This window comes from Homo sapiens, chromosome 13, assembly GCF_000001405.40.
Source record: "Homo sapiens chromosome 13, GRCh38.p14 Primary Assembly".
NCBI classification, from domain to species: domain Eukaryota; kingdom Metazoa; phylum Chordata; class Mammalia; order Primates; family Hominidae; genus Homo; species Homo sapiens.
The window spans coordinates 91,051,826-91,323,956 of record NC_000013.11 but is presented as its reverse complement, the minus strand read 5'-3'; the positions used below and the strand labels follow the sequence as shown (position 1 = coordinate 91,323,956).

General features: G+C 37.0%; 7 long non-coding RNA genes and 1 pseudogene across 7 annotated transcripts, besides 1 other annotated feature; 5 read left to right on the top strand and 3 right to left on the bottom strand.

Annotated features, from left to right (window-relative positions):
• Positions 1–42,854: 42,854 nt before the first annotated feature.
• On the bottom strand, positions 42,855–72,264 carry LOC105370314 (uncharacterized). Its single transcript, XR_931642.3, has 3 exons — positions 72,226–72,264; positions 70,274–70,371; positions 42,855–42,963 (listed from the first exon to the last, which is right to left on the bottom strand). It is a non-coding gene; the product is annotated as an uncharacterized LOC105370314 (long non-coding RNA).
• PPIAP23 (peptidylprolyl isomerase A pseudogene 23) lies at positions 51,338–52,074 on the top strand (annotated as a pseudogene).
• A 22-nt stretch (positions 72,265–72,286) lies between the features above and the next one.
• LOC105370313 (uncharacterized) lies at positions 72,287–82,316 on the bottom strand. Its single transcript, XR_931641.2, has 3 exons — positions 82,246–82,316; positions 80,417–80,490; positions 72,287–72,323 (listed from the first exon to the last, which is right to left on the bottom strand). It is a non-coding gene; the product is annotated as an uncharacterized LOC105370313 (long non-coding RNA).
• Positions 82,317–107,116: 24,800 nt separating this feature from the next.
• Positions 107,117–108,249, top strand: LOC124903188 (uncharacterized). The gene is made up of 2 exons (XR_007063830.1): positions 107,117–107,205; positions 108,091–108,249. It is a non-coding gene; the product is annotated as an uncharacterized LOC124903188 (long non-coding RNA).
• A 4,009-nt stretch (positions 108,250–112,258) lies between these two features.
• On the top strand, positions 112,259–196,344 carry LINC00379 (long intergenic non-protein coding RNA 379). Its single transcript, NR_047004.1, has 4 exons — positions 112,259–112,327; positions 129,877–129,943; positions 192,550–192,734; positions 196,099–196,344. It is a non-coding gene; the product is annotated as a long intergenic non-protein coding RNA 379 (long non-coding RNA).
• Positions 189,234–212,322, bottom strand: LOC105370312 (uncharacterized). Its single transcript, XR_931639.3, has 3 exons — positions 212,137–212,322; positions 189,461–190,319; positions 189,234–189,386 (listed from the first exon to the last, which is right to left on the bottom strand). It is a non-coding gene; the product is annotated as an uncharacterized LOC105370312 (long non-coding RNA).
• Positions 196,909–202,354, top strand: LOC124903187 (uncharacterized). The gene is made up of 2 exons (XR_007063829.1): positions 196,909–200,012; positions 202,012–202,354. It is a non-coding gene; the product is annotated as an uncharacterized LOC124903187 (long non-coding RNA).
• Positions 199,674–200,208: an enhancer, noted in NCBI's record as "NANOG hESC enhancer chr13:91776003-91776537 (GRCh37/hg19 assembly coordinates)". NCBI's record gives its function as "activates a minimal SCP1, AML or CMV promoter by ChIP-STARR-seq in naive H9 embryonic stem cells {active_cell/tissue: H9 hESC(naive)}" and the evidence as "EXISTENCE:reporter gene assay evidence [ECO:0000049][PMID:30033119]".
• Positions 212,323–232,517: 20,195 nt separating the features above from the next.
• LINC00380 (long intergenic non-protein coding RNA 380) lies at positions 232,518–236,703 on the top strand. The gene is made up of 3 exons (NR_104057.1): positions 232,518–232,538; positions 234,340–234,435; positions 236,423–236,703. It is a non-coding gene; the product is annotated as a long intergenic non-protein coding RNA 380 (long non-coding RNA).
• The last annotated feature ends 35,428 nt before the right edge of the window (positions 236,704–272,131 follow it).

The following is a 272,131-nucleotide window of genomic DNA, read 5'->3' as shown; positions in this document are numbered from 1 at the left end:
CTTACAATTTTTTTATAGTTCTCCTAGGAATAAAAAAGCTAATGCAAATACCAAAACAAAACAAAAATGACCTTGGCAATTAGATAAGAGACGCTTAAGCATTTCATTCACTCAATCATTGCATAGCTTTCTTAGAAGAGTAACTCTTTAAGAAAAATTATTTATCAAATATTCACATAGTGCTTACATTTTTGTAGGTGCTTTGCAACTATTACCTCATTTAATTCTCAAAAAAATGATATGAAGCAGGTCTTAGTATTGTTACAGTCCATATTTTATAGACAAGGAAACTGAGAGAGATTAATTAACTTTCCTGAGGTTATACAGTTGAGAAGTGGTGGAGCTGAGATTCACACTAAGGCAGTGTGGCTGAAGAGTCTGCACTCCTGTCCGCTACATGTTGCTGCTTCTTTAGCAAAGGATGTGGTTGTTGTGGCTGCCGTTATGGCTCACATGTTCTTCTTGCCACCACCTTTACCTTTATATCATTAAGATTCCAGAAAACCCTGATAGTGCTTAATGAGCAGTGTTGTCTCTGACAAACCTGAAAATGAGTCCTTTCCCAAGTGATAGTGCACAGCGGCCAGGGGAAGCCAGATGAAAGCTATTGGGTCATGGCCCCTGGAACAATTATTCTGGTGTAAAAGAGACAGGCAGGAGCCATCCTCCCTTATTTTTTTTTCCCCTAAACTGCAAAGGGAAGTCGGGAACTACTGTAATTTACTCAACTCTTTTAAAATCTGTGGATGCACATATTTACCTGCATCTCTGAGAGTTCCTCTTCTTCTGGACTGTAACTGTTCATGGTCTCTGGCCAAGGAAAAATGTGAAACCCAATTCTTTCATCAAGGCCAGGATAAGAAAGCCTGTTTCCTAAGACTTCTATATACTTCCAATTCAGATATACAATCATATCATGTGCAGGTAATAAGTATCTTGCTTCATACTTTCTAATGTTTATAACACATTGATATGGTTTGGCTGTGTGCCCACCCAAATCTTGTCTTGAATTGTAGCTCTCACAATTCCCACATGTTGTGGGAGGGACCCGGTGGGAGAAAATTGAATCATCGGGGCAGTTTCCCTCATACTGTTCTCTTGTTACAGAATAAGTCTCATGAGATGTGATGGTTTTCCCTTTGCTTGGCTCTCATTGTCTCTTGTCTGCCGCCATGTGAGACGTGTCTTCTGCCTTCTGCCATAATTGCGAGGCTGTCCCAGCCATGTGGAACTGTGAGTCTATTAAACCTCCTTTTATTTATAAATTACCCAGTCTCTGGTATGTCTTTATCAGCAGCATGAAAATGGTCTAATACACTCATTCTCATGTCTAGTTAATTATGCAAATATATATAGCTATTTCCTCTAATATATTCATGTCAAGAAATATCCTTTCATATAACAGCAGTTTTAATTCTCACAGTGACTTAGTAAAATAGAGGTTACTATCACTGATTCACAAAAGATGAAGCAGAGGCTCAGAGAAGTGACAGAATTTTATACAAAGTCTCAACAGGTTCAAGTGACTGAGTCAGGTCTGTCCAATTCCATTATACCATACTAATTTTAATATTCAGCTTATGAAGTCAACATGCATAAAGAAATCTGAAAAAGAATCATTTATGATCTACATCTCTACTATAGGGGTGGGTTATAATATTACTAGATATCTAGTCACCTTTCTCCCCTGAACACATGGCATGTTGTTGAAATATCCCAGAGATAAGACCTTTTTCTTTCCACTTGCACTGCTCAAGTGGCGTGCCACCCTGCCGTACACTCTTCTTATCCCAAACCAGAACTTGCCATTATGGAAAGAGGTGCAGCCACAATACCCTAACAGCAATTTCCCATAAATATGCTTTTCCTCTTAAGCATACATCCTCTAGAAGGCAGACTTAAGAAGAGACCTCTGAAGGTAGCCTAATTGTTAAGCTTCTTCATCTTCATGGGTAGCATATATGCCAATATCTAGGAAAGAGGGAAAGGGAGCTTTCCCTCAGTAAGGTTGGCTGGCAGATGAGAGCAAGGATGGAAGTGTGCACCCCAAAGTGCTCTTGCTTTACATATTCAGCCATCAAAGTGATTTAGGAGAGTGTGGCTCATAAACACCCGCCATCACACTGGTGCCATTCCATACCAATGTTTACATTGGTTATGGCAAAAATAGTAAAAAAAATAATAATAAATAAGCATAACACCAGTGAGTTCTTTTGTAAATTTTGGTGTCTAATGATTTAGTGTGTTAGATTTTATTGTGAGGTTATAGCCAGCTTATTTCCGAGGGGTGAAAACACCTTTTAAGAAAGGACAATAATGGTGATGACTGGCGAATGGCATTTGTTTTTACCAAATGAACAAAATTAAAATAAAAATTTAAAAATCTGAACATTTTAAATTTTAATTTTGTTTGATAAAAATTAAAAATGTAAATGAATAAAAGATTGGAGTGTGAAATCAAAATGCCTAGGACTGTTCACTCTAGTGATTCCAAACCTTGATTCTTTTCTCCCCAAACCTTGATTTTAACAACACAAGCCTGTCTCTAGTTATTCCAGTGAATGTGAAATTCTTAAAACTCAATAATTTTAAAGTTTCTTTCTTTCTTTTTCTTTCTTTCTTTCTTTCCTTCTTTCTTTTTCTTCTTTCTTTCTTCTTTCTTTCTCTTTCTTTCTCCCCCTCCCTTCCTTCCTTCCTTCTTTCCTTCCCTCCCTCCCTCCTTTCTTTTCTCTTCCTTCCCTCCCTTCCTTCCTTCCTTCCTTCCTTCCTTCCTTCCTTCCTTCCTTTCTTTCTTTCTTTCTTTTCTTTCTTTCTCTTTCCTTCCTTCCTCTTTCTTTCTCTCTCTCTCTCTCTCTCTCTGTCTCTCTCCTTCCTTCCTTCCTTATTTCTTTCTTTCCTTTTTTCGGAGTCTCAATCTGTCACTGAGGCTGGAGTGCAGTGGCATGGTCTTGGCTCACTACAACCTCTACCTCCTGCGTTCAAGCAATTCTCTTGTCTCAGCTGGTCTCAAACTCCTGAACTCAGGTGATCTGCCTGCCTTGGCCTCCCAAAGTGCAGGGATTACAGGTATGAGCCACCACACCCAGCCTTAAAATTTGTTTCTAAGGAAAGCAGAACTCTATGCCATTCAACATTTTTAAAAGTTTAGGGGAGGAAAGCATTGTATCAGTCAAACAAAGGTAGTTTGTTCTACACATCTGGTGGCAGGTGTGTTATTGGGAAGTTTTCGTTTTAAGCTGGAGTTCAATTGGCCAGTTATAGCCGGCTCACAGCAGTCTGAGAAAGACAGCAGAAATTCCAAGTCTCCCAGGACATGATCCTAGGTGCAGGTTCATACACAGTCCATAAGTAACATTCATCTCTTTACATCTATGGAAAATACCATTGCATTGCAACCTCCTGAAAAAAAAATAGCAAAATTAAGGTAAACTGTAGAGACCATCATTGGAGGATCTGCAGGGAAATAGCCTGCCAAGGTGAGATGTGTGAATACGTGCACATACCTACACCAGGTGGGTAGAAAAGGACCTGAAGGGAAGAAATAGTAAAAGGAAGCTATAAAGCTTCTTTTAAAAAATCTGGGTTCAAGTACTTCAGGATAAATCAAAGAGTATTTCAACAACTCAAAGCAGGTCAGTGAAAAAAGGTTCAGTGGGGTGGGCAGGGTGAGAGGAGAGCTGGAAACCTGTGCAGCTTGCGCGTGGTGTACATCCGGGTCCAGCACAGCATTCGGACACAACTGGAGTCCACCAGTCTTCAGCCCCAAGGGATGAGCCGGCGGAACAAGACTTGAAGATTCTGAGAGGTGGGGCTTGCAGGCCTGGATGGTTAGGAGAATCCATGGTCCCAGGCACAGAGGCAAGCTTCGCTTCCTGGCCAGGTTCTCTTAGAGAACAGCACTGGATCTCGCTAGGCACAGCTGGGCACCTCCTTGGCCAGAGTTGCACCTGTGCCCTTGGCCATGGGAAGCTCCCGGGCCCTCTCCCTTCTACCTGATCCTGACCAGGAAAAGGGGCATGTGTGTGTGTGTGTGTGTGTGTGTGTGTGTGTGTGTGTGTGTGTGTGTGTGTGTACCAGCCTTGCTTGTTTTACTTTTATATGGCTTTATTTTAAAATTTATTACAATACTGTTGGCCCTTGAACAAATGGGAGTTATGGATGCAGAGCCCCACAGACGTGAAAATCCCTGAAGAACCTGACTCCCCGGATTCCTTAAAGGTAACGTGAAGAGTCCATGAACACATAATTTGTATGCTATATGTATTATATACTGTATTCTTACGGTAAAGTAAGTTAGAGAAAAAAATGTTATTAAGAAAATCCAAAGGAAGAGAAAATGTATTTGCCATATTAAATGGAAATGGGTCATCATAAAGGTCTTTATCTTCCTAGTCTTCACATTGACTAGGCTGAGGAGGAGGTGGAAGTGGGGAAAGGAGAGGTAGGAGAGGCAGACACACTGGTGTAACTTTTATTGAAAAATAATCTGCATGTAAGTGGACCCCCGCAGTTTAAACCCCTTTTGTTCCACGATCAACAGCATATTCATTTCTATTATTTTATTTTTGCATTTCACAATTTTATTGTTTAACCAAATAGATTTCTTTTCAGAGAAATCGTAGCCCTAGCATGCTCAGGGGTGTCACCCCCAGCTCTGGCTTGCAGCTTGCCAGGGAGTGTCCTGCTGCTGCCCAGCCCATTACAAGGAGAGAGTGTTTGTCTCAGAACCGGTGAGCCAAGAGCCCTTCCACTTCTGCTCCTCTGGGCCCACTCAGGCCTCTTTTTGTTGCGTGTTCCCTGGTTGGTGCCGCCTGGAGCAACCCCTGTGTCAAGTATGAACCTTTGTTTGGGGTCCACATGTCTGCACAAAAGAGCATCAGCCCTGCCGTCTCTACAAGACTATTGTGAAACTTGAAACTTAGCTTTTGGCTATGTTCTGGTTTTTAGAGTGTGGTTTAGGACGACGTGGGTTTTCATTCTTCAATGTACAGTTTTTAATAAGGCAATGCCAATAGGTTTCTGACACTAATTTTCTTGCAGTAGCTAATCAAAGCCATTCACTCTTCCTTGGCACCCAAGGAAACAGTGCCGTTCTTCTTGCTAACTTTAATGTGCTGAGGACTTTGCACCTATTAAAGCGGTTCACACACCAAAAGCAACTAGGTTTTAGGACAGAATTTAAGTCCCCCAAACAGCATATCAACTTAATTGTAGAGGTTAATATCTTCCATGCAGGAATCTTCTTTCCACAGTGTTCTCCAGAATGCGTGTTTCCTGGCCCACAACACTTTATTGTTGTTGCTATTGTTTTGATAGTACTTGTTCTTTCTCATAACCTGCCTCTTCTTAACTGATACTGGGTTAACAGAACCTTTCCATTTCTTTCATAAAATAGGCTGACTGATGCCAAAGACACTGAGTGTTTAGGAATAGTGGACTCCTCTCTGATAGGTTAGTCAGCGCATTTTTGACCCGAGTAGTTGAGTTATATACTTATCAACAACCTTAGGGTTACAACCTTAAATCGTATTACTTCCCAAACCTGTTTATGTCCATTTTAGATGTTAGTTTAATTATATAATTTAATTAAAAATTATATAAATGATGCAAGATAAGTTTCAAAAGAAAATACCAGCATGTCACATGTATACATATGTAACTAACCTGCACATTGTGCACATGTACCCTAAAACTTAAAGTATAATAATAATAATAATAATAATAATAATAATAATAATAAAGAAAATAGATACTTATAGGGAAGCTAAATAGAATATTTTTGAATATTCTCTGAAAAGCAAGTGATAAAATTACTGTTAAACTAGTTGTGGGAGACTGACAGTGGAGAAAAAAATTATGAAAACCCAAAAGTCAGTTCTCAGCTGGTTATAGTGTCTTTAATTGTAACTTTGAGCTAGTCTTAAGTTCTTGTTCCACTTGAAAGAAACTGAACCTGGAAGTTGTACACAATGCATTATGTGAATGGCTTAGGTAAGAAAGCTGATGTAGAATTCCAATCAATGGGTTCATATTTAAAGAAAAGGATTTGACTCTATATCAAAAGATTGGTGAATGAAATGTGGATGTCTATGTGTATTTGTAAACATTACGTGTTTTAACTTAAAATACATAGATGTGTTTTTCCATTAATAGACTAACCAATGGTGTTAATACTATTAGATAAGTGACTTGTACTTCATTTAGATGTTTTTGAATTTCTTGAATTTTAGGTTTTAGTTTGTTTTGTTCACTGCTTTATTCGGAAAGGTGCCTGGCACCTAGGCTATCAATGCTTGTTGCAGGTGTGTGAATGAATGTGATGATTGGGTTCTTCAATTTGAAATAACAAAATGTAAACGTAAATATATATAAAGGTGTCCTTCAGACCACCTTAAGAGTCAAAAGTTGAGGGTTGCTGGAGGTGAAGGAGAAGGCGAGGAAGAGAATTGCGCCCTTTTGAAGGGCCTAGTACAACTGAGCGGGGTGGCTTTGTCAAACTCTACCCCACCAGTCTGACATGTATCCTCAATGTATATCCTTCAAATTCTTCCTGTCTTTTCTTGGCTAAGATCCACTGCAATTTTGTTAAGAACTACTGCCCCCCTAAACTCTTATCTGTATTGTAATTTGCCTCTGAAACACTTAGATTTAGTTCTTTGTATATTAGGATTGATGCGTCTCTTGGTTTGCTTTGAACTTTAACACACACACTTTTATTGCACATTTGATTGTTTATTGGTTGAGAGAAGACAAAGAGTTAGCCAACAGATTGTTTTGAAATTAATGAGAAATTACCAGCAATTTGCTAATAGTTATGTGACTTAACTTGATTTCGTTATTATCTTTGTTATGTTGTGAAATATGGTACATATAAAGAAAACCCAGTAACATTATAAAAAACGAAAACCAAAAAAACTGAAATCTTGTGTGCCTGTCATCCACCTTGAGAGAAAAGACAGTACAGGCACCTTGGAAGTCAGCTGAGTGCACACCCTCCCACCTTATGTCCCTTCCCATAGTACCCAGGAGTTGCCTGTACCCTGAATTTGGCGCTAATCCTTGCCTCACTTTTCTTTATAATTTTAACGCATTGGGTGTCTTCTTAAGCAATCTGTTGTTTCATTTGCCTGTTTTGGAAATTGAAATCAATGGAATCATATTCTATTCCTCTGTTACTTGGTTTTTCATTTAACATTTAGTTTTTTTTTTTAAGATTCTTTTTCACTGATACCTATAACTATAGTTCATTGATTTTCCATTCCATAAAGCATTCCAGTGTACAAATGTGCCACAGTTTACTTATCTTATCCAGTGTTACTGGACTTTTGACTTATTTATATATTTTTTGCTACTGTGAGCAACATCGCTATGAGGTTGGACATGCCTCTTCTGCTCAGGTGGAAGAATTTCTCTAGCCTATAGTATTATACACAGGGATGGTCATATAGCATGGATATACTAAACTTTACCAAGTAAAGTCAAATCATTTTCCCACATTGGTTTTAGCAGTTTACACTCCCACCAGCTGTGTATGGATGTTTAAATTCAACTTTTCAAAACAACACAGGCATGTGTAGATTTATATATATCTTGAAATGCTGCTTAATGGCTGCAGTTGGTATAAAGAAGAAGCTTGATGTGCACTTCCTTTAAAGCTTACATTCCCCAAAAGAAAAGGAAAGCCAGGGAATATGTATGATTCTGTTTAGGTTAATTTATATTGGCTTATATTGGCTAAATAAAGAAAAACTAAGTAGTAGACCTGAAAACGAAAGGAAATCATTTTCTTGTTTCTCTTAATTAGGTCTTTGAACTTAATTGCTTGGTGTGAAGGGTAAATTCCTGGAATATATGCTATACCGTATGTATTATAACACAACCCGGAGTCATTTTGTCTTTATTTTGTAAGAACTATAATAGGATACAATTAACAGTTGACTACAGATTTTCTTGAAAATATTTTTGTTAATTCTAGAATTATTTTGCTTTCATTTTATGACTATTATACATTTTCTAATTTAACAGTTTCTTGAAGTAACATTCCCTCTATTCTGTGAATTATTTTTGATGTTTTGTGATTTAAGAAATGAAAATATATGCAAGTTTTACATTTTAAACAACAAACAACTTTTATTTCCTTATTATTTTAAATTATACTATGGAAATATTTTTAAATCATTTGTGACACAGTGACTTATTTGCCACATGTGAAAAAGACACTTTATTCCAAAGACGCTGAATTTCATTGTCCTATCAAATACTTTTAATTTCAAGTTTCAACATATTTTAGGTATACAGTATTTTGATCCTAATTTCCAAGCTAACAAAAATAAGTGACTCCAAGAAATGTAGAACTTACAAGAAAATGAGAAAGGAAATATTTTATATGACCAAGTTGAAATCAATAGAATGTATTCTGTTATAAATATATCTTAATTGTTATTTCTGGCACACATAATTAAATGCTATTATTTCTGAAAATGTAATAGCCCTTGAATTTGGCAAATAATACTTAATTTTAAAATAGTTATTAATTACTAGCTATGAGGAGATTATTTAACCAATTCAACCATTTCTTCCTATTTTGTATAAATCTAAAATTCAACATGAATTTATTATTTTGCTATAGAATTTTGAAAATAACGATGGGAACTATGGAATAAATGTTAGTATTTATTAATTTATATATAATCAGCCAATAAATGTTACTCCAGCTATTCAGTTTTGTTTTGTACTAACATTTGTAATAGTATAAAGAAAACATGTTTATGCTTGACAAGTATTTGGGAATTTACTGTTTCTTAGTAGTACCCAGGCTCACATTGTGACAATGAATTAAGACATAAGATCCTATTGAACAATTATCTTTTAAAAGGGAAACAATAGTTTTACTACTTGTTTTCTTTTACTTGTGCATTCTGTCCTTAGCTACAGCATGCACAGCTTGACTATTTTAAGGAATTGAACAGCTGCTAATTAGTGGTTTTAATAGTCAAGAAAAGGGTGAAGCATGTTGTGCATATAAACCCAACCTAAATGTTTTCTTCTGAATAGGGTTGCACAAAAAAAAAACCCTTTTAAAACTGCATTTTCTTCATGATCCAAAGTAATATAACCATGTAGATCTGCACCCACTTCTCTCACCATGATCCACAATAGATATGCTTTAAAATAATTTTTTAAAAAGTTTACAGACTCTTAAGTTGTGGGCACACACAAACAAAAGTGAGAACTGTATTATACATCAAGAAACCATGTCTAACTTATATTTTAAAATTCTTACATCTGTATGTTCGGGAATTATATTCCTAATGGTTTTCACCTTAAACAATATTGCCTAAACTCCTCAAATAATGCTAATGAAAATAGGTTATAATTGAAAAGTTTGTTTGCCCAGAATGATCAGAACTAATCTATTCAGAATTAATAGTGATTCTGAAGTTTAGAGAACTTAAATGATTGAAAAAAGATATTTTAGTCCCCAAATGTGGTTTAACTCAGACATAGGATATGGTACTAAATACACCAGCTTTAAAATCAGAGATGCCTTAGAAAATTTTATACAGTGTAAGTAGTTGAGGGACTATATTGAGTTATTTGTTGTTATTTTGTCTCAGTTGCAAATATTTGGGTTTATCTGAAAAGGGAAAAAAGCTTCCTGTAAAACCCTACACATTTGATTATGAGAGAATATTTTATTTGCCATTTCAACAAAATCGAAATTTGCCATGGTAACAATTTGCAAAAATTTAAAAAATGACTTAAAAAGGAGCTATCATCCTTCAATAACAAATATCTTAACATTGTATTTACCTGAAAATCTAAGTGGATCTGCAGATAGGAGTGAGGCACAATCCCTCCATGTCAGGATGGGTTGAGAAGCATCTGCAGAAACCAAAGGAGAGGATGACTGAATAGCTCTTTTTTTTTTCCCCAAGGACCTACTTGTGTCCTTTGACTACTCTTACTAAGTTTTTATTTTCAAACTTCACTTGTTTCTAGTTTGTACAGGTGGAGTTTTTCCTCTTGCTCAGTGGTAATGATCTTAGTCCCATTGAATGTGTGGGCTTTTTTATATATAATATTCTCTGAAAGGGCCATTTTCGTTTCATCAATTATTACCCATACCACACGGTCCATATTACAGTCTGGCTCTCACTGACGTGGCATTTGCAGCTTTACAGAGACACCACAGGAAATTGTTCTTCAAGTGTTAACCAGTGGGATTTAAAACAAAACAAAACAAAACAAAATGCTTATTAAAAAAAAATCCTTCCAAGAAAATCCCATATGAAATGCTTCCCGTATTTAGATTCCCAGGATTTAAAAAAGCCATTTGATTTCAAATAATTGAGAAAACTTGCTTTATTAGAGTTTGCTGTTATTGTAAATTGCATCAAGCGTGAGATGTATGATTTAGGCAGATTTGAAAGAAATATCATGCAGAAGGAAAGAGAAGCAGCAGAAAAATAGGCTCTTCGTTCCTTTCTCTTCACTGTCATGATCATGCTCATTCATTAAAAGGAAGATTCTGAAGACCATACATTTGTAAATTATTTCTGCTGTTGTCCACTGGACCAGCAGAGACTCTAATTAATAGTGAGTCGTCTCAGCTACTTTCTGAAATTTTTGCCACAGCCGCTTTCAAGTAGCAATTTTTGGTTTCACTGATTTGCCCTTATCCTGCCTACCCTCTGGTGGTGGTATTCAGTAACAGTGAAATGGCTACACAGGGAACCACAGAGAAGAAAAGCACGGGAAATACATCACATTCCCAATGGCAAAATGAGTGCCACGACAATTAAAATTAAATTGTACCATAAATACCCAAGGAAAGATTTTAAAAATATCAACAAACTCACAGTTGATGGTGATAGTTTCTTGAGAAAATATCTTTTCTCAAGAATTGGGTTTTTTTTTGGCCATAATTCTCTTATGTTCAGCCCTTAGACATATTTTAATACTTAGAGCAGTGTGTTGTGAGCAGAACTAAAGTTTGTTCTGCTGTACATAAGTTTGAAAGGCTATCTGGATTGTCTGAAATTAATTATATGACATTAAAAATTATTTAAACAAGGAAAGAACTCATTGACTCGGGAAAAATAGCAGGCATACCAATACATAGCAAACAGAATTATTTGGGAATTGTCAAATTTTGCTCTTGTATTCTCTGTCAATTCTTTGTAAAATTGATGTATATTAACTCTTTTAGCTTAAAAAGGTTTATTTTAAACTTTAAAAAACTTAAAACAATATTTAAAATTTAAAAAGTTAGCCAAGGGTTGTTTTTATAAGGTTTAAAGATGCTCACAGATAGACCCAGGAAGTTTCCAGGATAGACAACACTTTTGTGCCCTGGAAGTTTGTGTGTGTGTAGGGGGCGGGGAGGTGTGTGTAGAGCAGGAAGAAGATGGGGATTCTCTAGCACAATTGCAGAAGAAGGAAGTAGCTACTGTCTCTACGATTTACAAAGATGCTAGACTCATAGAGTATACTCTTAATTGTTTGCTGATAGTCACTTGCAATTTGCAACACGTTTTCAAGTCATGGGACTCTGAGACAGCTGTAGTCTAATTTCAATGCCAGGTTAAGTACCATAGTGCTAGTCATGAATTTCTAAGAATTTAAAATGCAATCCTCTGATATTCACTACCTTTGGGACACTTGGTAAGTCTGTTAATTCTTTTGTTTGTTTATTTGAGATGGAGTTGCTTTGTCACCCAGGCTGGAGTGCAGGGGCACACAATCACAGCTTACTGCAGCCTTGACCTCCCTGGCTCAAGTGATCCTTCTGCCTTGGGCTCCCAAAGTGCTGAATTACAGGCAGGAGCCATTGTTCCCAGCCCGAGTATAATTCTTTACACCCATTTCTCTCCCATCTATTCCTCTCTTCCTGCTATACCGTACAGCTTCCCAATTATAATGTTTTTCTTAGTACCTAACCCAGGGTTTACAAGGCCTTTCTTAAAGCGGATACTTCAAAGATACGTTTGATTGCTTGCTGTGCCAGTCATTCATTTATCGCCTCTCAGCTCCAAATTCACCCTTGAATATCTGTTCTCAGGGTCTATATTGAACCCTTGATGGTTTTTTTTTTCTTTTTGAGAGCATGTTGTAAATTTAGCCAGTGGGTGTGGGAGGGAAATTGCAGGAAGAAGTTAACTTTTCCTGGTTCCTGTGTGTATTTTCATTCTTGCTTCTGCTGCCTGGTTAGTCAGTGGTGGAAAGACATGCAGTGCTCCTCTGCTGGACCATGCGACCAGTGTGTGTAGTTCCTGGAACTACCTTGTATCCTTGGCCTGGGCCAGGTGACCCGCTTCCTGCAGGACTCTCGATGTTGACACTGCATGCTCCAGGCTTCTAACCTGCAGCAGCTCTCCTACACACTTTGCACATCTTCCTGCTAGCTGTGACTCCCTTGCACCCTCGAGGATTATTTCAAGTTTTTCTAGCCTCTGGTGATACAGTAAACTTCTCTGCCCTCCAGTGGGCTACAATAATATTTTCTCCAATTACATCTGAACCTTGACCTTGAGAAGAGGGCCCTCCTTCCAAGTTCGTCCTTCTTTCGTCTGCTCCCTCTGTTTTAGGGTACACTTCAGTGTTCTCTTTACATCTTTGTAGCTGCTTTCCTCTCACAACGGAAAATTCTTCATTTTAAACATCTCCTGCTTAAATTACTGTGTGATTTTTGTCTCCCGATTGGGCCCAGACTCATACATTGACTGACAAAGTATGACATTATCATATAAAAAACTATGATGGTTGTAATTGTACCCTCAGTTATACTTCTTATTTATATTAACATATTCAACGTTTTAAAATGTCATCAAGTTTCTTTGTGCTTACTATCATCACAGAAATAATTTATATAATGTCACTGAGCACCAGTGATATAAATGGTATTAATACCATAGGTTTGTTTTCAATTTTATTCAAATTTCTACTTTGCTTGTAATCTGATTTCTATAAGACCAACATTTATAAAACAGTCAATAAATCATATTTATAAATATTTCTATCTCAGCTGTTGAGCTTTTAAATTTTGGGAGATAGATCTAAAAAGTACAGTGTAAGTGATAAAATATTTTCTTGTATCTATAGTGTTACATAACTAGGAAGTATTTTTTTATTCCAAATAGTAACTATTTATAATTTTTACTACCTTGGGATCAAGGTGACATTGATTTCTATTGTACTAGTCAAGATTTTTACTTTGACCACAAGACAGCAACTCCTTCACAGGTAAAACATGTGATGAACCATCGTGCAGATAACAGGAAAATAGTAGATGTCTCCATATCAAAAATGTCTGTATATCAAAGATGCCATTGGCTGAGAATCACAATGTAATTATTTATGTAATGTAGGAAGAAAAGAAAGTGCTGAAACTAATTGTAAGACACTGTAAATTGTAAGGCACAGTAAATGTAAAATATTCTGATTTCACAGATGTTAAAATGTGAAAAAATATGTCTCTTAGAGTTGATGAAATATGGTAGAACTCTAGATAATTTTTAGAATCAATATCCTCGGTATTGCTGCCCTTACAAAATTATCAATATTTTAGCTGAAGGAAAAACTACTTTGTGAAAATTTACCAAAATACATGCATTGCAGATATTCTACAAAAGACTTCTTAAGTCTCAGGTCCAAGGTCCTCAAGTACGGTGGTTCGCAAATTATTTTAACAACAACCCACAAGCAATAATTTTTACATATTGACCCAGTACAGATTTATATATAATAAAAACAAAACTTTTGCAAAATAATATTTAGTGTTACTATGTATGATTATCCTGATGTTTTATTTTTTTCTTTATTCTATTCTGTTTTATTCATCTAAACTATAAGGCACAGAGCATACATTCTATTTTTCTTATGTACTCCCACTCTCACCTTAGTTTTGCATCTATACCTTAGTTTTGCATCATGAATTTCTAAGCAATAGAATAGAAATAGCATCATGAATTTCTAAGAGATAGCATATTATGCTATCTCTCTTGTAAATATCAATTAGTCATAGCTGAGTAAATATATATTTAATGTCACCATTAGTTTATTTATTTTGTTTTTTTAAATTTTGATGTCTCTCCATTCTTTAAAGATATCTGAAGTTTGTTCTCTGGATCATTACTTATGAAAGGTACAAGAATTTTCTCTGAATTCTTGCATATTTGTATTAATTTGTCTGACACTTTTATACTTGAAAATCAGTTTGGCTACAAATAAAAGCTGTGACTTCCATTTTTTTTTTCCTTGAGGATTCAAAATACATTACTCTATTGTGTTTTGGCATAAAATATTGCTGTGCAAAAGTCTGGTAGCAATCTGATTTTCTTTCCTTATAAACTACTTGGTCTTTTTAATTCTTTTTTTGCCTCGAAGGCTGAAAATTTTTCTGTTTTTGTTCTTTCAAGCCCAGTAGCTTCACTAGGATATGTCTACCTTAGTCCATTCTGGATCAGTTTTCCTAGGTGTGATAGGCAACCTTTCAATATTAATTTCAAAGGGTCTTTTATTTCAGGAAAGTTTTGTTAAATTAACAAAATACAATTTTGTTAAATTTTTCAAAAACATTTTCTAAGATTATGGTTTGTATTATTTGTTCTAATTAATGCATTATATGTATTTTGGATATTCATTGCATCTGTTCCATCACCTTCTTTCAAATTCCTTTCATCTTTTTTATCTTTTTAACATTCCTCTTTCTCTTATTCGATTTTTCTCAAGGTATTATCTGTTCTGTTTGTTTTCTTTTGTGTTCCATCTAGTTTAATCTTTATTTATCAAAGTATATTTGTTTTAATTTTATTTCTTTCCTGTGTTCTCTTTTCAAATTATCTTTTTCTTTTCTCTTTCTAAATCTTCATTTTTTCCCCAATCACCTCATTAGTAAGTTTTTATAATTCTGACATATGTTATCCTTTCATAACTTTTATTATTTTATTTTTTCTTTTATCATCTATCAAAATATTAGGTATATGTATAAATTATATACATATTATTATATAAATTATATATATTATATAAATATATATAAACATATAATATATAAATATATATATTATATAAATTATATAAAAACTGTCTTGACCTACTCTCCCTCCTTGAAAGAACAAAATTACCTTCCTACAGTCCAGGAAAACCTGCCAGAAAAACACGTCCCCAGAAAAAAGATATATATATATGATATATATGATATATATATGATATATATTATATATATTATATATAATATATATAATATATAATATAAATATATATGATATATATGATATATATATCACATATATATAATTATATATATCATATATATATATAAATATATATCTTCTTTCTGGGGACGTATTTTTCTGGCAGGTTTTCCTGGACTGTAGGAAGGTAATTTTGTTCTTTCAAGGAGGGAGAGTAGGTCAAGACAGTTTTTTTGGCTTCTTGGCTCTAGAGCTCCCTCTTTGGTTGAGACAATGATAAAGATTGTATCTCATGCTTTTTGAGATAGGCATCCTTTGTTCTTCCCCTCAATTTTTATCAAAACCTTCTTTTTCCTATGTCATTCCTGTTTCTCTCTCTGTTCGATTTGGATTCTATTCCCATTGAATTCTAATCCTCAGCAGGGGAATTTGTCTCTAAAATCAGTATGGTATATTAGTTTAGTACTCTACAGGATTCAGAGTCCTTGGGCACCATTAGACCACATCATACTTTAATACTCTGTATTTATTCATGAATTGAGTCCCGTAGAAACCCTTTGTGGTTTTGGATTCTGTTCTCAAAGTGGCCTGCTGCAATTTCCAGTGAGTACTCTATGGCAATTAGATTGTTCATTATTCTTAAGACTATCAAGCCAGTTCCCTTCTCTCCACTTCCTGCCAGTCAGATGGTGATTCCCTCTGTGTCTCATAGCTCTTTATGGTCTGTTCCCATATGCTCACACTTGCATTATAGATTTCTAAAGTTTTCTTTTAGATGTTTCTGGATTTGCTATTCTTGCTTGCCTGTCTATTTTCTTGGAGAAATTAAAGGAGATTCCAAAACCGTATTGCTACTGCCAAAACCTTACCAGAAGCATTTTGCTTTGTAAACTGCCCATTCCAGCCCATCAGAGTGATTTCATCAATTTCTGATAGGTTTGGACCTGCAGTTTGAAAAGCTGAAGTTTATGTTTGTGCATTGTGGAACTTTTGGAAATACCTATGCAAAATACTGTGCTTATGTGCATTTCTCTATGGTGATATTCTATTCACTCTCCAACCCCCTCACCTTCAATTCTCTTCAGTGTCTGATTTCCAAAAAAAAAAAAAAAAAAAAAAACCTGCTCTGAAATATATTCATGGATTCAACAACGCCAACAAAAATTTATATGTGGACTATATTGTTTTCTAAACCCGTTAATCTCCAAAGGATCTCTTTTATGGAACATTTTTTTTTTTTTACTATGTAACCATTTCATTACATTGAGGGATGTTAAAAGAAATAGCTGTATTTGCTGTAAGGATGTTTTAAAATGCATGCTTTTTATGTTGTTATTTCCTCTTAAGTATCCACAGGAAAAATTTCTGTCATGTCTCAGTATCAGGAATTGTTAAATGTTCTTCATTGTATTTGAAGAACACATAAAGAAATAACTTATGAGTATTTTTAGTATAAAGATAATTAAAGAAAATACATGGCTAATGCTTAAACTCTAAAATTTGATAAAAGGCATAATTATTTTAATATTGTGTTATTAACAGAAAATACTATAAATTTGCCTGCCTTGATAGTACTATCCAACAATATTCTTTCTTCATTTATTCTTTTTGTTGTAGACTTCTGGGACTCTTCTAACTCACGTTGAAAATAAGAACCTTGAAATAATGTATTACAACATGGATAGATAATATGGTAGTTTCTTTACTTGGTGAAATGTCTTTATGTTCTCAATTATAAAAAATCTAGACTCTCCATCATGTCAAACAACTGTACATACTTTCATTTTTGTTACTTGTATTATTTCCTGGAAATAACAATATTTCTTAACGACATTTTAATATTTGTTAATGCTCTTTACAGAGCAACATTTCTATCTTACTGTCTTTAAGACAATGAGATTTCAAAGTGGTTGGTTCTTTTCTTCTATTTTGAATATAAATACCCCATTGATTTAACTTGAGCTAGTGGAACTATTATCCCAATAAGTATATAAAAAGTTGAAACATTGTTTATATTTTTCACGTGTTCTATTAGTCCATTTTCACACTGCTATAAAGAACTACCTGAGACTGGGTAAATGATGAAGAAAAGAGGTTTAGTTAACTCACAGTTCTGCAGGCTTAACAGGAAGCATGACTGGGAGGCCTCAGGAAACTTACAATCATGCCAGAAGGTGAAGAGGAAGCAAGGACTTTCTTCACACGGTTTCAGGAGAGAGGGAGAGTGAAGGGGGAAGTGCCACACACTTTCAAACAACCAGATCTCATGAGAACTCACTCACTATCATTAAAACAGGAAGGGGGAAGTCTGTCTCCATGATTCAATCACTTCTCACCAGACCCCTCTACTGACACATAGGGATTAAAATTTGAGATGAAATTTGAGTAGGGAAACAGAGCCAAACCATATCAGATATCATTACCACTTTCTTTTCTAATTACATCTTTTGAAAAACACTTTGAGTATAAAAACAATATTTCATTAGGAATTTGGTGAATAATGTAAAAATTGCATTAGATGTTTTGATTTTATAATTTTATAAAGTCCAGTAATATAAAATTATTAGAAACCAAACATGGGTGGGCGATGAGGCTAATTTTAGCAGTACGATGCTGTGATCATAAAATTTTCCAGATTTGCCTGAGTTCTCTGAATGTTTTCCTAAATGTGTTACTATTCGATGGGCAGCAAAGATCCAAACACCAGTTTAGGGAAAGAAATTTAGGAAAGGACTCCAGATTCTAGGACAGGAATTGGTAAGGGCTTGGAAGAACTTCAGTTCTATGGGGCACTGAGTTGTAAGCAAAACTGGAAATCAGAAAAACAGAAGCAAAAGCAGGCCCTGATCCATCAGACCTAGTGCACTGTGTTAGCACTGGACTGCTGCCCATAATGGTGAGTCTCAGAAGGTGTGGCTGGGACCATTTACATATCTGTTACTGAAACACCAGGGATTTGGTCTAGGTGCTGCTGCTCATTGCATGGAAAGCCCATCACTGACACAATACACTACTGACAAGGAAGAAGGCTTTAATTGGGCGCTGCAGCTGAGGAGTTGGGAGCTCAGTCTCAAATCCATCTCCCTGATGGACTAAAACTAGGGGCTCATATAGCAGGGAAGAAATGTGACAATGTGTAAGAAAACAGGAACTATTGAAGGGCAAGGAAGCAATCATGACGATTGAAGGGTCGGCATCTGATGTGGTGATCTCGTGAGTTTCAGTTATTTGACACTTTTTTTAAAAGAGGCCTGAAGGTTGGTTTTCTGAGGAAGAAATTTAGATAAAACAAATGTTAAGTTTCAAATTTTAAGATCATATGAGTCAATTTTTATGTTTATAAAAAAACTATGGGACTACTGGATCAGTTTCATATCCACTGTTACGCATAACTGCTAATCCTCAGAACCTTGGGTGTAACCTAAAGGTGGGCATAAACGATTATGGGGGAAAAAGGCAGATGGATTTATAAATAAGTGTGTCAGATAATTAATACAGTTGAAGTAGTGTGTCATCACTACATTTCTATAAATGAATTAGTCAAGGAGAAAAAATGAAATTATTATAGGAAACACAGGGAAAATTAAGATGATCATTATCTAAGAGTACATGTAACAAGGGCAGTTTTCTAAAAAAATGTCTTTCCTTCAAAAACTTGCCTATTTTTCAGCTAAGCGGCCTCTGCTTGACTCCTTGACATTGACTGCAAGAGTTGGCCTAATGACATGTTTCGTTTAGTTCCTGGAGGAGAACAAAAGATCTTTCTTTGTGAAAATCCAAACCATCCAACTTTAGGCCTATCCTTAGTATTCTCCCTGTGTGAGAGTCTGGGCAGAGGGAGGGACTTGGCTGATTTCAGGGCTCTGAGACTCTAATAAATCTCAAATCTGGGATTAAGTATAGTATTAAGATGAGTCACAAGAGTCCAGTGAACTTATTGTAAAATAAACTAATTGTAAGAGTAAATCTAAAACAGTTTAGTGCAGCCTCATAAAAGCAAAAAAAAAAGGACAGTTCTATAATTAAGAAAATCTGTTTGCAACACCCAACAGGAGAGAACAAGTCTTCTGACAGTAGCATTTTTATCTCTCTAAAGACAATACTTTATGATAGTGAAAATCTACTCACTGACTACTGAGACTTATTTAAAAGAAAAGATGTGTATTTATACTCATGCAGTTAACTTCTCCTGCAGTTAACTTCTCCTGGCAAGCTCTCTGGGTATGCCAGGCATTGGTAGTAAATAACAACAGAATAGGTTAACCTTCCTCCTTAGTAAAGATTTGATTAATAAGAATTTCCTCAGCTGGGCACAATTGCTCACACCTGCAATCCCAACACTTTAGGAAGTGGATGTGGGCACCTTGCTTGAGCCCAGGAGTTTGAGACCAGCCTGGGCAACATGAAGAACGCCATCTCTACTAAAAGAAAAATTAGCTGGGCATGATGGTGCATGCCTGTAGTCCCAGCTACTCGGAAGGCTGAGGTGGGAGGATCACCTGAGCCCAGGACACAGAGGTTGCAGTGAGCTGAACTCCAGCCTGGGCCACAGACCAAGAGCCTGTCTCAAATTAAAAAAAAAAAAAAGAATTTTCTCAAAAGTGATATCACAGGTCTCCTGCAATTCAAATGAAACCATAAAACATACAAAAAGTTTCCTTTCTCACAGCAAATGATAATTTAAAATTAGACTACAGAAAGGGAGGCTGAGACATAAAACCATGTACCACCTTTACTTTGCAGGCAGATTAGTGGCATGGCTTCACTGCTGTCTTTCCTGTTGCAACTGAAGTTTACATTAAACTCATAAGAGAAATAATTATACGTATACTGCTTAATTTTTCTTAATGCACTTTTGAAAAACCTGGCATTAAATTTCTTTTCTTTTTTTTTTGGCTGACTGTCTTTACAATTGCACTGGGATATTAGATCTATAAAGACAGGAACTTACTGTATTCCCATGTTTGAAATAATGCATGACACATAGTAGGTGTTGAATAAAAGAGTTGAGGCTGGGTGAGGCAGCTCATGCATGTAATCCCAGCACTTTGGGAGGCCAAGGCAGGAGGAATGCTTGAGGCCAGGAGTTTGAGACCAGCTTGGGCAACATTGTGAGACCCTGTCTCTACAAAAAAAAAAGTTTACAAAATTAGCTGGGCATGGTGGCATGTACTTGTAGTCATAGCTGCTTGGGAGGCTGAGGCAGGTCAATTGCTTGAGCCCAGGAGGTCAGGGCTGCAGCAAACTATAATCACACCACTGCACTCCAGCCTGAGTGACAGAGCAAGATCCCATGATATGGTTTGGAGCTATGTCCCCACCAAATCTCATGTCAAATTGTAATCCTCAGTGTTGGACGTGGGACCTGGTGGGAGGTGATTGGATTATGGGGGTGGAGTTCTCATGAATGGTTTAGCACTATCCCCTCGGTGCTGCTCTCGTGATAGTGAGATATCGTGAGATCTGGTTGTTTAAAAGTGTGTAGCCTCTCCCCTGCCCCCCTTTTCTTCCTGCTCTGGCCATGTAAAATGTGCCTGCTTCCTCTTTGCCTTCCATCATGATTGTAAATTTGCCAAGGCCTCCCCAGAAGCAGAAGCTGCCATGCTTTCTCTACAGCCTGCAGAACGGTGAGCCAATTACACTTCTTTTCTTTATAAATCACCCAGTCTCAGGTATTTATTTATAGGAGTGCAAGAATGGACTAATACACCCTGACTCAAAAAAAATGAATCAATGGATGAGTGAACAAATGGATATTCTAAAGGACTGTTTTTCTAATTGGGTGTTTGTACTACAATCTCATGAAGGAAAATTTATCTTACAGGAGAGTGATGACAAAGGGGACAAAGCTAAAGGAAATGGTGGTCTTTCTTTACCTAGCAGGCTCATGTACTCTAAAATAAGAAATAGTGCCTGTAATCCCAGCACTTTGGGAGGCCGAGGTGGGCGGATCACTTGAGGTCAGGAGTTCAAGACCAGCCTGGCCAACATGGCGAAACCCTGTCTCTACTAAAAATACAAAAAAAAAATTAGCTGGGCATAGTCGGATGCCTATAATCCTAGCTACTCAGGAGGCTGAGGTAGGAGAATAACTTGAACCCTGGAGGCAGAGGTTGCAGCGAGCCGAGGTTGCACCACTGCACTCCAGCCTGGGCAACAGCAAGACTCCAACTCAAAAAAAAAAAAAAAAGAAAAAAGAAAAAAAGAAAAAAGAAAAAAAAAAAGCAGAACCCCAGCCATTTCATGTCTCTGATTTCCATCTTTGGCTTATAATTGGTTTATATTTTCTAACGTGGGATGTTTGTTATGGGATAGTATTAGAAAGTAATGTGTTTCAATAGATAAGCTATCAGTTAGATGAAAGTTCTAGGCAGAAATATGCATTTTATTCAGTAGTTTGCAAGCTGGAGGTTTTCCCCAAGTACTAATGAGATCACAGCAGAAAACCCACTTAATTTCCCTCTGAGTTGGGTCACTTCCATAAGCAGAAACTAGTGCACTTTATGGGGCTCTTAGAAACTTGTTTTGATTATTTCACTTCCTATTTTGGGCCTAGGTTATTTCATCAGTGAAACAGAATTATGGAGGTAAAACTCTCCTGAATGTACACCTACACTTGATATATGTATATATATTTTAAATATTGAAATACGTAGTTTCTGCAGATAATCTTGAAATTTGGCTGAGGATACACATTAGAAGAGTTCTTGGAATATAGTAAGCACTATTTAGATATTAGCTGTTATCATTGTGATTATTATTTTGATGATACCACTCAGTAGCTTAAGTGCTTAATAAAGAATTGATTTAGGCCGGGTGTGGTGGCCATGCCTATAATCCCAGCAATTTGGGAAGCCAAGGCAACAGGATCTCTTGAGCTTAGGAGTTTGAGATCAGCCTGGGCAGCATAGTGAGACCTCATCTCTACTTAAAAAAAAAAAAAAGTACCCAGGCATGTGGTGGTGAGTGCCTGTAGTCTCAACTATTCAGGAGGCTGAGATGGGAGATGGCTTGAGCCCAGGTGGTTGAGGCTGCAGTGAGCCATGATTGTGCCCAGAGAGCGTGTCCCTAAGAAAGAGAAACAACCTGTAATGAAGCCTTACTGCTAAATAGCTCACATTGGAGAGGATATCACGAATTCTTACATTTGATGTCATGCGTTGATAAAACATTAAAAAGTTAGACTCAGGTAGATATATGTAGACATGTGGATGTGGGGTTTGTTTTGTTTTGTTTGAGACAGGGTCTCAATCTCTTGCCCGGCTGGAGTGCAGTGGCGCCATCATGGCTCAACACAGCCTCAACCTCCCAGGCTCAAGCAATCCTCACACCTCAGCCTACAGAGTAGCCAGAACTACAGGCTTGCACTGCCACACCCAGCTGATATTTGGATTTTTTTTTTTTTTTTTGAGACGGGGTCTCACCCTGTTGCCCAGTCTTGGATGTGGAGTTTCAGGTTTTTTTGAAATGTTGGACCCTTATAGGAAATTGAGGCATCATCTGTGAAATAATTTTTCCATCACCAAAAGAGTTATACCAATCTCCTATTCTTTCAAAAAATGGTTTGCTAAATTGATCTTAACTATGTAAAGAAATGTCTTCAAATATCTGATGGCCTCTATGTACCACTAAAGAGTACCATCATGGTGTAAGTATAGCATATTTTTAAAAGTTTTTTAGGGGTTCAGAAAAGCTCTATAATATTTTTACTATTTGTATAAAATCTCAGTATATATGAGATAAACTAGAACTAGGTGTTGCTTACACACTTAAGCCAGATCTCATTTAGTCAAAGAATGAATTCAACTGTTTGACATAAAGTAGCTAGTTTTCATCAGTTATTACAAATACGTTTAGAGAGCACACCCAACACTCAGATATTGGTGTCTAATATTATTCCACAAGAAACCAGGGCTCTTTGGAGAAATGGCTGATCTCTAGGAGAAGACAGAGTAAGTATAAGATGAACCCGGAATGAAAATCTTATTGTGCCAGAAGGTAAGGAAGAACTAAAAACAAACAGATAAAAGCCAAAAAGAAGTACAGTCTTCTGTCCATATCTGCGGGTTCCCTATCCACAAATTCAGCCAATGAGGATTGAAAATATATTTTAAAAAAGGATGGTTGCATCTGTGTTGAACATGTACAGGCTTTTTTCTTGTTATTATACCCTAAACAATACAATATAACAACTACTTACATAGCATTTACATTGTATTAGGTATTATAAGTAATCTAGAAGTGATTTAGAGCAGTGGTCCCCAACCTTTTTGGCACCAGGGACCAGTTTTGTGGAAGACAATTTTTCCACAGACCAGGGTTGGTGGGGGGTGGGGGTGGTGTATTTTCAGAAAGATTCATGTGCATTACATTTATTGTGCACTTTATTTCTATTATTACTACATATTCACTGTAATGTAGAATCAGTGGTGGCCCTGAGCTTGTTTTCCTGAACCTGGATGGTCCCATCTGGGGGTGATGGGAGACAGTTGATGGATCATCAAGCATTAGCTTCACATAAGGAGCATGCCACCTAGATCCCTCGCAGTTCACAATTGGGTTCACGCTCCTGTGAGAATCTAATGCTGTTGCCAGATCTAATAGGAGGTAGAGCTCAGCTTCACCTACTGGTCTGCAGCTCACCTCCTGCTGTGCAGTCATGTTCCTAACAGGCCACGGACCAGTTCTGGTCCATGGTATGGGGGTTGGGGACCCCTGATTTAGCATAGACAGGAGGATGTGCACAGGTTATATGCAAATACTACACCATTTTGTAGTACCAAGGACTTGAGCATCCATGAGTTTGGTGTCCTCAGGGCTCCTGGAACAAATCCCCCAGGGATACTGAGAGATGACTATGTTACAGGGACATAGGATCCAGCTTGAGGGGGCTGCTACTGGTCAAATCTGGGCAATTGGAGCAGCAAAATAATGAAGTCCAGGGATGAATTATAAACCACAAAAACCACGATGAAATGTCTTCCTGCACCCTGATAATCATTTGATAGATGAATGGATACATAATGGGTACATAAAACAAAGATACATAAATGGATACATAAAACAAGGAAGGAACTCAGGAGAGGGGAGGCTACTGATCACAGTAGCATGCTCAGGATTGACTGACAAATGTTGAGGAAATGCTGGAGTTGAAAAATCAGGCTTTTGCAGCCATCATAGTAAAGATCTGCTGAGGAAAGAATCATCAGTGAATACTACATTTATATGATCAGAATTATCTTCATGGTCTTGAAGAGTCTCTTCCTAGACTTCATCCTAGATTCAGGGGGAAGATTAGTAATTGCACAGTGAAGAAATCAGAAAACACCTTGGCTAGAGACCCAAATTAACTTCATTAGTAAGGGGCAGATGAACATTGAATACCACCTGAGAGGCGATAACATCATCAATGCAGTATCCCCACCTGGGGATGCATAACCTGAATCTAATCATGAAGGTGTGTCAGGCAAACATGAAATGAGGAATATTCTGTTAGAATATAGGACTTTATTATTTATAAGTGCCAGTGTCATCAAAGAAAAAGGATGGCTAAAGAAATGTTTCAGATTAAAGAAGGCTAATGAGGCTTAACAATTAAAAACAATTCCTGAATCTAGACTGGATCCTGTACTAACGGAGAAAAGTAATATAATGGATATTATTGGGTCATGTGAGAAAACTGGAAGCATGGTGGTTGACTAAATAAGGGTGTGTTAGTCTGTTTTCACACTGCTGATAAAGACATACCCAACACTGAGTAATTTATAAATGAAAAGAGGCTTAGTGGACTTACAGTTCCATGTGGCTGGGAAGGCCTCACAGTCATGGCAGAAGGTGAAAGGCATGTCTTACGTGGTGGCAGGCAAAGAGAGAATGAGAACCAAGCAAAAGGGGTTTCCCCTTATAAAACCATCAGCTCTCATGAGACTTATTCACTACCAGGAGAACAGCATGGGGAACCTGTTGCCGTGATTCAATTATCTCCCACCTGGTCCCTCCCACAACACGTGGGAATTATGGGAGCTACAATTCAAGATGAGATTTGGGTGGGGACACAGCCAAACCATATCAAAGTGTTAATTGCTGAAGTTAATAATTATATTAAGTTATTGTATTGTGGTTAAGTAAGGCTATCCCTATGTGTAAGCAACATAAGCTGAGACGCTTAGGAGGAAGAGTCATGAAGTATATTACTTACCCTCAAATGTTTAATAAAACACACATATACATCCAATTAGAAAACAAACAGAATAAAATGTTAGTATATAAAGGAATATATGGCACTTTTTGTACTAGCTTCCTTTTTGTTTTTTTGTACATTTGAAATTATTTCCAAATAAGTTTAAAAAACACATTTATATCTTAAACCTATTTAAAAAATTTAACTCTGCCTGCCAAAATTATTTTGATGAAATAAGATTTTAGACCAAAATGAATATTCCTATATTAAATAATTCAAATTTGATAATAATTAGCATGTAGTATGCTACTTATGAAGCCAATTTTATTGCTTTTTAAATATTATTTTTAGATTTCTAAAAACACACCCTTGGAAAAACTTTATGTGTCATCTACGAGTTTTATATAGTATTGGAAAAACACTGATTAAACAATAGATAGACCAATAGATCAACTGATAAGTAATATTGTAAGGAAATCAGCAAAAGATTTTATTTAATTATTATTTCTCTTGGAGAACCAGCAATAAGATGATATTTTAAAAGACAATAAAAAAATTAATAAAAAATTCACTTTTTAACTTTATTTTCACTTTATTTACTTCACTTTTGCTTTTCACTATTTGTTTCTCATTTGAAAATTATTTACTATTGCCTGTAATAAGTGTAGTTAATATAACAGCTCTTATCTTAAACAAACATTGTACTGATGGTTGCAAAGGTACTAAAACATAACCTTTTTCACCCATAGACATAAGATTCCTTATCAGTTGTAACAAATACATCTTTTGTTCACAGATACTCCGTTAATAAGTGAATGTTTCTATTCCATTATTTACATTAAAAAGTTTCATTTGACTTTGCTAAATGGCACCCTGTGCTGCCCCAAAGATGAAAGCCTTAATGTGTTTCCTGCTTGGAGAATATGAAAAATTAGAGCAATTCTGGAATATTGCCACTTCATTTTCAACAGGACATCTAAAGTATTATCAGTGGTGTAATTTTAAAAGTATAGATCAACGATGGTTAAGCTCTTTAAATCCTTAGTTATCCTACATCCCACAACATTAATATTTTAAGGGGCAGCCATCCGACAACACATTTTGTAGGAAAAATAACAGATTCATAATGTTGTATTATTTATGTACAGTAGTCATCACTGTGAATTCTGTTAATAAAAGCAAATAGCATGCATTTATAGTAACTAAAATATTTTATTTATGAAATTATATTATAAAAATTCTCTAACACTATACATACACACAGTTAATTTTGTAAAAGCTAATTGAATTCAATTAGATTATATTATGGAAATTAGTAATAGTTAACATTATTTAATAGCCAATTCCTTGAAATAATTTGAAATCCAATTTGCCTTGTATAGCCATTTTCGTTTATTTAGTGTTGCTATAAAGGAATACCTGAGGCTGGGTAATTTGTAAAGAAAAGATGTTGATTTGGCTCATGCTTCTGCACATTGTACAAGAAGCTTGGCACCAGCGTCTGCTTCTGGTGAGGTCTTCAGTCTCCTTCCACTCATGGTGGGAGGTGAAGGGGATCAGGCATATGTAGAGAACATACAACAAGAGGGGAAGCAAAAAAGAGGGGAGAGGTGCTAGGCTCTTTTCAACAACTAGCTCTCCTGGGAATTAGCTCTCCTGGGAATCGAGAACACACTCATTACCATGAGAACAGCACCAAGACATTCATGAGGGCTTTGCCCCCATTACCCAAACATCTCCCATTTGGCCCCACTTCCAACACTGGGGATAACATTTCTACATGAGATTTGGAGGGTACGAACTGCAGCAATAGCTAACATTTGAAGCTATTTCTATCTAATCCAAATAGTCAGATAATTTAATAAATAACTCAAATAAATAAATTATTATCCATTTGATTCTAAACAATTATATTCAGTATTTATAAATCTCCAGATAATTGACAACCATTTTTATGTTCATTCTGATCTTTAAGTCTTGCATGCATACAATGTTTATAGTTTAAATTAAATAGTTTAAGTACATAGTAAGAAAACCTAATTGATTATACCTATTCTTTCTAGGCATTTATAATATGTCATCAATATTATCCATGTGTATTTACTTATATCAACTAGCTTTTAACTGCTTTTCTGACATTTGAATGGACACTATTTCTACTAATTCTCCAATTCAGAAAATTGAAACTTTTATATATCCATCAGTTACCTTGCTTAGACTCCAACACAATTTTGTTCATTGTTCCAAGGATCAAAGTTTCCTTGTGAAATGCGATTGTTCCCTGACCCACCTCTCAGGATGTGTGACAAGGGTGTGGCTCATCTGTTCGGTTGCTGCCGCTGCTAAAACCCCATATAGGAGGGGGAGTATGTAGACGGACAGGTGCAGGATCCCAAGTGGGCGTGTGTTACAGTGCGCTCTTTTAGCCTTGCTGTCCTTGGATGCCTAAGTGTTAAGCAGCTCAGTGGACCCTCTACCTTTTTGCTCGAGCAGAGGGCCAGTGTGACAGGTTTCTGTGTCCTGAATTCTTGTGTAGCATCCCAGAAGAATCAGGTCACACATGGACTTGAAGGATGGTGAATGTGGGGGTTTTATTGGGTGGTGGAGCTGGCTCTCAGCGGGATGAATGGGGAGCTGCAAAGGGAAAGGCGTAGGAAGATGATCTTCCCCTGGAGTTTGGCCATCCAACAGCTGATTCTCCGACCATCCCCAGCTAAATTTCTCCCGATGTTTCTTCTCTTCTCTCCTCTGCCGCTCTTCTGCTCTTCTCTTTGCCTGCTCCTCTCCTCCTGGAGCTAGGGGTTTGAGGTTTATACGAGTACAGGATGCGGCGGGGTGCAGGGGGAGGTTGTGGTGGGCCAAAAGGCAACTTTCGGGCACAGAAACAGGAATGCCTGTTCCCATCAAGGGCTGTGGGTATCCAGGCCTGAGGGTGGGGCCTTTCCCGGGGAACAGCCCTCTTCTACCCAGTATTTCCCTGTCTCCTGTCCATATCACTTGTTGTAGAAAAAATAATCCCCCATTAAATTAACTAAAACTAAATGTTGATATTCAGAAAAGCTACAGTGGAACACTGCGTTGTGCAGTTTTTATTAATGAGTCTCTCAGTACTGCTGAAATTTACTCCAACTGATACGGTTAGTTCCACTGTAGAGTTAACACATTTTATTCTATGGTTAATATTAAAGATGAGTTGAGAAGAATCTAAATGAAAGAATTAGGAGTTAAGCCATAATCTGGCACTATTGAATCAATAGATTTCAAACTTTTTTGGGTTGCAACTCACAAGATTTTTTTTTAACATATGATCACATACACATATGTAAAATTGACATAAAAGTTTCATAAAGTAATCCTTTTAATAGCTCTTTTTCACTCTGAAGTTTCATCTTTTCTGTTTACACGCACACAAACCACACATGATGGTCAAAACCCACTGAACTGATTTCATGATCTGCTGATAGGTTGCAAATCACAGTTTGAAAAACACTCATGGGAGATCAACTCTGTTGTTTATTGTTTATTAGATATAAAATGATTAAACACATTTATAAAATGAGATGACTGTACTAGTTACTCTCTGAATCGCTTAAATCAGGAATCTACTTTAAAAATCAATTTAAAGTCCCTGCTCATGGACGATTTTGCCTGCCTCCTGCACTGTTTCAGAAAAGCAGATCAAAACTAGTTCGTTCGGACCTTTTGATTCCTGGGTAATATTGTGAAGACTGGATATTGTGAAAAATTCCAAAGATAGATACATAGGCAGATAGATCAATAAATTAAAAGTATTTTTATTACAATGTCTGGTTTACTATATATGTGGAAACACTGACGGATATGCATATATGTGTGGGTGTCTAGTGAGTTCACACACTCATTAAACAAATGTTGATAAATTTATACCATGTGCCCATCACAATGCTAAAAAGTAATCACTATGTGGGCTGGGCGCAGTGGCTCACGCCTGTAATCCCAACACTCTGGGAGGCTGAGGCGGGCGGATTGTCTGAGCTCAGGAGTTCGCCACCAGCCTGGGCAACACGGTGAAATCCCGTCTCTACTAAAATACAAAAGTTAGACGGATGTGGCGGGCGCCTGTAGTCCCAGCTACTCGGGAGGCTGAGGCAGGAGAATTGCTTGAACTCCGGAGGCGGAGGTTGCAGTGAGCCGAGATCACGCCGCTGCACTCCAGCCTCGGCGACAGAGCGAGATGTCTCAAACAAACAAACAAACAAACAAACAAAAATCAGGCAAATTTTTGAGCACTTCAAGGGACTCCTATATGAAACTAAGACGTCTAAAGACCATGATTTCTGGAAACATTCTGGAATTGACATTTATGCCCTCTTCTGGAGAATGTAGTTTTACCAAATCTGGTCTAAGTCCAGCCTTGTTTTCACCGGTCATCTTTAAGGGTCTAAGCCAGGGGACAGTTTGGGGGTGGGAGTTGAGAGTGGGCCTGAGGAAAGCAGAAACTTTTTGAGGAACCGTTCACATTATTTTCCCTTAGTAACTTTGTCCCATAATTGCTCTAATATTTTGGAAATCTTTCTTCCTTTCAAGTACTTTGTTTTCACTTTTTGTAGATAGAGAATCATGAGAATTTTCAAACTGGAAGGAAAAATGCAAATCTTTCCATAAGCCTCTTTCAGTGCTTAATATTACGCATATTTCTATTTCTGCTACTTATAAATTATTTAGGCATATAGAATATTATTTTATCGTTCACAAAAAAATCCGATTATTTTCTTGACCCCTTCTTTTATTCATTCATTCAATATTTAGATAGCCAAAGAATTGTAATAGCCTGGTTAATGAGTTTCCTTGTCAATCTATACTTCTAGGGAAAAATCAGTGAATACAGGCTTTTTCATCTTTTCTTATTTTAAATGTGTTTATTTAAAAAGTCTTTCTTCTGGCTGAGCACAGTGGCCCACGCCTGTAATCCCAGCACTTTGGGAGGCCAAGGCAGGTGAATCACAATGTCAAGAGTTCGAGATCAGCCTGGCCAATATGGTGAAACCCTGTCTCTACTAAAAATACAAAAAAATTGGCCAGGCGTGGTGACACACACCTGTAATCACAGCTACTCAGGAGGTTGAGGGAGGAGAATTGCTTGAACCTGGGAGGCAGAGGTTGCAGTGAGCCGAGATCACACCACTGCACTCCAGCCTGGGCGACAGAGTGAGGCTCCATTTCAAAAAAAAAAAAAAAAAAGGAAAGAAAGAAAAAGAAAAAGAAAAAAAAGTCTTTCTTGAGCACCTACTATGTGCTGCTTGGAATAGAGTACACAAAGAATAAGCTAAAGTCTGTGTGTAAGGGCCCATTGTTTACAAATACAGTGTTCTGGCTCAATTTGCCTAATAATGCTGTAAAAATGCTATCTAGTTCTTACAGAATTGGAAACCATCACTCTTTTTAATAGTTCATAATATTGTGTAAGCAAAGTTGTCGTATATTGATGAAAATCTACATAACATACACTAATAGTTTAACTCACTTTGGAATTACACAGAGAGCTTGTTAAAACACAGATTGTGGCTTTACCCCTCAGTTGCTGATTCAGCACGTATGGGGTGGGATCTAAGAATTTGTATTTCTAACAAGTTCCCAAGTGAGCCTGATGTCGATGGTCCTAGAAACACACTTCGATTTAAATCAGGGCTCCATAAACTAAAGCCCAGGGGCTAAATCCAGCCACCACCTGTTTTGTAAGAAAAGCTTCACTGGAACACAGCCACGGCCATTTCTATTGTCTCTGATGGCTGCTTTTGTGCTGCTGTAACAGAGTTGAACAGTACGGACAGAAGAGATCTTATGACCTACAAAACCTAAACTATTTACTACCTGGCCCTTTACAGGAAAAACGTTGCCAACCTCTGATTTAAATGATCATTGTATTTTCATGTGGGATTCTTATTTAAAACTACTTCTGTGATTTTGAGTTAAATGTTGTCTTGACAATCACAAATTCAAAGCAAGAATTACTTGTTTAATGTTTGTTTGAGATATTGAATATGCAGTTTTTAAAAAAGGATTTAACCAGTTTCCATAAAATGTTGACTAACAAGTAAAATAGAAATTCTTTTTCACTCCTACAAAAGGCGACTATGCCAGTAAGAAAAATAGAATAAATAATACAATTTGAAGAGTGAAGTAGTTTGATAGCCAGACCTAACTATATTATTTGACATATCAACCTCAAAATTCTAGATGTTTCATCAACCAACATGTTCTCAGTTGGCAAGAATATTGAGATAGTGGTTGTTTTCACAACAATTTTTTTCTGAAATGAATAATGGTTCTATTTCTTTCAGAATAAGTGACTTTCAGATATTTTTTCAGATATCGTTCTTTCAGATAGAAAGTGACTGTATGGTATCAGATGTGAAATTTGTTCTTTTAAAATTAATCAAGAACCAAGTATAATTCATAAAGCTGTCAGCTTTGAGGGAGTACCACAGCTAATGAAACTCTCCAGGAGGTCCTACCAGCTCTGCCACTTGGTGGTGGATCAGTGATGCATTGTGTCTGATCTGTGGTTAATTAGGGTGCTGAATTGAGGCTATTTAAGACCCTGGAAGAGGCCTCCTGTGTTCTTGGAGAGGCCTTGACTGTGTTCTTGGAGAAAAGCTGTTACTTCCAGCAAGAACTTATTCTCTTTTTGAGGAACATTTTCTAGCTTTACTATTAGAACTTTATTGGTTAGTTTGAGTGCCTATGGTGGTTTTAAAGTATGGCCACAGGTTATTTGATATTCTTCTATTGAAAGGTGGTGTCTATGTCCCTTGCTCTTAAATCTGGGTGAGCTGTGACTGTGTTGACAAATAGAGATTAGTGGAAGTGATGGTATGTAATTTATGTAATTTCCAGGACTAGGTCATAAAAGGTCATGCAGCTTCTGCTATGCGGCTGGAGCACCTGCTTTTGGCATTTTAGCCTACCACCTAAGACATCCAGATTCACCCAGGGTCCATGCTTGAAGAAGCCAAAATCACATGGAGAGACTACACAAAGCACTTTTGTTAAAGTCCCAGCTGCACCCCAGCCTTCAAGTCATCCCTGCCTAGGCGCCAGACATGTGCATGAAGAAGCCTCTGGATGATTCTAGCTTTGAGCCGTTTGTGTATTCTTTGCTATTCAAACATTTTCAGCTGAGATCACAAGCATTACGGAGAAAAAACAAAACAAAATGATTCAGTATATATCCAATATGAATGGTGTCCTTATAAGAAGAGACACCAGTGGTACAAGTGTACAGAGGGATGGCCATGTGAAGAGGCAGCAAGAGGGCAGCAGTCTGCAAGCCAAGGAGAGAGGCCTCAGAGGAATCCACCCTGCCAGTGCCTTGTTACTGGACTTTTAGCCTCCAGAACTGTGAGAAAATAAATTTCTGTTGTTTAAGCAAACAAATAAACAAAAAACTATCTAAACTGTACAGTCTCTGAATTCTTGAGCCATAGATATGTGACTATTCACAGGTAATTTACTAGGTAGCAATAGATAACTGGAACAAAATTTGGCATTAGGAGTGGGGTGTGGTATAAAAAAGACAAAGCCAAATAAAAAGAAACCTAAATGATGGGGCATTGTTTTGGGGATAGTGCTGTGGATGGAAGTCTGACAGGCATCAAGGAGGCTGTTTGTCAATGTTTCAAGAAAAGCAAGGAAATTTCTACAGAAAGTGGAAGGAAAAAGGACCCTTGTTACATAATGGTGGAAAGTTGTCAACACTGCTGTTTGCAGCGTTGTGGAAAATTGATGATCTAGTTAAGGAGATTTCCAGGCAGAGTATTGAAGCTACAACCTGGCTTATTTTTTCTGCCTATTATAAAATACAAGCAAAGAGAAATAAAATAAGGAACACATTTTCATTTTCAAATATAATTTAGAAGAAAAATGGAGGGATCAGAATGGTCTTTTCAGCCAGTAAAGGGCAATACAAGGAGGAACTTCAGGACAAAAATTAAATCTAGTTCAATTTTTACATGTTGTCAGTAAAATGCAGTGTCAGAGTAAAGAAAAAGGCACAGTGGAAGAAGCAGGAGAATGATACGCCTATAAGAACAGACAGGAGTGGTCCTTGACTTATTTTAGCAATAACTCATACATTGCCCTTATTCTTGCCTACTACCATTTTATGTTTGGTAAGTTTTTGCTTTTGTAAATGATAATTTCACTAGCTTTACTTTGAACTCACTTTTATTATCCTGGAGATGTAGAACCAACAGGGAAGCCTTCAAACTACATGTATTTGTATGACTTATGGTCTGACTATTTTAGGGAAGGTAGTGTTAGAACTCAGGCTGAAGCATCTGAAAATTGGTTGGCCATACTTCAGTTTTCTCAAGGGAGTGGATAAGTTTATGACAGTAGTTATTTGGAAATCATGTTTCTTTATCTAAATCGTTTTTAAAAGGTTCATGAAGGATGTATGCATTTATTCAGGAAAGAAAAAAAATATTTTAAACTCCACAAAACATATCTTTTTCCTCCCTTCTCTTCTCTACCCACCTTACAAGCTAACAAATTACATGTAAAAGACTGTGATAATGAAACTGAAAAAGTGTGTGTTTGTGTGTGTGTGTAAGACAGAGAGAGATAGAAAGTGTGTGTGTATCATAAAACACTAGTTATGTTTTTATGGCAATGATTAAAAATAAGCATTTTGTTGGATAATTAGTATAGGAAATATTACATACTAAATATGTAAGATAGTTAATGCTGTAATCAGATATCTCATCTTTGAAAATTTCTTTCCTAAATATTAAAATGTAGAATCAAAAGAAATGTAAATTCTACATCCCAAATAGCAGAGACTTACAAACCAGCAGTGCAGTGCTAACCTTAGAATTCTAAGCATTTTAAAGTTATTGAATAATCCTGATAATATCAATGAGTTGTGTAATTGATTAATATATAGGTGTGAATCTCAAATCATTGATGATTTAGTAAGAGTTCTCAATGTTCAATTTAGCAAGTAATAATGGACCGAATTGTTTAGTCATATTGTCATTGGACCATTCACATATATGATACTAGTATTTATAATATAATAACACAGTATCTGATATCAGGTATTAATAAGTGCTTTTTAAGATAGGTAATTTAAAATTGACATTAAGTAACTGATATTTAATGGTGAAACTCATTAAATTTCCATTAACTGAGGAAACTTACATTTTGCTTTGCATGTAGAAATGAATGTTGTAAGTACCAGTCTACAGTGGTCTTCTGCCAAAATTATCCATGATTAATATGTTTGCAAACCAGTCCACCATATCAATCACAGTAAAATGAGGTAAGAGATAAAGGAAACAAAGAGATTATCTTGTTGAAATGTTTACAACCCTAAGCTTTAGAGAGCCTAAGTGATTTGTTTGAGGTCCCTCAGATAATTGTAATATAAATTCCTTAATTTAAAATTAGATTGTATTACAAAACATTAATCTTGCTAATTTTATTGATTGAAATATAAATTTAAAATAATGTAAAAAGTGTTCTCATGGTGGACAGAAAAGGAAACAAACAATAGAATACATTATGCTCCACCTCGAGAACTTTGTATTTGAGATGAAAACGTAGAAAACTATTTTTAACATGGTAAATTTTAAAAATAGCAAAGCAATATTGTCTCCAGTTTGTTTTCTGTTGTCATAATAGATTACCACAGACTGGATAATGTATAATGAAAGAAGTTTATTTGGTTTATGGTTCTGGGGGCTGGTAAATCCAAGAACACAGTGCCTCATCTGGTGGCCTTTGTGCTATGTTGTAATATAGAGAAAAGCATCATATGGTGAGAGGGCAAGAGCACAGGAGACAGAGAAGAAGGAAATCAGGCTAAACTCATCCTTTTATCAGAAGCCCACTCCTATGATAATGGTATTAATCCATTCATGAGAGCAAAGCCCTTGTGATGTAATCATCTCTTAAAGATCCACCTCTTAATATCCTCACAATGGCAATTAAATTCCAACATGAGATTTGGAGGGGACATTCAAAGCATAGCAAATATTACATTTTAAAAATGTAGCATTATCTTGAATGTTTATGCTTAATCTGAGGAGTTCCTAAGTTAGCACCTTCTTTCTTGCCCATGGCTCTGAACATTTTGATAAATAAAACGGCAAATATTAAATCAATGTTACTGATAGAGACCAGGTTGGAAGATCTGCTTTGGTGTGAGATGCAAGTGTGATTTCTAACACTGAGCAGTAGAATTAGACAGTCTTACAGACCTAAGCACTAATTCCTCCTACATTTAAGAAATTTATGGCAGGGTACAGTGGCTCTTGCCTGTAATCCCAGCACTTTGGGAGGCTGAGAAGGGTGGATTGCTTGAGCGCAGGAATTTGAAATCAGCCTGAGCAATATGGCAAAACCCTGTCTCTACAAAAAAATGCAAAAATTAGCTGGGCATGGTGGCATGTGCCTGATTCGGGAAGCTGAGGTGGGAGGATTGCCTGAGCCCAGGGGAGGTCGAGGCCACAGTGAGCCATGATCATGCCACTTCACTCCAGCCTGGGTTACAGGGTGAGACTCTGTCTGGGAAAAAAAAAAAAAGTGCAGAGCCCCCATAGAGTCAGAAGTACCAGGAAGAGTGTGCTGTAAATATGCATAAATTTCCACTGAAACAGAAAATTCCTCCACTATTTTATATATCCCAATGTGCAAAACATGACTGTAGCAATGGAATCCATAGAATGCTTTTGTACGGAATAATAGATGACAAATCTAACAATAGAGGTTTGTAGTTTCCTATAGTACTGGGTACCTGGGACTATAGGCTTGCACCATCATGCCCTCCTAAGCTTTGTATTTTTATTTATTTATTTATTTATTTATTTATTTATTTGTGTAGAGACAGGGTTTTGCCATATAGTCCAGGCTGGTCTTCAACTCCTGGGGTCAAGAGATCTGCCAGCCTCAGCCTCCCAAAGTGCAGGGATTACAGGCGTGAGCCACCAGACTCTGCACTTTTTATTGCCATTGATCTGTGTTACAATACCTTTGTTGTAGATAACTGATAGCGATGCAAAATAATTCTTGTTTATAGCCATGCAAACATATTCTATTAGGTGATGTTAAAGAGATTTTTTTTTCTCTGTACTATGGAAGAAGCAATTTTGCCTTTATTTGCATGTTCATTTCAGTATTTCTGATTTATAATTGTGATTATTCTTTGGATTATCTGAACAGATTTTAACATCTTACCAGCTCCCTCATCAATAATGAGTTACATAAAAATTTCCACATATGTTCATTTTTTATCTGCATAAGACTCAGAATTTTACCTTTTAAAAAATCCTTTAAAATAGAAATGAGTTTTCACTTTTGTGATTCTTAAAATATCATTTTCTCCTTTTTTCAAAACAAAATTATTTTAAAATATATTTTCTACTGGGAACGTGAATTAAATACAAATAAATGTAGGAGCAATAAAATTCAAATGGTAATGAAAAGATATAAGTACAACTTTAAATCACTGAGGGATGAAAGAGGCGTAACACTATCTCTGCAACTCTGCCAGTGAACGTGAAGGTAAGGAGCAACCAACGTATGTACCAATGTACATACATTTTACCTTGTAACCAATGTAAGCAGAATCAGCGCAACATATACACGCCTATTTTAAGTGTAACTCTTATTTTTTGAGATGCAAATGAAGCTAGACTTTATTTTCCCTTGTGCAATAAGACCTTAGCAATAATCAAATACAACCATTGTTCTTGAAAAGATATTTGAAAACAAACTATGAATATTTTAAAGGAAAGACAGTGGAAATTTCATATCAAAAAGGAAAAAATAGAGGGGAAGCCTTGGTTAGGAGGAGTAGAAATAGACAAGTAAATAACTGGATCACATTATCCTTGCCCTAAAGGATTGGGAGTTTAGCAGGAGAGAAAAACATACAGTCATATATCACTTCATGATGGGGATGCATTCTAGGAAATGCATCATTAGGTGATTTTATCATTGTGCAAACATCATAGAGTGTAGTTATACAAACCTAGATAGTATAGCCTACTACACACCTGGGCTATATGGTAGAGCACATGGCTCCTAGGCTAAAAACCTGTGCAGCATGTGTCTGTACTAAATACTGTAGGCAGTTGTGACACAATGATATGTACTTGTGTACCTAAACATAACTAAGCACACAGAAAAGGTACAGTAGAAATACGGTATTACAGTCTTACAGGACCACTGTCATATGTGTGATCAGTTACTGACCAAAATGTCATTATGTGGCAGATGACTGTACCGAGAAATAATTACAAAAAGGCAAAATATTGTATTAGTTTCCTGTGCTGTTGTAACAAATTACCAAAACTTAGCAGCTTAACATAAAATTTATTATCTCACAGTTTGATAGATCTAAAGTCCAACATGGATCTTGCCGGGCTAAAATCAAGGTATTAGGAAGGCTGCATGGTCTACTGGAGCCTCTGAGGAAGAATTTGTTTTAAAATGGCTTCAGGTTATTGGCAATATTCAGTTCTGGGTGGCTGTTAAACTGGGATTATTTTTCCTTGATAGCTGGCAGTGGGGTCTTTCTCAGCTTCTAGAGACCACCCACATTCCCTAGCTCATGGCTGCCTTCATTGCTAAAGCCAGCAATGGCAGGTCAGGTCCTTCTCACACTTTCATTTTCTCTGATCCCTCCTGCCTCATCTCTCCTGCCTTACTTTTCTACTTTCCTCCTTGGCTTTTAAGATCTCATGTGATTACCTTGGGCCCAACCTACCTTGAGGTCAGCTGATAGTAACCTTAATTACATCTGCAGAGTCCCTTTAGCACAGTGCCTAGATTCATGTTTGAATAACTTGCTTTGGGGAATCTTGGGACAGGAGACATCTATATAGAATTATGACTACCATAGATTGTGTCGATACTCATGTTATATATAGGGCACATGCAAAGCTCTACGCCAAGATGCTAGTGACTACACTGAGGTCACTGAAATTGTCATTGCAATGCCTGTCACTTTTAGCAATCTTTTTGCCACCACTGGAGTGATTGTCTTCAGCACAATTATGCCTATCAAACTAGTATCAAGAATTTTGATATTTTGGGTGCTAACCATCCTAGGGAGGGTATTTAGAAAATGTCCATTTTAGCTTTACTCTTTCTTTTTGCAGCCTCCTTGTCCTTGAACTCAGGCAGGAGTCCTCAGGCATTTGGCTAGAGAGCAATCTAATATAAAAATCCTACGCATAATGTTTTCCGTTTGACAAGTCCATTATACTTGAAACAATCTTCTACTGAACTATCTTTTTTTCCCCTTAAGAATGAGTTCGCCAGAGGCTTCTTAGACTTTCACGTAAACAGACTCGTGCCATTCCTACCACCTAAGACCTATAGGCTCTGCCAGACAAACATAGATCCAGGACAAACATAGATCCATCTTAAACGGAAATGCTTGTTACACAATGCTGCAAAGACCTACAATGGAACCTCCATTTTCCTCAGAATTGGAGTATAGTTTCTTCGAACTTCCCAATTCATGGTCTGTGAAAAATTCAACACCCTCGCCATGATTTCTGCAAATTATCTTCCAGCTTACTTCTTCACGGTCCGTCTCTTCCCTCTCCTATGTTTGGGTATATTGATCAGTTAGGACCTGCTTTAGCAGCGTGTAACAGAAATGCAACAGCAATGGCTCAGTCAAATAGGGGAGAATTTTTCCCAGTCTAGCTCCACAGGGTCATCGTTGACTCAGACTCTTTTCATCTTTCTGGTCCTCTATTTTCATTATCCTCCTGCTTGCCAGGTGGCTGCTGCACCGGTAATAGCCTGATCATACTATTGGCAGGAAAACGGGAAAAGGAGGAATTGAGGAGTCACCTACATTAGGAAACCCAAATCCCTATCAGTCCATCACTCGCGTCTCATTGATGAGAACTGTGTACCTGGGTACAATTTCACCCTGAACAAATGAGGTTCTATTAATAAATAAGAACGAGGGGTGGGTATTCGTCAGGTATTCGTAGTGGCTGCTCCAATAGGTGCCTTCTCACTTCTAATTTAAACCAACATACGCAAACAGGCCTGTCACGTGTCAGTTTCCACTAAAGGTCGCTCCGCGCCAAACATTCCAACTGTCTAATAATTTTGCTGAAGACCTGAGGTTTCATCAGGAATGAGGCAGTTTCTCAAACATCTTGTTGGCTCCACTTACCATGCTTTCTTACCCCTCAATTCACACAAACAGAGCCACTCCATCTAACACAGGGTTCCTAAGATGAAGGCCTACGCCAGCCAGACATTAATAATTCCTCACTCTGTTGCATACATGGCACTTTGATATAAAAATATATTTTAACAAGGAGGAAATATTCATACTCTTCATATACATTCTCAAACAATGTATGTTCCACATTCACATAATTGCTATCTCCAGGAAGTTGATCTCACAGTCCTATTGAGAAAAACTGTTGTCATGTCTTAAAGGAAGCAGCTTCTTAAAACTATTTCCTTGAGCTTAAATAGATTTTTTTAATTCTGGAAGAATAAGGTTGTAGCAGCTTGATCGTAGAGAATCTGAAAGTATTACATTAGAAGTTAGGAGACTGGGTCCTATTTTTTGCTGTAACTGCTGTAAGAAGTTACAGATGTTGTGTCTGTTTTGATCAATATGTGCCTTTTCTGTAAAATAGAGTAGGTCAGCGTGTATAAGTTCCAAAAAGTTCTGAGTTGTGAGAGATCAAATACTTGTATTATTATTACTATTACTATTATTATTATTAATTATTATTATTATTATTTTGAGATGGAGTCTCACTCTGTTGTCCAGGCTGGAGTGCACTGGCGTGATCTCAGCTCGCTGTAACCTCTGCCGCTCGGGTTCAACCAATTCTCCTGCCTCAGCCTCCCTAGAAGCTGGGATTACAGGCGTGCACCACCACGCCCGGCTAATTTTTGTATTTTTAGTAGAGATGGGGTTTCTCCTTGTTGGCCAGGCTGGTCTTGAACTCCCGTCTTCAGATGATCCACCCACCTCAGCCTCCCAAAGTGCTGGGATTACAGGCGTGAGCCACTGCGCCTAGCCAAGATCAAACTCTTGTAATCAGCTGTTGCTTTAAGAGAAAGGAGGAAGAAAATAAGCAAAGGAAGATGGGGATGGGAGGAGAGAATAATAGGGAAGCAGAGAGGCAGGCCAGGAGAGACAGGAAGTGGGAACAGAATGAACAGAAGTGGGGAGAACCCAGTTGCTCAGTTATAACGTAAGAGTAGGAATGACCAAATGAAAAATGCAGCTACCTTGTATTCTCCTTTTGACTATGACTACATAGTTATTTCCGTCTTGATCAATTTCTGAAAAAGACTTTGATACACCCACTCTGTGCCATTGTACATGCTGTTTCTTCAGCATGAGGACATCAGTTCATATCGGCAAGCATTCCTTCCTCTATCACTGTGCCTGGCTTATTCCTAGCCACTCTTCCAAATCGGCACAGAAAACACCACCTCAGCAGTGGAGCTTTCAAGCCTTTGACTGCCCCCTAAATTCATACCCATTTTGAGCTATGAGCTTCTCTATGTGCTCTTGTAGTTCCTTATGATAGCTTCTTCTATCAGACTTACCTTTATATACAAGTGTATTCATTTATTCTGTAAAGCATTAGGTCAATGGAGTTTATTGAGTAGATATTATGAAGGAAAGCACTGTGATAGGTACTAGGTTCAAAGATAAATAAGGTAGTGTTGCTTCCAAGGACTGAATATTCTACCAGGAGAAATAACTTAAAGGGAAAGATAAATGCTGTAATAATGATATGCATGTAATTCCATGGAAGCTAAGAGGAGAGGTGCATAGACAAAGCTAAAGGAGTCAGAGGAAGCTTTCCAGAGAAAACTCCTAAAAATAAGAATAATCTAGCAAAAGAGGAAGCACTAGCAGCAGGCGTGCCAAGTAGAGGGCACAGCATAGGCAAAGGATGAGAAAGAGAGAAAAGGCACAACTCGGGCTGTGAGAAGTCACTCTACTGCAGGAAAGAGCTGTCCTGGTAGTGGTGAACAAGGGACATTTATGGCAGGGTATGTGTACAAATTCCAAGTTTATCCTAAAACCTATGGAACCCACAGAGAGGTTAAACTGTCAGGGGTGTGACATGATCACACTACAAAACCATGGATGCTACAAAACTCATTTAATTTTTTTTTGAATTGTTGATTTAAAAAATACTGAATTAGAAACACATATTTCCTTCTATGTCTTGCCTACTATACAATGAATTTCTTTGAAGGCAGGGATAATGTTTTATTTGCATCTTTTCGCTCAGCAAAGCTTCAGCACATAGTAGGTAGGCATTTAATAAATGTTTGTTGAATGAATAATAATAAGTGAAAATAAGTGAATTTAAAAAATGAATAGGAGAATTTGGGTGAAAAGTAATATTGTTAAATACACTCATGGATGCTGTTAAATTGCACACAGGATGGGAAAGGCTAAAATACTTCTATCTATCTAAAAGCTAAAACAACTCTGAAGCTGCAGTGACTTGAGTCATGAAGCTATTTTTTAAACCATTAATTTCTTTTTTAAGATGGGGTCTTGCTCTGTTGCCCAAGCTGGTGCAGTGGTGTGATCATGGCTCAGCACAGCCTAGACCTCCCAGGCTCAAGCGATCCTTCCACCTTATCCTCTGTCAAGGAGCTGGGACCCCAGGCATATGCCACCACGCCTGGTTAATTTTTAAATTGTATTTAATTTTTTGTAGAGATGGGGGTCTCCCTATATTGCTGAAATTCCTGGCCTCACACAACCCTCCCATCTCGGCCTCCCAAAGTGCTGGGATTACAGAGGTGAGCCACCATGCCTGGCCTATTAAAGCCTGAAATCTTGAAAGTAAATGTCTTTACAATATGGTGAATAGGAATTGTTAATGAGTTTAGAGAAGAGGCAGATGTGAATTGTTAGAAGGTATTTTCTTCCTAATGCTAATAGGCAAATACTAATATGTAAATGGCATTTAATCAGTAAACTGTAATGTTAACGATATCATTTTTAATTAAGGAAAAAAGTATCCTTGGCTAGGACAGGTGTATTTTTTGAAATATTAATCCTACATTTTATGTCACATTTATATTCTAGATTTTAAATCAGCCGTATGACCCATCTTGTGCTACTTCTAGGATGGTGTCTAGGAGTAAGTAGTAACCAGCTTCCATGTTTTAAATTTCAACCATATTTCAGGAAGGATAAATGCAGGCAAAAATAGTAAGTGGAGAATTGCTATCATCTCTCTTAATTAACTATACCAACAGAAGCCTAGTTATTGAAGACTGTGGATCCCTAACTAAGATTGAACCATGTATTTCATGTCATAGGATATTAAACTGCAGGCCCAATTCTTAGGGAATAAACAGTTTCAAGATAACTGATCTTGAAAACTCACACCTATAAAATATAGTAAATTTTATACATGGTTTTAATCTTTATTGCAAGGATCTCCAAATGCATTATGGACAGATTAATCCTCATAACCTTTATTTGGGAGATGGCAAGTATTGTCTTCATCTGATAGAGTGAAAAATTGAGTCATCTAGGATCTTGGCTTGCATCCAGTCGCAGAGCTGGAACGTGAAGAGGAAGGAGAAAAGGATGTTAGATCTGCTGCCACTTGGTTTAGAGCTTTAGTCACTAAAGTTTGGCAGCTATCTAGGTGGTAAATTATAAAATTAATTTTCTTCTGAAATTCATTCTTGACAGATGTTTTCCCATTGGTAGATTTCAAAATGTATACTGCCTAGGAAAGAAATATTTTTTCTCCTCCTAGGATTTCTTCTAGTTGAATTGGAAAATGTTGTTGGTGAAAACAACTTTGCTGTTTCATTTTTTTTAAGTTAAATGAATGCAACATTTAACAAAGCTTGTGTTTTAAAAGCCCACTTTTCATACTTCAAGCTAATATTTTGTTTTTTTTAAATTAACTATCTTAATTAAAATGCCTAATAAATTACATAGTTAATTGCTATGCAATTCAATATGTAGCTAAATACTATGTAATTTAACTGTAAATATGATATATGTATACATGTGATGTATGTTATATATATGTGATTTAATTTTATTTAAATTTAATAGTATAAATTTATTTCTTATTTATAATTTTATATAAATTAAATTTCAACCATATTTCAGGAAGGCTAAATGCATGCAAAAATAGTAAGTGGAAAATTGCTATCATCTCTCTTAATTAATTAGCCTAGTTATTCAGGACCATGAATTCCTAAGATTGAACCACATATTGGGTTTTTTTTTTTTCAAGACAGGGTCTCATTCTGTTGCCCAGGCAAATATATGTAACCATATTCATATATAACTATAAATGTAATATATGTATGATGTAAAGATGTATGTGTGTATGATAAAAAACAGTAAAACCAACACCCATATATCGAGCATTCAGCTTCAGAAATGCATTACCAATAACTCTGAAGCTCTCTTTCTTCATTTCTGGGGGTAACCACTGAATGATGTGTTTATCATTTCCTTGATTTCTTTATAGTCTTTCTACATATGAACCTATACCCTAAACAAAAAACAACATATTGTTGAGTTTCATCTGTTTTTGAATTCTATATAAATGGGATTATACTATATGTATTCTTTGACGTGTTTATGCCATTTTAACTCCAGAACTTAATTTCATTACATATATACCACAATTTATTTTTTCATTCTTGTGTCAGTTGCCATTTAGGTTATTTCCCTCTTTTTTTTTTGCTATTGCAAACAATGCTGCCATGGAAATTTCTGGAAGCAATTCTTGCCTTACCCTGTGTTCTCATGAAAGCAGAACTTGATCCACTTGTATACAGATAGTTTATTTGGAAAGTGATCTTAGGAAATAGGAGTGAGGAACCAGGGATATGAAACAGATGAGAGGAAACCTATAGAGGATGTTGTCTTTTTTGACTGAATATGTGTGTCTTTCCAAAATCTGTATGTTGAAGACCCAACCCCCAGTGTGACTATATTTGGAAATTGGGCCTCTAAGGAAATAATTAAGGTTAAAGGAGGTCATAAGACTGAAGCCCTCATCCTATAGGATCAGTGTTTTCATAAGAAGAGACAGCAGAGAGTTGTTTCTTTCTCTCACTCTCTGACATAAAAGGATATAGTAAGAAGGTGGCCATTTGCAAGCCAGGAAGGAACCAAATCAGCAGGCACCTTGATCTAACACTTCTAGCCTCCAGAAGTGTGAGAAAATAAATTCCTGTTGTTTAAGCCACCCAATTTATGGTGTTTTATTACGGCAGCCTGAACCAATTAAGATATTGTCCATTGCAGTGGACACAGGTGTAGTGGGTACTTGCAATTTTATGTTGGCTCTGAATCCATTTTGAGTATAGGGTTAACTGTCTTCTACTAGAAACAGGATTTAGTCACCCTTGATGCAGTTTTCAACTCTCTGCCTCCTGCCAGTTCCTCAATGTGGTCGATCTAGATATCTGCCCTATATACCCACCTCCTGTTAACCACTTCCCTATGAAACAGAGAGATCCAACCTACTGGACTCATCACACTGACACTCATACCTCTCATGGAATATGCAGATGTGCCACAGTGATCACTTCTAAGTCACGGTGTGGCCTCATGGGTCTTATGTCTAATTCCATCAATTAGAATTCCTCATGGGAAATCTGCTTGGGTACCCTGCACCCCAATAAAGGCCTCAGCCTGCATCAAGGGTGACTAAATCCTGTTTCTAGTATGAGACAGTTAACCCTATACTCAAAATGGATTCAGGTCTATACTTAGACCTTATATAGTTAGCTGTATACTCAAATGGATTCAGCCTACAGATCTACCTCTCTCTGCCTCTCCGTCTTCTGGTTGAGCACAATTCCCCTGAGATCTTCCCATCAGCCTTGATTAGTAACCCCCTTCTCTCTTGGACCTGTAAGTAATAAACGACTTCTGTTATTTCGTGTATTTTGTTGTGTGTCTTCTCTGTGTCTCTCCTGACTGACACACTTGGATGCAAATTTCCTCCCAGTCATAGTTATTTTTCTAGAGATTGGCTATCTTGGCACAAATATTATACAGGTCAGACAGGAGCCACATGGTACCTGCCAGTATAAACAAATGTCCTGTGAGGACATCTGGTCATGGGCTAGACATTAGGCAGTCCGTCAGGATAAAGAAGTATCTGGGAAAGGCACACTGAACTTCTATAACCAAATCCCTGGGGTCTTCATCAGGATAGGGCTAGAGTTTATGGCTATTCTCAAGACAGGCACCTCAAGACCAAATTAGGAAGAAATGAAACAAAAATGTTTCATTTGTGTTGATGTTCTCTGGAGGGAATTTTTTGAAAGACTAAACTGCATAAAATAAACACAAATACACGTATATTGTCTTTTATGTTTACCTGTGTATTAGTGTTATTGGTATTCTTTCTTCATGTGAATTAGAGCTAGTCTAATATCCTTTCATTTCAGCCTGAAAACCTTGTTTTTGTATTTCTTATAGGGTTGGTCTGTTAGAGACCAGTTTTTAAAGTTTTTGCTTATCTGAGAATTCCTTAATTTACCCTTTGTCTTTTCAATGTAAATTGCGCTGAACATAACATTCTTCACGGACAGTCTTTTTCTTTTAGCATTTTGAATACAATAGCCCTCTCTTATCCATGGTCTCACTTTTCACAGTTTCAGTTACCTATGGTTAACTGCAGTCTGGAAATATTAAATGGAAAATTGCAGAAATCAACAATTCATAGGTTTTTAATTGCACACCGTTCTGAATAGAATGATGAAATCTTGCACCATCCTGCTCCATCCCACCCAGTACACAAATCATCTTTTTTTTGGAAAGTATCCATGATGTACACAGTACCTGTTCATTAGTCACTTAGTCGCAGTCTCAGTTATCAGATCAACTGTAGTAATAACGCAGTATTTGTGTTTAAATGACCCTCGTTTAACTTAAAATGTTCCTAAAGCAGAAGGGTTGTGATGCTGGCAATTTAGATATGCTAAATAGAAGCCATAAAGTGCCTTCTTTAAGTGAAAAGCTGAAAGTCCTTGACCTGATATGAAAAGAAGAAAAATTGTGTGCTGAGGTTGCTAAGATCTACGGTAAAAACTAATCTACGTATGATATTGTAAAGAAGAAAAGAAGAAATTTATGCTAGTTTTGTTGTTGCATCTCAAACTGCAAAAGTTACAGTGCTTACTTAAGACAGAAAAGGTATTACATTTGTGGTTAGAAGACATGAACAGAAACGTATTCCAATTAACAGCAAGAGAGTTTGGTATTATTTGCAGTTTCAGGCATCCACTGGTGGTCTTGGAATATATCCCCTGTGAATAATGGGAGACTGCTCTGTACAATTCCATAGTCTCCTGGCTTCATGATTTCTGATGGGAACTCATCTGTTAATCTTCTTGAAGATTCTTTGTACATGATGAGTTGCTTCTTTGTTTTTTTGACAGTTTGATTATGATGTGTCTAGATGTGGATCTCTGAGTTTATTCTACTGTGAATTTGTGGAGATACTTCTATTAGGAGGTTAACATTTTTCATTAAATCTGGGAAGTTTTCAGCAATTGTTTCTTCAAATATTCTTTCTTCCCGTTTATCTCTCTCTTTTCCTTCTGGAACTTTCATTATGCATGTGTTTGCAATGCTTGATGGTGTCTAACAGTTCTCTGATGCTCTATTCATCTTTTTAAAAAATTCTTTTTAATTTCTGCTTCTTAGATTGGATAATCTCAATTGACGTATCTTAAAGTCTGCCAATTCTCTCTTGTGTAAGTTGAAATCTGCTGTTGAGAATCTCTAGGAAATTCTAAATTTCAGATATTTTAATGTACTTGTTTATATTCTTATTTCCCTCACCAGAATGTGAGCTATTTAGAGAAAGGACTAGATCATATTTGTTTTCTAGCCCTAACATTGGGCACACAGAACATACTAAGTGCTCCATAGATAGAATTGAATTGATTAATGTAAATCAAGTTTATATATGAATAGTGTATACCATGCAAACACAGTTAGATCCACTAGATTCTCTCAAGAATTCTTTCAGCATTTAGATAAACTATTTTTTTATATAAAACCAGTTCTAGAATAAATAGAAAGATCAGAAATTTCTTGATTTATCCTGTATGATAGCATAGCATTGTGGTCAGAGTGCCAGCTTCTGAATGAGACAGACTGGGTTCACATTCTTTCTCTGCCACTTACTGACTGTGTAGCCTAGGGAAAGTGGCCACCTATAGGCTCAAATTTCACTTTCTGTAAAACAAAGAGTTGCTATAAGCATGAAGTGACATATAGATGGATACAAAATAATTGGCACAGTTTTAGACACATAGAATACATTCAGTAAATTATATCATCAATAAAATGACCAATATTCCATGCTAAAGAACACCATACATCAATCTCATCAATGTATAGAGACATAACATTTTTCAATAAAATGCTATTTCATATGATTAATCATAAGTATAAAAATATTTCCTTATGACTAGATAAACTTTTTCCTGAACTCAAGAATGTGTCAACATATGGGATTCTAATAATAGACTGAATTTCTTTGCCTAAGATCTATGGTAAAAACTAATCTACCTATGATATTGTAAAGAAGAAAAGAAGAAATGTATGCTAGTTTTTTTGTTGCGTCTCAAACTGCAAAAGTTACAGTGCTTAGTTAAGACAGAAAAGGTATTAAATTTGTTGGCAGAAGACATAAACAGAAATGTATTCCAATTGCCAGCAACAGGTCAATCTTTCCTTTATAATTGATAGGATGTTGATAGCACTACCAGATTTCTTTTCTTAAATTATTATATGTATTGCTTTGTTAATCTATAAGGTTTTTCTCTAGTGGATTTACATTATATATAGAATCAAATACTTATTTCAAGCCCCACCTTCATATTTTGCTTCTCCACATTTATTTTTTATTTTTTTTAAATTTTTTCTCCTGACATTTCCCCATGCTAACTTTGGACTAGAAATAAAGTGGATCATCTCTCTTTTCAAATGTCTTCTGCTTTTCTGCCTCTTTCTGTGTGTTCATTTCATACCTTCTCCCAAAACAGTAACTTGAATCTTTTCCTCAGGTTTAGTTAAAGTGTGCATATATTCACATAATAATCATGTCTTTTCTGAATTTTCCTATATATTTTTGTGTTTATTATTAGGTGAATGCTATTATTACCTAAAATATCTTTATTGTCCTTTTCTACAACTAGATTACAGTCTTCTATAATAGAAAAGTCTAGTTACTTTTGTAGACTCCATTAGCAATGCTTATGATTACTGAGAAAATATTTGGTGATTTCGAAACCAACTTTACACATCACGCTTTGTAAAAATTCAGTTTTAGCTACTCATTTTTTTCCAGTTGTGAAGAAACAATTTCATGTCACTTTTTAGAACATTTAATGTGCTCCGATCAAATGCATCTGTTTAAAATTTTGTTTTTATATACACACAAAAGTTTAAACTATATGATCTTTTACAAGTTGAGTTTACCAAGGAGTAGATATGTCTATTCCACTGTGCGATGGTTGCCATAGAAATGAATAAATGAGGATGTTATTAATTTCGTGATTTTAGGGCGGAGGAATACAGTTTAGAGTGAGAATACTCTGTATGTGAAATAAATATAGACTAGCAATTGCTGCAGAGAAAACTCAATAGGGGCAAAAACAGTTGCTGATTTTCTGTGGTGTTTATTTGTTTGTTTATTTATTTATTTACTGAGACAGAGTCTCGCTCTGTTGCCCAGGCTGGAGTGCAGTGGCGCAATCTCGGCTCACTGCAACCTCCGCCTCCTGGGTTCAAGCGATTCTCCTATCTCAGCCTCCCTAGTAGCTGGGATTACAGGTGCATACCACTACGCCCAGCTAATTTTTGTATTTTTAGTAGAGATGTGGTTTCACCATATTGGTCAGGCTGTTTTCAAACTCCTGACCTCGTGATCTGCCCACCTCAACCTCCCAAAGTGCTGGGATGACAGGCGTGAGCCACCGTGCCCGACTGTGGTGTTTATTTTTTGCCCAGTATAAGCAGGCTGGAGACAACGGACTGTTGAGGAGATCTCTGGTTTTCGGTATCTACCTAACATCCTTCTGGGGCAGCTGTTTTGTGTTTTGTTTTTGTTTTTGTAATGAATAGAACCGGGAAAGACAAATAAAATGAGAAAATGTAGCCTATCTTTTTTTAGCAAAGGAAAAACCAAATGTTTTTGTAGTCACATAATAGCAGACTTTTGTTTGTGACCTGACAACAGAGAGAGGAGGAAAAACTGTTCTGTTCTTAGCAAAGGATAGAACAGGAATTTGATAAAGCCTGACTAATAATTGAAGATAAATAAAGTGAGTGCCTAGTGTTACCTTTAGTTTCCTTTTTAACCTCTTCAAAATATGCTTCATTCATGAATGGCTATGCTTCTCTGATAGCATAAATAATTATTTAAGGTAGACATATATCATTGTGACTTGTTTTCCAATTACCTTGTGTTATAGAAATGTGGATGTTGAATCATGAAAATTTTAGAAGCTACCACTTATTGTGTGACAGTCCCCAACTTATGGTTCAAGTTATGATTTTTTTCAACTTTAAGATGGTACAAAAGTGATATGCATTACACAGAAACAGTGCTTTGAGTATTGATGTTTTCCCATGCCAGCAGTATGTGGTGCAATACTCTTGTGATGCTGGGCAACAACAGCTGTCAATCAGCCACGGGATCCCAAGGTTAAACAACCAATATGCTACGTTGCCCCATGTTGCAAGATGATTTTGTCCAACTCTAGGCTAAGGTAAGTGTTCTGAGCACGTTTAAGGTAGGTTGGGCTAAGGTATGATGTTTGGTAGGTTAGGTGTATTAAATACTTTTTTTTTTTTTTGAGATGGAGTCTCACTCTGTTGCCCAGGCTGGAGTGCAGTGGTGCGATCTTGGCTCACTGCAACCTCTGCCTCCCAGGTTCAAGTGATTCTCCTGCCTCAGCCTCCAGAGTAGCTGGGATTACAGGCACTCTCCACCAGGTCTGGCTAATTTTTTGTATTTTTAGTAGAGATGGGGTTTCACCATTTTGACCAGGCTGGTCTTGAACTCCTGAGCTCAGTGATCCACCCGCCTCGGCTTCCCAAAGTGCTGGGATTACAGGCGCAAGCCACCGTGCCCGGCCTTAAATGCATTTTTGACTTAGGATATGTTCAACTTATGATAGATTTATCAGGATTTAACCTTATCAGAAGTTGAGCAGGTTCTGCATTTTAAACAAGGGCAAAAGAACTGAAAGGTAAGCAGCTTCTAGAATATTGAACTTGTAAGTCTTTATCTATTCAGTCATAATGTCAACATTCAGCAACACTGACAGGAAAGCTATCTCATATTTAATTGGAATCCTTATATTTCAAACTCTATTCCTCAGTTCTTGGTGCTGGTAAAGAATGCATCCTTTATCAGAGCTAGATTTACCAATGGAGTCTAGCTTCTCAGCTTCTCACTTGCAGGGGTCCCTTACAGGGCCTTGGGAGGGATCCCAGCATTGTGTTGCATGGACGTATATTTTCATAACATTTGCAAAATTAAGATATTTTAATTGTGCTTAGTTGGATTACTGTCACTCATCCATACTTACTGTTATCATGCTTTCTCTTGGTGCTAGATAGCAGGAGAATGGTCATGGGCATTTGCGGATCAGCTAAAGGGAAGTCTAATGTTGAATACGTGTATTTTGGTGTGGTGGACATATTTTTGTAGTTCACAGACTCACTTCTATGTGTAGTTCAGTTGTTGCTAGTTATCCCATGACAGGAATTGTTTCCAGGAGTATTACTACTTGGTACCCACTGGTGACTTACATAGTGTCATGAAATAAAGATGTAGGACCAGACATTTTAAAATCAAATGAGCTTGTCCTGTGACACTTGCCACTGGACCTACATGGGAAGTGGGAACAAATAAGGGTTAAAGGCTTTGCAGATGCCACCGCCGCTGTGAGCCCTGTACTATCAGCCATGGTCAACCCCACTGTGTTCTTCGACTTCACTGTCAACAGCGAGCCCTTGGGCCGCATCTCCTTCGAGCTGTTTGTGGACAAGTTTCCAAAGACAGCAGAAAACTTTCATGCTGTGAGCACTAGAGAGAAAGGATTTGGTTATAAGGGTCCCTGCTTTCACAGAATTAATCCAGGGTTTATGTGTCGGGGTGGTGACTTCTCATGCATAATGGCACTTGTGGCAAGTCCATCTACGGGGAGAAATTTGATGACGAGAACTTCATCCTAAAGCATACAGGTCCTGGCATCTTGTCCATGGCAAATGCTGGGCCCAAAACAAATGGTTCCCAGTTTGTCATCTGCACTGCCAAGACTGAGTGGTTGGATGGCAAGCATGTGGTCTCTGGCAGGGTGAAAGAAGGCATGAATATTGTGGAGGCCCTGGAGCACTTTGGGTCCAGGAATGGCAAGACCAGCAAGAAGGTCACCATTGCTGACAGTGGACAACTCAAATAAATTTGACCTGTATTTTATCTTAACCACCAGACCATTCCTTCTGTAGCTCAGGAGAACAGTCCTCCACCCCATTTGCTTGCAGAATCCTAGAATCTTTGCCCTGTCTCTGCAGTTCCCTTTGGGTTCCATGTTTTCCTTGTTCCCTTCCATGCCTACCTGGATTGCAAAGTTAAATTTATGATTATGGAATAAAAACTAAATAACAAAAAAAATGAGTGTTGAAATGTTCAGATCTAGAAGCTGATCTATGGAAGATTTTTCTATTTGTCAGACATGTAAAATTATAGGCAGAGAATTGGTTCTCATCAACACCTAATCCAATACCTAATCAAAATGGAAAATCTCCCTTATTAGGAATATTTGATAATGTAGCATATACAATGATCAGTGTATCATATATTTTTTCATTTTTGGGGGAATTATACAATGGAGAATTGATCAGAATGTGTTTTTATAGGGCACAAACCTATGGGTACTAAAAAAAGCACATGTCTGTATGAAGTTATATTTTTGTGCATCCTAACTTCATTTTTAAAAAATTCAATTGACCATCCTAGAAGGCAGATTGAATTATCTCTCTATTTTTTCTCTATAAAGTTACATAGAACCATTGTCATATGATGAGGCAAAATATGGAACATATAAAGGTACACTACACAGTCAATAAAAATATTTTTTGAATGTCTGATGTTTGTGATAGTTGTCAGTTTTTTAAAATTTTGCAGTTTATTGTGATTTCATTTTTCATTCTGAAAATATTGTTCTCCTGAGTAACTAATTTGTTATTCTTTTCTTTATGTATCCCCCCAAATTATATGTTTAATGTCTCAGAACATTTATATTTGCCCTTCTGCACTATGTAATGATATTTAAAGCATCTTATCAATTTAGTTAAAAAATTGAGTGAGACACTGAAACCATTTTTTGAAACTATATAGAAACAGCTTAAAAATTTTCACATTGTATGCTCATTTCATATGCTCATTCCTTTTTTTCTAAGAACAACAATCTTAGTTTTAAAAATATTTCTTTGTGTGTTATATTCTGAATACCATTGCTGTCCAATAGAACTTTCTGTGATGATGGAAATGTTCTATATCTAGACTGTATAATATGATAGCCACTAACCATATGTGACTGTTAAGCACTTGAAATGTAGCTGGTGAGTCTGAGGAATTAAGATAATAACTTTATTTAATTTACATTTACACAGCCAAGTGTTTGGCTATGTAACAGAGTTTATACCTTTAATCAACTTGGGGATTAATCCTTCATCTCCTATCCACATTTCTATCTAGTCATTGAGTATAGGATTCTATGTCTCTATGAAGTAAAATCCTAACTCATAACTAATATAACATGTATTATTCAGAAGATTGTGTTTTATTTTTCAATATTTCTCAAATCAAATATTCTTGTATTCTGATTATGTTGTAGACATTTTTATAGACAGGTCTTATTTATTTTGTTTATAGTTTGCAGATACTGGAAAGCTTAACACAGTTTTGTGGAAATTCCCCATTAAAACATGCTTTTCAACATGGTAAAATCAATCAACTCAAAGATGCTTTATTTGGGGAAAACGATGCATGGAATCCAATCAATAATGACATTCCGTTTGCCTAAAAGTTGTGCTTACTAAACTGAGCTTGGCAAAAGTTTGACACGTTCAATAAATGGAGACTTTGTGCTATATCAGAATTAACAGCTCTTAGCCGGATATTTCATATATTCTACAAATATAGAGTGATAGACAAGGCAGATGCAGCCATGACCTGCCCCCTGGAAGATGACTGTTTATACCCAAGAACAATTCCTGGAATGTAACAGGAAACTGCACATGACCATATATCTAAGCTGGGTATTTCTCTGGCTTCCTGTTAGAGAAATGACGGATTTTCACTCCCCTCCAGGCACAGAAGAAAATCACTCTGAAAACCATACAGAAGAAAATATGTATTTAAAACAAATGTGACTTCCCAATATCTGATTCTTAATAGAATAATCTCCAGATAGCTATTGAAACAGTAGGAGTTGGAAATCTAAACAAAAGCTTCAGAAGAATCAAGAGCAGTCTAGAGTTTCAGTATAATGCAAAATTATTCTGAAATTCAGTAGTAGTACTAAACAATCTCTCAATCTTTAGGCCCACAAAAATTTACAGAAGTTTGCAAATTTGAGTCAAGACATTTTTCCTTGTTACTTCTTCTCTATTTACATAATATGCCTATGTTTTAGTCTACTGTTTTCATGCTAATGATTGAAAAATCACAATTATTCTATTAATACCCTGTATGCATATGTAATGTTAAGTATTGGGTTAAAACTAAAATGGTTAGGCAAACATCAACATATTTTCGTTTTAGTTAATTGTGTCCTTGAGGCAAGTGGGTGATGAGGCATTTTTTTCAATTTTCTCTTAGAATGAACCCTAGTGCTGGGTGCACACAAATTCAGTTTGCTTATAAAAAGGAATGCTTATAAAAACCCAGAGTAATAAAAGATTTTTTAGAGGCTCCATTTTCTTTATATTTTGATATTTAGGTTCTCAGCATGTAAGCATTTGCTAATTTTTTGAGCAGGGTTCACAGTTTATGTAGAGATATAATTACTTTCTAAAACTTACGTGTCCATATAAGAAAAATCCTGACTTAGCATTTATTTAATGGATTTAAAGGCTTAAAAACATTGGGACCCCTTTCCAATATAATTAAATAATAACAAATTTTGAAAGAAGAAATGAATATTTGTCAAGCTGAGGAAGATAAAGCCACCTAGGATTACAATGTACACTTTAGCAGTGGAGTCATAGTTTTACATAAAGCTGAGAGTTAATTAATGGACCATGAAAAAGTAAGGTTAAAAAAAAAAACAGAGAAAACACTATGAGAAAACCTCAGGAATGAGAGTGTTTATAACGTTCTTTTACGTGATATTTCAAAGTTATTAAAAAAGTTATAAGGAAATATTATGAGCCACTTTATGCCAATGGACTCAACAAAACAGATAAAGTGAGTAAGTTCCTAGAAAGGTAAAAATTACCACAGTTCACTCAAAAATAAATTGATACACAAGTAGCCCTGCCTTCACTATAGAATTGAACTTTTAGTTACCAGCCTTTCTGTAAATATAGTTCCAGGCCCATAGAGCTTCACTGGTAAATCCTTGAAAACATTTAGAGAGGAAATGCCATCTACACACAGGCTCTTTCAGAACATTGAAGAGAACTGAAGAGAAGAAACACTATCTTTAGCTTTTTAGGCAGTTATGCAAACATCTTGTAGCACCCTTTCTTCAGATGGCCTGGACCGTAAAAATATTCTTGGAGAATTGTCTCCCAAAATATATTAGTAATGGAGACTTGGAAATTAAAATTAAAAAAATTATTTTCATAATCGCAATACAAGTTGTTTATGTTTAAGGATAAACCTGAAAAAGGTGTGCAAGATCTGTACACTGAAAACTACAAAACATTATTGAGATTATTCTAAAATATTTAATAAATGAAGACATATGCCATATTAATGGATTGGAAAACTCAAGTATTATTAATATATCAGTTCTCCCTAAATTGTTCTATAGATTCAACATTGTCCCACTTGAAGTCCTGGAGGCTTTTTTGTAGAAGTTGTTAACCTGATTCTTAAATTTATACGAAAATGTAGAGAACTAAACTCTTTGAAAAAGAACAAAGTTGGATGGCTGAAATTACCTGTCTTCAAGACTTAAAAACGATAGTAATCAAGACAGTGTAGTATTGGAGTAAAGATAGACAAATTGAATCATAATACAGAATAGCGTCCAGAAATACACTCACACATATTATCAACTGATTCTTGAAAAAGTTTAGAAAGGATAGTCTTTTCAAAAATTAATACTGAAACACATGGATATTCCATAGGTAAAAAATAAGAAAGTTAAGTATAATCTTACCTCATACAATTTCAAAATTTAACTCAAAATTTATCATTGACTTAAATATAAGTTCTAAAACTATAAAACTTTTAGAAGGAAGCACAGGAGGAAATTATCGTACTCTTGACGGAGAGAGTTTTTAGCTGTGATATGAAAGCACGATTCATAAAACAAAAATGTGATAAATCGGACTTCACCAAGATTAAGATCTTCTCCGCTTCCAAAAACATGGTAAAAGAATGAAAAGATAAGCCTCAAACTGGAAGAAAATATCTGCAAATCGTATGTCTAATAAAGATATGGATCCAGAATATTTAATGAATTCTCAAAATTCAGTTGGAAAACAAGCAAAAAAGCCCCGATTTTATGGGCAAGAGATTTGAACAGACACTTCACTAAAGAGGGCATATGGCTCTGTACAATATGAGGACACAGGTAGAAGACATCTTTTATGAGCCAGGAAGACGGCCCTCACCAGACACTGAATCTGCTTGGAAATTGGACTTTCCGGTCTCCTAAACCGTGGCTTACTAGAGACGTTGTATACCAGTTGTCAGAAAGAAGGTCTAAAGTTACGGGAGAATGATCATGGCCTGAGTGGAGTGCTGAGGGAAAGGAGTTGGAACCCGTCAGAGAACTCACAGGAAGAAGCTGAGGTGCAGAAAAGCAAAGCAGCAAGAGTCTGGCAAAGATTAATCCCTGAGGAAATTGGAGTCCCATGGAAAGGGTAGATGGGGGTGTATGTTTATTCCCACATCCCAGCGGTAAACTGCTGACTGCTGAATTGTCAGAGAACCCCTCTGTCCCTGAGAGGCACTGCTGTGAGTGGCAGTTTGTGAACTTCTGGAAAGCAGATCACAGGGCAGCCATCTTGCACAAGTTTGCTGGCTCTTCCTTCAAATGCAAGGTGAGGTGACCAGTGCCATATTGCTGTGCAAACATTGTGGACCACTATCCTGCCAAGGAAATCTCAGCTTATGTTTCTCTGCATCACTAGATCCCCCACAAACACTTCTCAGAACCCACTCTGTGGCAGCCACAAGGGACTGGCAGCACCCTGGGGAGCTGTGGAATCCCCGGAGATCTAGCTCTCAGCATGGGCTTCTCCTAGAGGAAGGGGAATTGCAGTCCACTAAAAGACCTCTTGAAACAAAGGAAACCAGATTGTCTGCTTTTCCCTGCATGAGAGCCCTCCTGCTTGTGACCAGACAGTGACTGGACCCCTCCCAATGGAGACATGGGTGTGGTGCTAGTCTCTGAAGCCGAGAAGGTTTGTTCTGCCTCAGCAGCAAGCAGCACCATTGGCCAGGAATTAACATGGAGAGGAAGTCTTCTCCTGCTCCCCCTGTCCACTGTTATGGACACAACTGTGACCTCTCCTACTGGGAGCTGGCATGGGTGGACTTGGAGAAAGTCCTTCCAGTGCCATGCAGGGTGATGTACCCCCACTGAAAGTGAGCCCACTGGCCCAGGCTTGCACAAAGGGAAGGATTCATCTCTCCCTTTCTATGCAGAGTGGCAGTGTTCCTGCAGTGGCATGTAGACCAGCTGAGGGCTGTCTGTTTTGGGCTGAGGAAAGAGGTTCCACCCTGAAGCCATTTCAGTGGTAGTTGTGGGATACGCATTTTTCACAGACCTCAGTTGCACTGTGGCCTGGAAGTAAAAGACAGTACTTATGTGAACTGAAGGTTGTAAGCCCTGGGATGGGGTCTGATAGGGAAGTGGATCATGTTTCTTCCTGGCAGGATGAGAAACTGATGCAGCCCCCTCTTGCACACCCCCTACAAAGATGTCAGAGCATCCCACCAGGAGGTATCCCCCCAATCCCTGTCAAGACAAGTGATTTCATTCATTATTGGGGTATCCGAGGAAGAGTCAGCTCTTACTTGTAAGTGCCACGTACTGGGCTGGAGACTGAAATGCACAACCAAAAGAAAAACCTACTGACACAAGGGCATAGTGCTAAGGAACTAGATAAGCTTGCTGAGACATCTGCAGCCCTGTGGAAGACAGTTAGTTGGCTTATACACTCCATACATTGTTACAACAACCAGAATTTGAGAAAACCACTTATGCAAAAGTCATCTACAACCAAGGAACTCATAGGGAGTCTTGGTCCCCTGAAAGTGCCCAGTCTTGAAGCCAAATGATGACACACAACATACATTACAGTTATAACCTCAAGGGAGAGGATAATACAAATTTAAAAATCCAATCCAAATGAAAGCAAATTCAAATATAAGAAGTGACAGCTTCTTCAAATAAGAAGGAATCATTGTAAAAACTCTAGCAGTACAAAAAGACAGTGTGTCCTGTGAACTTTGAAAGGAGAGAGGGTGAGAGAGGAGTTAGGGTTGAAAAATTACCTCTTGGATACATGTTTAATATTTGGGTGATGGGTGCACTAGAAGCTCAATCTCCACTATTAAGCATGTACTATCCATGTAACAAACAAGCACATGTATCCCTGAATCTAAAATTAAAAAAAAAGACAGAGTGTTTAGACGCCCCAAAGAATCACACTAGATCTCTAGCAATGGATCATAAGCAAAATGAAAACTCTGAAATGACAGATAAATAATTCAAAATACAGATCATAAAGAAGCTCAATGATATCCAAGACAAAGTTGAAAATCAAAACAAAGAAATTGTGAAAACAGGATAGGAATGAAAAATTTGCTAAAGAGATAGATACATAAAAAAACAGGACTTATGGAAAAGAAAAATTTATTGGAAGAATTATAAAATATAGTAGAAAATTTAACAACAGAGTAGACCACGTGTAGGAAAGAATTTTAGAGTTTGAAGACCCATTATTTGAATTAACCCCGTCAGACAAAAATAAAGAGAAATGAATTTTAAAAATGAAAAAGCCTTCAAGAAATATGGGATTATGTAAAGTGACCAAAACTATAACTTATAAGCATTCCTAGGGAGAAGAAGTAAAAAATAGAAAATTTGGAAGATGTATTTGACAAAATGATCAAGAAAACTTCCCAGTTCTAGATAAATAATTAGATATCCAGATACGGGAACTTCAAAGAACATTTGGAATAATCTCTGCAAGACAAGGCTCATCAAAGCATATGTTCGTGAGGCTATCCAAAATTGACATGAAGGAATACATCCTAAAAGCAGCTGGAGAGAAGCATCAAAGCACCTATAAAGGAAATCCCATTAGACTAACAGTTGACTTCTCAGCAGAAACCTTAAAAGCCAGAAAGGACTGGGGTCCTATTGTCAGCCTCTTTGAAGAAAACAATGCCAGCCAAGAATTTCATATCCTGCTAAACTAAGCTTCATCAATGAGGGAGAAATGAAATCTTTCTCAGATAAGCAAATGCTAATGGAATTTATTACCAGTACACTGGCTCTCCAAGAAATGCTCAAATGAATTCTAAACATAAAAATGAAGGGAAAGGATGTACTCAGGATTATAAAAGCACACATAAGTACAAAGGTCACACCCTACAAAGAAATTACACAATCAAGATTACAAAGCAACTAGGTAACAACATTATGACAGGAACAAAACCTCACATATCAATATTAGCCTTGAACGTAAATGGCCTAAATGCTCCAGTTAATAGGTATAGACTGGAAAATTGGATAGAACAAAACACAACAAGATTCAACCATTTGCTGCCGACAAGAGACCCACCTAACAGATAAATACACACACAGACTCAAAATAAAGGGGTGAAAAAGATATACCAGACAAACATAAGACAAAAACAAGCAGGAGTAGCTATACTTATATCACATTGAACAGACCTTAAATCAATGAAAGTTAAAAAGATAAGATTATTATATAATGTTAAAGGGTTCAATTCAACATGAAGATATAACCATTATAAATTTATATGTACCCAACAGCAGTCCACCCAGCTTCATGAAACAAATCCTCCTAGACCTAAGTAAAGAGACAGAGAGCAGTTCAATAATACTGAAGTCTTCAAAACACCACTGAGAGCACTAGGCAGATCACTAAGGCAGAAAATCCACAAAGAAACTCTGGACTTAAACTGGTTGCCAGACCAAAAGGACCTAATAGACATTTACAGAATATTCCACAAAACAATTGTAGAGTAAACATTTTTCTCATCTGGGCATGGAACATTCTTGAAAATAAACCATATGCTTGGCCATAAAGAAAATCTCAATAAGTTTTTTAAAAACCTGAAATCACGTTGCATATCTTTTCAGACTACAGTGGAATAAAATTAGAAATCAATACCACCAGAAACTCTGAAAGCTATAGAAACACTTGGAGACCAAACAACTTGCTCCTGAATGATCTTCAGGTAAATGATGAAATTAAAGCAGAAATCAAAAAAATTTTTGAAACGAATAAAAATAGAGACACAACATAGCAAAACCTCTAAGATATAGCAAAAACAGTGCTAAGAGGAAAGTTTATAGCAAAATATCTACATAAAAAAGATAGAAAAAAATTAAGTTAACAACCTAATGTCATACTTCAAGGAGCTAGACAAAGAAGAAAAGAAATAAAAAAGATCGGAGCAGGACTGAGATTGAGACAAAAAAATACAAAGGATCAATGAAATAAAAAGTTGTTTCTTTGAAAAGATAAAGAAAATCAATAGACTGCTAGCTCTACTAACCAAGAAAAAAGAGAGAAGATTCAAATAATATTCAACATCGTACTGGAAATCCTAACCAGAGCAACCAGGCAAGGGAAAGAAATAAAACAAAAACAAAAACAAAAACCAAACAAAAAACATCCAAATTGGAAAAGAGGAAGTCAAATTATCTCTGTTCACTGATGACATGATCTTATACCTGGAAAACACTAAACACCCCTCCAAATGACTCCTAGACTTGATAAATGACTTCAGTCAAGTTTCAGGTTACAAACTTAATGTACAAAAATCAGTAGCATTTCTACACATCAATAACGTTCAATCTCAGAAGCAAATCAAGAACTCAGTCTCATTTATAGTAACCACAAAAAATTAAATAAAATACTTTGGAGTACAGCTAACCAAAGAGGTAAAAGATCTCTACAAGGAGAATTACAGAACACCAATAAAAGAAATAGTAGATAACACAAATGGAAAAACATCTCATGCTCATGGATTGAAAGAATCAATGTCATTAAAATGGTCACATATTCTAAAGCAATGTAAGACTCAGTGCAATTCCTATCTAATTACCAATATCACTTGCCACAGAATTAGAAAAAATAATCCTAAAATTCGTATGGAACCAAAAAAGAGCCCAGATAGTCCAAACAATCCTAAGCAAAAATAACAAAGGTGGAGGCATCACATTACCTGATTTCAAATTATGCTACAAGACTATTGTAACCAAAACAGCATAGCACTGACACAAAAGTAGACATATAGATAAGTGGAACAAAATAGAGAACCTACAATAAAATGATCTTTGATAAAGCCAAAAAAAAAAAAAAAAAACACAATGGGGAAAGGACACCCGGTGAAAATTGGCATATGCGGAAGAAAAAAAACTGGATCCATATTTCTCACCATATACAAAAATTAACTCAAGATGGATTAAAGCCTTAAATGTAAGACATGAAAATACAAAAACCCTGAAAGAAATCCTAAGAAAAACTCTTAAGACATTGGACTAAGCAAAAAATTTAAGACTAAGACCTCAAAAGCAAATGCAACAAAACCAAAAATAGATAAGTGGGAGTGAACTAAACTAAAAGGCTTCTGCAGAGCAAAAGAGATAATCAACAGAGTAAACAGACAACCTACAGAATGGGAGAAAATATTTTCAAACTGTGCATTGAACAAAGGACTTATATCCAAGGTTGACAAGAAACTCAAACAACTCAACAAGAAAAAACGCGATCCCATGAAAAAGTGGGCAAATGACATGAACAGATAAGCACATAACTAGATGCTCAACATCATTATTCGTTAGGAAAATACAACATAAATATACAATGTACTATTTCTGCAAACCCATTACAATACCTAAAATTAAAAGGAATGACCTTATCAAGTGTTGGTAAAAAGATGGAGAAACTGTAAACCTTACACATTGCTTATGGGATGTAAAATGGTGAAACCACTTTGGAAAACCATTTTGGCAATTTCTTAAACAGTTATAGATATACCTGTATATAACCAAGCCATTTAAATTCTAGATATTTCTGTAAGAAAAATGCAAGCCTCAATGACTTGTGCATTAGTGTTCATAGTAGTCTTATTTGTAACAGTGAAAGCCAGGAAACAACTCCAATGTCCATCAACCAGTGAATGTATAAACAACTGTGGTTTACACAATAAAATACTACTCAGCACTAAAAAGGAATACATGCCTCAATGCAGATAAATCTCATATAATTATGCTGTCCAGCAAATACTGGATAAATACAAAAGGTATCTCAAAGAAGCAAATGATCAATTTTGAAAAGTGTGATAATAGAAACCAGGAGTTGTTGGGGGAGCAAATCAGATGATGTTACTTTGCTGTCTCTGCGAATGGTATCAGTCTTTATTCATTTGCTGAAGTAAAATACGTGGACATCCTCTTAGACTTATTTTATCCCTTGCTCTTTCACCCAATTAGTTATAGTTGCTTTTCTCTCCTATATTAGATATTTTCGAAATGTATCTTATTTCTGTCTTGTTTTCTCTGATTCATCATCCACTACTTTGGTCAGCTCTTAATTATTTCCTACCTACAAGTACTTTGTAACCATTCTCTCTACTTCCAGTCTTCTTTTACAATCAATCTTCATGCAACGAAGGGAAGCAGTTACCTGAGGGCAGGGTACCAAGCACCTACCACAAGTAGAAAAGAGAAAGTTCTAGCTATAGGAGGCCAGGTGACAAGAGCTGTAGGCTTTGATAGAGACCATGGTTCAGCACAGCCATTGCTGAACCATTGCCTGGAGGGAAATGGGGAACAAACACTGACTTCACCTTCCTCTCACTCTTCAGTCTCCTGCCATTGTCCTTCATTGGACAAACCAAAACTGGAAGCCAGGGAGACCAGTTGATGGAGTCCACAAAGGTCAGCCTTCCCGGGCACAAAGCAGGGTGGAAAAGACATAGAGTGGATTTGGAGAGGCAAACAGAGGCTGTATCAGTTCATCCTTCTAAAACATAACCCTGATGGTATCATTCCCCTTATGAAAATAGCCTTGTGCATGTTTCGGAGCAGGAGCAGATCTTTGACCCTTCCTTCAAACTTGAAGGGTAATACCTTGTTGTTATCATTAATATTTATTTGTAAGAAAAATTATGTGCTGAACTAAATTAATGATAACTATAATTTATTAAGTGACTACTATGTGACAGGCACACTCTTAAGTATTTTATGTATATTGTCTCATTTAATCCTCTCAATATCTCGGTGAAAGAGTTGTTACTTTCATTATTTTACTGTTAAGGAAGCTTGTCTGGCTTTACCATGATGTGGGATTACATGTGCATAGTCAGTAATCTCACATGAATTCAGTAATACTTGTAAGGAGGAAGATGTGATAAAGCAAAATGACAAATTAAATAATACAGGTGATTTCACTCGCCTTTCCACTGTCAACACTGAGTGAAAAACTAGAGTTTATTTATTTTTTAAACATACACTAACTAGCTTATCTGGTACTCAATGGAAGAAACAAAGCAGGAAAAAAATTGGAAATTATGATTTATTAAGAGATAGTGAGTTGTTTTCCAATGTGGCTTAATTTGCATACCTTATTTTCATCTTATTCACTGACTTTGAAACCTAACCCTTTGAAAAGCTGGCTCCACTGTTAAGAATTAGAGCCTAGATTAAAACCCAGGCTGATTAGCAAAGTCTGTCTGATGATCAACCCTGTGCTCCTCAGCACTGCTGTATACAGCCTGGATAAATAAAAGGATAAAAGCTGTCAACTTTTTTTTTGTTTCTCCTTGCAGAATTGGGAGCTCAAGATTATTTCCCTTTCCCTCAGTTTGCTGTTACTTAATATTTTCGAATGCCTGCAACTTGAAAGGCAATGGAAATTTTATATATCCTGCCATTGTCTTTTATTAGCATGATTTTTATGAAAGGGTACACTTATACAATAGTATTCATATTTTAGAGTATAGGATATGTCAAATTTCTATTGGATATAAAAAGTTTATTTCCATAACTTATACAATATATGTCAGAAAAACGCTGGTGTTTTCAAGACTGGTAGCAGTTGTTTTCTCTTTCTGTTGGCTTTCTTTGTCTAAATATTGTGCAGAAATATTTAGTACTCATAATCTAACACTGTTAGAGATTCAAATACATCAATTTTTTAAAGCAGAAGATACTTTTTAAAAAAGAAACTATTAATGAATACTACACTCTAGTTGGAATAATCATATATTTCTCTTTGAGTCCATATTCCTGCTTTCAAAATAAGCCTTTCTAATTAGAAAGGCATTTCAAAAATGCCTTTCTAATTCATAAGGCATATCAACTTTATTGCTATTTATTTTTAAGCTTTATCTTCTGTGTTAAAGATTCATGTATTTTTTAATTTGAATTTTGAGGGTGCCTAGTATGTCCCTGCAAATAAGATACTCAGCAATGACTGCTGAATGAATGAATTTTCTAGATGACAGCTACCAAGATTTATTCTGAATTTCATTAATTTCATTTATAGTTGACCTTGAACATCTGTAATATTTATATATAAGAAATGACATAAAATTCTTATACAGTTATCATCTTTATATTTTTATACTTTGAAATAAAATGTGTTTATTTTAAGCCGAAAACAACAATAAGAGCAACAACAAGAAAACTATCAATGGCAGAAAGCAAAAAGTAGCAGTAAGTGTTCTGTTGGGTGTGCATAGAATTTTTTTCAAAGTTTTTGAGTCAACAGTTTAAAGTTAGATTATTTGAAATAAAAATTGAGATTTCTAGATTTTCTTAAAATCTGAAGATAAGCCAACACTTTCTCTATTCCCAATGCAGCCTTTTAGACCTGGCCCTTGGCACCCTCTGGTTCACCACTGGCCCCACCCCTCTTGCAGTGCATGCATCTTCACTTACAACTGGCTCCAGTCATCATTTATACCAGGTGCCTTGAGACTGAGAGTATGTGAGAATAATAATCAGGTTGAATGGTTTTAAGGAAATCTGTTTTTGGATTATCAAGTTCTGGTATTCTTTCCTAAATTAGTCTGACTGAGATCCTGCCTGAGTTCATGATAACCCTTCTTCCACTATGGAAAACAAGATGTGTCCTCTTCCATCCCAAATCTATCTGTGGAGTAGGGCTTTGGGGCATACAATTTATTTTATACAAGCCTCTTGTAATGATTAATCAGAGCACCACAGAACTCGGGAGCTGCTTGTCCTTCCTGTATTCCATTTTTGGGTTCTTGGAGAAGCCAGGCGTAAGAAAGGAGGTCCCTATTTGATGCTTTAAATTCAGATAAATTCTTTAATAAGGTTATGAGAACAATGTTTATTTTACTCATTTGCTAACTAATTAAACTTATTTTGAACAAATATATGATTCTATTGAGGGAAAGTCTCTCTATTCATACAACTAAAGAGTATTTATAAGAGACACTGAACTAATAAAAACCTACTTATTTATTTAGTTTTTAAAATTTAATCGTAAAGAGTTATCTTTAGTCAATCTTAATTTTCTTCTTATTTCAGATTGCTATCCAGGTATGATTTAGCAATATATACCTTTCTCTTTTATAAATAAACAGGAACAAAATTATTATAAAGTCCGATGAAATTAATGGCTTTAGCTATAACTTTGATACTCAATTATTATTTTTAATTGTTCCTCAAATCTGCACACCAGAGGACCACTACACTGTGTATTATCCTTCTCAGTCTATATATAACTTAAAATGTTAGCTACACACCTTGGATTGCATTATTACAAATTAAGTGTCCGTCTTGGTCAGTGTTTTTTATTTATATAATTCCCTGAAACTCCTATTATATATATTTGAATTGAAAATGGTGTTCTGACTTTTTGTTTTTGTAAGAATATAAGTCTAATTTTGTTGATTAATTTGACAGTGAGGATGGTTCTATCAATTAGATATGATACTTATTTTCTGTAAATCATGTAAGCTAAATCCGCAGGTCCAAGTTGCGATGAAAATATATTTTAAAAGTATAATAATATAAAACTTTTACTTAAAACATTATATGTGCAATTAACATTATATTTGCAAAATTAACAATATTTTTATTTTCTCAACTCTTTTGAGTCTTTTGGGCTAAACTAAATATTTCCAGGTGAAAGAACGACAGAACTATTTAATAATCATTTGATAAGTGTTGGCAAAGACTTTTTTATTTCGTTCCTAGAAATTGAGTAAGGGAATGATAGGACACAAACAAAATTCTATTTTTTTTTTTGAGACGGAGTCTCTCTCTGTCGCCCACGCTGGAGTGCAGTGGCACGGCGAGATCTGGGCTCTCTGCAATCTCCGCCTCCTGGATTCAATTGATTCCCCTGCTGCAGCCTCTCTAATAGCTGGAATTACAGGCGCCCGCCACCACACCCAGCTAATTTTTGTATTTTCAGTAGAGACGGGGTTTCGCCATGTTGGCCAGGCTGGTCTCCACCGTGTGATTGGCTTGCCTCGGCCTCCCAAAGTGCTGGGATTACAGGCGTGAGTCACCGCGCCCGGCTCACAAAATTCTTTTACGCTTTAGGTGGTTTCCAATTCTTTGCTTTCAACAAGTTTGGAAGAGAACTTAATAAAGTAGACAGCTGATAGCATATAAAAAAGTAACTTTTAAGGATAGATGGTTATGTGATTTTGACAGAGAGCTCATAAACTTTTTAAAAATTTAGTGACACTACAATAACAAAACTTGTTTATATAAGGTTTCTCAGAGATTACATTAATTAAAATGAAAAATTGCAACGGAATTGATACTGACCCCTTTATCAGTCTGGCCAGATGAAATATGGAATAATTGAAAAAAGGAAACCTAATCCCATCTAAGTCATGCAAGAGATGCATTCACAGTAAAATTTCGTTTTATGTTCATTGTGATTTGTATTGTATTTATGTTGTTTTAATCAATTGTTTATAAAATATAGAATATATTAAAATTTATATACATGTATTAGTTATAGAAAAGCCTGATGCATAATCATTAAAATACTTTGTGATTTTTAATTTTCAAGCATAATACACTACATACAAATAAAGTTCAATGGAGAAAACGAATGGAAATACAACTTAAAGGAAAAGAAGAAAATGTATAAAATTTCTAAATGTTAAAGATGAGCTTTTCTTTGTAATGGTGATGGTAAATAACATCATTAAAGTGTTTAGCTTCCACTTGATAAATTTAAAACCATGATTTAACTGCTTTGTTAAAAATGTTTTATTTATGGCCAGGCGCGGTGGCTCACGCCTGTAATCCCAGCACTTCGGGAGGCCGAGGCAGGCAGATCACGAGGTCAGGAGATTGAGACCATCCTGGCTAAAACGATGAAACCCCGTCTCTACTAAAAATACAAAAAATTAGGTGGGCGTGGTGGCGGGCGCCTGTAGTTCCAGCTACTCCGGAGGCTGAGGCAGGAGAATGGCGTGAACCTCGGAGGCGGAGCTTGCAGTGAGCCGAGATCGTGCCACTGCACTCCAGCCTGGGCGACAGAGCAAGACTCCGTCTCAAAAAAAAAAAAAGTTTTATTTACAATATGCTGAAAAACAAATGCATTGCAATTATTTAAACGCATAATGAAAAATTTTAGATGACTTAAAAATACGTGAGGGATGCATAGTTTTTCCGAAATTACTTTAGGGGCTATATGAGCAAAACGTTTGTTCCTGTAGCGTTTGATTTTGTAACTTCTGCTCTGAGGTAGGTTTGTGTGCATAATAGAAAACGTCTTCATTTGAGGGAAACTGTTCCAGAATATTTAAATTAATCTTAAGTAACTGGAACTAAATATTTAAAAGAGCCTCTGTAGTTAGAATGCACACTGCTTAGTGAGAAAGAGAAAAACTCTCTAAGAGAGGGGTGTCCAATCTTTGGGCTTCCCTGGGCGACTTTGGAAAAATAATTGTCTTGGGCCACACATAAAATACACTAACACTAACCATAGCTGATGAGCTTTAAAAAATCGCAAAAAAACCCCTCATAATTTTTTGAGAAAGTTTATGAATTTGTTTTGAGCTACATTCAAAGCCATCTTGGGCTACATGTGGCCAATGGGCCGGTTGGACAAGCTTGCTATAAGAGATGAAGTGGATTTCAACACACAAGGTGCACGTGTTTCACAGCTAAATGAACATTAAATTCATACCAAAGAATGGAAAGAAATTAAAAGTTCTCATTGTGTACATTGAAGTTTAAGATGCTACAAACCTTAGAGAGCTATCAACAGGTTTACTGTAGTGTAGGATAAATAACCTTAATTGTCTTACATAAGTGAATTTCTTATCATTGTCTTCTGTTGAGTGAATTTTAGTACTTAAAAAAGATTTTGGAGGAGAGAGTTAGCTGAGTTAACTTTTCGTGTTTATATTTATAGGTTAGTGTAACTATTTAGTTCTAGAAAGATAAAAAATGATAAAAGTCATAAATAGAAAATAATTTTTGAATATTCAATTGACACAAACAATTTTAATGAGTTAAATAACAGACGTTTAATGGTATTGGTGTCTTCCTTGATTTTAATTTTTGCTTTTGACACCAGAAAGGAAAAACAAAGAATAGTCTTTGCTTTCTCACTTTCAACTAAACGTGATTTTAGCAAAAGGTACGGAGGGAAAATAAGTCATCCCAAAATGAAGAGGATATTAAAGAAGTAAGGAAGTGATATAAGCTTTTCTCTTTTTTGATAATGCTGTCTTCACATACACCAACTCCAGTACAACAATAGGAACAAACTGAAAAAATGATGATGAAATGTACAATGTTCATGGATTAAGTTAAACCCACAATGAATAAAGGCACTATGCATCACAGCAATATTATCCTTAGTGATTAGCAAATTTTCTCAAAAAATCCAGTGCACTCCACAATGCAGCTCCTTCTTTCTCCTTACATTCATGACAAAAGGACGTCAGTGGCACTGAAAATCACAGGGCACCTTTGCTAGCTGAGATGGAGGAAAGTCAGAGCTGTAGAAAGTTGTCCACAAGAATAATAATCTCCAGTCCATAAAATGACACAAATTCTGCCCCTTTGGCATATTTTGTGAATGGGGCCTGGCTTCCTGTGAGCTGGCAACATGCTCCAGACTGGGGTTCTACCAGTGGTATAGAAGCTTACGTGTCTCTGTTGCTCAACTATATTCACTTTACAGATAAATAAATGGAGGCTTAAAAATATAAGTAAAGTACCCAGAGTACATGATTTGTAGGTGGCTGAAACTGGAATTTTACATGTCTGACTCTGTGTTCTTTATAAAAATTTTAAAAATAGATTTATAGATTTGGGGGTACAAGTGCAGATTTCTTTTTATTTTATTTCTTTTTATTTTTTGAGATGGAGTCTTGCTCTGTCGCCGAGGCTGGAGTGCAGTGGTGCACTCTCAGCTCACTGCAGCCTCTGCCTCCTGGGTTCAAGTGATCCTCCTGCCTCAGCCTCCTTAGTAGCTGGGATTACAGACTCCCACCACCACACCTGGCTAATTTTGTTGTTGTTGTTGTTGTTGTTGTTGTTGTTGTTTTTAGTAGAGATGGGATTTCACCATGTTGGTCAGGCTAGTCTCAAACTCCTGATCTCAGGTAATCCACCTGCCTGGGCCTCCTAAAGTGCTGGGATTACAGACGTGAGCCACCGTGCCCGCCCCAGTGCAGATTTCTTACATGCATGTATTGCATAGTGGTGAAGTCTGGGCTTTTAGGGTAACTGCCACCGGAATACCGAACATCGTACCCAATAGGTAATTTTTCCACCCTCACCCTTCTCCCACCCTCCCACCTTCCTCCCCTTAGTAGTCTCCAGTGTCTAGTGTTCCACTCTGCCTGTCCATATGTACTCATTGTTTAGCTCCCACTTATAAGTGGGAACATGTATTTGACTTTCTATTTCTGTGTTATTTCGCTTTGGGTAATGGCCTCCAATTTCTTCCATGTTGCTGCAGAAGAGGTGATTTCTTTCTTTTTTATGATTAAGTAGTATTCCATGGTATAATTATACCACATTTTCTTTAACCCTCCATTGATGGACACTTAGGTTGATTCCATATCTTTGCTATTGTGAATAGTGCTGTGGTAAACATACAAGTGCAGATTTTTTTTGATATAATGATATTTTTTCCCTTTGGGTAGCTATCCTGTAGTGGGATTGCTGGGTGGGATAGTAGTTCTATTTTCAGTTCTTTGAGAAATCCCATACTGTTTTCAATAAAGGTTGTACCAAGGTTCCTTCCCACCAACAGTGTAAAAGCATTCCCTTCTAAGTTTGTATTCTGAACTGCTCTATTATACTATCTTTTATTAAATTTCAACCTCTGAGAAACCCACAGATCTTATTTATAAGTTTTATCCAGTTCCACCTTCTGGCTCACCTGTGTCTTGCTCGTTTTGAGGGATACCCTCCAGCCTGAGGTTCTGCAATTCCTCCTGTCCTTCTGGGTACTTTGAGGTATCCTTCAACAATGTCTACCTAAGGACAAAATAATAAAAACAAAACAAAAACCACAAAAGCCAAAAATGAAAACCCAAAACAAACAAAAAATGTTTTAAGGCATACATAAAATTACGATTGATCATTTTACATTTTTATTACATGCGAGAACCTTAAAATCACTTAAAAGATGTATCTATGTTAATATTCAACATACATTAGGTGTAAATTACCTTGGGCTCAGTTCTGTGATCCACACTTAGGAAATACTAATTCATGTAGCCAAGGGAATGCAATTCTCCTTGGGACTATATGATGTGGGGGAATTAATTCTGATTTCTTCTGCCACAAGCAAAGTAAGTTTCCGGAAACTTGCTTTACTCTTGAAATCCATGACATATTCAGAAGTATTTAGGGGCCTTGCAAATTCCCTGCACAATTTTTTTAAAACAGGGAAAATCATAAAATCTCTAAGTAGCCACAATATCTGTTTGTTTATTGTTGTGGCTGTTTCACACTGACCTTAAGAAATCAGGCTCCCTTATAGTGCTTACTTTAATTAAAATTATTATATTAAGAAAGGAAAAGAAAATCAGTCTCTTAGATATTGTCACACAAAAGGCAAAATTGTTAGAACTCAGTAATTTGGTTGAAAATTTTAATAACTAATGAAAAATTTAAAAGAAAATTAAAATTTAAATACACAGTGATACACGTTGTTTTTAGATACACCTGTGTCTGCATTATGTGTCTGAGATTTTAAGTCTATACTAGACAAGATTTTTTAAACTTCTTCAATATAATGCTCTCAATTTTTGAAGATAATAAGATTGAAAGTTCATGCTTCTATATCATACTGTACTTTGACAATTAGAAAGACTAATAATCAGAATCCAATTTTTGTGTTTCTTAATTGATACAAACCTTTCCACATAAACTTTACTAATTTCTTTAGAATTTCCCTTCTCATCTAGATATTAATAATATTTGATTACATAGAAAATCCCCATTATATTATGGTTTATAAATGCATGGACTCAATGCCACATTTTCTAAAATGTGTTTTTTTAAAAGCATGATCTAATATATTAGCATGTTAATCAGGGTTCTTCAGAGAAACAGAATCAATGCGTTATTAATTTATTTATTATTAGGTACTTGTTCATGCAGTTGTGGAGGCTGATTTATCCCAAGATCTGCAATCCAAAGGCCTAAGAACTAGGAGAGTTGACAGTGAAAGTTCCAGTCTGAGTCCAAAGTCAAGTGATCTCTGATGTCCCAGCTCGAAGACTGTCAGGCAGGGAGAGTGAGTTCTTTCCTGCTCAGCCTTTTCTTCCATCCAGGCCTTTGGTGGATTGGAGGAGCCCATCCACACTGGAGAGGACAATCTGTCTTACCCAGTCTACTGATTCAAATGTTAACCTTATCCCTGAAACATGGGGGTTTTTAATCAAATATCTGGGCACCCTGTAGCCCAGTCGAATCAGTACATAACATTAACCATCACAATTACCTCTGTGTGAATTTCAGCGATGTGCCTATGGCCACTGCATACAATTTGTGCAGGCTGTGTACTTCACAAATTTAGGAAACATTATTCATCAAATTAGTCATCCAAAAGTCTTAAAGGTGCAGGCATTCTCCTCACTAATTTATGTAAAATTAATGTGTAGGCTAGATAGAGGATTGCCTTTACCTATCAAACTGTTATAAAAGGGTCTCCAAGTTATGATTTAAAAACGGCTCAGTGGCTCACATTTGTAATCCTAGCACTTTGGGAGGCCAAGGCAGGCAGATCACTTGAGATCAGGACTTTAAGACCAGCCTGGCCAACATGGTGAAACCCCCATCTCTACTAAAATACAAAAATCAGCGGGGCGTGGTGGCACGTACCTGTAGTCCCAGCTACTTGGGAGGCTGAGGTGGAAGAATCTCTTGAACCTGGGAGAGCAAGGTTGCAGTGAGACATGACTATGCCATTGCACTCCAGCCTGGGTGACAGAGAAAGACTCCATCTCAAAAACCAAACAAACAAAAAACCAACAAAATAAACAAACAAAAAACTCCGCTCCTACACAGTTAGTAAGATAATTAGGTAATCATCTTTACAGTAAAAAATATTCCCATTTCCTTTAAGACATATTGGAGATTGAGTTGCCTCTGTTCTTCATTTACTCATTCCTAGCTTAGTGATTAGTTTTTGAAATGAAATTGTATTCTTAATTAAGTATACAACGTTGCAATCTCAAAAAATATATGGTAACTTGTAACTTACAATATTAAAATGCTTCTGAAGGGCAACAACTTAAATATTTCCAAATAGAAAATGAAGAGAAAGAAGGAAAAATTAACTAAAATAATTTTACAGTTATTTTTTCAAGTCATTAATAATCAGTTTGCATAAACTATGGCAACAATGAGAAAAATCTAGTTTAATCAATTTTGAAAATTAGAGTCTCTCTCGTTTCTTTGTTTCGTTTTGTTTTTACAATAAACTTTTTTCTCAAACTTGTTTGCCATGTTAAAATAACTGGTGATTTGGAGTTCATTTTGTCGTGAAAATCATTGCACCGAGAAGAAAGAGTGTCTGGCTTGTCAGAGTATAAATAATGCAGTAATCTGGAACTGCCCCCCACCCCTTTGCGTCTAAGATGAAAGTTGTTGAATAGAAATAAAATCAATGACTTTGAATTCAAACTAATGGCTTCAGAAATCTTTGCAAAATGACCTCTTTTAGTGATCCAAAGGGTCTTATGAATTTTCATGGGAATAATATCTAGCCAGTAATTCCTAAATTTGATAACAAATTATCTTACATTTTAGTTCCTTTCTCACCTACTATCACTTTTGTTGAAAGATGACCCTAAAATTAACCTAAAAATAATCTGTCCTGCATCTCAGTGACGTGTATGTGTACCCTCACCTCATGCTCAAGATTTTTCTTTCTCTCTGGACTTCCTTATTTTCTCAAACTAACAAACTATCCTTGTTGTCATTCTGACTTAAGAGGTTTCCTTTATGCCTTTTTCTCATCTTCTCCAAAACCAGTAATGAGAAACTCATAGTTATTTTTCCTTGTCATTGATACCTCATTTTAATTCCCACTGTTATCATCTTGGTACTAGAACTCATTGCTTCACAGCAAGACGATTTTAATAATGTCTCAGCTGATCTTTCTTGATCTTGTTTCTGGCCTCTCCAATATTTTCTGTACGCCACTGCTTGCTTTATTCAGTTCATCTTTCTACTCAAAATCCATCCAGATTTCCTCATAATTAATAGAATAGCTTTCAGATTCCTTTCGATTTTCTTTAAGATTTTCCACACTCAGACTCCAATCTACTAATCTAACATACGGTTTGGCTCTGTATCCCCACCCAAATCGCATCTTGAATTGTAATTCCCACAGGTCAAGGGAGGGAGGTGGTTGGATTTGGGGGACAATTTCTCCCAAGCTGTTCTAGTGATAGTGAGCAAGTCTCAGGAGATCTGGTTGCTTGATAAGTGTGGGGCTCTTCCCTCTTTTTGCTCTCTCTTCTTTCTCACCTGCTGCCATGTAACATGTGCCTGCTTCCCCTTCTGCCATGACTGTAAGTTTCCTAAGACCTCCCCAGAAATGTGGAACTGTGAGTCAATTAAACCACTTTTCTTTATAAATTACCCAGTCTTGGGTATTTCTGTATAGCAGTGTGAAAACGGGTTAATACAGTAACATCATTGATTGGCTCACTCAGAAGACATTTTTAAGAGTTACTCTGTGCCAGGGGCTGGTGCTGGGAACTTGATGCATAAAGTTAAGGCGTATGATTATTGGTCTTGACAAGCTCACAATGCTTCTCAGCAAGAGGATCTTAGAGGCTGGTAATGCTTTCCATTACCCCCTCCCCAATTTCAAGTGCTATTTTTTCATTTAGTAACTAGTTCATTTCTCATTTTTTTCCATGAAACCTTCTTTAACTATCCCAGTCCATTTTGATTGCTTCCTCCTCTGAACTTTTATCTTATTACATTTACTTATGATAATCTAGATCACTTGTTCTTAACTGAGGTGGACTTTGCTCCCCAGGAGATGTTTAGCAATTTCTGGAGACATTTTTAATAGTCAGAACTGAGAAGGGGTGTGCTATTGGCATGTAATGAATAGAGGCCAAGGATACTGCAAAACGTTCAAAAACATGGGGACAGCACCCCACAACAAAGAATTATCGGGCCCCAAGTGTCAATCAATAGTGCCAGTTAAGAAACCCTGATCTAGGTAGTTGTTATCTATATATAAGCCTTATTTCCAATTATGCTGTAAACTTATTGAAGTAGAAACCATTTATTTTTCTATAGATTTTTCTTTCTTTTTAAAAACATAGTGTAGGCTGGGTGCAGTGGTTCACGCCTGTAATCCCAGCACTTTGGGAGACCAAAGCAGGAAGATTGGTTGAGCCCTAGAGTCCGAGACCTGCCTGGGCAACATAAGGAGACCCCATCTCTACAAAAACTGAAAACATTAGCTAGGCATGGTGGCATGTAGTCCCAGCTACTCAGGAGGCTGAGGTCGGGGGATTGATTGAGCCTGGGAGGTCAAGGCTGCAGTGAGGCATGTTTCTACCACTGCACTCCATCCAGCCTGGGTGACAAAGTGAGACCCTGTCTCAAAAAACATGGTGTAGTGGGTTGAATGGTGGCCCTCCTCCACAAAAGATATGTCCACATTAAATCCCTGGAACATGTGAATGTTACCATATTTTGAGAAAGGGTCTTTGTAGATGTAATTAAGTTAAGGGTCTTAAAAATGAAGATATCATCCTGGATTATTTAGACAGGCACCAAATTGAATGATAGACAATAAATAGAAGGACAATAAATGATCCTTGTAAGACATACAAAGAGGAGATGCATAGACAGGAGAGACACACACAGAGAGAGGAGGAAATGTGAAGATAGAAGCAGAGACTGCAGCCATGCAGCCACAGCCCAACACAGAGGTGAGGAGAAAAGAGAGACGGAGATGGAAATGATGTGGCTACAAGCCAAGGAAGACAAAGATTGCCAGAAGCCACCAGAAGCTGCAAGAAACAAGGAAGGAGGATTCTCCCCCAGAGCCTCCAGAGAGACTGCAGTCTGCCAAAACTTTGCTTTTGAACTTCTTGCCTTCAGAACTGTGAGAGAGTAAATTTCTGCTATTTTAAGCCACCAGGTTTTCAGTAATTTGTTATGACAACCTCAGGAAACAAATACACCTAGTAGCTACAATGCATTATTTACCCATAGTGGGTGGTTAATGAATATTTCATATTTATAATGAAAACTATCTTTCTTCTTTGTAGAAGTTCAATTACGCATTTTTACAAAAATTGATCGAATTAATATTCTTGTACTTCGATATAACTTTCCTCAGTTAAACTGCTAGATGTATCAGCACAGGCATACCACCTGCTCACATGAGAAGCCACACAATGCAAATATCAGATGCCAATGCAAATCCATTTGTGTAAGTAGTCATTAATTTATTTAAAATATACTCCATGTAGATATACTTTAATGAAAACTTAACCTACTCTGCTATACTCATTAGCTATAAAATATAATGTTATACTTTAGAAGCTGGTTGTGTTTAATGTAGCTTGTAGCAACATCAGCTTTAATCTCTAGATGGCACTATGTTATAAGGAATCAACCCAAAATCTGATATTACAATTTTCATATAACTCTTCTTGGAAATGAAGAAAACTGTCCTGCTAAAAATCTGAGGAATTATATTCCATACACTGAAAGTCTCATTTTACTAAGTATGGTTAGGTTTCTAATTTATACATTACTGTGGGATAAGGAAAGATAATAGGGGAATTGAGTTCTTAAAACATTATAGTCAACAGTAAAAAATATATCATAAAAGTTGTTCACTTATGCTTTTGGATTATTTTGTGTACATTTTGTTGGAAAATTGTATATAAACAACAGAGCCAGCACTGGGGTTCTTACATGAGAATGTCCATATAACCTAACACTTTATCTTTGATAGTTATAGGTGAAGATTAATGAACTACTTTTCACTTTAGCTTAAAATATAAACAAGATAACACTTTTGCTTTTTTAACTCATTATTGAAATTCCAACTTTGGTCTCAGTAGAAAGAGAAAAAGCTACTTGTATCATCTTTTTCTTAATTCTCTTTTTTACATTCCTGACCTCTCCTCTGAAGAATATATTTTGCCTTGAGTCTCCAGTGACTTCTAGGGATTTAAAAAATTCTTTTAACTTCCTGAAGCCTTTAGTAATGAGATTTTTCTCTATTTGCATATGTGGTAAACTCAATGGAGGCAATCAATAATCTCTTATCTTGGGCTTCTTCACTTTCACAGCATTTTGAACCACTCCTAAAGTACATCTATTCATTTATTGTTTTGTATTTTAATTATCTGCAAATAGGCCTTACCATCTCTACAAAATTATACATTCCTGGGGAGATGGCATCCTGACTACCTTTATCCACATGCTACGTGTTTAGTAACTTCCTATTGAATTAAATGGATTTAGTAGCATACAACATTATCCTATTCAAAGTAAAAATAAAAGCTAATTTGTAAGTTGACCTTCAAAAACCCCCAAAACATCAGAGTATCTTTTATTGAAGTATAAAATGAAGGTTTCAAGTAAAATTACATATACTTTTCTTCGTCAGATCAATGATTTATGGATTAGTTTTTGGGTAAAATTTGAGTACCTTCAAAACCAGTTTGTTTGAATTTTTGTACTCTCTAAGTACAAATAGAAAAATAATCTCTATCATCACCCCTACCAATACCATTCCCTCAACCTTTACTCTTCCTTCAGATCTCAACTTATCTGCCAATTCTTGCAGGAACAATTCTTCCGTCTTCAGAGAGATGCCACGTTTGTGTGTTCCTAAGTCATACCACCCTTCCCCTATTATAGCACAAAATTAGACTTTCATTGCTTATTTCTTCGTCTATGTCTTTTACTAGTCTTAAATTTCAAAAGAACAGGAACCATGTGTATTTTATTTACTCTTACAAGCCCAGGAGCTAGCACAAAGCCTGCTGCATCTTAATCCACACCTGTGGATGAGGGCAGACGGAATGATTTCAGGATGAAAGGAAAACCTTTACATTGTTTACTTTACAAATATGTTGGGATATTTATGAAGTGCCAAGCACTTGTGTATTCTGGACACAAACGATAGAGCATTGAGCAAGGCAGAAACTTCCCCTGCCTCTCATGGAGCTTCCATTTTAGTGGGGCAAAGACAGGCAAGTCAACAAATAAATACATAAGTGAGAAAGTGAATACAAAATAATTTGTATTAAAAAAAGCTAAAAATATTAATAAACAAATAAGTATGTAACATATATAACTTAGTTAAGTACATGTGATAAAGAATGATGGAGGCCAGGTGTGGCGGCTCATGCCTGTCGTTCCAGCACTTTGGGAGGCTGAGGCGGGAGGATTGCCTGAACCCAGGAGTTTGAGACCAGCTCATGATAATTTGAAATAAAAGATGATGGTACTTAATTATAGCACATTGAATTAAAAATATGCAGGGACATTAGTAATACTTGGTAATAAGAAAGAAGGAGAAAAGAAAGAGGGGGCCAGGCAGGGTGGCTCATGCCTGTAATATCAGCACTTTGGGAGGCTGAGGCAAAAGGATCTTCTCAGCTCAGGAGTTTGAGACCAGGCTGGGCAACACAGCAAGACCTCATCTCTACGAAACATTAAAAAAAAAAAAAATTAGCCAGGTATGGTAGCACATTCCTATAATCCCAGCTACTCTGGAGGTTGAAGTGGAAGGATCACTTGAGCCCAGGAGTTGGAGGGTGCTGTGAGCTAAGATTGTGCTATTGCACTCCAGCCTGGGTGACGGCGTGAGATCCTACCAAAAATAAATAAATGAATAAATAAATAAAAGTGATGAAGGCCTTTCCAAGGAGATACAATTGAGGCAGAATCTGAATGAAGTGGATGAGGGGAAGGGTATCTGTGTGTGTTTGTGGAAGGACATCTCCTTCAGAGGGCAGTTAATGTGAAGGGCATGGAAGCAGAAGTTTGCTTGGTGTTTTCCAGGAACAGGCGTGAGGCTGGAGTGCATGAACAAGAGCAGCAGAGTGTGGTTGGAGATATGGCTGGAGAGGAAACCTGGTGTCAGATAATGAAGAACCTTGTAAAACCTGACAATAACTTTGGATTTCACTGGCTATGGGAGGTCCTTGTACTGAGGTGGTGGTGATGGCGGTAGTGGGCATAGCCAGATTTGGTTTATATTTGAGTTGGAGCTGTCAGAATTTGCTGATAAATGTGGAGTATGAGGGAAAGGGAGGCATTAAAGATAACTCCAGGTTTTTGGTGAAGGCAACTGGAAAAATGGAGCTGCTGTTTATTGAGACAGATAAGAAGTAGAGGTTTTAACTTTCTGAAGCAGACACAGGGAGAGGGAGGCTTTTGCTTTGAAGGTAGGAGCTATATCAGTGTGTGTGTATGCTAAAGGAAGTGATCCTCAAGTGTGGGAATGATTAAAGGTGCAGAAAAGAGGGGATAATTACAGGAGTGCTCCTTTATTTGGTGAGAAGAGCTATGAACCCGTACAGGTGAAGTGGTTGCCTTAGATAGTTCACCCCATGTGCAAGGAGGAGCTGTAAGGGTATAAAAGTCAGATGCAGAAAAACTGGTATATTTGAAGCTGGGAGTACATCAAAGCTGTTTTTGATGCCTTCTATGTTAATTGATGAATCAATAAAGATGTAATGTTTCTGAGTTATTGCAGGAGGCTATGAAGAAACCTTGAGTAGCCTGGCAGCCTAAGGGTAGGTTCTGAAGCCAGAGAGATTTAGGAATTGATTCTCAGGTCCTCCGCTTAGTGGTTGTGCAGTTTTGGAAAAAGTAATATCTCCGAGTCTCATTTAGAAAAAGAGAAAAAGAAAAGGCCACCATTTATGAGCCAGTCGACCATCTGAGAACCAGGAATTTGTGTTAAAGCTTTACATGAATTATTTCATTTCATCTTTATAACATATATATAAACCAAGTATTATTTATCTCCATATCTTGATGATGTGAAAAACCAAATTTGGGAAGGCTATAAGGATCTTGATTAGGACCACATATCGGATGAGTGACAGAGGCAAAATGCCTCTGGGGAGGCAGACCCCAGATCTCATGCTCTTAAATACTAAATTAAATTACTCATTAATAAACATCATGGAAATATCAGCCTTTGAATGAAATATCTGAAAATGTCTAGGACAGCTTTGGGTCTCCTCCATCATATGCCGGTGCTAGGCAAAATTCTGAGATGGCCCTCAATGTTCTCTGCCCTCTGGTGCATGTAGCCTGTATAGCCCCTGGATTTGTGAATACGAAGATTTCGGTCTGTAATTATATTATGTTCTATGGTACAGTTGACCTTTAAAAAGGAAGATAGGCCAGGTGCGGTGGCTCACACCTATAATCCTAGTACTTCAGGAGGCTGAGTAGGAGGATTGCTTGAGCCCAGGAGTTTGAGACCAGCCTGGACAACATGGCAAGATCCTGTCTCTACAAAAAAAATTAAAAATTAGCTGGGTGCAGTGGCACACGCCTGTGGCCCCAGCTACTTGTGAGGCTGAGGCAGGAGGATCACTTGAGCCCAGGAATGCAAGGCAGCAGTGAACTATGATCACACCACCGCATACCAGCCCGATTGACAAAAATGTATGTGGCCTCAAGGACCACACAATGGCCCTGGGTGGCCTCTAGGAGCTAGAAAACCCTCGGCTGACAACCATCAAGGAAACGTGGACATCAATCCCACCGCCACAAGTAGCTGAATTCTTCCACTATCCTGAATAGCTTAGAAGTGGAATTTTCCCCAAAGCTTCCAGATAACAACTCCATTTGGCCAACACCTCAATTTCAGTCTTGTAAGAACCTGAATAGAGAACTCAGTCACAGACTTCTGACCCACAGAACTGTGAGCTAATAAATGGCCATGGCTTCAAGTCACTACAATTGTGGTAATTTACCACGCAGCAAGAGAAGCATAATACAATATCTCAAAGATTGTTGTGATGATCAAGTACCCAGTATTCCTACTTACTTATCAAATGGAGGTAGGAGACCAGCAGCACTTGTTTTCTGGTCAGAATTCTGCTGACCAAAACAGGATCTGGTCTAGACAGGATGAAATGAAGAAACTGTCAGGAACCAGCAGATGATGAAAAAAGAGATCCCAAGGTGCTCATTGCTCATTAGCATAAGACACTCCTATCAGCACCATGACAGTTTACAAGTGTCATGGCAATGACCTGGAGTTACCACCCCTTTTCATGGCAACAACCTTGGCATTACCACCCCATTTCTAGAAAGTTCTAAATAACCCACTCCTCAATTTGTATCAACCTACCCCTTAATTTGCATGCAATTGGAAGTGGATTTACGTGACTATAAATGCGGTTACCAAGAGCCCATATGTGGCCAACTCTGGGCGCACTGCCTCCGAGTTAGCCCTGCTCTACAAGGGGCAGTACCATTCAGTGAAAAAGTGCTCTCTAACACCACTGGCTTACCCTTGAATTCGTTCCTGGGTAAAGCCAAAAACCCTCCCTGGCTAAGCCCCAACTTGGGCTTGCCCATCCTGCAACAAAACCATAGTAATTTTCTTGAGAAAGCATTCATTTTCAGTCAGATTTCATTCACTTGAGAATGGAGATCTAAAATAGCAGAAAAGCCTCAAAAGAGCAACTGGTATGGGAAGCTGAACAGATCTGGAAGAAAGCCCAGATGTGAGGAACACAGGAGGAGGTGGTGTGTTGGAAACCCACACATGAGCCATGGGGAAATAGGAGTGGCTATTAAGGATCCTCAGCAAGTTCACACTCCAGAGGTTCTTGCTGTGGAACCTAAGGCTGAAACTAAAAGGTGGTTCTTACAGTGGAGGGAAGGTATTTAGGGTGGATAGAGCCAAAGCAAACTTGTGTGGTTGCATTTCACACTGGCTTTGCCCTTAATATATATTTTTTTCTAATTAGACTCTAATATTTAGTCACCTAGGTTCAAAGCAATGCCATTATTTTTGTTGCTGTTGTTCTTGTTTTTGAGATGGAGTCTTGCTCTGTTGCCCAGGCTGGAGTGCAGTGGCGCGATCTCGGCTCACTGCAAGCTCGGCCTCCCGGGTTCACGCCATTCTACTGCCTCAGCCTCCTGAGTAGCTGGGACTACAGACACCCGCCACCACGCCTGGCTATTTTTTTTTTTTAGTAGAGACGGGGTTTCGCTGTGTTAGCCAGGATGGTCTCAATCTCCTAACCTCGTAATCCACCCGCCTGAGCCTCCCAGAGTGCTGGGATTACAGGCGTGAGCCACCGCGCCAGAGCAATGCCATTATTTTTAAGTCAGTCCTTCTACAAGTCATTGAGTCTGATTAATGATGCCTTCAAATATTTCTTACATTTCCATTTCTTCTACTTGCTCCTTATATTAAAACTTTGTCTTCTGGTAATTGGTTTGCTGTTGCAAACACTTCCTTGGCCATTACCCAGGCCATTTCTGTGCATCAGACTGGTCTTACCCAAACCTTTCACTCCTCGTGGCATTTCCTTGCTCGTACCTTCTCTGCCCAGGACTCTATCTTGCCTAGAACTTTGAGTCTTTTGGTCTGTCTCGATTCATGTATGAGGAAACTGAAGTCAATGCAGTGCACTTGTTAGAGCAGCAAACAGGGCCAAAGGAAGGCCTAGAACAAGATCTCCTGATTTAGCTCAGTGTTTTTCTCCATTACACTATTCATACTTCTCACAATGGCTTCAAGGCTTTTCTCATTTATTTCTAGCCTTACCCCTCCACCTTTGCTGTCTTTACTCCTCATTGTGAATCATCCACTCCAGGCAGCCCCATTTCCCATCTGTCCTGTGAATGTGTCAGACTTACCTTATTCCACCCAGTGGATGCCCTCTTTTCTCCTTTGCCTTTCTAATGATGGTGTTTATGCTTGCCTGTCACTCTACCAACACAGATTTCTTCTTTCTCTGAATTCTGCCAGCATTCACTGTTTGTATCACTCATTAAAACATAAAGTTTACAAACCACCTTATTTGGTTGTAAATGTTTCATGGGTGCCTGTCTTATTTTCCAAGAAGATTATACATTCCCAGACGATATCCATGGTTTCCCTTTTATTTGTCGCCAGCTCTATGCCTTGTACAGCATAAATAAATAATATATTGAACTAAATTGGTCTTAGTGTTCTGCACTGTTTACAGATTAAATCATGAACATTTACTGAGGGCCTATTAGGTATTAGTCAGGGGATAAATCTCTCCTCAAAAGGAGCCCACACTCTAATGGGGAATTTAGGCAAGTGAATTGCTCCAAAGTTGTATGATAAACACATTGTGTGGAGAGTTTTGAGGTTATGCTACTCCAAATACCAATCCAATTATTACAGAAAAGTGAGATGTCATGGCTGGTCTTGCTCTTGGCATGGCTTTTCTCCAGATGAGACTGATGATTCATGCAGGGATTTTATCCATGCTACATGTTACATTAGTTCCATGCTGTAGACAGTTGAACACACTCAGAGAACTAAAATATATTGCAGCAAAGCCACATTTTAAGGACTTTGCTGTAGCGTGGATTCAATTATTCTGGGTAAATAACCTATCTGATTAGATGCCCTACTGTATTTTCATTTGCAAAGTTCTCTGATCCAGATCCAGTTAATTAAAAATCGATTTTCAACCTGATCTTTTTCATTTTAAACAAATATGCCCTTACCATCTTGTGAACAATTTAAAGTTTGGAATGTTGGCCCTTCAGAAACATGTTGAACTTCATTATAATAAATTATGTTGCTTTGACACTGGCTACAAATGACAACAAATCTTTTTCACATAATACTTTCTAAAAAAGCAAAATAAATAAATAAATAAATAAATATAAATGAGAAAGACTGAAAAGTCCAGTTGACAAATTGCAACCGGTCTGCACTAGGATAATTTAGTACATCATTCAGTATCACTGAAATGTAAAGGAGCTTTGTTAGGATTTAAAAAATTGAGGACTTGGATTCCTACCCAGTTGCAGTAACACAGGGTAGCATTGTTAGTTCTGATTCAAGTGCAACTGATCAAAAGGTTATTGAATATTCCTTGTCTCTCTGCCAACTCTGAATGTCTTCTCCCTGACTGGAATATTTGGATCCTGTTGTTCATTAATGCTTATCTTACATTCCACTCACTATCATTATCTACCTTTCTCAGTAATTAGCTAATTATATTTTGAGATAATTAGTTTAATGAAAGTGTGGGAAGTATGCAGTAAGAATCTAAGTGATACTGTCATGACCTCTACATGTAGATTAAGCAAAAAGTAAGGGACACAAAATATACAAAAATAAGGAACACTTACAATATTATGCAAGTTCAAACGATGGTGTGTACTTTAGTGAAATATCTCAGATAAACTCTAGTCTCCTTTTTGTTTCTATGACTCCTTGAGAGTATATAATGGTCCATTGCATGTTAGAGATATGAAATTATTGTTTCAAGCCATTAAGGCAGCTTTTTGGCCCTATAGTGGTAATTTATGTGTTTTGTTTATGGATTTCTCAAATACAAATAAAGAAATGCAGGAATTTAGGAAAATGAAGTGAAATAAGATGAGTAAAGTAGTTTTCTTAGTAGAGGCAACATAGCCACACTTGTAGAACTCTATTCTTTAAAAAAGAGCATATTAAAAAAAAAGAGCAAGTTGAAAGTAAAACTAAATGCTTATTTATTACCTTGTGATCTATTTATTTGTAGCTGTGTATGTATGAATTTATGTATGTATGTCCTTGAATGTGGCACTTTGCAGTTTGCTATGGAAGAAAAAAAGAATATTAGACACGATTTCCATCTATAAGGAGGTTATTCCTCCTTAATGGCAGTTATGAGAACGTACCTCTCAGTTCCCCAACTCTGGGGGTATTGAGTATGACTGACTGTGTTAGTCCATTCTCTCACTGCTACGAAGAAATACCCGAGACTAGGTAATATATAAAGGAAAGATGTTTAATTGACTCACAGTTCCACATTCCAGGGGAGGCCTCAGGAAACTTACAATCATGGTGGAAAGCAAAGGAAAAGCAGGCTTCTTCTTCGCAGGGCGGCAGGAAGGAGTGAATGCAAACAGGGGAAATGCCAGACGCTTATAAAACCATTAGGTCTCATGAGAACTCACTATCACGAGAACAGCATGGAGGAAACTGCCTCCATGATCCTATTATCTCCATCTAGTCCCACCCTTGACACATGGGGATTATGGGGATTACAACTTGAGGTAAGATTTGGGTGGGGACACAAAGCCAAACCATATTACTGACCAAGGACCTCTGCTGTTGTGCTTTGAAGGCCATCATTGCCACATTTGCACTGTGCATAAGGAAAATGATACACTTATCACAGCCTTCCAAGCTACACTTAAATTCTCTACACTTCCTAGTGACTGTTCTCAGCCGATAACTGAGTACAGTTGAGATACTAAAACAGCTTATTCCCAGAAAACATGAGACTCCTAAGATAGCCCAATTTGGATTACGGACTCTCCATGAATATTACTGGACCTTCCTCTGACTGCATCACAGTCTAAGATGATTCCACCCAAGCTTCCTTCCCACTCTTCTTCCTTCGGGATCAGACTTGCATTGTATGTGAATAGTTCTTCCAGCCTCCCCTGGCTTGCCCCTTATTTTCCTGTGCAGGCACATTTTCCCCAGTAAAAATCCTCACTTGCTTAATCTTGTCTTGACATATTATCTTGGAGGACACAGACTAACATGCTAGATGAAGAAATCAAATATTACTCAGGAAAAAATTAAAAACAACATTATCAGTAAGTACAAAAGAAGAGGAAATGGACAACACAGTGGAAGAGGTCACAAAATGACATAAAGTACTTGATTCAGATAGGTAAAAAGGGGCTGATATAGAAATTATAATGCATAACATATTTTGGGAATGGTAGGCATCCTAATTGAATGGAATACGGAAGAACTGAGGATATGTTGGAAAGGTTTATTGAAGTCAGATTATGGAGGAACTTGAATACCATGCTGAAGAATTTGGCTGGTCTTTTTTCTCTACATTTCTTTTGAAAATGTGGCAGCAGTGGAGCTCCAAGGATTTGAGAATGCTGGACACCAGCTGGCATTTTCTTTCTCAGACTATCAGTATAGAGGCAGGACTAATGTCTAGTGGAGTTCAGCAGCCCAGGAAGAAAGCTGTGAAAAGGAATTTTAACTCTGGACTGGGATTTGCAATCCTAACCCCTTTGTAGTTTCCCAGTGAGCTAAAAACATAACTACACATGCGTGCAACAGATTGCTTTTGAGAATCAGATTTCAGTTCTGCACAAGAACAAGCAAAGGAGCTTCTTTCACTTCTTTCTTCTAGAAATGTGGTAACAATGAGCAGTTATGGGGCTAGAGTTGAAAGGTTTTGATTGGCAATCCAAAATAGGGTTTGTTTGGCAATGAATGTGCTTAAAAAATGCAGAAATTTAACATTAAAATATAATTTTATGACCGTCCTTGAATAATGAGTTTATGTGAACAAATTTTTATTCTTGCATGGTCACAAAACTAGATTTGAGTAGCAATCCCTCTGTTTAGATAGGGTAAGCATTCTTTGGTGCACCACAATCCCCGCTCAACCCTATCGTCTAACATCTGTTTCATGTTGTAAATCTATAGTCCTGTCCAGTGTTTGTAATTTTTGAGTGTATGACCCCAATCTAAACCTACACTTAAACTTCCGCTTTTTAGATCCTCCCACATTAGAGTGGAAGCCTCATACCAGCTCAGTCACATGGGCAGGGTGTTTTGATTTTGGGCAATTACTTTGTGTATATGAGTTAAAACAGCTGAAATGCATTGGATGCCAGGGAAATTTGCTGTGAGATTTTCTTGTTGATCAAGACATAGAAGGCTAACATTTTCTACTAAGCTCCAAGAGGAATGAATTGACGATCATGGCAACTGAGCTTCCATGCAATGATTGTTGAGAACAATGGCTGGGGAGTCTCGCTCCAAGGAATAACCTGAATACTTTCTTCCTCTACAGGTGCTGAGGAACATCAAGCATTACCTGAAAACAAGTGCTCTCAAACTATTCAATGTTATCACGTTATATGTCTATGTTATGTGAGAGCTTGCATAATCTTCCTCTAAAGGTTCAAAAACTTTTATTTAAAGACCACAGGAGCCACCCACTCTGTGTCTCAAACCACGAGGCTCATACTTGATTTCTGTAGTCATGGCACCTACCTTACAGATCCATAGATTGGAAATCAGCAAACTTTTTCTATGAAGTAGCAGATAATAAACATTTCCAGTTTTGTGGGCCATACAATCTTTGTCACAACTATTCAACTTGGCCCTTATAGTGTGAAAGCATTCATAGACATTATGTAAATGAAGGAGCGTGGTTGTGTTCCAATAAAACTTTATTTACAAAAACAGGCCGTGGATAGGATTTGGCCTGCAAATATAGTTTGCCAACACTGCCACGGAGCATAAGGAAAAGGATACACTTATCACAGCCTTCCAAGCTACAGTTAAATTCTCCAAGAATTTAGGAAGTGTTAAAACTCCAGCCACCACTCCATGTATTCCAGGTCCCTTCCCTCTCTGGTTAAAATGTAAGCTTCTCCATATTTCTACAATCTGCTTCCAAGAAAACTCTCATTTTTTTCTTCCTAACTTGCTCATGAACTCTCTAAGAATTTTGTCCTTCCTAAGCCTCTGTAGTTTCTTGGCCTTACCAAAAGCCTGGTTCTCCCCCTGAGTACACCACCTCTATAGCCTGTGTAAGTGAATGGAACATCCGGAACCTGGACTTTCAGGTCATTGACCCACTCATGCTCCAATAGTTGAGCTCTGGCGACTCCTGACAACCTCCTCTGACATTTCCATTGCCTATATTATTTCCACATTTCTATCTGCAGTCTTGACAAGAATTTCAACTTGTTTATCCTACTGCATGACTGATATCCTTTTAGAGACCTAACAAAGAACCCAAACTTAGTATTTCCAGAACAGAATTTATTATTGCTGCCCCTAAATCTGCTCCATCTTTGTCTTTTCGCCTCTGAAAATGACTTCACTTGACCCTCATTGCCTTAGTCCCAAGCTTATCTTGTTCTCTTTTTCTTATCTCCCACCTCCAAGTCATGAAAGCATATTCCAGCTCTCACCTTGTCATTGTCACTCTTTAGACTATTCTACCTTCCTCTCTTCCCTGGATCACTGGAATGACTACCAGCAACCTGATATCCCTGAGGCCTACTGTTCACAGTCTACACAAAGCAGCCAGAATTGACTTCGAAAGCACGAAGTAGATCACTCCTCCATTTTAATCTTCTGACATGAAAAAAAAAAAAAAGGAGCAAACTCCATGTATTTTTCTATTAGGCTGTACACAATATGGCCTGTGTCACTTGGATGTCATTCTTGTTTATTTTATTTTATTTATTTATTTATTTTTTTGAGATGGAGTCTTACTGGTCTCCCAGGCTGGAGTGCAATGGTGCAGTCTCGGCTCACTGCAACCTCTGCTTCCTGGGTTCAAGTGATTCTTCTGCCTCAGACTCCCGAGTAGCTGGGATTACAGGCACCCGCCACCACGTTCGGCCAATTTTTGTATTTTTAGTAGTGATGGGGTTTCACCATGTCAGAAAGGCTATTCTCGATCTCCCGACCTCAAGTGATCTCCTGCCTCGGCCTCCCAAAGTGCTGGGATTACAGGCGTGAGCCACCGAGCCTGGCCGCATGTCATTCTTAATCACTCTTCTCCGTGTTTGCTCCCCGTAGTGCCATGGGCCTTCTCTCCATTCTAAGCTCATTCTCAACTTAGTGCATCTGCACTTTTGCTCTGTCATCTTTCCAAATTGTTTTTCCCTTCATGTTTCAAAGCAGAATATTCCTTGTCATTCAGATTTTAACTTAAATGGAGTCTCCCAGAGATCCTGATCCCTCAATAGAAAGTAGGCACCCTGTCCTTCTGTATCCCTTCACCGTGGTTTAATTTTCTCTGTGGTATTCATCACGCTCTTCGCCATTTTATCTATGTTTCTTTTATGGCTCCTCCGGTAGAATGTGAGCTTCAAAGGAACAATAATTGTCTGCTTATTCAATTACGTTGGGTCCTTAGTCATCACCCCTTCTAGTTTTCTCTCCTTGGTTTTGGTTGTAAATTATCTTGATGATCATTTCAGCAACTTTCCTGCCAATTGTTCAGGCCTCTTTCTTTTCATCACACCGTTCTGCCAAGTCGTCATCCCTGGATAATCTAACTTCTACCCACTCTGTGCCACTAGTCTGCCTGATAAGACTTGCTGTAGAAAATTACATAACCAAGATTGGTACCATTATAAATTAACAGTCATCACTTCCCCTGGGCTCTCATTGTTTCCTTGCATTCTTAATATATTTCCCAATTGGCTCATGTTGGTGTGCATCACAACAGTTATTTCAAATCTCCACCCCTTCACTCTCACCAAATGACCTCACCCCGATTCCATTTAAACAAAGTCCCAAGAGAGGTGCTTTTACACCTTCCACTACCAAACCTACAAATCTTCCTTTCTTCCTTCCCTCCTGTCATACTGGCAGAGGTGGTTCTTTCTTGGATGTAGCTGCACTTTTATTTTTGCTTTGGACACTATCCTTTCCCCTCTTTCAGGATCTTGCCCTGTTAGTTATTTTCTGCTCTGTATCAGACACTTCCCCCTCTTACTGGCCCTTCCTCACTCATTGTTCTTGATAGGTTGAATTCATTTTCAGTTCCTGGCCTCCATCAACCTTACTGTCTTTCTCGCTCTTTCCTTTTTCTCCCTCTTATGGGATTTCTAGCAGCTTCCTCTGCTTGCATCATTCCCTCTTCTGTTCCTCAGTGCCCCTTCCCCTCATATCATATGGCTGATTCCCTTTCCTGCAGATTTTAGCTTAGATGCCAATTCTTCAAAGTGGTGTTTTCTTTCTGCAGACTATATTAGGGCCCTTATTATTGCTTCTATCACATTTTTATTTTCCTTTTTAAACCCCCATCATAGTTGTAATTATTTGTTTAATATCAGTTTTCCTTGATCAGGGAATGAATGCTCCATGAGGGAAGGGACTGTGAGTATCTTGTTCGCCACCCGATATTTGTACCTGACACAGCACTGGTATTCACGCAGTGGCTATTTTTTGGATGAATGAATACAAGAAAAAGGAAAGGGAGGAGAAAGAATGACAAAGGAAAAGGAAGAACAACCAAAAGAAAAGCACACCCAAAAGCCTGAAGTTGATAAGACTGTATCTATTTCATACTTCCTTTCACTAGAGTCACCCTATGGCTCCCAATAGATGGGAGGCCCTGGCCTTCCTATCAGGTAGGTGGTCCAGTCTCACTTCATTACCCATATGGGTGATAAGCATTCTAAGGTAGCTCCAAGCTCCTCCAGCCTGATGTGCTTAATACTGCATCTCCTAGTATTGTTGCCCAATGAGTCTGATGTGTACTCAGACCTCCATGAGGGTGGATTTGGTGTGGGGATAGGGAGAAGTATGTTGTGCTCCTCTTAGTGGTCATGACCCCTAACAAGGAAGTTTTGGGTGGAGGGGAGAGATAAAAGTTTGTAGGGGTAGACTAGGCTAATAGGAGGATATTGCAATGATGAAAAACGAGGTGATAAGGATCTATGTTAGAGCAGTGAGAACTCTGGCTTTATACTGCTAATCATGTGTATACTACTGAATATTAACACACAGCTTAAAAATCACTAAAAACAGAAGACTAATTCAAACAGTTGTGTTCTTGTGTGTTTCCGCCTAGGGAGATTAGGCTAAGAAATTAATAAAATAAAAATAAAAAGCTAATTTGAACATGTCAAATTGGGTTAGTGAATAACAAGTACCTTGTTTTAAACAAAGGAGGACGTATTCAAAATATCAGATTACTGTTTTAATTAGTAAGTAGGGTTAAAAGAAAAAAAGAGAGAAAAGAAACAAAAAAATCCCTTTAGAATTCAATTATAGAATCTTCTTAGATAAATGCTATGTGAATTTGATTTTCCTTTTATAATCTTTACCGTGTCACATAAAGAGTAGCAGATGACATAAGCAGATGGACTTGTGTTATCTGCTACTGCTTAAAACCTTCTCTAACATTTTTTTGGCCATATTCGTAAACATAGGGTATGGTAGAACTAACTTACATCTGTTTAAAATCCTTAGTAACTTCTGTTAAAATTTATTTTAGTAAGTTATAACATGGCAAGGCTTTTCTTTTTTTATTATGGACAATATTCTATCCATTTTAGAAATAAAGTCTGAGGTATATTTCAATACTTCTAGATAACTATAAGTTTGAAAAAGGAAATGTGCCTTTGCTTGAGCTTTCATATGGGTGAGCATTCCTAAGGAAATCATTGATTTTGGATGGCAGTTTCAATTCATGGAGGAAAAGGGAGAAAGAGATGGAGATTCTTGTTTTAATTCATAATTTCTACAGCTTTTCACAATTTTCAAAGCATTTTAGTACCATCAATTTCATTCTTTACCTAGGTGTGGCATTTTGATAAGTAATATGTTTTTCAAATGAGCAGAAAACAAACCACTCTCTGTTTACATTACCTTCATTAACTTTATCTGAGAAAAGAATGCAACAATCACCACTCCTTACTTGGTAAGAATTTGCCTGATCATAGTTAAAGCAACCACAGGGAATTTCTTGAGCATTGTACCCAGGAAATGTCACACAGAGTCTTAAGAAATCTTAAATAATTAACCTTAATGAAAGGGATAGGTTAATGCTTTTGTAGTTATTGTTCAGGTTATGACCAAATTCAAATCTAATGAAATTTATGTTTACTCCAGTTAATTTTTAAAGAAAATTATTTCTTAAAACAGGACCTGTAATAAATGTAGTTAGTTGTAGAACTAAACAGCAGTAAGAAATATACTTTCTGAAATAATAGTCATAACTTTCAAGTTCTGATTATATGACTAGTTTTCTTTATTTTAGAACGAATCTGATGACTTTCTAAAATTGTCTTAAAAAGCAAGATTTAAAAACTAGAAGCTGAAAGCCTCAAAGAAGCTCCAGGTCAGATGTAGTTAAACACAGAAAATGTGTTAGTGAAGTATACATTCACTTTCAGGCAAATACTCTTAAAAGAGTTTCCTTAGCAGGAATCATTGAGGAAGGACAATTCCTTCAGTTGTGTCTGGATTGTTGCAGCAGGTCACTGATTTCAGACGGACTTTATGGAGTCCTAGAGTCCCATAGAATTCCCTGAGAGACTGTCAGTGGGTAGCAAGGAGATGAGAGGGGGTGGGCTACTTGGAAGATATCCTAAAGCATGTAGTCGAAACACAAATCCAAGAAAGTAACCACATAACCCACATTGACTCGGTACTTTTTTTTGTTCTGGCAGATACCTAGTCAGAACAGAAAGAAATAAAATAATGATAATAAGAATAATATCATGAATAATTTTTGTGGAGAGCTTACTAGGTCTTAGGTACTAGAATAAATATCTTACGTATATTAATACATGTAATTTTCACCTCATCCTCACTAGGTGGCTAATATTATTATTATCCGCATTTGTGTTTGAGGAAACTGAGGCAGAAAGTAATGAAATACCTTGTTCAAAATTTATCCAGGCAGCAAGTGGTAGAGTCCAGATTGAGGCTGACTCTAAGCTTCCCTGAACTTCCCCCTTCTAAAGAGCAGCTCTGCCTTTATATTTGATTTATTGAGGTTTCACCTAAGATGTTTTATTTATTTATTTATTTATTATTATTTTTTTTTATTATACTTTAAGTTTTAGGGTACATGTGCACAATGTGCAGGTTTGCTACATATGTATACATGTGCCATGTTGGTGTGCTGCACCCATTAACTCGTCATTTACATTAGGTATATCTCCTAATGCTATCCCTCCCCCCTCCCCCCACCCCAAAACAGGCCCCAGGGTGTGATGTTCCCCTTCCTGTGTCCAAGTGTTCTCATTGTTCAATTCCCACCTATGAGTGAGAACATGCGGTGTTTGGTTTTTTGTCCTTGCGGTAGTTTGCTGAGAATGATGGTTTCCAGCTTCATCCATGTCCCTACAAAGGACATGAATTCATCATATTTTATGGCTGCATAGTATTCCATAGTGTATATGTGCCACATTTTCTTAATCCAGTCTATCATTGTTGGACATTTGGGTTGGTTCCAAGTCTTTGCTATTGTGAACAGTGCCACAATAAACATACATGTGCATGTGTCTTTATAGCAGCATGATTTTTACTCCTTTGGGTATATACCCAGTAATGGGATGGCTGGGTCAAATGGTATTTCTAGTTCTAGATCCCACTGACTTCAAGCTACCAATGACTTTCCTCACAGAATTGGAAAAAACTCCTTGAAAGTTCATATGGAACCAAGAAAGAGCCCGCACGGCCAAGCCAATCCTAAGCCAAAAGAACAAAGCTGGAGGCATCACCCTACCTGACTTCAAACTATACTACAAGGCTGCAGTAACCAAAACAGCATGGTACTGGTACCAAAACAGAGATATAGACCAGTGGAACAGAACAGAGCCCTCAGAAATAATGCCACACATCTACAACTATCTGATCTTTGACAAACCTGACAAAAACAAGAAATGGGGAAAGGATTCCCTATTTAATAAATGGTGCTGGGAAAACTGGCTAGCCATATGTAGAAAGCTGAAACTGGACCCCTTCCTTAAACCTTATACAAAAATTAACTCAAGATGGATTAAAGATTTAAATGTTAGACCTAAAACCATAAAAACCATAGAAGAAAACCTAGGCAATACCATTCAGGATATAGGCATGGGCAAGGACTTCATGTCTAAAACACCAAAAGCAATGGCAACAAAAGCCAAAATTGACAAATGGGATCGAATTAAACTAAAGAGCTTCTGCACAGCAAAAGAAACTACCATCAGAGTGAACAGGCAACCTACAGAATGGGAGAAAATTTTTGCAATCTACTCATCTGACAAAGGGCTAATACCCAGAATCTACAAAGAACTCAAACAAATTTACAAGAAAAAAGCAAACAACCCCATCAAAAAGTGGGTGACGGATATGAACAGATACTTCTCAAAAGAAGACATTTATGCAGCCAAAAGACACATGAAAAAATGCTCATTATCACTGGCCATCAGAGAAATGCAGAGATACCATCTCATACCAGTTAGAATGGCGATCATTAAAAAGTCAGGAAACAACTGGTTCTGGAGAGGATGTGGAGAAATAGGAACACTTTTACACTGTTGATGGGACTGTAAACTAGATGTTTTATTTGTTAAATAATGTTTTACTACTAAACACAACTAATAACCACCATACAAGATAAACAAAATAATTATTTCTAATTAAGGATGTTAAAATGATGAGCTACATCAAATAGCAATCAGATAGATCAGCTACTATTTTCTGAGCATTTGGGCAGTTATTTCTATTTGAATTCCACCCAATAATCCCAGTATAGTCTCAATGTGTTTTTGAGGTTATTTTGGTGTAACATATTGGCATTAGAATATTTATAACATGCTTTTCTCCTTGATTCTTAATCGTCCTAAAAATCTTCCTTGTACAATTCAAAAATTTGCTAACAAAATTTGCTAATCTGTTCATTTTCAAGATAATGCAAAATGATTATTCAATATGTAAATGCATTAAAATGATGTCAAGTCACTTTTATATGACTAGGAACTAACAGCAGGGGAGTCTTAGCTAGAAGCAAACATAGATCCTGAAGTTTATACCTGTTTTGCCATTACTGTACTCAACAGCTACAGATGCTTAGAATCAGGTCATAGAGAAAAGTCCAAGTTGATAGGTCAAATGAAAAATGATACTTTAAAAGATTAAAAGTCAAGAATTCCCAACCAAGAACAGAAAAGATTTGTTGAGATATGAATAGCAGTTATTTTGTGTGTATCAGATATTTTTGGTTTCTAGTACCTGAGGATAGAAGAGTCAGTGATACCCACAGACATACCTACTTATATTCCACACCAATGTGTTTACTTCTAGCTCTTAATGATGGGGCTGAAGGCCTACAATTCAACAGGGCCATTCAATTCATAATGTCACCCAGGGAATACATTAATGCCAACCACTATTTCTCAGCAGAGAAAGCTTCTCATTCTGAATTCCTGTGAAGCACTTTCCTTCTTCGTTGGCCACACAGTCTGAAATATTTAGTTCACAATGGAAAAAGATAAAAACTTCAACTCTATCCGTTTTTTTTCAGGCTAAAGAGAAATAAACCTTAATGCCTCTCAAGCTTGTGATAGGTGACCTTTGTTGTCTGACAGGAAAATGAAAAGCCCCCTATTGTTATATTTGGCTTAATAAGGTGCTTGAGGTAGTATGCTCAGTAGCCAAAACTGACTGGTGATTTCCTTTCTAGATGACCCATTAAAATTGGCTGAAGATAATGAATTCATCCATCACTTATGACTAAGTGTACTGTCCCCTGCATGCACTCAGGATAATAGCATTTCAAAATGAAGGGTATTAAAATCATCAGATAAATCTAACATCACTGAGGAAAGTCATTTCAAAATGATCACCCGGAGGTCATCATTATGCACACTGATGCCAGTTTCCAACTGGTTGAGGCCCAAAATTGGAGAAGGGAACAGGGCAAGGAGCAGTTTCTTGTGAGTGACATCACTATTTTTTAGCTACTAGGTTTCTCAGCCTTTTTCAGGAAGAAAGAGACTGAGACATAGAGAGATAAGAATGTTTTGCAGTTCCAGGTTTGTAGGAAATTTTTCTGCATTTTACAAAACTGAACCTTTATTTATTTTATTAATATGAAGCCATATGAAGTCATAATATTTCCAGAGAATAGGATGAAAATGTGATGAAAGACACGCAGCTTTGACACAGCTCCAGGAGAAGCTGTCTCTAGCATAAGAGTGAGGGCTAACTCAGCTTCATTCTGGACTCTACCACTTGCTGCCTGGATAAACTTTGAACAAGGCATTTAATTACTTTCTGCCTCAGTTTCCTCAAACATAAATGGGGATAATAATAATATTAGCCACCTAATGAGGATGAGGTGAAAATCACATGTATTAATATATGTAAGATATTTATCATAGTAACTGGGACCTAGTAAGCCCTCCACAAAGGTTATTCATGATATTTTTCTTATCATTGTTTTATTTCTTTCTGTTCTGACTAGGTATCTGAAAAAAAAAGTACTGAGTAAATGTGGTTTTTGTGGTTACTTTCTTGGATTTGTGTTTCAACTAAATTCCTTAGGATATCTTCCAAGCCATCTTGCATTTTCTTTTATTAACTGGATTTCATAACACTCATGATCAGAAACTAATCTTGTTTAATCCAACTTACCTATTACTTTGGGAAACGTGGGATACTGAAAGCATAATATTGGACTTAGTTTGTTGGTGGGGGGTGGTAGAGCAAGGAGTCTGGAATGATAAGAACCCTCTGGAACATGAATGGTCTGATGTTCTTTCATTGTGGAAGGTGATAAAAAGACAGGATAGGAGTGTCAATCTATCTCAACCAAAACCTTCTATCATTCATTATGGGTGACTGTTGTTATGGTAAAGGAACATAGTGGAGCAGAATGGATGTTGGAGAAGATATTACAACCAGTTTACCTATAAAGCAAAATATGCCAAATTCCCCTAATCTACTTTCTCCCTATTACCCTGGGACCCTATAGGAGCTAAAGTAGGATCCTCCTTCCCACTAAACCTGTAGGGAACATTCTCATTTGTTTTCTTTTTATCAGATTAAGAGACTATAACCAACTACTGTGTACAGGGCAAACTTGCTGATGAAAAGTTTCACTTATTTGTGGCCCATCTTTATTAAGAAATATCTACTTAGCTAATTAACTCTTTGTTTAGATCCTAGGACTACAAATATAAGTAAGATATAATCCTCGCCTTCAGGGATCTCATAGTCCAACAGAGGAAAACCCTATGATAGAGTGGCTCTAACAAGTAACAAATCATTTAAGCATAAAAATTGTTCTAGAAACTGAGAGGAGGAAGAAGCTGGTTGACCAAGTAATCAGTTGCTGCTGACCAATTTTTATAGCATCAGTGAAAATTCATTCATTTAAATGAAGCTCATTCAAAGAGACAGATGGTCTCAGAAATTAAAATATCCCTAGATGCTTTCCTGAGTTAACATATTTTGATAGAACTGAATAAAAAGAAGACTTCTTTAGGCTTTAATGTTTTCTATGTTATAGCACTGAAAGAGGTGATTCTTATTCAGCAAGGACTTCTTCTAGGCATTCTTGGTCTCTATGTTTGCAATTTGATTCTATTAATATTTATAGAACAGCCACAGGGTGCTCAGCGCAGTCACCAGTTATATAATTTCATTGAGTTTCACTCTTAAAAAGCAATGTTGGAGCATCCAACAGGGATAAATATTTAGTGGTGAAACTATGTATCAGAAGAAATCATTTAAATTCATTACTCACCATGCCCCTGAGCTATAATTCTATAGTATTGGAGGCAAAACTAAGAATAAAACCCCAAATGCCATAACTTGGGTTTAGAATTCAAGACAATGAATGTAGCTATGTAAATTCTATATTTCACAAATAAGATTATTATTCCTTACCATAGTAAACTGAAATGTAAAAGATAAGGGAAGAGTGAGATTAAATGTCTTAACCTGACGGTTAATTGATTTATAAGCTTCAAGTTTCGTGGGCCACTTCTACTAAACTACATACATTGGAATATTTTTAAATATAGTAAAATTTTGGTTGCAAGCTAATACATAAAGGTCAAACAGAAATTAGATTATATTTAATATATGTATCTATTCATCTTTTCTTGTAGATATTTTTAGATTTATACCTCCTTACTTTACCATTTATCACTCTTTCCGCCAGCACCATTCCTTGGATGGGTTCAGAGTTCCCAACTTAAAAATTCATTCTCAATTGTATGAATCATCTTTTTAACAATTCTTATTATTTTGGTAAAATATATATATAACATAAAAATTACTATTTTAACCACTTTTAAGTATACAATTCGGTGGCATTAAGTATATTTACAATGTTGTGCAAACATCATCACTATCTAGTTCCAGGAAACTCCATGCCCATTCAGCAGTCACTCCTTCCCTCCCTCCTTCCCCTAGATCATGGAAACCACTAATATGCTTTCTGTATCTTTGTATTTGTCTATTCTGGATTGTGTGGCTAATTGAGATGACTGGTGCTGACCTGGGAACAAACATTTTAGTGCCTGGGATGCTGACCTCATTCTTATTCTGGGAAATGCTTTCAAAATTTTACTTCTTTTCAACTTTGGAATGCATGTTCCAACACTTACCATTACTTGCCCCGCTGTAGGATACTGACTTTTAACTCTGTTTTGCCTTTGGGCTCACATTCTGTTTATATTAGACACCCAAGTTTTTAAGAATGCCATCTGTGAATGGCATGTAAATGTAAATGGCATGAGTGTAAATGACATAGGTGAATGAATGTAAATGGCAATAGGGTAGTAGAATGAGTAATTAATTCAGAGCTACTACTTGGGGTTTACTCTCCAGAATGATCTAAAAATTCAACACATGTTTATTGAGTCCTTCCTAAGTGCAAAGTGCTGTGAGTGTGTGAAGGTAAAAATTTCAGGGGACTATGGATGGATGCACAACACTCAATCCCTCCAATGATAGAAAAGAAAAAAAGGACAATCTCTCAGGCCTCACCACCAAAGGAGGCCCAGCATCTTATTGAACTATGGGATATTAGAGACAGTATGTCTCAGTTGGCAATTCTACTTGATCCTTTATATCAGCTATTCTGCAAATCCATATCCTTTGAATAGTGCTTGAATCAATGGGCATCTCTGAAAGTTGTCCAAAACGCTTTGACTGATGACAATCCACATGAGTGGCAATTTTGCCTGTTATAGTCTCTGGGAAAGGGAGGCCATCTGAATCACTTATGCAGATGCTTATGGTAAGTGTCTGTTTTATGATGAAATTGACTGCTGTGAAGCTGCTGATCAAGCCTGCACTGCCCTGGGTGACAACACTAATAGCTGGATCTTTCAGTGTATCAGAACTCATAACACATTGACCATCATAGACTGGGCACAAATTAAAAGACTTTATACTTTGAATGCAGAGCTACCACTGCATGAAAGATTTGTGACTTTCCCCAAAAGTTGATGGGGAGGCCACTTTGCATGGGCTATGACCTCTGCTTACTCCTGGGAGTCTATCAGGCATATGGCTCCTTTTGGGGCCATAAAGGTGGCCTGATTGCTGTTGATACTTGTCAGGGTATGGAGTTGTTGCAGTCTGATCAGCTGACTCTGGTCACAACATTGTGGCCCTTGAACTAATCGAATGTGTCATGTTTTTGGCTTTTCAGGCCATTTTTAGTCCGACAATTGTGAGCCTTCTAACACAAAAGCCACATGGCCGTGGACTGATAGTCAAAATATTCAATAGCTTTTCATGCTCTGTGCTTTCCACAGGCATCTGGTATTTGGTGCACTGGAATGGCCCCCTCAAAAGTTGACTCAAAAACATTTTGACTCTACCTCTCTCACCTTCTTCTGATCCATACACCTTCATGAAGCAGTTTGCTCATTGAATGCACTGTTCTCAGAAAGGGATTATCGCCTTTAGGCCACTTCCTGGGTTATGATCGAGGCAAAAAGCATTGGATTGGGAAGTTATACAGACCTACTTTGAAAAATTTGGGATTCTGTTCCAACCATGCCTGGGCATGATTCTTCTTTCTTTTTCCTTAATGACATCACCGTTTTAGTGTGGTTTATGCCTCCATTGGATGGCAGCCTGGTCTAGGAGATTCAAACTTTATTTGATTCAGCCACCTGGATTCTATTCTTGAATTGACATGATCCAAGATCATATGGCTAATGACCACTTGGCTTAGTACATTAGTCATGAATTCCCACAAAATGGACAACATAAGACAAAATAGAGAACATAATGGGTCTTTGAAAGATTTAGTAAAATGCCTTTATCATTCCTGTGGCTGGCTTTTCCTGATGAAATGTCTGGATGCAACTAGGAGGAGATTAGAAAAAAATGTAAAGCTATAGCTACTGGACTAGGACATGCTTTTTTGGGGAGGTTTTGCAGGGAGGTGAAATGTGAGCAATGACCTGGAGGGAAACACTGTAGACCCTGAGAAGTACAAGAGAATGAGGGACATTAGTGATCACTGACTTTCAGAATCAACACTGGAACTTTTTTCACAAAGGAAAATACTCTGATAAGGCTCTCTGAAAGTTTTGTAAACACCTCGAAATAGTTAACTAACGGTTGGTCTGTCATCTTCTGCCACATGATTTTGACTACGATTCGATCTGTACTCCCTAAAACTTTACCTGGGAGTCTGTTGGAAACACCAGGGAGGGCCGAGCTCCTGCACTTATAGTGCAAAATACCCCATCAGTACCTCAGAATATTGTTTCTAACCCCATTCCTGCAGCCATTGTAGTGACATGGAAAAACAGGCAGGTTGGACTGATATCCCGAGGCAGTCTCTTCAGAAACAAGGAGTAGATTTAATTATTTGAACTGAACTGGAAATCTAAGCCCTGCCAGTTATCTAAGAAATTGTGTTGGAAGCACTGCCTCCTGTTTCCTTAATTGATATAGGTCCCAGTTAGGAGGCACTGACATTTAATTTGGTTCCAGCCTCCGTTCAGATTAAGTACTGTGGCTGATGAAGTGGTGTACTCAAGAGAAAATTTACCAAAAGACAAGAGTATAGAAATGAAGAGGAAATATCATTGGGAGACAGTTCTCCATGGGTTTCTTCCTTTTCTGCACATCTTGCGAGCAGAGGGACTAACTAACCTTTGTTCAGGGATCTCTTTTAAAGGATTTTTGTGTGGCAAACAGCCTCAGAAGTCGGAGCTATTTTCACCAAGGACGTGTTACTGTATATTATAAAACACTAGGATTTCCTAAGCTCAGGGTAACTCTGCTGTAATTCCATTCACTCCTTATGCAGGTGTCACCAGACCCTTTTTACATTGTCTTATGGGAATTGGGACATAGGGGTCAGCACAAGAAAATTGACACTCTAACCAATGCTCTTTCTGCAAGTAATAAACTGTGCTTTGTTTCTGACCCAGGAGTCTCTTATCTTCTGCCAGCATCCATGGAACTGGCAGAAGCTTGCTCAACTTGCTAACTTAAAAGCAGGTTAAAAATTTTAGACTCTTTACTATTTCTTAAGAAGCCTGCCCTGATATAGGGTCTAAGCTGTGATGTGGATGATGCTGTTTGTGAAAATAAAATTTCCAAAGGTTGAAGCCAGATCCACCAGCCAGAATTGCTAATGAAAATATAGATCATTCTAATATGCTTTGGAAAATCAGAGAAATGAACTTGAGGTTTGATGATTGGCTTTACTTAGAAAGTATGAATTTTTGGTGGGCTAATCAACTGCCTTTCTATTTTAGCTAAATTGACTAAATAATATGATCCCATATTAATCATATTCCTTAACCAAAGAGCCAAAACACTAAATGCTTCTTGGTTATAGAAACTAAGCATAAATAACTGCTAATTCCTGCATACTTGAATAAGTAACTAGAACACAACTCTCATAATATAAACCAAGATAGAAAGAAACCTAGTTTTGCAAACTGGGTTATAGTTTTGAAGTTAAAGGAAGGTAGGGATCAGGTCCCCCATTTTCAGAAAGAGGCACCATTGTGATAGTGTAAATTGATTTGAGAAACAATGCTGAAAGCCCATGGTGAGTACCGAAGGACACTGGGTTAAGGTCGCAAAGACGATTCACAGCACAAATGGGGAGTTTCAGGTTGGCAGAAAGAAAACCCTTCGAGATGCATAATGGAGAGAGTGACAAAACTGAGCCCCACAGAATGTGGAAAGCTGGACAGCTTAAATGTATCTTTTCAAACTCATGCTAGCAAGGAATGGATTACTATATTGCTAAATCTGAAGGTGTGGTATATTGGAGCTAGGAGGTGGTGTGCATTCTGCAATCAGTGGGTTGAAAATGTTGGGAAAATCAGGGAACGGGAAATGAGTCAAGGAGCTGCTGCCTTCTGGAAACTTAGTATCTATGAGAATAGTACACACTGAAGGAGCTGAGGGAGTGGAGAATGGAAAACAGAAGACTGTGCTCCAGGAACTGGGAAAGATTGCCTGAAGAGGAACTAGGATAGTGCCAAAGCATACTTTTCTTTGACCTCATAATTGTTTTCTTGGAGCTTCTAGCATGCTTAGTTAGGAGACTCATCTCCGCATGCAAACGACAGAATGTTTATTGTTATTACTGGTGCCATTATTATTACATGAATATAAATGATTATGTCACACTAAAATATGTCTTTGGACCAAAAAGTAATAAAATTTTGTCATTTTATTACTTTATCGAGTTGAAAGTCACATGAATTCATTTTATTTCTATTTAGCTCTGGAGAATAAATTTGAATTCTTTCCTTCAGTGGCAATATTGCTTTTAGCAATTTCTATCAAAAGATGACAGATGAAATAATTTTGGAAAGATGGGTAGGACTAAATATATGGTTTTATTAATGGGGTCTACCGTATGCATTTGCATCATGAAAATATGAATATGTATAAAACATACTTGTAAATTCTGATTTCCTAAATCACACCAGCCTTGGGGAGGGATAGGAAGATAAAACTTGGGTAACCTTCAGAGTGGCATTACTCAGGTCTCAAGTCAGATCTTGAAGTTTGTAACTATACTTATTTTAGATTGCAAACTTTGTTATGTTTCCTATTTTATAGGTAGGAAAAAAAAAGCAGATTACTTAGGGAAATATAACAGATACTGAACCAAACTCCAACTGAGTGTTGGTTAGAGAAAAGCAGGGATCAGGAATCCTATTAGCAGATGAGGGCTTTCACGGATCTTGGTTCCCTTTCACCTCTATTTCTCCATTATTTGCATCTTATACATACTTTGTGCGTCCAATAAAAATACATCTCAAATGCAATGTGACATTCCCCAAGTGAAGATCATCCCTTTCCATTTTGAAGTAGGATGGCTTTGTTATTGCAAGAATAACTTCCTTCCCTTCGCTGTGTTCCTCCTGTGATAATAATGCCAAGACACAATTATGGTTATTCAGCAAACAGATTTAGTTCTGGTTTCTGCTACAAACTAACACAGAAAAAAACCCCCAGAAAACTGGCTCAGTCATTCAAGGTCAAGGTTAAAGAATTCTTTTTTCTAGTTTTGATTTAATTTGGATGCCACTGCCATGTGGTCACAAAGATCCTTTGCTTGGCCAAACTTCAGTCAGGCTTCTGAAATTTCTCCTTAGCCCATCTCTGTACTTCCTTATAACATCCTGGCTTAGCAAGGCAGTTTAGTTCAATATCTGCTCACACCAGATATCTGATTGGATTCTTCATCCTTCACCATCCCCCAGGTGACGTCTCATTACCCTGGCCTGCATTCAGCAAGAATCCTGTTAGGTTGGTTTAGCCAGAATCCCCCTTACCTCTGATGTTTCCTCTTAGTAATTTTCCATCCTTTGACCCCCTGCTTTGCTCCTTGGATGTAAATTCCCACCTGCCCATGCTGTATTTGGAGTTGAGCCTGATCTCCCCAACCACAAGACTCTATTGCAGTGGTCTCTATACCTATTGCAATGGTCCTGAATAAAGTTTTTCATACTGTGCTTTAACAAACATCATTAAATAATTGTTTCTTTTGTTTTTTTTTTTTTTTTTTTTTGAGGCAGAGTCTCGTTCTGTCGCCCAGGCTATAGCGCAGTGGCACGATCTCGGCTCACTGCAAGCTCTGCCTCCCGGGTTCACACCATTCTCCTGCCTCAGCCTCCCGAGTAGCTGGGACTACAAGCGCCCACCACCACGCCCGGCTAATTTTTTGTATTTTTAGTAGAGACAAGGTTTCACCGTGTTAGCCAGGATGGTCTAAATCTCCTGACCTCGTGATCCACCTGCCTCGGTCTCCCAAAGTGCTGGGATTACAGGCTTGAGCCACCGCGCCTGGCCTAAATAATTGTTTCTTTAACAATGGTGTCACTTTTTTTTTTTTTTTTTTTTTTGAGACAGGGTCTCACTCTGTTACCCAGGCTGGAGTTTGGTGGCTTGATCATGGCTTACTGCAGCCTCAACCTCCCCAGGCCCAGGTGATCCTCCCACCTCATCCTCCCAAGTAGCTGGGACCACAGGTGCACACCACCACACCCAGCTAATTTATGTATTTTTCTGGAGAGACGGGGTTTTGCTGTATTGCCCAGGTTGGTCTCGAACTCCTAGGCTCAAATGATCCTCCTCTCTTGGCCTCCCAAAGCGCTAGGATTACAGGTGTAAGCCATCGTGCCCTACCTACGTTTAATAAACAATCTTGCCATGCCACTCATGTGGCAGTGCAGGGAAAACATCTTGGGTGTCTGGAACAGGGTAAGTAAACACCACAGTGAGGCAGAATCGGTGGCCACCACCTGGTGTGAACCTGGATAGTGAGAGTTAAGGCCTCTCTGTACAGTAGCATCTTCCCAAGTCAGGAAAGGGCCACAGATTTGACATCACAGCTTTCTCTCCCTGGATTCAGAACACTGTTTTCTCCTTAAGAACCTCACAGGAAGGCACAAATATACTTCTAGGGTAATATCTAGCAAGAGAGAATAAAATAACAATCTCAAGGCTGCCTTTAAGGGGCAATAGTGAAGTTATTCCCAAACTGAGGGGGAAACATTTTTATCCCCAGCTCACTTATTGCCTTATTTGCTGGAGTTGATTCCTTTGTATTCCTTAAGAATTATTAGCTAATATATTAATGAGGGTCACTGGGAGATGGGATGTGATCATTAAACAGGGAAAAGACGAGCTTCACACACAAGCTTTAGTCTACTTTTCAGTTTTGCCCAAAGTTGGATAGGGTCTTGGTTCCTCCCCACCTTCACATTTCCACTATTCACATCTCCTGCACACTTTGTGCATCCAACAATAATACACCTCAAATGCAATGCTGTTTCCTGAGCCTCTTAAGGAGCTTATTTTTATCATGCCAAGAACTTTCTGCTTTCCATGAAAGTAGTTCTTTTAGTTAGCACCTTGAATATTCCTTTTTCTAAATTCTTGCTCTCAAATGAAGAACCGCTTTGAACACTACAAAAAATCTAAGTAGAGAAGAGGACTGGGAGAAAAACAGACAGTGGCCATCTGTTGCTCTGGCTATCCTTGTGCAAATTGGGAAAGCTGTTTCTTTTCTTTTTTTAAAAGACATGTTTAATTTTGAAATTATATAAATGTTTAAAGTAGCTAAAAAGCCCAATATTAAACTAATAATTTATCTCAAAGTTTATGAAACATGATTGACTTTACTCACCTTCTAGCACATAAACATACCTTCTAGCACATAAACATCCGAATAAATATTATCAAAATCAGATTACAAAATGGGGAGCTTTATTCTTACTCAATTGGTAGTATCATTTTCTAAAACTTTTTAGAAATAAACTTTGGCAATTGGCTTCAAAACTAAATTAAAATTAGACCAAACATTATTTTTACTATATAATCATATTTTTTCTTTTCCCCAACTTTTCATAAGACTTGAAGCCATATATCTCCTAGCTGTTTTCAAAATTCAAATCTGTTATCAACACAATTTGTTATATTTTATTTTTCAAGACATTTTCTTTTAGTTTCAGAAAAGATCCCTGATTCTATAGAAGTAACAATGAAAAAAATGTCTAAAGCCACCAATGAAAACCAATATTAAAAAAGTATTATAAAGAGTCAACAATTTTTGGGTGTGTGGCATATGGCAGGTTTGTTTTAAAAAGTCACTTTTCTAAATGTTATACCCCATATTTTGTCTGGTTTCAAAACCAATGTGATTGAGGAAATCAGCTTTGAGAGTCATAATAACTTCCTGAGTTTTCGTTCGTTTGTTTCTTTATTGTCGCGAGATCGCTTATTGCTCACATTGAACCATTTATTTATTCTTCTATAAAGATGCCAATGCCACAGTTTCAGCAGAGAAGCAGTCAGTAGATGTAAGAGGTTCTTTTCTGAAAGAAATAGATTCATGCTTCTTGTCTAGCATTTATGCAGTTATTCTGATAATGAATTTCTAGGTCAATTTTGTAAGTGGAAGGTATACAACTCTCACAACCAAATAGGCATTTGGAATCTGTAGTAAGAAGCACTAGACAATTTGAAAGAAGCACTAGACAATTTGAAAACAAAGTCAGAAACAGGAACTCTTAATGAAATTGATAACGAATATTCAGTATATAATATGAAAGATAGCTAACTGCAGAAATCATACACTAAAGAAAAAATAATAAAATTCACCCACTCTAAGAAGGCATTTGTAAACATTTTAATAACACCAAGTTGTTGTTTTAATATTTAAACCTCATCAAGATAATTACAGCAATTGAATTCAGTGGGTCCAAATGCCTGTCCATGGATAAACTGCATCAGAATTACCTGGGGAGTTTTAAAATTGTTTCCACTTTGGAAACTTTTGATATAGTCCCTAGGGCCTTAATTTAAAACTATTGAAACAAAATTGCAAAGATCAAGGTATCTTTAATTTAAAAAATATCTCAGGTGATTCCGATACAGTTTAGCTATGGACAGGACTACATTCAAGAACTCCAGGTGCAAAGGAGAGTATCCTTAGCAGTTGTCTCAGAGAAACTGCAGAGTAGAATAACCTTTATCGATCAGAGATGAACAACACACGACTCCTGCTTTAAAAAAACTCTGTTAGGGGAAAGGAGTTGGAGGTTGCCAAGAGTGGGTTCTCTGCAGACGCTGAAGAGAGAGAAACCTGAACAATTCTGAAGAATCTAGATGGACTTTGAAAAATGTGGAGGCTTTTACTGAGTAATATAGGATGTTAAGTTCAGCAGGTGATGGAAGATAGGGGCAAGACACTACGTGTACGAAGGGATAGGTCTGTAAGAGAACATGTAATGATCTCTTAAAATGTTTGCTGGGCCTCTCTCCTTAGAGTTAAATTTCCCTGCAGGGGATCTTTGGCAGATGTCCTTTGAGCTGAGAGCAGAAGGGCAAAGGGCATGACCCTTGCCCTCTAGCTGGTCCGTGTATTCTCTTATGCAGCTGTTAGAGATGCTTATCAGCCTTCAAAGGTTGCCCGCAGGGAATCCCTGCTGGTGCCTACTGGCACGTAGAAGTCCTTTTCTTTAGGGAGTATCTCTCAAGCTAGAGGCAAATCTAACCAACACATGTTTAACCTAGGACAGTATATAAAACCCTTTTTGTATGCACGATTTCATCTAATCTTCACAACGATCCTGCAAGACTAGTGTTATTTCTCAACATTTTTTTTTCTTAGGGGATTAAGTCACTTGCTTAAGAACATAAACAGCTAAGAAGCCGTGCAGCAGGAACTCAAACCTATGTCTTGGACTCAGAATCCTGTGATCTTTGCTCTACATTTATAAAGCCTCTCTGCTTCTGGGTAAACCGATGAAATTGAGATTCTGGGTTTATAAGGCTGAAAGCCACACCCGCACTAGTCATACTTCCGCCTTGAGATTTTAAGTTTCCTTGGAGTGTTCTTCAAAAGGACTATGTGGATCTCAGTAAAATCACAACAAATATTTGTTAAAAAATAAACGGATATATTTTATACTTTGAGAGTCTTTGCAAAGTGTATCGAAGTTAATCTTCCTTAAAAGCTTAATTCAGAGGAATTTTATTTCTTCTAGGTCTGAAAATTATGCTCCCATGCCTTTAATTAACAGAGGACAATGCCTTAAAAAGAAGGCTTTCCCAATGCAGAGAGCAACATACTAACAGATTGAAATAAGGTAAGCTACGGGTATAAGGGTGTAATGTTGACATGAGAAGGGAAAATACAAAATAGTGGGTATCAAGACCTGTGTGAATAGAAGGGGAACTAGAAGACAGGCTTACAAAAGTGACAATGAGGACGTTTCTTTTTTATAATGATGTCTAGGGTTTCCCCAGTCTATACCTGCTATTTTTGTAGTTTCTTTATGAAATACTTTGAGCTATTTAGCAAATTATAGATCATTCATACTCTTTCACTTAGTCCCCTGACTTCTATTGCCAACCTAGCAACTGTTGTTTTCCTCAGTAGAAATAGATATAAAAATAAAGCATCAGACCAAATGTGCTTAAATGCAGTGATCAAATTCTCTTAGAGAGTGGTTTTAAAATCTGGATGCAGCTGAGCCCATTCCTTAAGCAAAAACATGGAAGCCCAATAAGTAAAACAAAAGCAGAGCTGATGTCATAGAAATGGGGTCAGGGGGACAAACCTCTATTTCATCACATCCTTCGGGGCAACCTTTCGACTCCTCTGGCAAGGGAGATCCACTTCTGGGATTTGAAACGAGGTGAATTATCCTGTTTTGTTTTTGTTTTACAACGGGACCTAGAATCTATTCTTTGCATGTCTTTTCTGGCTCCACTAAAAAGTAGAGTTCAGGACAGTCAGGAATCTGGGTGGCACATAAGCTAAGTCCCATGAAAATGGGAAGTGGGAAAACTGACATATATCTAGTAACATTTCAATAGCAACAAAGAACTATTTTTCTTTGAAAATTTTCACAGTGAATATAATCTCATGAAAGAATAAATGTTCTGTCATTTTTGGAATTTAAAGAGTGGGATGAATAACTTTTAAAAATACTGAAAAGTGCATTATATCTCTTTGACTTGCGGTTTAGCTCCACCATCCATCATAATTGTAGGCGATAGGAAGAGAATCTTGATCATCAATCTACCCTCCTGCTCTTGTCAGCGCTGCTGTCCTCAGATAAACATAATTTGTTTCTACTGTTTTTATTTTCTGAAAAGATTTGAATAAATGGAAACATACAAGCTTTTATTTTAGGCATTGTCTTTTGTAGAACTGAGTGGCTTTGGAGCTTGTTTAAAGCTTGGCCAACCAAAAATGGAGAAAGGAAATTATATGTACATTTTATGTTATATAGTAAACTTTAGGTCATCTTGCTTTCTACTGGGCTAGAGGATATTAGATCTTGCGTGCTTTTGTAAATCACAGGATGAGATATTTATGAAGCTCTTATGAAAATTATATAATTTTCAAAGTGCTCTTTCTATTAAGGATATGTGTAGTTTTTTCACTGAGTAATGTTTCACAGGCAGCATTCTTCTGCCTATGTGCAATAGCTAGAAATCTTGAAGAAAGGAGATTCAACTGAACTTGGACCTGCCATTGTTGAGTACTTCTCACTTATAAATTAGATTTACCCTCATATGAGATACAATTTCTTTTTGTATTCAATCCAATTCTTCATTCACTTTATGGCATTTCTCTACTCTTGGCCTTTTAGGCATCCAAGTTTTTCAGAACGTTAGTCCAATTAAACATCTCTGAGAATATTCATAGGTATACACCAACTATCTCTAAATCCCAGAGAAAATTAGGAGATGCTCGGCTTATTCTTTTTCTGTAATTATCTCTTTAGAAATAAGAAGTCTTCTAAATTTATCTCCATTCTATATTGACTTGAAAGGCCATTACATACACAAGAAAACTTAGAGGTATAAATATATAATGTGAAATGTCTGTTTTTTGAGTTTTTTCTTTTCTTTAAAGTAACTTATTTAGAGATTTTGGGGTACAGAAGACTAAGGAAGACAGCACAGATTCAGTAGCAAAAAATTCCTGCATATCAGAGCATTTCTTTGAGGAAATATCATGGAGAGGATGTATGGAAATTTTAGTTGACTACCTAAGAAAGAGCTACCATGTTTTTATACACATGGACTCAAAATAAGTTTTGCCACCAGTTTTAATCCTCCACATAGTCCTTTGGCATTAGGTGGCCAGTCAGATGATCTTGTTGCTAACACTCTCCTTTTTGGTCCTTACAATAGAGATGGTAATTCCTAAAATGGCTACGTAAAGAGGGTGTCATGAAAATTACCTTAAAAATGGGTGCAAAGGTTGAAAAAAAAACTGAATCCAGATTATGAGCTCATTCCACAAGAACGAATCAAACAGGGATGATATTCTTTTCTAAATGCAGATGAGTGTTGGAACAGCATGCACATTCTTATAGGCTCAGACAACCTGAAATTCCAGTTTTTTTGAGCCCTTCAAAGTTTTGGCTTTTCAGAAAAAGACTGAAGAGAGGAAACGACTCAGCATCATTGAAAAAAGGAATAGATCAAACTTGAACTCAAAAGTTCTATTTTCAGTTGAGGAAGTCTTGTTGCTAAAGCATGGATCTGTTCACAACTTGAACACACTGAACAAGCCCCACTTCTTTTGCAACCTCTAGTCTTACAACAGAATATGTGTAGATATGTACCCCTTTATAATGATTTTGTTTTGCATGCAATCAAATGGTTATGAAGTTTTTGTACAAGAATTTCCGTTTGAGGCCAAACTTTATTCCTGAAGTGTCATATATAGTTCCTCTTAAAATATTTATTGCTATTACTTTTGATTCCTTAATGTGAGGTTTGGTAGAGCAGTAACTGCCATCTCTTACCATGTTGTTATCTCAGTTGCCAACTATACTTTTCTATTTTTTAGAGCACTTTTAGATTCCCAGCAAAATTGAGCAGAAAGTACAGAGTTCACATTTACTCCCTGCCCCTGCAAATGCACAGCCTCCCCCACCATCAAGGACCCTCACCAGATGGTACATTTGTTACAATTGATGAACATACATTTATATTTCTTTATCACCCAAAGTCTATAATCTCCATTAGGGTTCACTCTTGGTGTTGTACGTTCTATGGGTTTTGACAAATGCATAATGCCATATAGTAACCATTAAAGTATCATATAGTATCACCTTAAATATTCTCTGTGCTTCACCTATGGACATATGTGTCTCTCCTTCTCCCTCCTCCCAGCCCCTGCCAACTACTGCTCATCTTACTGTCTTCATACTTTTGCCTTTTCCAGAATGCCATGTAGCTGAAATTATATAGTAGCTAGCCTTTTCAGAACAATTATACTTTTGGAAAACCGAAAGTATTTAGTTGCAAATCATAGGATTCATTTCTAAATCCATGGCTATTTTTAAGATGAAAAAATTAGTAACAATTGTAAATATAGTTATTTTAATATAAGATATAAATGTATGTGTTTCATATAAAATAAAAATATGTATGTATTCTTTGCATGATCACTGCATCCAATGTCAGGGACCATTTTCAGATCCTGAAAGAGGCAAACTATTGTCTTGACTGTATTCATATGTAATTTCCAAGTCTCCTTCTTTTGTATTCTTAGATAAGATACCTGCTGAGAAAAAAAGACAACTAAGGCTAAAATACTTGATAAAGAGAGATTTGCCTTTTTCACTTTAAGATTCAGTTTTTCTGTTTTCATCTACTTTTCCATCAAAAAAGGAAATCCTGACTTCTACCAGGGTCATAACTTCTTAACATATTTCCTGCCTGACTAGAATTTAGAAGACTTGAAATTTTCAAAATGGATTGCTGGAGGCTTAATTTTTAATTACTATTTTAGGTTAGCCGTCTTGTTCCTCCAAACTAAACCCCGAGTAGTTTGTGTTTATGATTACCCTGGCAGCTGTGAAACAAGGTGACAAGGAGGTCTTGTTTTTGTTTTGTCAGAAGTAACTGTTATGGACCTTGTTAGGCTATGGCGATTTCGTCCCTCTACATCGATGGTGTTAAAGTCTCCCCATAAAGTGAAGTTTTAAAATCTCATAGTAAAAAAATCAATTTTCCTTTGAACTGCCAACCAAGTTTCCATGTCACAATTTGTAAACGTCATTATGGTGTAGTGAAAACTGCTTGAGAAGTCCTAGAGAACTGTGGAAAGAAACACTTATGTGTGAGTTTTGCTAGCTGTCAATTCTTACATATGGAAACCTAAGACAAGAAAGTGATAATATTTAAAGAAGAGGAGGGATACTGAAGGAACAAAAAGAGTGTGTTAAGCTTTGTTCCATGTGTTAATAATGTTAATGCTTTTTAATTGTTATTAAAAATTTGGTAGTTGGCTCTTCTTTTTATCAATGAAATGTCAATTAATTTTGAGAATAATTTTCAACCCCACGTGAGATAAAAAAGTCACAAAACCGAGAGACATTATTACCTGAAGAGGAAGTGGTTTAGGAAACTTGTCAATCACAGTCATGACTAGGGAACCACTTTGGTCACTGCTTCCGATCTTAACTAGCTGTTATTTGGAGAACAGTTGGTGGCACCCAAGCTAGATGTCACATTCATGACAATTGCTTGCGGTGGGGATGAAGGAGATGGATTTAAGACATATGTCCATGGAGGACGTTTTATTTTAAAAAATCAACTTTAAAAATTACTTGTAAAATATTCTAGTAATCAGCTGACCCTAAAATGTAGATGTTCTTTAATGGAAATAATATTCTTGATAAAGTCTGCATAAAACAAAGAGTGTTAAACTCTGTTGAAAAGTAAAGCAGATTTCTAATCTAAAATAAACCACCTTTGTTTTATGATATGCTGATAGGCGGATTGGTTGATTGAAAGTTATAGAAGAATTAGATAGGACATTAAACACATTAAAAACGTATGTCTGGACAAATGATAATTTGTTAGAATATGGTCAAAAGTTAAGCATGCAGAGGTACAGTCTAATAAATCTTAACTTTCAAATCAATTTTCAATAGATGTGAGTGATCTCAAAATTCTCAATGTATGAGATACCTTTACAAGAATCATTACTTACTACAAATCCTGGCATAGTTCTGTTTCTTTAAAATGCAGCAGGGTGAAAACATGTTATCTTAACAGCTGCCTCCTGAACTCCTTTCCGGGCAGTACTGTTTTGTTTATGCAACATTCACTAGGACAGGGAGACCCTGAGGGAATGGGTATTGGCAGGAATGAAAGTAAAGAAGGAACAGTTCTGCTTCTGTGAGCCAGGTGGAGAAGAGACGGTAGGACCAGAGAAGTAGTGTTGGAAGTGAGGTGGGTGTCAGAGATGCCAGAAAGGTTAAAGGCTGGAGTGCTACATGGCATAAATCTGTCAGTGAAAGTTTCTTAGGGGAATATGCTGGAACCTCTTTGGGACCCCGAAGTCTCCAGTAGAAGTTTTGTTATAGTTAATAGGCTTGATTTCGTTGTAGCTTTTGGGAGATGGGTTAGAAGAGGGACCTTTGCTCCATATTTGGGATGACCCCAGGATGAACATATAAAAATAGGCATGAGACACAGGGCAGGGGTAAAAAATTCAACCTGAGGAAGAAAATCATATCATAAGAGAATATGAGAATTTAAGGCATACCTCCACCTTCTCCATTCCCAGGAATTTGAATATAATTAGGGAAGATTTTGAATTTCCACAATCCATGCAATTGGATGTTTGAATTAGTCTTATTTAGATTTTAAGTAGTGAGGAGACCAGGTGACATCATGATTACACAATAAAGTGTGATTCCTTCCATGGTGTTTGAAACTTCAGAAGAGGTCTTTTGTCCATGTTTTTAGTGGATTTTATTTTTCATATTAACATGTAGAAGTTCTTTATATATATGAATACTAATCCTTGGGCAGTTATGCATGTAGCTAATATTTTTCTACTATATGGCTCTTACTTTATTGCTTTTACAATATCTTTTGATGAGCAAAAGCTTGAAGTTTTAATGAACTGTTTATTAATATTTTTCTTTGTAATTGGAATTTTCAGGGTCTTAAGAAATCTTTCCCAATTCTGAAGTCATGAAGATAAACTGTCTTCAACAACTAAGTTTTAGTCTTGAATCCATTTAAAGTTAATGTCTATGTATGATACAAAGCATGGATGCAATTTTACTTTGTTTTACTTTTTTGCCATAGAAGTGATAATAATGAATATCTTTGTCATTAAGCTGCTTTATCTTAAAGCAAATACTCTCAATGTTTTGCCATTAAGTGTGGCATTTATTTTACTGCTATTTTTATACATGTTCTTTTTCAGGTTAGGAAATTTCTTTCTTGTCATTTTCTTGTTAGTCTCCTTGCTTGGATTTTTTATGAGTGACACTGAATTTCACCACCCCCCTTTTTTTGAATCCATTGAGGTAATAACATAATTTTCCTTTTTTATTCTTTTAGAGTAGTAACTAATTTTAATACTTTATTGTTATTAATTCAATCCTATGTTTCTGAAATAATTCCAGCTGGGTCATGACATATATACACTTTTAAACAATGCTGTGCTCAATTTGTTGAATTTATGCTCATAAGTAAGATTGATAAGTAATGTTTTCCTTGTTTTTCCTTGGTATCACAGCTTGAGTGCTCCATCTCAAGCTTGAGAACTACATTCAAAATGTATTGAGGAGACTATCACTTTTTTCTATTCTCTGAAAACTTGTGTAGGATTGGAATTACCTGCTACAAAGCCATTTGGACCTGGTGTTCTCTTTTGGAGAAGATTTTTAACTGCTGATTTAATTTCTTTAATGGCTCTAAGACTATTAAACTTTTACTTGCTCTTTGAGTAAAGTTTGGAATTTGTATTTTTAAAGGATTTATCTATTTTGTCGACATTTTCAAGATATTTGACATTACTGTTGCCCCTAAAAACTTGTCACCTTTTTAAATCTCTGTAGCATGTAATGTCTCTTTTTTATTACAAATATTTTTTATTTTGTGTCTTCTATCTGTCTTTCAGTTGATCTAGCTAGAAGTCTTTCTGTATTATTAATCTGTCCAAAGGCTTAATTTTTGGCTTTGTTGATTCTCTCTATGGTATGTTTTTGCTTCTCATTGTTATGATTTTATTTTAAATATTTCTTTCCTCTTATTTCCTTTGTTTTTGATTTTCTGTTCTTTTTCTAAATTTCTGGGTTGCACACTAAACTTATTAATGTTGAGCATTTCTACTTCTCTAATGCAGGTATTTCATGATATATATTTTATTCTATGTATCAATATAGCTATGCCAAGTATTTTTTGTTGTGCTGTGTGTGTATATATTTCTTTCATTTTTTTGTGTCTTTTTTTTCCTTTTACTTTTTTCTCCTCAACTTGTTTAGCAGCTATGTGTTCCACATCTATTCTTCTAGAAGTATCAAAACATTTACCTTCATCCTGAAAATTACAAGAACCTTAAAATGCTTTAACTTTGATCATACTTCCTTTCTAATTTACATACAGTGGTACCTGATATTTTAATTCTGCTAATCTTTAAAGACAGAAATTAAATGCTACTACTTTATTCAATCATTGTTGAGATTTAATAAAAAATTTAATGATATCTCCGCTTATGATCCCTTCTCATACTCAGACCTTCTCCCTGGTATTATCTTTATTCTGCCTAAAATACATCCTCAGACTTTCCATTACTAAGGATTTGGTATGACAAAATGATTTTTAGTTTGTTTCTTTCTCAGTTTTTGTTACAGAAATTCAGTTTTACTTCATTTACTCAAAAGAAGAAAGTAGTAGTTTAAAAGACAGGCTGTGGGACTGAGGGAGGGAGAAAAGAGAATTCATCTTAAAAGGTAGCGAGTTTCTGTTTGGGATGATGAAAAAGTTGTGGAACTTGATAAGGGTCATAGTTGTACAATGTTGTGAATGCACTTAATGTCACTGAATTGTATACTTGAAAATAATTAGAATGGTTTTATGTTATTGTGTTTACACACAGACACACACACACACATACACGCACACACACACGTGTGCACACACAGGTTCTGTGTGTGCATGTATAAATGTACCTGTATTCAAATAGCCCATCTCTTGCTAACAGTGATTTTCAGGCAAGTAAATTAACCCTGCTCTGCCTTTCTTATCTGTCAAATGGAACTGTACATGAGGTAGACTGCCTACCTCAGGGTTTTTATGAGGACTAAATGAGGTGGTATATGTAAAATGATTAAAACGAGGCTGGTTTATATTCACTATTTAGTAAGCATTAGCTATTATTATTGTTCCTTGTTCCTTATATGCAGGGATCACTATGCAGTGATAACAAAGACAACACAGGCCTAGGGAGGCCATGGAATTCACTCCAAGCTTAAACACAAGCTGAAAAACGTCTATGCTGCTTCCCCTGAAATCACGGCTGCATACCCAATGGTCTTACACAATTCAGACTTATTTCCACTCACCTTTTTCTGGGATATGAACATGTGACTTTAATTTCATCATTTAAAAACTAAGTTTCGCCAGGCGTGGCGCCTGTTGTCCCAGCTACTCGGGAGGCTGAGGCAGGAGAATGGCGTGAACCCGGGAGGCGGAGCTTGCAGTGAGCCGAGATTGCACCACTGCACTCCAGCCTGGGCGACAGAGCGAGACTCCGTCTCAAAAAACAAACAAACAAACAAACAAACAAACAAACAAACAAAAACAAGTTTCAGTTTAATAATTTAGTGTTTAAGATGGTTTATGAAACAAAAGTCATCATCCTGTGAGGGTAACTGTCATACCATTTCATGTTAGTATTAGAGTACTTGAGTACTTGTTAGAGAACAAATCTTTGGCTACCTTTCAATTCTTGTAATAGCCTGAAGGTGCTTGTGAGTAGGATGACTTTTGGCTGTTTTATGTATTTGTCCGTAGTTCTGAACAAAGATATCTGTTTAACCTGGATGTGAAGGCCCGGTCTATTTTCATTCTTTAAATATTTTTTTTTCTTTCTTGTTTTGATGTCTTGAAAAAAAAAAATTAAAGATGTCATTGTAGTTTATGAAGAAAAATAATAGGAAGTTACACGATATAAACGTAGCTTATTTCTTAATCTGCAGATTTTATTGGGCATAGAGTATATATTTTTGAATACAGTTAGGAAATTGCTAAAGATTTAATCAATATGAAAGAATTAATGTTATCTCCATTCTTGTAAGAGAGATATTCAACTGCAGTCATTAAAATTGCTAACCTTATTTATCAGGCAGTCCAAGTATCTTTTAAAGGTATGTAGAATGTTTAAAATACTTATACATGCATAGACTGGAAAGAGTTTATATTGAAATTTACCCAGTTGTTTGGTTTGGAAAAAAATGTAAACCTCTGTAATCACATTTGTAATATGAAAATTATTAGTGAAGACAGAAAGTATCTAACTGATTGAGAACTCATAAACAGAGAAAAAGCTTCTTTCAGGCACCCACAGGATATCAGAGCTCTGCAGCCCCTTGACGCTGAGAGTCCCTCCCAGGCACAGCCACTTCAAAGCCTCCCTTTTTCCCAGCTGGCTCTCCACTTCGTATGAATTCCGCTAGGAATATTTCACCAAGCTGGAAGATAAAAATACCTTTCAGTGTCAAAACCTCACAATTTTTAATAATAAGGTGTATTAATTGGCTTTTCTGCTTTTGTTTTTTAAATAGGGCAGCACGGCCTAATAACTCAGAGCTGGCATATCTTTTGGTGGTCAAATGTAAGAAATCCACGAATTCCTGCTTTTTAATGTTATAAATAGAGCAAGATCTGGTGGCCGTTGATTTTCGAACCAATTAAAGTTATGCCACAAAAAACTTAGTGATGACTACTGTATACTGCTGGTTTTATGTCATATTTTAAGGGCAAATTAAATTAAATCTCTCTAGGAGAGATTTCATATTCATTGTTTGTTCGTAGTTTTTGTTTGTTTTGAGGCACATGGGACCTGGAAGAATAACACTCACTTTCAAAATTAGCATCTTCAAAGATGAAGTATTGGATTTTAAATCCCCAAACTGCTGAATCATAGGGCTGCAAGGGATCTTGTTTTGTATTTTTATTCAGTTATTTTGCCTTTTAGAAGGATGTATGTAATGTAGTCAAATAAGGTTATAGTCCGTATTGAAAGTTTCTCCAAAGAAATAAATGTAATATACAGTTCACTTTTTCCAATAGTAGACAGAGTTATTTGCCTTACAGAAATAGAGAAATCTAAGTTAACGGTTTACTTTCTCCTTACTTTTGAATGTAATGTCTTCTGTCTTTTATTGTTCAGAAGTTTGTTGTCAGTCTATTGTTGATCCCTTGTAAATAATCTGTCCTTTTTTTCTGGTTGCTTTAAATACCTTCTCTATGACTGTAACTATACAGTTTCAATATTATTTGTTTATCTATCTATCTATCTATCTATCTATCATCTATCTATCTATCTAGATACATGTCTACCTATGTATCTATCTATCTATCTATCATCCATCTATTATCTACCCACCCATCTATTAATCTTGAGAGGATCTTTTGCTTTTTGACTCATGAATGACAGCCTGAATACATTATCAATTAGTAACATTCACAGCCATTATATTTTTGAGTAATATTTCTACATTCCCTCTGTTATCACTATCCAGAACTCCAAATAGCTGTATATTTGAACATCTCATCTTGTTTTCTTTGATGCTTAAATAGTCTTTTATTTTCCTAATTCCTTATCCCTCTTTGATACATTTTAGGTATTTTCCTTATCTTTCAATTTGTCAATTGTGCCTTATATTTTGTTTTATCTCCTGTGTCATCTGCCTATTAAGATTTAATTTCTATGATTATATTTTTTACTTTTACAAGTTTGAATTGTTCTTTCTCAAAGCTAGCCAGTATTTTTCCATTGTGTCTTGTTCTTTTTAGAGGTTGATTTCTCATTCAATAATTTTAAACATGCTCATTTCCAGAGGGTTTATCAGAGTCTTTTATAATATAAAGTTTGTGGGATTCTAATCCTTTTGGCTGTCCCTGCTAATCATTGCTCATAGTGGAATATTTAAAAGTAACTTTAAATATATCTTTAGCATTGCAATTTTAGTGTACTTCTAGGTATGTAGTGAGCTTAGGTGGAAGTCGTGGCACTCCAATGCAGATTTGCTTTTGCTTCTACCAGATACCCTACAAGCTATCAACACTCAGAATCATTTTGCTATTGTTGCTAATATCTTGGCTTGGGAGTTCCTAAACAAACTAGTAGGAGAATTCTGAACTGCAAATCCATGCAAGGTGCTGGTCAATGGTTTTTGATACTCAGGGGAGAGTCTCTTTTTTTCCCTACCTAAGCCCATGGCAGAGACATAGCTTCCTTGTTATTTTGTATGTGAGTATATTTTTGCCTTAGTCTACTTGTCATTGATAGTGAAATATTTTGAGGTCCCAGATTTCGGTAGGGGTTTTAGTTCTAACTTCCCCTCCTGTTTGGGCCCAAGGCCTCATTTCTTGTCACTCATGGTATTTAAACCCAGGCTGTAAGTTTATGGAAGCTGTCCACATCTATCATCCACGGCAAGGATAGCTGCCAGGATATTCGCATACTGCTTTAGTTTTTCAACTCTCTTTTGTTTCTGACTCCTGAGTATTCCTATTCTTGGACTTTCAACTATGGATCTAGGTGGATTTTATCCAGCGTTTCTAGGTGTTTGCATCCGGATAATTTTTAGTTTATCATTTTCCACCATCTTGTTAGAATATGTCATATAGCTACTAAATGCTGCTCCCTCAAAAAGCCAGCTGATGCTTTAAAATGACCTCTTCCTAAGCAAAATGCCATCTTTCTCCATGGCTTCTCTTCGAAGTGAGTATAGTTGTAGTTATAATTTGTTGAATTATTACCATATATTTATGCTTCAATTATATTATTTAATGCTCACATAAAAACCTGAAAGGTTGGGTTTATATGCATTTTATAAGTGAGGATATTGAGACTCAGAGAGGTTAAGTGACTTGCCCAAGGTCATACAGTAGAAAAATATCACAGGCACGATGTCAGTGGAGGTCTATTCAATGCAAAAACATTGCTTATAAACATTTACAGGTTGAGTATCCCTTATCCCAAATGCTTGGGACCAGAAGTGTTTCAGATTTCAGGTTTTTGAGGGGTATTTTAGAATATGCACATATACATAATGAGAAATCTTGGGGATGGGACCCAAGTCGAAACACAAAATTTATTTGTGTTTCATACACATTTATACACATAGCCTGAAGATAATTTTACACAAGATTTGTAATAATTTTGTGCATGAAACAAAATTTTGACTGCAACCCATCACATGACGTCAGGTATGAAATTTTCCACTTGTGATATTGTGTTTTACCGAAAACAGCTTTGGATTTTGGAAGATTTTGGATTTCAGATTTTCAGACTAGGGATGTTCAACTTGTGTCTATGTGGCCAACAGAGATAATTAGTTTCAAGAGAAACTATTTGATATGAATTATCTGGTATGCTCCTTGTAAAAAGTTTTATAGCCATTAATATTTGGCTTTAGAATATGCTATTTATATGTATATATTCACATGCACACATGGAATTTTTAAATTTAAATAATGATCCCTTCCCATTAATGTTTGACTTTAGAATGCATTTTATGAGTTAACAAATTTTCTCCCTGTTTCCTAGCCAGACATTAAAATTAATCAGAGCCTATTTATCACTAATGAAAATTCACAGAGTGCCTTATAAATATATTCTTTCATTTAGCTATATGACAAGGCAATGCTAGCAGTGACTGAATGGCACAATTGTCTATAGGATAATGCCTACAGTTTTCAGCTTGTCACATGAAACCTTTGTGAACTATTCCCATCTTGTTATTACTCACCCTCCCAAACATTGTCCTATGCTTTCAAAGTGAGAGGTGAACTAGGAAGTGACCCACGGAATGCTCCTTCTCATTCTAATTTAGTAACTAGATGGGTTGGGGCCAGTTGCTTAGACAGAGAATGTTGGAGGTGAGGATCTGGTCTGGGGACTGGAGGAGAAAACAAATAAGCATTGAGCCTAATAAGTTTTAGCTCTGGTGGGACATCGAAGTGAAGATGTCTAGGAGGCAGTTTGGTTGTGGAAAAAAGGGGAGAAAGCTTTGGCCTCTATCTTCCCAATTACAGTGAATTTTCTGGGCAGCAGGGGTTGAATTTATATTTTACAATGTCCCAACACAGTGCCTTGCTCAATAGGCCCTCTTAGTCTAGCATCTGAGTCCTTGAAGTTATTTAGCTACATTATCTCCATGCATTTCCGGAACACTCTATTTACCTAAGCCTTAGCCCTTTTCACACTACATGCCTTAGATACTATCACACTGTTTTGAAACCTTCTGCTTAATTTGTGTTCTCCCCACTGGACTATAAGCTTTTGGAGAACAGGGACAGCTGTCTTGTCTATTGTCACAAATAGTACCTGGTGCTAAATACACACTCATGGACTAAATGAGTAGATGCTGACTAATTATAGTTCTAATTCAATACAGCATTACAAAAGCACAGCAGGTAAGGAAGGAAGCCAGGGAATTGTTATGGGGGAATGAATAGTAAAAAATTAGGGCATTCTCTTTGAGCTAGGTCAGAAGAAAAGTGCCATGAAAGATAAGCTTCATGAAATGCACTTGTTTGGAATTATTTCTTAGTATTTAACTCGGGAATAAACTGGAGTAAGCTCACTTATTTCTGCTCTTATTATACTTTGGTGTTCTATGCACTCCAGTTCCTTATTCATTTTTCACAAGTTAAAAGGGTTATTGGGAATTATACAGAGAGGTCTTCCATTGCTATGAAAGGAATGCGTGTTGGTAACTTCCATTAACATTTATCAAAGTTTATATATCCTTAACTCAATGTAAACAAAATGCTTCAAATTTATGTCTCTTACAAACTTTATCATTAATAATTTTCCTATTTAAATGACACAAAAAGGTACATGCTTTAAAACTATATTAGTTGTTTAAAAATGTCAAGAAAGTTAAAGTTTATGTAGTCTGCCACCTGCTTAATGCCTGTAAAATCATTCCTGCTGGAGATACTGAATTGTTTTCCATTATATTAACACTGCATGAATAAAAATCGAAGCCTTTTAAATCACAAGTTTCATAAGGTGTTGATTGGCGTGGAGCAGGATAAATTCAGACAAATATTTATGGTGCCAAGAGTTGTGTATATAGATAATCTTCCTTGAAAATGTTTCTAGTGTACTGTTAAACTGCCAAGGTGATATAATTTAACAGTTAAAGCAGTGAATAGAGAGCCAGGGGTCACTGAGTTTGAATTCTTTCTTCATTCCTACTTTAATATTTGATCCTGAACCATTTGGACCTTACCAAAGTCAAATTTCTACTTTGTGAAATGAGGAAAAATTAACCGTTCAGTTGCTGGGGCATGAGGATAGGGTCCGTGGTTAAAGAGACTTTGAAAATATACAATTACTATTAGAATGTAGACAGTCACAACATTGCTTTAATAGTTCATTCAGGCTGGTATAACAAGGTCATTAAACCAAATCATGACTTAATCACCTCCCAAAGTCTCCACTTCTTAATACCATCACCTTGGCAGTGAGGATTTCAACATATGAGTTTTGAGAAGACATAAACATCAGACCATAACAATTGTCATGTATGAGGGAATTGGTTTGCATTTATTAATCTTCACAAAGCATCATCAAGTTAACTTGCAGTAACACTTATTACTATTTACTGACTTCTTGCTGTTACTCAGACACTGCCCTAAGTGTTCTATGTACCCCGTTTACTCCTTGTAACAAGGAGTTAATAATACCTTTGAGGCAGGTATTATTCCAATATTACTGAGAGTAATATTAAAGGAGGTGAATGAGCTCAACATTACCCAACTTGAAGATGGCAGAATCACATTCAAACCCACGTGATTCTGAAGCCAGAAGTCTGCATTTTTATATTCCATGCTACGATGTCTCCATGCTTTGCAGATGAGGTATCTGAGGCTTAGAAAAGTCAAGCAGTTTGGTGAAGATCACAAGCTAACATACTGGACTGGAATGAAAGCCCTGATGTGTCTGACAAGGCAGCTCTAGCTATTTGTATTATTGCTCCTCTAATATTATTAATGTGCTTGGTATCTTTTGCATCACTTTTCTCTCTTGGATTACTAAGATAATTAGAGTCAGTGTTCTGCTGAATGCCTTGACCTTCCTAATCTCAGAAGCCCAATCTTGCTAATGAATTCTACTTTGGGGGATATGAAGGTGGATTATGCATCAAAGGTGGAATCAGTTGCATTTAAATCTTTTGGAATTCAGTTCCTTATTGCTTAAATGAGGGGTTAGGATAGTAGAATCTGTGGGTTTTTACCTCCATTATAGTTTAGCGTCTTTGAGTGCAATGAACAAATGTGGTCCGTCTACTGAGGCCCTGGTGCCTAACTTTGTAGATATACCAAAAATATTCATCGGCTTTAATGAAGTTGCATTAAATTCCTTGATTTTAAGACTAGGTAAAACAAAATTTCTACTCTATTTCATTTCTTTTTAAAATGGCAAATATGTTATTTTCTTTACAAGATGAAAGGAATTAATATAGTGGCCAAATGATTTACTTAAATTGTTTATTACATCTTTGTTCGTTAGACAGAACATGTGAGGTAGTGGCAGGATCAAACTACTTAGGTAGATCCATTTAGAATAATTCATTTGCTTAATCCAGACGAAGCTGCCAAACCAGTCATGCTGTCTTGCTAAGACTATTGAGAAGAACATACACTGTGGAGAAGAACATTCACAGAGAGTGTAAAATGGTTAAACAGTAAAGCCCCAGGTAGTTGCAGCCATGGGATATATTGATTAGGGACATGAAAGTAGTGTCAGAGAGCCCAAGGATCTCAGCATAAATGGGCTTATTTTTAATTCTGACTTTGCACTGCTCTCTTAAGACAGTCGTAGAGCGTGATGATTGCTTCTAACTTAACAGCATTTACACTAACACGATTTCACATGGGTAGAGGAAGAATGGAAAGTTTCTTCAGCATTAAGTTACATGTTTCTAGGGAAGTCCAATGCCAGCAGCAGCAATAGTTACATCTGAGATCCTGCCACTTGTTGCCACAATACAGGACCCTTCCAGTTGGTCCCATGGTGCCTTTAGTAGGTAGAATAGTGCTGTCTAAATATGTGCGTGCTCTAATCTTTGAAACCTGTGAATGTGTTACCATGCAGGGCAAAAGGGACTTAGCAGATGTGATTGTTTCCAGACCTTGAGATGGGGGAGATTATCTTAAGTTATCTTTGTGGGCCCAATGCAATCACATGAGTCTTTAAAAGCAAAAAACCTTTTCTGGTTTTCTGGTGGCCAGAGAGATGTGATGAGAGGACTCAACCCATTGTCGCTGGCTTTGAAAATAGATTAAAGAGGCCACAAACCAAGAAATGCGGGTGGCCCCTAGAATATGGAAAAGGTAAGAAAACAGGTTTTTTTCCTCCCTAGAGTCTGCAGAAAGAAGTGTGGTTCCTTTGATTTTAGCCTGGTGAAACTTGTGTTGTACTAATGATCTGTAAAACCATAAAATAATAATAAACTTCTGTTTAAGTGGCTATATTTGTGATAATTTGTTAGTGAAGCAATAGAAAACTAATACAGTGTCATTGTACATGATTATTTCCTGAATCACAGCAATGAGATTCAATAAGAATTGCCTTTTGAAGGATGTGTTAGGTATGGTGTTATGCTATATGTGTGTGTGTGTATAATTATCATGCAACAACCACCCCCTAAAAATCTACATTATTGTCTCCATTTCATAGATGAAAGAACTTACATAAGTTCTTTTTTGAAAGAACTTAAAGTAACTTACATAAATCACATATCTAGTAAATGATGCAACAGTTACTTGAAACCAGGTCATTCTGGAGTCAAAACCCATAGTGGGTCTACAATACCCTTCATATACAAAATGTTAGGATTATTTTTCTTTATCAGAAGGTGTTTAAAAGCAATCATGTTCATGTAAAATAGACTTTGTTACGTCAGATCTTTCCTTTAACCTTAGATGTCAAGTTATTTTCTCCAGAAGAGTGCCTGGTATATTATAGGCATTCAACATGTGGTGATAGGGTGAATGATTGCTGTTTAATAGACATGTGTGATATACGTATATATTATTACGTTTACTGTATTCTGTGTACATATTATATTACACTATACCTGTATATGTATAGGTATCAGCTTTTTTTTTCCTCTGTAAAAATAGGAGAGAGATGTTACTTTTGCCACTGAAAAATCAGGGATTCTAATAGGTTTCTTCTACATTTATAACATTTGAAGTTATAATTACATATTATTTTTAAGAATTTATTTAGGCCAGGGGTGGTGGCTCATGCCTGTAATCGCAGCACTTTGGGAGGCCGAGGCAGGCAGATCACTTGAGGTCAGGAGTTCGAGACCAGCTTGGCCAACACAGAGAAACCCTGTCTCTACTAAAAATGCAAAAAAATTAGCCAGGCGTGGTGGCTCGCACCTGGAACCCAGCTATTCAGGTGGCTGAGGTACCAGAAATGCTTGAACCCGGGAGGCAGAGGTTGCAGTGAGCTGAGATTTTAACAATGCACTCCAGCCTGAGTGACAGAGCGAGGCTCTGTCTCAGAAAAAAAGAAAAAAAATGTGATTTGGAGGTCATGTGTGGTTTATTTTCATAATTAGAATCAGTAATGAGAGTATATTTAATAAGGTAAAGAGACTAAAGTGGAGGGAATCTTTATGAATTTAGATATTAATGTTATTTTTCATTAGAATACTTTTAAAAGATTACAAACAAGGCAAGGAAAGTTAAATGACCTTTGCTTTTTCAGGCCAAGGGTTTCATTTTCTTTTTAAAATTGCTAGTAAAATTAGAAAGATAATAGCATCTAATTAAACTATATTCATTTTATTTTAAAGTCTACACTAACAGCACAAACTTACCAATAATAGTGCAACCCAAACTTCATTGTATATTAGTCCATCTTTAAATGATTACTAGATGCCTTAAGGAAGAATCTAGATGCTACAGAAACTTCACTTTCATAAGGGCGTCAATTACAACTAAATTGGTAAAAAGGATTGTTAATTAAGAAGCAATCATTCATATAACCTTTCTTAAAATAACCTTTCATTGTACATTTCCTTCCAACTATTTTGTAACAAATTTCAGTGAAGACTCCCAAATGAAAATAGGGATTCATTTTATTAATTAGAAAAGTAATTCCTATCCTTTTACTAAGATGACAAATGTTAATACTTGACAACAAAATAATCATGGGAAATTGGGAATGCTATTTTGCATTTAGTAGAAATTTATTGAGTAGCTAGGAGCAGGATACTTAACCAGACACTAAAGTAATTTTTAAAATACTTAGTTTTCTATCTTCTAACCTACATCTCCTCATTTCCTCCCCCTCTCCCTCCCACCCTGGTAACCACTGTTTTGTTCTTTCTCTTATATTTGAATTTTTGTTTTAGATTCTACGTATAAGTGAGATCATGAAATATTTGTCATCTGTCTGCATAATGTCCTTCAGCCTCATACATGTGGCAAATGGCAAGATCTTGTTCTTTTTTAGGGCTGAACAATATTCCATTGTATGTCTGTACCACAGTTTCTTTATCCATTCATTTGTTGACAGATACAGAGGTCATTTGCATATCTTGGCTATTGTGGCTACTGCTGCATTGAACATGAGTATGCAGATATGTTCATGTGCTAGTGACTTTATTGCCTTTGGGTATACACCCAGAAGATGGATTGCTGGGTCATATAGTAGTTCCATTTCTAATTTCTTTAGAAATCTCCATATTGTTTTCCATAATGGCTGTAGCAACCTAAATTCTCATCAACAGTGGACAGGAGTTCCCTTTTCTTCACATCCTTGCTGACATTTGATATCTTTTGTCTTTTTGTTATCAGCCATCCTAACGGGAAGTGAGGTGGTATCTCATAGTGGTTTTCATTTGTGTTTCCCTTTTATTAATGTGAAGCACCTTTTCTCATACCTGTTGGCCATTTTTATGTATTCTTTGTAGAAATATCTAGTCAGGTCTTTTTCCCATTTTTTAACTTGGTTATTTGTTTTTTCACGATTGAGTTCTCTGCAGTCTAGAGATCTAATTTTGTAACACGAAGATCATGGGCAGTAAATTTGTACTGTATGCGAGTTTCATGCTAAATTAGTAGATTTTAGCTGCTATTGCCACCAACACACACATACACACAATATGTAACTGTGCGAGGTTATAGATATGTTAATTTGTTTCACTACAGTAACCTTTTCAGTGTCTCTATATCCCATAACATAATGTCGTAGACTTTAAATATAAACAATGAAGAAAAACTATGACCATTCCGAATTGAAGGCAGAAACTTTAACAAATATTTGTACATCCACATTCATAGCAGCATTGTTCATAATAGCCAAGAAACCACTTATGTGTTTATCAGTGGTTAAAAGGATAAACAAAATGTGGTGTGTGTATATGTAATTTTTATATGCACACACACACACACACACACACACACACACACACACACACACACACACACATACAACGGAATGCTATTCAGCCTTAAAAGGGAAGGGAATTCTAACACATGGGAATTCTGACAGGTACTAAAACATGAATGAACTTTGAAGACATTATGCTAGCTGCCATAAAAGAGTCATAAATGGACGAATATTGTATGAGCCAACTTATATGAGGTAACTAGAGTAGTCAAATTCGTAGAGATAGAAAAGAGAATGGTAGTTGTCAGTAGCTGGGAGGAGTGAGAATGAAAAGTTAGAGTTTAGTGGTTACAGAGTTTCTGTTTGGGAAGATGAAAACGTTCTAGAGATGAATGGTTGCTATGTTGCAGAACAATGTGAATACGCTAATGCCACAAAACTTCACACTTTAAAATAGTTCAGATGGTATTTTGTATTATGTATACTTTACTAGAATAAAATATTTTTCAGTTATTAACAAAATCTTAGTTGTGATATTAACATGCTGATTTATTAAAAGCCTGTAACACTATTATTAATATACATAAATTATATTTGTATATTTTAATCATATAGAATTACACATAATTTTTAAAATTATATATTCTATAATGTATTAGTGCCTAAATAATAAACAATGTGAAATTCTTCACATTGAAGACCAAAGGTATGAAACGTGTGTTTTATATGACAACAATCTAGATTGTGGCATATATCAAATATATTGATTAGCCAATTCAAATATTTTGTAATGACTAAATAGTTACAGCCATGGAAGTAGGGGTGGATTTTGTCAGAAGAGTAAAAAATAGGGAACATTTCAGATGGTAATATTCATGGTAATTTAGAGAATTCAAATCAGAAGTCAATCATGGAACCCAGTCAGATCCATGGAGTACCAGTACCCGGAGGGTGGTCATCAAAATTGAAATGAGACTTGGGGCACAGGGAGAGACATTTGAACCATGTGAGTTCAGGAAGCACTTCCTCGTACCAGTGGCCCAGAAGGAGTGGTTTAGAAGGAGACAAGAACGAATTGAAGCCCATGAAAAAGCAGCAAATGTCTTGGCAACTTGTAGAAAATTACATTTGCTTTCACCTCTTCCCCTCCTGAGGAAAAACTGCTTCTGTGCATTTTCAGGGGAATCCCTTTCCATGTGAGAGAGGAATTCTCATGGCTTTCACCTGCTTTGGGATGTTGCTTCCTAATTATCCTTTGCCATCTTTCTCCCCACTCTCTCTTTTACACCCTTCTCTTGATTATGACGAAATCAAGTTTATCCACAAAAATGCTACCCTAAGCCTTCCTGCTAATTTTTATTTTAAAGTTATCTAGTTGATTCCTTTTTCAATCTTATAAATTTTTTAATTCCCTGAAAATAACCACATGTATTGAACTCAAAATGTTATAGTTTCTGTAACTCTTGGTTTGCATAAACCCTAAAATGAAGTAATGTGTACATTAATTATATGCTTTGCCATTTACTTGTGGTTTCTGTGAAAGCAAATGCCACTATTTTTAGTTCCTGATCTTAAAATTACTCTTTCTCAAATGCTGTTAAACCTTAATGAATATCCAAATTCATATAAATTATTTAAGCTATAATTTCCTATACTAAACAGTCATTAGATTAACGTACATCCTTAGGGCTCTTCCCAGCTGTACCAAATTAGCTTTTTTTGAATACTTTTAGATTTGAAGCAATGCAGAAAGTATTGCTCTTCTAAGTTGTCTTATAAGGTTACAAACAGCAATTTGACTTAAAAATGCCATTGAGAATGTTTCCTCCAGTTAGTATTCATGCAATAAAACCTCATGTTTTTCCCTAAGAATTATTGAATTTTAAAAACATATCCTAATCTTTTCATTTACATACAAGTGAGGAAACTAAGATATAGAAAGTTTGGATGAAGTCCTCAGCATTTCAAAGAAGTCTGTATATTGAAATGTTCTCTTCCTCCTTTCTTTCCTCTTCTTTTTTTTTTTCTATTAAGAAAGCAAGTACGACAGAACCATCTTAGTTTGGATAGTAATTCTCACTTACAAAAAAATGTAAACTAATTGAAATGATGGAAATCAAAAATGAAAACATTCGTTTAAATCTTTATTTTTTAAAACTAACACATATTTAAGAATGTATAAATTCCGGTGTGTATCTGTCAAGGTATTCCTGATTTTATTTTTCACTACACTCTTTTCCTGAGTGTTTTCATCCCTAGAAGACATACTCACATGGAGGAAGCATCTTCATGTTATTCCAACAAATGCATTTTTCTTAAATTTCCCCTTTCTAGCCTCTAGATATAGGGTGTCTTCCTGTTTCTATCTCACACCTTTTAGAGATTCTTTTCACATACTTCACTGTGTAGTTATTAATGTTTCTTCTCTGACAATTCTTTATTTCTCTTCCCTTGAAAGAGAACCCTGCTGCTGTCATTACTTTTCCTTCAGATTTCCTTCAGATCTCTCCTTTTGCCAGCTACCCAATTCCCAGTTTACAGGGAACCCGCTGATGGCAATATTTCTTTCCTTTATTTTTTTTGATTCAGAATACTCAGACTGCTGTTTGAATAATAATGATGATAGGTATATTGTATTTACAAATTACTGGTTATTTGGTGATTTCAATGTAATTTATGTGCATGAATTCATTAGTAGTCTCAATTTTCACACGACGTGTTGGAACAACTTGTGTTTTTTCTCAGTGAGGAAATGAAGGACGAAAGGAAGACAAGATTAGGGACTAACATTATCTATTAGCGTGATGTAGGCACAGTGTCCAATAGAATAGGGTTTGTCTTAGTCCATTTTGTGTTGCTATAAAGGAATACCCGAGGCTGGGTGTTTAATAAAGAAAAGAGATTTACTTAGCTCATGGTTCTGCAGGCTGTACAAGAAGCATGGTACCCACATCTGCTTTGGGGGAGGGCCTCAGGAAGCTTCCATTCATGGAGGAGCGGAAGTAGGCATTACATGGTGAGACAGAAGCAAGAGAAAAGAGAGAATGGTGTTAGACTCTTTTTAAGAGCCAGCTCTTGTTGGAACTTCTAGTGAGAACTCACTTAATCCTTTAAGAATGGCACCAAGTCACACATGAGGGATCCATCCACACACCTCCCGCCAGGCCTCACCTCCAACACCGTGCATCAAATTTCAACATGAGATTTGGAGGGGACAAATGCACCAACTATAACAGGGACTTTTTTGCGACAATATAATAAACATGTATTTCAAAAATTTGATAATTTCGGTAATTTTAAGAAAATGATATTAAGTGAAGACAGATTACCAGGATTTTAATTTTATTCCATGAAATTCTACTTTCAATTTTCCTTCCCCTACTAGCATTTCTAGGTGCAGACGAGGCATTTGGGGCATAGAAGATCACACTCTTCTTCCGCCATGTCTTAAGGTGGGTTTAATTTTATCTTTTTGGTTTATTACATTGCCCTTCACATTTGCATCTCAGTCTTTTATCCCAAGTTGTGGCCTGATTATAATTATGATGGATACCAAAGAAATTTTAGGAGCTATCTTAACGTTTCCTAAAAGCAGAACTTGGCATAGTGATTTTTGTGCAAATGGTCTGTTGGAAGAGTACATGCAGGAGAAAGGAAGAAAGGGAAGCAAAGCAGGGCAGGGAAGAAGCTCCCAATCAAAGCAAGATTTCAGAGGCAAACTCGGAAACTCACTCCAGCTCCCCAGAGAGAGCCCACAACACCTGAATTGCACCCATTTTGCAGTAGGGGTTTGACCTGTTGTACCTCCCTGACAGCCATTTATTGTTGACTGCCTTGGGGGCAGAGTGTAATCTCTAAGGTAAGGCAGTTCTCTGAAGTAGGAGCAGCTCTGGGCCCTCAGTAACCTTACAGCAGCTGGAGAACAGGTATTTTAGACTGGAAAAGAAGATTGGAATGTGTGTATGGTTGAACTTTGGCAGTGTAGCAAACCACCTAGAGGCTTAAAACTGCAGTGACTGAGTTCATTTCAGATTTCTTCACGTTGTTCATGTAGTGGGGCAACTGGACCATCCTGTAGGTCTCAGGAGGTTTCAGCTGATCTAAGCTGGGCTTGCCCCCATGTCTGGGGCCTTAGCTGGGATGGCTGGGGCAGTTGGCACGGCTGAGACCTCTCTTCACATAGTTTCTTATCTTCTATCATAGGGATCTGAAACTGTGACCCATGGGCCAAATCCAGTTTTTTTTCTTGTTTTTGTAAATAAAGCTTTATTGGAGTACATTATTTTATATATTGCCTGTATCTGCTTTATCAGTAAAATGAAAGAGTTAGGCAGAGACTGTACAGACACCAAAGCTAACATATTTACCATCTGACTCTTTATATAAAAAGTTTGCTGACCCCTGATTCATAAAGGTAGCTCAGGCTTGCTTGTGTGGTGGGAGAGTTCTCAGTGCAAGAGTGCAAGCTGCAAGGCTTCTTGAGATCCAGGCTTGGGGCATACACAAGGTTACTTCTGCCACATTCTGTTGGTCAAAGGAAGTCATGAGGCCAGTTCAGTGCCAAGGAATGGAGAAATAGACTCCACCTGTTGATGGGAAGAACTAAAAAAAAAAATGTGTGGCCATTGTTTGCTGTCTACCATGGTGAGGCCCCAACAACATCCCCTACAGAATTCAGCCTTGTCCCTGTCCACTGCAGGTAAGGAGACTGAGATGAAGACAGGAGATATACGTCAAATATCATACAACTTGTTAAAGGAAGAACTCAAACTAGAATCTAGGTCTCCTGATCAATATCCTGCTACTATTTGAACTCTGTCATGGTGACTTTACTATATCATTACCTGCCAGAAGCATCTATTTTTGGCTATTGAATGTTACTCCTCAGAACTTTAACAAATTCTACAACACACCAAAGAAAAATGGAATCAAACTCATGCTGAAACCTGCTTCCCCACATCCTGGATTGATGTACACCTACTCTTTGTCTCGTATTGTTTTCAAAGCCAGCTGCCTTCATTGATACTGTTTATGAAATGTATCTCCATAGATTTCAACACAAATTTATTGGCAAATTCTATTTATCTTCATTTTTTTTTCTTTAACAAGTATCTGTTAAATAGTTAGAATAAACCAAACCCTATGCTAAGTCATGGGAAATAAAAATACATCAAAATGCAGTCTGAGACCTCAAAGAGCTTTATAATGAAAAGTAGTGGTTTCCAACCTGTGTATATTACAGACCTCCAAGGATGATAGAAATGAGAGTTGCATTTTCTGTAGATTGACTCATGCTTCACAAATTACCTACATAATTACTTTTCAAAAAGGTGTGTAGATACTTTTATGACTAATAAAATACAAGTGTATGAATGTCTACTTGTTTGTCATGACATTTGCCACTCAATATTGTTAAGAGTGGCAAACTCTTAATATTTTTGAGCATGAGCCCTGAATGTCCCCACACACTGCAAGGTGTATCCCACTACTGGTGACCCATTTCTGTAGCTAGTAATACAGGCAACTGGTAGGTAAAGGGATCATAGTCTGACTTCCCTGTAAATGTGTGCTACTTGGAGAGAAGAGGACTGACTATTATTTGCTACAAAGTTTGCTACTTGCTCAAAAATAATGCTGGAGGCTAGGTACAGTGGCTCAGGCTTGTAATCCCAGGACTTTGGGAGGCCAAAGTGGGCAAATCACTTGAGCCCAGAAGTTCAGGACTAGCCTAGGCAACATGGTAAAACGCTATCTCTACAAAAAACAAGCACAAATTAGCCAGGCATGGTGGCCTGCACCTATAGTCCCAGCTACTCAGGAGGCTAAGGATTGCTTGAGCCCAAGAGATTGAGGCTGCAGTGACCCATGATCATGCCACTGTACTCTAGCCTGGGCAATAGAGCAAGGCTTTCTCAAAAAAAAAAATTAAAAAATAATGCTGAGATGATGTGCCATATGATCCAGCAATCCCACCACTGGGTCTTTATCCAAAGGAAAATAAATCAGCATATCAAAGAAATATCTAAGCTCTCATGTTTATTGCAGCACTATACATAGTAGCAAAGATATAGAATCGGCTGGGCGCAGTGGCTCACGCCTGTAATCTCAGCACTTTAGGAGGCTGAGGCGGGTGGATCATGAAGTCAGGAGTTTGAGACCAGCCTGGCCAACATGGTGAAAACCTGTCTCTACTAAAAATACAAAAATTAGCTGGGTGTGCTGGCACGTGCCTGTAATCCCATCTACTCAGGAGGCTGAGGCAGGAGAATTGCTTGAACCTGGGAGGCGGAGGTTGCAGTGAGCCGAGATCGCGCCACTGCACTCCAGCCTGGGTGACAGGACAAACAAAACAAAAAAAAGATATAGAATAAAAAAACAAAAAGAAAAGATATGGTTGATTCCATTAACAACAATGTATTTTATATTTGAAAGTAGTTAGAAGAGATGACTTGAATTGTTCCCAACATATAGAAATAAATACTTGAGGTGACAGATACCTCAAATACCATGACTTGTCCGTTACATATTCTATCTTGTAACAAAATATCACACAAACCACATAAATATCTAAAATATTATGTATCAATTAATAATTAAATTTAGTAAAAACATAATGCTGAGCCCTAGGCCCTGGATTTCTCATATGTGAGCAAACTCAGTGGACGTGAAAGACCTATCTGGGCCTGTAATATTGCTCTGGTAGTACGGGGTACAAGGGCTATAAGCCTCAATATCCTGATGTGCTTGCTCCTTATTTCGTTACCAGGATGCAAAAGTCCTTTGTCTTTGGTCTAGGAGTCTCCCGCCTCTGCCAGCATTAATGAAACAGTAACAGGCTAACTTATTAGCTTGCAAGTAGTTAAAATCTCAGACCCTTCACAGTTCATGACAGACCTGGAAATCTTCAACATTTAATTTTTTTAGCATTAAAATGATCTCTAGTACTCCATGGGCTGGAAATCATTGGTCTGAGGTCTTAGATAAATAGAACACTATCAATTAAAAGATTTATATGAGCTAAAAAGAAAAAAGGAAGGGCATTGGAGAAGAAGAGAGTAACCATGAGCAATAGTATGGTGTAGAGGAAAAGATCAGAAGTGTGGAGTAAGAGAAATGTGCCTACTTCATTGGATAAAGAAGGGATTGAGTGAGAGAATTCTGAAAAGGTTGGTTGGGACCAGACTTTGGAGCACACTGAGTGTCAGGCAACAGGGAACTCTTAAAGCTGTTCTAGCAAGAAATGACATAATTAGTTTTTCTCAGGGAAAATTAATTTTTAGTAGGGAGAGACTGGGCATGAGAGAGCAGTAAGGAAGGTATTAAAAATGCTTTAGGCACAAGTTCTAAACTATTAGTATAAGAGGAATAAGAGGTGGACAGATGAAGATATTCCATGAAGAAAGATAAAATGGTTGGCCAGGTGCAGTGGCTCATGCCTGTAATACTAGCACTTAGGAGGCCGAGGTGGGAGGATCACTTGAGGTCAGGAGTTCAAGACTAGCCTGGCCAACATGGCAAAATCTCTTCTCTACTAAAAATACAAAAATTAGCCAGGTGTGTTAGTGCATGCCTGCAATCGCAGCTACTCAGGAGACTAAGGCAGGAGAATTGTTTGAACCTGGGAGGTGGAGGTTGCAGTGAGCTGAGATCGCACTATTATACTCCAGCCTGGGCAACAGAGCAGACTCTGTATCAAAAAAAGAAAGATAAGATGGTGTTCTAATGGATTGCCTTTCAAGGGATTGAGCAAGAAAGTCAGATAGGACTGTGGGTTTAAAGTGGGAGATAGTGAAACCACTGAAAAAAACAAAAAACAAGCAAAAAAAACCCTCATATAAACCTAGAAAGAGAGAACTCCAGGGAGTTTCAGTTGTCGGGGAAGATAATGGGTTCACTTTTATTTCATTTTGATGGAGGTTGGCAATACAACCAGCCTTCCTTCTTTCCTTTCTCTCTCTGTTACTCCATCCTTCTCTTTCTTCTTTCTTTCTTTCCACCCATCTATTATTAAATATTTAGCTTTTTGCCAGTCATGTGCTAAGACTTCAGAATAGAAATAAAAATTTTACGATCTAAGAGTGTAAAAAGGTGGATTTAAAACTTCAATATAAGGTGATGAGTTAAATAATAGAGATAATACATGCTATGAGTATAGAAAAGGAACAGCAAGCTCTGTCCAAGGGAATTGAGGAAACCATCCCAGTGGAGGTGATAATTGAGTTGGGAATGAAATGCTGGGTAGGAGCTTATCAGTGTGAATAGGGATAAGAAGAGGACATTCCAAAGCATGGGAATAGAGAATATGTGCATGGTACAACAAGGTAGAAAACATATTCAAGGAGTCTATGATGAAGGATTGGAAAAATAACTTGGCATGTCATTCTATGATATTATACTAGCTCCAACTTGGACACAATGATAACAGCTTATCTTTCTATGTGTTTACTATGTGCCATGCCTCTTATTTAAAAATGTTTTACAGGCATTACTTTTTCTAATACTCAAAATGGTGGTACAGGGTTACAGGTGAAGAAACCTAGACTAAGAACTTGACTAAGTTCATGGAGTTTATGAATGGTGGGGGTGGATTTGAACTACATCAGAGCTAGGATACCATTCTCTTTATCCTCCCTCTGTGTGGAGCTGTGCACAATGACCCTGAACCATCCAAACCCGGTTCCAGAATTGCTCTTCATCATCATGTTATACATTATCACATTCCCTTTTTATCTTGCTTATCTTATTCCTACCTACATTATCACCTTCTTAAATTGAATGAAACTTCTGTGCATCTTCTGAAACATGCAGAACTGAAGGGAACGTACGTGGATTTTTCCGGAGAGATCATCAGATTCTCAAAGGGATATGTAACAACAACAACACTACTACTATTACAAAGATTAAAAATCATTATACAAAATGGTCAACTTTAATTATTGGATGGATATTTCTGTTTTTTTTTTTTTTTGACAGAAAATCAGGAAAACAAAATAAGAGGCAGTTTTCTCAAAACATGGTCAATCATTACTCAACATAAAACCCCAATGTATATTTCAATTTGTGGTAAATCATTCAGGGTAGCAGAACTTTTCAAGTTATCTCTGCTAACTTTTCAAGTTAGTTTCTGTCTTTTGTGAAATCGAAAGAGTGATGAGGCTTCACAGTCCCTTATGGGCGATGACATTTACTATCCTGAACAGGCAGACAATCAGTAAGTGGTTCCCCCCACCCCCCCCCCACCGTTTTATTCTTTTTTTTTTTAATATTTCCACATTATTTTTGAAGCTGAATTAGAAATGCAATGCTGACTTTTTTCCTGAGTATTTTAGATATTCTTACAAAGAAGTGGAGAGAGCTTTAGATGCTAAAAACATTAGCTGGCAAGTTTTTTCTTGCACTCTTCACATTAAGCGTGTGATAAAAGGCCCACTTGAGGGCTGTGTTCAGTGCCTAAAGTGAATGCTTTAAATTTAATGATACAATCGAAATCATTTTTCCCTAGTAACTACTATTGTGTTCATTTAAATGGATTCCAGAACATTATGCTTTGTGTATAAATATAAGTGAGATGGTTTAGTTCATGTATAACAAGTATCCAGCTAATAATTTACTTTGCCCATTATTTATCTCTGTCAGGATGAATGTCTGCCTCTTTTCTGTCCCTGGTTCATAGCCATTATTTTAATAATGTTAGTTCTGCATTTTAAGAATTCCACATGTAGTTGCTGAAAATTGCTCAGAAGTACTTCATACCAGAAGGTTAAATCTTAAAGAATTTTGGTTTTGCATCTAGCAAGCTAAATTGCTCCTAACAACATTATATTAATTAATGTCAGGTCAAGCTATTTCTTTTCCTTGTATTCAATTCCAAATACCCCAGCAAATGGTTTCAGCTGTGCCAGCAACAAACTGATTTGAACAGTAGAGGCTGAATGGACTCAAATCACTTGCTATTTTGAAAATAGCTATTAATTTCAAATTTGACAGTATTTTATCAGTTTTCAGAATCACTTTTAATAATAATTCAACTCTTTCTTAAAAACTGGCTTGAAATTGCATAAATACCATCTTTTCCTATTTTGTCTAAATACATGCATGAATGTCATAAGATGGAATTGGTCAATATGTAGGGACGGATCTATCCCTGGATGGTTTTCTGCCCTTTATAAACAGTCATCCTACTTTTTAATTTTGTCAGCCTTAGAAGAGCGACAAAGCAAGCAGATCTAAGGGCAATGGGGAAGGGAGGATGCTGGGTGGATAAATCATGGCAAGTTCATCTCTTACTTAGGGATCCTCTTTTCTGGCCCTGAAATTTTGTCCTGGGCACTGCTCAGATTGTCTTTCCATATGCCATATGGGATGGAGCCATGTCTCAGGCCCACTCATGATGTGAGAACTATCCTTGTGAAACTGATTAACCAATGGGGTCTACTCGTGGTTTAGTTATACTAACCAAAGTGTTCTTACTTTGGGGAAGTTGGGGAAGTTGAAGGATCAAATGAGCTTTAAGCCATGAATTGGATTCTTCTAGGTGTAATATGTATGTGGTTATTATAGCACTAGTTATCTAAAACTTGCTCAATCATGTTGACAAGAATGAATATATCAGTTTTGTTTTGCTTTTTCTTCTTCTTCTTTTTTTTTTTTTTTTTTGGAGACAGAGTCTCGCTGTATACCCCAGGCTGGAGCGCAGTGGTGCCATCTTGGCTCATTGCAACATCCACCTCCTAGGTTCAAGCGATTCTCATGCCTCAGCCTCCCGAGTAGCTGGGATTACAGGTGCCTGCCACCATGCCTGGATAGTTTTTGTATTTTTAGTAGAGTCGGGGTTTCATCATGTTGGCCAGGCTGGTCTCGAACTCCTGACCCCAGGTGATCCACCTGCCTTGGCCTCCCAAAATGCTGGGATTACAAGCGTGAGCCACCACACCCAGCTGAATACGTAATTTTTGGAAGTCGCGCTAAGAGGAGATTATTAGTTAACATGTAGATTATAAAAATGTAATAATTTATAAAATGTTTTAAATTTAAGTAAAGATTAAATAAACATGTAAAAACTATGGGAACTTTTCAGGAAGAGTCAAGGTTCTTTAACTTAACAATATATAAATTACCATGAATAGTTTTTCTTTTCATCTTTTATATCCGAGTTAAAAGGATCCGAGGGTCACCCAATCTTCTTGTTACCAGGAAATAATTATCAATCAACTATCAAGAAATAATCCAAGAGAGGTAAAAGTAGAACAGCGTACACATTTACATTGATATATGTATGTAAAAGTGAAAATAGACCATACTCTTTTTTTTCTTTTTTTTTAAAGATGGAGTCTCACTCTGTTGCCCAGGCTGGAGTGTACTGGTGTTGTCATAGCTAACTGCAGCCTCAAACTCCTGGGCTCAAGTGATCCTCACTCCTTAGCCTTCTAAGCAGCTGGGATAACAGACGTGAGTGAATCGTGCCTAGCATAGATTATACTTTTCTTTATGAATACAGTACCTGGTCTTTTTGTCACACTTTAGACTTTGTTTAGCTTCTGCATTTTTATTTGGTATATTTCTCCAGGCCAAGGAAAGACATGTTTTATCAATACACTTCTCAAGAAGAAGCAAGAGAGGAAAAAAAATCTAAAGAGATTTAAATAGAAAGCAAAATAAATATTGGTTATTTCAGTAGGGTTTTACTAACAGTATTTTGTGATGTTGGTCTTATATCTTGTGGGAGGTTATAATGAAATCAGTTTTTGTAATGACTATGCCACCATACCCTGAAACTAAGGTGCCTAAAGCTGGACTGTAATGCTAAAGAGCCACAGTCTCTTGTTACTTTCTAAAGTTTATCTCACAATGATTGATACAGTTACAGGATCCTAGTTGATAATACAATTTGTGCTGCCATTTCTGTTAATAATGTTGGAGGACAGCACCAGGACACATTCAGTCTAAAATAAATTTGGATTTCTCCATTGGGCATTAGATGGCAGTATTAATCAAGACATTCAGAGCTGACTTACGCTGCAGCTATTTCTAAAGATACTCATAATTCTCCTATGAGCGTTTCATGAAATAGGTATTTATCCTGCATTTTCTACTTCTGCAAAGAGAAAGCATAAAATGGACTGCAGGTCTGGTTTTGTAATCTTTTGCATCTTATATTTATTTTTGCTTTAGGGAGGTTCCTAGAGGACAAGTGACTTTATTTCCAGTTAATTATCACTAATGTGTCCAAAATGTTTCTTGTACAATTTTCAGTTCTTCTTTTCTTGTGCATATAAATTTATATATGTCAATGATTACAATTTCAGAGTTAGAGAATGCTCAATATTAAGAAGTATTTATAATGGTTACATAAACATGGGTTTATCATGCCATTTGAAAGAGAGCAGAGCACTAGAAGGCGTGCTCAGCAGCTTATTAGCCATGTCTATGGGCAATCTATTTAACCCCTCTGTGCCTAACATTCCTAACCTGTAAAATGCAGATAATACTGGTTTCCATCTCAAGGTGTTGCTGTTGAGGACTGAGTGAATTATTACATGTAAAGTGCTTAGAACAGTAGCTGGTATTATATAAATATAATATAGTAGCTTGCATTATATAACACTTAGAGCAAAAGTGTTATATAAATATTTGCTGTTTTTAAGGGGGAAGTGGGATGGAGGTGCCACTGTATGTGTAATAATAACCCTTCTAGAGTGTGTTTCTGTTCTGCAGTGCACAACATGTCAAGAATGCAGTTCATACAAAGTGAGGTCTTGTGGCTGCTGTAACCAGGCGGGTTGATGTTCAATGGGGCTAAACAGGTGGCAACATAGCTTACTTGCCAAACAATGGGGGATTCTTTTTGGTGATGACCAAACTCAGAGGTGACTCCTCCGACCATAAGTGTTATGGAATCAGGTTCCCTCCATCCCTGCCACAACACAGAGCAAACGACACAGATCTGGCAGCGCTGAGGGGTGTCAGGCTCAGAGCTCTCCCAGAGGAACAAGAAGCTACGGTATGCACACATTGAGAGAGAAGCCACTTTCTGGGACATGAGTAATCCTTGGCAGGCATTCAGAAGAGCACTTTGGAGGAGAGTTTGAAGATCATTTACCATGGTATACAAAGACTCGGATATTGAAATGTGAACTTTTGAGATATTGTAGATAACATCTAAGACTTCTCAGCCCTGATGCTGGGAGGCATTTGACACCCCCCTCACCCTGAAGGGCAGAATAATAACATTGTGGGGAACTTGGAAGATGGTAAGCAAACCCCAGAGATCCAAAGAGAAGAACTATAGCTCAGATCCTTAGCATCGTACATGGCTAAGGGTTTTGACCAATCCTCTGTGAGGAGAAAGTATATTTTCTATAATGTGCATGATAAAAAATAATAGCTAACGCTTTAAAAAACTATGTGCATGCCAAACACTTTGCTTGCATTATTTCATTAAATTCACATTAACATTAAGGTATGTGTTTTTCCATTACGCTCCTCAGGAGAAAACTGAAGCTAAGAGATGTTAAGTAACTGCAGGTTGTATAACTGAATTAACTAATTCAGTGCCAGTACATACATTAACTGATTAGTAAAACAGAATATAAGTCTTTTATCATATTAGTTCAGTCCTTCTCCATGAAGTCTTTTATAGGTTCAGAAAACTCTAAGTTGAGGGACCCCTCTATGTAATTTTATAGATACCTTTGGATTGCTACAGATGCAATAGGTCTGAAAGGATTTTCCCTGGAGATCTCAGTAAAGGCACTGGGTCCCAGAACAGACAAAGGAAGCAGCTTTCTTTATAGAATATTAGGTAGTGCTACATGTATGTGTCTCTGTATACAAAGACACACACACATATATTTATATGTATATGTGAATGATTGTATTCATTGCATGTGGAACTCGCCTTCTTTATGCCTGATATGTCATCCAATCAAAATTAAGTGTAGGATAATTTTCACCATTCAAATGCTGGGATTTTAAGAGCTCTACACTTGACTTAAAGTCTTATGTCTTTTAATTTTCCAAGACATAGCGTTCACTTTAATGTATAAATTTGACCTCGTCTGCCCTCATTACTCCCATCGTCTATATTATCAAATGGAACAACTTCAGATTCCATCGTTAACATCTATTAATGGAATTCTGGTTTTTCATCTAAATGCTCCCAAGTTAACCTTTCTAATAAGGAGTTAAGCACCTCATTTAAGCAAGAATTTTTTAACTTCAAGTGATCTGAATGAAAATATCATTTTAACTTTCCCTGACATCCTCTTTCCTTTTATATTCCATAAAATTTATCATTAGCTTTCAATGAAGCTTCCAGTAATGTTTTTTTTTCTTGTGCTTGCATCTGACACTAAATACAAAAAAAAAAAAATGTGACTCATCTGCCACAGTGGTTGGGTATAATGTCTGAAACCACTGTTTACAAGGTCCATTAGTGTTTACAGCCCTGCCACTTTCCTTCATGGTCTGCAAAGCATTTTAGTTCAGACTGAGTTATTCTTTCATAGCAACAAATTTTCTATATCTCTTGGATATCTCTTCAGTGTAGAAAACTCCAAAGGGAGTTCTGCTGTCTTCTGTGTGAAGGCCAGGTAATACATTAATGTTGCAGTTCAGCACAGCCCAGTACACTATGATTTGTTTGTGATGCAAGGTGAGCTGTGCATCCGGAACTCCAAAGTCAAAATGGTATCAGAGATGATGCTGTCTAATTTCTACTAAACTGTCCAAAAGCTTGGTGTATTTTTCCTATCACACAATTCTGTTTTTCTTTAATAATCTCTGGTGTCATCACCACTTCAGGTCCTCCATACCCGTAAATATGCTATGCATGAACATGTACACACATGGTAAAATGTGATTTGGAGGGAGACAGATCTTGGGCTAAAACTTTGTCTACAATATTCATCTATAAAAAGAGTAATATAATACTTAGTACCCAAGGAGTCAAGCAAGGCCAGGACTAGAGCGAGGGAAGAGAGGAGCCGATAGAGAAGGCCCTTGCAGGATCTTGAGTGAATTCCTCCTTACATTGTGTGCCCAAGGTGCCTCTCGCTTTGCCCTGGTGCCATGATGCTAGTGTCAAGAAACGTGAAGGGTCTGAGATTTTATCTTACTTGCAAGCTAACAAGTTAGCCTACTTCGGTTTCATGGATGCTGGCAAAAAACAAAAGATCCCTGGGCCAAAGACTGAGGACTCATGGCATATGGAGCAGCCAGAGCTTCACATTCGTGCTAGTTCCCTTGCCGCCCAAGTCTGCTCTGTAATGGTGAGCAGCCTAGGTGGATGCTGTGTCCTAAGTGGGTTTGTCACATAGCTCAGGAATTCCAGGCTTAAAGAATCCACATCTTTTATTATGGTGTGCAAGCAAAGCTGCCTGACCTTTGTCCCAGACTAAGATATTATCTTCATTATATTGGGCAGTAGAAAAGAAGAAGAAAAAAAAAAAAGCAGTGACAACAAAAACCAACCAAACACAACCCCTGCCCTCTGCTCTGGAAGGAGACACCATTTTATCTTTCAAGGCTGTTTGCTATACGAAGATACTCTGGAACTAAAGCTGTGAGTGACTTTGCTCATAACCTGTTTACAATTATCAGAGACTCATGGAGAATTGTCTACTAACATAAGGTTTTATATGACTAAATGAAACAGTGTTGATAAAGCCCTCAGTACCCATACTCAGTATGGGTAAATAGATGGCGCACCGACATGGCTAGCCTAGGGAACGTAATAGGAGCTCAATAAACATTAGCTCACTTTTTATTCCTTCCTCTCCACTCTGAAGCACAGTGCGACTTACATCATTTTGCTACAACCAGAGGGTTAATTGAAGGTAGGAACCATATTTTGTTTCTTCTACTATGGAAAATCATTTTCAGTTGGTTTCTGATTACTTTATGTCTGCATGTGAATCCAGTTGAGTCAACCACTACTGAGATCATGTGAATGGCTGCTATTCTCTACTTCAGGACCAATCAATTGAATCATTGATTATGAATCAATCCTCACTAAAGCAGACCATGTTGGAGTAGTCTTGACCTACCAGGCTTACCGATGCAGATCTAGTAACCAGTATCAGAGACTGGTGGATTACTGGGCAACTTATTTGCTCTCTGATCCATTTCCCTCCCTTTGCCCTGTGTAGTATAATATTGACTCCTGCCACCTGCATTTCTCTAGCTTCTTATCCAATCAGCTTCCAGCTGGGTTTGGCCAGTGAGAAAAAGAGGAAGGAGATAGAAGGAGAGAAAGAGAGTAGAAGCCAGGGAATTTCTCTCACCCCTAACCTTCCTATTTTGGATGGATTTCTAACTATAGTTGTATCAACTATACTTTTAGCTTTGCTAGGCAGCACCACCCTCTATAATCCCACATCCTCATGGGCAGCCCTAACTCTTATGTTCTATTAGCCCTATCTTCTCCCTCTGGTTCTCCAAACCCATAGGTGGTAGTATCTCCCTGCTATTGCCTGGGTTGCCGCTCCAATTCCACACTTGACCACTTTTTTTGCCCTGTGTAATTATCTCATAGAGGTTCTATTTCTTGACTGGTTTCTGTTCTGATAAACTTAGATATCTATACATTTTCTTATAATACTTTCTTCTAGACTTTTCCGAGGTGGTCCAGCCTGTTGACCATGATTCCATCTTGAATCCTTTATTGCCTTGGGAGTTATTTGGTTGTAGAAAAGAGAAAGGAATTTAAGCTAGCTTCATTGAAGGGGAATATATTGTAAGGATGTTGGATATTTTTCCAGAAACACAAAGTGGGACATGCAATCAATCTGCCTTGTCTGCTCTAATAGCTGATTTTCTTGAATGGGGATAGATTTAATCTGGTCCTTTGGGGTTGATTTTGAGGAGGAGGGCCAAAGCAAGGAAATCTTTCAACCTAGAATTTCATTACTGTTCAGCTGAACTATATATACTAAGGAGCCAGTCCAGTATGGGAACTGGGTAGGTGTTGACAGGAGCATCAAGAGGCAACCAGGGAAGGCCCAACATGCTAAGTAGACCTGATTATGGGAGTAGTTGGCTATATGTCCCAGCTAGGAAGACCCTTATCTTAGTAATATGCACCCACAGGGGGAAAGCATGGCCTTTAAAAACATTCATCAAACTAATATCTATAGGAATATTAATGTGATACTAGTGGCTACAGATACCTAGGAGTAGATGGTGACTGAGAGTTTGAAATAGAGGCCTGGATCTGTATTGACCTCGAGGCATATTCTGTATTTTTTTAAAGGTACATCTTGCTTTCTGCCACATTTTTAATTTTATTTTTTTGTAATTTGCCTCTTCCTTGGGAAAATGGGGTGCAAACATGAAGCAAAACACCATGATTAGCATAGGTAAAAGCATTTGATCAAAAGAATCTGATCAGACCGAGCGTGGTGGCTCACATTTGTAGTCCCAACACTTTGGGAGGCTGAGGCGGGTGGATCACCTGAGGCCAGGAGTTTGAGATCAGCCTGGCCAACACGGTGACACTCTGTCTCTACTAAATATACAAAAATTAGCCAGGCATGGGGGTGCATGCCTATGATCCCAGCTACTCAGGAGGCTGAGGCAGGAGAATCGCTTGAACCCTGGAGGCGAAGGTTGCCGTGAGCCGAGATCACACCACTGCACTCCAGCCTGGGCAACAGAGCAAGACTCTGTCAAAGAAAAAAAAGCATTTAATCAAAAGCACTTGATCAAATTATTTAGAGCAATAATTTTATATTGTATTTGTTTTGTGGAACTTTAATAAAATTACGGTCTTTGCTATGTTTATTGGTGAACTTTTATACTTTAGCGGCATTTTAAACATGTTATGTTTTAGCATTTGCAAGCATCTCAACCTCCTAGGTAGCCTCAACTATACTTTCATACATTCATATTGTTTTCATAAAGGGATACCGGTATTTGGTAATTTTTTTTATTACTGTGCTAAAGACTCAAGTCAGCTTTGTGTTTTTACAATCACGTGTGTAAATGAGACTTCATAGGCTAGTTGCTTTCCACTGGATTTAACTAGGTACTCTATACTTGAACAAGGTTGAATTTTTACATCTTTAAAAACCAAGGTGCTGTGGACTGAATTGTGCCCACCCCCCCATACTTGTATGTTGAAGCTCTGGCCCCACAGTGTGGCTATATTTGGAGGTAGAGCCTTCACAAAAATAATGAAGGTTGAATGAGGTCATAAGGGTGGAGCCCTGATTAGATTGGATTAGTATTCTTATAAGAAGAGACCTAGAGGTCGGGCACAGTGGCTCACGCCTGTAATTCCAGCACTTTGGAAGGCTGAGGTGGGTGGATCATCTGAGATCAGGATTGTGAGACCAGCCTGGCCAACAGGGTGAAACCCCATCTCCACTAAAAATGCAAAAAATTAGCTTGGCCTGGTGGCGGGCACCTGTAATCCTAGCTACTTGGAAGGCTAAGGCGGGAGAATCACTTGAACCTGGAAGGCGGAGGTTGCAGTGAGCCAAGATTGCGCCACTGCACTCCAGCCTGGGTAACAATAACAAAACTCCGTCTCAAAAAAAAAAAGACCTAGACTTTCTCTCTGTCCCTCTCATCTGTGAGGACACAGTGAGGAGGTCACCCTCCACAAACCAGGAAGGTGGCCCTCCCCAGCACCAGCCCATGCCGGTACCCTGATCTTGGACATTCAGCCCGCAGACCTGTGAGACAATAACTTCTATTGTTTAAACCACCCAATCTATGGTATTTAGTTATAGCAACTCGAGCTGACTAGTACACAAGGTTTCACTCTAGTAGATTACGCTGGTGTTGCTACATCTGTTCTTAATTTAATGGCAAGTGAGGTGTCTGAATGACTTGAAGTGGCCTTGAAACATGAGATAGGAATAAGTTTGAGGAAACAAATATTTGTTTGTGAATCAATAACATTTGTTTTTCATTGTCAGAGAGAGACTACCCAAGCCCCAAATGATTGCCTTTTCCAAAAATTACAATATGAGGTTTTTGGCAAAAAATTTTGTTTATTAAAGCACACAATACAGTACTGAAATGCTGTAATTTTCCATTAATTCTGGATTAAAAGAATCACATATTTTTAAACAGATTGAATGCTAAATGGAGAGCAACTTGTGAACATATCTGTTACGTAGGATTTTCTCTTTTAATAGAATTCATTTAGCCCCACCACAGCCAAGTAGTATTAGTAATGGCTGGGATCCAGGCCTGGAAATAGTATCATTCAATCAAAATGGATGCTGTAAGTCTAGTTTTTAAAATGGAAATCCACATGTATACATTTAGTTTGCATACCTTACTAAGAATGATGAGCAGGTAGCTGACCCATTATTAGGTGAACAAATAGCACTAACATTAACCAGCAATAAGCTTTTCCAACTTTATTTTGAGTGGATAAAGATTGATCCCAGTTTATGAATGGTTGCCCTGTTGTATCAAAGATGGGCATTATTTCTTTTAACAATTAGTAAAATATAATGTTCGCTATTTTGGATGCCTCATAGCCTTTATTACATATTTTTTAGCCTCCTCCTTATCTGACAGTTGGTGTAGTTTCCCCAGATATCTAACCTAGCACATATGTGAAGAATTGGCACTGTTTCCTACAAAGAACCATGCATGGGAATTTTTAAACAAACATTGATTGAAATGTACATATCTAAGCACCTACTCTGTGCCTGTCACTCTGCTTCAGGCTCAACCTACCACAAAAATTAAGCTTCTATTTTCTGTCTTCGAGGCACTGAAGGGCTCCTAGGGAAAGCAAACCTACACACAAACAGCTTCGGGTAGAGGTAGGGCTGAGGGAAGTGGACTAAAAATGGAACTAGCCTGCTTCAGCTTCTACCTGGAAGACTGCTGTGGCTCACATATGCCATATGAAAGACAGATCCTCCATACTTGTTTGCTTGATGCTTATAAATTATGCACATCTACAGAAAAGAGGGCAATCTTGCTTTGACCTCCAGTGATTTTAGCAAATCCCTTAAGCAAGTGCCTGGTTTTATATGAATAAGAAAAAATATCTTTCCCTCTCTCTACTCTTGACACCTTCCTATTCTCTTTCCCTACATTCTCCTGTCTCTTACTAATTCACAAAACTTCTAAGTACTCTCATACTGCCATTGTCTGGTAGGATAACAGGGTCCTCCACCATATGACCCTCTAGTGTAGAATGGAATCTTTTTTTCTGTAAGGGGCCATCTAGTAAATATTTTAGGCTTTGTGGGCATAGCCTTATCTGTTTGCTGCTTATATATAGTTCTTTTAAAATATGCACATTATTTTAGCTCTGTGGATGATATAGCATGGTGTAGACCAGACAACCCTCATTGGTTGTCAAACTTTAGTGTGCATCAGAATCATCTGGAGGGCTTGTTGAAACACAGATCACTGGGCCTCACCTCCAGAGTTCCTGATTCAGTCTGTCTGGGGTGTGACCTGAGAATCTGCGTTTCTCACCAGCTTCCAGGTTATGACGATACTGCTGGTCTTGGAACTGTGTTTTGAGAAGGCTTTTAGCAGCGCTTCTTAATCATAACGGTATCTTAGAATCACCAAAGGAATTAAAAAAAAAAGCAAAACAAAACTCCCCAAATTATGTCCAGGCTTCATCCCAGAGCATAAGAATGGTTTTTATATTTTTAAATGATTAATATATATCCAGGTCCTATCCCTGGTGCTGTGTGTACACTTGCGCTCATGTGCGCGCGCGCACACACACACACATACACACACACACACCCCTACATGGCTCCCTGGTGAATATTATGTGCAGTCAGGACGGAATACCATTGCTCTCTACCTTGCTCTAGAACCCCTCCTTCCTACAAAAGATATCTACTAAGTACCCTTTCAGGGATACCCTATGCTGTGTGCTGGGCAATACCTGATAAGCTAAGACATGTTTTTAAGTTATGGGTATAGAAGTTTAACTTCTATTACTCCAGGGTCTAGTCTGATCCCTTTCAACACACAGGTGCCCCCTGCCAGCAAGATCTCAAAGTCAAAGGGTCCTCGGGAGAAATAGTGGGATTAATAGAGTATATCTGGAGGCTCTATGTTTATTAGCACACTGAGACCTAAAGAGAAGAGAATTTTTAGTATAAAATAACTACGAGAAGTTTGTGGACTCCTTTTACTTGTTTTTAATGAATATATCCAAAAATGAAGGACAGGGTAAGGGGGGAGATTTGGTGGGAGAAGAGGGAGAGACAAGGGCAGGCTTAGGCTAAGTGGAGGTGGAGCGGATATATCCCAGTCACCTGGCAGGCCCTGGAGAAAACGAGACAGGAGAGTATCCATTTGATGCAGAAAGACATAGCACATATGTCTTCATTGTTCATTTCTCAGGGGAGGGATAGCATTAGGAGATATACCTAATGTAAATGACGAGTTAATGGGTGCAGCACACCAACATAGCACATGTATACATATGTAACAAACCTGCACGTTGTGCACATGTACCGTAGAACTTAAAGTATAATAAATAAATATATGTATGTATGTGTATATATATATATATATATATATATATATATATGGAAAGACATAGCACATAAAATGCCATCTGTGGGGAGCGGCTGGGTCCCGCAGAGGGTGAGCACATGGATGTGCGCATGCCTGCTTGGCGGTGTGTGTGCGCGATCTCAGAAGGGCAATGATGTAATCACTTGAAAATTTCGCCCAGGGTTGATGTTTCTCTTGGACTACTGTTTCCAGGTGTGCATGTGTGGGAGTGAATGGGGTATGACTCTTTCTAGAAGCCCGATCCTTTGATTTTTCTTTTCCAACCCAGTTTGGAAGGGGCCATCAGGAATGTTCAAAGTCAAAAGGGCGGCAGGGCGGTGGCTCCTCCTCCCACTGTTTCAGGGAGCATCTGGGAGGAGAGCTGCAGAAAGATCGAGAAGAGTGGGAAGGATGGAAGGATCGAAGGGGAGAAGGAAGAGGAGAGGGAATGGGATAAGAAATAAAGGGGAAAGGAAGCCCAGAGGTGCCTGCACCCCTGCGCCCCGCCCTCCTTCCTGGGCTAGCGCGTCCCTTTCGCTTGGGCCCGCGGCTCCCGGCGCACAAGATTGCGCTGAGCTGGGTGAGATCCGGCCAGCGGGGACCACCAATGCCGGGCTCGCCGTTTCCCCGTGGGAGTCTGGGAGGCCCCAGACTCAGTTGTGAACGCAGATTGTCCGTTCCTGGGCGGAGGGCAGTCCCAGCGTCCCCTCGGGGCTGGGCACTGCGCGCTCGCGGAGGACGCGCCCAGCGGCGGACATAGAGGCGCTCCCAGGCCCGCGGGCACCGGGGCAAGCGCCCGAGGAGAGGCGCCGTCCACCGGACGTGGAAAACAACAGAAGATCGGCCCTTTCGCTTCTTCTCCCTTCTTGCTGGCCCTTTACCCTTCCTTCCGGGTTGTGCCGGAGGAGCTGGTCTCCCTTGTCAAGGCGCCCGGGGCCGGCGAGGGACAGTGCACACCGGGGGTTCCCGGGAAGGGGCTATGAGTGGGTGGGGTGACTGGGCGGCTCTGTCGGACTCTAGCTTAGGTTTGGCCCTGGCCGCCAGCTCAATGCTGTGCTTCAGGGAGTGAAGCCAGAGCCTTTAATTTCGGCAAAACTTGACTGAGCCACTTTGGAAAGACACTGGGGATGGGGTGGGGTGGAGCTGATGAGTGGCTTCGGAACAGAAGGCAATGCCGCTTGCCATAACACCTCCTGTTCTTGGGCTCACGATGTGTAACTCTCATCAGATCATTGTCATCAGAAGATGGAAAGTAAACGGGACATTTGGGGTTTAAGATCGCCAGTCTATAGTCTGTAAAAGCCCACCTGACGTTGCGTTGTCCATGGTCACCGTCAAATCCTAAAGCAGCGTAATAATTTGAGAGGCTGCTGAAAGGGCTGTGTGGAAAGCCTTCCCACAGTGAGGCTTAATCCTTTCTTCCTCTGGACTATTATAGTACGTTGTTATTCTTTCCCGATGATACCATGCCAAATTAGAAGCTCACTTCCAATTTATCTTTATAGACAGAGTGCCTGGGCACAGGAAAGACTCACAAAATATCGTGGAATGACTGTCCTCTTGCAGTGGTTCTCAAACTTGAGCATTCGCGTCAGAATATCCTGGAGGCATTGCTAAAGCAGTCCTGGGCCTCACCTTTGGAATCCTGATTCAGTAGGCTTGGGGTGGACCCTGAGAATCTGCATTTCTAACAAGTTCCCAGGTGATCCCGATGCCGCTGATTTGGAGACCACATTTTGAGAGCCACTGCCCTAGGGATTGATTTGCCAGCTTTGCTGCACATTAACATCAGAATCACCTTCGAAGCATTCAAACCAAAGCAAACGAACAACGAAGTGTGCCCAAGCCCCAGTGCCAGATATTCTGAATTAATAGTTTTTGCTGGCTAGAAATTGGATTTGGTGGCCGGGCGCGGTGTCTCACGCCTGTAATCCCAGCACTTTGGGAGGCTGAGGCGGGCGGATCATGAGGTCAGGAGATTGAGACCATCCTGGCTAACACGGTGAAACCCCGTCTCTACTAAAAATAAAAATTAAAAAAAAAAAAAAATTAGCCAGGCGTGGTGGCGGGCGCCTGTAGTCCCAGCTACTGAGGAGGCTGAGGCAGGAGAATGGTGTGAACCCGGGAGGCGGAGCTTGCAGTGAGCCGAGATCGCGCCACTGCACTCCAGCCCGGGCGACAGAGCGAGACTCTGTCTCAAAAAAAAAAAAAAAAAAAAAAAAAAAGAAATTGGTTTTGGTGTCATCCTCAGGTGATTGAATCTGCTTCCAGGGCCGAGCACCCATGCTGTGGCGTCAGCAAGTGCCACCATTAGAACCGCCTGTTTAGATTAAGAATAGAGTTAATAGATACACCCACTACCTCATTAATAGGGATAAGTTTGATTGATTTGCTTATCCTGAGAAAATGGCAAATGGTACAAATGCAGTCTTATGTGAAAGGCGTTGTGAAAAGAAGCAAGGTCTGTCTTGCAGGCAGATGATCCGAAGAGGGGATAAAGTAAGGAGAAGGATACTTAAGCAGAGGTGACCTAATTACCAATGATATTCTCGTGTGGGCCTGCAATTCATCCCAACTGCATCCCGACTCCTTAAGCCTTCTTTTCCCAATTAGCCAAGAAACCTGGTTTATGGAGTTGTGATTTAATTCTAGCAGAAAGGAAGTCATTATTTGACAGTGGGCGATATTTCTCTAACATCTTATGTGCCTAATCATATTTGAAGTAATGAGCAACAGGAAGGACCTAGAATCCCAGGTAGGAATAGCAAAAATAATAGGTAACTGTAGGTGTGAATTAAAGGTACATCTAAGCCCCAAGATTTAGAACACTGGGGAGACTTAGAGATTCTGTAGGTCTGTAGAAGACATGCTGCTGTCGTGGCATAGGTGGTCCCAGTGGGAGGGGAGTTCCATAAACCTTAATTTGCATTCACTTTTCCAATCTGCAAGTTGCCCTGCTATTGCAATGTGTTTTCTTACCAATCTGATAGTTGACATATAACCTCTCATTTTCGTTTTGAGTTGAAATTTTGAATTGCTACTGAAGCTGAAATCTTTATATGCCCACCGTCGATTTTAACTGATTATGCTATGATGTGATTATTCTAATCCTTTATTTATGTTTCTATTGGTACCTCTTTTTCTAAATAACTTGTAAGAACTTTAGGTGTCTTAAAGACATGGATATCTTCTGTATACATTTTCCAAATTTTCATCACTTTCCTGTGATAAATGCTCTGATATTTATTTATTTTTTTCATGTAAGCCATTTTTTGGTCTGGAAATAATTTTGCTATATCAAATGAGGTAGAGATTGGTTTTTGCTGCTTTTTCCAAATGGAGAACTAGTTATTCCAGCACCATTAACCCCTAATCTTTTTTCTTGATCTGAGATGCTGCCTTAACCTATACATATATACATACATGTATGTGTGTATATATATAAAATTTGTGTGTGTATATATGTGCTTATATATGTGTGTGTATATATATGTGTATATGTGTTTATGTGTGCATATATGTATGTGTATATGGGTATGTGTGTATATCTGTGTATAAATGTGTGTGTATGTGTATATATATGTGTGTGTATATGTGTGTGTGTGTGCGTGTATATGTGTGTGTATTCTGTCTCATCTTGTTATCTGTCTGTTCTCTGGCCAGTATCTCCCTTTAAAAAACGATTGTAGTTTTTCGAAAGCATTTTAATATTTCAAAGGGCAAGGACCTCCTTATTATTATTTTTAAAATTCTGGTCTATTCTAGCTCACTTATAATTCCAACCGAAATAAGAAATTGCTTTGCCATATACGCTTTCCTCTCAAAACTTATAATTATGATAACTTGGAACAACTGCAGATGTTCAAGGATGTCATTCAGATGAAGGGAACAGCCTCAAGGAAAATATATCACTGGGAAAGCACAGCTCACGTAAGTTTGTTTAACAGGTACAAATGAAATTTGCTTATTTTTGGTCCAGAATGGCAAGGTATTGAATATTCAAAGCTGTTTTTAATTAATAAATTAGTATAAAGTTAATTAACTAACTGACAAATGTGGATATCTAGGCTGTATAGGGCATATTATTTGGGATAAAACTAAACTTCAAGAGACAGTCTTAAAGAATATAGAAGATGGTTCCTTGCTCAGAGGATAGTTGCAGGTCAGTAGGGTGACTCTACTCCTTGAAGTTAATTTGGTATCTAGATTTCTGCTAATTTCATGTTCCGGCATTGATATTGTTTGGCTCTGTGTCCCCATCCAAATCTCATCTTGAATTGTAAGCCCCACATTTTCAGGGAGGGAGGTGATTGGATCATGGGGGCGGTTCCCCTCCTGCTATTCTCGTGATAGTGAGCTCTCATAAGATCTGATGGTTTTATAAGTTTTTGACAGTTCCTCCTTCATGCTTTCTCTCCTGCCGCCTTGTGAATAGGTTGGTGCCTACTTCCCCTTCTGCTATGATTGTAAGTTTCCTGAGGCCTCCTCAGCTATGTGAAACTGAGTCAATTAAACCTCTTTCCTTTACCCAGTCTCGGGTATTACTTTATAGCAGTGTAAAAACGAACTAATACAGGCATCCTCTGGGGCAATCACAATGCTGAACTGCTGCCTTGTCTGGGTTGCAGCAAGAAGAAAAAAGAAAGAGAGCATGGAACAGATATGTTCATGGTTTTAAGGCACAGTCTTATTTCATTATAAGACTAAAAAGACATCCATCACTTCTGCCTACATTGTTTTGCCAAAAGCATAGTGATATGGCCACACCTAAGTGTAGATAAACCTAGAACCTAGAACCATGGGAGGGGACATGCTCAACACTGTCTACACTGTGTAAGAGAAAGATCAGATTTTGTGATCGGCTTGCAGTCACCATTCAGAGAGCAAAGAGACAGCCAGCATATCAGCACTAGAAAAAGCATGTGGTGTGGTAATGTCTGATCATCTAAATTCCTTTCTACCCACAACTGCTATCAATGTCGCAAACAGCAAAAGCCAGTTCTTTAGTTTGTCAACCCATAGTTGCCTTCGATGTCACCTTCTTACAAGAGCAATTGTAGGAGCAGCTGTATAACAAGCTAGGGATGGCTAGTAAAAGTTGGCTAGGGGTTATTCAGAGTGATAATTTTCATTTCTCCAGACATTGTAGAACCAAACTACTGAAATCACTGTAGTTGTTAGGTTGGCTACAATAAATTTTTCTGTCTAGCGTTTCTGAACTGTTTTCCTAATCACATTCTCATGTCTGGCACTGTCCCTATCGATAACTATGGAACATCAGGAAAGAACAATATGGTCTCAGATGCTACAGCCACATTCTGAAGTCTCAGCCAGCCCACCTCTACTAGGCTGAAACATCTAGTGTGCCAATAGGCAGCGTTTTGGTTAAGAGTAAGACATCTCCTTTTCTTTATTTTTTCTTTTGTAGAGACAGGATCTTGCTATGTTGCCCAGGCTGGTCTTGAACTCCTGCCCTCTGCCTCCCCAGTCACTGGGTTACAGGCATGAGCCACTGCACCCCGCTAAGACATCTCCTTTTCTTTAAGTGATTGATGGTTGGGAAGGTTGCTTTCATATTTGATGCACTCATAATGGGAAAAACAAATCCACAGGCTCTGGAGCTGAGCAATATGGCCATAAACTAAGATTTAGACCTACTCTGTTAGCAGCCAAGCTAATACTGGTACTGGATATAGATTTAAACTTCATTTTTATTCATTAGAACTATGGCATTTACTGTTATTTTGCAAGAAAAGATTTATAGTTGTTTAGGTAGATAGTATTTTCATGCAGCTTTAGTGGAATTATGTTTGCTGCTGTGTGAAATTCTTCCTGATAATCTAAAATTAAAGCCATTCTTTGGCAATTTTCACATTTTTCCCCTAGAGAGTTTTTCTGATTTTTTTTTTTTTTGATCATGTAATGAAGCCAATTGCAATTTAGGACAGATTTATTCTAATTAGCTTGAGTGTCACAGATTCCTTAAAGACTGAGACCTTTTGTCTGACAGTAGGAAAATAAGATTTGGTCTCTCCTTTTTTTTTTCTTTTTTTTTTGTTAGCAGTGAAGCATAACAAGCTGTTTGACTTTTCTTTGTTGCATTGAAAGGATTTTCCTTTCTTGGCCCGTTGCCTTATGTCTCCAAGAGAAAAAAAAAATCCCCTCTTTAACCACATGGATTTCTGGGTGCCGATGAAAAACTTCTTGGTATTTTCTTTTTAATGGTAATGGAAAACCCAATCTACGTTATGTTTGATGATGGGATTACAAAAAATTTCCTAGAAAGGGGCTAGAATGGGGCTATCTGATATCAACTGAAAACCAGAGTCAGGGATTATGGACCGTTTTTGCCTGCGAGTGTATTCATTGCCATGTTTAAATACTGTTTTTCTTGAAGATTTAGCATGGCCAAACCAGTTTTTCAAGTAAGCAGATTATATATGTGTGTGCATGTGTGTACTAACCTGCCACCAAGGATCCTGAGTACACTTCTGGATTAATTTTTCTCTAATACCACTTTTCTTGTATGTTTCTCTTCTTCAAAACTTTAGAACAGTTTCTCATGAGCCACTGACTTCTGTCTCTCAGGGTGTCCAGATATTTGCTCTCTCTGTCTGTTTCCTAACAACTCCTATCAGACTCTCTGTTCTACCAAGTAAGCTTCTTCGTTGTCATTGTACATATCATGCTTACTTCTCTCCCTACCAGAAATCTAACACCTATTACATTTGCTTGGTTAATGAATGAATAAACGAATTCTTGACTTAATTGCTTTGCTCAGGCTGATACCTAAGAGACCCGTAATGAAGAAAATGAAATTCACACCGTTTTCTCCATTTTGCTTCAAATCCCTCAACGCCTGTCTCTAGTCAGCTCTTCCTTCATGAAGCCTTCCTTGATAACTGTCCACCTCTTTCTTTTCCCTTCAGGTCATTCATCCTGAAATCATGTAGTATATATTTGGGTATTTAATTTTATGTTTAATTTAGCATTTTATTGTACAGTTTCTTATATTCTTTGGCTCTTTGTTTCACAGTAAGTATTAACTATACCATACCAGAGATTTCTAAGTGCTGGTACTTTGCCATATATTTTTTTTTCAATCCTCTAAGGAACATGCACACACTATCAGACACATAATACATCCTTAAAAAAAATACTTTGAGAATTGAAATGAATGATATTGATATTCAAAGAGAATGTGATCAATTTGTGCTATGGCTACAATTCAGTTCAATTCAGTTCAGCATCTGCCCCTCTATACTATTACCATTAAGCCAGTGAATCACATTTCATGTGTATTTCTTACACACATACACACCCAAAACCAATAGTCTACTGCAGGATTAATTTTAAGTGGTTTTGATCTTATGCAAAAGAAAAGGAAGTAATTCACTGATCTCTCCATTCATTCTCCTTCCCAGTCATGGGAAACCACCACAAACGGTTGCAACTGCCCTTATTCTCTAAATCCTGGGCAAGGCTGCGTTGTTAAAACGTTGCCCCGAGTTTAATGGCAGCTCTGCCATTTACAAACTGTATGACCTTGGGCAAGTTATGGAAGCTGTCTGAACCTTGATTTCCTCCTTGTAAAATGAGGATAATCATGGCACCCTTTCAAGGCCACTTTTGGGATTAGCAGTAATGCTTATAGTAGTCACTATTTATAGAGATTACTATGTGCTTGGCAGTAGGCTGTGTACATAAATTTTCTCCTTTAATTGTTATGACATTTTTGGCATCTATTAGATGCTCAGTAACAGTAGCTATTATATTTCATGCTTTGGCTTAAATGCGCACTGATTCAGACTGGAGATTGCCAAAGACTCATTTCTCATTTCCCAGGCTTGGCAGAAAAGTTTAATAAAGTCAGGCTACCACCAGGGACTTGTGGTCAGTGTAATGGTTACTCTGAGTGGAAACCAAAATGTGGGGTCCTGCCATCCCATCCACCTGATGGCCCTTGGAACAGAGATGCTTGCTCTCACAACAGAACCTGGCTTAGGAGACAAGACGGATGCTGCTTTGAGTGGCTCGTGAGCTGATTCCTAGGACAGCCTGGCAGAAATGGTGACACAATTTCATTACGCATGAAAGGAACTCACCTTATGTAAACTTGGGTGACACTTCAAGAGAGGGGCAACATCTGAGTGTTGCTGGCAAGTCTTATATCCTCTGAGCTAAACAGGCTGTGAGCTAGAATAATGGAACTTATCTTTCAATAGAAGGGATTTAGATTAAACTCTAGTAAGAGTTTCTTAATTGTAAAGGTTTTGAGCTATTGGAAACACATCAACAATAGAACCCATAAGAACTTGTTTAGGGTTTTTATCTTTCTGCATGGATTTCAGAGTATTTCTAGGAAGTGGGCAAATGATCTAGATGATCTCGATCAGTAACTTCCCTGGATAGTGTTTCCTTCTCTCTCTGCCTTTCTAATATAAAATTATATTTTAAATTATATTTATTTTCCCTGTTAATGCAGTTCCACATTAGACTTCTGATGATGGGGCTTGGAGATTGATGTTTTTGAAAAAGTCTTCAAATGATTCCATTGTCTAGCCAGGTTTGAGACCATCTCTTTGGAGAGGACACTTCCCAAAGCCTGGGAGAGCCTGGGCTTCAATCCTGTGTGGGTTTGACTGTGATGTTGTCTTTTTCCTGTCATCTTGCTGTTATATCTCCCATTATGATCCACATGGTGCTGGCTGAGGTTGGAAGAGGGCTTTCTCTCCATTGGTCTTATGATAATTTTATAAAGTGCCTGAATGGAGTGATCTTAATCTTAGTTTCTTACAGAGTCACTAACCATTATATCTTCCATTAGCTTATTGTAACCTCTGATCAGAGCACACCATAGAGCCTTTTCCATTACAGTATCCTGACAGAAGCTTCGGACTACTCATAGTTAAGTGCACTTATTGAGATAACAATCAAAGGCATTTTTAATGTGCCAGATTCACTAGCATCCTTATTATACAGATGATGTCAATGAGTCCTGGAGAGGTTAGCAAACTTGTCTAAGGTCACACAACTTATGAGTAGTAGAGGTTGATTCAAAGCCAAGTCCATCTGGCTTCTGAGCTGATGTCATGGTAGTAGGATCCAGTCACTAGGATGCTTGAGATTGGTGGCAAAATGGCTTACAAGATAAAACAAAGCGCTAGTCTTAGAAAGGGCTGTTGGGGTGTGTTTCTTTTAAACCAAATATGGAACTCAAGAATACAGATGAAGGCAGAATTTCTTTTATTCACAAGATAATATGTTGAGGAGATGGAGTCTTAAGATAAAGAAGGGTAACTAGACAAACTCCAAAAAGCAGTCAAGATCACTGGACACAGAAGCCTGGTGTCAAGATTCTCCTCAGCTCTGGGAGAAAGAGGAATATAAAAATTTAGGCATTTATTCAAAGTAGCTGTTCTGGTAATGCATGTGTTGGCACCACGGTGGGAGGAAAGTGGAGCTGCATAGTCTAAGTGGTAATAGTTGCTGACACTTTACGAGCACTTGCCCATATTCCAGGCAACACGTTAAGGGAGTGATATGCATTTTTTCATTTCATCCTCAGAATAAATCTATGAGGTGAACAGCATTTTTATTTTTGTTTTTGACATCACCAATATGAAGCTGTAATAGATTTACCCAAGTTCAAAGATAGTAAATGTTGTAACTGAGATTTAAATCTTGGACTATAGAGCCTTTACCATTAGCCCTCTCCACCTCAATTTTCTCCTCCCCCAGCCATCACCCTACATCTTCGTTTTGTGATGGAAGATCAAACAGGAAAACTGAATTCTAGCTATTTCCATTCATCAATCCAACTAAATTAAATTGAATGCACTGTCAAATATTCTGTTTTCATGGAAGCTATTTGATGAGTCTTACTTGGTGGTGGGGGTAAGGAGAAGGGGCTTCTGTATTTGAGGAATCCTCCCCAGGCCCCCAACACACACACGCACAGTCTATATGAGCTGTGGTAAGAGACATGGTTGTTTCTCTCTTTAGAACCAGTCATGTGACATAGGCTCATCCCATGAAATGTTCTTGTCTGAGACTTTGAACTTTAAATCTCAAGAAGAAAAGTGACTGGTGAGAAATTTTCCAGAGTGGTGGTAGAAGCATCGGAGGAGACTTGAGTACCCATTGGGGGTGCTCCTAAAAGAGCATCCGAATCACACTTTTCAGTGGTAAGTCTTTAGCCACCTCCTCTCCCTGGGTAGTACCCATTTCTGAAACTCATTCTGCAGCGCCCTCCCCTCAGATCAAGTCTTTGAGATATTGGATATCTTTTAGTAAATTTTATTTTATTTTTTGCTTAAAGTTGAGTTGATTTCTGTTGCTTGCCACCTTGAATCCATACTGATTGACTGCTACATTTTAAGACAACTTATAAATACACGAATTAATTATACATGGGAAATACATAGACTCTTGATACAAATGGGTATTTTTAAAAAAAGCTATTGTCATCTTACATAGCTGGCTCCCTCAAAATCTTGGTCATGTTATATAAAAGGTTTTTTTCTTGTCTTTTAATTTACTTACATTGATCTTACTCTCAAAGTTTCTTTTTGATCTACTTTTCTGATTTATTCCTTTGACTGTTTCTCCAGATTTTTTTCCCCAGCCAGGTGGGCCACATATGGAGTCTTTAATACTTCCGTCAGCGCTCTCTCTGGGTGTTCTGCACCTAAGCTTCTCTAATCATAACCATGATTGCCTTGTACTTTTACAAGCCATTTGCTTATTTAATTTATTTAGTGTACTGTTCCATTAATGACTTAGTCACAGTCTGCTTAAAGATTCTGCACCTCTCCACCTTGGAACTGGAAAAAGAGAGTGTTGCCTTTTTAAAATCCCTGAATTACATTGCAACAGAAAATGAGTATTTTAATTCTTTCATCACTGTTGTATTTCCTATAACCCCGAGTTAGGTTGTTATAAATCTCTTCTCTTGCAAAAGCACTTCTAAAGCTTAAGGGTATTCATTGAGTCTTTGGTTATGATGACCCTGATGTAAAGGACTACATTCGTTGTTGAATAACATAAAGTAACAGAGAGAAAAAAAATGCTAGTTAAAACTACAAATAACATAACTGCCTTTGCCCCTAAGGAGGTGGCATAATTTTTCTCTGGAGTCTTTTGTTTAAGAAAATACGTTAACGGTCTAACCTTGGGAGTTAATGCGTATAGGATTTGGAAGGAGACAGCAAAACAGAAGATTGGTAAATTGGCTTTAAACAAAATAAAAAGAAAGTAGACAGCGGGGAGCTGCCTGGAAGTGAGAAGGACAGATGAGGCCTTGCAATAAGGCAGGAGTTTGCCCAAGTAGAGAGGACACTCAGGAAACAGCCTCTCGAGATAGGGAGGGTGAAAAGAATTTTGAGGATAGAATGTTTAATAGTTTAAGTGTTTTTTTCAATTCTCCAGTAAAAAATGTTATACATAACCTTAATTTAATTATTTTTGGGGGTGTGAATGGGTGGAGGTGATTGCTAGCCAAGGGGTAGAAGTCTCTGATGGGGTTAGGAAAGAAGTGCAGAATAGAAATGACTCAGTAGGAAACAGAACTATCTTCTCTTTCCCCCAAATAGACCAGAGCTAAGAGAACCCTGCAGGAAGATGACGGTGAGCTGATAGCTTTTGGGTTGTAATTGTTACTGCATAGACAAAATTTTGGGGAAAGAATTGACCAACTGGGGAGGCAAAAAAGGAGCTACAAGAACAGTTATCACAAAGAAAGAATCAGCCTGATGAATAAAGGCAGGAAGAATTGAACCTTCCCTTATTTTTCTCCCTACCTTTTGTAATGCTGAAATGTGACAAGGTCTATTGTTCTTTGTAAGTATCTCTCTTAAGTCTATAGCCAAGTGGCATGAACTCTGTTTAGCACTGTCTAAAATGAGACGAGAAGAATCAAGTTATTTCCCCCCCAAGACCATTAGTCAAAAGTAGAAGATATTAAAAGAATATCCAAACATCTAACAGAAATGTAACTAAGTAATTATTTAGAATGTAAGTTTTTTTTTTAGTGAGAATGTTTGTGTAATGGAAGTGATTTCCTTACAGATGATGGGTACAGAAGTCACTGTCTGCTATTTTGCATTTATGTTTTTGATTCCAAACATGTAAAATTTGATCATAGCCATAAATTCTTAATATAGCAGGCCTTATTAATCATTTTATGATTGAGAACAACTTTCAAATCTAAAAAAAAATGTGATTACACTCCATGGGAATGAACAATTCCCCAGCTAGGATTTCTAATATCTATAAGAGAGAGATATAATGATTGAGAGGGAAGAAGTAAGGATCTTTTACAGAATTAAGACAGAAAGAGAATGGGGAAGAGGATAGGCTAGGGAAAGCAAAGGTATTGAGAAAAACAAAGTTGGTGAGAGTTACTTTTCAAACCATCAGAAATATATTTTCTTCAATTTTTATTGTCGTTGGGGTAAGTTCTCACCTTTAGGAGGTACATACAAAAAATAAAATTTCTACTCAAAAAGTAAAAATGGCTGCTTATTTCTAAGTTAACCCATTACAGCAGCTGGTCAATAATCTTAAAAATCTATGCTACAGTAATGATTTGTAGCCACCACCACAGTCAACATAGAACTTACAGTAGTTTTGAAATAAATACTTTGGTTTAATGTTTCTTACTTGAAAACATTTGTAAAGAAATTCATAATTCTTAAAACATTCCCCACTCAATTCAGTTTTAGAACTTAGAATTCAAGTTGTATCATATTTTTAAGAATGTGTAGGTTCTCATAGGCTATTGGTGGCCACCTGAATCTGAATCTTCCTACACCTTCTCTGAAAAGCCATACATATCAAAATAATAGCAAATGAATCATCCATAACCCACATGTAGAGCATAGCTAGGATATGGTGATTTCCACCAACTTATATTTTATGTAAGTAGTGAAGGAAATATATAGTTAAAACTAGAAAATCCAGGTTCATAGCCCACAGTGAAATGGAGAGTTCCTTGGAAACTGACTGGAAAAGTTATCAGAGACTTGGCATAAAGTCTGCCCTAGAAATAAAGAGTTATTTGAGTCTTTTTCTAAAAGAAGGCATTTAGATATTTTTCAAAATAACATTATTTTTTCTAATAGGATTACTATGCTGTGTGGGGACTTGGTGGAGAAAAAAACAACCGGTAGGCAGGAAGTGATTAATTTGTGTGAACTGAAAGCTGTTCATCATATTCAACATCATTCTGCTTCCTATTCCTCATTTAAAAGCAAAATATAAGAGGAAAAAAATAAATATGCAAAAACATTATTCATTAATGTAAACATTAAAAGCAATCCAATATAGTGAAAAGATAGAAACCCAATTAGATAGAACCATTGAAAGGAACCATATAAAAATCCTTACGTAATTAGAACTAAAGAGTTGGGATGTGGATGTGAATGTAAGTCAAGTGTAAATCAGGAGGAGTTTTTATGGGACAGTTACAAGTGAGGGCTCACCAGTATCAGGCACCCAGTCTAGTTACCTTTGATGACAGCCCAAGTCCAGGCAGCTGTAAGGCCCCCAAATGGCATACTGTCATTTCTAGCTGACATAAATGTAAGTTCTGCCACCTGCAGGATAAAACCTGCCTGCCAGTTTTTAGGTAAAGACACTTGTTTCTTTCTCCATTGGTAGCAGGCTCCTGCTACAGAAACACTTCTCTCGCTAACTCAGGTACTTGAACAGAAATCACGGAGGTTCCTCTGCTCCCAACCCTGCCCTACTCTGTTTAATAGGTCTTGTCCTCTAGGTCTCAGCTGTGACTTCCTCTGCAGAAGACTTCCCAGAGCCCAAACCCATTTCCCACTCCCATTCCCCTGCCCACCACCTGCCTCTGCTCATATCCCAGATGGTTCAGCTGTCTTTTCCCATATCTGGTGTTTACTGAACTTACCCTCATCCTTCCCCTCAATTACATTATTATTTCCTGTTGACTTATCTTCCACTAGAGTGTAAGCCTAACTTTTCCCCCTCTTTGAACTGTGTCTATCACTGTGCATACTGTGTATATTCAACAAATATTTGCTCAGAGAATACTTTTGTTCTTCACCATGAGAGAAGAAATTGAGTATAATGATGGAAACTTTCAGAGGTGCATAGTAAAATATGATTACAGTTGTGATTGCTCTATCATATGCCTCACGCACATGAATGAATGGAATAACCCTCTACACAGCTTTCCAGTGAGAGCCATTCCAATTGCATTTTTCTGTCAATTTAGGCAATATTATTCAACTATACAAAAAAATAATGAGTCATTCTCTGCAAATTATACCCCCACTGTAGATAGATTAGATGGATTGGTTTGAGTATGTCACACGACTTTCTTAACTTCTGACATTCAGTCTAGCCTTTCCATGCCTGTTGCAGCTACCAGCATAGCTTGGACCTTTATAGACCTCTGCAGAACTAGTTTTTAAATTGTGAAAAGGTAGCTTTGCTCCCTGTCACTTCATCCACTCTCTGCCACACATTGCAGCTGCTTCAAACCTCCCCCAGCATAGAGGTGACCATGTCACTCTTTTAACCAACAACCTATAGTGAGTGACTCTCCCTTTCATGTTCGTCTTATTGGCAGTGAATAAAAAGTTATCCAACTTACCTTCGATTTTAAATTTTGCCCTCTTCTTTATTTTTTTAATCAAGGTGCAATTCACATAACATAAAACTTACCAGTTTGAAGTTAACAATTCAGTGGCATTTGGTACAGTCACATGTTGTTCAACCACCTGTCTCTAGTTGCAAAACATTTTCATCACCCCGAAAGGAAAACCATACTTACTGAGCAGTTACTCCCTGTGTTAGCCTGTTTTTGCTTTGCTATGAAGAAATACCTGAGGCTGGGTAATTTATAAAGAAAAGAGGTTTAATTGGCTCATGGTTCTGCAGGCTGTGTAAGAAGCATGGTGCCAGCATCTCCTTCTGGTGAGGCCTCAGGAAGCTTTCACTCATGGTGGAAGGTGAAGGGGGATCAGGCACATCACAAGTTGGGAGCAGGAGGAAGAGAGAGAAGCAGGAGATCCCAGACTCTTTTAAATAACCAGATGTCCCATGAACTCAGAGCGAGAACTCACTCATCACCACCGGGATGTTGCTAAGGCATTCATGAGGGATATGCCCCCATGACCTGAACACCTCCCACCAGGCCCCATCTCCAACACTGTGGATTACATTTCAACATGAGATTTGGAGGGGACAGACATCCAAACTTTATCACTCCCCATTTACTCCTCCCCAGCCACTGACAATCACCAATATGTTTTCTCTCTCTATGGATTTATCTATTCTAGATATTTCATATAGATGAAATTATACAGTTTTGACTGTTTAAGTCATTATGCAGGTCAAATTATTGACCTTTGTCTGACTTTTTGATGCAGGGCATAATGTTTCCAGTTTTACTGATGTATCAGTAACTTCATTTCTTTTTATGGCCAAACAATATTCCACTACATAGATATGCCACATTTTGTTTAAACATTCATCCATTGATCGACATTTAGGTCATTTCCACTTTTTGGCTATTGTGAATAGAGCTGGTATGAACATGCATGTACATGTATTTGAGTACTTGCTTTGTATCTTTTGCATATATAAGTAGGAATGGGATTGCTGGGTCATAGGGCAATTCTACGTTTACTTTTTTGAGAAACCACCAAGCTACTTTTTTAACAACAACTCAAAGGTTTTACATTCCCTCCAGCAATGTACAAGGGTGCCAATTTCTCCACATTCTTGCCAACATATATTTATTTTTATAGCCATTTTAGTGGGTATGAAGTGGCATGTCATTTCGGTTTTAATTTGCATTTATTTAATGGCTAATGATCTTGAGCATCTTTTTATGTACCTTGGAGAGATATTTATTTAACTCCTTTCCCTTTTTTTTTTGTTATTGAACTCTAAGTGATTTGTATATTCTAGATACCAGACTTTTGTCCGATATATTATTTACAAATATTTCCCTGCCTTCCGTAGGTTCTTTTCACTTTCTTATTAATGTCCTTTGATTCACAAAAGTCTTTAATTTTGCTGTAGTCCAATTTATCTATTTGTTGTTCATGCGTATGTTGTCATATCTAAGAATCCATTGTCAAATCCAATGCTTTGAAGATTTGCTCCTACATTTTCTTCTATGTGTTTGATAGCTGTCAGCTTTTGTATTTAGGTCATTGATCTATTTTAATTTTTGTAAATGGTGTGTAGTTGTGGTTTTTCTCTTTTAAAAATATCATCTGTCACTCAGGCAAACAGAAATAAAATTATTTCAAATAAATTCCTGTTTCTGAGCCTTTCTTATTTCTTCTGTCTACACTGACCTTCCTTACTCTCATCCTTACCTGAGCTAGTATTACCAATTATTCAATGTTGCACAAACACCAACTCTACCTTATGTTTTATCTTAATCTCCTGTATCCGTTTTCCATTTCCCATCTCATCAAAATTATAAGTAATTTGTCTTTTCTCTGAACCCCCATGACCTCTCTTATGGCACTCCATCATATATTCATGTATTCATTTATCCAAACAATTACCTACACATTCAAATATTCAAAAAATAATTATTGAACACCTGTTCTGCTAAGCTCCGTACCCTTTTCAAATTCTGTTATATGTGTTGTGTTTGTGAAGATATCTTCTTTCTCCTACTGCTGTGAAAGTTTCGAAACATAGAAATACCATCTCATTGATCTCTGCATCTCTCACAGTTCTCAGCTCAGCAAACTGAGTGAATTAATGAACGCAGAAATACTAGCATTTTCTAAACTTTCTACCACTGTCGATGTAGACAACTGCCTCTAAATCCTTGACCTTGACATATCTTCAGCTAACGTGAAGTATAGATCTCAGCCAAAGCTGGGGAAGTTTGTAGCAGTACTCTTTCTCCAAACTTATCAAATTTACTGCACCATCTCTCCTTTGACCCACTACGCATCCTTTCTTCATAAATAGAATTTTCAGTTTCTCTGGGGTGGGAATTGTCGCATCAAGATAACCATCAGCTATTTCCTGGCAGTGAAACCAAAAGAATACAGGACTACTTCAACTTGCTTATAAATTTTATATAAATGTTTGTGCCAGACTCATTTGAAGTTTTAGTAAAGCCATTTAACAAAATCCCAATATAAGAAGTGTTTCATACATTTTTAACTATTTCTTTCCCAAATATTCCTTATATGAAGACAAGAGGAAGTCTTGTTATTGTGTATGTGTGCCTGCGTGTGTGTATGTGTGAGATATGCTTCTTCTACCTCATTCATTATAAACAGGTTTTCAAAATTTTTCTAGTCTTGAAGCAATGAAAATGGCCATGGTGAATACAGGATTGATAGCTTCTAACAGAACATCTGACATTTTAATCACATCCAATGTTGAGTAAAGACAAATTGTTGGATATTTTCTAGGTCTAGACTTTGATTACTTATTTTCTCCAAGCTACAAAATAATCCTAAATTAACAAATTTCTGAATTTAAATACTATTTCCTACACAGTACTGGTTAAAAAAAAAATCTATTATTTAAAAATGAGAAAAGATAGTGTGGCAGGTATTCTGTAAATAAATTCAGTTGGTGTGCTAAAAAATAATAATAAGACCCAAGAACCATGATTCATTTAAATACTTCATTCAACGTAATTTGAAGTAAAATCCTGATGACGGCATTTCTAATTAGGTGGTTATTTTCCATTTCTCTTGTTTCCCAATGTTAAGTTCCCAAAATACTTGCTGATTTTAAGTAATGCATTAGATGGCACTATTCACATAGTTTAGAACGGCAGCCACTGCAGTCGTTTTCAATGCACAGACCCAAATATGCACCTTCTTTTTGGATTTTACACCTTTCCATCTCTGTCTCTAACTGTTAGTTTCCTGGCCTCTTTTTATGCCTTTGGTGCAACTAGGGAAAAAAAATTAAAACAAAAAACTTATATAGGAAAGTTAGTAATTATGGATATCCCATGACAGACATAAGAGCAGATTCTGTGTCTTTTGAATCTTTATAGCTTACTTAAGCAATAAGGAAATATGGAAGATCATAGCTGTTTCTCATTCATGGCTATTTAATGGTTCACAGAAATACACATCGCTATCTTTTGCTAATACAGTGCCAGCCATGCTCGCTTAAAAGTAATGGGATGACTTTGTTATTAAGAAAATGTTCAGATTTGAGTCACATTCTTCATTAAAAATTGTTACTAATTTAGAAGTCTTATTAGATTTTACTATTTTTTCCTTATTATTTCCTCTTTTGCCTTTTCATAGATTTTGACCATTTGGCTTTTTAAAAGAAAACCTCTATTCTAACCCTCCTTATGTTTCTATTTATTTTTATCCTCAAATCCAATAAGGATAATTTGGCAGGTCGAAGCCTGACTTAACTCCATTGGAGCAGAGTCCACATGGACCAGATGTCAAATAATTTAATATATCCTAGAGCCATCAGGGAAATATCTCAAAAGCCTAAATCAAGATGCCTTTTAGCATCAGGGCATAGCTTTCTTTTCGAAATTTAGCTTGGAAAAATAAATCCTCAAGTCACTGTTTTTCTTCAAGTAGCTGAATGGCCTACCCTCTCCAATTTCCACCACCCAGTAAAATCTGTTTTCCAGTTTTCCAGAAACCCTGGGACCTCTTGACCCAGGAAGGTATGATGCCATATGTTAAATCCACTTAGACTAAATTTAGAAGCATCTTTTCCCCTTCCCCAAGTGAGATCAAGCATTCTTTGAGGAGAGGCTAAGCATTGCTTCCGGAACTAAGGGTTGCAAGGTCAGAGGAATAAAGGGGGCTTTGTAATACCTGAGATTTAACCCTTCTTATTCCTTCCAAATACACCACAGATTTTGGATATATATAATGATAAACTTTCAAATGAATAAAATCTTTTTTGGGGGAATGAGCATTGAAAATATATTTGTTAAATGAATGCCATCTGATGGAATAATAATGTAGATCCAATTAGAGTTACACAATTCTTTCTCACATAAAAACAGAAGCTCATAATTTCTATTATCCTATGTTATCGATGAGAAAATTGAAAAACAGAAAGACACACTTCAAGTTCACAGATCTAAGACTCATTCATACTCATCTTCTGATTCCTGATTTAGTATACTTTTAATCAAACTTGGAAATCTCAACTAAATTCTATGTTATTTTTCTGTTTAGCAGTCTACATTATGGATGTCTCACTTAAACATTGGCTTAAATTTGTCTTAATTTATTAACTCAGGGCAAAGCTATAGGTTATTCCCTTTTCTGGTCAGGAAACAATTATTGGAATAGCTAGAAAGTCTCCACTTACTTCTTGGCTAGCTAAATTGCCCTATTACTCCTAAGTTAATCTGAATACTTTTAGGAGCCATGTTCTTCTGGGTTTAAGGATTTTTGAAAGGGTGAAGAGTGTTTTAGAGAATTTATCTCTTAAAGGAAAACTGAAACAGAGAAATGACCTTTAAGTGAGAGTTTTCATGAAAAGACAAACAAAAATTTAGGAAATTGTGATAGACTACATTTGCTTTTTAATACCCACCATATGTCTGATTTTATTCAGGGACTAGAGGAGTGGGTTAGTGCTTATTTTCACAGATTGTATAAATAACAGGCCTGCTATTGCTTCTTTCTTCTAGGTGATAACATTTTGGGTTGTACTGAAGTGCTAGGAAAAAAAACTTAAAACCATCACTAATTATTAATAGAGACAGTCCACTTTTAGGTCTTTGGTTTTTCTGTAATGCCGTGGACTGTGAGCTTTTACATTGGGGGTTGTTTTACCAACCAGAGATAAAGGCGATTGCCCTCAGGCATTTCAATATTAATATTTCATTTCTTGTTGTTTATTTTTCTCTCTGATTTTTTCAGGTTTTGCTTAATGATCTATACATCTAAAAGTAAGTTTTAAAATAAGGGTCCAGTAACATCTTTTTTTAATATATATTTTTACTTTTGTATCTATTCCTTTTTAGGACACCAAACACCAACTTTCCTACTTTCCTTTTCCTGTGTGTCAGTGGTAGGAGGGTAAGTAGATCTTGCTTACTCCCATGCCCACAGGAAAGGAAGCACTAACATTTGCAGAGTGCTCTCTGGGTCCAGGCACTGTGCTAACCTGTTACATATGTGGTGGTATAATATTTCAAAGTGCTAATTGTCCGGTAGAACTGCCAATTCTCCCAGCTTGGCGGCTAAATGGAAAAGCAACATGGCCGTGGGGACGATTTACGGTGGGGAACAAAGTTCTTTAGCTTTTAAGTTCAAAGGGCACCATCTGGGTATGACACAGGGAAATTTCTGAAAAGGAATGCAGTCAGGGAGAACAGGTTTTTCTTCCTAGTTTGAGACTAAAGAGATAAAGGAGCCTGGAGTTTGCAACCAAGCTATCCCCAAAGTCATTCAGTTCTAAAAACACTGGAATTGATGTTACTTTCTGCTTCCCTTCCTTGAAATATGTCTGTGGCTTCTTCATTTCAGAGGCCACCAAGAATCAGCAGTTTCTCAAAGGATAGCAGATTGAGGTTACTTCTTTGGGATTTGTAACAAAAACGGAACAATCGAGCACAATGGACTGTTACAGAAGGATTCATTAAACATTTTAGTGGACAAGTTTGCAGATACTGCTCTTTGGTAGTAGACATAAATCTCCCTATTCTTCCTCATTTCTAAGTTAATAACAAACAGGTCTTGCCTCAGCCTTACCCTTCTTGCTGCTGCTTCTGTTGGGTTTCAGAGGGCTTGCAGACTTCTGCAATGACTTCATCTGTAAGTATTTTCTAGCCTTTGTGGCAAATCTTTGTAAGTTCCCCATTTTCTTTAAGCCCATCCCTGGGGCCTCCTCATTGGCCACTGGCTTTCTGTCTCTCACTTGCGTTTCTCTTCTCTGTATCTTTGTCCTAACGTATCCAGTATCTGAAGCACACTAACACTACTCTGAGTTATCTTTTTTTCCCCACGAGTTTTTGTCAATATGCAGAATGAAAAGAGCTATTCATTTCCTTTAGAAAATTGTCATTTTGTAATAAAAAGTTTGACTTCTGGTAGTGAAAAATTTAGCATACCAATAGGAGGAATCATCTCCATTTCCTCCTTCTCCAGAAAATAAATAAGCCACACCCCTTTCTAGTTACTTCCTCAGTTTCTAATTGTAAAGCATCCCCGAAGCAACCATGCTCAGAACAGCAGTGACTAGCAGCTGCTGGAATTACAGAAGGGAGACAAAAGCTTTCAACCCTCTACTGCACGTGGTATGTTGGCTACTTCAGCAGTGTGGCCACTGTGAGAGAGCTGGGCTAGATGTTTGGGTTTTAGGTTCGTGCATAGCTCCTTGTACAGATGTCACTTCAGACAAAATCATTTGTCTTAATTCTTCATCTGCAAGACAGATTTCTACTACCACTGAGTTAGGATAAAATGCGATGAAATATATACAAACATTCAAGATAAACATGCTTTTATAATGCAGAGTAGTGGTGGTGTTCTTTGGAGATAAGGTGATAAAAAATTCACTGTCTTTTGTTAAAGACGAATAGACTCAAAATATATGTACTGTTTAGATAGGATTTTTTTTAAGATTAGATTTCAATGCAAATCTGTTTTGAAGATTAGTACAATCTGAACTGTTTTGGACATCTTTGTTTTGTAAATTATTTAAATGAAACAATTTTTGTAAAGCTGAGCAAATTATGCCACTTATAAGTCAGATTTTTTTCTTTTATTTTAACATAACAGCGAGGCAAATTAAAAGTCGTTGTGCAGAGTGAATACAAAGAACAATGACTGAGATTCTTGCTACTTAATAAGAATTGTTTAGTTCCAGACTTTAGAAAAAGTTATCACTTTTTATATTTGCTGGTGGCAATCAAATGCAAGGAAAAAACAGTTTTGAAGAAAAAAACCAAATAAATATTTCAAAGGCTATGCAGATCTATTTTCATTTTCACAGATGGAAATACTGCAAAGTTGATTATAGTATATTTATTTTATTCAGAACAATCTCAGTTGGATCTTTCCTTCTGTACAAAAAAATGTAATTTAGATGAAAAAGTGTGCTTTCATGTCACATTGATGTCCTATGTGGCCGGCATTTCAAAATTGATAGATGATATACATAATCTTTTCTACTTTGTTAAAAACAATACTCAAATTTTAAGTTTGTTTCTCTTCAATTGCTGTGATATGGCAGGGAAAGAGTAGAAGATTTGGTCAGGAATTAAGGCTGAAAGATTGATGTAGTCCAGATAGTTGCAACATGAGAAAGCAAGAGGGAAATAGGTGACTGCAAAAATACCATCTTGCATTGCTGAAGGAAGATGATGGAAAGTGGAAGAAAACCTAATTTGCCTCAGAAATGCAAAGCCATCTCAGGACTCCATTAACTACATTCCTGGGATGAGATTCAGAAGTATCACATCTCTCATTTCACCATCCCCTTCCAACATTTGCTCAACTCTGATGGAATTTTAAAGCTACATGCATCATCAGGTCAATATTTCAACCTGGAATTTTACATCTGGTTAAAGACACAGCACTCCCTTCCTTTCACTTTGTACCATGCACTTGGTGTCTTTTTGTAAGCATTTCTGTCTCCTGCACAGGACTAAGAATAACTTTGAGGTAAGGGAAATCTCCCTCTCTCTATTGCTAAGTGTATCTCTAGCAGGACTTACCACAGTACTATGCTTTTAATTAAATTTAAGAAATAAAATATATCCAGTTTACATAGTGTTTGTTTACTGATCAAAAACTACAATACATCTTTACAACAAATAGAATAATACTTATCCTAGGACCAATTAGGCAGAAGCCTACATAGACAACTGAAAAAATGTGAAAATTTCAGAAAAATAAATACTACTATTAAAAGAAAAATTTTGCCTGAGAAATGCAAGAAGAAAGTATTTGCATATGGCAGAAATAGACAGGTTTCTCCATTTGCCCCTGACTCTCTGTTCCCATGTCTATTCTCCGCCTTGGTCTGTTTTCTAGGAATGCAGCTTCTGTGAACATTCACTTACAGGGTTCTTCATGATTGTATGTTTCTATTTTTCTGGGATAAATGCTCAAGAGTATATGATTGCTGGGTTGTATGGTAAGAGCATTTTTGGTTTCATACATTAGTTCCACTTTTAGCTCCCAGATAGCTTTGTAAATACTATCTTTACAACTCTTCAAATTGGCCATCACTTTCCTGTTGAGATGGAAAGACTGAAATTAGAGAAAAACAAAATGTTGGAAATATAAGAAATTTCTAAATTATGTAGAATATGTTTAGTCACGCACTCTTTGCATATAAATATATGTACCTTCTTTGTCTTACATTCAACTGCAAACATGGGACAAGAAAGATGGACAAAGAATAATAATTGTCTTCCACCTGTCAGAGGAAATCCAAGATAACATTATTTTCTGAAATAGATCAGCAGAAGTTTAATTTGGCTCTGGTTATATCTACTAGCTATTGTCTTCCATAAGGCTGTGTGTACTCTTCATAATAAAAAATAAACTGGAAACATCAAAAAGTTACAAAGCTCAAATTAACACTAAAAATGAGAATCACCCACATATATCTGAATGTGTAGTAGCAGGACTGTATCTCACATTGCCCGAACACAACAATTGCATAAGTTGTCACAAAGGGCAGAGAAAATATCTTTTGTCTGAAGTATAATTGTGAGGTACAGGATGCTCTGAGCCTCTCCCCAAATCAGAGTGCCTCATGTCACTAATGATTCAGTTATTAATGCATTCTAAAAATATTTCTTGGCCACCTACTGTGTAAAATGCATGTACAGGAAGACAAGCTATAATTCTATGCTCCAAGTTAATTCTCTGAGGACAGCAAGTCCTCAGGAATTGCTTGGGATAGCATTCAAACACTAGTAAACATAATAGCAAACTTGAACAGAGGAACTCTGAGTTTTAATAGCTGCATAATATGCATAACAAAACAATGGAATCAGATAAACTCACCCCAAAATAAAAATCTTGACTTTATAAAGTATTGGAGATGATCATAAAGATAAGTGTTGTTTTATTGATTTTATTTTTTTCTCATTGTCCTTATTGTGCAAATGACACAAACCTAGATTCAAAATTGTTAGATTTTGTAACACTGAAATTTCTGCTCTACAAGTACAAAAATCATGTATTTTTCAAATAAAATCAGAAGCTCGACATGCTTTGTTGTATAAAAGGGTAGTGTAGATAAGGAAACAGCTCAAAGAAGAAAAATAGATACAGATTCTCTTGTTACTCTCCAGGATGCACAGGAATGGAAAGTGGGCAGGAATTGAAAGACCTTGGACAAATTCTGCCTCTAGCATATTCCCACTGTGTGTAACCTTGGTAAATAAATCACCGTCTAGATTCTCCTATCCTCCTCTATCTTTCTCTTTCAAAAAATTAAATAAAAATGGCAGGATAATAATGCCTGCTTTCACAAAGTAATTATAATACTTACTTCACCGGAGTGCTGAGGTAGTAAAAATATAGTAGGAAAGCACTATTTAATAAATGCTTACACACCTATGCGAACAAATAGTATGATTTCATACAAACAAGTGCTGAAATTCAAATAGTCATTCTTCTTCCTCCCAGTTTTCCATTGTTTAAAATTTTTGGAAATCCTCCTATGACATGTTATTATTAAGATCAGTTTCTCAGTCTCATAAGAGCATCATTCCCATTATGTTACAGCCGTGTGTCCTGTTTGGTCAGACAACCCTTTCTTCTTCCTTGGCTTAATAACCTACTTTATTCATCACATGGCATCAAAATTACCTTTGAGTTTTCTTTTCAAAATGGTGAATCAAGTCATCAAAGAAGGGACCATTCACCATGAGTGAAGGTATCTAAAAGAGTTTGTCTCAAGCTTTTAAGTAGATTCTGTAGTTTAAATAATATATACTTACAGAAAGCTGCATAAATTAGGTGTAAAGCTTGATCAGTTTTCACAAAACGAACACATTGGCTAACTATAACCTAGGTCAGGAAATAGAGCATCACTGGCAGCTTAGTAGCCTCCTTTTTGACCTCTTGTAGTCATTAACAATTCCCTATCTGCCCAAAGGTAATTACTATCCTGATATCCATCTATACAATTTATGGAGATAAAGTTGTTATCTACAGGATGACAAAATATGTACATTGTGTCATATTCACTTAAAATTAATAATTACCCACATCATTACATATATCTGTAGTCAATTTTCATGTGTTAATACATTGAATAAATATTATGAATATGTCATTATTATTCATTCTGATGTCTTGATGATGATTTGAGAGAAATATTAACCAGTTTCAGGCTATTTCAAATAGTGTGGCTGTAAACATCTTTGTATATGTGTTTTGGTGAACATAAATATTTCTGTTGAGTGTATTCTTACGAGTGGAATTACTACATCCATGGATACGTATGATTTCCATTTAATTAGATACTGCCAGTTTTCAAAAGTAATGAAACCAATTTAGACTCCCACTGCTATTATATAAAATTCTGATTTCATTTTTTTAGGGAATATTACTTAATTTCTAGACATAAGGTGATTTTATAGTGATTTTGCTGTTATTAATTTCTAGTTTTTTATAGTCAGTGAAGAAATTCTCTCTGATTAAAATCCTTTGACATTTGTTGCAGCTTACTTTATAGACTTGCATATGGTCAGTTTTTGATAACTACTCAACATTTCCTTGATGTATTAGTCAATTTTCACACTGCTATAAAGAACTACCTGAGACTGGGTAATTTATTAAAAAAAGAGGTTTAATTGACTCAGTTCTGCATGGCTGGGGAAGCCTCAGGAAACTTAAAATCATGGCGGAAGGTGAAGGGGAAGCAAGGCACATCTTACCATGGTGGCAGGAGAGAGAGAGAGAGAGAGAGAGACAGAGAGAGAGAGAGAGAGAGAACGGGAAGGTGCTGCACTTTTAAACCATCAGATCTCATGAGAACCCACTCACTATCATGAGAAAGCAAGGGGGAAATCCACCCCCATGAGCCAATCACCTCCCACTAGGCCCCTCCCCTGACATGTAGGGATTACAATTCAACATGAGACTTGCATGGGGACACATGGCCAAACCATATCACTTGATAAAGAATGTACATTCTGCAGTTGTTGGTGCATTGTTTTATATTTGGTCAATTAGGTCAGATTAGTTATAAGCGTCCAAATCTTTTATAATCTTATAGACATTTTTGGTATGATTTTTCTTTCTGTCACTAAGATGGGATTGTTAATATCTCCCATTATGGGCCTGGCGTGGTGGGAGGCCAAGGTGGGTGGGGAGACTAAGGTGGGAGGCCAAGGCGGGTGGATCACGAGGTCAAGAGTTCAAGACCAGCCTGGCCAATATGGTAAAACCCCATCTCTATGAAAAATACAAAAATTAGCTGGGCATGATGGTGCATGCCTGTAATCCCAGCTACTCAGGAGGTTGAGGCAGGAGAATCGCTTGAACCCAGGAGATGGAGGTTGCAGTGAGCCGAGATCACGCCACTGCATTCCAGCCTGGGAGACAGAGCGAGACTCCATCTCAAAAAAAAAAAAAACAAAAATACAAAAAACAAAAACAAATATATATATATATATGTGTATATGTGTGTGTGTGTGTGTGTGTGTGTGTGTGTATATACATATATATATCTCCCATTGTGATAATTCAGCTTCCGTGTATAGTCTTGCATTTTTTGCTGTATATATTTTGAAGGTACATTATTAGATGCATAGAGTTTCTTTTTTTTAATTTTTTTTGAGGCAGCGTCTCACTCTGTTGCCCAGGCTGGCGTGATCTTGACTCACTGCAACCTCTGCCTCCCGGCTTTAAGCAATTCTCCTGCCTCAGTCTCCAGAGTAGCTGAGATTACAGGTGTGTGCCACCACGCTCAGCTAATTTTTGTATTTTTAGTAGAGACAAGGTTTCGCCATGTTGACCAGGCTGGTCTTGAACTCGAGACCTAAGGTGATCTGCCCACCTAGGCCTCCCAAAGTGCTAGGATTTCAGGTGTGAGTCACCGCACCTGGCCTAGAGTTTTGTTTTAATCTTCTTTGTGGAGGAATGTGAAGGATTATTCCTAGTAATGCTTCTTTCCTTACACTCTATGTTTTCTGGTATTAATTTATATGCACTAGTTTTCATTGGATTAGTATTTGCATGGAATAGCTTTTTTCCATTCTTTTACTTTCAACGTTATTTTGTTCCTTTATGTATCTTTATGTCTTATATGCAGCATTTATTTTGGATTGTTTTATACAGTTTGATAATTTTTAAAAATTAGAATATTGAGTCTGTTTATCTTTGTGGGTATACTTTCGTTTTTTGCTTGCTTTTAATTTTTTTACTAAAGTGAAATTTTCCTACAGTGAGACCTATACATATATCTTATCTATAATATGATAACTTTAAAAAAGTATATACTCATACAAACCACTCAATCAAAATATAGAATATTTCCGTCTTTCCAGAAAGTTCCCTGGGTCACATTCCAGGCAGTCTCTACTCCCATAGACAACCATTTTTCTGAGCTCTAACTCCATAGACTGGATATGTACTTCATATAAATGAATCATACAGCATGTAAACTTTTGTGTGTATGGTTTCCTTTATTTTGCATGATACATGCTTACCATTTATAAGTTTTTTTTTTTATTGCTGAGTAGTGTTATATTGTATGACTGGTTCTTTTTTTTTTTGGTGATATACAGTTGAATTGTTTCCAGTCTTCATATATAATGAATAAAAATTCCATAAGCATTTATATGTACATACATTCTTATTTTTCTTAGGAAAAATTCAGTGGGGTATAATTTCAGGGTCAGAGAATAGATGTATATTTAATTTTACATAAGAAACTGTGAAAAAATTTTCCCAAGCCATTGCACTACTTTACAATTCTACTAAGCCATGTGTATGTGATATAATCACTGATATATTTGACATTAAATCTATCGTCTTACTCTTTTCTACTTGTTCTGCCTGTGATATTTCTTTTTTATGCAAGTTTTTTCGTATTTATTGCATTTCATAAAATATTTTATCACTCCACTTTCCTTTCTTTAACTTTGTAGGTAGACATTAGTTACAAACCGTATTAGAAGTCACTGTATGTATCCTTAACCTATAAGACTCTAATATAAATTGTATCTTTATCACCTCTTATACCTTATGGAGATCTTAGACCCTTTAACACCAGTTACTGTCATTCTTGCTTTTTGGATTATTATAATCATGCATTTTACTTCTATAAATATTTCTGCCACATAAGGAGAAATTATATTTATTTTCAGTCAATATTTATTTAAATTTACCCACATATTTAAAATTTCTTTTTTTTATTGTTTCTTGCATTTCTGTGCTTCTGTTACAATTTTCCTTTTGCTCGAAAAAACATTTTAATATTTCTTGTATGCAGATGTGTTGGCAAAAATTTGTTATAGTTTAAGTTTGCGTAGAAAAGTATCTCATTTTAGAAGACTATTATTTCTTGGCATAGATTTCTAAGTTGGCTGTTTCTTTTTTCTTGAAAGATATCATTTCGTTGTTTTCTGGATTTATTTATTTCTATTGAGAAATTTACTATGAAAAGTATTTTGCCCCTTGAAAGTAAAAGCTTGTAATTTTTCTGTAGCAGCTTTGGAGGTTACCTCTTTTCTTTTGTTTTCAGTAGATTTTACTAATTTACTGAGGCATGGTTTTCATTGTATTTACTCTACTTTGGGTTCATATCGCTTTTTGAATCTGTGGGTTGATAACTTTTATTAGTTTTGAAGAGATCCTGGCTATTATCTTCATAAATGTTGTTCGTTTTACTTTTGTTCTTTCTTTCCTTTGGGACTCTAATCACCTTGGCATCTTGTCTCACGTTCTCTGAAGTCTTTGTTCTGTATATTCTAGCTTTGTTCTCCCTCTGTTTTAATCTGGATATTTTTTGTAGTCACCTGTTTTCCAGATCATTGTCTTTTCTTCAGTTGTGTCTAACCTGTCATTATGGCGATCTATTGCATGTTTATTTTAGTTTATTTTAATTTTTAGATCTAGAGATTTCTTCTTCTTTGAATAGATTTCAGTTTTCAAATGCAATTCCTCATTTTGCCAAGTATGTTCTTGAGTTATTGGAAAGTCTGCCTCATAACTCCGTTATATCTATTACATCACCATCTGTTTCTGTCATCCACTTTGTCACTGGGTCTCCTTTCAAATTGTTCAGTTTGTGCTTACCTTCTCTCCAATATTATGGCTCCTTAGGGGTTGGACTCCAAGTTTTAGCTCTCCAGTTTGGTGAGACTGCAGGAAACTCTGGGATTGCTTAGGGAGAAAAGTGGCATAAAATAGGAGACTCATCTCAATGAATTTCTCTGATCTTTGTGATCTTGACTCCTTTAGGTCGGGGCTGCTCTGCTAGCTCTCTAAAACTTTCAGGCAAATTCTAATTTTTTTTTTTTTTTTTTTTTAGACATTGTCTTGCTCTGTTGCCAAAGATAGAGTCACTGGCGTGCTCATGGCTCACTGTTAGCCTCAACCTCCCAGGCACGGGCTATCTTCTCACCTCAGTCTCCTGAGTAGCTGGGACCATGCCTGGCTTATTAATTTTTTTTTTTTTTTTTTGTAAAAACAAGGTCTCCCTGTGTTGCCCAGGCTGGTCTCAAACTTCTGGCCTCAAGTGATCCTTCTGCCTCGGCCTTCCAAAGTGTTGGGATTACAGGCATGAGCCACACGCCAGCCTCAAGCAGATTCTTGAAAAGTATTTTGTTAAGCTTTTCTAGTTGTTCTGGGTATGAAGACCAGTCAACACTAGTCTGTCATAGCCAATGGTATGTACCTTATGCTTTCATAGTGAAGCTAAATGATTTAATAGCCATAGTACCACTGCAGTTGCACTTTAATCCAAAGGCCCCTGGGATTTTTAGCTTCAGGAGAGAGGCAAGCTGCCATCAGGAAAAAACCGATCAGCTGTTCTTCCAAATCAGCCACAAGCAAAGCTTAGAGAAACTGAAGTAGTATGTCCTTGGCCATACTACCTCCCAGACATATTTCTGGAATGAACAGACACAGGATAAAGTCTGGTCTGAGCAGCTCTGATCTATTCATGAAAATTTCACACCTGAATTTTCACATTTTTTGCATGATTACTATATTATGGAAATAGTAAAAAAATGAGGAAATCTCCTTACACTTACAAGCAGAAGTGGAGACTGATACAATTATGACATCAACTTGTGCAATGACTGTGCAATTAGTTGAACTATCTTAATAATCAAGTCCATTGCCCTCCTCCAAAGCACACCACACACACCTCCCCTCACCAAACCCCAAACCAGTATGCGTTAATTTAAATTTAGGATAAATCAAGAGAAATATTGTCAGCTTCTGTTTCAACTTTAATTGAACTAAAATACCACAAGGATTACTTTTTATTTTCTAAATTTTCAGATTAAAAAAATTTAGCAAAAATGGAACTAGTATGACTAAAAGACAAAATGCAAAATTAACAAAATAAGTACTATAATAAATCAGAGTAATGAAATTAGAAAATAAATTTATAAAGACAAATATAGTTCACTCATTTCCTTTCAGTTGTAATGAATTTCATCCTTTACTACTGCGACTGTATTATTGCTGTTTACATTGTAACTGCATTATAACGCATTTCTGTACAGGTAATTTGATTTTCTTGCTTTTTAAAAATCTAGACCTATTTTAATTGTGGTAGGGGAGTTCATTATTTAAATGATACTATAAGGAATGCATAAGGAAAAATAATTTATTTGGTAAAGTCAACTCTTCCTTCTCATTTATGTTTTCCAAATTTGAAATATCCATTATTAATTTTTAAAAAAATGAAACATAGGTGTTTTAGAGTGGATATAAATTATAAGTAATTCTGGTTCCCTAGTCAAGAAAATGGAATTGTATTTGAGGTAATATGACAGGTTTTGAAAACACAATTAGAGCCTTTGATATTAATAAACACATAATTATCTAAATTAATGTTTGATACCTGAAATCTTTTATGGGTACATTGTCAAGAGACTTACTCCATAGGAGGAACACCTGTATTCCTATGGTTCTGAGGCCATATTTAATACTCAGCATGCCCTTAAATGTTACAATAATATGAATTTATGTTTTAATCAGAACAATAAATGTAGCCTTATATGTTCCTTAAGTTCCCATTCTCTTTATTCGCTTTCCTTTGGTAGTTGTCTAAATGCCAGAACCCTGCATGTTAGTTTTGCTTAGAAATATTTAAACCAGACTGCCAAAAACCTTTTCCTACAGCTTTAAAAAACCATTTCTCAGACGTATAGGAATTCTTATTTGTTGAAAATCTGCATGAATCTAAAATTAAACACAACAACAGCAATTCATGTTGAAAAGAATTTATAAAGAAGGAAACCATGGCAACAGAATCATTTATTTTTAACTGTACCAACCCTTATCTCTACTTTCACCCCCAAACTAAGCACACTGAAGCCATAGCCTTTTCTAGACTGCCTTATCCCCACTGTAATTTTGCACCAGTCAAAAATAGCAACAGGAATTGTCATATTTCCATTACTAAGTACTGTGCATGCCATGCTTCTCTTCCTCTTTACTTGCTCACATTATCCTGCAGACAGCCTTTGAGGAACTTTTGTGATTGTCAAGGGGAAGCTCAGCTATTGCATACTGCAGGGCCAATGTCACTGCTAATGCCAACGACAGGCTCTCTAGTGGTTAGATTGAGGTCCTGACTTAATTCCTCAGAGATCCCACATCTTATCAGAAGTGAGCTGACCACACAGGACAAGAGCAGATGTAACTGCAGCATATCACAACACAGCATCCCTTGGCTCCCGGGGATCCTGTCTGTACACATATCTGAATAGCTCTGTTTTGCTACACCACTGCCTTTTATCTTCCTGGTCATACTTACACCGCAATGCCAGGAGAACTTACACTTACAACATGCATGCTTTCCTTAACCAAAGGCTTACATACTACAGGAAAAGGTTATTTTTGTTAAAATGTCTTAAAAGTGATCATCAAAACTTTTCACGGGATTGATAAAGTTGGAAAATGTCAACGTATTTTCCCATTAGTAATTTCAAAAACAAATTACTTGTAAGACCAGTCTAAGTCTGAAAATCTAGTCACCCGTTTTATTAAAATATCAACTGATAGGATACGGTATTTAAAATGTGTCTTTTGCAATTCATTTGTCTGTTTTGATTTCTGTTAGCTCACTTGCATGAGGAACTTAGGGTGTTCAGAAATAAGGGTTCATTCCTCCTTGATTCGGTTGAGCTAGTCATCCCAGAAGGGCCCTAAGAGAAACACAGGCTTCATTATGGAAGATCAAAGACTTGGGTAATACAAATAGGTACAAGAATATGTTTGAAGGCATGAAGGGCACTAACCCAGTAACCCAATTAAATCACATGGAAAATTGATCTTATATTTTCTGAAATAAATGGAAAATCTGATGGTTAAAAGGACACTGGCCCATTTATCTATGAACCATACTCAGGGTTAAATAAGAGACCAAGAGAAGGCTACGTCTAGTAATGTGCTGGTTATAGCAATAGGAGAGCAGAAGCACTGACTCCTTTTTGGTTCATTTACACTTCTTTTTTTATCTGTTCCTGTCATTTGTTCCCATGGCCCATTTCTCCGAATTGCTCCCATTAGACTGGTCTGTAGGTCAATTTGCCTGACTTTTCTTCACCAAAGGCTTTCTGGAGGATGATCCAAGGTTACCAGGGCTATCTGCATAAAAACATTGACAAGCTCTCACATAGATACTTAACAAAAAGAATGAATATCTACCAACGGCAAAGTGTCACGTTTTCTCTGAAGTAAAGGAAAACAAGAAAAACGTTGTTTGGAATTCTTTGAAATCAGACTAAGACAAAGCTACGTTGCTTTTCAGCTTCAGTACAGAAAACAAAATCTGCCTCTCTTTGGAGGAATTATGAAGAGAAAAGCAAGAATATCATATAGCTTTTCTGTTTCCACAGCTGCAGTTACTTTATTTTCTATGATTGCTTTTTTGTTTCCAAGGTTTCCCATTTTTGGTAGCAGCTCTGAGGATTTATTCAGCAAATATTTATTTTGCCCCTACAAGGTATGAGTCACTGCCCATGATAAATGATAGCTGTGGAAGTCTGGCCACGGAAGCACAGAAACATGAGGGAGTCTAGGTGTAAATAAGGTTTTGAATAGTCATCTCTCACCATCCTAGAGACACGAGAAAGAAAGCTGCTTATTCAGCAAAGAAAACACAATAAGAGCACAAAAATAAGAGAGAGGACACAAATTTTTTTTTTCCCCACAATTTGTGGAGTATTGCTAAATGACTGTCTTTGAAAGAAACCACATTTTGACACTATAATTTGATAAAGAAATAAGAAAAAATAAAAGTTTATTCTTTCTGAGCCTGTGGCCAGCCTTGTAATAGTCAAACTGATCAATTTGGATACCTTTGCATTGAAAAAATACTAAAAAGTTGATAAAGCCCAGGCTAACAATTTTTGTGATTTGGATATGAAATTGGACATTTATTACACATATTAATTAGGTAAGCAAGTGGTAAAGGAAATTTTGAAATATCTGAACAAATTGCTCTTGGATCTCCGAGGTGCACCTATTCTCAGGAAGATACAAGTATTTGAATTCTTTGTTGCTGTAAGGAAACAGTAATGAAAAGAACAATGATGTTAGCTTGAGGAGAATAGATTTATACTTTGATATTTTGTTTATAGCTAACTCTTAAATGGATGTTTTAAAGTGTCTGATGTATGTAATAGGATAACAGTAATAAATACATGAGGCAATCAAGGCAAGGGAAAAAGCAGGGTGTAAAACAGCTGAGGTTAAGCCAGGGGAGCAGGAATGTAAAGCGTCATTGCCGTGGGGCACTGCCTGCTTACCAGGAGAGAGCCACCGTTTTGTTCCTGACCTTTCTGGCCACTGTTCTAAATAGGAACCACGCAGTTACATGTTTCAAGAGTGTCCATGAGCTAAATCCCAAGAGTCATTCAGAAGAAGCATGACTATTCCCAGTTCTTAGGCTTGAGAGAACTTTCTCCCTCCCATGGGTCCTCATAAAAACGTCAGTGCATCATCTGGTGCAGCTCCTGGAGAGGGTCCTCAGCAGCAGCCAGGGGAATCTCAAGGAGAAGCTGCCTCCCAGCATGTCCCACACAGCCACTCCATAAACAAAGCCACTTCACCTCTGGGTGACCAGGATGGTTCAACTGGAAAGGCTGGTGGCCTCTTGGGCTCCATCCAGCAGTAAAAATCTATTCCCTGGAGTCTGATGATTACATTAGGTCTTTAAAAAGCTCTGCTTGTTAACATTTTTTTTAGCCTAGTAAGGCAGAATATTCTTGAATTAAGACTGAGTAAATGTCCTATGTATTCAGACTTCTTACTCATTGATTTACTGTACGAGACAGGGTCCAAAAAGGAAACAGAATCAACACCAGTAATTGATCAGGGAATATTTAATAGAAAGAAATACTAACTGGTAGCAGGTGAGTAGCCACTCAGAGGGTATAAAAGAGAATTCAGGGAATTCCCTTGAATTCTCTGAAAGTCCCAAATGAAGAAATACACTTGGAGAAGGGGGTTCCTCTCCAGCACTAAGATTCAGACTTCATTGGAGTCTAAATTCATTGTGGCTGGACCTACTGGATGGCAGAGAAGTTGGATTGCTTCAGGCCAAATCTGGTCCATGGCCAGCTGGCTGGGACTGGTGAGCTGGGAAATCTGGGTAGGAACTGGCATTCAGAAAGCTTTCCACTGGGGTCCAACAAAACTGGCTGGAGGGCATGTGCCACGTCGCCTCTTGGACACACACCTCCAACTGCTACACTCTAGAACAAGAAGACAGGAAGCAAACAAATCAAGAGAAGTCTCTTCCTCTGGCACTGTCCCTCCTCTGATGTCTTTCACGGACAAAGATTAACGCGATGCTGATTAGCAAATGATAAGTCTTTTAGGGTTCCATCTCCAGTGTTCCAAAGCAGGGCAATGAAGGGTGAATTTGGAGCACAGGGGCAATAAATGGGTAACTGGCATACCTACTGTGAACCCCCAAAATCTGATATTGGTCTCAGTAATTAAGAAGTTTATTTTGCCAAAGTTAAGGACGTATGCCCGTGACCAGCTTCAGGAGGTCCTGACGACACATGCCCAAGGTGGTCAGAAACAGCTTAGTTTTATACATTTTAGGGAGACATGAGACATCAATCAACTTGTATAAAATGAACACTGGCTCTGTTCAGAAAGGCTGCGACAACTCAAAGCAAAGGTGGAACAACTTGAAGTGCAGAGGGGGCTTCCAGGTCATAGGTAGATAAGAGACAAATTGTTGCATTCTGAGTTTCTGATTAGCCTCTCCAAAGGAGGCAATCAAATACGCATTTACCTCAGTGAGCAGAGGGGTGACTTTGAATAGAATGGGAGGCAGGTTTGCCCTAAGCAGTTCCCAGCTTGACTTTTCCCTTTAGCTTAGTGATTTTAGGGCCCGAAGATGTATTTTCCTTTCACACTACTTTTCCCCAAATCATTAAATTCCAAAATATGTAATGCACATTTATGAATGCTCATTACACATTTTATGCTACAATAAATAAAGTGATGCATTTTATAGTTTTCAAGGAATTGCGGTAAGAAACAGTGGCAGTGGAGTCTAAGGCATCTGTAGTTTTTCTAATAGCCCATAGGCAGCTGACAATGAATGTTTGTCAAATAAGCATGCTGTATTGCTATATTGACTTTCTGATATTCATGCATAGAAGCTTGTGATTCAGACCATTACAACATCATTCAGTAAGCCAGTAATTGTCAGAAAAAGGATACCATATTTTGAGTGAATGCGAATTCATTTATTTGGTCAGTCAATAAATATTTGATGAATACCTACTGTATGTTAGGTATTGGGGATATAGAGCAATGCAAACGTTTAATACCCTTAAAGACTTTAAAGTGATAAATGTCTTGAGGAAGATGCGTAAGTGCTATGACAGCAAATAATGGGGAGACTTCATCTACTTAGGAAGGTTGGGAAGAATTTATAATTACAAGAGGTGCAATTGAGGTTGAACTGAAAGAGGGAGTTAGTTGCCTAATGGCAGGGTGTAGTGGGAAGAGGTATTCCAGGACTGGGGAATATCATGTGCAAAGATCCTCTGATGAGAAAGAGCCTATGTTCAAGGAAATGAAATAAAGTCTGTGTGGCTGAAGCATGGGGATAATGGAAAGGGATCATTGAGGGACATGAATTCTCCGGCAGATTTCATTTGCACCATTGATTCTCCTGGGTCTCCAGTTTACCTGTCTACGCTGCAGATTTGGACTTGCTAGCCTTCATAATCATGGAAGCCAACTCCTTATAACAAATCTCTTTCTCTCTATATATGCATATCCTATTGGTTCAGTTTCTCCGGAGAACCCTGACTATTACAGACCTTAATAGGTAGGAAAACACCTTAAATCCTTCTTCAGGATTTCATTACATCTCACTGGTTTATCACTGAGGGCAATTTCCCCCTCCTGGAAACATTTAGCAATATCTCAAGATGTTTTTGGTTGTCATCACTTGGGGATAATATTCCTGGCATCTAGAGGGTAGAGATTAGGCTCAGCCTCCTAAAATAAAAAAAGACAGTCCTCTCCCCACCCCCATAAAGAATTATCCCACAGTTGAGAAACCCTGCTCCATCTGAATGGATAGCCACTGAACTATTTTATGCAGGACTCTGGGTGGAGAGTTAGGGTAGGTTGAGGGAGGGAGGACAGTGAGAGTGATCTTTTGCATTTCAAAAGTATCTTGCTCTGGAGAAAGCTAATAGTAGATACAGGTTGACATCAAAGGGTTCATAAAGAAATTACTGTCACTATTAGCCATGTGAAGCCTAAAGTAAAATTTGTTTACTATCTTATATAGTAGTATTAATTTTTTTTTTTTTTACCATGACTATAAAAACTGCACCCATCCCTCAGGAGGATGGAGAAAGTCAGTGACATTATTCATTCAAATGGCTTAACATAGGGGAGAAAATTAAAACATGGATAATATTGGTCGTTTAGTTATCTCATTCCGATGACGTGTGTTGCAGATTTTCATGAAATTAAGGAATCTATTTTCTATCAACTCAACTTTCAGGCCTGTAAACATTTTCAGGTAAGAAAGCAATGCAACAAATTCCCCCAAATTTCCATATGGTTAAAAGCTGTTGAAGTCTAGCTCTACAGGAAGTCATAAATATTCTAGTGGAAAGGTAATGAAAACTAAATCCTGAGAGTTTTAATTGGAAGCCACAGGACCCTTAGCTGAGATCTGAGGGGAAAGAATTTTGACTGCTCTAGGAAGTATTTGGTATTGTGGTGATAGATCTGAAAATGAGGAAAAAGTACATTCAGGCAGCATAGGATGTCACAGGCTGGCCACTGTTAAGTATTTTTTTCAACAGTTATCAGCCCATTCAAACGACCCTACCTCTAACTCAGCAAGGGTAATATTTTAATCCTCTGGGCATCTTTTTGTCTAATCTTTTTCTGTGTAGCCACCATAAAAACTATAGGCTGCAGATACACTGCTATAAACAGATTTATGTAAGAATTTTAGAAGAGATTTTGTTTTCAACCCTCTTTAAAATGAATTACAAATATTGAAAGTCTTTGTTGCAAAGGCTTTAACTAAATGAGTATTTATTTGGCAAGCTCTTAATTTTCCTTTTAAATTCCGATTGAACCAGGTGTATTGGCTCACCTAAACTGACTTCATTAAGATGCCAATTTTCACTGTTTTCGAAGAATCAAACACGTGTTTTGAGCTTCAGAGAAAGAGAAACTGCCAGGAAAAAACAAAACAGTGGATTGTGAATGAATGCAAAAAGTAGGTGGAAATAGCTAAAAATAAAACTATTCCCAAAGCAAATATTAAAATACTTCTGTCTTGGTGCAAAAAGAAAAAAATAAGAATCTCCATGCTGGCTGGGCAGTAAAAATAACCACAAAACATCCCATAAATAGACAAATCCTAAAGTATTATGATCCAAGAGATTTCATTCATTCTCATCTTGGTGAAAATGTATACATCATTCTTTGTTGTGCCGAACCTTCTAGACACTTTAATTAATGTATATCTTCAAGCTTTTTTCTCCTTATTACTTGCTTAAAACAAGCAAGCAAACAAACTTCAGTATTCGAAAGGAAAACTTGTGAAAACTCGAAGCATGTGTTACCAATCAGCAGTGTGTATTAAATAGATTCGGAATAATTGCTATTATCGTAAAGACTAAATAAGGTTTGGGACTTAGAATTATATGTGTTAAGTGGTTGAATATTCTACCCGGAGAGCTTCTATGTACGCTTTTGCAAGCCTGGTTTCCTCTTCTGTACTTGAGTTAGCTCCAACACTACATTTTATTCCCAAAGTTTGCACATATTTACCTTTCACTCACAATCTTGTAAAAAGGAATTGCATTTCTTTGGAAATGGAAACAATCTAGAAAGTGAGTAAAAGGAGGTATTGATAACACACAGCTGTGAGATGATGTCTGCAATTTTTAGTGACTAGAGTGCAAAGTACAAGAAGTATAATTTATTAAAACACCAATCTTTTCACCTCTTACTACATTATATTTTAAATCAAAGAAAGTAAAGATTTTTAAAAGAGGGAACATGAATCCAGGTGTTTACACTGTAGTCATTGAAATCAATCTACGCCACTGGAGGAAACTTTATATGTTAGAGCATTTTCCTCCATGCTTTGTAATTTTTTTTTATACTTCTTCTCTCTTTGCCTGATGGTTGGCGGACAAACTATTTGCAAACATTTATATGACTTCTGCTTATGTGTTCCAGAGGGGAAAAGGCCTTTTGTTGTAGATAGTAAAAATCAAGCGAAACAGATAGGGTCATGATTTGCCAAAGGTCAAAGGTCATGACAAGTGAGTGACTCAAGAAGCCTTGAGGTCAAAGGTGCAGCTGGAATCCCATAACCTCCACTCTGCTTTTTACATGACAAAGGAAAGCTGTGCTTTCCTAACTTCTGTGAAGCAATCTAGCTACATGTTCACATTTTTCCTTGAAAAATTATTTTCAAATGATTCTGCCCATGATTATTTTCTCCCTTGAAACCAAGTGGCATGAAATAGGCTTTTATATAAATTGAATGTCTCCTTAGCCTTTTATTAGTATTCTATATCGGAAACCTAGAAGAGGAAGAACTAACAGAGATTAATATGTGTTTTTTAAATGGAAAATAAGCACATTTTTTAGATCAACACAGACTAAAGAAGTACATTTATCCTCTTTGTTATTTTCTTTTTCAATCCCTTGTGTATTTACTGACTGTACCTAAAAATGTTTTTCTTGCAAAAGTAACTAAGAGTAATAGTGATCTCTTATGCTTTCCATTTGGAACATGTTCTTCTGGTAAATCCTTAATACAGCTCCAAAAATAAGGTTTTGTAACAAGAACCATTCTGGTGTTAATGTCTTCTTTTTTTTTTTTTTTTTTCTGATTTAAAGCAATTAAAATTTTAATGATGCCAGGAGGGCCAGAATGTCTGTGGCAGATCTCAGGAAATCTCAGTAGCTGCCTATATCTCTACCATGTGAACTGGAGGAAAAATGCAGAACCTTGCTTTTCAACTCCATTGGTTTCTAACCTCTCATGAGCACTTAATTCCTCATAGAGAAGGAAATAGTCATGCTGTAGAATCCTGTGGCCCATGAAGGGTAATTGGATAACATCTTTTGAAAGATTTACAAGGCTGCCAAGGATTTTGCCAGCTTTAAACCTGATTGATTCAGTGTGAAAAGATCTGAACAATTGTGACCTAAAAGTTTAAAGACAGACCTTTCCTGTGAAAGTATAATTTAGAGCCTGTAATAAAATTGTATTGGAAAACACCACATTGAAGAACACAGCCATAAATTGCATTATGTTACAGGACCCTTTCCCCTTAAATCCTCTGAAAGAGGCCTAATTGTTCACCAGATACTTTAATAATGAAGTGTTTTTGTTTTTGCTCTCCTACCCCCTAAATAAGTCCCTAAAGAAAGACAAACTTGCCAATTACTTTGCCTCTCCAACCAAAAAGTTTGACTTCTTGGTTATGTGTACAGATAGAATTTATGTACCTTTTTTTTCTCATTAGGTACAGTAAAGGAAAGCAAAATTTCATTTATCTTAAACAAAGAGTAGACCAAACAGACTTGTCCTGTATTTTAATTTTTCAAAGTGCTAATTCTCATCTCATATTAATTTCCATCTTGACAAAATATACACACTCATGATTAGTGGAATATTTTATGGGTAAGCTCAAATGCTTCTGATGACTCAGACAAATTAATGATTAAACATCTTCCAGCTAATTACTCCAGGCCATTAATTATTTATCCAAGTCCATCAGTCTATCATCTATATTAGCCTCTCTTTTCTACTGCCCATTTTAGAAGAGACAGGTTTGGAAAAACTAAAACATAAGAATTTCAAGTAAATAAAATTAAATAGAATACTTACTTTTTTTTTCTTTTTCTCTAGAATCTGGGAAATTGAGACCATGGTATTTAGACAGAAGCCTCTTTATCTTTATAAACAATACCTGCTTTGTCACACGCTCACTAACTTTGTGTTTCCTCCTCAAATTTCAGTTTGAAGGATTTAGGGGAAAATGCCATGTGCCCACTTACCTGTGATTTGGGTGCTAGGCCATTTTGCCTTTTGAAATTTCGAATCATACAAACTAGTCTTAGATGTTTAAAATAGGAAGCCTGATACGCGTACTAGGCATATTTACAAGTGACCAAGAATGATTGCTTTTTATAGAGGTTGGTGAGAACAGAAACTTTCCAACAAATTGAAAGCCTGCTTCCCTCTCATTATTTAAAAAAAAAAAAAAAAAGACAAAAGAAAAGCAGAACTGTGACATTAAGAAAAAAAAATTGCTTAAGAAATATGTAAAGGAGAGAGCCCTCTGCAGTGTAAAGTAGTTGACAGCATGAAAAGCCACTTGGAAAGGTAAGAGGGGACACAGTGCTGTACTCTCACATTTCTTTCCTGAAGAATTAGGTAGTAAGTTGGCTCAGACTTTCATCTTCTTCCACATCCTACCTAGAGTTAAGTGTCAAGAAGCTTATTTAACCGGCCACCTGACAAACCTCTCCATCTTGTGAACTAGAACAGCTCCCCCCTTCTGGAAGTCATCGAGGGTCGAACAAATTCCACTGTATCAACGTCCAGTTGATCATTAGCATTTTCTGTAGGATGTGTTGTTTATGATTTTGGTCTACAATAGTCTCTAAACTGGCACAGTCCCCAGAAGTTCTTCAGAACGTTGCAGTCAGTTAAGACGAAAATTGTTAACTCCTGGAAAAATACACCAGAGTGAATGAAGAGGCCGATTAAAAATTGTTAATAAAAATATATTTTGACATGTTCACCTCAAAAGTATCTTTATAGGAGTCATCCTACAGGAAAGGCTTGGAACAGTTAGACAACCTTCCAGGGAGTTCTGATTTTGAGTTCTGGTGCCACCTTGTGGACAGTGGGAGGAAGAGAAGATGCAAAAGAGGCTTGACTGAGTCATTCGCAGTAGATCAAGAATGTCATCTGATTAATTTACTTCATACCCTTTGTATCAAAAACAAAACAAAACAAAAAACTCCAAACTAGAAAAAAAAAAAAAAGGCAAAACTTTATCACTTTCCAGAGGAGGAACTCTTTAAGTCTTCCCATCAGTTAAAGGATTAAGAGGATTAAGACCAAAACCCGATTTTGCTGACATTCAGGGTCTCTCGCAATCTGATTCTAGCCGATTTTTGCAGCATTACTGGAAACCACTCTTCTCCATGAATTTCTCATTACAGCCATACTGGTCTGCTCCTCCCAGATAGTCATTACCTTTGCCCATGTTATCTTCCCATCCAGAATAGACCTTTAGATGCTTTTACAATCTTCCATTTGGAAGGACTTTACAATTGGATTTGATGTCTTCAATGTTGGTGCCTCTCATAAAACTCCGTCCTAAGAAGTCCTTGAACCTCTTCTTGAACATCTCTGGGGCAGTGCATTCAACCTGATTGAAATGACTTATGATTTTTTCAGCGATCTCTAGTAGTAAACGCTTTCTTAAGTTGGACATGTACCTTTTGCTCAAGAGCAGGCTGAGTGCTGGATGTATGAGGACTTCTGTGCACAGACTCTGGACCAAGATGAGTTGGGTTCAAACTTCAGCTTTGTAGCTTTCTAGCTGTGTGGCATTGGGCACATAACTTATCTAGGCCTCAGCTGTTTCTTCACCTGTAAAATAAGAATAAAAACAGTGCCTGCTATCAATCATATCAGTTTTGTAAGTCATCTTATATGTATGAAAGTACTTACAACAGTGTGTACCATGTAGTTGATACTTTGTAAGTGCTGGTTAATGGAAACAGATGAAAAGAGAGTATTGAACAACATATCTCAATGTGCACACTTGGAGCATCCAACCTAAAGATGCCACACTAGTTAAAGTCCCATAGGGATATAAGTTTGGGATATGCTGAATGCTATATACAGATGCATACTGTGTGCATGTATGTACTCTATCTATGCAGATATATGATAATTAGCATAATCGAGGCTCCTAATTCTTGACATATAACAACCCACCTTTGTCTAACGGCATTTCCTAAACTTATGTGACCCATGAATCCTATTCAAAGTAACATCTTAACATCTCATTACATATGTATGTTGTAGAAGAAGAATCCTCAACTCAAAACATTTAGGGACAAAGCAAATAATGTAAATGAGGGAAGAAGGCCAGGTAAAATACAGTATGGAGTAGTGTGAGTTATGGAAGTCTAGAGGACGCATGCTTCGCCTAAATGCATTTCACTTTGGCTTGTGAAAAAACACCGTGTAGGCCAAGGAAAACATATCCGAAATCTGAATCTGGGCCGTGTCCAGCAAATTTGTGATTCCCGTAGAGTGAGAAAAGGGAAGTAACTGCATAATCTGGAGAAGAACCAATTTTTAGAGATAAAGAGAAGCCAGAAAAAGAGACTGTGAAGGAAAAGTAGGAGATGTAGCCAGGAAAGAGCAGCATCCTGGAAACAGAAAGAGGCAAAACAGAGGGGTCTCTGGGTCTCGAGAGGTCATATTGGTTTCCTATTGCTGCTATTCTGAATTACCACACATTTAGTGGCTTAAAGCAACACAAATTTATTATCTTAGAATTCTACAGGCCAGGAGTTTGATGTGGGTCTAACTGGGCTAAAATCAAGGTCTGGTCAAGGCTGTGTTACTTCTGGAGGTTCTAGGACAGGGGTCCTCAAGCCCCAGGGCCACGGACTGTACTGCACAGCAGCAGGTAAGTGGCGGGCAGGTGAGAAGCTTCATCTGTACTGAAGGCTGCTCCCCCATCGCTCCACTGGCATTACCGCCTGAGCTCCACCTCCTGTCACATCAGAGCAGCATTAGATTCTCATAAGAGCCCAAACCCTATTGTGAACTGTGTATCTAGGTTGCACACTCCTTATGAGAATCTAATGTCTCATGATCTGCCACTGTCTTCCATCACCCCCAGATGGGACCATCTAGTTGCAGGAAAACAAACTCAGGGCTCCGACTGATTATACTTTATGGTGAGTTGTATAATCATTTCATTATATATTACGACATAATAATAATGGAAATAAAGTGCACAATAAATGTAATGCGCTTGAACCGTCTTGAAACCATCCACCCTCCACAGTCCGTGGAAAAATTGTTTTCCACAAAACTGGTCCCTGGTGCCAAAAAGGCTGGGGATCACTGTTCTAGGAGAAAATCCACTTCCTTACTTTCCTAGCCTCTAGAGGCTGCTTGCAGTCTTTGGCTTACGGCCCCTTCCCCCAGCCAGGAGTGTGGAGTCCTTCTCATATCACACCATCTGACCTCCTCTCCTGCTTCCCTCTCCTGCTTCCCCCGCCCCAAAGAAATAGCGTTCATTTTATTAACTCTAAGCCAAATGAATTAACAAGGCTTTCTAGACACATATTAGGAATTATCACAGTAATATGTTATTGACACAATTAGTAATGTCTCAAAATGTATTGAACTTACTGAAATATTGTTATGGTTATTTTAGTTGTTGTTAGTGCTATTAATCATATGCATTATTGTTTGATAGTTTTTTGAACTTATATGAGGCAAGGTATAACATGGAAACAAATTATAATTGTGTAGTAATTAATTTTAGGTGTTGAAGAAAATATTCAAGAAGTTGTTGAGCATATCACTGAGGGTGTGTGCAGGCCTCTAATGGCAAAATATTTTGTTTTTATATATGCTTATGATATCTGGTTAAATTATTGCCTTATTAGTAGGAATTTTAAAAAAACTGATACCAGCTTGAACTCAAGCTGTTATTTTTTCAAATTAACACATAAATATAGGCTAATAAAATACATTTGAAATAATAATTGCCAGTTTTCTCTCTGAGAAAGAAAATTGGAAAATTCTTAGTTTATATATATATTGACTTTTTGTTTTTTTTTTTTTACAGATATTACTTTATAGTAATTTATCTTAGTCCAGGTGCAGTGCCTCACACCTGTAATCCCAGCACTTTGGAAGGCTGAGCTGGGAGGATTGCTTGAGGCTGGCAGTTCAAGACTTCTTCCATTTTAAGGGGCCTTGTGATTACAGCTGGTCCATCTGGATATTCTAAGATATTCTCCCTATTTTAAGGTCAGTCAGTTGACAACATTAATTCCATTTTCAACCTTAATTCTCCTTTGTCATGTAACACAACATATTGACAAGTTCAGGGGATTAGAACATGAACATCTCCGGGGGACCATTATCCTGCCTGTGACAGAAGGTAAAGAGAATACTAAAGAAAGGCCAAGAATCTCTGAGAGCTGGAACTAGGGCTTTCTCATCCTCTCCTCTCCTCACCTAAACGATCCATCCTCTTACCTTCTGCTAATGGGATAGAAAGTTGGGAAAGGAGAATAGAATTGAACCCCATTTGACAAGAAATTAAGCACATAATTCACAGTGTGTGGCACTAAATAAGGATGGGATGTCTTTTGGTAGGAAGGAAATAGTTCAGGGAAGCAGCTCTATGATGTCTGTGCAAATTAGAATAAAGATGCCCAACCCCTTCCCCCCCCAGGAAGATGAATAAGAAGAGGGAGCCTCTTCCAGGAAGATAAATGCCGAAAAAGCTACCTTTTCTCCATCTGGGGACGGATGATACCAAAATGATGCCCCCTTCCAGGCTGATAAGGTTTGGCTGGGTCCCCACCCAAATCTCATCTTGAATTCCCACATATTGTGGGAGAGACCCAGTGGGAGGTAATTGAATCATGGGGGCAGGTCTTTCTCTGCTATTCTCATGATAGTGAAGAAGTCTCATGAGATCTGATGATTTTATAAGGCGGAGTTTCCCTGCACAATTTCTCTCTTTGCCTGCTCCCATCCATGTGAGATGTGACTTGCTCCTCCTTGCCTTCCGCCAATGATTGTGAGGCCTTCCCAGCCACGTGGAACTATGAGTCAATTAAACCTCTTTTTCTTCCCAGTCTCGGGTATGTCTTTATCAGCAGCATGAAAACAGACTAATACACAGGCCAGTGCAGTCTTCTGAAGGTCTGCAGAAATGGACAAGTGGCACACCCATGCAGCCCTCGGCTGGGTTCCATTGCATGGGGCACAGTCTTCACAACTGTAGGGGCAGGCAGGAGACAGCCCAGGTTCTGGGCTCCCCTGACCCTCCTACCCCTCCAACCCCTCCAACTAGTTCTTTCCTATCAAAAGACATACTACCATTATTTTCATGCTCAGAGACACAGTTTTTCCATGGTTTTCCCCAAATTTCTAGGATTTTCTCAGAGCATTTTGTACAGAGCTCTAGAATAGCCCATAGCACATGTTACTTTGATTTCTTACATAATTATCTTTCTTCTTGGCAGTGAATTCCCAGAGAGCAAAGGAAATTTAATTTTTTTTAACCTCAGTAGAGTGTTTGTATTTATATCATTGAATTTACCACTGATGGGGTATATGAAACAATTTTACTTGATATGAAGATAAATTTTAAAATGTTGCTAGTTAAATATTTAAGTGTTTATTAGAATATGTATGTGGCATCTTGATATTCATAATGTGGTTCTCAGACTCATCTGAGAACTTGTGAGAAATGCAGAAATGGCCCCAACCCAGACTGATGGCATCAAAATCATTTTAGCTTTATCCCAGGTGACTTGAGCTCACATCAAAGTATGATAAGTGGCCACGGGGGCTCATGCCTGTAATCCCAGCACTTTGGGAGGCTGAGGCAGGTGAATCACCACCTGAGATCAAGAGTTCAAGACCAGCCTGGCCAATATGGTGAAAACCCGTCTCTACTAAAAATACAAAAAATTAGCCAGGCATGGTGGCAGGCGCCTGTAATCCCAGCTACTTGGGAGCCTGAGGCAGGAGAATTGTTTGAACCCAGGAGGTGGAGGTTGCAGTGAGCCGAGATTGCACCATTGCACTCCAGCCCAGGCAACAAGAGTGAAACACTGCCTAAAAAAAAAAAAAAAAAAAAAAAAAAAAAAAAAAAAGTATGACAAGCACTGAGAGCACCAAACCCATCATCTAGCAGGTGATACTGTGTAGAATGGGCCGCATTTAAAAAAGATCCATTGATTGAAGTTTCATTTAAAGGAAAATAACACGTAGGTATTGCTTCAATATGACAAATTGTGAAGGAACTAAACAAATGACTGATGTGTGGGAAACAGTGAACTAACGCATGAAGGTGGCCGTAAATGTGTGTGGAATTTGTTGAGTATTTAATTTTCTGTAACTTTTGACAACATATTGATCTACTAACCTAATAGGTACCTAATTCTTTCTTTCTTTCTTTCCACCTACACCCAGATTTTTTCTTTTTCCTGCCTAACTCACTCACTTCCAGGCTTTGCCTTATACATTTCTTCACTCAGTCATCAAGCAACAGATAGTTATTGAGCTCTTCAACGTCTATGGCCCATCTTAGGTATCCATAAATGAGTCAGAATCCGTGCTTCATCAATATAACATTGCGTTACCATACATATGGTCTCAGAAATCCCTTTAAGCACTTAAAGTAATTCCTTTATTACTGACAACTAAGAACAAACCCAACTCTTCTCAGGATTGAGTTAATCACACAGAGCAAGGAACACAGGTACATGTTACAATAGTTACATTGTAACGTGAAGTCCCTCAGATTATTACATAAGGAAGTTCTAGCTGCACATGCAAAATCAGCTGAGCCATGTTGGCAATCCGGATTCCACCCAGATGCCACAGGTTTCAGGAATGGAGTCTGCCACTTATTCATTCTAACTTGACGTGCCAGTCATCAGCAGACTTGAGCACTCTCAGGCAAATAACAGCAAGAGGTTAGAAAGCAGAGAAAGAACCCTAGGCTCAGAATTGCTAATTGCTAACTGCTTTGGGGCTACCACTCGGGGCAATACAGTTTTATTCTTGAGATCCTGGGCATAAATTGTTCAACGCTATTATACTTAGCCTAGCCCTCACTAAACCAGTAATCTGAGAAGCAAAATGCCCCACCTATAGTTCTTCTCAAATTGCCAAAATACCCATACTTTATGTACAAAATGGAAGATGCTTGTTATGATTCTATGTTGCCTGTTTATGGATAAATCTTTTAAGATGTAACATTACAAACACTGTTAGATTGTGTTATGCTGGTTTGACACTTCCAAATGACTGATTCAAGTGATTCATGAGTGGTGTGGTGTGTGGTTTCAAGATAGAGAGGCAAAGAGCATTTGTGCCCATAGAATATGATTCATTTTTTTAAAAACCCTTATTTGAAAATTTAGGGAGATTGGCAATCAATACTTTATTCACTGGAGAATTGATTCAACAATCCAATGCGGGTCTAGTATGAATTGTTGATAATTGAAGCATCTTTGTTATCTAAGACATTTAAATGCTCACTTCTGCATGTTATTTTGATGTAAGAGCTATAATTTAATGTTTATCAGGTATCTTAAGTGCTTTATTTGTATCTTCTCATTTAATCACTACAACTTTCATTTTACAGGAGAGAAATCTGAAATCTGAGGTGCAGTTGATTTGAATCCAGGAAATCTAAGGAAAAAGTTCAAGCTCTTAATCATTTCATACCCTTCTTGTTGCTAACTTAAACTTTTTTTTTAAAAAAGTTAATCTTGTCTATGAAGCATGAATCTATAATACTAGGGAAAAAACTGGCTAACTTGAAGAAAAAATAAATTGAAATGAAAAGCAATTAATTCCTCTTAATATGAATAAAGGATGATCTAAATGCTTTTTGAGAAATGATTTCAAGTAATGAAATTTACAGGAAAAAAAATCCTCTTTTCTGAATAAGCAATCATGGTATTAATCCTAAGTTCTTTAATCTTTATATTTACATTTGTTCTTAAAGCTTGGTGTTTTCTACCAAAACCATCTGTGTATCTCTGTCTATCTTCACGTGTTCTTTCTGTATACATTCATGCATGCGCACACACACAGAGATTTCATTATTTATTCATAAAATAGTTGAAAATCACTGCTTTGGCCCTTTTAACTGTATATAAATCTCTCAGTTCTCTAGTGCTTGGAAAGGAAGTATTTATTTTATTTTATTTTTATTTTATTTATTTTGAGATAGAGTCTCACTCTGTCGCCCAGGCTGGAGTGCAGTGGTGCAATCCTGGCTCACTGCAGCCTTAATCTCCAAGGCTCAAGCTGTCCTCCCACCTCAGCTTCCCTCGTAGCTGGGACCACAGGCATGCCACCACACCCAGCTAATTTTTGTGTTTTTTTGGAGAGATGGGGTTTCCTCATGTTGCCCACGGTGGTCTGGAACTCCTGGGTTCAAGTGACTGGCCCTACCTTGGCCTCCCAAAGTTCTATGATTAGAGGCGTGAGTCACCCTCCCTCGCCAGGAAGTATGACAAACAGAATGAGCCTGCAACCAGAGTCTTTGATTCAAACCCTTGCCCACCATTCACTGACTGTTTGAGCCTCAGTATCTTTATGTGGAACATGAGGTCTATAACAGAACTTAACAAACAGGAGATAATTATTAATGAGATTAAATGCAATGAGGAATGTCAGTGGTACCCTCTCTGTAGAGGAACTTAAGGAGTTGAGCCTCCAAGCTTCTTTCTTGATATGCTGATGAAAGACATAGCCTAGTTTATGGTGGGTGCTGCTTAAATTCCAGCCCTCTCTCTTTCAGTCAACAGGCTTGGACTCAAAATAAGCCCCATTCAGGCTGATTTGCCTGCCTATATCAGTCACAAACTGCACCTCTTGCAAAAACAGCTTTCCCTCCAATGTGTACTGGCCTTGAAGAAGACTGAGATATAGGGAAACAAAGATCTTTAAAATCAAGTTACTGAAAGGTCACTGAAATAATATACAGTGAAAGATGGATGATGCCATCATTGTATAAATAAAGTCAGTACAACCATTAAAGAACTTACAAGTATGGGTTTTTTCTTCTCTATGGTTATGATCATGGATAGAATAATTTTGATATGACCATGATTATATTATATCTGGATGGTTTAGATGTCTTTCAGAAAATTAATATTTATTCTTTGGCATTATATAATTTCTTAAATAAACATGAAGAGAGAAATGTTTTGAATAACAATTCTCTAGTCCTAAATTTTCTATACTTAGCATGTATTGTTTCTTTTTTAATAACTTACAACAACTTTATTTTAAAATTAGTTTAGGCAATGTTTTTTGAAATGGCTTCTTTGAAGTCGCTTCTTGGAATGATTATAGCCATTGTGTAAAGCCAGCAATAAAAGAAGGATTTGAAAGTAGAGAGTAGAACAGTAGTTACCAAGGGCTGGAGGCAGGGGTAGAGGAGATATTGATCAAAGGACACAAAATTTCATTTAGGAGGAATAAGTTAAAGAGACGCACTGTCACATGGTGACTACAGTTAATAACAATGTGTTGTGTTATTGAAAATCCATGAGGGTAGATTTTAAGTGTTCTGACCACAAAAAAAAGCATGTGAGGTAACACATACATTAATTAGCTCTATGTAGCCATTCTATAATGTATACATGTTTCAAAACAACATGTACACAATAAATATATATGATTTTTTATTTGCTAGTTAAGAAAAGCGTTTGACACTTCAAAAAATAAAATACTTTTGGCATATGAAGAGTCATTTACAATCACGCCCCAGACTTTGTTGTTAATATTAGCAGGGATAGTCATTGCTTATAAGGTCTTCACATGCTTATAAAAGAAGTTTCACTAAATCTAGTTAGCATTGAGAAGTGTTGACAAGAAGAGTTGAAAATAAACCTCAAGACAACTTTCTGATTTAAAATTCTATTTCTTGGTGTGTGAATGTTATTTTTGAGGAAACATACACTTTATTGCAACATAATAAATAAATGAGAAAATAAGACAATGTTATTTTACCCAATATAGCAGGGTGGTCTTTAAATAAGTGCATAAATAGCCCATGAGATAGTTTGAAGCTTTCAGCTTTGTCACCCTGTTGGTCTAGTCAAATGACTCACATATTAGCAATTTGTTTGCAAAACATCTTCTTCTTATAGTTTCCATTGGATTACATAAGATTGTTTTATCCTGATAGATAATCTGGACTTTCTTCACCAAAAGAAGGTTAATATTCCTACAAATTTTAAACCAAAACATTAAATTTTATACTGAAAATACATCTTCCTTGAGGTCAAGACTGTAGGGGAAGGCAGATTTTTGGTGTCCTTATCCAAATGATAGCCTTGCAAACCAGGCTGTTTTCATGAGAGGATTTTCTTACTTTATTTAAATCTTCTCTGAGCGTAACAGGAAATAAATCTGGAGACTCCAGCTTCTGGAGCTTTTCCACAAAGAAGATAATCTTTCTGATTTAAAGACACAATAAACCCTTCTTTCTCCATGTTCTTCAAAATCCATAGAGCTCAAATAACCACTTCTTTTCATTCGCTATAGAACAGCATTATTTCCAAAATTGCATTTAAATCATCTACATACAGAAGGTTAAATTTGTTTAAAAATGAATAATTACATTCATTTCTTTACATTTGTACTCTGAATAATGTGGAATTTAAACTAGGTGTGGTTACACTTTAGCTATGAGACATTGGGCCGGTCACTTATTCTCTTCAGAGGATTAAAAGGATAAAATATTTTAAAAAATATCTATCTATCTATCTATCTATCTATCTATCTATCTATCTATAGATAGATACACACACACACACACACACACACACATAGAGTTCTTATACAAACCCTCATTAAATGTAATCCAAGTTGTAGACCCACAGTACTGATTTAGGTAGGCAAAATATCAAATTAACAACAACAAAAAAATACCAGACATAAAAAATGTGTCTCATATTCTGGACACATCATTATTCTCTGAAATATCCACAGACCACTCTAATCTGAGCACACCCTAGGTGGACCAGGAACACAAGTAATGTGAATGACTGCAATAATAAAATGAGTATGTTAAACTATCAATTACTTGGCTTTGATTCTGTGCTTGAATTATATTCAATGAGCCTCTGCTGTGTGCCAGACAATGTTCTGGGCAGCAGCGACACACTGGTGAACAGTCCTTGCCTATATGGAGCTTACATTTTAGAAGGCAAAGACAGACCAATAAATAAGTCAGCAAACAATTCGTCAATATAACTTCAAATAATAACAAATACTTTGAAGAAAATCAACTAGGGTCGTGCCTGAGGGCTTGGGAATTAAATGTACTTTAGTTTGGAAACCAGAGAAGTCATGGCTGAGGGATTTATATCTTCACTGACAACTGAAGACCCAGAAGAAACCAGCAAGGCAAAGGCTGGGAATCAATGTCTCCAGCTGTGTCCTTGAGGAAGCAGGAAATGCAAACGGCTCTAAAGGAAGAAGGAGCTTACTTATTTGCCAAACAGAAAGAAAGTTGATGAGAGCAATGAAACCGCAGTAAGTGAAGGTAGAGTGGGAGGAAAAGGCTGGGTCATTAAAAGCTTTTTTAGTCATTTTAAGAGTTTTGAAATTTTTAAACAGGGGAATGAGATCATCTGATTTTTGACTGAACAATGACGCTGGTTGCTACATGCAGAATGGCAGCAGGGAGATAAGGATGTAAACAGAAGACTGATTGGGAAGTTATTTTAATTCAGGGAAAACATGATGCACTTGGATTGAGGTAGTAGCTACAGAAATGGAGAGGATGTTATAGGTCCTATGACGTAGAAGAGAATACTCTGGAAGCAGAATTGATAGACTTCATGATAGGTTATGTGAAGAAGGATCAAAAAGGAACCAAGGACAGCTATACAGTGGTTGGTTTGAACAATTGATGGTTCATGATGCCATTGCTGAGATAAGGATATTTAAGGAGGAAGATGACGAGGTGAGGAAACTTTTTAGAGCAACTAGGTGAACCTTAGCTGTGGATATTGTCCATTTCTCTAAATGTGATGCAGTTACTGGGGAACTGAGAAAAACTACTGCTTTCTCCATCTTTCTAAAATATAATTCACTTTTTTCTCATGTCTAAAACTCTTTGCAAAACCTAGATTCTTTGTGTCTAATATATGTCCACAACACCATATCTGCAATTCCAAATTCCATTAGTTTGGAAAAGTAATAGATTTGTGTAACCTACTTGGCAGCAAAATTCACCTGATCTGGTCTAATTTGGTGGCAAAATCCAGCTTGAATTTAAGGGATGTCATTGATAATGTTAAAGCAAGATTAAAATGGAGACTGCCTGAAGAATGCCTTACCAAACAAAACCAACAAGGCTTTAAAGAGAGCCTTAGCCTTGCTTAAGTTGCAAACATAAGCAAAAGTTAACTCGGATCTTTTTGGGTAAATGCTTATGTTATACAGAGACAAAACTTAACCTAGCCAATCATGAGCAGTCTACTAAGATATGATTATGTGACTAGGGACTTTCCAACAAGGTAAACCATAAAAAGCAATTTGTAACTGCCACTAGTCAAATAACTTGTTTTGTTTTCTTATTCACCCTATAAATATTTGCCTCTGAAGCTGTGTCATTGGAACACTAAACTTCATTTAGTCTGGTGTTCCCCAATTCATGAATTATTTCTTACTCAAATAAACTCTTTAAAATTTTATTGTGCCCTATATTTTTCTTTTACAAGAAACTTTATCCCTTTTAATATTACTATTTATACATTTTGGTGTAGAAACGTTAGAGTTTGATTTCAGAGTGCCACTCTAGACCCCACTGGGGTTACGTAGGATATGGTACATGTGCTGTATAATCTTTATGACTTTTTTAAAAAAACTTAGAATTCTGAAACTCATCTATCCTCTGGTCCTAGAGAAGAGATATAGACCTTTAACTTTAAATTGGATAGTATTTTATTATGTGTTTCAGTGCTTGGTATAAAGAAATATTGGATCCTTTTCTGAGAGAAGTGGTTTACAAAGTGTCCTTCATGAAGGGAGGAGAAATTCGGAGAGCAAAATTTGCTGATATTACAAACTCTAGACCCAGGCATAGAGGGCAATGTAGGTGACTTCAGTGTAATGGATTATGAGGGCAGGAAGGATGGGTTCTTATGAAAGGGAAAGTCACATAGACAGACAGATTAAATTAATCAGCAGTCTAATGACTTAACAATTGTGTCAAAATTCCTAACTCTGCTTGCCCAAGTTAACTTGGGGCAGCTTGAACACTTAATTTTATTGATTCTAGGCTGCATATTTTCTGCATTTTAATTTTTCGGAAGTTGGGACGTGTCTTATGATTGATGGAATCTTAAAATGGACTCTGATCGGGTGGAAGTGATGATATGTTATTTCCCGCCCATGCTTGGCCTTGTCTGTTGCTTCTGTACCATATGGCAAATAAAAACTTTGATATCTCAATCATAAACTATTTGAGAGCATTAATAGGAAAGTTTATGTCTTTTGACTGTTACCCAAACTTTTCCATTGTCAGAATTAATTAAGATCAAGAAAACACTAACACCAAAACTCAAAGGATGTTGGAAGCTTGAAAGAAGACCTCAAAGACAATATTTGGGCATATTTTAAGAGCATCATCAATACTCTGTATGGCACCGAGGATGACTTATGGAAAAACAGAGTTATCAATGACTTTTTGTTGGAAATTATCCAAAAGAGTAAGATTCTGCAAAGAAGTTTGTGAATTTATTTACCAGTTTATTTTTATTTCTATTTTCATTTTACGATTGCCTGAGAGTGATATTTGAAAAGTGTTATATTCATATATGTCTAAATTTTTCAACAAGTATCAAATAAAGATTCTAAGTTATAAGAAAGCATTGTGTCAGTTTAATTGTATGATTTCTTAAAATTAGCTCCACATGAATGAACGGTACATCTAAAATTGATAATTTGATAATTGTCTCAGATTTGAGGAAATACTATCCTCCATTATAGACAAAGGCTAGAAGGACCTGGGAATGGGGAGGGGGACTATGTAACAGACAAATATTCCAATCTCAGATGATTATTCTTCCACTCTCCTTTTTTCTCTGAGTCTAAGCTCATCTTTTACTGTCCCTCTGGACTTTAACAGGCACTCTGCTATTAATGCTTAAATGGAGCATCTACTTAATTAGATTACAGCATTTACAGGACATAAACCTTTGGGTACATGTCAAAGACCCTGGACTTTAGGCCACAACCAATGTAAGTGGATGATTTCCCAATGATAGCATATGCCTAGAAAGGTTTGGCTTTATTTTCCGTGAGTTCTTATCTAATGCAAAATAAACTTTGAATTTATATTTCTTGAGTTTTCCAGCACACAATGTTTTGCTTTTATAACTTCTATTATTAAAAGAAGAATATTATACTATTTGTAAATGTTTTTGATGTGCAAAATTTTATACCTATAGGTTGCAAAATCTGTGCATTGCACTAGAAATTTTGCTGAGTTTTCAGCTCTTAGCCACAGCATTTAAGTAGTACAATTCATTTCATGTTTAACTTTATTTAAATATCATAGTGAGTAGACCATTGGTTTTCAGATTATTTTAAATTTCTTTGTATAATCTGAGTTGATTTCCCATTGTGTCTGCCAAAGTACTCTTCTTTCTTCTTGAGGACAGTGCACATTTAGAAATTACCTTTTTGAAACATCTTGAAAACTGACTCTTCAAAAATGACTTTCAATACTTAAGAACATGACAAAAATATATTTATAACATAACTTTTAGTTACATGTTATGCCGTATATAAAACTATGTACTTGTGAATGTTCAATACCTATCCCCCTCCCCCCAAAACAGCAACTTGTTTTGTTGCATTTGCTGATTTATATAGTATAAATACTCCCACATGTCCAGTTTCAAAGTACCAACTTGATGTCACTGGACATACAGTTAGGAAGGGTATCATTATAAAGTATTTTTACAGTAAAGAAGCAATAAATGTAAGCAACTACAAAAGCACACATAATAGTGAAATGCATTAAAATAATTGGGAAATACTAAGTTTTGAGTATTACTTCGTTTGCTTATTTTGTAATTTATTTAATTGTAAGTTTATATAATCCAATTTTTGGCAATGGCTGTATTTAACAACTGGTTTCCAAATTTACAAATGTACTCTTTTAAGCCTACATGAACTGGGTGTAGTTCAGCACTCCTGTATATATGATATTTGATATTGCCTATTATAACACAGGTTAAAAATAGTGAAGCTTAAACTCATTTGAGACTTCCTCCCTCCCTCTTTTCCTTCCTTCCTTCCTTTCCTTTCCCTCCTTCCTTCCTTCCTTCCCTCCATCCTTAAGTTCTTACAGATTTGCTAGACATGTCAAAATGAGTAGAAATCAGTATGAACAAATTAAATTATAAAGTTACCTATTTATGCTATTGATATGGGGACAGACAGAAATAAGAAGGTTATACTTTTCCAGGATTCTATAATATATATTTTCTTTATATGTCAGGATATATGTACGTATCCAGTTATATATCTTGATACAGTTATTTTTGTTTCTATGAAACCATGTTGAATGCTATGAAAAGCCTTGATAATGGTAAGTTACTAAAAAAGGCTCTCTAGGTATGAGCAAGAAGGCGAAAGACTGAGATAAAAAATACCAGCTGTTAGTTTCTGTATTCTGATTGCTTTGCTAGTATCTTTATATTCTTGGACCACTTTAAAGAAATAAAACCCAACATTTTAAATAATGAATTTCTGAGGAATACTTATCTACCGATTTGTAATTAACAAAAAGACCTATGTTAAAAAAAGTAAGTAAATGTGTGCATTTTTGCTAAAATAAAAATCAATTTTAATTATTTTTAATGGTTATTTGTATCATTTTTATTTAGAATTTTTTGTTTTGTTTGTTTTTGCCATTAACTGATAAAATATTACCCCAAACACAGTGGATATTAGGGCTTCACTTATGAATATACTTACCATTTCCAAAATTTATACTTACTACATTCTGAGAAATGCAGAGTTAGAATGTAGCAAAGTAAGGCAAGACACATAATTACTAGCATCAGGTGTTAGAAGGTCCAATTAAATTTCACAGAATTCAAGAGAAAAAAAATGAATGTAGTCAGGTAATCTCTCTTGTTGAAATTATGACACAATTTATTTAGTTTATAATCAAATTGCTGATTGCTAACAATTTTTATTGACTTTTTGTTATGTAGCCCTGGCATAAAAGGTAACTATAAGGAAAAAAAAATCCAAATTCTCTTTAACCTAAAAGTCATTGTCTTGAATTTGACTTCATTGTTGCTTTTGAGGATTTTTTAAAAACTTGTGTGTATCTGCACACAAAATGATTATTCAGAATTGTTTCTTTTTCATAATTCTGGCTGCTGTTGAATGGTGATATTTTGTTCTAAGCATACAATGCTTTCCTGAGCTTTCTAGGGATTATGAAATCATTTGAGAACATTTAATAACTGCAAGAAATTTGCACTATCAAAGTAAAGAATTGAGCAAACTGCCAAAATAGTATGACAATTAGGGATAGAAAAAGGGAGGAGAGTACTTTCACCCTAATTCAGATTTCAGGCAAGAAGAATAGTCACTTATAGAATTATCTGGAAAATTACTTTCATACTTTTATTCACTCAGATGGTGAATAAAAATTTTGGCCTCTTTGATAGTTTTTATTATGTACACTAACATTATGATTAAATCTGATAAATCTATATTTTGGTAAAAGTGACTTTTAATGACAGAAAGCCTTGCATTCTACAGTTTTCATCTTTTTTTAAACTTAACTTTCCTTTTTGATTATTACTGAAACCAATAGTCTGCTGTGATTTGAATTCATGCAGTGAATGCTTAACTATGTGGTACTACTCAAGTGTGAAATTAATAATGGAGCTGGGTTTGTTGTGTGGCCTCTGACTTGCTTCCCACAATTTGAGAAGGTGTCAGAATTATGGCTTCTATTAACCTTCCTTTGTGAGGGATTTGTGAACCTATCAGATTTGCTTCCAGCTTGAATCAGTAGAAGTAAAGTGATAATTTTTGTTGTTCTTCATTTTGAAATGAAAAAGGCACATCATGTTGAATCATTTCGAGCCACCCATTGATTTTAATGTGTCCAGCTTGAGACCCTGTGCACTGGCTGTGATTGTGGCTAAAATAATTGAGAGCTTAGAAAACAAAAATGGAGCCAATAGAAGATACTTCATTATGATGAATAATCACATCCTCAACTTCCAGAGAAATTTGTTTCCATTTTCCAGGAAGCGCAAGTTAACACCATGTTTATGGTAACTCATTTACTGCAGAATACTTACTGGTGGATTTAACCCTGAAGGCAGGCCAGTGACATTGATAGTAAGTATAATAGAGCAAACCATAAATATCCTTTTGTGTAAAAAAATCCTCGTTTTATTTGTATATTGTTACTTGTATGTCTTATATATAGAACCTTTTAATTTTTATATTATAAAAATAAGTATAAATCATATAAATATAAAAATAATATAAATATAAATTATATATAGATTTACATAAATATAAATTATATATATGGAAGTCTAAAATCTTAGATCTAATGCCAAACTTAACCATAACAGTAGAGAGGAATAACATTACTCTTAAAAAATATTAATTTTGTCCATCTGACTTGTTTTACTTAAAAAAATCCTCTCTCCTGTAGTAGACTTTGAAGCAGAAAAATACAGCTTAAAGCATATTCTTAACCACTGTTGTAGTGGGTTTTTACTATCTTTGTTTTTGTTTTAGCTTATGTTTCCCTAGTGAGAAGTATTTCAGTAAGTTTCACCGTTAAATCAGTTCAGTGTAGAGCTCTTCATCCACTGAGAGAGAAACATTTTGATTGAAGATTTTTCTCAACCTTGAACGGGTCAGTTAAATTTTACCCCAGCCACTGGCTTTATTGTCTGTGTTGACTTGAACTGTGTTTCAATTAATAGAGTTTCTGCTATACTTTCAGTCTAGTACTTTCTAGTGTGCCTTGCTTTTGTTCCTCCTAGGAGGAAGAGTGCTGAAGGCAATTATTAAAGAGAAAAATAAATTTTTCTGTGAGAAAAATAAATTCATAAACATAAAATAAACCTTAAGAATTGTTGTTATTATTTTTATGCTACAATAGACATACTTTTCAGTTCATAAAGAAAAACATAACCAATTTTATTGGGTAAAAGCTTGACAACTCATTTTTATTTTTACACAGAATTCACTTGAATCAGGATGCCTGGACTTTATACCAACCAAGGGCATATGATACAAAAGATAGGCTTCTCAGCTAAATCTGTATTCCCTGCTTCCAAAATGTGTGTGTGTGTGTGTGTGTGTGTGTGTGTTTAATAGAAAATGTTAACGCTACCAACAGAAGCATAAAACCCTCTTTCCCTTCTCCATCTTGGTTCATCTTTCCTGAAGGCAATCATCTGAAACTCTACCACTGAAGGCTTCAATTTCAACCATCCTATTTTCAATGAAACCATAATTTTCCAAATTTTTTGTTGAAAAGAAAATTCCCCAGGGAGAGGTAATATTTTAAAAGTTACCAGTCATCTTTAACTATGTCAGAATAATTTTGGATCCATTCCTGAGATTTTATATTGTTCAAAGAATGAAAACCATGCTGAGAGGAGGGTGGGAAAGATGTTTGGGGCTCAAAAGACCAAAATTTTATTAGTAATTGTAACCAGTTGCAGCCAGGTATCTTAAGATGTTTACAGGAGGGGGTATGGCATGAATGTTTATTCAGAGAAAAGATTTCCTCTTCCTCTTGGCCTGAGCAAGAGGATATCCAGACTGTGCTTTAGATTTAAGGAAGATAGGGTGGTGTTTCTTAACCAGAAGCTATGTTGGCAGTACTAAGACAGAAACATCACATTATTAATATCTATTATTATTTTCTAGCTACATATGTCCTCAAGCCAGTCATCAATGAATCTCCTGTTTCCATGAGAAGACCTACCCTGTTCCATGTAGATGGAAGTGTAGTTAGAAGTGTCTAAGGAAGTTCTTCTTAGGGCAGAGACAAAACACCTTACAGCAATAGTCATGGCATTTCTGATGGCTGGATTGCTGGTGGTACTTGGGTATTTACTTTTGTTTCTCCTCTCTCTGGATGACCTCATTCACTTTCTTTCCTTTGAATGCTATATTGTGCAGATGATTTCCAAATAAATCCCTTAGCCAAGGCATCTTTGATCTCCAAATTCGCATATAAGACAGACATGTCCACTTGGACATCTTAGGTATCCCTGCATGGACATAGCTAAAATTGGGCTATTGATTCATACTCCCACTCAAACTCGGTTTTCCCTCCCTTTTGTTACATTCCCCATATTAGTCAATGCATTAACTTCATCTAGTTTCTCAAGACTTGAACCCAAAATTCAGCTGTTTCACTATTTTCCTCATTTCCATCTCCACCATCCAATTCCTCAGCAAATGCTGTATCATCAAAGAGCTCCATGCTTCACTGTCTTCACCACCATTGCCCAAATTGAGGCTGTCATCATCTCACATTAGAGATGCTGCATGGCCTGCAAATTGGCCTTCCCACTTCCACTCTTGTTTCCCTAACACTTAATCTTCACATGACAACCAGGAAGTGTTTTACACATACATATTTCCTCTTTAAGTTAAATTAAGTACTGATATCTAATGCAATTGGAAGAGTTGTGAAATTCTTCCATTGCGCTTGTAATGAAATCCTTATCTTGGTGTTCAAGGCCCTACAATACCTTGCCACACCTTTTTCGTCAATTTTCCTTCTGCCAACCCCCCTTCTCAGTCCTCCAGCCTCACTGAGTTTTTTTTTTTTTTCCAGTTCCTTGGACATTCCAAGCTTTCTCTCACTTCAGGAATTTGGCACATGTCCACTCTGCTTGGAATTTATTTTTTTCCACTTTTGGAAAGAATAGATCTCAAAATAAATATCTCTTCATGGAAATCCTAGCTGCCTACTCCACTCCTTGTCAACCCCTTGTCCATCCATTACCATCTACCGAAGCACAATGTTCATTTCCTTCACTGTGCTTTCCACAAGGCAACACCTGCAGGAGGTTAGGTGTTTGTCTTATTCATTGTCACTCAGTGTTTGTTATGTTTCCTGTCACTTGACCAATATTTGGGCATTGAGTGAAATAAACTCTTACTTTGTCTGGATCCTCCAATTGCTGCAACCATCCTGAAGCCCATCTGCCTCTTTTTACTTTTTAGGGCTTCTGTTGTTTCTCACTTATTTTCCCTACTGCATTCTGGATACTATCTTCCTTTTTGGTTTCTGTGCATTATCTTGACCTTCTGTTCCCTTGCTTGGATTCCATGGGTGTTCATGTGATCAATTCATTTAAACTTATTTGTGAGTCCTTTAAATGAAAGGCAATTTGTTGAATACTGCAGGGCATAGAACCTTGAAAAAAATGCCTACTCTTGCGGGATTGGCTCATTTTTGGTATAAGCATGGGGCAGAAAACAGGGAGGAAAGGTAAGTAAACAAACAACTTATATACTAAGATCTAAAAACTTTCCAAGCATTTTAGCTCATTGGTTTAAGTGGCAGTAACTTTGATAAAAAAACAAAAGATCCAGAGAAACTAGTTATATAATTTCAATTGCAAAGATAATGGAAAAGTCAAGTGGTTGTGGCATGTTATTAATTATGCCAGATTCACCATCTCAAAATGCTGATGTCACCCTGAAGACACACCCTTGACAATCATTCATAGCAGCAGAAACAATATAATTTTTCATTGAATTATTTCATTCACTCTCTTATAAGTAAAATTTTGTTAAGGTTTTAGAAACAGTAAGCGAAGTAATTGCTCTTGAAAGAGTAGAATAGCATATATAGGAAAAGTTCTACTAAACTTTTCTTTAACACAGTTAATAGCATGCTTTTTCCTTTTTGCTCTTTATAAGGAGAACAGCTTAGTATTATCAAAATTCATCATCACTTCACACTGGTCTCTCTCTGAGTATTCAAATAGAAATGTTATTAGGAAATCAGCCCAGAGTGTCTACCAAATCTTGGCTCCAAAATCAGTGGGCCAGTAGTAATTAAAGACTAGTGGAAGCTTAATTGCATAGCCAACTTACTCCAGCAAAAAACAAAAGCACACAAACAAAAACAAGGCAGAACAAAACCCAAAGAATAAAATTCTAAGCATTTGAATTCTGCATAATATCAAATTAACTTTAATAGTAAAAAGATGAACATTTTATTTAAGTCTATCCAGGCAGACACAAAACTCTTCCCATCACTAACAAAAAATGTGTAATACCTTGTGTTTGGTCAATTTAATATTGCTAGGGTGAAAAATGTTTATTTAAGCAGCCATCAAACAAATATTAAATACTGGAAAAGTTTCCAAAGTTGCATAAAACTGGTGCTTGAGATCAATTCGCAAAGCAATTTGTCAGTTCAAATGTATTATTTCCATTTTTAATTCATGTTTGGTAGAATGAGCATCTAGTTGCCAGTGTGAATGTAACTCACATGAGATGGTGTTGACTAGACAGGTGAGAAAGGGAAATTTTATAATTTATCAAAACAAAATATTAGGAACCAAAAAGAAAACTCACTGAATAATCCCAGCGCCATCAAGGAAGGTACATATTTTAGGAAGTTAAAAATAAGTGACTAAAATTCATTTTTATTCTTAGACTCTTTAAAAAAGAAATAACATTGGGAACCATAAATACAGTCACTTCTCTATTTTGATAATTTTTTTTTTTGCTCTGTGATCTATGCTGTACAAAGGGGGTTAGTTATGATTTTTTTTTTTTAGACGAAGTTTCGCTCTTGTCTCCCAGGCTGGAGTGCAATGGTGCAATCTCTGCTCACCGCAACCTCTGCCTCCTGGGTTCAAGCAATTCGCCCACCTCAGTCTCCCAAGTAGCTGGGATTACAGACACCAGCCACCATGCCTGGCTAATTTTTTTTGTATTTATTTATTTATTTATTTATTTATTTAATAGAGATGGGTTTTCACCGTGGTGGCCAGGCTGGTCTCAAACTCCTGACCTCAGGTGATTCTCCTGCCTCAGCCTCCCAAAGTGTTGGGATTACAGGCATGAGCCACCGTGCCCAGTCATCATTTTGTTTGTAACAAACAAAGAACTGAGAATAATTATAAAACAACCTCCTTTTTTTTTTCCCTGAATGTCAGCATGAGTCTGACATTGAAAAAAAAACACAATCCAGTCCTTATCCAGAAGCGGCACTCATTGAATTTACAGAATTACCTGAAATACAATTTATTACTCTGGACTGAACAAAATAACATTTTGATAAAGCTAAACTCCCAGAATAAAATGTTTGGCACTGGCAAACCTCAAGGAGAATATACTGCTTTCAAAATGTGATCCTAATGTGATATAATGTAATTGTATTGTTGTTATCTTACAATTATGATGAGATATGCTATGCATTTAATGAAGAAAATTGAGAAACTTCATAAAGAATAAAGCCAGTTTGTGAAATTTTGAAGACATAAAATTATGGTAAATGGTTTGAGTTACAGTATTTTATTATGTAAAATAGGTGTCAATATCATGATTACTTCACTTTCCATGGTACTTTATGAGCTCGTTGTAATACAATTTAGTGTAGTGGAGTGCACAGTGAAACAAGTATTCTCTGTTACTATACAACTAATCTTCGCAACAGCTGTGCTTTTACCATCCTCAGCTGTTCCGGTTACAACAATCATCCTTTTAACAGCTCGACACCTGTCTCTTATTATATTTGAGAGCAATTATTAATTTCTTTAAATTTTCCATCCCTTTTCGTGCCTTTGCGTTGCTTTATATTCTGATGCACATTTACATGCCCTATTATATTAATTCTCTCATTTGATCTCAAAAACCTAAAAATTATTAGGAAGTTAATTGTGCAGAGATCAGAGGTTTTTCTCACAGTATAACTCTGTTAAATGACACAGTTTGTTCCAGCTTCTTGCTGACACTGCAAAGGATTGTCTAGAATGAAGAGTTCAATTACTTTCACAGTGCTAATCATATATCATTATGCAGAGGCATGAATCCTTAATTCCCAAGCCAGTGCCCCAAGCAGTGTGACAGCAATAAAAGACACATTCCAAATTCCTCTGTCCACTGCAGCATGCAGGTAATAACTGAAGAATACAATAATTGTGTCTACTTGGCTATGTTCTTCATTAATTTGAATATTTAATGCCCGTAATGAATCACATTCCATTAATTTTTATTCACCCACAAAAAGGAATTGATTTCAGATGCATTTTTCAAGGCTGAATATGTATTTACATTTTTTGAGAACTTCCCCCTACAATTTACTTCTCATCATTTGTCTTTCTAATTTTTCAAGGTACAAATAAAAGTCACAAAAACACTGAACCGAGTTTTCCAGGTGAAAAATACCTCAGCGTTAGTAAAGCGTGACTAGTCCTTTTCTCCACACAACCTCAGACACATAGGTTAATGCGTAACCAAGACTATTCTCTTGTTTAGCTTTCCCAAGGTCAACGAAGAAATGAAATCAGAGAAAAGAATATTTTGTTTGTTTCATAGGTAGGAAAATGGCTTATAAAATCTCAGAGCAGAGTGTCATCTCATTAAGATAAATGTAAAAGTAACTCACCAATCACAAGTTATGAACATGGGAAATGTGTCATCATCAAAGCCTGTGTTTAATAACAAAGATGCTGGTACATTTCTGGCATAAAACATTTTCAGTTAACATTTTCTTTCCTCTCCTCCCATTCTTCTCCTCCCTTTTCCGCTCTGTTTGCCTGGGCATGAAGCTTGTTGGCTCCCTCTGGTGCTGTTGCCAGTTTGTTCTATAATCTGTGCAGCTGTAAATTCCCCCCACACCCCTTCATAGCTTCCAAATCTGGGATAGGGTTATAATCAGATTGCCCCTTTGAACAGAAACATGGATAGCATAGTCCTTACTCTTAAACATTTTTTTTCTTGCTAAAGCTTCTACTTATTTTATACCTGCTGTTTTGTGGGGCACTCTTAACTATAGGAACCTTAAAGATGTTTTACAGTTGCAAACACATCAATTTATTAACAGAAAATAACTTCAAATGGAATTTTCTAATGAAATCACTTCAATCAAATAGTAATGTTGGCAAGTAGTAAGTTTCAAATGGTTTCCCTGTTTTCGTTTCTTTAACTTTCTTCAAAATTGAAAAGGAAAATAAATCTTCCCATTTTCCTTTTTACTTTCTTCTATCTTTTCTTCTTTTTTTCCTTTTTCTTTTTTTTTTTGGAATAAAGGTTAGTCTTGTGCCCTTTTGTATTCCATGTACTAAGTTCCTACACCTGGACTTCAGTAGGTATTCAGCAATGTTTCCTCTGTGACCATTTTCTATATAACCTGTAAATACAGCTTCAATATTATGCCTTTTTTTGACAACACATACTGTTTTTCAAAAGTTGATTCTATGATATAGTGCTTCTTTCTGTTGTCCAGTCTCTTCCATATCATAATGCTTACACTAAAAAAGTTCTCTACTTCATATTATTGGAAACTAGTACTTTCTGTGTAAACAGTGATCTCTATAGATACAGCAGATTCTTTTTAGGGTTAACTGGTAATGTTTTGCCTCTGTTTGTTATGTAACCCACTTTGACTACTGGGAGGTACAATTTGCAAAGATGCCACTGTGTTACTTTGAACATATTTTATAACACGATGGTTCCTATAGGTTTTACATATCAGAATAAGAAATAGATTATTAGAAGGATCAGAATGATTATAAACAGATGATAAGAATTATCAGACCTGCTGTGGTTCAATGCAATGAGACTGGGAACAGCCAGGGATCTGAAGAGTTGGTAACTGTCATGAGTCATTTTGAAATAATGGACTTACTTATATTTTGAAAAGGACAAAGTAGTGATGATTATTAATCCTAGTCACACTTTGAAATCATATAGAAATCTTCTAAAAATTACTAATATCTAGGCTGTAACCAAACCAATTAAATGAAAAGCTCAGAGATAGAGTTTGGGCGCCTCTATGTTAAAAAGCATCCCAAGTGATTCTGATGCAAGGAAAGGTTGCTGATACTCGGGCTGGAGTCTTGGGTTCAAAACACAGTGCTGCCAAATCAAACCAATACTTGCTCTCATAAAACTAGTGCCTGGCTACCTTTTGGACATTGGTATTCATTTCAAAATGTATTTCAAATTAGCTTTCTTAAATATCCCATCCCCAAATTGTCATTCTGAAATTCACCTTAAAACATCTATAGTCATGCATCGCTTCACAGCAGGGATATATTCTGAGAAATGTATCATTAAGAGATTTCATCATTGTGCAAACATCATAGAGTGTACATAGACCGAGATAGTATGGCCTACGCCTAGGCTACATGGTATCGTCTATTGCTCCTAAGCTACAAACTTGTACAGCATGTTACTGTGCTGAGTATTGTAAGCCCAGCTTGTGCAATCAGCAGCCCACGGGCTGCATGCAGCCCAGGACAGTTTGAATGTGGCCCAGCACAAATTTGTAAGCTTTCTTAAAACATTACGATTTTTTTGACGGTTTTTTTTTTTTTTTTTTTTTTTAGTACATTAGCTATCATTAGTGTTAGTGTATTTTATGTGTGGCCCAAGATAATTCTTCCAACGTGGCCCAGGGAATTCAAAAGATTGGACACCCCTTCTGTAGGCAATTGTAACACAGTGGTAAATATTTGCATATTTAAACATATCTAAATGTAGAAAAGGTACAGCAAAAATATAGTATTATAATCCCATCAGACCAGCATTGTTTATTTGGTGTGTCATTGATCAAAATGTCATTATGGGGTACATGATAGCATTTACATTTTAATATTTCATATTAAGTCACTGAATTCTATGGTTTTACTGTTGGAAATTATGCTTTCTTTTGTTTTCTTCCTTCAAAACTGAGACATCTCTTTAATTTTAATACATTAAGATATTTTAGGCCAGCCATGGTGGCTCATGCCTATAATTCCAGCATTTTGGGAGGCCAAGGCAGGCGGATTGCTTGAGCTCAGGAGTTTGAGACCAGCCTGGGCAACATGAAGAAACCCTGTCTCTACAAAAAATACAAAAATTAACCGAGCATGGTGGCATGTGTCTGTAGTCCCAGCTACTCAGGAGGCTGAGGTGGGAGGATGACCTGAGCCCAGGAAGTGGAGGTTGTAGTGAGGTAAGATTGCACCACTGCACTCCAGTCTAGGTGATAGAGGCAGATCTTGTCTCAAAAAATAAATAAATAAATAAATAAATAAACAAATAAATAAATATATTTTTAATAAACCTGATGTTTAAATTTATAATTTTATAGAATAATTATTAACATTCATGTTATATTGTCAGGTACTATTTCCATTCCATTTAATTTTTTCTTTTAAAATAAAATCAGTTTTTAACTATATATTTTAAAGTACAATTTTGTATCTTTGAATTTTTTCCAGGTAAATAGAGACTGAAACTAGAAAAGACACTGTTAGTTCATATATCTATATTTAGAAAATGGTCACATTACATGTATCTATTCTTCTTTTTCTTTCCAGATTTTCAAGAATGCCTATCTTTTTTTTTTTCTTTGTGTGACAGTCTGCAATCTCTTTTCTTTTGTAGATGTGGGGTTTTTTTCCACCCACTGTAATTTATGTGTGGTCATTGTCTGGCACACCAACATGTATTGATGAGCTCTTGCTGCATAACAAATTGCCCCAAAGTTCCATGGCTTAAAACAGCAAACATTTGTAACTGTTCTTGCTTCTCTGAAGGTTGGCTGAAGTTCAGCCAGTGTAGGCTGAACTCAACATATGGCTTTGATGATCACCCTTCACAAGCCTACGGAATGCCTGGGGTGACTCCATTTCAGGCTGTGGGAACAAGGGGTTTATGTTTCATATATCTCACATTCTTCTCCTGGTACCAGAGTGTCATCTGGGGTATGCTTTTTTCATGAGAATGACAGAGGCACATGAGAACAAGTGGCAACACAGGAGGACACTGAAGTCTTGGCTCAGAAATTGCACACTCTACCCATGTGCTATTAGCCAAAACAAGTTACAGGGTCAAGCCTGATTGAGGGATGGAGAAGCACACTCTGCCCTCCCTCCATGAGGCCCAGAAAAAGTGTGGATGCAGAAGAAAGTTGGAATTGGGGTGAGTAAGACAGTCTGTTACATAGAACTACCCCTCATTCTTGTGCTCCTAGCTGGTATCACTGACCTTTTAAATCACTCTTTTCCACTGAGTTAACACCGGCATCAGAATTCTTCTCAAGTCAGTGTTCAATGAAGCTATGTGAAATTGAATCATTGGATAGACCCTGTTTTCTCTTCGTTATCTAGTATCCACTTTTTTCAAGTCTAATATTTCTTTCTCCTTTATATTAAAGTTCAGACTTGACATAGCTTGGACAATTGGTTTAAAACATTAGTTACTCAATATATTTTTTATTTGATCAATGGTTCCTTTTTGCCTTCTGTTGGGATAAGATTGCGAGGGAAGGATGACACTTACTCCTCTCTCTTGTTGAGGTTTTATGCATGGCCATTGACTTACGGTCTTAATGAAATATGACCAGAAGTGACTCATGTTCCTCCTAAGAATCCTCTACTTGTGAGACCCTTCAGCGCTTTCACCCTTGCTATATGGTTATAAAAGCAAATATTGATATGAAGGTGTAATGCTGAGCTGTTAGAAGACAGAACCCCTGAAGCATCACCCAGACCCATTGCCAACTTCCTTAAGCAAGAAATAAAAACTTTTTCTTAAGCCACTTAGATTTGGGGATTGTCTGTTACCCGCTAACTTAACCTGTCATGAATAAACTAGATTTCTCCAAAACTGGAGCTGAATGTAAAGAAACATATAAATAAATTCAATTCACTGGGGCTGACTCAATATCCCAGATGAACAAGAACAATATAGTCTCACAGATTTAGGAAAGAAAAATCTAGTAGAAAGAATGTGAGTGATTTATAAAAAAGCCTTAGTTCTCTTTTTTTGATCACTGGTCGTGGTTGAAACTGATGCTCTCTAGAAATGTTACCATGCTGGACAAGAGCTGGTAAAGTAGGAGAAAATAAAAATAAGTGAGAAAAGGAGTGGCTTAAAAATGTCAGGTGAAGGGTATAACCTTAGCAAATTTTCCTTTTGTGCTGTCACTCATACCTGACAGCTGAAGTTTAAATATGGAAGTATTGATTGAGAAAGTATCTTTGGAAGAGTTGTCTATTCTGCCTTTGCTTTATATCCGACTAACCTTGGACTGAAATTTAAGATACTACTCTTTCAGTTCTCTGCGTTGATTGAATTCCTTACCTACCTTGCAAAATTGATTTTTTCCCTTATTTTGCTGTCTTGGAAAGATATTATTATTTTTATAAACAAAATATAATCGGGTCTAAGCAGCATATTGTTTCCTTTATTTGGAATATTTTGTCCAAGTACATTGATATAATATTGATGCAGTTGAGTTTATAGCTACCATATTACAATTTGTTTTCTTTTAGACCCACTTGTATTATGCTACGTTTTCTTACCTTCTTTGCCTTCAATTGGATGAATGAAATATAATTTTTCATTATTTGATTTTTTTCCTGATAATTTGTTGGCCACCTAAGTTTTTATTGTTCTTTTAGGCTACTCTAGAATTATGCTCCTCAGCTTGGTGGCCAGGAGCCACAGCTGGCTATTTAAATTTAAATAAAATTAAAATTTCATTCCTTAGTCCCACTAGCTACATTTGAAATGGTCAGTGACTATGGTATTGTTAGTACATATACAGGACATTTCTACAATTGCAGAAATTTTTATTTTACAGTGTTCCTCTAGAGAGCGGAGCCCATATGTGTATTAGGGTCTATCTGAAATTATTATTCTTACCACTTGCCTGATAATGCTAGAATCTAAGAATAGTCCAGCCCTATATACTCTTTCCATGCTTTGTGTCATTGCCATGTGTTTTAATTCTACATATTTTAAATAAACATTTAATTTTACTTTTTTGATTTAGATTTACAGAAAAATTATGATGATGCTACACAGAGTTTCCAAATAACCATATTCACTTTTCCTGATTATCAACGTCTGACTTTATTAAGTATATTTGTCAAAATTAACAAACTAATATTGATACATTATGATTAATGAAAGTCCATACTTTTCTCAGACTTCCTTAGGTTTTCACCTAATGATTTTTTTTCTGTTCAAGGATTCTATCTATGATACCACATTACATTTAGTTGATAAGTAGATATATTTTTTAATGTATCAAGATTTAATATTATTTTGTACAGTTAATACTTGTTTGTATTTGCCCACTTTTTAAGCACCTATTTTACCCTTCTTACTGCTTTTGTTTTTGTAAGACCATTTTTCTTTTTCATAAAGAATTTCCTTTTTTATTCATTTCAGTGAAAGTCTTCTGTCAATGCATTTTAAAAAACTTGTATTTGCCTAAAAATGACTTTATTTAGTATTTATATTTAAAGAGAATTTTTACTTGGCATAGATTTTTAGGATGGCAGATATTTTCTTTCTGCATTATGAAGAAACCATTCCCTTGTCTTTTGGTTCCCATGGTTTTGGTAGACAAACCTGCTCTCATCCTTAAGGTTGCTTCTTTGAAATAAATGTATTATTTTCCTATGGCTGTTTTCAGAATTTTCCCATTCCCATTGGTTTTCAACAGTTTTATCACAATGTGCCTATTTATGACTTTCTGTGTAATTATCTTGCTTCATATTTGCAGAGCTCCCTGTAGATTTTTATTAATCACTTTCACTAATTTTGTTAAGTTCTCAGCCATTGTTTCTTTAGATATTTTTTCTATTTCGATCTTTTCCTTCTCTTTATATGAACTCCAATTTTACATATTTTAGACTTTTTCGCTATGCTGTTCATGCTTCTCATGCTTTCTTTATTCCACAATCATTTTTCTTTCTGTATTTTGGTTATTATATTTTATTTTGACCTGTCTTCCAGTTTATCTTTCCAATAATCTTATCTTTTACTGAGTTCAACCTGCCAGTATACCCAACCAATAGTTTCTTAATTTTAGATATATTTTTCAGTTCTAAAAGTAAAAGTAAAAAGGTGTTTCAATTAAATGATCATATTCTTTCTCTTTTTCTCACTCATCTATTTATTCCTCTCGTCTTCTGTTTCCATTAACATATCATTATTATTTTAAGGTACTTATCTGTTTCTCTGTCTGCTAAATGGAGGAAGATAACCTTATCTTGTGTCTCTTGTTTTTCATTTACAATGTGTAGCATTAAATCAAAATTATTAGAAAACAATTAATTGATTACTAAAGAATCCAATTTCAGAAGGTGATCCATTTATTGAAGTCAGCAGACAAAGGTCTTAAAGGGGAAACTCAAGCCTTTAATTTAGTCATGTTAATCCTGCGTGACCACAAATGTCTCTGCTGGTTTCTTTGTATTCCAGTTCTTCTCCAGGGACAAGAGTGGAATCCCTTTCTCTGCCCACTGAAAAAATTGAAAGTACATCTGTGGCTCACCAATATATTTCTCCTTCCAAGATTTTCCACTGAAAATACGTTGTTCACTAGCACCAGTTCGTCTGAACAGTCTTTTCTCTTTAGTATCACATTACTGTGAAACCGTCTGCTTTACTATTTTTTCCAGTTTTAGTGGCTCGTTTTTTTTTAACCAAATAGATTTTTTTAGAGAAGTTTTAGGTTCACAGCAATATTGAGTGGAAGGTACAGAGATTTCCCAAATGCAGCCCTGCCGCCACTCCACCACAAACATAGCCTCCCCTATTTCAACACCCCCTGCCAGCAGGGTGTATTACCACTCTGAACCTACACTGATACATCATTATCACCTTAAGCCTATAGTTTACATTACAATTCACTCTTGGTGTTGTGTGTTTTATGGGTTTGGACAAATCGAAAATGACAAGCATCCACCATTATAGTATCATATGGAATATTTTCACTGCCCTAAAAATCCTCTGGTCTCCACTGACTCCACTCTATGGCTCAAGTTGTACCGTATTTCCCTTCCACCTCCCACTAACCCCAGGCGTCCATTGATCTTTTCAGTATCTCCACAATTTTGTCTTTTCTAGAATGCCATATAGTTGGAATCCTACAGTATGTAGCCTTTTCAGGTTGTTCTTTTTTCACTTAGTAATATACATTGTTTCCTCCATGTCTTTTCATGGCTTGATAGCTCATTTCTTTTAAGTGCTAAATAATATTCCATTGTCCAGATGTAATACAGTTTATCCATTTACCTACTGAAGGAGATCTTGCTTGCTCCCAAGTTTTGATTATTATGAATGAAGTTGCAATAAACCTCCATAAACAGGTTTTCATGTAGACATGCTTTCAACACGTTTGGGTAAACACCAAGGAGCATGATTCCTGAACTTCATTGTATGAGTATGTTCAGTTTCATAAGAAACTGCCAAACTGTCTTTCAAAGTAGTTGTACCATTTTATATCCCCCCAGGCAATGAATGCAATGAATGAGGTTTCTGTTGTTCTACAGATTCTCCTGCATTTGGTGTTATGACTCTTCCGGGTTTTGGCCATCTTAATTGGTGTAGTGGTATCTCATGGTTTTAATTTGCATTTTCCTGATGATATTTGATGGAGCGCATCTTTTTTTTTTTTTTTTTTTTTTTTTTTTTTTTTTGAGACGGAGTCTTGCTCTGTCGCCCAGGCTGGAGTGCAGCGGTGGGATCTTGGCTCACAGCAAGCTCTGCCTCCCAGGTTCGTGCCATTCTCCTGCCTCAGACTCCTAAGTAGCTGGGACTACAGGCGCCCGCCACCACGCCCAGCTAATTTTTTGTTTTTTTTTTTAGTCGATACGGGGTTTCACCACGTTAGCCAGGATGGTCTCGATCTCCAGACCTTGTGATCCGCGCGCCTCGGCTTCCCAAAGTGTTGGGATTACAGGCGTGAGCCACCGTGCCCGGCCTGGAGCGCATCTTTTTATAGGTTTATTTCCCCTGTATTTATCTTCTTTGGCTGCTTTACTTTATCAAGGTTTTTGGATTATATCTTCTGTCTCTTTCCTACCCAGTTTTGGGGATAACATGCTATGTTGGAGGCCACTTAACTTTCCAGTCTTGTTTTTCCAGCTTGTACAACCACTGAACACTCCGCTGGTTTTGCTCTCCACATAGCGGCCTTCTGCCTAGACCAAACCACATTCTTTCCCTCTTCCTGATGCTCCAGCCTGACATATGCCCTAGTGGTTGCAGATCACCAGCTCATTTCTCCACAGTCTCCCCATGTCTAATATGTTAGTTTTTAGTTTTTAGTTTTTGTTACTTCCACAGAAATCCGATGTTTTAAATAAGTGATTATTATATTTTGTCTATCTTTCCTACTTGCTTTTTGTGGAGGCATTAGTATGGCATGAACTACTCAATCCTCTCTCAGTTTAGTCTTTCTAAATTTTATTTCTGTCTGAACATTGTGTTTTCATAGCATGAATTTTAGTGTAAATATGGCACACCTTGAATTATTATTTATAAAATTAGTTTCAGAAATAAAAAAAACACTAAGAAATTCTCCATATTACCCTAAAATGTGTAAATATTTTAACTTTTTTTGTTTTTTATTGTTATTTAGGGTAAAACTCTATAACCAACACAGCTTGGCCTCTTAATCTTCCTTCAGCACATTGATGCTATGTAAGTATTATTTGGAGCATAAATAAACTGTAGTATGTTGAAATAGCCAATGAGTTCATTAAGGCTGCAGGTGCAGAAGAACAATTATTTTTGTGCTTTTCTTAATGTCTTTTTGCAAACTTTCTTAGGCATTTTGAACTTGCACGTTTTCTGTCAATGACAACCTCTTCTCAAGCTTTGAAATGCTCTCTTTATTATCCTCAGTTTTCTCCCCAGTAACAAAGTTTATTAGTGAAGCTAATAGCCATGAATGGTGGTTCATTAACTGAAACTTCAGATTCACTGGTTTTAATAAGAAAGCCTATGTTCACGTTTTAAATCACTTCACATGTACTTAATTTCTTCTAATCATGTTTTTTGTTGCTTCTTTTTCTTTGTTTAAAAGTAACTTAAAAAGGATTGATTCATTAATACCAACAAAATGGTTGAGTTTGTAACATTAATAAACTAGAAAAGATAAAATCCTAATATTCTTTCAATGATATAATTTAAATGCTCTTCTGATAACAAGGATTTAAACTTTTTTTAAAATATTTGTTTTGGAGATTAAAATGTAAACATGTAAGGAGGAACCAAGTATTTAATTTTATGAAGACCTGAATGTGTCAATATTTCCTATTTTGATTTACTTTCTTGGTGTTGTTATAGAGTGTTTTGTTTCAAGACAGCATCATGTAGTCCTGAACCATTATTTTATTTCTTGTTGCTGTAACAATAATTTAAATAAATATCCCAAATATATGTGAAAACTACTTTTAATGTATTACAAATAATTTACCATGTATGTCCATACGCAAATACATATACATATATACACATATTACAAATAAACATATAAATATTATTCCATTATAATCCCTAATAGTAGAAAATATAACTTTTAATTGCCTGCTCTCTTGTCACCTCTTTGTAACAAAAAGTGGTCTTCATTATGTGGTCAGCTTTCAAAGCTGAGTGAAAGTTTACTTGATAGTCACAGTGCTTGAAATCTTGTATCGTGAATTAGGTTCTACAACACTCCCATGTATTTATTGGAGTTTAACAAAATTGCATGATTCTGTACTACTTGGGTACCAGCAGGAAGCAACCTCTGGGAGAAGGAATCACAGCTGGAAACAATTAAGAATGATTAGTTTGTGGCTGAGAAAATCAAAGTGGGAAGAAACTTCTCTTCAGGGGGAATTAGGAGCTGCATTCCCAGGCATTTCTGAACTGAGTACAATTCTCAGAGGAACTTAGGGCTGAGGAGAAAATGTGAATTTCAAATATTTGGAGGTTTTCTCGGCTTATTTAATAGCTGTATAACCACTGTGTGTTGACTCCATTGGATATTTGCAAGAAAAAGAAGTTCAAGTAAATTGACTAACTTTTCTTCCTACACAGTTCCCAACTTTTCCATATATCCCAGGGTTTCCATGAAAAATATTTTCATTTGACCTTATAGATAAAATGTAGATGGTTTCATAAATTCTTCCTATTTATTTCATAGAGATTCAGATAGTTGTGGTTTCTGAGAAATTGGCAAAGCACATAAATATCAGTTCTTTTGAAAAAAGTGCACAGTATTGTGCATAAGATTGGTCTGAATTATCCTTTAGAAACTGTAAAATTGTCCAGTTGGAATTTTAAGCAACAGATATGCAGAAACTTTATACATCATTTCCTGAAACTGCCATCCTGGATAAAGAATTGGTTTCTAAAAAGCCAGATAAGGGTGTGCTCCATAAAGCAAAAGAAGTGAAATAAAATTCCAGTAGAATGCATAGTTTTTCCCAGTTTCATTTGCTTTACATTTGAATTATGGTGATGCACAGAAACACATAATATTTCCTTTATATAGGCTGCATTTGATGAAATTATAAATATTAACTAAATAGTTGTTTTCTAGACCTTTTTAGTAATCTATCAGAGATTTATTAAAACATTATCAGTTTTGTCAGTGGTGCTTTGTTGTTTTATGTGGATAAACTTGTTAGTATAGCAAGGCTTCTTAAAAGAAATATGATCATGTGGCCAGGTGCGGTGGCTCACGCTCATAATCCTAGCACTTTGGGAGGCTGAGGCAGGCGAAACACTTGAGGTCGGGAGTTCGAGACCAGCCTGACCAACATGGAGAAACCCCGTCTCTACTAAAAATACAAAATTCACTGGGTATGATGGCGCATGCCTGTAATCCCAGCTACTTGGGAGGTTGAGGCAGGAGAATCACTTGAACCCAGGAGGCGGAGGTTGCGGTGAGCCGAGTTCGTGCCATTGTACTCCAGCCTGGGCAACAAGAGTGAAACTCCATCTCAAAAAAAAAAAAAAAAAAAAAGAAATATGGTAATGTAATATTAGGATGTTGTAAGCAATAATGAGTCTATTTCTTTCATTTAGTAGGGCTATTTTTATATGTAATAATCTATCTAACATGATAGTCTTGTGTGTCCAGATTTTTCACAATAATAGTTTTTTTCTTTTCTCTTTCTCGTTTCTATTCTTTTCTTTCATTTTCTTTTCTTTTCATTCTCTGCCATTACTAGTCATGCTCAAAATATCACATATGAGGAACAAAGTGAAAGTCAATTTCTGAAATCTATTTCAAATACATCATTTTGAAGGACTGGTGGTTCAAAGAGCCTAAACAATATAGAAGAAGGAATTGTGGTTTGGTGGGATGACAAATGACTGAACCAAAATTGGTTTGGGGTTTTATTTCTAGATACGTAAGTACATCTCTGTGTAAACTCACTTAGGTTACTTCATTTATTTCACTGCATCAACCACTTTAGAGATGGATTATGCTAATTCTGGATGCCAGATGATTGTCTAGCCTTATTATTGCACATTATTATAAATATATTAATAATAATACACTTCATTTCTAGCCTGGAATAATTATTGATTAAATTACAGAAAATCATGATTTAAAATTTACCAAGCACTGGCCAGAGAATATAGGAAGGGGAAGAAAGTAGAATGGCTGGTTATTGCCAAACTGGCTTTCTATTTCCTAAACTAGTAGCTCTCAACTTTTTTTCTTTTATCTAAGTCCCGTGAGTTCTTCTATGAAAGAATCTAAGTTTCAACACAATAAACACAAAATCTCACTTTTTTCCAAGTTGCACCTGCATATATTTATGTGAATTTTATAATGCTATTTATAATAAGATTTAGAAATACAAATTACTGCACTAATGTTGGGGGTGTATATTTTTGCTGTTGAAGATCCTATATCTAATAATGCTGTTACCTCTTGAACAAGGAAAATCACATTACTGTCATCAGTGGATTAATAGAGCTGCTACCTAGACTGACAAGACGCAGTAAAAACGCCTGGCAAATTGGAGCTGGGGTGATATGGAATCCTACAAAGAAGAACCACAGAAAGCATCATTAGAAAGAAAGCCTAGCAAGTGAGGTAGGAAAAAGCCTTCATTTCCAAGTTTATCCTATATTATTCATAATATGTTTCCACTTGCAACTGGACCTGGGAATTGAGTCAGAAAGAAAGCTTAGGGATATTCAGGAAAAATTTTTGTCACTAGTGATCTTCAAACTGGGATTGACATGTTAATCCTGGGAGTGTAAGAAAACTTTCTAAGGGGTAAGGGAGCCTAGATGTTTTAAGGAATATTTTTCAGATTCTCCACCTTCATATGAACTCTTTTCTAAAATTAGTCTGTGACACTTTTAGTGATAATCCTTCCATTTTATCAAAGAAAGGCACCCTACCATACCCCAAATTTTATCATGGTGTTTTAGGCATCCTCGGTACTCTTTGCAGACAAGAGAAAAGGGATGACCCCTTTAACTTTTGACAACTGATCAATGCACAAGAAACCATTAGAGATTTTTATTGTTCTTTCTTCATACGTATTCTCTTAAGCATACAGCATGGCATCAGACAACAGGGTATTTTGATTTGTATGGGATCTTCTGCATTCAGGTATTTGGTAGAATAGAACTGTGGGATTAATGGCCACATTTATTCAAGGATTTTGTTTTATTTCATTTCATTCCTCTTTTGTCCTATTGTAAAAAATGCAATACTCTTGAAGGAGAGTAAAACACAGCGAAGTAAATATCAGTAAGCTATACTGAGCAATAAAAATGTTTTTCTCATGTATGTAATAATAAACAATTCTTTTTCACTATTCTTAAAATTCACCCTTGGAAAGTTTTTAAAAGTACATTTAAAAAGTCAAAGCAAAATAGATTTTTCATATTGACTTTTTAACTCTAACTGGAATATTTTCAAGGAGTATTAAATTTTTCATGATACATTGGCTAAAAGTCCAAGATAAAACTTTATTATGATTTCTTTCAAGTTCAAAATAAGCCATACTATGAAATATTTATTCCAATTGCAGCCTCATCTTATTTCATTTTATTATATATTTAGTATTTTTTTTCCACCTATAGACAAAGTCTAAAATTATATGCTAGCTCATGGATGGATTCATTTTAACATTATATTCTTTTCTCTTTCATTGGTACATTAGAAAATGTTGATCATGATGTATAAAGTTAATTAAGTTATTTCTTACTTGATAGTTGATTCTTATTCAATTATTCTACAAAATTGAATCCAGGACGTCAATCTCTCCATATAAACATTTTTCAAAGAATACCATAACTTGTATTTTCCATTTTATTAATACCTTTAATTTTAGCTATATTTCACGTATTAATTTTATATTTTATCTCATTACAAAGTAAAGAAAAACTGTATGTTTTTCTACTTATTTTCTAAAATTATACATTTGGATAAAATAAATATATTGGATCTCATTTGGTTTAATTTTGATGAGATAACCTTTAGTAATTAATATTGCAAGATGATTTATTCTTTAGTCAGCTTTGGCTAATTGTTTGGCAATAAGAATGTTTTTGTCATTTAGGCTATAATGTGAAAATTTTCCATAAATGAAGTAACCAAAGTATGCAAGTTCAAGGCTTCAAAATATGAAAGCATATTTTATAAAAATTAAGATTAAAAAGTTATAAAAATATTGCATTGGAAAAGGGTGCTGAAATAACTATATTTTAATTTTTTCCAACTTTTTCTGACTATACTATGTATGTTGGGGGTACTCAGGACTACCTTCAGATCTGATGATTTAGTAGGATGACTCATAGGACTCAGCATATAGTTGTACTCAGCGCTTTAATATTTTACAATGAAAGTACAAGCACAAACAGCAAAGGGAAAAGGTGCATGAGGCGAAGTCCTGAGAAAACCAGGCACAGCTTCCAAAGTGGAGTCAGACAGGGCACACTTAATTCCCCCAGCAACAACTGACACTAGCTCTTCGGAATTGTTGTTAGCCACAAAAAGCTTCTTTGAGACTCACTGCCCAGGGTTTTTACTGGGGACTGGTCACATAGGTACCTGCGGCCTGTCATGTACGCAAATCCCAGACTACCAGAAGGAAAGCAGGTGTTCAGCCTAAGCCATGCTGTTTGCATAAACAGTTTAGAAATCATAAGCCATTATTATCTTCTAATGGTGGTGGGAATCCCCCCAAAATCTAAGTTCCTAGGTGCCAGTCATGAGCAAATTTTGCAGGCAGACCTTTCAAAGGGATAGCTTTTTTTTTTTTTTTTTTTTTTTGGGACAGAGTCTTGCTCTGTCACCCAGGCTGGAGTGCAGTGTTGCGATCTCTGCAGTCTCTGCCTCCCAGGTTCCAGCGATTCTCCTGCCTCAGGCTCCTGGGTAGCTGAAATTACAGGTGCACGCCACCATGCCCTGCTAATTTTTGTATTTTTAGTAGAGACGGGGTTTCATCATGTTGGCCAGGCTGGTCTCGAACTCCTGACCTCAGGTGATCCACCTGCCTTCGCCTCCCAAAGTGTTGGGATTATAGGCATGAGCCGCTGCGCCTGGCCAAGGATAGCTTTTTTTAAAGTTCTATGTCAACTCCTTTCTGCACACTCGCTTTAAAAAAAGGTGTCCCCAGGTGAAAGAGCTACCATTATAAAGAAGAACCACTTGCTAAGTCTTGGTAAAGCTTTTCTAGGATACTTCTCAGATATTGAGAAAGTAAATTCTGGGCAACATATTCTTTTGCAGGTCAGGTGGTTTCAAAATTTGCTTTCAACATGATTAAAAACAAAATATTTGAGTTATTAATTGACATACTATTAAAATCATTCCTGATAATATATCACAATTTTGGTATAACATTCAGAAGAAATTTACAAAGTAAGTGACATTGTTTTCAAAATCCCCTCTATTGCCACCTACTTATTATGAGCTCTTGTAGTTCTTTTTGGTTGACATTAAAAAATTTAAAAAGAAGTTTAAGTAAACAACACAAATACATTCTAAAATCTATAAATCGGTATTTAACAGGAAAGTAAAATTTTATTGCAAATATATCTCTTAGAGAGAAAATTGGACTTTTTTTATTCTTTTTTTTTCTTTACAGTTAATGTATTGCCTCATTCTAGTTATTGGTCATATTCATTCAGTGAGACATGAACTAACTTAAAAAAATGCTCACGAGTTTCTTTAGGAGATACATTTGCAATAAAATGTTACTTTCATGTCTTACAGATTTAATAATATGTTTATGTTATTTACCTAAACTCATTTGAAAAATTTTAGATATAAACCAAACAAACTACATTAAATTTCAAAATATTTTAAAGTGTTAGGTGAGCAAAGATGAAGGCAGTAGCTTAAACTACTTATATCTCACTTTACTGAGTTAGAACAATTTCTGTAACACATGGTTATAAAATCAGGAACTGAGATGATGAGTAGAAGGGCAAAATAAAAAATTTCTGTAATTAAGAAGATATAAGAGAGAAATATAAAATTTAAAATTAGAATCATTAAAAGTTAGAATATTTCTGACCTGTACAGGATAATGTAGATTTTCAAATCTTCTCTCATTTTTACTTTTCAGATAAAATAACTGCAGCTAGAAATGTTGGTAATGGGAAGAATACAAGCTTAATATCAAGTGGACCAAGATTTGAATCCCAAAGCTGACATTTATAATTTGTTTCCTGGGCAAAGTTTTTACCCACTGTAAGTTTTATTTTCTTATCCTATAAAATGTAGCTAATACTTATTTTTCTACACTGTTTTATATGAAATTTGTGTGTTCCTATATAATGCCTGGAAAAAAAATAAGTGGCTGAGAAAGATTCCTTTTGGTTATCACAGAACCAGCTGGTAACAGAACTAAGGCAAGGCTTAATCAAGGTTTTCTGATTTCAGTCCCAGGCATAGTCTATCCTTGAATCTATGATATTTCTAAGTGCTCTCCCAATTGAGTTGTTTATAGTAGTACTCTAAACATGATAATATTATACGTATTTCAAAGTACTTTTAATATATTGTTTCATTGATAACGCATCGATGGGGTAAGCATGGAATATGGGACTTTTCCTCAATGAAGTTCAGGAAGGTTAAATGACTTGCTCAAGATCGTCTCATTACTAATAATTAGCAATGGAAGGAGATCAAGAATTTAGCTTTTCTGATTTCTAAAGAAGTTTTCTGACCATAGGCTGTTCTCATCTACAAAATGAGATTGTTAGACTAGATTGTTGACCCCTAAATGGCACTCAAGATTCCCTTTTGCTTCTTTCTCTCTGTCTCCTTCTCAGTCCTTTATCAGGGTTAAGTGCAAGGATCTGTTTTCTGGCCACAATTCTCAGGGGTCCAGTTTTCATGTGGTGAAGACAGAGGTAAATAAACATTTTGGGTGTCCCTTTGACTTTTTCCACTCTCTCTCCAGAGCTGTAGGGTAGGCAAGAGCCTCCCAGAGGCTGTTTCTGGATGGGACCTGGCCCCTGCTTGAGGCATACCCGCATGTTCTTGCTAGCTTTTCCATCTTTTCCTGCCATCTCAGTACTGTGATTCAGAGAGCTGAGATTTGGACTTGGGCTTAGAGGGGAGGAGCAGAGGAGACAGCTTGACTTATTTAATTAAGGGCCATCAAGCCCGGGATGGAGTTCCCTGGTTGTGCCAACATTTCTTGCCTATAATGACGTTATTATAAGGCACCCACGCCTACCTGGCTTGGTCTCTGTTTAAATCTTTTCTTGATAAATCTTAGAGGATAAGGTGGCTGCAAAAGAAACAATCACGTACTTAGGAGCCTACATTTCTACTTGGGTGTGAGTGTGTGTGAGTGTGTGTGTGTGAGTGTGTGTGTGTGTGTGTGCATGTGTAGGGTGTAGAGAGAAAAGCAGAGGGGAACTTTGAGTTCCTCTTAGATACCAACAGTCAAGTGTAGACTCCTGCACAGATGCACATATTGTTGGCTCAAAAATACATAAATAAGACACATATAAGAGTGCTTTCATTCACTTGCCATTGATTTGCTCAAGGATTTATTCAATAAATATTAACACCCTATATGCTCCAAGCCTTGTACTTGTGCCTTGGATAAAAAATATTAAATGAGACACTACACCTACCTCAGTGAATTCAAGCCTGTTGGGAGAAATTGGCAATCACAGTGTAGTAAATGATAGAATGGTAGCACGTACAAGAAACCCGGGTTCACTGAGTTACATCACCTGAATCAAAATGGTTTCCCAAAGGTGTTGAGAGAGAATATGGAGAGAGATTCAGCAAGTTCAGTTTTGGACATGGCTTCTTGAAAGATATTTATCTGCAACCTAAATCTCTAAAGGTTAGAAGTTTACATGAATGGCCTCTCAACTAGGGAATGAATAAGGAAATTGGGGTACCTTCACACAATGGGGTATTACTCAGCAATAAAAAGAAATGAATTATTGATATGTGCAACAACATGAATGAATCTCCAATGTGCTGTGCTGAGTGAAAGAAGCCAGATGCAAAAGTATGATTCCATTTATACGATCTTCTGGGAAAGGCACAATTATGAGGACATAAAGCAGATCAATAGTGGCTAGGGGTTTGGGGTAGGAGGAATTTTCTTCAAAAGTCATGGACGAATTTTGGAGGAGATAGAATTGTTCTATATCTTGGTGGTAGTAAAGTCTCAGAATTGTTTCAGAATTGTTTACTAAAAACAGTGACTATTATTGAATATAAATTATACCTTAATTTTTTAAAAAAGAGAGTAATAATTTGGCTGGGCTCGGTGGCTCACACCTGTAATTCCATCACTTTAGGAGGCCGAGGCGGGGGGAACACCTGAGGTCAGGAGTTCGAGACCAGCCTGGCTAACATGGTGAAACCCCATCTCTACTAAAAATAGAAAAATTAACTGGGCGTGGTGGCGGGCACCTGTAATCCCAGCTACTTGGGACGCTGAGGCAGGAGAATCGCTTGAACCCAGGTGGTGGAGGTTGCAGTGAGCCGAGATCGCGCCACTGCACTCCAGCCTGGGCAACAAGAGCAAGACTCCATCTCAAAAAAAAAAAAAAAAAAAAAAAAAGAGAGAGAGAGCAATAATTCACTTAGCTGTGTCCCCATAGGTGCAGACTTGCACGTGCACACACACATGCCCACCTACGATACTGCTAGGGTGATGCATTCCTTTTTCCTCATGTTTTCCTGTGGAAAGATCCCCAGAAGTGCTCTCAACAGGAGTGTTATTGTCTTTTAGGCAATAGAGTTCTTCATTGGCTGGGACTGTAGTGTGCTTTGCAGGATGTTTGGCAACTCTAGCACACACCTACTAAATGCCAGGAGCATCTCCTTGCATTTCTTCAAGTCTCCTGTGGAGTCTGTCTGCACCCCAGCTGAAAACCACATGCTAGAGCAAAATGAAGAGAGATGAGTTTTCTAATTCATTAGTGAAAGACAGAACTGGTGTGTTTGACTTATTTTTTTCCTTTTTGTTCTTGAGGGCAGAGGGAGGTGGAAACTGTCTACCTGCAGTGAAAATTAACTGTGGTCTGCTCTCTTCCATAACTGATAGAGTTGACTTTGCTTCTTGCCATGTCTTGGGGTTGGGGGTGTGTGTGAAAGTTAAATTCGCATGAGTGTCAGCAAGCCATCTGTCAGCACACCTGCCATGTGTCCCCTGAGCTAGCTTCTTCCAGTAAGAGAGCTGGCGCATTAGTTTCCATCAATCCGACTCCTGTGTCTACCATATCTGATCTTGGGAAGGAAGGAGAAGAATGCTAATTATGGATCCACCACTCCAAATATAAGTAATGGTAATCCATGGAAGTATCAGATGGGATACTACGTATATTCCAACCTTCATTCCCTGCTATAACACATGCCCTGAGTATATTAACCCAGATCCTGGAACTCAAAGTAATACTGAGGGATTGTGAACTTTCTGGAATTAGTTCAGTAGGTGTGTACTAAAAATCGGTGCCGTTTGCTTCTTACAGAACAACAGTGGTTTCTAAGTTCCTCCTCCACCTTTGAATGTAGCAGGTTAAATTTACATAGCAGCAGTCTCTGCCCTGGTAACCCTATGCCAGGTTTCCTAATTGTGTCACTGACAGATCCAGACTGACTTTGCACTGCAATTTGTACTCAGCACACAGTATAAATGAAACCTTCGGTGTTAGGTGGAGACAAGCTTTTGCTTTGAAGTCTGGAACCCCTTTTTTTTTCTTTTTTTTAAAGCAAGAAAGTATTTTGTGAGATAATGGAAGTGTCATAACATGGAACATTATCAGATCTTTTTGTCAGTGGCTTCAAAAGCTAGACACACTACCACATACATGCTGAGGTTGAAAATTCTTGTTTAAACTAATATTGATGGCATTTTAAGATGACAGAGGTGTACTAGCCTCTGAAAAAAATTAAACAGGCAATTTATTCCTCCCACCTTATAACAGAGTCCTTCCAGAACTCTCCCATTAGTATGCTTGTTCTTTCACTGATATCATCCCACAGAATGTGTCTAAAACTAGTTGACTAATCTAATAAACTGTACGACTAAAGTATCAGTAGGTATTCAAATATACCTCACCTTGTTCTAAATGGCTAGGTGTTTTTTTTTTTTTTTTTTTTTGAGACGGAGTCTTGCTCTGCCACCCAGGCTGGAGTGCAGTGGCCTGATCTCGTCTCACTGCAACCTTCGCCTCCTGGGTACAAGTGATACTTTTTTTCTTTTTTTTGAGATGGAGTCTTGCTCTGTCGCCCAGGCTGGAGTGCAGTGGCAAGATCTCGGCTCACTGTAAGCTCTGCCTCCCGGGTTCACGCCATTCTCCTGCCTCAGCCTCCCGAGTAGCTGGGATTACAGGCGCCTGCCACCACGCCAGGCTAATTTTTTGCATTTATAGTAGAAACGGGGTTTCACCGTGTTAGCCAGGATGGTCTTGATCTCCTGACCTCGTGATCTGCCCGCCTCGGCCTCCCAAAGTGCTGGGATTACAGGCATGAGCCACCGCGCCCGGCCCCGGGTACAAGTGATTCTCCTGCCTCAGCCTCCCAAGCAGCTGGGACTACAGGTGTGCACCACCACGCCCAGCTAATTTTTGTATTTTTAGTAGAGAAGGGGTTTCACTGTGTTAGCCAGGATGGTCTCGATTTCCTGACCTCCTGATCCGCCCGCCTAGGCCTCCCAAAGTGCTGGGATTACAGGCGTGAGCCACTGTGCCCGCCCCTAAATGGCTATGTTTTAATATGTAACACCACCTCTTCTGCTTTTTAAAAATTGCCTTTTAAAAGGACTTTCAAAGATTTAGCCAAGGGAGTATTGGTTGGGCTTCGGGCCCTAGAACAGTTTGTGGGAGGGATATGGTGTTCTCAGAGACCTACAGATAACACTGCACAAACGGTTCCTGGCCTTGTAAATACCAGTTTCTGGAACAGAGTTTCTGAATTTCTGTCTTAGAAATTATGTATTTAATAAATGTGAGAATAATTTGTATCACATTATCTTATCGAGGCTGCTTTGTGTTGTTTTATTTGGCAGAGGCATTTAATTTAACAGATATTTACTGAGTGCCTCCTATGGACTGGGAATAACAATAGTAGTAAAAACATATATAATGTCACTCTGTGCTAGGCATTCTTCCTAATATTTCTTTATATTGATTCATTTTAACCCTCACAGCAATGCTATGATGTAATTACTCTCATTAACGTATCCATTCTACAGATGAGAAAAACTGAGGGGTTATGTAACCTGCCCCAGGTCACACAGCTGGTGAGAGGTGAATTTGGTTTGAATTCTCACATTAGGCTCAAGTCTGCTGGTTGGCTTAATGTTGGAAGAGATGATAAGTGGTCCATTTCAAAGATAATTTTGTGTATACATGTAATAAAAACAACAAATGTGAATTAGATTTGTGCAGAATGATTCTAATTATGAAGCAATTGCTTTTTAAGTAGCATTATTTTGTTCACACTAATAGTTTTTTCTCAAAATTAATTATTTCTTCCATAATCTCTTCTGACAAATAATGCTAGTTTTGCATGTAAGTAGAAGCAAATTTTACAGAAATAGAACGTGTAGGTTTTTACAGGACAGTGTAACATTTCTGCTTTTTAATTTATAGATGATTAAAAATCTTCTATTGATAGGGGCCTCTCCTCTCCTAGAAAAGAAGCTTTACAAAAGACTTAAAAACCTATATTTAAGATATGTATGCTATTTAAACTGATCAAAAGTGCAAACATAATTTGATACCCTTTAAATGTATTTATGAAATATCTTTAAACTTTCTTATTGACATTTCTCTGTGAAGAGACCATCATGTGCTTTGTATTCCTACTTTTAATTAAAAGCCACTAGCGTGCATGTAAACGTTTTAGAATGAATTTTGTAAATATTTCACAATTATCTCAGCCAAAACCCAAACCACACACAATATTCATTGTAATAGATGCAAGTACGCAGGGAGAACTCGTTTTCAGATCTTATGTTTGCTTATTAGATGTTGAAAAATATAGTAATGATGTACCAGTGGAAATAATTTAGGTCCACGGATTTATCAGGATATCTTGTTGAAAACGTTATTTACATCTGTACTGTCTTCTGTATGTGTAGAAAAAACGAACTATTCTTCCAGTTAATTCATTCTAAATTGAGAAATTGCTTAGAAATTAAGACAGAGAAAATAATCGTTACTACTCTGTAAATGAACAAAAAGAAATGATTAGAGAAGACATTAACTGTTTCAATATTTTGTTTCTTTTGTTGACTTGAATAAATGTTCTACATTTTTGTTATAAAACATGACTTTTTATGTCAAACGTTCTCCTTAATACTGTTGATTTGTTGGTGACACGTGGCTCCCTTTCTAGAAGTAGGATGGTGACACCTCAGCCCTTCTGCGAGAAAAACAAGGGTGATCCACATCCCCCATCCCTCATCTTAAAGTCAGGTTCATAACGGATAAGGTAAGCTTTCTAATGACTTCACAAATAACCAACCTCAATCAACTTTGGTAATTGATAAAATCATCACTTAACTTTCTGATATAATGGCAATAATTATCTGAGAAAAAAAAGTGGTGAAAGATTAAATTTGCATTTCTCTCAGAATCTTGAAGGATATTTGAATAATTCAAAAGCGGAATCAGTAGTATCAGCCGAAGAAACTCACTTAGCTAGAACGTTGGACCCATGGATCTAAGTCCCTGCCCTTCCACTAACCAGCTGAATGGTTTTGTGTAAACCTCCTACACGCTTGGGCTTGGTCACCTCATTTGTCAAAGTAAAGGCTGAAATAGGAAGATAATGAACCGTGTCTTTTTGGTCTCTTTTCCATCCATTACTCTGATTTTACAAAGAGGCCTGTATTCCCCTGGTGAGGTTGAAGATGAATCAGGTTTGAAAGCCCCCTGGAAGTGGACAAATGATTATCAGAAGACCTCTCAAAGTGTAACTAGTTCACTGAGCACCTACTACTTTCTTCACAGGTCTCTGAAAGGCCAGCAGGATGCTACCTCCTTATCCCTGTCAGTGCCACACCCACTAGCAATGGGTAATGTGATCTCATTAGAGTCCATAGAGTCTGTGTCTTAGAATCTAATATCTCAACATTAAAAATATGTCAGAGAAAGGGATTTGCTTTCACTTTTTCCCAGAGCAGTGCTTTTTAGAAAATTGATACCAGGCCCAAAATTAATTATATTAAATCACAATTGATCAAAAAACTAAATTTATCTGACATGGATTACTTTTAGACATGTCTAGTCTTTTGCAACGGTTATAAGAGATTTTTTATTTTTGCTATCATTTTATGTTAAAAAAACTATTTTCAAATGTATGTCATATGATTCCTGACTTCGATTGGGGCTGCTCTGAAGCAGACCCTGAGACGAGGATTTGGGTGAACATGGTTGGTTTATTAGGAAATATATCCAGGAAAAACACATAGATGGGCGGGGACCTGAAACAGAGATGGGAAAGGAAGTGAAGGAAAGGGAAGAAATCCAAACAAGCTTGCATTATATAGTTAGACTTCATGGAAAACATCTGTGGCTCAATCCAGTAAAGAGGATGTGGAGATAAGGCCTGTCACTTCTTAGATTTGTTCCCATCAGGGATGAGGGTGCTGAAGTATTTACAACTGCACCATCAGTCATGATGGGGATATGTACGTTTCTAGGCATGTTTGCTTTTTCCTGTGTGTAGTCAGAGGGTTCTGGCAGATGGAGGTAGGCCTCCAACAAAGAGAGCACGTGCTGCCTCAGAGAATAAAAATGAAAGACATAAGCAAAGAGATGTGAGAGTTACAGGCAGAATACTGACAAGGTCCGCTGCAGGTCTGTTCTATTTACATTCCACGAGCAATCATGAAGCTGATGAAATATTATTTAATGAAGTTATTTTGTACAAAGAACAGGGCAGTAGATCCTGTTCATCTGTTTTACAGATTAATATCTGTATTGATGAGGGCATTGCAGGAAGCAGATGGTCCACCACACTGGGTAACTTTATATTATTTAAAAATTTTTTTAATTTTTAATTTTTGTGGGTACATAGTAGGTGTATATATTTATGGGGTACTTGAGATGTTTTGATACAGGCATGTAATGCATAATAATCGCATCATAGAGAATGGGGTATTCATCCCCTCAAGCATTAATCCTTTGTGTTACAAACAATCCAGTTATACTCTTTTAGTTACACACTGGGTAATTTGAGGAGACTTTAATCAAAGGGCTATTTAGTAAGGTGAGGGCAGAGGGTTAGGAACCCATGAGGGATCAGTGCAGAACTGGTGGTGGGCTGAATGTCCATGCTTAGATTGGAAGGGGTAAGGAGAAGAAGCATAAAAATGCTGTGTGAAGAGAAGCAGGGTCTTCCTCAGTTGGTGGGAAGCCTGCCAGGGGAGTGGACACTGTGTCTCACGTTCTGCCTTCCTTCCCTTTCCTGCCAGGCCTCTGATCAGCCAAATAACAAGCTGGAGGACTCAGGAGGCCCTTGCTTTGGTTCCTATTGGAACAATACAACATAGAACAGGGCCAAGAAAAGGGCAAAGGAAATACAAAAGGACGCCTGGAAGATTTGCACAGGGCAAAGGATGACTTGCTGAGTTAATTTAAAGTGATGTAAATTGCTAAGACAACACTGCAAAGCATTCATATCATTTTTTTTTTCAAGGAAGAAAATCTAAACATTTTCCTCAGGATCTTCAATAATAAAAATCTATTTATCAAACATGAACTTCTTTTTCTACCCTTTACCAGACTTCCCTACTTACTTGTCTAGAGCAGTTACTAAGAGAGAAATAACCTGATCCTTAGTAGTTCTTTCTTATTACCTGGCAATGAGGCCTTTCCCAGTGCCTCAAGATTTGACCTTTGACTTCATTTCCTATTTATCTCATAATGCCTGAGTTTTTATGGCCTTCTCAACATAAAACATTTTCTTTGGTCACATACATTCCTTTCTTTTTTCTTAAGATTAAATAGGTTATTTCTTATAATTACATAGTGTATGTTTACTATAAATAATACCAATTTTGAAAAATGCTAATAAAATTACCTTTAGTCCACCAACCAGGGAATAATAACTCATAACACATTGCTGTATATCCATCCAATATTTTTCAGTTCACATATGCAAGTGTGTGCACACACAGCCTTTCTTGTAAAAATGGGAACGTTTACAAAATAATTTGCATTATTTCCTTTGATAACTCACAGAAATTCTTCCATATTTAGGTGGGTAGATCTGCATAAAATTTAATCATTGAAACTTTTTAAAATTATGGAAACATCAAGTAATTTATAATATTTGATGAATTCCATAATATTGAACATGTAGATGATTTCCAATTTTGGGACGTTCTTTACAATGATAAATAATGTGACTATAAACTAATTGTATATATGTTTTTTACTTATCCTTGATTTTCTTAGGTTAATTTTCTAGATTTAAATGTCTTGCTGAAAAGTTTTATTCACAGAATTTCTTACAACCCTGAAATTCTTTTTTGAATGCCAGTTCTACGTGATATCTTCAATTTGGCCCAGGTTTTATTTTATCTGCTGGACTGTTAATTATTATTACAACAGAAATATTTCCACTGTATATTTATTGGTCTTTTCAGGCTGAAATTAAGGGAACTCTCCTGAGGCCAGTGTAAGTAAAATGGGACCTGTATTTATGGTGCTGCAGAGGAGTTTCATGAAATCCAAAGTCAGAGTTTTAGTTTGGCCCCAAGAACAGCCTAGGCTGGAGACTAGAGAGCTAAAGGTAACCAATAGATATTTTCCATGCATATATTTGTTCTCTCCTTCTGTGTATAAGTTCAATTAATGCCAGTCTTTCTGAGTTTCCTATTCCTTGTTTAAGTCATTCTTTGTTTCATTGAAAAATTCCCTAGTCCAGTTCCTGCTTTCCTCAAGAAAGGAACTAATTAACTGGACCAGTTTGGGTTTGAAGGTTCACTCCTGGTCTCTTCCAAACCATGGGTATAATTTAAGCTAAAAATGAAAATAAATATGAGCAACAAAAGTTAAAGAAATACTAGTATGCCAAAGGAAAATTTAACAACTCTTTAAAGACATTTTGGGTCATAAGGAATCAAATTGCTGACAATCTGCAAAATACAATTCATGAAGAACTTATGGATACAGCTAAATCAGTGCTCACAGGAAAAATCTATCATAAATAAATCTATTGTTATGATAATAAACAAAAATAATTAAAATCTTTAATCACTCAACACAAGAAATTACAAAATGTAAAAAAGGACATTAGAAGGAATAAATTAAGGTTAAAAACAATAGAAATAGAAATCATAAAAACTGTAAAACTATTACATAGTTTCAAGAGTGCATTGCAGAATTATAGAAAGCTTTTGCTTTAAAATAAGGAATAAGAAGTCCCTGTATATATTACACACTGTAAGTTAATTTAATATGGAGTCACATTTTAATGCAATTAGGTAACAAAAATAATTTTTTAGAAAAGATACTATATTGTTGAAGGCAAAAATGCTATGTGAGACTCAATAATTGAAGCCCAACCTGATTCTCTGTCCCTATGTTAAACAATGCTGGGACCAAGCAATAATACCTTATCTGCATGCTTCAGAATTACTGGCTCCTGAAAGATAAGACTAGGAAAGACCTAAACAACTTATTATCAAGACTAACAGTTTGCTCCTGAAGACTCCCTTCAAGATCGTCTCACAGCTAAGTTTAGCAATCAAAGTAAACCCTGCCCATTTCTAGCATTTATCTGCCTTAAAGTTACCCAGCCCAGACCCTGAACCTTCCTAAATGTATTTTCCTATTTTTCCAACTTTGGGAGACTGCTAAGAATTGTATTGCAGTATGTCTCATACACAGTTTAGCTCCATTAATAGATGTTTTCTGGTGGTCATATGTGATATAATGGGCAGGCTTAACAAAAGACGAAAATGCTAACTTGTGTTCTCTGTTTGCCACAATGTCACTTTGGTTTTGTAGAGATTAAGAAACTGAGCTGCGAGAGATTAAATATTCTATCAAGGTCATTGCCCGCAAGCAGGGTAGGAGGATTTAAAAAGGTCTGACACACACCTGAAATTCTACTTGTTCCATTACTACATCCTGCCTGCAGTTGGCCATCTCTATTTCTGCATTTTGCTGGAAAATCCCACCTTGAGTCCTTTTAGCCTGTACTTTTCCTTCAAATTATCTCAATGGCAGCACATGAGAAAAGCCCTTGAATTGCTCTTTTTATTACTTCAGTTGCTATAGAAATTCTGTGTCCTACCTCTCATCTTACCAGAATGATCATCAAAGGATCTGAATGATTGAATTTGAGAAATAAAAGTAATGATGGTTTCTCATGTATTATTTTGTCTATTTATATGTGCCTACTTGAACCTGAACAAGACTGAAGACATTTAATGCACGTTTGCAAAGGCTGTAGAGCGCATCCAGTGGTTTTACATGCATTGTCTTATTTGAATTCGATTTGATTTGATTCTAGTCTGAACTTATTCTCAACATGTTACCATCCACACTTATAATAAAAACCTTATTACTTTCTTGTGTTTTATCTTCCACTTTTGGCTCATATAAATTTTATATTGTCACTGCATTGGTCAAAGTTTAGCCCTGCAATTTGAGTTATAACTATGTATATCTATCTATCTATCTATATATATATGAAAACAAAACGTATTTGTTTGCTTTACATGTTTTTAGATAATTGGTGTTCCGCTGAAAAATGCCACATGTGATTACATGCTATGGATGAATTGCTCGATGCATGACCATGTCAATACCTTCTTCCAATTCATTTTATAAGTTCCAGGACTTTCACTGGTTTATGGTGACTGGCCCACTTTGAAAGCACAATGAAATTGCCTTGCCTACGTGAGCTAGTATTAAAAACTGTAGGTTAAAATGGAGATTTAAGTGAAGCAAAGTCATAACACTGATTAAGAGCAGAGATATCTCTTTTCAGTTTTTTATTTCCAATAGCAAGTTAAAAACTGTTAGATCTTGCAATCTTCTCTCCTTTCCATCTCTTTTGACCCAAGATAAATTTCAATTACCTAAATCCTATTTCCTGTTGCTAATCACCTACTCCAGTCAGTATTCTTTAAATAGTCATTAAGGCTGGGATGAGATCTCTGTCAGTTCTGAAACTAAGAAAATTTGGAGCAGCCCATTAACATAACAGGAAATTCCCTAATATCCTCAGGATATGTATAGAAACCCATCATGATTAAATACAAGAGGAACTAACATCTCCTGGGGATATTTATTAAATAAACTCATCTAAATACATCTGACAAATACATTATCTTTCCAAAAAAGTCTAATTACCAAGATCCATTTATTTAATTAAGTGACCCTCAAATACCCTATTTTTTTCTTTTGAAATTCCTCTATAATAATGAATTTACTAATAACGAGCTTCCTAAAATGGGTACCAAGACAATCAACTCATTTGTGCTTCTTTCATGTTTCCTATGTTAGACAAAGGCATTCAGAGAAAAAACAAGCCATTATTCTACCCTCTGAGATTGAATAGAATAACTTTTCCTAAAGAATTTCTCAAAAAAAATGAAAAACATTGTTAACTTCAATGTTATTTGTAGCAGTAGCAATAAAATGAATAAAAGAAATAAATGGCAAACTGTGAATTATATTTTAACAAGACGAATGTTTAAGTTTTTCTTTTAATGTAGCAAGAACAATAGCATACCATTTTTCCAGATAATCAAACAATAATTGTCTCATAAAAGGGAGAGGGCAAGCATTAAAATATGTATTCATAAAATGAACACTTGCTATAACACCACTTACTCTGTATTGAAATTCAGCAAAATGAAGACACATTCAAGGAGCATTGCTTATCAAAATAATTTAAATACATTTTGAAGTCGAGGTTTTTTCAATTTAACTTCTCATTAGTTTCTTCTTTTTTATACAGCACCCCCCGCCTCATCCAAGTTGACCTAAATATGTAATTCTCTTCTTATCCAGAAGGAAGAAAGAAACATTCTTCTTTCTTCCTTCTGCATAATTTGGCCATGGCTTCTCCCTGTGTTTAGAATATTCTCCCCATTTCCCTTTGGCCTGTTAATCACAAGTGGCAGTTATAGAAAATGAGAGGAGTGAAGATTTTGAAATTTGGAAGAAGTGGATTCGAATCTAAGTTATCTATCTTACTGACTGAGCAGCAGTAGGGAGAAAGCTTTGAACTTCAGTTTTGTCATTTGTAAACTGGCAATGTATCATCTCGTGGGATTGATCTGAAGGTTAAATAATACAACTAATGTTTTTTTGAAAAGTTCTGTGATACGGAAATTTCTGCATAAATCCTACCCCCTCTGTAAGATTTTCCTAGCAGTTACAGCCACAGAGATCTCTCCAAACATCCTGCACCAAGTCTGCAACTCATTTGGTTCTTTTCAAATACTTTGTGGAGTTAATTAACGTTTAAAGTTCACTGAAAATCAGTTACTGAACACTTGCTAAGATTCATACTGGGTGTTAGATGCTGGTGAAGACAGAAAAAAATAGCCACAAGAATCTCATGTTCTATGTTGAATGAAGGTCCAGTAATTTGGGCTTTGCAGAGCTGAAAAAGACAACTATTACCAACTATATCTCTCCCCCAATTGAAGCAGTGATGATGGGTGGCTCTGAGCAGGTAGATTTAGTAGGAGATAAGACTGTGACCCTGGGGTTTTCTCCTGTTGTGTATTTTTGACAGTCAGTAACAGAGGTCAGATTATAGAGGCTGCGTTCCTCCTGAAGCTTTTAGGTTCTAAAGGGAGCCAGAATTCAATTGAGAGAAGAGGGAAATTGGAACATCAAAGTGGCTAGTAAGTAAAACTCTTTAGGCTCAAGACTTCTAGAAATTTGGTAATAGATACTAACACAAGATATTTATTATCAGCAAAGAAACCAGAAGCCTGACCTAGAAATGCCTGTGATGATTTCAGCTCTAAATTAACCCTCAAAGACCAAAACCTACTTAGTAGAAAACAGGCTGCAAAAGGTTTGCCCATAAGAAAAGCATACATCCCTTTCCTACTTTTGGTAGGATCACAGAGAATAAGAACAAACAAGAAGCTCCTGAATATAAAATTAGGAGTGCAGGAATCAGGGGCTGCCAAATGGGCTTATCCACACCAGAACTACACGTCTGTCAGGGCAGCAGTCTTCCCAAGTCCAGTCTTCCCAGCAGAATTTGATTGTTGCTATGTGCCAGAGATTATCTTGTTCCTAACATCATCTGCTGTTGAGTTTGTGAGGATGTGTGTGTAAATAGCGATGGGGGGACATATAACTTTCTTTTTCATTCATAGTTTCCTAATCAGGAGAAGCAACATATGGAATTTATGGAGAAGACTATCTCCCAGAGATCCTGGACTTTGATCTGAGAGTAGTACCCATCTGGGACTGGTTTTGTTTTTGTTTTTGTTTTTCCTTTGGACAAGAGGTGAATGTACTTTTCTTATGAAAAGAAAGGTGCACAGCAGATATTTTGGTGGTCAAAAGGTCAGGATGTGGCAAAAACTGCTTGTTGTTCCCTGATATACATTTTACTGATTCTTTTATTTGCTTTTATTAATATCATATTTTTTGCAATGAAAATTCGATTTTTATATTTCCCAGACTCCTTTGCAGCTAGAAGTGATGTGTGCATTTAGGGATATGCTTTGAAAAAGAGAGTACATACTCGTCTCACTTCTCTTGGTTTTTATCTTTTTGTTGGACAGAATATGGACATAGCGGTGGCAAATCATCTTAGAACATGTGGATGAGGGAAAAACTCTTAACTCTTACTTTGATGAAGCCAAATAAAGAACCTGGGTTCTTGACAATCTTGGTGCTATGATACCACCACTGGACTACTTATTGCTGGACTGAGGAGACAGAGAGAGAAAGACAGAAAGAGAGAGAGAGAGAGAGAGAGAGATGGATCTTTTAACACCCTTGCTTGTAATATTTGGCATATAAAATCATGGGTTGGGCTAGTTCACTTAGGGCAGTGGTTCTCAATGGGAAATAACATTGCCCCTATCCAGAGGACATTCGGAAAAATCTGGAGACATTTTTTGTTGTCACAACTGGACACTGATTGCTACTGTCATCAACTGGGTGGAGGCCAGAGATGCTGCCAAACATCCTACGATGCACAGCAGGGCTCCCCACATCAAACAATTACTCAACCCAAAATATTAGTAGTGTCAAGGTTGAGTAACCCTGACTTAGGTTAGGAATTGATAAGAGTCCAAAGATTGAAATAAATGATTCATTTGTCTAGAGCATATAGCAGTGGCAGAAAAGGACACTGGAAAATTAGGTAGGTCCAAGTTGTTAAGGTTCTTTCTTTTTTTTTTTTTTTTTTTTGAGACAGAGTCTCGCTCTGTCACCCAGGCTGGAGTGCAGTGGCACAATCTCAGCTCACTGCAAGCTCTGCCTCCTGGGTTCTTGCCATTCTCCTGCCTCAGCATCCCAAGTAGCTGGGACTACAGGTGCCCGCCACCACGCCCAGCTAATTTTTGAATTTTTAGTAGAGACGGGGTTTTACCATGTTAACCAGGTTGGTCTTGATCTCCTGACCTTGTGATCCGCCCGCCTTGGCCTCCGAAAGTGCTGGGATTGCAGGTGTGAGCCACCGCGCCCGGCCATTAAGGTTCTTTAAAGCCATGTGAAGAAGTTTAGATTTTATACAAAGGGCATTTAGAAATTGTCGAGGGACTGAAACAGGATAATATGATAATATTTGCTTTTTAATGAAATAAATTTGGGTGTAGTAAGCAAAATGAACTGGAATGAGCCAGTCTGTAGGTTACTGTAGAAACACAAGTTGAGAGATAGGGTCTCTGATGATGGTAGTGCAGTAGAAAAGGAAAAAGAAGTAAATCGATTTGGAAGACTTTAGGAGGTAGAAGCAATATATTTGATTACTTTGCCACATTGGTGAAGGAGAGATGGGTTCAGGACTTAACCACATTTGTAGCTTGGACTGGAGGTATGGAGGTGGCGCTCACTGAGAATAGGAACATTTCTCTGCCTTGCATATTTTCTCAGGCATAAAGAAGACATGAGTTATGAGGCAAGAGATTCAACAAATATTGAAAGCATCTCCAGAGATTCCTATAGATATTTGGAATTGAAAAGGAAAGCATTATTATTCACATTTACTGGGATAAGCTAGTAGAAATCATCTCTGAAGTACAACAACAACAACAACAACAACAAAAAGCCAGGATATAGGGTCCTGGCAAACCTTTTTACTGAGTATGATAAGATTCTATTACACCAAATACATTCTGTCATGTTGAGGGATGGTCTGAGACTGGAGACCTTTGTAGCTAATATAGAACTAAGAAGTAAATAAGAATACTACAGTGTTCAAGGCTGTTTGCATCTTAGCAACCGTACCTTTATAACTAACATAAAACTAAGAAGTACAGTAAGAATACTACAGTGTTCAAGGCTGTTTGCCTCTTAGCAACTGTACCTTTGTAACTAACATAGAACTAAGAAGTACAGTAAGAATACTACAGTGTTCAAGGCTGTTTGCATCTCTGAGTTGCTGTGGTTAAACATATCTTAGCAACTGTACCTTTGTAACTAACATAGAACTAAGAAGTACAGTATGAGTACTGCAGTGTTCAAGGCTGTTTGCAGAGTTGCTGTGGTTAAATACATCTTAGCAACCGTAGGCAACTTTCTTAAGGTCTCCAAGTACCTTCATGTCAATGCCAGAACCAAAGTCAAATTTTAGAGTTATTTTAAATACTTAAAAGGATTTGTTATTATACAATAATTTGTTTTATATATATTAAATATGTATATATATGGAGCAGTTAACTTAAAAAATTCAACATGTCAGTCCTAGTTCTGGGATACATATTGAGAATTTGTAAATGCTAAATGCATCAGGTACACATTTAATAAAGCTCTCCTTAAGAATAGAAATTTATGCTTAAAGCCTATAAGCTTTCTTGCCTTACTAGGGTCTCTCAGAATAAGTAGTCATTAGTTCTTAGGACTATTAATTCATTATTCCTAAAATTATGAAAGAAAAACTAGATAACAGAGGAGGAAAAAACTCACTAAAGAGTTTTTATTTTATTAAGTTCAAAATTTAAAGCCATTTACAAATTATTGAAATGATTTTGGAACTAAATCTAAGAGAAATTACACCCTAAGAATTATGATTTTAAAGTCTAAGTAATTAAATCATTGTAATCCAATGTGAGTTTAATATTACACATTTAACTCACAAACATAGCATATCCCAAGATATGTGACAATCTTTTTCCAACATTTATTTGGCATGTTTCTACTACTATTAGATTTCTAAGAGGGAGTTAAGAAAAAATTCAAAAATAAAAAAACTCTAGAATACATAGTTGTTTAAAATGTACCGTATATATGTAGTTTAGTATTTCAAGAGTTTAAAAATAATTTTTCTTTGTGTGGCTAATATTTAGAGTTACATTTTCACAGATGTAGTGCCTTTAGCAAAATGAAAAGCATAAGACCTACACCTAGGAGTATTTTTTGAACATTTAATATGTACTATTGAGTTGACTTAAATACATTCTTATTACAAATTTATTCTTTAATATAGCATTCAAAGTGTTTTATACAAAAGCACATAGTAAGTCAAAGAAGTTCTTTTGGTAGAAATGAAAATACAAAAACTTATTTGCTCCCTCTGCTGGAGAGACGGGTGTTAATTTAAAGAGACATAATTTTAAGCTCTAGAAAGCAGTGTGTATGTTTTATTTCTTTAACTCGAGAAGTGGCTTAGTAAGCAAATGTAATGGCATCTAGAAAGGCAGAAACGAGGCACATTTTAAATTTGCTTGGTACTATTCTATTTCAAAGGACTAAAATAAAACGATGTGTTTTTGGAAAACGTTAACTTGAGAATGAAGATTTAAATGTTTGTTTCTAAAGCTTACTTTAGTGTTTATTGTATGGTTTCTCTTCCTAGAGCTACCTGTCTATTTATAAAGATGGAATAAGTGTTTTCTGTTTTTTTTATAGATGATATGGGCTCTTGAGTACTGTATTTTTATACCATTGATACTCAAGCAATAAAACAACAACAGATCTTACATGATTTTTAGTACCTAGAAGTTTATTTATTTTGATTTTTTCCTTCTCATTTCTCAAGTAATCTTCGATGACGTGTTCTGGTACGGTTACAGTGAAGTGTACTAACTAGCAAAGCTAACCATATACCAACCTGTAGATATAATAACAATATTTAATCTTTATTTTGCCCTAACTAAACAAAACTCTGCTAAATTATTTAGTTGCATTATCTTACTTAGTCATCTCTCAAATGTATGTGGTTGGTATTAAAAATAGACCCCTTTGTTTAAAGATGAAGAACACCGAGGCCTAATAAATAAGAAACTTGTCTTAGTTCAAATACCTAGTAAGTGGCCAAGCCAGGATTTTCAACTTGGTTAGCTGCAGCCTGGAGCCTCAGCATTGAACCATTATAAGAATGTTTAAATGATGTCTGTAATTAAATGTCACATGCAAATTGCACGACTGTTTTTAAATGAATACAAACTTACATATGTTACTACAAAGCTTCCATTTCCTCTTGCCAGGCATCATATTAATGTAAGTTACCCATGAAATGTAGGTTTGTAAGAGACTTATTGTTCTTTCAGACTGCTGCTATGAAGACAACATGAACATTTTTTATGGGGAAATGCATGACACAGTGGACTTCCCAGTTAAGAAGTCTGCCTTTAGGTACTGATTCTCTGGGTCAAAAGGTCAAAATTTCTCAGGTTTTCATACTATAAAAGAAGATGTGCCTCTTGAAGGGAAGTCATAATAATAAATCTGAAAAAAATCTGCATGATGCGCTGTGCCTTACAACATAGAATAATATGCTCAATAAATACTCAGTAAAAAGCTATCAGCTCAAAAGCCAACTTGATGTGTAGCTATGCTCCTGTGCATCACATAAGGTAATGGAGTAGAAAATTACCTGGAAAAAATCTTTTACACTGTTAGGAGATACAATTCAATGCTCTTATGCTGAAGAATTTTGAATTAGAGCGTTAACACCTTATTTAATGGTTTGGATACAGACTTCTCACCAATTTAAAGGAAATGTAATAATGCATCTGCTGCATTTTGATGATATAGTCAAACTGTAATACAAGGCCATTGAATCTACTGCTCCTTGAATAAGATTGTATTTTCTAATTATTTTGCAGATGATTGCTGATTAATTGGTTTGACCAATTATGTATCTGATTATGAATGACTCATAGGCCTGCTGTATAGAGGAAAAAAAATGTTATGGGAATTTTGATTGGGGCCATGAAACTCATAGTTTAAGATACAGGAGTTATGATATTTAAATTGATTAATTATTTAATCATAAAACATTTAAGGACTATATGTTTAAATTGATTCAGTTAGCTGGGTAAAAAAACTGCCCACTGAATTGTTTATTGCACACACACATTCTTAAAGAATAAAACAATTCCTCCACCAGAAAATGGTAATTCTATTTTTAATACCAAAAAGTCTCCAACAAAGTGTGACGACATTGCACAGAAAAATCTTTTCAGGAGAAATTGCACCAGTGGTATTAAAGATCCTTCAAATGGCTCAAAGGGCATCAGATGGATCGGCCACATCACCTCAGGAAACTACAGCTAGAAAAGAGGAGAAAAACAGTTCCTTCCACATTTCACAGAGAAGGCTGTGTTAATGGACACAAGAGGCATGCCCAGGGCCACTGAGAAAAATATGTGTGGGGGTATTTCAAAATTCCATAATAGAGGCTGCTGTCAGAGGCAAAGCAATTCTGTATTTCTTTTAATGTGATTTTATTTTTATTTTGCAGGTAGCATGGTCTCAGAAAATACAAGTTTATTTGTGTGGGTTACATAGCATATGAGAAAATTGAGATGCAAGGACGTTGTGACATTTTCCTAGAATATTACCACTTTTCATTGGGAAAAATAAACTGTAAATATTATTTTAGACAAGAAGACCCTTAATGTAGTGATTATCATAATGGAAAAAGGTCTGAAACCAGAGTGTCAGAAAAAGTCCATTAGGCTATGTTTGTGAAGAAGGAACAAAATGGGGCTAATTAAATAAATTCTGTTATATCTACATAATGGAATTCTATGCAGTTGTTAAGAAGAATGTTGCAGGTATATTAAAAATCACTAAAGAGAAATCACTGTAGCTGAATCTTCTGCAAGGCTGCAATCAAGGTGTTATCTGAGGCTGGATTCTCTACTAGAAGCTCAACTAGGGAAGTGCCTGCTTCCAAGCATACTCAGGTTATGGAAAAATTCATATGGAATTACAAAGTATGTTTGAGTAACCTACAGGAAGGAAAGACAAGGAAAACAAACAAATAAAAATAAGAGATCTTAAACAAAACAAACAAAATAAAATGGCAGACAAACCCTAATATATCGATAACTTTACTAACTGTAAATAATCTAAATATACCAATTAAAAGAGAGAGTTTGAGAGAGTGAATGAAAAATATCAAACTATGCAGCCATCCCTCAGTATCTTTGGATTTGTTCCAGGGTGCCTGTGGATCCCAAAATCTGAGGATTTTGCATGTAACGTATGCATATCCTCCTGTAGGATTTAAATAATCTCTATATTACTTTTTATACCAGGTATAGTGCAAACGTTATGTGATTAGTTGTTATACTGTATTATTTTTTAATTGCTATTATTTCTTATTGCTGTATTGTTGCTGTTATTTTTATTTTTTGAGGGTTCTTGAACAGTTGGTTAAATCTGCTGATGCAGAACCTGTGAATCCAGAGGACCAGCTGTATTCTGGCTGTAAGAAATTCACTCCAAATATAATGATATGGGTAGACTGAAAGTAAAATGATGAAAAATATGTATACCATGCAAATATTAATCAAGAGAAAGCAGGAGTGGCTGTATTAATATCAGATAAATTGGACTTCAGAACAAAGTAAATTACCAGAGACAGAAAGCAATATGACATAATGACAAAGGATCAGTCCACCAGGAAGATATAGCAATGATAAATGTATATGCACTGAACAACCTTCATATCCTAAAACCTCTTGTTTAATAGGAATGCTTTTGTATAACTAAAGATATCAGCTATTTAGAATACCTTAATGATCTTAGTTGTCTATATTTACACTATCAATTTAATGTTGTCCTTGGTCTTTCAAAATTTTCAATGTTTACACTTTTCCAATAGAGAGCAATTTTACCAGTCCTTGTCTGGTATACGGTCACTAGTTAGTCAGATGGACACTTTCAGTGGTAACGCTGTTAAGTTTAAATTATTAGCATGTGTAAGGGAAGGAACATAGTGCATTTTGAGAAGCTAGATATGAGATAGAGAATATGCATAAGATTCTTTCCTAACACCATTGCTCAGTGTATAGGTTAGCTATATTCCAATACTACATAACAACTACTCTAGTACTTGATGACTTAAAGCAGTAATCAGGTATTCTAAAAGACCTGTGGGTTAGTAGACTTAGCTAATCTAGGCGGGCTTGAGTTAGCAGTCCTTCCTCAGGCTAAACCAGCTTGGTTACCTTTGTTTCTATCTGAAGGCGCATAGTTGCCTGGGGTGGCTTTACCTATGTGTCTTTTAATCTCCTTGGACAAACTGGCTACTAGGGGTGTGGTTTGTCATATGGAAGTAGCAGAGGCACAAGAGATAAGATGTGAAGTATTTCAAAATTTAGTCTTGTAACTGTCATACTGTTTCTTCTGCCTTCAAGCCATTAGCCAAAGTAAGTTACATGACCAAACCCAAATTAGAAGGACAGAGGAATATAACATTAAACTTTAATGGAACTGTAAACTCCCTTAGCAAAGGGCATAGATGTAGTTGGGGGCAATGGTAAAATTTAACGAGCCTGTTACTACCTACTCTATCAATCCCGCTCCCCAAATCACACACACTCACTCACACACACACACACACACACACACACACACACACACACACACACAGCTGACTAATATCTTTCACTGAGTTTGAGTAAATTTCTGGCTGCTTTACATTTAACAGTATATGTTACTCCACATGACTTTGAAATACATTTTATTTGTAAGTCAAAGCCATGAACACTAATAGCATTTGATATGGTTTGGCTGTGTCCCCATCTAAATCTCAACTTGAATTGTATCTCCCAGAATTCCCACGTCATGGGAGGGACCCATGGGGAGGTAATTGAATCATGGGGGCTGGTCTTTCCCATGCTATTCTCATGATAGTGGTTAAGTCTCACGAGATCCGATGGGTTTATCAGGGGTTTCTGCTTTTACTTCTTCCTGATTTTTCTCTTGTCACCACCACATAAGAAATGCTTTTCACCTCCTGCCATGATTAGGAGGCCTCCCCAGCCATGTGGCACTGTAAGTCCAATTAAACCACTTTTTCTTCCCAGTTTCGGGTATGTCTTTATCAGCATCATGAAAACCGACTAATACAGCAGTGAACTTCCATTCTATTTTTGTCTGCCACATAGTTCAGAAAGACATGCACAAAGGGGAAATGGTTGGCAGTGGTAGGGGCCATGCCATTGGTGGTGAGAACAATTTTATACTATATGTTTGAATTTTCCCTTGTCCACCTGGTGTGTGCTCATGGTCTTTCCCCTTTTTTCTTTCTCTTTTAAAGCTGTTATAAAACCATGGGCTGATTAGGCTAGAAGAATCTAGACACTTTAAAAGTGATCCAGTCTGAAAATATTCAATCTGTGCTTCTCCTAACTACTGGGTTATAAAATGGGAGGGTAGATATTTGAGGATCTTTCTCCCTATTTAATAAGAGGAGATCTATTTTAGCCTCTTTGTCTATTGACCTCACATGTAATGTTTCATGACATAAGATGATTGGATTATCCTCGATCTTATTAAAACCACCCTCTTGTTGAACAGATGAGGACACTGATACTAAGATGTGAAGTGACTTATTTCTTCAAGGTACTATGGCTTAAAACATTTAAAAAAAGAGGTCAGACTTGGCTTCCCTAACTTCAGTACTGTATTAGTTTCTTATGGAGCATAACAAATCACAACAGATTTAATGGTTTAAAACAACACGCATTCATTATCTAGAAATGGCTTAGCTGAATCTTCTTCAAGGCTGCAATCAAGGTGTCATCTGAGGCTGGATTCTCAGCTGGAAGCTCAACTGGGGAAGCACCTGCTTCCAAGCACTCTCAGGTTATGAAAGAATTCATTTCCTCATTCCAGCCAGAACTCATGGTGGTAGGAGTCATGTCAGTTTGCTTCTTCAAAGCCAGCAACAGGAAGAGAGGGACCTAGCAAGACAGACACTGCAATCTTATGTAATCATGTACATTTCATGGCCTTTCCAACATTCCATTGGTTAGAAGCAGGTCACAGTTTCTGCCCACATTCAGGAGAGAGAATGATACAAAAGCATGAAGACCAGAAGGAAAATTCACGGAGCTCATCTTAAAATCTGTCCACCATAATATTGTTCAAGCAGTCAAAATGTTACTAAGTGAAAAGGACATTCACTGTAGGTAACTGGGTGCAAAATTTACTATATTCTCCCCTTCAATTCCATTCCCTGGACTAGATTTACAGACTCATTTAAAGCAAATAGAAAATGGTAGAATTGATGGCGTGTGACTTCTGAGACAGAAGACATTGTGACCTTCTCTTTATGCTCTTTCTTGGATTTCTTACACTGTGGGGAACCAGCTGCCATGTCACGAGGGCATTAAAGTAGTTCTATGAAGCAGTCTATGTGGCATGAAACAGAGGGTTCCTGTCAAAATCCAGCAAGGGATTTCTGCCAACAAACCCCTATGTGAGTGTTGGCCTTCTGCTAACAGCCACAGGGGCCACAGGAGTCAACCATATTGGAAGAGGATTCTGGAGCCCCAGTCAAGCCTTTGGATGAATAGAGCCCTAGCCAGTGTCACCTCATGAGAACCTGAGCCAGAACCAGTCAGCTAAGCCACCTCCAAATTTCTAACCCATGCAAATTGTAAGAGCCATACATTTTATCAATGCAAGTAACCAAGTTTTGGCATTGTTACTCAGCAATAGATAACTCATATAGACAAAAAATGCTTTACTACCTGGTTTCACATCCATCAAGGAACCTCCTGTATTAGGCTATGCTCACACTACTAATAAAGACATACCCAAAACTGGGTAATTTATAAAACAGAGAGGTTTAATTGACTCACAGTTCCACATGACTGGGAAGGCCTCACAATCATGGCAGAACACAAAGGAAGAGCAAAGGGACATCATACATGGAGGCAGGCAAGAGAGAGCTTGTGCAGGGGAACTCCCATTTATAAAGCCATCAGGTCTCATGAGACTTACTTACTACCATGAGGACAGTTAGGGAAAGACTTGCCCCATGATTTGATTACCTCCCACTGGGCCCCTCCCATGACACATGGGAATCATGAGAACTACAACTCAACATGAGATTTGAGTGAGGTCACAACCAAACAATATCACCTCCTAACTGTAGGCTACAGAGGACTGTTTCTGATAGACTGTATTTTATATTTTCAAAAATATCCCCAAAATGTTCTGTTTTATTTTTCCACCTAAATTGACACCGACCCCAAATAGAAACATTCACTTGTGTTAGCACTTAAGAGTTCTTTGTAGAATAAACAACATTTCCATACTGTGTCCCAAAGCTTTGTTGGAGGGGAACTTCGCCCTGGAAAAAGCTGTGCTTTAGTTAACATTCAAATCTCAGAGCAGACTTTTCTACCTGCTCTTCTAAGAAGTGTGTGCTACAGAGAGGTCACCACATTATCTGCAGAGAAATGTTCCAAAGATAAGCAGGAAAGATGAGAACATTGTTCTTGGAATATTTCAGGTGAGTGAAGCCTCAGTGCCAATGCAAATGAATTTGCTCAATGGCTTTACTGGAGAGAAAACAGTCAAAAGATAAAATCTTTAGAGGGAACTATAACTCTAACAAACTTCAAAGAGGTGAGGTGCTACTGACAAGAGCCTATGGATTGTCCCTCCCTCCAGCTGTGAGCACCGGAGCAAAGCAACAAAAAATTCATCAGATTGGATTGGTTTTCTTAATAAGACTGAAATAATATGGTCTAAGTGAAAAAATCAACTCTGTTTGTTAGGGCTTAGTTTAGAAGGCAATTCTTTGTGGTTATCAAAATAACTGGCTTTACAATGGGTGTTCGTACAGGGTAGCAATTCTTCTTGCCTTCTTTACTATTTTTATCTTCTCATTTTCCTGTTTATGATCTATGCATTACCTTATTTTAGCTAAGAGCTGATTAAGCAATGATAGAATATAATCACTTTTCCATCTCAAAAATTATCCTAGAATACTCTTTTCCCAAACTCATCTATTTCACAAATAACGTTATTACTTTTTCTTTGCTATTGGTGTTTCTGTGGTCAAATCAAAGACAACTAATGTATATTCCACTGTGGAAGAAGTAAAATGCATATTATTAATAGTTTAATCTTACCCATACTAAATTTTGATATTTGTGCCGTAAAGGAGTACATTGAACAAGGTCTGGATTTAATTTATCAAGTATACTGAAGTAGGTAAATAACAGCATGGTGCTTGATGCATCAGAGCTGGAAGTATAATGAGATCGGTAGGTAAGCCCTCCATAAAATTACTCTGGGTGTAGGAGAATCCAGATGTAGCAATTATACTTAGCAAGAAGAAGCAGTTCTAGAGAGTGTGAAGCAATTAGTCAGATTTACAATCTCAAAGTAAAAAAAGAGAAAATTACTTGAGTTAAACTAAGAAGCACTCTAAATCATCACTACACTGTATCAATTTCAGTTGAATGTGACTGGCTAGAAATGCTTGGTTTATCTTTACCATTAAATATGTCTATAGTGTTTGACTAGAACCAAGAATATATGGCCCAATATTTGAACTGTAATAAATTATAAACACATTGGCTTTTGTAACGTGTGCATGTCTTTTGGAGGAAAACTCTGAGAACATTTAGGAGAGTCAATATTGATCCATATGCTAGTAGTATTTTTAACATTCACCAAAGTAAAGGGTGGGAATATACATTAAAGAGGATGAAGAAGTATATATGGCAGTGCTTTTAAGTGGGAAATAGTCTGCACTATTTTAGCTGTTTGATTTTATATCGAAACATGTCATTGTCCATTGATTTGTTGAATGGTCCTGAATATTTCTTACCAAGTTTACTTCCAAGGAAGACTTAATGTCCCTAAAATGTTACAAAAAGATTTTGAAATATGCATCCTACATTGAAATATCTATTATATAGTCAGTAGTGGACACACTGAGCAATATTTTCCACTGATTTGTACAAATACAGCTAAAGATGTCAAACTATTCATAGTAGAGGCATCTGATCCCTTCAATTAAAACTTTAGATTGATGAGAGGCACATAATATCACCCCTGTTTGCCAGTAAAATTTATCCTTGAATTTGTCTTAGCACTACTTGGAAAAATAAGTACTCAAATGTCATCTACGTATTTTTAGCAATGAGCTAAAGATTAGAGATACTCATTTTCTGTACAGAGAAGACAATTATCATTTCTACTAATGATCTGTTAAGTATGTGGCTTGAAGAGAAAAGAGAAAAAAATGGAGGGATGTGGTCTAATAGTATCAGTAGGCAGGTGAGGAGGTGTGTATGTGTATTTTCTCACATACACTTTTGTTCCTTAGGATGTTGTAATTAACATAACTGGTCAAATACACCCCCCACCCCACCCAGACACACACACACAGGTCAAATTGATCAAAGCTACAGACTACCTGAATTTCCCTTTCTAGAACCAACCACTCAAGTTCTTCTGTAAAAGCAGATGAGCAGTAACAAATACTACCAGAAATTGTATGGCAGCTTTTTACAGATTAATTAATTTAATATTAAGCAATTTTAAAATTATATTATTGAGCTGCCTATTTATTAGGATAATCAATTTTTCTAATACTGAAGCCTTGAGAGAACTAAAGGGTAAAAGAAAAGGCAATGTTTGTTAGCCATATCATAGACCAGTCAAAGAATTACCTGCTCTGTGGAACATTCCTATAAGTATAAGGAGAAAGATTAAATGATCTATGATCCCCGCAGATTCTCTCTCTACCCTTACCATTTCTTCTTAATGGGTTATTGGTGGGGAAGGAAAGCCAGGGAAGTTTTCAAACTTCCAAGATTTGGTTATTTTTATTGTTAGAGGTGGATACCAGAGTTTCTACCTTTTTGTATTCAGTATTTTTTATATTTGTGTTTGGCAAACACTTTTATAAATCCTTATTTATGCAAAAGAAAGGCAGAAAGACATCAGGGAACATAAATAAATTGCAGAAATATCCTTCTTATGCATATTGATGCAAAAATCTGTAAAGTTAACCAATAGAGTCCAACAGCATGTAAGAAAATGATATATTATGATTAAGTGAGCTTCTTTCCAGAATCCTAAGAATGGTTTAGCCATTAGGTAGTTTTTACCATATTAATAGGCCAAATGCAAACACAGAAGATCATTTTCCATGGATGTTGAGATAGTGTTACATAAAAGTCTACACCCATGCTCCATGCTATGCTGGATATATTGCATCTGTTCCTCTCAATCTTTCTTCACCTTGCTCTGTCCCTCAGGAAGCCAGCCTGTATGGACGCCATCAAAGGACAGTTTCAATTTTGGAGGTCCAGATAAGGTTCAGCCAATGGAGATTCCTGTCCCCCATCTCCCTAGAGGAGATCTAGGGTAAGAAGTCAGAATATTTAGCTCTTGTTTCCCTCTCTGAAGTATTGCTTCCGGCTGACTGTGTCTCTCAAGGAAACAACTCTACTCCCCTTGAGTGGCCTTTCTATATGACTCTCTTACTCTAAGTTCTGCTAAAGGCTTCAACCCCTTGTCCCTTCTAGCCTTCAAGTAATACCAAGTTTACTGAAATATCTTTTGAGGTTCATTCATTGATACCCAGCCTCACCTTAATAAGTCATACCTTTGTTAAAACCAAATTACCCTAATTTCAGTATGTTACCTGATTTCCTCCTGAGACTTTGCTTGGTTCAGGAGAGACATTTCATTGACATGATCAGGCATTGTAGCATATCAATAAAGTATATAACTATGTAAAATAAAATAAGATGTTATTTATTTTACCTAGGCTTCAGGCACAGAGCTTCAGAAAACCCTTGAAATTTACTGAGCGATAGGAATGTCTTTGTTAGGCTAACTGTGACTCAAGGTGGGTCACCAGATAGCCTCAGAATGGGGTATCTTCACCAAAAGCCAATTACATGACCAGAGGGCTAGGGATTTTGAGCTAGCCTGACCTCCAGGGAGCTGATGGGGGCTAGAAATTGAGTTCATTAATCACATGGCCAATGGTTATGATACCAAGAGATAGAAAGAAATTATTTAGGCAGACAGTAAGGGTAAAAGAGTCCTCAGCAAAATTTCCCTTTTGACAAAAAAAAAGCAGCCCCCAAATCATTTCTTTTCTAACAAAGAGCAGCCTGAAAAATTGAACTGCAAACATAGATAGGCAAGCTTGAAGCTTTCATGGGGGAATGCCAGCAACTGTGCCAGTAGAAAAGGGCTACCTGAGGGCTAGGAATGTTCAACATGGAGGCTTCATCTTCCCTTTTCTTTGTCACCATGTGTACAGTAAAGAAACAGGCAGCATGGCACTGGCCAGGTAGAGAACACATCTACGTAATGAAAGACTAGGGTGGGGGTGATCAGCTTTTTGCGTGCTATGCAAATGGCACACCTAGCCCTAGCCAGTTTTTCATGCCCATATGCAAATGACACACCTGGTCCAACCAATCTTTCATACACTATGTAAATCAGATACCACCTCCTCAAGCTCATCTATAAAACCCTTGCATTTCACCACGGAACCAGAAAACCTGCTTGGGACCCCTCTCTCAGCAGGAGAGAGCTATTTTCTTTCTTTCACATATTAAAACTTACACTCTTAACCTCACTCCTTATGTGTCCACGTCCTTGATGATGTCATGAGACATCAATCAATATTGTTCATGTGAGACAATGAACCTTGGGTATTACCCCAGACCAACAACACCTCTTCAATTGCCTACATAATGAAACTCCAAGAAGGAGCTCAGTAGAACTTCCTGGTCGGAAAACACATTGATGTGTCTGGAGGGTGATGGCCCTGACTCCACGTAGAGATTACATAAAACTCTTCAGTCTCTCCCAAGCCTCACCCTATATGTATCTTTTATAAGGCCTCTAATAATAAGTCTACCACTGTGAACACAAATCTCAGTTAATTTAGAATGCTTATTTTGCCAAGTGTCAGATCTCAGGGTCTGTGTCCAGCCAATTCTGAAGTCCGAGGGAAGTGGGTGGATGAGCAGAAAGAACACTCACAGGGTTGTAGGCAGGTGAAAGATAATTTTATTCAGCAGCAACTGTCATCAACAGCTTTCTCAGACTGTTCACCCTTATCTCAGCTGTCTGCTCTGGCTCTGCGGCTCCTGCTGCCCCCAAGTCTGCAGCTGCATGGCCCAGCGGCTCTCCCTTGCCTTCAGAGTCAGCAACTTAACCCTTTCTCTCTCCGGGCACGAGTGCGAGCCATGCTGTGGATACAAGACGGACAGCTCTGGTTCTCTCTCTCTCTTTCTCTGGGTGCCATCATGCCTGCCATGGTAAGCCATGTTGAACTGAGTCAAGCCCCAAGAGCTCCTGTACAGCGTTAGCAGGACAATTATACCTTTTACAGACAATAGTGGCTCAGAGCCAAGTATGAACTTACACAAACAGGTTATATGACAAGTGGAGGTGTGCGCCTGTGCACCAAACTCACTGAGTCATGCAGGCCTGGATAGTTGCCTTGGCCTATTCCTTGACCAAAGCACATCCATGTACCTTACACCAAGGTTGAGGACGTGCACCCATGACAGCCTCAGGAGGTCCTGAAAAAATGTGCCCAACATGGTTAGAGCACAGTTTGGTTTTATGCATTCTCAGGAGTCATGAGACATCAGTCAATATAGGTAAGATAAACATTGGTTTGATACGGAAAGGCAGGACAACTCAAGGCAAAGGCTAGATGACTCAAGCGGGGAGGGGGCTTCCAGGTCATAGGTAGTTAAGAGACAAATGGTTGCATTCTTTTGAGTTTCTGGTTAGCCTTTCCAAAGGAGGCAATCAGATATGCATTTATCTCAGTGAGCAGAGGGGTGACTTTTAATGGAATGGGAGGCAGGTTTGACTTAAGCAGCTCCCAGCTTGACTTTTCCCTCTAGCTTAGTGATTTGGGGGCCCCCAAATTTATTTTCCTTTCACACCATTTTCCTGAGTTGTTCTAGCAAATTATCGAACATGAAGGGGTCATGGGAATGCTTGAATTTATAGTTGATTGGACGTCCGGGTGGCGCAGGAGCCCCCCAAATGCAGGCGGAGTCTGAAGAACAGTCTTGAGGAAGACCGAAACTTTAAGCCTGTGGAGTCTGATGTTAACTCTGGGTAGTTAGTTTCAGAATTGTATTGCAGTACATCCATCCAGTTGAGGGTGAAACAGAACAAACATGTATATTACATCAGGAGGTGGCATTGTGTTTACTGGTAAAACATAAGAAATATTTCCATTAAAACTGGAACATCTACTGTTATATCAGTATTTTCTTTTTATTTAATACTGTTGATAAAAATATGAATTTTCATATAGTAGAACACTGGTTTTGCTGAATTTTACAAGTTTTGATTTGCTTGCCTCTTAATATTTTTACATATTCTTCAGTTTGGATGTTGATGTCTTCTTTGATTCAAGAGTTAATACTTTTCTTTTAATTTCAGAAGCTTTGTTTTTGTTTTCAAATTAGTTTTGAAAAAAATACTGTGACTCCAGTGCATTGTAAACAGAGTGCCTTGACTCCTTGTACCTAACTGAGATCTCAAAGTTAAAACAGAATGAGGTAACATGGCTGGGTGAGGGAATGGTCACATGCTCTGTATTCTCAGAGATATGTTATAAAAGTGTCGCAGGCCTTCCCTTTCTACAATCAAGCCAAATCAGTTGGTGTTGAGATAGACCACAGCTGAAAATTCCCCAGCTGTCCATGAACAGATCACCTGGAACGAGCCAATTAAGAAAAACTGATAACTTTGGCTTAAATATCCTTTAATCAAGACACTGTTTCTCACTCTCCTGACTCCCCACTCTTGCCCTGAGGTTTTTGCCTTTATAATCTTTTATTCCCTGAACCCTCAGACCACACTTGTATTTTACACCAAGGGCTATGTCTCCCCAGTCTATAGATAATTTTTTTTAAACGAAACTCTCCCTTTTTTCTTTCACAAATCTTGTGGTCTTTTGTTAAAATTTCTTTCTTTTTTTCTGAGACAGGGTCTTGCTCTCAGGTTGTCCAGGCTGGAGTGCAGTGACGAAATCGTAGCTCAGCAGCCTCAAATTCCTGGCCTCGCATGGTCTTCCTGCCTCAACTCCCCAAGTTGCTGAGATTACAGGCATGAGCCACAACACCTGGCTAATTTCTAAACTTTTTTTTTTTTTTTTTTTTTTTTGGAGAGAAGGGGTCCTGCTATGTTGCCTAGGCTGGTTTCAAATTCCTGGCCTCAAGCAACCAGCCCGCAATGCTGGGATTACAGATGTGAGCCACCTCATCTGGCTCTATGTTATGAATATTTTTTGATGATGAGGTGAGGATGGGATCTGAAGGGGACCCCAAGCTCCTTTTCTGTGCCACCTGGACCAATGCATTGGCACCTGTGAGAGTTCTTTGAGCTCAGCCACCTTCACAGCTGCACTGGGTAGGAATCAGGTAAGCCCTCTTGGATCCCAGATCTCCCGTTTTTAGGATGAGGACTTGGAGACTTCATTTTCTTTAGGAAGCCTGCCCATCAGGCTCCACAGGGTACCCATTTGTGGGATATGCTTGCACATTGAGGGGTACACTCAGTCTTGGCGAGGTATGTTCACATTCAATTTTGCAGATACTCACACTTCGATTGCACTCGACGGATGCCTTCATAACGTGCATGCTGTGGGAAATCTAGGTTCTACGAGAATGGCTTCTGACAGCTGTCATCAGGTAGCTCAGTGGCTCAGTCTCTGATCAAACACCATCAGGTACTTTGATGGTTTTTCAAACGTAACATTTAAAGATTAAGGCTGGATAAAAATTGACCCAAGAGACACATCTAAATTAAACTATCTATGTGCACAATGAAACAAAGAGGGGTCCAGACCTCTCAAAGATACTAACAGACTTTCCTTTAATCAAAACTTTTGAAAACTCCAAATGCAAATGAGAATCCCTACATTTTTAAAGGAGACTAATCTGAAGACTTAACTGTTGTGTCCAAAAACTTGAAAAGCTCTCAAGGTTGGGCATGGTGGCTCACGCCTGTAATCCCAGCATTTTGGGAGGCGTAGGTAGGTGCATCACCTGAGTTCAGGAGTTTGAGACCAGCCTGGCCAACATGGCAAAATGCCGTCTCTACTAAAAATACAAAAATTAGCTGGGCATGGTGGCACATGCCTGTAATCCCAGCTACTCGGGAGGCTGAGGCAGGAGAATTGCTTGAACCCGGGAGGTGGAGGTTACAGTGAGCCAAGATCATACCACTGCACTCCAGCCTGGGCAACAGAGTGAAACTCTGTCTCAAAATAAAATAATAAAATAAAATAAAATAAAATAAAAAAGGCTTTTAGATCCTAAAACAGGAATCCCTGTAATCCCTGTATTTCCCCGCCCCCTACTCATATTCTGCCTCCACTTTTCCCTTCTCACCATAACCTTCTCTGTCTGGAACATTGCAGGGACCTGGCCCCTTGGTACCAACACCAGCCCTTGAGGCCTTCCGGCTCCTCCACAGTTACGCCTGGGTGAGTCTCTCTGGAGTCTTGAGCCTTCCACGTGGTTGACAGTCCTGTTTCATTCAGCTAGTTGTTCTCACTCCTTGATGAAGGGGTAAGATATTTTCCACGAGACTTTTCATTTTTCAAGAAGCAGGTAATTACTCTGTGGTTCTCTCTCAAGAGCACATTAATACATTCCTATACCATTTCTTCTATTCACCTCCTTTGTGACTTAATTTATCAACAAAACTTCAGAGGGCAAAAGGAAAGCCTTCCTTTGGGCCCTGCAGCTTTGACACAGTAAGCAAGACACCAAAGACACTCTGCTTTTCTAGAAGCCAGGACTTGAGAAGCCAACAGAAAGGTAAAGATTATTTATGATTAAAAAAAAATCACTGTCTCCTCTGCAAAACTGTTTTTTTTTTTTTTGACCAAGTCTCACTCTGTTGCCTAGCCTGGAGTGCAGTGGCCCGATCTTGGCTCATTGCAACCTCTGCCTCCTGGGTTTAAGCAATTCTCCTGCCTCAGCCTCCTGAGTATCTGGAATTACATGGACGTGCCACTCACCTGGCTAATTTTTTTGTATTTTTAGTAGAGATCGGGTTTCACTATGTTTGCTAGACTGGTCTTGAACTCCTTACTTCAGGTGATCTGCCCTTCTTGGTCTCTCAGAATGCTGGGATTATAGACATGAGCCACCGTGCCTGGCCTGCAAAATCTTGATTCATGAGAAAGAAAGGATTATTGTGACTGGTCTTGGGTGTAGCAACTCTGGTGTGCTTTTAGTATTTTTTCTTATAAATATTCATATTACTTGATTCCTTTTCCTTCCCAAAATTGTCTTTTCCTTTATTTTTGTCTTTCGGTGTTGTTCTGTCCTAAAGAAGGGTACCAGAGGGTAGAACATGGACCTAAAACCCCTGTAAGTTCATTGCTCTAGCTGGCTCTGCAGCCTGGTCAGTTTTACAGTTCTAATCTACATTTTTTTGCTCTCAAGGGAGTTTGTCTAAAGATATCCCATTCTCAGGGAATTTTTGTCATCTCAACTCTTGCTACCTGGTAAGTCATGGGAAAGTCCAATCTCAGGAGGGCCTTCTTGGCATCACAGATGAACAGGTCTTTAACTGGTGGCCTCCTACAAATGTTTGGGTCACCAGAGACAGCATATTCACAGACATGATCCTTAACTGTTGTCCGTGGTGACAAGAGTCTTTAGCTATCTCGACCTATTTCTGAGAGTATATTTTGTGTGTGTGTGTGTGTGTGTGTGTGTGTGTGTGTGTGTGTATCCTTGGAATTGCCTCTTTTATGACCTCTCAAGGAAACATCTCTTTCTCAAATTGCCTGCTTTGGATCCCCTACAAGATTTCTTAAAAAACACCCTGGCTGGTCGCGGTGGCTCACGCCTGTAAGCCCAGCACTTTGGGAGGCCGAGGCAGGTGGATCACGAGGTCAGGAGATTGAGATCATCTTTGCTAACATGGTGAAATCCCGTCTCTACTAAAAATAGAAAAAATTAGCTGGGTGTGGTGGCATGCACCTGTAGTCCCAGCTAATCGGGAGGCTGAGACAGGAGAATTTCTTGAACCCGGGAGGCGGAGGTTGAAGTGAGCTGAGATCATGCTACAGCACTCCAGCCTGGGTGACAGAGTGAGACTGTCTCAAAAAAAAAAAAATCCTGTTTTCTAGTGACTAAGATTCTGTGCTTACATGACTGTGGTACAGGTTTGATTCTAGGTCAGGGAATTGATCCCATTTGTTTTAAATTATTTATAAGACTGTTAACCTTCTGGGGTACCTTTTTGTTATTTACCCTTTTCCCTTTATAGACAGCTTTTAGTTTCTTGTCTTTTTTTTTTTTTTTTCTCTGCAGGGTTTACAGAGCTTTTGGGCCTTCATGCATAGGGGCTCAGCTGAAGAACTGAGATCCTAAAATATAAGGCCAGACAGAAATGTGAGTTGTAGTCCATTTAAGGAATCTTTACTTTCTTTGAGTTATCTTTGAGGTGGTTCTGAATCTTGTGAGGACTTATTTCCACCTCTTTAGAGATACTTTATGTGTCCTTGATTAAGTCATAACCCTGGTTAAGCCTTATTGTTTTTAGAAGTCACTTGGAAAGGTAACTCTGGTTAAAAAAAATCCGCAAGTCAGGAATATCAGCTGTTTGTTCCAGCTAAAATCCAATAATAAAAAATTTAAAAAGTTTTTTTTAAAACAACCTTATGGTTAGAGGTCAGCTTAACTAGAAGCTGATAATCAAGATCCTCTTTCCTATTTACTGTCTTTGGCACCACATAAAGACATCTAGAGGAGACTTCTAGTAGCTCAGACTATTTAAGAAACATAAAAAAGGCACCACTCATCCCCTTTTTGGGGCCTTCTGTCTTCTTGTGGAGCCTAAGGAGTAGCGGAGAGGTGATTTACAAGTCTAAAGATCTGCTTTCTTTTACATTATGTTGCCTCATCTCTTTAGCTTTTAGGGGTACTAGAGATTACTTTCTACTATGAAAACAACCACTAATGGGTCATTGGCAAGGGCTACAGATTTAGAGGTAGTTGACAGTGGTTACAATATATGGTTGTTAATACAATTTCTTTGCATGTTTAGATAAAAAGACAGGTTTGAACACTTAGAGGCTATGAGGGTGGTCACCACCGAGAAATAAGAATCCCATGGGGGGTGGGCTGATCATAGAGTGGGCTGACTGTTGTTGGGTCACCAGCGGCCTCGGGGAATGTCTTTACAGTGAGGTACACTGTAAAACTGGGTACGATCCATTCTCATGGCATTTTTCTCTTCTCAGGGACTGGAATTCAGTCTAAAAATGAGATCCTTGGTTTTTAAAGATCTAGATACACTGCCTTCCTTAAATATTAGGACCTGAAAACTGAAAATACTTTCTTTGCCCTATTAAAGAACTCTACCCTGAAGCCAGTAATCTAATTAAAAAAAAAAACAAAGCTAAGTTAAAAAGACTACCTATCTAATTAGATTACTCTCAAAGGTACTTTAAAATTTAGCTGACAATTTTAAAACTTGTTGTAAAAAAAAATTACATCTATTAAAAAGCTCCATTTATACACATAAGCCTCTACAGACTTTTATGATAAAAAAGACATTGGCTTAAAATCTACATAAAAACCTTACCTTAGTCTGAGATACTTTTCCTGACAATCTTATTTTGACTGGGCATTATGGTTAAGCCTTTCTCTTGTCTCAGCAAATAATGGTGTTTATATCTAAGTTCTGTCTCTGAAATGTAAATTTTAACCTAAAAGTCATGTCTTGTTTTTTTTGTGTGTGTCAGTGGTGCAAGTTTAATTTTCAAGCTATTATTTTATTCAATGAGAGGCAGACTGACTAGAATGCAATCTCATTTTTTTTCTGAGACAAGATACTAGCCCTGTGTTGTATACAGTTGCTCAACAATCAAATAAATGAAAGCAGTAGGAGAAACTGCCCCACAGAGTTGCAGTGAAGATGAAACAAATATAAATATGTAAGGCAGTTAGAGCAATGGGTGCACACTAGTCAGTATCACATAAGCATTTGATATTATTTAATCTTCATAACCTCGTAATGACTTATAGAAAATTTAAATTAGAACTGAGTGGAATGCTGGGATTTTTTTTTTAGATTTTTAAATTGATCTCATTTAAAAACAAAAAAATACCCTTTTATTTTAGGTTTGGGGGTACATGTGAAGGTTTGTTACATAGGTTAACTTGTGTCATGGGGTTTGTCGTACAGATTATTTCATCACCCAGGTATTAAGGCAAGTACCTTATCTTTTCTGCTTCTCTCTCCTCTCACCCTTCAAACTTAAGTAGGCTCCAGTGTCTGTTGTTTCCTTCCTTGTGTTCTAAATTTCTTATAATTTAGCTCCCACTTTTAAGTGAGGACATGCAGTATTTGGTTTTCTGTTCCTGCATTAGTTTGTTAAAGTTAATAGCCTCCAGCTCCATCCATATTCCCACAAAAGATATGATCTTATTTTTTATGGCTGCATAGTATTCCATAGTGTATATGTACCACATTTTCTTTATCCAATCTGTCATTGATGAGCATTCCATGTCTTTGCTATTGTGAATAGTGCCACAATGAATATTTGTGTATGTGTTTAAGTAAAAATTTCAGATTGCCTAGCTAACAATTGTCTAGGGCTTGATAGTCTGGTAGACAAAAATATTGAGACATGATAAGAAAATCTTATAAAGCTATAACATCTATTTCTATGTTCATTTCTCTATCTCTATATGTTTTTATGTGTTATGTATATGTAGTATTTCCATACCAAAATACATTTTAAAACCTCTAATTAATTGGCTTAAAATAAGCACATAAATAAAATATTTTACCAAAAAATTTAAAAACTAACTCAATGCGTTTTAGCTCATGTGACTTTAGTAATCTTTGGTAAATAAAACTAGTTTAAAGTTGTTGCCAAAATAAAATTATAATGTCTTCAGAATTGTCATATTGAATAGAATTCAGACATTTTTGCCTGGGCCTACTTTTCAGAAAGGTTTAGGCTGTTTCTCCTAGATGTCTTAGAATCATAACTGTCACTTCTGTAGTATTTTTGATAATTGCTTTATTTGTCTGTGAGTTAAAGCTGTAAGGACTGGCTACTGGGCTTCCTCAAAGCCTTACACATATGTTGCTATGAGCTTGTGTTTGACTTTGAGCCTCTAGAATCTGGGGTCTGGGTAAGGTGCCATGGTGAGGCCTAGGGACATGTTCCTAGTGCCTGAAACACAAGCTACAAGACAAAGCCAAGTCTAATATGGCCCCATCCTTCCTGGCACAGCTTTCACTCCTGGCCACTTGTGGACAGGTTAGATCCTCCTGACATTGCTTTCACAGCTCTGTCCTTGGTCCTGAGCTCTATGTCTGGTATGCAAATTCAGGACTTAGGCCCTGTCCTTCATAGCCACCCTTGGATGCCCCATGGGAACTTAAAACCCAGGAAAATAGAAAAAAAAACACGAAAAAGAATATCTGCGTCACAGTTTTGAAATTCTTGTCAGTTATTTAAACTCTTAAAGTGATGCTATATTAAATTAAGTAATAGTTAATCATAGAATATCTGTGTCATTTCTAGATGCCTAGCTCCTCTTTAAAATTGTTCTTACCTGCTGTAACAAATATGTTATCAGTTCTCCAACCCAGATTTTAATTACAAGACACTTCCAGGTCTTGTCCAGAGACTTAACTGGTACCATCAAACATCAATAAGAGACACTGATAAATATCTCTAAAGATCTGACGAAGATAAAAAATGCCTGCCTATTTACTTCCCTTCCCTTCCCTTCCCTTTCCTTTCCTTTCCTTCCCTTTCCTTTCCTTTCCTTTCCTTCCCTTTCTTTCCTTTCCTTTCCTTTCCTTTCCTTTCCTTTCCTTTCCTTTCCTTTCCTTTCCCTTTTCCTTTTCCTTTCCCTTTCCCTTCCCTTCTTTCTTCCTTTTTTTTTTTTTGACAGAGTCCCAGGCTGCAGTGCAGTGGTGCAATCTCAGCTCACTGCAACCTCTGCACCCTGGGTTCAAGCGATTATCATGCCTCAGCCTCCTGAGTAGCTGGGATTACAGGCCTGTGCCACCACACCTGGCTAATTTTTTTTTTTTTTTTTTGTATTTTTAGTAGAGATGAGGTTTAGCCATTTTGGCCAGGCTGGTCTCAAACTCCTGACCTCAAATGATCGGCCTCCTAAAGTGCTGGGATTACAGGCGTGAGCCACTGCACCTGGCCAGCCTGCCTACTATTTCACCCTGCTTGGCCCAAGTTGTTCAAATTGGCCATGAGTCGCTCAGCTACATGAGTCCCACTAAGAAAACAGATAGATCCAGAAGAGACAGCCACACCACTCTGATGATATGAGACAAAAGTTTAAGCTGGTTATGAACACTGCCTAGAGCAGGTTTTGACCAAAAGCTGGGGAGATGTCCACATATGCCTCTGGACAGACAAAATGAACTCCTGTGGCTAATCAGGGTCTCAAAGTTAAAACAGAAAGAGGCAGCCATGACAGAGTGAGAGAGCAGTCGTGTCCTTTGTTCTCAGAAAGTTACTGTAAAAGTGTCTCAGAACCTCATTTCCTACAGTCAAGCCAAAGTAGTTACTAGTTCCTGTCAGTGCTAAGATAGACCACAGCTGAAAATTCCCCAGCTGACCACCAACAGAACATCTAGAACCAGACAACTAAGAGAGACTGGTGACTTTGGGCTTAAAGGTCATCCAATCAAGACTCTCGTTCTTCTATTGCCCTCCCCTGCCTGAGGTGTTTGCCTTTAGTATCTCCTACTCCCTGTCTCCTCCTCAGGGTTTGCTTTTGTTTTACATCAGAGGCTGTATCTCCCCAATCTACATATTACTTTTTAATAAAATAAAAAAAAAAACCCGTCCCTTTTTCCTCGGAGGATCTCATAGTCCTTTGTAAACAATGGTATTCCAAAATCCCTCTGGAGTCAGAAAATGTTCCTTGATGAGGACTCAGTTCTGCTCCTTGAGAGTGGATTTCCAGTCTGTTTTTCCTTATGACTTTGGCTCTGCCCTCTGAGGTGTCTTGTCTCTTCTATTCTCTTCTTTCTACTCTTTGAAAAACCATGGTGTTTTTTTTTTTTTTTTTTTTTTTTTTTTTTTTTTTTTTTTTTTTTTTTTTTTGGTGGGAAGTAGCTTTTTTAGCCTGGTTCCTCTTTTTACAAAGTTGGCACCCTGAGTTGTTTTGCATTTCATATCACTGCTCTCATTTAATCAGTTTGGCAGTGCTTTTTGCAATACAACTAAAACCTCTGTGGGTAGTTTTTGCATTTGAATTTATTTCATGTGTTTTGCTAAAATGCATAGTTCTCTTGTAGGTGTTTGTATTTTTCTATACTTAATCACACTACTTTGGGAGGAACAGGCTGCTATGGAACAATACTCTCAAGATTCTTAGAAATCTTTTTTTTTTTCTTTTTCTCTAGTTGCTGCCTTAATCTTGATGGAGGACCTACAGCTACACCCTTGCTTTGGTCTATTTCCTGAGTTCAGTTCTTTGAGAATTTTTTTCTTGGCTTAGGATTGGAAATAAAAGACAGTTCTATTTTGTAGTGCCAATTTTGCCCCTCTATTTACTCGAAATTCTAGTTTCAAATTGGGCATTCCCACTCCTCACACCCTGATCCTTGAACTTATCTCTTTCTTGTATTACTTTATAATACACAGATAAATACAACCGTATTTTTAATATCTTGCCTGGTGATTTATTTGCCAAGTCCAATAGCTCATTAGTGCGTCTGTCTTCTATGTTATCACATAAGGCAGTTTTACTAATTGTTTTACCAGTAGATAATATAAGTGTTCATTTTTTCAGCTTTCTGGAACAGTTTCTTTACCATTTTTTCAGCTTCCTCTAACAGTTTCCTTAGACTTTGTCCCAGATTTGTTTCTATATGTTATATATTTTAGATTGTTATTATGCAGTTCCCACTTAGAAGTATAAGGTCTGGGACCACTGGTTAGCTTGAATCCTGCCTGGGGTCTGTCAATTTCCAATAAATAAGAGTCTCTGAAAATAGTCAGGAATCAGTGCCCAAACCTAAGTGTTTGATTTGATACCATTAATTCAATTAAAACAGTCAACATTGGTTTCAAGTCATCTAAGCCTCTTAGATAGAGATGAACAGAAGTCCATATTCTAAGTACATGAAGTCCTAAAACTGGGTCAGTAATGATGAATGAAAGGATGAGATTGTTTAATCCTTGGGTCTTAGGAAGTAGGCACTTTCTTTTCTTCCTTAACTGAAATAAGCATTTTAGTTAAAGAGATGTTAGAAGATCTTTTCTAGCTACTGTCCCAGAGTGAAGATTCCTGGTTAACTAGCTTGGCCTTACTTGGAGGGACTCCTATGCAATTATGGCAGTTGGAGGTATAAATTATTTGACCTTCAGAAAACGACAGCAGAGTATTGTAAAATCAAAGGGATCAACAGAATTGAAAATAACAGAGTGGTTATGTAATTTTGTTGGATATGTCAAACCTTTTAAGTCATGTGACTTTAACAATTGCTAGAATAATTGTTACTTTGCTAATTTAATTTTTATTTATTGTATATTTGTAGAAATATTTTGCATTCTGGGTCATCTTATTTTTTAATAGTCTAATTGGCCTCTGATAAACCTTGAAAAAAAAGCTTTGCATTTGTAGTAGAGTATGTCATAGAGTTAAACCTATTTAGCAATGAAAGGTTGAAATGAAAACCTAGTCATGAAAAAGCAGTAAATTAAAGACCACAGATGGGCTTTTTGATATGTAAATTCTGACACCATAAGTTACCATCTATATAACATTTGGCAAACTTCTGAAACCTCAGTTTCTTCATCTTTAATAGGGAATAATTACAAATACTGTATAGATTTGTAAGTGTGTGAGTGTGTGAGTGAGGTGAAATGTCTACAAAATCCAAAGCACTGAGCCAGGTACATAGATAGTAAGTGGACAAGAGATGTTAGCCTCTTCCATTCTTTAATTTCCTACATCTATTCGGAGATCTGCGATTTATTTTAGGCATTTAAAGACTAGTCTCTAATCTGATTTGGTTTATATTTTATTAGATTCTTTTGAACATATGATCTTAATTATGAAATAATATTTTTATTACACTTATCCTATATGAGAAACTAGAACATAACTTTCTGGATGTAAATTTGGCTAGAAATGAATGTCTTTTCAAAATTCTATTACCATATGTACAATTTATTTCCAAACAACTATTAGTGTTATCTTTCAATTTGAGTAATATTTAGGATTTTTACATTTATGGGATGAACAAATTGTATGGATTTACTCCTAAATATAACACTCCTCAAATTGTGAAATTAGATGTTTTTTTGTTGTTGTTGTTGTTAGGATCAAGTCTTTATTTTTGCTACTAGCAAGGTAGTCTGGATTATCCTACTTAAAGCCTTGTGGCTAAATCTTAGATATTGCTGGCCTGGAAAACAGTGGTGAGCATTTTTCAAGAATCAAATCTTCCTAATCTGATGTGCTAATGACCAAGGTCGGTTCTCATCAAAGTGGAAAAATTGGTCTCAATTTGCTCCTTCATGATTCACTTTGCATTTTACTTTTCTTTTGCAGAAAAATCTTTCCTTCTTTTTCTAGCATTTTGCTTTACTCTCTTTCATCGTGAGGTAAACATGTTTAAAGCATATAAGTATGCTAGGCAATGGACAGAAGGAGATATTCATTTCCTCCCAGTGCAAATTTGTTTTTTGGCAAAATGTAGTTCTTGCTGATATTTTGGCCATGTAGGCCAAATATTGTGTTGTTCTTTTTTTTCTGGAATGGGAACAGATGTATATATTCTCTACAGTAAAGTTTCATGCTGAGTTAACTGAAATCAAGTATTGCTTTACACTTCTGTATAGCAGTTTGGAAATCTAAAATTGCTTTCATATTTTATCTTCTTAATAACCATGTGAGGTAGACAGGATAGGTAGCTTTGTTGTTTGTTGTGTAGATGAAGAAACTGCAAATCAGAGGTTCTAAATGACATACACAGAATCTAGCAGCTTGAGAGGATGGGCTGGAAACTCATCTTTTGCCTGTTGGCTCCATGACCTTCCTGCTAAGGCACCAGGCTTCTCTATTTTTAGCTCAACTAAGCATAAACTGTTTGTACTAAAGAATTTGGGGATATGTGATTACTTATTTTAATTCTGACATACCAAATTATAGAGATGTTTAATTTTTTTGTTCCAGTAATTATAGCGAATTGTGAGAGAGGTGATCTTATAATTCTAGCTTTAGCCATCACATAGTAATTGATAAATGTTAATTCACAGCCAAATAAATTTGCTTAAAATTATTTGTCTGGTGAGTGGACATGTCGTGGGCCATGCTGGTCAGTGTCAGGAAATGCAAGGTGACAACATGAATGCACCAGCATTTTGTAATTACATAGTCAGCTCTAGAAAAAATAAGGAAGTAAATGAAGTTGAAATGTTCCCTGACCTGCTGAAAACTATTTTATTTCCAAGAATGTAAGCCAGCAGCCAAAAGAAATATTTCTCTCAAATGTAAGTATGTAGATCTAGGTCATTTCATGTCAAACTTCCACATGGTAGTAATCAGCAAAGAAGAAATTGCTGTCCATTGAACAATTTACTACATATGATTATTCCTTTATTTGACCAGCTCTTTCAATCCTGTCAAGTCTGCAGTGTCTATATTATTGCCCCATTTTAGAGGTGAGAAAATTGAGGCTCAGAGAGACCAGTTACCAATAATGACAAAGCTCAAATTTGAAGGAAGTGTTGTCAAACAAAATTTCATGTTTTTCTACTCTCCCAAACTTATCAAAAACCAAATGTCTACATTTTCTGTAATCTCGAAATATTTGTATTTGTTCAACTGTTATTCTAAACAGATAATTAATTCATAAGTAAATTAGTCAACATTTTTATTTGCCTGAGCAACCAGAACACTTCAAATTAAAAAAAGCAGACAAATCAAAATATGTTCATTCAGATGTGTTCATTTATTGATTTTTGATAATATTAAAATGTGTTCATTAATTGATTTTGATCATATAAGCCAGATAATTAAAACCTCATGTTTAATATGTTTGATTTTGAATGTAAGACGTGCCTCTGCTGCACTATATATTTGTTTCTGTAGCATAAAACATTCTTTTGCATAGGACAGAAATCTCAGCATGGTTAATGAAGATTAGCCAGCTTAGAAATTTAAAAGGCTTTGACCTGTGTATCTACATGTGAAATAGTTAGATTTAGTACTCAAAAGATTTGTGTGTTCTACTGACAATTTACATTTTAATTACCATGGCACACAATTAAAAAAAAGACTCTTCAATACTATAATTTTAAAAACTGCATAGATTTATTTTCTCAGAATATACATGCGTGATTAATTGCATGCAAAACTCCAAGGAGATCCTTAGTACTTTGCTTCAGCATACAAAGTTTTTATTAAAAAAAAGTATAATGACTCATTAAGGATTCATCTGAAAATTTTTTGCATTTTAAATATTGTTTGGTACATTCTAGTTTTGACAGTAGTGAAATAATTTAATTTGAAGTGGGTTCTCAGTCATGATGAAGAACTGTAATAAATCAACTTAGCAAAAAAAAATCAAGTGTACATCACTATATTAGCTCCAGGCCATTCAAAAGCAGTGACGGCTTTGTTCTACTCCAAAAAGGAATGTTTAATTCATTAGAACAGGTAGAAAATCGGTATGTTTATGCTTTTTCTTGGTACTTTGCTTGAAGATTAATCTTTTGTTCACCA